Source organism: Pelobates fuscus, chromosome 5, assembly GCF_036172605.1.
Source record: "Pelobates fuscus isolate aPelFus1 chromosome 5, aPelFus1.pri, whole genome shotgun sequence".
NCBI classification, from domain to species: Eukaryota; Metazoa; Chordata; class Amphibia; order Anura; family Pelobatidae; genus Pelobates; species Pelobates fuscus.
The window spans coordinates 148733746-149022103 of NC_086321.1; the positions used below are offsets into that span (position 1 = coordinate 148733746).

The following is a 288358-nucleotide window of genomic DNA, read 5'->3' on the forward strand; positions in this document are numbered from 1 at the left end:
CAAATTCTTTATCTGTCACTTAACAATACTTCCAAAATATATCAAGCAAACTACTGCAGATCAGGATAACAAAGAGTCATTAAAACAATCAAGCCTTGAAGCAGTGGTGTGGAAATGTAGCATTAGACAGCATCCACAGGGGTGCATAATTATTGGGCTCAGACTTCAATGCATCGAAACCCGAGGTGAGAACATGGCTGATGGGAAAGGTCTCTGGAAAACACTCAACCAGAAAATCCACAGAGACACAGAGATTAGTATATATACACAAGGTAGGTGCGTGATGGATGCAGGTAAATTATACAGGTCACTGGGTTCTGTGGGAATGGATACATAGTTGATATTTAGCATAGGATAACAAAATGGACATTTTAAAACGGTCACAGATCCTGGAACTGTTTCCAAGGGAAGGGATTCATTATGTCTATGACGTTGCCCTACAGCTTCCTCCATTAAAAATAATTTTGCCAAATATAGACAGTTTGAATATCCAAATAAAGGTAAAGATCTAGCCCCTTTTAAACTTGGATGAATAGAATTCCAAGACTGAATTTAGTGAAAGGATAGCTCATGGTTGGAACTATATACCCACAGTTGCTATATAGATTTAAAAAAGTCAAGGATTAGCATTTGTCAAACTGTAATACTAGTGTTTCTTTAAATCTCGTCTCTGACGATCTGAAATAAACAAACAGGCGAAAAACAAAAATGATGAATTGTCACTTTGATGGACTAATAATAATTATTTGGATGAACTTATCGAACAGTTGAGCTGAGTCATTGTTACCTGGATTTATTCAGTAATTAAAAAGACACGATAGTCACAAAAAAACCTTTCCCTTTATGAAGTAGTATTGGTGTATAGATCATGTGCAGTCTCACTGCTAAATTCCCTGCCATCGAGAATCCACTGAAAAGAGGCATTTACTTAAATTGATGCATTACAAAATAATACACACCAGGGTTATAATATATGCAATCAGAGGCGTAACTGTGTGTGTGGGGTGACATGTACACAGACACAAATAGAGATAAACAAACACATTGACTTGCATGCAGATACACACAATATAACACATACAGATACATACACACAGAATGACACATTCAATTACACAGAATGACATTGATCTCCTCCCACGTGGCTCTGGTAGGTGGTAGGAAGTGATGGTTACCTCCCAGGTCTCTGATCAATGGGGCCCAGTGGCGATCCTAAAGCACTGCAGTGCTGACCGGGCCCCTGGAAATACATAACCATTGGGTGGCTCTAAGAGCAAGGGCCCCCTCAATACGGAGATGAAACTACTTCTAAACTGCACATGCAATAAATCTCCTGACACTTCGCTTTATGGGTTGCTCACAATGCCCATTACTAGAACAATGAAAGGCGCAGATTGGCTGCCAAATTTATGGTGATTTTTTTTTTTAATCTACTCTTCTTTTTTATGCATGAAAGAATAAGTATAGGCATCAAAACATTATCTTATTGAAGCAGTTTGGGTGTATAAATTATGCCAATGCAGTCTCACCGCTCAATTCATTTAGAAGTTAAATCACTTTTGTTTCTGTTTATGCAGTCCTATCCACACCTTCCCTGATTGTGACTGACACAGCCTGCAAAAAAAAAAATAGTTTCATGTTCAATCAGATGTTAACTTACTTTAGGGGTTCTTTATTTTCTCATCTGTATATTGAACCTTAATCACACACAGGAGGCTCCTGCAGGCTCTAAAATACTAGTAACAGAGCAGGAGAAAAGAAATTCTAGATTAAATAAACTGTGCAATAAAGCATATCTAGGTTCCTTTTCAGGAAGTGTTCAGGAAGGCTGTGCTAGTCACATGCATTAAGAGGTGACTAGGGCGCTGTATATACAAAGTGATTTTTCTTCTTAATGGCAGATAACTGAGCGATAAGACCGCAGGAGCATGATCTATACACCAAAACTGCTGCATTACACCAAAGTTGTTTTACTGTCTATAGTGTCCTTTCAACTCCATAAAGCACTGAAAAAAAAGACTAAGCCTTCCAGAGAACACATTAGATTAACTTGATGCTGAAGTTAGGATGTGTCACTATGTCCTGAACGACACAGGCTTTAAACAACCCCCCCCCCCCTTGTTACATTTCCCTGGCTGTCAATCAGAAAACCGGTCCTGTTACTTTCCTGTTGTTTAGGTCAGTGGAAAACTCAAGAGGCAGCAATTGCCCAGGGTACCTGCCTCACAAAGACTTCTCATTAAACTCTATTGGTAAGTCTGTGATTGGACAGCCAAGGAAAAATCATTTGCAATCTGTTTTTAGATATACCCCCAACATAAAAATGCATAATTTGGGGGGGCTGACTCTAATGGCGACTGGACGTGTTCCTTGAGCGCTCCTCATGCATTACTTGATTTTGTCCAGTCAACACAGATTTAAGCGTGTAAACCTGACTTACCTTGAACTCCCTGATACCCTGCACCGATTGACAGGCTCGGGGTGGCTACCGGTGGTCATCTGTGAGCGTACAGACAGAAATCTTGACTGATTGTGAGCAAGGCCTGGCGGGCATTGTGGTGAGGAGAGGCGTCCGATCTCCTGGCCCGACGTGAGCTGACTGTGGCGAAACCGACCTCGCCACGTGTCCTTGGAGGGGGCTGCTTGCCCGCCTCTTGCCTTTGGACTATGGCCCTGGGAGATTGGGCCCTTTTACAAAACGTATTTGGCCCTAACAGAGTGCATGTCACTCATTCTGGCCCTTTAAACACAGTGGGGCCATTCGGTGCTTGCCCTGTGTGAGCAGTGATACCCCCAGATAGCTATGCCATGGAGCCTATTCATATAATGAAAGACTATGGGAAAGACTTTGGCTCCATGGCAATTAAACTGTATTTGTGTGGTCTGCGTGCCATTCACCTAATAATGTGCACGCAGACCTGAGCTATCTGGGGATATGTTACATATCTGTGTTTAATGTATAAAAGTAACTTTATATATTTTAAAACATAATCCTGTATTTAGGTCCCCACATGTGTAATGGAGTTTTGTCTTTGACCTGGGAGATAATTGGATTACTTCTCCAATTATCTCCAGGGCAGAAGGGAGGAAAGCAGGATGCATTGTGGGGATGTTTTTACTTTTACTGTTTGAGTCAGATTAAAATACTACCAGCCAGGGGGAACAAAATATACTTTTACTAACTTTTGAACCCCTGGTCTGATTCATGCCATTTTTTAATATGTTGTTACCCTGAATGGATTGATTGTGGATATCTATTTTTATGTGAATGTGATGTATGGTTTTAAAGTTACAGAGTATGTGTGAAAACTGTATTTTTACTGTATGTAGTAATTATGTTAATTGCTTATCTGAGGGGAGGGGATGTGTGGGTTGTACTGTTGCTTGATTGGTTGTTTTATGCCTCCCCCGGGTGTGTCCTGTATGTGCACAACTGTAATAAAAACCAGGCTGGGTGTTCCAGACCTCAGTTCCTGCTTGACCCTCAAACCGATGTGTCGTCTCGTTTTTGGGGGAATTGGATTGTATGCTGACTGCCAGGAGTGTAAGCGGATTGTATGCTTTTCCTGTTCAGCTGATTCCAGAGTTCGTGTGTTTCCAGTTCGGGAGTTGGAAGATTCATACAGTTTGGAGTTCGGGAGAATTGGTGATTGCAGTAGCTGCTGGTCTATGGAAAAGGGGGATATCGCCTAAACTGGGTTTTATCCTCTTGTAAGAGAAACGGTCGGTTACACTGACTAGCAGCAACATGGACCTGATGCCCAGCTACCCCCCTTTAGACCAGCGGGGGTGATCCCGGTCCTCACCCTGAGGGCCCCTTGACTCCGCAAGAGGACCGCGGTGAGGCCGTGATCTCTGATGACACACAGAAAGGCGCAGGTAAAATGGTGGATGCCACGAGTGTCGCAGCTTGCCACAGAGGGACACCATCTGTCCTAAACCATTTGGATTAAATATTTGCTAGATGTTGGCAGAAGCTTCTAGCCAAGCAAAATGCACAAGTCCAACAGGCACCTCCCACAACTTGCAAACTCCCCGACAATATGCCATCAGGCCGGCAACTCCTGGAGTGGAGCTTATATATACAAGCGGTGGTGAAGACAAAACAGACGGACCCAGCAAAAGGACACAAGCAAGCAGAAACTTAGCACCTGTGGAATGCTTACAAAACCAACAAGACTGGAAGAGAGGATGCTGGTGGGACCAATGGCAACCGAAGGGCCACTTACCTACACTCCCAGAACAGAAGCTGCAGTCAAGCACAAACCTAGGGGACTGTGTCATACTCTTACAAGGCATTGGATGATCGATAAGCTGTGTGCCTGACAGCAATTCTCCTCACCGCCTACCTACCCACAATAGCCCCTAACACACATGCATATTAACGTTGTTTCTATTACATAAGATACTCCAGTCTTACTACTTTAGCGGTAAACGTGGATACACTTTATTAGCAATCCTTAAAATAACACATTGGGCCCACCTGGGGTGGTTCACTCTTTTGTTCCCTAGTCATGCAGTGAATTAACTTAACTTGCTTTTATGCCAAGCACTGTGTTCTAACTCGTGTTACCCTATCATTTAATATTCTTTATCTTCTGCAAACCGCATGTTTTGTTATATGCCATACCGCTCTTCTCAACTTGAGCTATGTCCTTATTATTTCACCTTTTACTATTTGTTAGGTTTAAAAAAAAAAAAAAGGACTGAAAAATGTATACACGTACTATGTGCTGATATGTCTACACTACTGCAACTTTTGTCATGTATACTGTCTCATCTTTGTCACCACTGAGCACAACAAAATTATTTTTAAAATAAAATGCATATTTGGGTGTATATCTACCTTTGGACAGAACATGCTTGAATTATCAAAATCTAAATCTAACAGAATTAAACATTTAGTGTGTGTCCTGACTCCATACACAGTCTAATCAGGTAGCTGCAACAATACAGTACATTAAGATACCAGAAACAAGTATTTCAATATTTACCACATTGTTACAAGAATAAAAGAAGGTATAAAGCAAACCATCTGTGCTAAACACAGAATAAAAGACCACTTGTAAAAATAACAACCGCTCAAGAATTCCAGCTCCCTAATTTCCCACAGCATTACTGTGAACTCAGCTTCTATGGAATTCTTAGCACCAGCGAGCTAATAATGCACTATTCACAATTACCGTAGTAATCGGCTTTTAAATATGGTTAATGACAAACTATTATTAGCACAACATGATTAGAAGAGCACAGAATATACTGCCCTCCTCATTAAAAATACGAAACAGACCAGGCAAAAAATGAATACATTCAATAGTGAGTACAAAGCTAAGCGGAAAGGTAAATGTTCAGTCACTGCTATAGTTTAGTATGGGGGTACATGTTGATATATGTGCGTTAAAACCTTAAACAAAGTTGTTGTTTTTTTTAAACATAGCATGGGTTCTGATACAAAAGGACCAGTGACCAGAACCCTGCCAAGGACTATAGCGTTTCAACCTCATGTGTTTTGTCAGCATCTTGGACATTGAATTCTATCTGTGTTTTTAAAGTTAGGTGCCAAAAAGATCATGGTGAGGACAATCACAGAACAAATCCCACAGTGAAAACAGAAAAAAAATAATGTTGTGTATTACTTGCTAATCTATACATAGACAGACACCATCCCATCACATACATATATAAATCTCTCTCTCTCCATATATGTTAAAATGTGATTCTTTGTTGAACTAATTTGAATATGCCCACCCAGAATCCTTTGCGGTAGTAACATCACTGCAAATGTGTGATTCCTGTGGGAAAAGCAAGTCTTATGGCTTAACTGGTGTGCAGATTTTTGTTTAACATTGTATTAACTATATATATAGAGAGGAAAAGGTACATTTTGATATCTGGTGTGACAAGGTGTTGTGCAGGTCACATTTCAATTTTACATTAAATTTCTCTCTACTAAAATCAACAAGCCATTCAATAAGCCTGATGTACCTGGGAGAGCAGTAGAAGTAGCACATGCTTTGAACAGTGGATTTCAATGTTCATTGTTTTTCTTCCCACTGTCTATTTAGGTCTTTTTTTTTTGCAACATGTAAAACCTGTCAAAATAAATGTTATTTATACGAAGGTCAAATTTCAGAAACTTGCCAATTAAAGATAACAATGTTGGCGCACAGGAACTGCTGATGCAAATACATTCCCAGAACATTAGAGGGCACTACTTTGGGTAGTGGTGAGTGTCCTCTCCACAGCTGGCTTAATTATTATCTTGTAACTCAAAACCACAGATCAAAGTATTTTAGCAAATTCTAAAAGGTAAGTGATATTTCCAAAGAGCAATAATCTTTAAAAAAAATCAATAACAAAAAAAAATCAACTGATATCCCAGGGTAGATATAAAATAAATACTAATGAAGTTTTATGAACTAATCCAGGAACTCTGGACGATGTACAGTGAAATTGCAAATTTGAGACTAAATAAAAATCTAGACAAAAATTGAGCGAAATAACTTTTCCAAGCGTCACTCTCTTTTTTTCATGGTAGCCATAGTACCAGCTATAAACCCAGGACACATTTCATACCCAGATGAACAGAGAAACCAAATACCGTGATGCATAGAATTCATGCAAAAGAAGAAGAAAGTTTCGATTTAAATGGTTTAATAGAACAGTTGTTCCTAGAATTTTGCAAAACAAATATATTTAGGATTTGAGAGAAACAAGGAGTTCCTCTAAGCATAATATTCTATGGTTTTCTATAGAGTCCACTTTATACCCTTGTGGATATGTAAACAGTGCTGTCTGTGGATGTCAGATGCAGTTTCTTCTGGTTCAGTGGCGGCTGTCTGCCAGTTTCCACTGGGCCCACTGCGAGACGTCCAGTTCAATGAAAAGAAATTCCAGTCAGCTAAGCAGCAGGCGCGTGTGCCAGCATCACACAGATTAGTAGTACAAAATGTAAGGTACAGCCAAGATCCCAGGCTGTAACTCACTGTGTTACGCAAACACCACTGAAACTCTGCCGCACAGGTCTGAACAGTGGGCTGGCTTATTAACCCGCATCTAACTATTATAATGTACATATTTAAGGACTACAGGGGTGTCCAAGTCTAGGCACACAGCAATCTTTTTTTTCTAGCCACCTATTGAACAACATACAAACCATGGGGTAATTTGTATGCTATGTATCAAAAAATATCCACTGTAAGGAGAATAAAATTGTACTTAACCAAAAAACAAACTGTAAAACAAATGAAGACACACAAAAAAAATTATATATATATATATATGAGGACGTACTTGGATATAAACATAACTTTTATTTAAAGGGTGATATAAGGCACAACACCTAACTATTTATAAATAATTCATAAAACCACCAAAATATACCTTTCCATCAAGCTGCAAAATTTCCACTCTCCATTGGCAAATAAATGTTCAGCCCTAGCATGTAGAAATTGACCCGGGTTAGAGCGCCTAGCTGGTAGCATAAGTCTTGGCGTTTTGAACCCCACTCTCCATTATAACTCTAAAGCCAAGATATGCCACATACAAATGGGGGGTGGGGGGGGGGGGGGGGGGAGAGACATTGTCCCTTAACCTAAAGACACTTGTCATGGTAAGTCCTAGAGTAAAACGGAGCTCACTGAAATAATTCCCTACATAAACTGTCCCCAGTTGCCTGATAAGTAAAAAGTCAGTAAAATCAGTAGATTTTCACGTTACAAGTGTTCATTAAAATCTGGTTATACAGACACTATAAGGACCCAGACCACTTCAGCTCATTAACATGGTGTTGGTGCAGTGTCCCTGTCCCCTTATCTTGCAGGGTTAAGACTGCATCTAGTGGCCACTAGAGATGCTTCCTGCAGAACGACGCTGGGGGCCCTTAACACTTTGCATGAGGATGTCTAGAAGATCCCCATAGTAAAGCATTGTTTCTGGGAGGTGAGGTGACTTTTGGTACCCTGACGTTGAACGTCCTCACGCTCTACATGAAGACTTCCAGCATTAGTCAATTCTGCCTAGAAAAGAATTGCTTCAATGCTTTTCTATAAAGAGGGTTTAACGTGGTTTCGACATTGGTGCTGGAGTCGGGTAAGTACAGTAATTGTATTTTAACCCTTAATATGCTGGGGGGAGGGGGACACGAGATATCTATAGTGTATAAAATAGAATTTCAAGTCTCTGCTACATCTCTATCACTGACTGAAGCTTCATTATTTTATGACACCAATTTAGCTATGTATACTCTACCAAGTACTGTGGCTGGGAGTCATTCATGCAGTTTAAAGAATTTGTCTTTGATCTGCAACTGCTCCTTACCCTGCCAATGCAGTGATTGTCACTGAAATCAAAGACTCTAAAACCTTTATCTAGCCAAGCTTGTAATTCATATAAAGTTTACTCAGCCCAAAGGACATTGAACGCAACACGCTAAAGAGACATTTGTCACTTGTTTAACTTGTCTTTCAGAATTCCACAAATCTTTTGAGCACAGTGGAAAAATAAAAATGTCTTAATCCCTAATGTTATGACAGAGTGATTTTCCAAGCCCCTGGTGCTTTAAGCATAAATGAGAGCATATAAATAGAAAAAACTATTATGGACGATAACAGAGTTAGACAGAGGGGTTAAGCATCCTCCAAATTAGAACACAATTGGCACATACAATAAAATATGTAGGTGCTGGAGAAAAACAAGTTTGAAAAGTGCTTATATACTTTTGTAAATTCTCTCTTGCATGAAACTCAAGCAATGAACCCTTCCTCCCTTCCTCAATTATTATATATATGTTACCGTAATTAAAGCACAGTTCTTGCTCCCAAAAAGTTATGGTTCAACACAAAATGCTCCGTTAACAGCTTTCACATAGCTACTTATACCATTCACTGATCTGTACACCAAGGGGGGCTCCCTGATAATAATCCTCTAATAAAGAGCATGCATGTTACAGTGTGTACCAAGCAAAAGCCCTACAGATGGGATATAAAAAAAAAAAAGAACCAAAGGGCCCTGAAAAGTCTTCACTTATTAAAAGACCACTCGTCACAGTACTGCCATTCATCAACAGCAGCAATAGAGAAAGGGGAGTCAATGCAGAATGCATGCAATTGTAAGGGTGCATTTGCCATTTTCCATCCCACATCATTGTTCCTCTTTCTCCAAGTGATTTCTGAAATAAGGTTAGTGTCATCATTGGCCTGCTATTCCATATTTAGGTGACCAATAGGCAACATAGGGAACTATTGCAAGTCCATGTATTTTGACCTAAACGTAGAATTCCTTAACTTTATCTTCCAAAATTTACAGCTGTAGGGAAAGCAGAGATCTTTTTGCAAATTAGTTTTAATTTTAATTAGGGCATGGGGTTTACCTAATGATCCTTGTTTAACCATAGAGTAAAGCTTTCTGTATTTGCCACACACAAAGCTTAAAGGGACACTATAGTCACTAGACAACTACAGCTTAATGTTTTTCATGCAAACACTGTCATTTCAGAGAAAAGGCAGTGTTTACATTGCCCCTTGGGACACCTCCAGGTGGCCACTGGAGGGGCTTCCATGCTCAGGGCTGCACAGTAAGCAGCCCTGCCGTTCAGGGTCTCCACGCTCTGCATGAGGACACAGAATTTTCCTAATAGAGATGCATTGATTCAGTGCATCTCTATGAGGAGGTACTGATTGGCCAACACAGCATTTGGCCCAGCTAAAAATTGTCCATATTGATATCACAAAGTGGGCGGTGCCAGCGTTCCTGACCCTAGTGTTCCTTTAAGATTGTGATTAATTACGATGTGATTTCCCCCTCTATGATAGCACTGCTTTTCCAAATGTCAGTTTTAATTGTCTACACAGGTTTATTTTAACGGCATTTGCCTTTAATTTGTAACTACACTGAACAAAATTACAAATGGAACACTTGTTTTTGCCCCTTTTTTTCATGAGCTGAACTCAAAGATCTAAGAATTTTTCTATGTACACAAAAGGCCTATTTCTCTCAAATATTGTTCACAAATCTGTCTAAATCTGTGTTAGTGAGCACTTCCTCTTTGCTGAGATAATCCATCCACCTCACAGGTATGGCATATCAAGATGCTGATTAGACAGCATGATTATTGCACAGGTGTGCCTTAGGCTGGCCACTATAAAAGGACACTTTAAAATGTGCAGTTTTTTTCATACAGCACAATGCCACAGATGTCGCAAGTTTTGAGGGAGCGTGCAATTGGCATGCTGACTGCAGGAATGTCCACCAGAGCTATTGCCAGTGAATTGAATGTCCATTTCTCTACCATAAGCAGTCTCTGTAACAGATCACCTTGCACCCTGACTGGGTACCTCTGTTGAAGGATGGTTCTAGCGCTTACAGAGGGCTCCAATCGCTCCGCAGACACCACAACCACCGCAGACCCCACGAACCGCCGCAGCTTGGTTGGGGTCTCGCCGTCTCCTACCCACCCTGGACATACGACAAGGCTCCAGGTTTCAGTGGGTGAACCTCTCCTCCAAGAGAGTGAAGCAGGAACAAGCTCTTAAAAGAGCTTAGAAGTGATTATCCAAGGGAGCATGCAGAGCATAACAATCCCTTGTAGTGATATAATAATTCCCCCAATAAGAGACAGGACTCTAGATTGAGGGTGAAGAACAACTCTGGTTTAATGACACACACTCTGCTTTTATGCAATTCTCCCATGCAAGGGAGACGCCCACAGACAATTATACATTAGCCAATGACACAATGGTTACATCCCACACATATCCTCCCCTTAGCCTGAGAGGTAACCCAATTATCCGTACAGTTTAAAACATACTTTTTACCCAACTTTCATAACTCTAAAACTATACATTCAATCTTCATAAACCTTCATAAATTACATATTCGAACTCCGCACACTTTACTTACAAACATATCCAAAATTCAACCAATTCCATCCAGGGGTTAAAGAGTTAGCTGGAAGTCCTTTCTGACCACTGAAAAAATGACTAAGTCCCATTCGAACGTGCATTCGAATCTTCGAACAGGACTTAGTCTCTGTGGCTGAAAACTCGGTGCAGGAGAAGGTAAGGGTCAGCGGTGTTCGTTGAAATGTGTAGCCGATTTCAGTTCCATGGATTTGGCTACACATACCGCTGACCTCGTTTGAATGAACAAAGATGGCCGCCTCCACGTGTTCGTTTGTCGAATAGCGGCCACTTCGACTACTTCGGCTGTATCCGAAGTGCCAATTTAAAGTTGCAACACTGCTCCAAAGTAATTAAATGGCCAGAACCAGCATTATAAAAATCCCTCATGCCCAAATACAGTTCTTAAAGGGTCAGTAATAGTATAATAGAAGTCCATAAGCCCCAACTCAGGAGGCTGGCAAACATGCCCCTCCAAAAACCAGTGGCGAGGTTACTTTCGCCACAGTCTCCAAAGGCGTTTCAGTGAATTAGGCAGTACATCCAACCGGCCTCACAACCGCAGACCACGTGTAGCCACACCAGCCCAGGACCTCCACATCTCCAACTCAGAGATCGTCTGAGACTAGCCACCCGATGCAACAATCGGATTGCATAACCAAAGAATTTCTGCACAAACTGTCAGAAACCGTCTCAGGGAAGCTCATCTGCATGCTCGTCGTCCTCATCGGGGTCTCGATCTGACTGCCGTTCGTCATCGTAACAGACTTGAGTGGACAAATGCTCACATTCAATGGCGTCTATCACTTTGAAGAGGTCTTCTCTTCACAGATGAATACCGGTTTTGATTCTACAGGGCAGATAGCGTGTATGGTGTCGTGTGGGTGAACGCAGGGCCGGCGCTACCATAAGGCGGCCCACGTGGCCGCCTTAGGGCGCACCGGCCCTGGGGGCGCAAAATCAGGCTGACCGGAAGGAGGGAAGCGCACTGCGCTCCCCTCCAACCGACGACCTATTGTAGTGTGGCCGAGCGCCCGGTTCTGCGGGCGCGAGGGAGCACTCTCCCATGTGTGCTTCCTCTTCAGCTCCCTCGCGCGCCGCATACTGATACCGGAGCCGGAAGATGACGTCATCTTCCGGCGCCGGCATCCCTACGCGGTGCGCGAGGGAGCTGAAGAGGAAGCACACATGGGAGAGTGCTCCCTCGCGCCCGCCCGGGAGCCAGCCAGCCAGCCACCAAGGGAGCCAGCCAGCCAGCCAGCCAGCAAGGAGCCCAGGAGCCCAGCAGCACCACTGGACCCCAGGGAATCCCTTCAGCACTCCAAAAAGGTAAGGAGGCTGGGGGATTAAATAAAAAAAAAACATGTGTTAGTGTTAGTGTGTGTCTGCTAGTGAGTGTCAGTGTGTGTGTCTGCTAGTGAGTGTGTCTGCTAGTGAGTGTCAGTGTGTGTGTCTGCTAGTGAGTGTCAGTGAGTGTGTCTGCTAGTGAGTGTCAGTGAGTGTGTCTGCTAGTGAGTGTCAGTGAGTGTGTCTGCTAGTGAGTGTCAGTGTGTGTCTGCTAGTGAGTGCCAGTGTGTGTGTCTGCTAGTGAGTGTCAGTGTGTGTGTCTGCTAGTGAGTGTGTCTGCTAGTGAGTGTCAGTGTGTGTGTCTGCTAGTGAGTGTCAGTGTGTGTGTCTGCTAGTGAGTGTCAGTGAGTGTGTCTGCTAGTGAGTGTCAGTGAGTGTGTCTGCTAGTGAGTGTCAGTGTGTGTCTGCTAGTGAGTGTCAGTGTGTGTCTGCTAGTGAGTGCCAGTGTGTGTGTCTGCTAGTGAGTGTCAGTGTGTGTCTGCTAGTGAGTGCCAGTGTGTTACTGTGTCTCTTACTGAGTGTGTTTTAGTGAGTCTGTTTGATGTCTGTTAGTGAGTGTGTGTTTGTCAGTGAGAGTGTATGTTTTGTAAGTAAGTGAGTGTGTATGTATGTCTGTCGCTGAGTGTGTCTGTCAGTAAATGTGTGTGTCTGTTAGCTGGTGTGTATGCATCTGTTCATGAGAGTGTGTGTGTGTCTTCAGCACTTACCTTTCTCTAGCGCCGGACTCCCTTGGCGCTGGGGATCCCTCCGCCTCTCAGCTCCGAATGCTCTTGCTGCGCACGCATTCAAACCGCCCATAGGAAAGCATTACTCAATGCTTTCCTATGGACGTTCAGTGTTTTAGAATAGCGGAAGCTCCTCTAGCGGCTGTCAGTGAGACATCCACTAGAGGCTGGATTAACCCTCGGTGAAACATAGCAGTTTCTCTGAAACTGCTATGTTTTCAGCTGCAGGGTTAAAACTAGAGGGACCTGACACCCAGACCACTTCATTGAGCTGATGTGATCTGGGTGTCTGTAGTGGTCCTTTAATTGTGTGTGCATCTGCATGCACTGGCGTACATACCGCGGTCGCAGGGGTCACATCCCTGCAACCCCTGCGACCAGGTGCCCGTCGCCATGAGTTGCGGCCCCGGCCCGCTCAGAGTAAGCGCGAGGGGAGGGACCGGATCAATTTGCGCACTGGGGCCCCATGGGTCATGTGTACGCCACTGCACCTACCCTGGTGTCTGCCGCAGGCTGTGTGGAGGGGGCGAGGATATGAATGACATCATATCCCTGCTCCCTGTGTACCACACAGCGCGGCTGGCGCCCTGTGATGGGGCTGGGCTGCAGGACAGGACTCCGAGCCAGACAGCATGCATCCAGGGGACAAGATTGAACTGATGTAAGTATGTAATTGTGTATGTCTCTGTATGCATGTATGTGTCTGTATGCCTGTATGTCTTTGTACGTATGTGTCTGTATGCCTGTATGTCTCTGTATACGTGTATGTCTTTGTATGCCTGTATGTGTCTGTATGCCTGGATGTCTCTGTATGTATGTTTCTGTATGTCTATGTATGTATGTCTATATGCCTGCATGTCTCTGTATGATTATTTCTGTGTTTGTATGAACCTTATTTTAAACGAGGGTGGGGGGCACCAAAATGCATCTTTGCCTGTGTAACTAAAAACCCTAGCACCGGTCCTGGGTGAACGGTTTGCTGATCTCAACGTTGTGGATCAAGTGGCGCATGGTGGCGGTGAGGTTATGGTATGGGCAACAAACAAAAGTGCATTTTATTGATGGCATTTTGAATGCACAGAGATACCCTGATGAGATCCTCAGGCTTATTGTTGTGCCATTCATCCGACAATCACGTCATGTTGCAGCATGATAATGCATGGCCCCATGTTGCAAGGATCTGTACACCATTCCTAGAAGCAGAAAACATCCCAGTTCTTGCATGGCCAGCATACTCACTGGTCATGCCACCCATTGAGCATGTTTTGGATTGACATATACGACAGTGTGTGTCACGGGTGGCGGTCCGAAGACCAGGACCCCTGTGTGCCTGATGAGTCTCAGTGTGGAAATGGACAATCAGGGTCTGGTGCAGGGTAACCACACGCCCCCTTGTGTTGAGCACCAGAGTTTGTGCAGCCACATACCAGAGCTCTGATGCAGCTGAGTGGAAGCCAGGAGCTAGGGGATATGCTGATATGTATCCAATACTAGAAACAAGACAAGACTAGAAGAACCCAGAACACGTACAGAATACATGAGAGAAACATGAACAGGACAGGATTGTACATGAACTGGGAATACAAGACAAAATAAAACAAGATAAGAGATACAAGGCAAAACAAGAGGAGACATAACTAAGCCCCCAGCTACCGTATTAACAGGTTATCCCCTCCCCTTTCATATTTCTATGCCTGGGACATGGACTACAACGATATTTGCAGCGATAACAGCCCTACAGGCCTAATATAGCCCTAACCACTCCTGTGACCCAGGTAATTCGGAATTGCACAAAGCACAGGGTGGTGGTGTGCTTTGGGAGGGGCTACTAGGGGGTGGCGGCTGGACAGATCCACAGAGTGTCAGAAGCAAGGGTCTCCCCACAGCGGACTTCAACGATAACCTCCCTTTTACTAATAGCGGTCACATAACAAAGGACAGGTCATGCGAAATGTAATGGGGGATATATTATCACAATACCTGTAACAAGCCACCCACAATCAGGAACACATAATCGAACCAACACAAGTAAAGAAGGGATTGACACACACCTCAAACCCCACGACAGACACAACCCCCGCATAATGCCTACCAAGACACTCAATAACCACACAAGACCCTATCACAAGAGAAACGAAAAATAACGACACCTACCAACACTCACACCACCTGATAAAACCTACACCACTGAGTGGGACCAACATGCAAAGGGGGAAGAGAAGGGCTTAGCCCACCCCGCAGGTTTCAACAGTGGCACACACCGGCTGGCAGGAGGACAAAGGCAGACAACTGTAAGTCACCACATACAACCCAGACCTAGCATGCCAATACGCATCACCTCTTAAGAGAACTCAAAAGACTAAACCCAGACAGTCCTTTTACAGGAAACCCATTTACCAAGCACCATAGGGGTGAAACTTAAAGACCATATCTATAGCACTGGCTATGAAGCCAGATCACACTGCAAACACAATGGGTTTGCGTTACTAATCCACAAGTGATGCCCTCTGCGCATAACGGGGGTGGAACCAGACTCTGAGGGACGTTACTTGGTGGTCTCGGGGACGCTGTTTGCACACACCATAAACATTTATGTACCCATCGACCCAACCAGATAATTCTGGGCAACATTAAAGGAGGCAAAAATTGAAATGCTATCACATAGCATGACTATATTGAGGTGGAGACTTCAATGCGGTACCCAGCCTGGCAGCAGACAGGGGGGGGCGCAAGTGGGGGCCTACCATGCTCCCACGGCAGCAGTAGCCAGGACAAATGGCACATAACTTCATAGGCTCGACAGGACTGATATACATATGGAGGGCGCAGCAACTGGATGAAGTAGACTATATGTTCTATTCAGCGCCGCATGATTCATATTCACTAATAGATTACTTCCTCATAACCAACCAAGTCATTCCTAAAATACCCAAGTCCTCAGTGGGATCCATTACATGGTCAGACCATGCAGACATTGGTATCGAGATAAACAACCTATGCACCACGATCCCGTGGTTCTGGAAATTGAATACTTCTTTACAAAACGACCCCCTCATGAAGAAAACCATCCACAAAGAAATAGAACTTTTCAATGGAGTACTACACCAGACCTAACACTCGTGACTATATGGGCCGCACATAAGACAGTAATTGGACGGGCACTCATTAGGGAAGCAACTTGCAAAAACTAAAGGCCCTACTGACTGACTTACGCAGGTCAACACAAGACAAACCCAACACCAGACAGACTCCAAAAACTGAAGCCTCATTGTACGCTCACCTGAGCTCTAACACTGAATGCAGAGAACTACATTACACAACACAGTGAGAATCTGATCTCAGAGAGGTCCTAGAGGGCACAGAATGGAGGGAAATATGGGATGCAAATAGGGCTACCACAGTATTTATCACGCAGCAGGAACAAGCATACAAAACCATGCTCAGTTGGTACACTATCCCGGTGAAGTTACACCATATGCACAAGACCCCGGATGACCTCTGTTGGAGGGGTTGTGGACACAGGGGATACATAAAAACATGTGGTTGGACTGCCCTAAAGTGCAGTCCTTCTGGGAAGAGGTGGGAGGCCTTTTGGAGAAGGTATTCCAGAGACCGGTAAAAAGAGACCCATCAGTGTTCCTACTGTCCAGGCAAGTAGATGACTGGCCAAGAAGGGAACACTATTGCACAAACTCACCCTAGCGGCCAGGCGAACCATGGCACAAGTATGGCTCAAACCTGACACCCCCCCAGTTGGACACTAATTCATAAAATTAAAGATACCCATATAATGGACCATCTAACTGCACACAGAGGTACAATGAAATCATACGAAAAGATATGGGAGATGTGGATGGCTAGAGATTGGGAGGGGGACTAGGGGAAGCGGGTGCTGGGAGGCACTAAACCCCTACACCAAGTAAAAAGAATTCCGCCCCCGGCCTTCCGACTCAGAGGGCCACGAACCCAAGATAGACATGAAACTCCAGGCCAACCGATCAAGAAAAGGCTCGAATTTTACCACAGAAACCCAGCAAGCATAAAAAAAACACTACACCCAGACCATGTGAGGGACACTCCTTTCCTTACTTCCCCCCGCCTTTTCTACCTCTTGTGAGAGTGTCATTAAACTGCATATGTACTAGCAACTGTACAGCTACATAAGAGACTGACCTGTGAACAATCTTGAAATGTTTGTTAATGTTATTGTTTTGCAATATGTTATGGTTTATTAAAAAAAACTGTTGTCGGAATGCTAGACACCCATGAAAGACAGCAAGGATGCCTAACAACTATTTTTTTTAAAAATTAATGAGCTTAGGTCATTGGCTAAGCGCTCACCCAATTAGTTGACACTGCACTGCGGAGCTTAGCTTGGGAGAGGTAAAGGAAGCTTGTTTAGCTTACTGCTAAAAGCAACTATCAATAAGATCGATACATAGTTAGACATGGCGTACATTAAGTTCAGCCTCTCTAACATCTGTTTTTGCTGTTGATCCAAAAAACTAAATTTAAAGATATAATAAAAATCAATTATCGTTATCAAGATAGTCTTTTGTTTTTTTAAATAGTATGCTTGGCAGTATTGTCTACATACAATGGGAATCTTTCAAATCCAGCATTATTAAAATCTGTGGAGGTGTGAAAAAAAAAAAAAAAGTGTAATTCAATACATTTCCTGTGCGTTTCAAGCATCACAGAAAGTATAACCATTTCCTATTACAATTTAGACAAATTTTATTTTGAACAAGTAACTTTAAAAAGAAAGCGAGCAAAGAGTTTTCTTTATTTACATTTTTAAGATAATTTCAGTAAACAAGGTATAGAAACATTTTATTGAATACACATTTAAAATATCCAAGTTTTAATAATTTAATTGACATAAAAACATATAAAAAGGGCTCATATACAGTAGAAGGCAGTGTACAACACACAGAGGAAGCCTGGATAAGTGATCCACAGATTTCTGAAAACGAGAGAAAATTAAATACAGATAAAGAAACCCCATATTTCCTTTACATCTGATTAACTGTTATTGACATTATCGACAAAACGTTAGAATATCATATACACAAATCTTATATTTTTCTATTTTTAAAGACCTAGTCTAAATAATAATCAGAAGAATATATATCGGTCTGTTAATTTATTTATTTCTAAATGGGGCACATTAAGCATCAATACTTCCAAAAGAAATGATTGGCTCCGAGTGATAGGCTAACCCACCTCAGTGCTTCCTGCCTAGCATTGCTGGAAAACGTCTGACTGCTTTGGATGCATATGTGAAATGGATGAGTAAATGTAAGTTCTGAATTATCAGAGCAGCTGCAGAGGTGCTGGGCTTTTGGAATATACCCAGTCTGTCAAAAACAAACATTTCACATACAACCACCCTAAACAAAACAGGAATACAGAGGACTTTCTCCACACTAACCACAATTTTGAACCCTATCAATGGGTTCTTTCACTTACCTTAGGATAGTAATGAGATGAGGGCATCCAAAAACTTGCTGCGGTCTTCTGTTCTTAACTCTATAACTAAGGATAAGGGGGGAGGGGGGGTGATAAATGTGTAAGTACAGCTAATACACAAAAAAGTATCAGTTTCCATACTAGGGGAGTTCTTTTTAGTAGCATTGTAATGCAATTCACCAATTACAGTGCATTTTCAGTTATTTTTATTCTCACAGGATGCATCAATGCTCCCTACAAGATCCCACAATAAGTACACAAAAAATAATAAAAAACCACAAGACTGGCTGGCAAAGTTTCAGTCACTCAAAACATATTAGGAGGTGCAGAGGTTACACTGAGCAGATCTCATGCCGTTTGACCTCGCTCCACAACAGATCCCTTGAAAACTGTCGTTATTCAGATGAACACCTACAGAGCAGCTGTATCTATGCATTAATGTTAATGGAGGTCTTCCAATACATTGAAAAAGAAAAAAACACTTTTTTTGGTTGGGTGTAAAAAAGAAAACATAAAAGCCCACATATCTTCAAAGAACAATTTCATATTATGCTTGGAAGGATGAAAATTATGTGCCAAATGGTTAGTCTGGAGTCAGCGTGTTAGTCTACTTACTTGAAATATCAAACTGATTGTGTAATGTTCGAGAACTCGTGCTCTCTGCTGCTTTCTCGAATGCGCGGCCAAAAAAACTGCATTTAAAAATAAACAAAACAAAAAGGACCATAATGTAAATAATTAATTATGCCATTATCTTGGATGTATGCAGGATTCCCCCCATAACAGACAATGGTAGTTGCAAATTGTAGTCTTTGCTTGAGCAGCATACTTTGTTCGCTTCTTGATCTGCCAACATTTAGGTCAGTTACTAGCTACATACACCAATGATGATGATGATTTACAGTAGGACGAATTTAAAAAGTGTTCACTTTTTCTGGTAAACAACAGGATCATTTTTGATGTATTATGTCAAAGTAATTGGTGTTAAAAGGCTGATGTTAACACATTTAATGTATTACTCATTTGTAATGTATTAAAAATACCCAAAACGTTAAAGGCAAAATAAAAATATGTAACTTTTTGCAGTTGCTGCATAGATCTCTACCCTATTCCAAAGCAGAAAGTAGCAAACACACTTTCAGCTTTTCAATTCCTATTCAGTGTCTTTACGTTTTGCATGAAGTCACTGAATGTCTGTTGTGCAACCTTTGCAGAACCAAAACCAGGGTTCCCTCTAGTGGCAGTTCAAGTGACAGCCAGTAGAGGTGGCCTATGGTAGCATTGTAAACTGTTCCTTTTCTCAGAAAAGGCATCGTTTACACTGCTGAAGCTGTAGGTACGGTATCTATAGCATAGAACCACTACATTAAGCTGTAATTGTTCTGGTGCCTATAGTGTCCCATTAAGCACTTCAAAATACATAGTGAAACTACTTTAAGTAGTGCCAAACCTGCTTCTTTTTATACGGTTAATGTGATTTGTTGCTGGTCTTTATCACCCTTACTTTTAGTAAGTGCTCACTCAATTTGTACTTCTTCCACAAGTCCCTGGAGAAGGTAGCATGGAACGCAGGTAGGTTATACTGGTGCTGGGATGCCCTATGCCTTTGTCTCATTGTACTGGAAGGGACCTACTGGAAAATCAAGGACTTGGGCATGTGCCACCATAGGTCATATGCTGCCAGCACGCTATGCTGACGGAAGACACCCAATATGTAAAGAATAAACATTGGCTGATAACTGTCAGTGTTGGAGTTACATCTCCAGAAGCAATGTGATAAAAAAAAAAAAATCTATATATATTTCGAGTTAACTGCAACACTACACATACACATACTTCAAACACCATGACCACTTCAAATCATGTGGTCATGATTCTTGCTGTAACCATTTAAACTGTACACAGGGACATAGATATGAATCGTTAGATAAATGTAGGACAGTAAAGAATTTGAGAGTTTCCACAAAATAAATAAATAAAAAATGCAAGTTATCTACTAAATAACATATTTTAGAACTACCAGGGTAATTGACAATTTTAAGCAGCTAAGCAAGAAAGAATTTGTCAAGATGTCAATTTGGCCTACAATGAAAGAGTAATTTATACAGTAAACTAGGAGTAGTAGAAAACTGACAAACATATTTTAATATGGTTCTGTTATAGTAGGTTCCAAATGAGGAAATAAAAGAAATAAAAATAAAAAAAAAAAAACTGTACATGGTCCTTGGGAAATAGCAAGGATTGCAATAAATAAATAAAAATGTAGCTCAGTAAATACAGTGTTGCAACACAGAAGAAAACACAGATGACCTTAAGAATTGCACTGATCAGCACTTTGTGAAATTTTTCCCAAGTAGGTTTCCTAAGCAAACAAAACCAGCTTTAAAGTTGCTAAAAAAAAAAAAAAGGAAAAGGGGGAAGCAAAACTAAACTGGCCACTGTGCCTGCATTCTTTGTGAAACCATTTAAAAAGCAGTTTTACACAGAACAGGGCTTTCACTAGCACCCTTAAGAACGACCCCACTACAGGTTATTTGATAATGCAGAATTCACACTTTACATATAAATGCCATACAACGTGAACAGTAATAATACCATGATAGGACTGGGCTGACCCAACCCCAGCCAATCAGTCTGTCCCGTGTGAGTGGAATGGACACTGGCAATGCAGAAGTGTAAATTTAGATTATCATAATGCAGCTGAAGAAAGTGTGGACTCTAGTTGCCCAGGAAAGCCCTAATCTTTGTCAAAGCACAAAAAAAATATTTGAACGTGCCCAGAAACTACTTTTCTGAACGGAGCGGTTAGCAGTAATCGTCACACAATGCAGAAGCACCACTATCAGACCTTTTTCCATGACAGGGTGGATAGGGATATCCATAGGATGTGCACGCTGCACAAGTGTGTACAGAGGAGGAACTATGAGCAATTCTAAGCAGAGGTAAAGCGACAGATAATCTCTTAACACAACCTGTGCAAAGGGGTTGTTAATGATTTCAGTGTGTCCCTTCATTAACAGGAACCACAATGTACACAAAGTACTTACACACACACACACACACGATAAGACATACTTTTTCTTGTCCGAAATCTCAGCTTCAGGAGGGATTCCGACTATGATAACTGTTCCCATATCAACATCCAGGGGTGCTGCCAGCACCAGCGGGAGAAGTTTACAGCGCTTGTTTTTTGTCTAGCATGAGAAAATACATAAAACCCCAAAACTGTTAATTTCCCAGAATCTGCATAATGGCATCCCCTAAAATCCACCCATTTCTGAGCACATGTACATATTAACCCACTCGCCTGCTATTTATTTTCTGTTTGATGCTTAGTTTGCATACCAGGCAAATTAGTATACAAATAGATGAAAAGGACTGTATTTTACATTGTGCTGTATTACATTTATTTTTAGTATATTTGTAGTAATCTGCTTATTTATGGCACTTATAAAACAGCTTAGCATAGTCTACAAAATAAATAAATAATTAAATCTTTGCTTTAAATTTTCTTACCTCTGCGGTACTCATCCCATTAAGGAATTCAACAGAATTTACTGAAGAGATCAGAGAACCCAGACAAACAAATACAGGTAACTATCCTAGTTGCCTTGTAGACAGGTAATTGCTGGGGATTTGAGGGCTATACATGGTTGTGTAGTGGGAATAAGTGTAGGAGGGGTTATTACAGGTGTCACATGACTACCTGTTCCGCTGCAGAGAAGGAATGAACTACCCATTTGTATGGAATACTTTTAAAACACGGAAAATGAGATGGCACCAGTGCACACACCCATATGTCAGTGAACGCATCAAGGTCAATAGGCCTGAATCAAATGGATATGCAAAAAAGCATTTTTCCCTTCCTGGGACGCCTGATAAACACGGACCAGGTGGGTTTTGTGCCAGGACGACAACTTAAAAAATACGAGGTGCAAAATCAACCTCATTTGGAAACTAACGTCTCGAACGCCTTCCACGGTGCAGTTAATTGACGCCGAGAAGGCGTTCGACAGGGTCCTGTGGAACTTCATGTTCGGCCTCCTGGAGCACTTGGGTTTTCCGGACCCCTACATCACGGCGGTGAAGGCACTATACACGAATACAGCGGCACAGATAAAAATCACGGGAGCGGACACTAAGCATTTCCCCTGAGCAATGGTACCAGACAGGGCTGTCCCCTCTCACCTTTGCTGTTTATCGTAACACTGGAGGCACTTCTCCAGACTGTCAGAGACGACCCTGACAGAGGCGCAGACATCGCAGGACAACAGTTTCGACATCCTCCTCACTCTCACACAACTGGTGGAATCCCTGCAAGCCTTATCGCACATTTTAGCCAGCTACGGAACACACTCTGGCTACAAAGTAAATATGGGAAAATCTCTTCCAATAGCTCTCTCCGTGGTGGACACAGCACTGGTGAGGGATACTTATCAAGTCCAACTAGTCCACGACTTAATCAATTACCTGGGGATATGGCTACTGGTTGTCCCCACAAAAACAATTTTACTTTAACTACACCACCATGTTCAAGACGTTGACAGATGACATGGAAAGGTGGACAGATAAACCAATCTCCTGGCTGAGCAGGATACACTGTCAAAATGAATGTACTCCTGCGTATTCTGTTGCTGTTCCAGGCGTTACCCATATTCTTGACAAAGAAATATTTGATCCCATTTCAAAAGGCCATCGACAACTTCGTATGGCAGGGAAAAAGGCATAGAGTGGCACATAATATCCTATACCGTCCCAAATTGGTGGGTGGACTGTTCTCCCACACTTACACTATTTTCTAGCAGCGCAACTAGCGCAAATCACACTATGGCACTCACCGCCTAACGAATGTAAATGGGTAGATCTAGAGTCCCTGCTGATGGGAGCCAATCTCCCTCAATTCTATATCTGGACTCCCAGAGACCAATGGGCGTTTTTGAGAACAGACTGCCCAGCCATACTCTCCTCCCTCCGGGTGTGGGACAGATGCACACAGAAATAGGACCTGACAAAACCACAATCTCCCATGATGCCCATTCCTCCCCGGAATGAGACCAAAAGACTTTAGGGGAATTGAATATGCGGGCCTCCAGAGAATCTACCAAATAAACATAGGTGACAACATTATCACCTACAATGAACTTAAAAATAGAACTACACTAACGTCTGATTACTTCCGGTACCTACAGGTAAGGGACTTTGCCCAACAATCACATTTAAAAAAAGGCTGCCCGAACACAGCTAACATTCTTCAAAAAGATCTGCAATGCAGAACCTTACCAAAAGGGCCTCATCACCAGGCTTTATTCGCACTTATGCACCAACACAGTGTTAAGCAGAGCTGGGTGAGACACTAGAGGGCACTGAATGGCAAGACATCTGGGAAGCCAGTGGGCACACCTCAGACCCAAGAGTTCTCTTGTTACCTAGGCCTCTTGACGTATGGACTAGACCAGAACAAAAACGGATTCACAAAATTGCACTGGCAACCAGAAGGTCGATAGCTCAGACCTGGCTGGGTGCAGAGGTCCCATCCGTTTACACGGTACTATTAAAACTCAATGGACAAACTGACCGCCCAAGTAAGAGCAACACTAAAACCTTCACCGAGTTGTGGGAACCATGGGAGGTTTTTCTCAACGAATCGACTTAGTCTAACAACTAATGCAAGCCTAATGGTCCCTGATGAGAGGGGTGGGGTTCCACCCCGCACCTCTCTCGGCGAATTTTATTTCTCCCAGGACATACTTGAAAACGAGAGAAATCTCAATGTATCTTTCCTAGTAAAATATTTTATAAATAAATAATTCCTTCCTCTCCTTCTTCATACCTCTTCCCCTTTCCTCTTCTGTCTCTCTCTCATAATCTCCGGGAGGGAGTCACCCCAGACCAAACAATACATGGGGAGTAGATAACAATGAGACCACACATGATCCTTCATGGACAGTGGAAAGCCACCTCGGTTCCCAAGAAGTCCACTACGCACTCAGACAGGATAAACAACATACACCCACACCAACTGCATACATTTTCGGTAGAGATTATTAAGCATACAGGTATTTCCGTTACAGCAATAGCCATGTATTCTCCTCCTGTACTGCGCACTGACTACTGCTCCAGTCTAAATGCAAGGGTTACACATACCTATTCTACCAATACTTCCATTTTCCTCCTCTTTTTGTAAATTCCTGTCCCTTGCCGTACTCCAGGGACCAAAGGTGGATAGAGCTGGCGTTTATATTTATTACTTTGGAATACTAGTAATATAGCACGGTCACGTGACCGGCATAGAAACAACAGGGGTTTCTGGGAGATGTAGTAAGACGCCGGCGAGCACTACTCTCCCATGCGTGCTGACGCCCTCCACACGTTGTCACTGAGACGCCGGCGGCTGCGCAGTGCTCGCCGGCGTCTTACTACATCTCCCAGAAACCCCTGTTTCTATGCCGGTCACGTGACCGCGCTATATTTTTTTTATTTTATACACACATCTTGTTCGTTTTACATATGTATTTGCATATTTAAGCTGCTATTATGTACCCTTATTTTGACATATTGTATTTCTTCTGTTTTTATCATGTTTCTATTATATCAATCCCAACCCTTATTGTGATTGGTTACTTACATTTTGGCGCCAATTTCAAAGGATTGTGTTTGCTATTTATTGATTATTTTGCCAGGTATCAGGTTCTTTCCCCATATTGATAACGCCGTATTGGCGAAACGCGTTTATGGTTATTATATTGTGCATTTTTAAATATTAAAGTATATTTGGTTAGCTTTAATTGTACTATTTATCTTTTGATACACATTAATCCACGTTTTACCTGGCATCCTTTTATCACAATGGACTCCAAGCAATCCTAGGTGGGGATCATACCACCAACGCTATCATCAAGGAGCAGTTGATCTGCTCCCATCTTGTGAGTACCCATTTTACTTCATTATTTTATTCCAAAGTTTCTTACAGAGTGAACACTATTGGCTGTTTCTTTCTACCCGAGTGTTTATCATACCACGGACGGAGGAAACACATCACAGATGAAGGAAATTTACCTCATATACCATAAGCGGGGATTAAACCGCTGCACGCCTTTCACACCAGAGCGGGTTTTAGCTCTTTTAAATGTGAGTTTGCATTCAAGATTTTTATATTTTTTACTTCCTCTACTATCAAACATACTACACTATTTGGCTCCCTATTTATCTTTGGTCTCTTGCATATGAGCTGATCCATAAGTAAGAACATAATAAAGACAATTGTTCTGGACCGAATACTGCCATACAATACGACTTCAACAGACGTCTCTAGAGAAGACTCTTTATCTACCTATTTTATCTGGACTATTTACCTAGTTTTATCAGGCGCAGCCCTTATTTTTATTTGTTCACTCAGCTGAACATGCACACATTATAGGGTGCCGCTGGGGCCAAAATATACAAAATCCATTCGAAATCATTGTTTAGTGAATAAGCGAGTGTGCTGTGTGTGTGTATACACACACACACACACATATATATATATATACACATATACATATATACATACACACACACACCGTATATACTCGAGTATAAGCCAACCCGAATATAAGCCGAGGCCCCTAATTTTACCCCCAAAAAACTGGGAAAACTTATTGACTCGAGTATAAGACTAGGGTGGGAAATGCAGCAGCTACTGGTAAATTTCTAAATAAAATTAGATCCTAAAAAAATTATATTAATTGAATATTTATTTACAGTGTGTGTATATAATGAATGCAGTGTGTGTATATATGAGTGCAGTGCGTGTGTGTGTGTATATGAGTGCAGTGTGTGTGTGTGTATATGAGTGCAGTGTGTGTGTGTGTATATGAGTGCAGTGTGTGTGTGTGTGTGTGTGTGTGTATATGAGTGCAGTGCGTGTGTGTGTGTATATGAGTGCAGTGCGTGTGTGTGTATGTAAATGCAGTGTGTGTGTGTGTGTGTGTGTGTGTGTGTGTGTTGCAGAGCCTTGGTGAGGGGTGGGCATTTGTAATATTTTTTTTTTAATTATTTAAATATTTTTTTGTTATTTTTATTATTATTTATTTATTTTTAATTTATTTTTTTTGTCCCCCCTCCCTGATTGATACATGTCAGGGAGGGGGGCATTGTCAGTTCAGTGGGGGGTGGGGGGGAGTTGGCAGAGAGCACTTACCTCTCCTGTAGCTCCCTCCTCCTCTGCGCCGGTCCATGCAGCTCTTCTGTCAGCTCACACTGTAAGTCTCGCGAGAGCCGCACTATGACCCCGCGGCTCTCGCGAGACTTACACTGGGAGCTGACAGAGGTGCTGAACGGACCGCCGCGGAGGAGGAGGGAGCTGCAGGAGCGGTAATTAACCACACACAGCCCCCAGTCTGTATTATGGCAATGCAAATTGCCATAATACAGACAGTGACTCGAGTATAAGCCGAGTTGGGGTTTTTCAGCACAAAAAATGTGCTGAAAAACTCGGCTTATACTCCAGTATATATATACACATACATACATACATACATACATAAAAATATATAAAATATATATATATTTTTAATATTTTTTTTTTGCATGATCAGTCATATTTTCAAAACCAAGGCCAAAATGTTACAATTTTTGCCAGGGTATGCAAACGTTTGAGCACAACTGTATATAAAATGTATCACACAGCACAATTTTTATTGCTTCTACCGCTGTGTGGTGTGATTTCATTTTGTATTCCCAGGGCAGATAAGGGAAAGCAGAAACATCTTCTTAAATCCATGTGAGGATAAGGGTTGGCTAGACCCTGTGGTGAACTGTCAATCCTAACCATCAGTATACAGAAACTAAACATGACCAGAGAGCAATGCTGCAAACCTCAGCCATCATTAAAAATTCTTCATATCTGCATACGGCTAGCACAAAGTACACATGACATATTAAACTGCACTGGAGAAATTTGAGCAGGGAGATTGCAGGGGCATGCCTTATTCACCAAAACAACTTAATTAAGCTAAAGTTGTTTTGGTGCTTAAAGTGTCCCCTTTTAAGGGAACTGTTCCTTCCAAAGAAGGAACAATTCCTTGTACTTCATCTCTGTAAACATTGGTTCAGCGTTGACTGGCAAAATGTGCTTGTTAAAAGAATTAAAAAAATTTTTTTTTTAACTTTGCACAACGAATATCTATTTTTTAGTTCACAGTTTGGTTGGTATAAAATTGGGGAAGTGGCAACTCCTCTTAAGTATATGTATATACCCAACCGCTTCTATTAACTTGAAGTTAGACATTGAGGGCCTGACATTTTACTCTACACAGCACATACTTACTGCTAGACACTTATTTTTCAAAACAACAACCTTCACTTAACAATAGGAGGACTAAACTGGGCAAAAACAAAAAGCAATATCTTGATCGCTAAATACATTACTACAAAAGGAGCATTTACACAATGTATTGTTTTTCCTTTAGATCTAAATATTTGTAATTTTTCACAAAGAGCATTACTTACAGAGCACACAAAGGATTTCAGCAAGTATTTGCATAGCAGGCAGAGAGAAGCAGGTTTTGAAAACATCTTGACATCCGGAGTACCCTGTACTCAGGAAAAGAAAAGGGAGGGGGAAAAAAAAAAAAATACAGACTTTAATAGATGCAAGAGCATAATCTTGTGGTAGGTTTTTAAATTACATCTCTTGGTGGAATGCTACTGATTTTGTCAGGATAAAAAGGGTCACATTTGTCTAAAATGACAGTATAAGTGATGCAAGTGTATTTACCATTTGAGCAATAGCGTTTTTAACCTGAGATTGGTCAGGGATACCTCTTAACCCCTTAAGGACACAACTTCTGGAATAACAGAATCATGATGGAATATTTCCGTCATGTGTCCTTAAGGGGTTAATATTTTATAAGCTGCACCTCAAATAGAAGCACTGTCGATTAATGGGTGCATTGAATTTCAGGAGTCTCTTGGAGTAATATTTTGGAGAATAGAAAAGGACATAATGGCGAAATATGAGTAAAGGCTTGAATTGGGAGGTTGGTTTGATTAAAACAAGGGTCTGCACAGATTTATCTGAATAGTCTAGGAAAGCATAAATTTGTAGAGATTCTCACCTATGCTGTTGTTGTATCATTTATCCATATTGGAGGATAGAGAAATGGAATAAGTGAATCGAATATGTAGGCACTTTCTAAATCATTTCTAGGCATGTGCAACCAGCTACAATAAAACGCTTCGTACAAATACCCAACAGGGAGAAGGAGTTTTGGAATGGATGTTTAAGGACAGGGGAGCAGCAAGGACAGAGTGTAAAGTCAAGAAATCTGAACCAGAGATGCTATTACATGGTCTCACACATATACAATTCTCTCGAATTCTTTTAGAGAAAACAGTTGGAGATTTCTCTGACACTTTAAACATCTCTCTGCCAGTCCTCCAATCCCCTATTTCCTTTTTTGCAGTCTGTAAATTACATTTTTTCCCTGTTTGTAATGTTTCTAATACCCCACCTCCTATAGTCTGTAAGCTCGTTTGAGCAGGGTCCTCTTCAACCTATTGTTCCTGTTTTCTTGTAATTGTCCTATTTATTGTTACATCCCCCCTCTCAAAATATTGTAAAGCGCTACGGAATCTGTTGGCGCTATTTAAATGGCAATAATAATAATAATAATAATAATAATATGTATCTCAATGTGCTTTATGTAACTGTTTTTGTTGGTTTGTGGTATGGATATCCCTTACTCACTTATAATGCCTATACATGACCAGCATAGTTTACTTAGGAGTTTGTGATGCTGTACATACATGTTTTATTATTTGTTTATTAATAAAGGGCAGATAGTTTTACAATATTCTTTTTGCAGGTTTTGGTGTACTTCTGTGATTTCCTTCCACATGTTTAATGAGAAGTTCCTGTCTTGTCTTCCACAGAAAGCAATGGAGTTTAAGGAAGAGATGTAGAGCGGAAGCGTGACAGACTATGGGATGAAGCAAAGACTCTCTTTAATTTAGGATTATTCCCAGAAACACTCCCTTGATGTATGATAAACAAAAAAAATTGATAAATTCATAATCAGGGTCCTTATTGGTGGGTCGGAAACATTACATTTTTTTCTTAATTATCAATGTAATATTTAGTGAATAAACTCCTTTGGGGTTACAGTGAGGGAAAAATGTTTTTGATTCCCTGCTGATTTTGAACGTTTGTCCACTGATGATGATGATAATTTTAATGGTAGGTGTATTTTAACAGTCAGACAGAACAACAAAACCCAAAAACAGAAACATGCATGTCAAAAAAGTTATAAATTGATTTGCATGTCAATGAGTGAAATAAGTATTTGATCCCCTATCAAATCAGCAAGATTTCTTACTCCCGGGTGTTTTATACAGGTAACGAGCAGAGATTAGGAGCACTCTCTTAAAAGGGAGTGCTCCTAATCTCAGTTTATTGCCTGTATAAAAGACGCCTGTTCACAGAAGCAATCTATCAGATTCTAAACTCTCCACCATAGCCAAGACCAAAGAGCTGTCCAAGGATGTCAGGGACAAGATTGTAGACCTACACAAGGCTAGAATGGGCTACAAGACCATCGCCAAGCAGCTTCGTGAGAGGGTGACAACAGTTGGTCTGATTATTCGCAAATGAAAGAAACACAAAAAACCTGTCAGTCTCCCTCCGTCTGGTGCTCCATGCAAGATCTCACCTCGTGGAGTTTCAATGATCATGAGAACATTGAGGAATCAGCCCAGAACTACACGGGAGGATCTTTTAATGATCTCAAGGCAGATGGGACCATAGTCACCAAGAAAACATTGGTAACACACTACGCCGTGAAGGACTGAAATCCTGCAGCGCCCGCAAGGTCCCCCTGCTCAAGAAAGCCCATGTACAGGCCCATCTGAAGTTTGCAAATTAACATTTGAATGATTCAAAGGAGAACTGGGTGAAAGTGTTGTGGTCAGAGGCGACCAAAAAAAAAAAAATCTTTAGTCAACTCAACTCGCTGTGTTTGGAGTAGGAGAAATGCTGCCTAAGACCCAAAGAACATTATTCCCACTGTCAAACATGGAGGTGGAAACAGGCTTTGGGGGTGTTTTTCTGCTAAGGGGACAGGACAACTGCACCGCATCAAAAGGACGATGGACGGGTCCATGTACCGTCAAATCTTGGGTGAGAACCTCCTTGCTTCAGCCACGGCATTGAAAATGGGTTGTGGATGGGGATTCTAACATGACAACGACCCAAAACACACAGCCAAGGCAACAAAGGATTTGCACAAGAAAAAAACATTAAGGTCCTGGAGTGGCCTAGCCAGTCTCACAACCATAATCCTATAGAAAATCTGTGGAGGGAGCTGCCAAACGTCAGCCTTGAATCCTTAATGACTTGGAGAGGATCTGAGGAGTTGGACAAAATCTCTCCTGAGATGTGTGCAAACCTGGTGGCCAACTACAAGAAATGTATGACCTATGTGATTGCCAACAAGGGTTTTTTACCACCACGTACTAAGTCGAAGGGGTCAAATACTTATTTCACTCATTATCATGCAAATCAATTTATAACTTTTTTGACATGCATTTTTCTGTTTTTTTTTGTTGTTGTTGTGTCTCTCACTGTTATAAAAAAAAAAAAAAAAAAAAAAAAAAATACACCTACCAATAAAATTAGACACTGATCATACGTTCAAAATCAGCAGGGGATTAAATACTTTTTTCCCTCACTGTAAATATACGGTATATTCACAATACAGTGGGTTAAAATTATAGAAAAGTTTGCAAGCAATGGAATTAACAAATACTACAGGTGACCCATAAAATCCAGCATGAAACAGTAACAAAGGCATTGGTCAGTATAATTGTCCTGTAAGAACCACGCTTATAAGCAGGCCTGTGAAAGTACTACACTGCACATAAGCAGTAAATGCCAATGCCGTCTCAGAAAAATACCTTGTATTTATTTTCAGGCTTATTGTCATTCCCATTGCAGCCAAGACGCAAATTATTTTGACATTCAAATATTTAAAAGGGTGGGGAAAAAAATAAAAAAAAAAAGTCTTCGATTGCAGAGTGACTGACATGTGCGTATTCTGAAAAAAATACATCCAAGTCCCTTCAATTCAGGCATTAACTATTTATTGATATTAAATAGAACAGAATACTGACCTCCATCAGATAGCAATATAGGAAAGGGCCCTGGGATAAAATGAGATTAGTGCAGATGCAGCTGGCCACAATCTGCTGAATAGCACGCAACAGCCTTTTGGCCTGTTCCAGACCAAAATACAGCGTGTCCAGGTTGCTCCTGGAATAAAGACGACATGCAATTATAAAAACTTAGTTGTCTGCAACTTTGCTTGGAGAAGAAGAAAAACAAACAAAAAAACATGCACACACATGTCCAGCCAATAAAAACAAAACCATATCCAGATTTTCTTCAGGATCAGAGTAAAGCAGGGGCATGATTCATTCAGTTTCTTGGTAACATAGATGAACTTAAAATGATACTCACTTCCCAAATACAATATAAATCAAACTCAGTTTGGTAGATATATCCCAAACTTAAAACTTGCGTGTATTTAACTATGCATTTTTTTCATTAAACCTAAAAACAAACAGTTTGCAAAACCTGCAGTTCTCTTCTTAGTTTTCTTTGCAAACCCTCCCCTTCTAACCCCACCCAGACTTTCTGTGGCTGTCCAATAACAGACTTCCCCATGCAGCTCAATGAGAAGTCTTTGCAAGTGCTCTAAGCAATTGCTGCCTCTTGAGTTTCGCTCCACTGAGCTAACCAAACCAAGAAGTAAAAGGACCTGCTGGATGCTTGACAGACCAGGAGGGTGTAACCAGATTAATTTACAAAAGTGTCAATTTCTATTGAAATCAGGACTATTTCCAAAATGTAAAAAGGGGACACACTCTTCACACATAAAGCTTTTCAGCAAGCTAAAGTGATTTAGGGGTTGAGTGTCCCTTTAAGGGTAATTGTTTTATTTTATTTTTAATACAAATCAACTGTTTCTTGATGCAAAACGGTGCCCTGCTTCTTAAGGGAAAAGATTGGCAAAGAAATAAAACGATCTTTAATTTAAGTACCTGGATAGGCTGTCTAAAGCCTTGATGAAGTTGTCCGTTCCATTCTCATCACGTTCTGTATTCTCTAGGAGAGACATTACCGCTAATACAATGTCATTTGCTAGGAACTTATTCTTGAATCCAAACTGTACACTGAATGTCTGTACTCGTACATCTTTCATTCTGTTTAAGACATAATAGTGAATGTGACTGAGAACTCTGTAAAGGACAATTTGGAAGCATTGATGCCTTGACAGATAACATTGTTACTCCTATGCCTGTCTGTAGAATATTTTAACAGTCGCCATCTTCCAAACTCTTCGCGGAATTAAAAAAAATGGGAACTCAGTTCCAAGGATTTTGAACGTAATGTTTACAGAGTATCTATACTAAAGAGACACTATAGTAACCCAGACCACCTCATCTCACTGAAGTGACCTGGGTGCAGTTTCCCTGTCCCCTTAACCCTGCAATGTAAAACAGTTTCAGAGAAACTGCAATGTTTGCATTGCAGAGTAAAGACTGCCTCTAGTGGCTATCCTCCAGACAACCACAAGAGGAGCTTCCTCAAATCACACTGAGTTAACCCTGTGAAACAATGCTGGAAGTCCTCACGCTTTGCATGACAATGTCTAAGGTCTTAAAAATTACCATAGGAAATCATTGATTCATTGACTTGCTGCACATTATCATTAGGTTCCCTCTATCACCATGATATCGTGGGAGGAGGAAATGGATCCATCACCAAGGGATCTCATTGAGAGTTAAGTGAATAAAAAAGTGTTCCTAACCCTTTCAAGAGAGGAAGATTAGAGGCTAAGGGACACTAAAGTGTTAAGTGCCGCATTTTTTTGCTCTATAAGACGCACTCCCCCTCTCCTCCCCCCTCCCCCCCTCAAAAGTATGGGGAAATGTCTGTGCGTCTTATAGTGCGAATGTGTAAGTTTACTTACCTGTATTGTAGCGTGGTCGGCACAACAGCGCACACCGCAGTACAGGAACATAAATTTCAGTTTCTGGCCGGAATAAAAATAAGTGCGCTTCTTGTACACTTCCACAAATTTACTGTTGTGAATAGGCATACTGCACGCACCACTGCTCACTGGGCCTCTGCTGCAGGACAAGTTCCTTAACTACTTAGGGGATACTTGGGGGGCATTACTCCTCGTTAATTGACTACAAACTACCATAGATTACCTCATATCACTCTAGTTACCCTGTTGTCAGTGTGTATAACGGTTTAACTTCACGCATGCTAATATTGAACTGCTGACATTTCTACTTACGCTTATTTATATTATCCTATAAAATTGTGCATGTCCTATTACCCCAAATGTAATACATGATGCGACGCCTGAGGAATTCCACTGAGGTACCTCAAGCCTGTATGTAATATTCTTACGCACTGCAAAAAACAAACAAAAAAAAACCGACAAGCTATGGTTCATATAACTATGCTATACATTCTATAGTGTTAAAAACACGATCTAGCCCCTTCGGTCCCCCTAAATATAGTAAAATCTTACTTTTATTCCAGTCTGCTTTGCCTCTGATCTTCCTGCCTGCTGCCTGACAGACACCATTAAAAGTGTTGATCAAAGCCATTTGCAATGCTTTGAAGCCAATCGAAAGCATTGGCTTGGCTGAGCTTGTCAAAGTGGCATATCAAGAGCAGAGCGAGCACAATCCAAACACAGCCCTTGCCAATCAGCACAATCCAAACACAGCCCTGGCCAATAAACACCTCCTCATAGAGATGCATTGAATCAGTGCAACTAAATGAGGAAAATTCAGTGTCTCCATGCAGAGGGTGGAGACACTGAATACTAGTACTTCTAGTAGCCATATTAGTGGCCACCAGTGGAGGTATTCCTAGGCTATGAAAATACAGTGTTTACGGCAAAAAGCATTAGTGGATTGATTCTACTTACAAGAACAAATACAATAAGCTGTAGTTGTTCTGGTGACTTGTTAATGTAGAGCTATACTTCCAGGGTTTACTTACCCAAATTTATTAGCAGACTCCTCTATCATTTCCCGAAGATTTTCCTTTAATGATACATCCATTGAATTAAACTTCTGCTTCACTTGCTTCAAAGGTAGCCTGGGGAAAACAACAACAACAACTTTATTAGAATTATTTTTGTTTTATTATCACTTCACAAGCACCAAGTGGAGAACACTTACCCCATGTCAGCAAGAAATTCTTGAAGCTTTTTTTGCCCTTGCACAGACCATAGTTTAAGACTGGCAGATGTATAGCAGGAGTTGCAAATACTTTCATACAATGACCAGTGCTGATACAACGAAAGACGTAGACTAAACCATTTAGTTAAGGTAGCCATTTTTAGTGAGAACAGAAAAAGTTAATACCCTCTCATGTAAACGAATATTCATGTTCAGATTTGGTTTTTCACATTAAAAGATACACAAAGCATAATAAAAATTGACTGCATAGGTTATGAAGGAGGTCCTGTGTCCCTGTACAGAGCTGCTTCTAACTGCATCATTATGCATTAATAAGGTTGCTGCTTTGCCCACTAACAAAGCAGTGTTAATTTAATTGACAAAAAGTTTTCGCCATAGTTTTTGTCAACACCATGTTTTCAGTGAGAAAAAACAATACTAAAACAAAATAAAAATAAAGTGATCACAACAAAAACTATAAGAAAAAAATGACTGAATCAAAATCTGCTGTCAAGATTAACACAGATTGTTTCAAGAATAAGTGCAACTCTAAAATATCAATTACCGTATATACTCGAGTATAAGCTGACCCGAATATAAGCCGAGGCCCCTAATTTTACCCCAAAAAACTGGGAAAACTTATTGACTCGGGTATAAGACTAGGGTGGGAAATGCAGCAGCTACTGGTAAATTTCTAAATAAAATTAGATCCTAAAAAAATTATATTAATTGAATATTTATTTACAGTGTGTGTATATAATGAATGCAGTGCGTGTATGAGTGCAGTGCGTGTATGAGTGCAGTGTGTGTGTGTGTGTGTGTGTATGAGTGCAGTGTGTGTGTGTGTGTGTGTATGAGTGCAGTGTGTGTGTGTGTGTATGAGTGCAGTGTGTGTGTGTGTGTGTGTGTATGAGTGCAGTGTGTGTGTGTGTGTGTGTGTATGAGTGCAGTGTGTGTGTGTGTGTATGAGTGCAGTGTGTGTGTGTGTGTATGAGTGCAGTGTGTGTGTGTGTGTGTGTGTGTGTATGAGTGCAGTGTGTGTGTGTGTGTGTGTGTGTGAGTGCAGTGTGTGTGTGTGTGTGTATGAGTGCAGTGTGTGTGTGTGTGTGCAGTGTGTGTGTGTGTGTGTGTGTGTATGAGTGCAGTGTGTGTGTGTGTATGAGTGCAGTGTGTGTATGAGTGCAGTGTGTGTATGAGTGCAGTGTGTGTGTGTGTGTGTGTGTGTATGAGTGCAGTGTGTGTGTGTGTGTGTGTGTGTGTGTGTGTGTGTGTGTGTGTATGAGTGCAGTGTGTGTGTGTGTGTATGAGTGCAGTGTGTGTGTGTGTGTGTGTGTGTGTATGAGTGCAGTGTGTGTGTGTGTGTGTGTGTGTATGAGTGCAGTGTGTGTGTGTGTATATGAGTGCAGTGTGTGTGTGTGTGTGTGTATGAGTGCAGTGTGTGTGTGTGTGTGTGTATGAGTGCAGTGTGTGTGTGTGTATGAGTGCAGTGTGTGTGTGTGTGTATGAGTGCAGTGTGTGTGTGTGTGTATGAGTGCAGTGTGTGTGTGTGTGTATGAGTGCAGTGTGTGTGTGTGTGTGTGTATGAGTGCAGTGTGTGTGTGTGTGTGTATGAGTGCAGTGTGTGTGTGTGTGTGTGTATGAGTGCAGTGTGTGAGTGCAGTGTGTGTATGAGTGCAGTGTGTGTGTGTGTGTGTGTATATGTGCAGTGTGTGAGTGCAGTGTGTGTATGAGTGCAGTGTGTGTGTGTGTGTGTGTATATGTGCAGTGTGTGTGTGTGTGTATGAGTGCAGTGTGTGTGTGTGTATATATATTAATTGAATATTTATTTCCAGTGTGTGTATATAATGAATGCAGTGTGTATGAATGCAGTGTGTGTATATGAATGGTGTGTGAGTGCAGTGTGTGTGAGTGCAGTGTGTGTATATGAATGAAGTGTGAGTATATGAATGAAGTGTGAGTGTGTGTGATGCAGTGTGTGTTTGTGTATGTGTTGGTGGGGGTGGGCATTGAATATATTATTAATTATTATTTTTTTAATTATTTATTATTTAATTATTAATCTTTTTTTTTTTTTATTATATATTTTTTTCGTCCCCCCTCCCTGCTTGATACATAGCAGGGAGGGGGGCTCCTTCCCTGGTGGTCCAGTGGCATTGGCAGTTCAGTGGGGGGCTGGCAGAGCTGTACTTACCTTTCCTGCAGCTCCTGTCAGCTCTCTCCTCCTCCGCGCGGTCTGTGCAGCTCCCTCTGTCAGCTCCCAGTGTAAGTCTCGCGAGAGTCGCGGCTCTCGCGAGACTTACACTGGGAGCTGACCGAGGTGCTGAACGGACGGTGCGGAGGAGGAGAGAGCTGACAGGAGCTGCAGGAAAGGTAAGTACAGCTCTGCCAGCCCCCAGTCTGTATTATGGCAATGTAAATTGCCATAATACAGACTATGACTCGAGTATAAGCCGAGTTGGGGTTTTTCAGCACAAAAAATGTGCTGAAAAACTCGGCTTATACTCGAGTATATACGGTAAAAGAAAAACTGTATTGGCTATAAAATTACCTGAACCTGAATATAGAAAATGCAACAGTTCTCTGTTAAAGGGACATGCATCCCTTGTTAAACAATGGTCTCATTCAGATCCAAGCAAAAGGATACTCATATTCAAAGGCAATCCTCATGCAGTCAATAGAGAGGGAGTTCTCCTCATCCTCATTGCGGTGGTTGTGCCGGGATACATGGCGTTGTAAAGTCCCAACATCGGTCACATATTTCATTCTGCAAAACAAACACTTGCATCCAAACTGTGCCAATTTTGAAAAAAAAAATATTTGTGTTTGGAACATTAAATGACGGTCAGTTTTACTACACACTAGCCAATGTTTCACTGCAGGTTCTTATTTACAACAATGTACCCAATAAAACTGTACCAAAGTGCAAAACACAATGCTGCTATGGGATGGTCCTCACCTGCACTGGTAGTTCAGAAACTTAATGGGGCACTATAGTGTCACCAACACAAATGTGTATTCCTGACACTATAGTTCTAAAACCACCATTTAGGTGGTTGGCACCCCTTAAACTCAGGTTAGAACTTTGATTTACTCAGTCTTTTCCAGGGCCCTGCAGGGCTCCAACCCCACACCTCTAGTGGTTGTCTAAGAAGTGGCCACTCCCAGGCTGTAATGTAAACACTGCAGTGTTTACATTATAAAGCCTGCAGGGACTGACTATATTTACCAGAACAACTACAATAAGCTGTAGCTGTTCTGGTGACAATAGTGCACTTTTTTCTTTGGTTTTTAAATATGAACAATCCATTAGATAGAATAAGGACGACGAATGTAATGTGATCAATTAGGCTGAATGACACTGAGGGCATGAACCAAGTTAGAACAATTAAATTCATAAGAACGTAAAAAGTCCAGCCTTGATATACATAGATATATTCAATTGTCAAAATATAACCTTTATTGTGTATTTAAAATAAAATATCAAAGTTTAGACTCAAATATAATCTAGCTCCAAGAGGAGTATTTGTGTCAGATACACTTAATTGCTTAACATCAATGATCTCCATACCAATGAAAATTCAGGGTATACAAAGACAGGTATGAGATCATAATCAGCGATAGTCTGAGACATACAAGAAAGTAAACAGAGGGAGCTCATCTATGAACTCAACTTGTGCCTTCGTGGGCACCTAATCTAAGATCCCCCTGACAAATACAAAAAGTAAAACCTACCTGTTAAAAATTAACAGGAGAAGAAAAAAAATAAAAATAAAAAATAAAAAGTAAAAAAGGAAAAAAATAGCCGTAAATAAAAAAATAAACCTGGGAAAGAAGTGAGATAGACCTCAAGATATAGTGATTTGGTGCTTCTAGTGTCCCTTTAAGTAAGACAGAGTGGACTCTTACCTCCTATGATTGGGTCTGGTTCCACATATATAAAAATATTCTGGAACAATATACAGGGGACAAGGGAGAGGACAAAAAGGGGACTAACTTGTGTTTTCTAGGCTACTTGACCAGCACACAAGTTAGGGCAACTACTCATTGCTTGGTACTACTACTACACATCTAGATGATTATCACTTTATACAAACAAAATGGTTAATGAGCAGATTTTTGCTTTGATTGCCTTTAAGACTGAGAATAAATGGATTAATATAAAAGCTGAAAACAGGGGGCAGAGCCAAGCAACTGACCTGAGTGGACGCACAATCGCTGAGCTCCGGGCTAAGATAACCAAATCCGTCGATAAACTATTTTCAAGTCTCCTTAGCAAAGTTCCACAGCTCCTGACAAACATGGGTATGAAGACTAAAAAGTTGAGACACGACAGACCCAAACCAGGCATGAATAGTGGCGATCTCCTCTGCCAAGCACACGTGGGCCCAAGATGGCCGTGGACCTGGACGACTTTTCAGAAAACTCGGAGGAGCTGTCCTTGGACAATGAAGATGGCGGCCATGTACTGGCATTACAACCTCCACCTAAGCCCAAGACTGGAGACTCTAGACCAGTGATGGCAGATATGCTCCAGAACATGCTAGGTGCTCTCCAGAAAACCATACAGGCGGATGTGGCCCTGCTGCACACTGACATCACGGGCCTGGTAGACCGCATTGGCACAGTGTAAGTTGTCTCAGAGCAGCACACCCAATCCACAGCGCAACTCCAGCGAGACATCCAAACATTAACCAAAAAACAAGCTGCCTCCGACATGCGATTCGCCCAGCTAGAAGACACGCAACGCAGCACCAACTTGAAAATCCAGGGTATACCGGAGGGTGTACCCGCAGCAGAGCTCCCACATCTACTCCAGAGACTATCAGGCCAACTACTGTAGCTCAAACCGTCCAGAACTGTACAAAAGTGGTACACACAACCTCGGACATTGCTGAAGCCCCACACGCCTCACCAAACTAGGCCTTCCACGGGACGCCCTACTCCAGCCCAACCGACGACACCGGCGGCCCACCACTGTGACATGGCAAAGATCAAACCATTCACCTAGGAGAAAGCTATACCAGCAGCAGCTGCCACTGCAACTGCCAACAGTGGACAGTAGGAGACCAGCACCTTCCTCCCTAAATACACAGCACCCAAGTTGCGGTTTGAAGTTGGTCAGACTTTGCTTTACAAACCATTTTTCATTTTTTCCACTTCAACTAACAGGTCCACCGAGCCAAACCACAGGTCAGACCCGTAAAAGCCATAGCCGGCCCTAAGCCAGAGCCTCATATCCCCCACCCCCCAAATGTCTCTAGAAATCGCATTGTTTATGTACATGCGTATGTCACTTATAATCCTTGCTTCAAAAATTTTTTTTTGCATATTTAATGAGTGCCACAACAGTGTCATAACCTGTATGATTTTTCACTGTTTACTAGATAATGATGTGGCACTGCAAGCCTCCTGTATTCAAATGAACACAAAAAACAAATAATTAAAAAAAAAGCTGAAAACACATAGCTCAAATTTGTAGCACTACCTCATTTGCATTCACCTAGCACTCTCTCCTAAACTGGTTTTAAAAGTAGGCTCTTTATATCTAGCATACTTACTGAGTGATTTTGTCTTGAACCCACTGATCAGTCAGCCCTAGAATTGACCACCTAGAGGAGATAAATATATATATATCGGTCATACTGCCTTGCCAGCTTAACTGAACCATGCCAAATAACTAATTCAAACACAGAAGGCAAAAGTAAAAAATAAAAGCAGAAAATTCTTTAATCTGAAACAAAACTAGGTATTTAAGAAACATACTTAAAGAGAGACTCCCTTAAAAGGAACACGATAGGCATCCAGGCAATTGTTTATCTAAATGAAATGGACTGGGTGCCATGTCCATGTAGTTTTAAATTAACACTGTACAGTTAGGAATACATATTTGTATTCCCAACGCTACGGGCCTGATGCCTCTTATCACCGTGTAAAATGAAATAAACAAATTACTTACCTTTTCCCAAGTGCAGAGTCTTTTTTGGCACTGCCACATCCTCCTTAGGTAGCGTCATCCTGGGCCAAGCCAATGCTCATAGAGCATTCCTCCATAGAGTATCACTGTATTCAATGAATCTCTATGGCGGACTGTTACAGCACTGTGCATGATATCACGGTATATTACGGTGTGAAAGCCAAGTAGTAAAACTATACAATGAAGTTGTTAAAAGTGCCTACAGTGTCCATTTAATCCTGCTAGTAAAATAATTGCCATTTTGCAGGAAAGGCAATGTTTACATTGCCGGCTTTGAATTCCTCTAGTTGCCGTCACTCCGAGTGAAACTGCTATTTCGATCGGATGTTCTCATAGAGACAGATTGTGGCAGCATGGCATTTTGCCTCGCATGCGCACCAGCCTCCAATTGCTTTCCTATAGTCTTGATGATCCCAGTCTTGGAAGCAGGACAGCAACGGGTAAGTGAAATGGCAAGGTGAGTAAGAGAGGGGGATGGGGAGGGTTGTTGTTTTCTGCCACTTACCACAACATGTCATTTGAATCCTTGGACATAATCCAGGCCAACTCAAACATCATCATTGCGGACTACAAGAATAAATAACAGATTTACACACACAAAAAAAAAACCAAAAAACAATATTATATTATAATGTGTGTATATACATATATACATACACACACACACACACACACACACAATTAAAAACAAAGTTTAAACAAACATAGTCACTTGAGATGTTTTCTTCGCATTTGCAGAATATAAACACTATTGACACTTCAAAATCTAGATTCTCCCAGACAATTGCAAATGCCATCATACGTGACTTGTCATATGGAAACCATTGTTTCAAATACAAACATGTATTTCACCCGTTTCGGGTTTCGGGACCCACCAGGAAGACATACTTACATTTTTATTCCATACCACCGCCACTGGCAGAGATAATCATTACTAATGATCTCAGCCAATCCAAAGTTTCTCCACAGAGATGCTTTAGGAGGCCCACTGTGCATGAACAGCAATTGCCATGCTGCATAGATCAGCAATTATGCACAGAGATGCATTACACTAAATAGGACATCTTCAGTGGCTGTATGACAGAAAGCCACTAGATGTGCTTCTAGGGACAAATGTAAAGACGGCCTTTCACAGAAAATACGGTGTTTACAAATGAGAGACTGCAGGAACAGGCTCGTGGCACCAAAACCACTACATTGGTTGTAGTGGATCTGGTGTTTAGAGTGACCTTTTAATTGAGCAGCCTATTTGCAGAAACTAGATTTTCTAGAATGCTTGTGGTGCACATTTTCCCTTTTTATACAGCCCTCACTGTATAAATCACTAGGCCCTTAACAATGGGCTTTGAAATAAACTAGCAAAAGCTCAACATTTCACATCTTGAGCTACTAACTAGGACTCGATATTGATTCACACTTGAAATAAGCACAACCAGCTTTGGTTTCTGAATCGAGGCTGGTTATATGCATTAAGTTTCAGGATGAATGAATACAGAGTATCTTTAAAATCAGGAAGGCATATGTGTGAAAGTACAGATGACCATAGAAAAACATGACAGTATTTCAGTGGTTTGTAAATATGAGTGTATGACTACAGTGCCTTATTTATGTGGACTGCCTGTATATGCGGTACTGTATGCATGGAGGCTTACGGTGCATTAGTACCATCTTCCTATCCTTGTCACTAGCACTATAATGGAAGTGCCATCACACATTCAGATAGAGTGAGCCACAGCAAAGCGAATGAGATAAGAAAATCTAAGTTAAACAGAATTTACAATACAAGAAGTGCAAACATTACACTACTCCTTACAGGAAGTGTTTAAAGGGACACTAGACACCATGAAGTGGTCTGGGTGCCAGGTCCCTCAGGTTTTAACACTTCAGATCCAACATAGCAGTTTCAGAGAAGCTGCTATGTTTACATTTGGGGTTAAGCCAGCCTCTAATGGCTGTCTTCCGGACAGCCACTAGAGGCGCATCTGCAACGCTGGAGGCACATTTCGCCTCCATCGCGCACAGCGTCCATAGGAAAGCATTGAGAAATGCTTTCCTATGGACACTTTGAATAACGTCGGAGGAGAGGTCACCAGCGCTGAGGGAGCCCGGCGCTGATTAAAGTAACTGAAGGGGTTTTAACCCCTTCAGCGCCACGGGAGGGGGACCCTGAGGGTGAGGGCACCCTCAGGGCACTATAGTGTCAGGAAAACCACTTTGTTTTCCTGACACTATAGCGATCCTTTAAGAAGGCTGTGTAAGTCACATGCAGGAATTTATGCCCAAGACTGCATAAACAAGGCGATTTAGCTCCTAAATAACAGATAATTGAGCAGTGAGACTGATCTATACACCAAAACTGCTTCATTAAGCTAAAGTTGTATTGGGGACTAGTGTTCCTTTAACTATTCATTTATAAGCCAGCAAATTACAGGAAAGTCAACCCAAGCAAAACAGTGTCTTCACACTTACAGATGTGCCATGATATTCATATTGTTCATAGTCAAACAGAATCTCTCGCCTGTTGGGAAACATAACAGCATATTATATTTGAAAGAAAAATGTAGACAAACAAAATCCTAAACTGAAAAACTTGAGAAAGATAAATTACTTCTTACATAACATAACCCAGACTTTAAAGAAAACATGTCGGTTCTAATGCTGAATAACCTATTTTGATCACCTCAGAATATGAACATGATTTAGACATGTTCTATATTGAGAATAAGAAGACAACATTATGCACACCATATATTATTGCTAAATACAACAAGTAATCTTTATTACTTAAAGAGACAGCACAGCACAAAAAAAAATAATTCTACATACATATATATATACACACACACAAAAATGTGACACAGTTATGGTGCTTGGAGTCTGTATGTGCAATGCTTCAGTAAACATTACACATACAGAATTCTAGAACATTCCTGGAGCGAGAATTCTAGGCTGACTAATGTTAAACCGTTGCATATAGGGCATCTGTTATCAGCACCCCCATATCTTCCTTACAGGCTGGCATCACCGAAGGCAGAAAGGGCTGAAGAGAGAATCTGGTCTCAGTGTGGTTGGATCAAACCTTTAAAGACAGAATGTGCCAATCTTATTACCTGCGTGCCTCCCATTCTCTGCGCTCTCGACGTTTCTCTATCCTCCTTTCCACAGCCCCCTAGACAAGAATAACACATTGAGAACTGCACTTTGTGCTGTAAATACAACAAGGTTTGAAAGGAAAAACAAAACAAAAAGTTACCCACTCCCTGTGTGGGAATGGGACACTGCACAGACCTAAAATGAAATGAAGACCTGTGACAGGGAGGGCCCAGCTGCTCCCTTATAATGTATGCATGTTTAGGTGAGTACAGTCCTCTTGGAGTTATAAATAAAAGCCTGTCACAAAAATGTACCCCATTCCTATGCTATGAACCTAATGCCTGCTCTTATGATACTAATCAACTTATTTGGGAAATGCTTTCACCTGAACATTCATACATTATAAGAGTGCTGCTGGGGCTCTCTCTGTCACATGCACCCAATTCCAGGGAGCTATTTAACATTGCACTGCAGAGAGTCCAAGGAGAAAGCATTTACCAATTATTTTAATCTCAATAGATTAGGAATTAGATTGCTATAATAGGACCTGCCAAGAATGGAGTACATTGGCATTATGGTATGCTTATACAATGTATGATCATATACCGTAAGCAATCCTCCTACTTGGAGGGAATTTAAAGTGCTATGTGCAGCACTTACTTTGAACTCAGCACACAGCGTAGTTAGTCTGTGGCCACTGAACATAACCCTGGATATTGATTGACCCCTGGATTAGTGATCGACCGATACTGATTTTTTTTTTAGATCAGATACCGATAATCTGTGAACTTTCAGGTCAATAACTGTATTCTGTACATTTACCATTTTGAAAAAATAAACCATTGCTAAAGGAAAATGCACAAAATATACATGCCACATGTAGTGGATGCAGTGTGTTTAGATAGGGGAGCTGTGTGTGTAGTGGATGCTGTGTGTGTTTCTGTAGGTATGCAATTAGTATAAAAATGGGGGGTCCTGGGAGGACTCACAAATTTACACAGGGGAGCTGCTGGGAAGGTAAGAGCTTGCTGCGGGCCTCCCCAGGACAATATCTTTATCTCTATTTGCCAATACCGATATTGCCGAAAATACCGAATATCGGCCAGACCGATAATCGGTCAATACCTACCCTGGAACTCCCAATTGTGAGCAGAACCTTAATAATGCTTGCACCAAAACGGGAGCGGGGAAAGGGAGGGTGAAAGGAAAAGAAACAATAAGCTTAAACTAGCTTGAGACAGACCTCTGTCCCCAAGTACCATTCTGTGTTTTCCCATGTATTTGTATGCATTTTGTGTATTTTGCCTGTTCCCCGTTCGGGAGAGCTCACACGGACGAAACCTGTTCGTCTCCCGAACGGGGACCACCCTGATTTCTCGTTTAGAACGCTCATTAAAACATTCTAAAACCGCAAGGAAAATCATTAATGAATGCTCCGCAGGGTGGCCCCCGGTTCGTATTGCCAAACGCCCACCAGGGAAAGCATTCGTATCCCGAACTGGCACACCCGCATTGTTTCAGCTCCTCGCGTCGGAGATCGCCCTACCTGCTCCTAACAGAGCTATAGTCACGCTCGTAGCTGCCCGAGAGCGCTCTCCTCGGGGCTGCCTAAGTAGAGGTAGCCCTGGAGAGAGGAACGAGCCCCAGCGGAATCTCTGGGGCTGTGAGGCGGCTTCCCGCTGGCCGCCTGGAACTCCGTGCCGACCAATAGGAGAAGGAGCGCCTATTCAAACTGGGTTTGTGTTATTCTCCTGATGGGTCGGCACGAGGGAGCACTGATTAGTCGCTGTGGGGCGCAGGTGACCAATCAGAGAGGGAGCGCCCTTTCAGGCCCATTCTCCTGATTGGGCAGCGAAACCCCTCTCCTCCCTGAGCGCCAATTGGTTTCACGTCTTTCAGCTGATTGGTTGTTGCTTGGTTTAGGCGCGACGTTTGAATTTGCCGGACTAAACCAAGCAAACCCCTGGAACTACTTTCGGGGATGTACAGAGCCTCCAGCCCATATTTTGCACTATGGTTTCTCAGGCTCTGTACATCAGATAGCCCCGCTATTTGCAGGGATCCCAGCTGGGATCCGGGACTAACTAGAGACTTATGTTTTATATGTGTGACCCCTTCCCTTCCCAGGGCGCGGAACTCCTAAGTTTTCCCCCTGTATGTGAAATGTTTTAATGTGTGTAACTGTATGGGCTGTTGGTATCTCCCAGGGTGTGAGATGGCCATCTGTAATCCAGCCTCCTCCTGCCTGGACTAAGGGAAGTGTATTGAACTGAATGGAGACCCCCTGTGGTGGTCTGTGCATAAAAGCTGTGTGTTTCAATAAAGATTGTCGGTGTTTGTACCTCCAGAACTCTGTCTTGTCCAGTTATTGGGGGGAAGAAAGGGTAAATCCATGTGCCAGCTTGTCGCAGCTGGTGGAGGATGCAGTGGGGAAAGTCCTTGTAAGGACTGTAACTCCCAGGACTGAGGGCTGTCCATTGCCTGGGAGCAAGCAGAGCTAGTTCCCCTACCCAGTGCAGCTAGGAAACAGTCCTTTTGACAGTGATTTTATTTATATTGTTTTGCGGTAATGGAGTGTCCCTTTAACTAGTATATGCTGCTTTCCCCCCACTTACTGCTTCTCGGTGCCCCCACTCACTGCTCCTGCCTTCCCCCCCCCTCACTGCTTTTTTTCTGTTTAGATGAGTTTAATTATTGCTGCAGTTGCATTTAAGCAGTGTTTATTTTATGTTTTAATTCTTTATTTTTGTTGTGCATTACATATAACAGTACCAGCTTGCCTTGCCACATCATCAGCATGTACAAGCTTTGTGCCTCCGCAAACATAAAAATTATCACATGTATGTCAGAGTGTGTGTATGTTTGTGCCAGAGTGTAACTGTGTCGGTGTGTATCTGAGTGGTTATGTGCCAGTGTGTATATCAGAATTTGTGTGCATCTGTGTGTCAAGGTATGTGCATGTGTCAGTATGTTTATATGTGTGTTAATGTGTATGTAACTGTGTATGTGTATACATCCCAGCAACCAAAAACAACATGCAAACACATCCCTGATAGCACAAACATTACATACAAACACACCCCTGATTTCAAACTCCAAGATTATATATAAAACACACCCTTTACTCAAACACCAATACTATACACAAATGTTTAGAAGACAACACTACATCCTATAACAACTCTGAAGGCAAATTTTACATACAAACAAAACCCAATATTAAAATGCCAAAATTATATGCATACACCAACTCACAGTTGCACTCCTGCATTCAAACGCAAAACACTACACACAAGTACACCTCTGCATTCCAATTGTAATAGTACATACAAATACACCTCTACATGCACACATATACTCTGTACAAAAACAGGCTTATATTCAAATGCACAAACACTGCACACAAATACAACCCTACAAGGATGGGCAAAGTATAGATCCCCAGCTGGCATAGCATTGTGGGAGTATCTTTTCACCACTCTTGTGCTAGAGGGGGAGGCCCAAACAACTTTCTTGTACCAGGGCTTCTCTGCATTAGTTCCGCCACTGGGTTGGAGTGTAAGGCATGATTGCATGCCAGGGAGTGGGAGGGCAGCAGGGTTCAGGGGGCCCAAGCAAATGCTCGCCCAGGGTCCAATCACTATTAAAGACAGCCCTGGTCATCGACGCTCGCAGAATAGCGTGAATCAATACAGTACACATCAGTGTACTTGGCAATTTACAATCACAAATATAGATCCAACTTAAAGTACTAACCTCATCAAAACGTCTTCTTTTTCCAGATGGCTCAGAGCCATCACTGTCATTTCCAGAATCCTCTCCATCCTCATCTTCATCATCACGGAATATGTCATCGTAAGTTGGGATCTCAAGATCATCATCTTGCTTAATCAGCAGCTTTATCTTAAAAAAGAAATATGGTCATGTTATTCACTAATAAATTTTAATGCTAAGAAATTAACCTTTTCTCCCCCCCCCCCTCTCTAAAATATGGACTGTACCTGGCTATCATTGTAGACATTCACCACATCTATTGGTCTGTGAGTATCACAGATATAGAAGATGGTCTCTTCCTGTGGCTGTAACGTTTCGAGAAGATCAACATTTGCACCACAATTTAGAAGAACAAAGAAACGGAACTGTAAAAGTAAAAAAAAAAAAAAAAAAAAAAAAAAAAAATTGATTACACATACTACATTCATAATAAGCTGAAAAGACTCCAGGCCAATCTTAAGAAGCTGGGTCTATCATCAAGACTGCTTGGGGCTTAAAAAAAAAAACAAAACCAAAAAAAAAAAACCAAAAAAAAACATTAAAGGACCAGTATAGGCACCCAGACCACTTCAGCTTAATGAAGTGGTCTGGGTGCCTGGTCCCTCAAGAATTAACCCTTTTTTCTATAAACATAGCAGTTTCAGAGAAACTGCTATGTTTATAAATGGGTTAATCCAGCCTCTAGTGGCTGTCTCATTGACAGCCGCTAGAGGCGCTTGCGTGCAGAGCCGGATTAAGAGCACACTGGGCCTGGTGCTGACAATTATGATGGGCCTAATTACGGAATATTATCGACCAAAAACATTAAAACAATCATACCTTCCAAGCGTCATGTATCTGATGGAGATGGTGCTGGAGGGAAACTCAAAGGATGCAGCTATGAGAAAACACACACTCTATGCTAATCTCTCTCTAATTTATATCTTTCATCTTTCAATTAAATCCATAACCCTTAACAGCAGTGTCCAGTGAAGCAGGCAGTCAATGGGCGGGGTAAAAGGGTGGCCACTGGTGCGAATCACGTGACCAGACCTGCCAAAAGGGGAGAACATGCCCAAAAAGGGGGCATGTCTGTCCAAAGAATTTGAAGGACAGCCTGGCATGAATGCATGTCAGGCTACCCGCCAATCATGCAGGCTGTCCAACTAAGGGCATACTATGCAGGCAGCACCCTGAGCTTAACATAAATGCGTCTAATGATGCGCTCACTCATTGCTTTCTAAGGACTGTCCCCTAGCACTCGCTGGTCCACTTGTCTCCTTACCTTCTTACTAGCAGGCAGAAGTTCCTGGTATATAGTGAGACAGATAAAAGGTGTATGTAGTGAGTGTAGATGAATGGGGACATGCCACAGTGTTAGAGAGACCAACGTCTGCATTACCTAAACTAATTTTATTGTCAGCCAGTCCACACAAGTTTTGTTCCCATACATCGCTCTTAAGCTTCCAAACTTAAAGGGACACTATAGTCACCAGAACAACTACAGCTTATTGTATTTGTTCTGGTTAGTAGAATCATTCCATTCAGGCCTTTTGCAGTAAACACTGTCTTTTCAGAGAAAATAACTCCACTGGCCCCTCCTTAGATGGCTGCTAGAGGTGCTTCCTGGGGCAGTGCTGCCTAGTGTGCAGCACTGCCATTCAGTGTCTCCACCCTCGGCATGCAGACACTGAACTTTCCTCATAGAGATGCATTGATTCAATTTATCTTTATGTGGAGATGCTGATTGGCCAGGGCTATGACTTGTGCTGGCTCTGCCCCTGATCTGCCTAGTTGACAGTCTCAGACAATCCTATGGGGAAGTATTGTAATTTGCTCAGACCACCACTTCTGATGATGTCAGCAGACAGTCAGTTCAGAGGCAGAGCCAGCAGCTGCAGACTTGAATGCAAGTTATATTTTACTATACTTAGGGAGGCAAGAAGGGGGCAGGGTGGTGGTTTTAACATAATAGGGTCAGAAATACATGATTGTGTTCCTGACCCTATAGTGCTACTTTAAGCAAGAGTATGTGAAGAGTAGTTAAGGTCACCTTTCTTGGAACAAAATACCAGCCTTAATCCTTTGTATAATCACAAGGAGTGACATCAGAGAAAATTCAGTAAAATCACCAACAAACTACACACAGTTTGATTCTGCTGTATAGATGGATTGCTCCCAGTGTCTCAGTCTCGCAAGTCACCCAGTGTCTCAGTTTCCCTATGTATCACAGTGTCAGTGTCCCCATGTCGCCCAGTCCCCTAGTCTCCCAGTGTCTCAGTGTGTCCCCATTTCTCCCTGTGTCCCCATGTCACTAGGACACTGAGAGACATGGGGACACTGAGACCTGGGGACACAGAGACCCGGGGACACAGACATTTAGGGAAACTGGGAGAAATGGGGACACAGACACTAGGGACACAGACACTGGGAGACATGGGGACATTGAAACATTTGGGGACACTAAGACACTAGGGACACAGAGACATGGGAACACAGACACTGGGAGACTAGGGGACACTGGCTGGGAGACAGACACTTGGGGACACTGGGAGACATGGGGACAGTTGTGGACATAGACATGGTGACACTAGGCACACAGAGACATGGGACACAGACACTGGGAGACTTGGGGACACCGAGACACTGGATGGGGGACACTGGGAGAAACAGCGTCCCCATGTGTCTCAGTGTCCCCAAGTGTCTCATTGTTCCCAGGTCTCCCAGTGTCTGTGTCCCCATGTGTCTCAGTGTCCCCATATGTTCCCTAGTGTCTCAGTGTCCACATGTGTCCCCTAGTGTCTCAGTGTCCACATGTGTCCCCTAGTGTCTCAGTGTCCACATGTGTCCCCTAGTGTCTCAGTGTCCACATGTGTCCCCTAGTGTCTCAGTGTCCACATGTGTCCCTGCTGCCTTTCCCCCCCCCATCCCTCACATATCTGAGCTGTAGAGCTGCTGTCTGGACTCTGTGCTGTGTTGCTGGACCCCACGGATCAGTGAGTAGTACAGAGAGGCAGGGATATGCATAGACATAAAATACTAGACGCCGCATTGACTGCTACTTCCTATTGGCGCTGATGAGCCGCGGGGCCGCCATCTTGGATCGGTCACAGTGTGATCTGCAGCATAGACATATATAGAATATATATGTCTATGATCTGCAGAGCAAGGTCCTCAAAGTAAACATGGTTAGTCTTAAAATCCACCTGGAGGGTGTATAGATCCAGTAGCATGATGTTTAATCCTGGGATATTAAATAAAATTAACTGACATTTGCTGCTTTAAGACCTCTGTGGTTATTTACGTTATCGACTAAGTTTACTCAATACATTGAAATTATTTGAATTTCCAGATTGAAACCATGCGTTGCATTTGGATTAAGGTTTGCTAAAATTATAAGTTTAGTGAACTAACCCCACAATCTATCATCTTAATATACATGTTTTAAAGTGGGACTGGATCTTTGCCTGATTTGTAATGTATTTACTTTTCACCTATTTTAACTAATATGGATTTTGGAACTGTGCAAAATAAAATGTAGATATTTACAACTCTTTATTATTGTGAGCTCTGTCTTTTGCACTTTGAAGTCCGCATGGAGATAGCATAAAGAGAATAGGAGAAATCACATCACTATTTACTAAAGTGAGATTTGTCACCAAGTCAAAGTAAATTAAAAAAAATTAGGGACAGAAGTCCTAATATATAGACATATAATACCACACCGGGTGACCGTCCCAAAATGGCGCCCGCATTTCATGGCCCCCCGAGGTCAATGCGGTGTCTAGGTATTATATGTCTATGGGGATATGCTGTAACTTCCTATTCCTGCCTCTCTCCACACACAGTGACCCCTACTGGCCGGTGCTGGTATTGCAGAGTAATCTCCACTTATTCTGAGAAAAATACCTGCATTTGTATTGCCAGTATTACTGCAATACCTGCATGGCCAGGCAGTCTCAAATACCGGCTGTGCCAGTAAAATACCATTCAGGTAGCAAACCTAAGAGTAGTGTGTGTGTAAAAAAAAAATAAAAAAAATTTTTTTTTTCTTTCAATGGGCCTATTCCATGGGCCTGGAGCTGCAGCTCCATCAGCCCCTATGTTAATCCGGCCCTGCTTGCGTGCTTCTCACGGTGAAAATCACTTTCCTATGAGACTGGCTGAATGCGCGCGCGGCTCTTGCCGTGCATGCGCATTCAGCCAAAGAGAAGGAGAGGAGGCGGAGAGCTTCCCGCCCGGCGCTGGAGAAAGTTTAAACCCTTCCTCTCCATCCAGCCCGGGAGGGGGACACTGAGGGTGGGGGCACCCTCAGGGCACTATAGTGGTCCTTTAAGGCGAAGGAGGAATACAAATGTATAGGCAACTATATCTATTCCATTAAAAAGAGACACTCCAGATCACTAAAGCACTTTAGCCTGCTGGAATGCGTTGTGTGTGAAGACTGTGTCCTATGTTTTCATTTTGCAAAAAGTGCAGATTTCAATAGAAATTTACATGTTTTTAAATTAACCTGATTACATGTCTCAGCTTTCAAGCAAAAAACAGGTTCTGTTAATTCCTGGTTTGGTTAGCTCAGTGGAGCTAAATGCAAGTGGCAGCCATTGCCCAGAACCCCTGCCTTGCAAAGACTTCTCATTAAGAACGCTATGATTGGTCAGCCACAGAAAGTCTAGGCAGGGTTGGAAGGGGAGGGCTTGCAAAGGCAGAATAAAAAAAAAACACCTGCAGGTTTTGCAAACTTTTTAGATATACCCCCATTGAAAAAAAATGCACAATTAAATGCAAGCAATTTTCATTTGGGGTATATCTACTAAACAGTGATTTTATTTATATTGTTTTGCGGTAATGGAGTGTCCCTTTAACTAGTATATGCTGCCAAGTTGCACTCAAAGTGGTTTTGTCACAGCAATATCTTTATTTTGGCATTTCATAGAGGTTACATCTTTATCAAATACTCATATTGACTGCATTGGAATTTTATTGAAATTCCAACAAATCAAAAGTTATCATCTAGTCATCAAGTAGCACTATTTTGTTTTGAGTAGAAGCCCAAAAATGGCAAAACCTGATAAAGGGCCGACCTTTCGGTCAGGTTTTATCACAGCTGTCTTAGGTAATGGCTGTGGGAAAGAAGCATCTCCGTGCACAATTTAGTCAGTCTACGGAAGATCCCGAGGTATCTTCCATGCCATAATCTTGTGCATGTGCAAGAGTACAGTAGTAAGCACGGCTTACTGGAAGAAGCACTAGGAGGTGAAGAAGAAAGATCATGGCCCCTCATGAGAAAGAGCTTCAAGTAAATATATTTGCCTCCAGCTTTACTCTCTAGCCACCACATAGTAAGGATGTCATCTTCAGGGGTCTTTGCAAAATATGGAAAAACCCTCAAAGATGAAAGAGCAGCGTTAACATTAATTTACTCACTGTATAAAGTCTGTTCTGACAATGTTAAATGTCCCATGGTCCTAAATGCTCACCTGTTCTTTATGCTCAAGGAATGTAGTTTCAAGTTCTTGCCAGCCAGATACAGGTACCAATGTGTACTGCACATGATCACATTGAAACAGAGCCTGTGGGACATTTAAACATAGAGGTTTTCATCAGTAATTAGTCTAATGCACACATATATATATATATATATATATATATATATATATATATATATATATATATATATATATATATATATATATATATATATATATATATATATATATATGTATATATATATAAAAATAAAAAAAGCACAATCACGTAGAATGATACCATTAACAGGAAATACTAGATTAAGACACATAATGTAAACCAAGCATTACCTGAAGAATTTTACAAGCACATAGAGCGTCAACATCTGGGGCAACAATGAGAAGGACACGCTGGAAGAAGAAGAAAAAGGAAAATTACATAACTGATAATTTTTTGCATATGTACTCTTGCATGAACTGTCTCCTTGTTTGAGGCACAATTTGAATATCCACATTGATGTTCTAAAACAATTCACTGTAAATAAAGAAAATATTCTTAACTACTTAGTGTACAAGGTTTTAACACGTGTTTCGTGATTGATGCAGTTTTGCAATTGGTTTGTTCAAATGTAATTAAGTGCACCAACATTTAGTATCAATTTTTAAAAAAGGATAGATATGGCTTTCTTCTGATGTCCTAATAATTTATTATTAGGCATTGTGGAAATATCTCATATGCTTAGGATTAAAGCTAAACATTTTCTGAATTTAATATTTGAGGATTATAATGTGTAATGGTGCTACACAAAAGTATCCTTATGTAGAATTTAAATTAACACTGTAGGCACCCAGACCACTTTAGCACACTGAATTGTTCTCGGTGCCAACTCCCGTCACCATGCAACTGTAATTATTGCTGTTTTTATAAACTGCAATAATTACCTTGCAGGGTGAAGTCCTCCTCTAGTGGCTGTCAATATAAATGTAGTGCTGCACCTGTAGTGGTCATGTGAGTGACTTGGAGTAAAGGTGTTTCAAGGCAGCAATGTAAACACTGCCTTTTCTGGGACAACTGTTTTTTTAAGCTGTCTCCTAGATTCCCAACAAATTTGTCAAGCTCTGGTGTATTCTGATATTAGAAATGGGTTTTACTGTATTTAATACAGTAAATTGTGTTATTTTGCCAACAACTACTGACCGTTTTCAGAAATACACAGTGTAATTCTGAATGAGCCTGGTTCCCAGCCAATTACTCTATTTGCTCGATTATATGACGATCCCCCCAAATTTTGGAGTTATTGAAAAAAAAAAAGCATAAACATGAGGGGGGGGGGGGGGGGGGGGGGGGGAATCAAATCCACTGTTTTTGCCATAAAACATTGTTTAATCATTAAAACACATAACACTATTATCTTATATATTAGAGTATACCATACACACACACCTTGACACTCCGATACACATAGATGTTTCCTATTGAATTGAGATTGTCAAGATTTATCGCCAGTACGGCGTGAGAAAAAAGGTGAGTGAAAATCTTTTCTATGTGATTGGAGGAGGGCAGGTCACCTAACATACACACCAAGACATTATTTTTTCAGACTTTTCTAAAAAAAACAACAAAAAAAACCTTATAATCAAGCAAATACAGTATATCGAAAGAGGTGCCTGAAACCTGGCAATCCCAGCACCGGCCCAGATCTACGGGGGACAGGCTAGGATATAAATTCTGATCAAGTTATTTTAAAATTCTCCCTCATATGCACACGGCACAGCTGGAGAAGACGCAGTGTGTGGACACATACGGAATGTCTCCGTTAGGTGCTGGAGTGCACAGGCATCTCTCCACTGCATCAAGGAGAGCTCTACTTCACTGCAACAAAGTGTTTTTGTTGTTGTTTTAAAGGGACCCTGTAGACAGCAAAACACTTCATCTCATTACCATTAAATTGGGTGATAGTAACAACCCCTGGATGTTGGGCTAAGGTAACATCCCCAGGTCGTACTTGGAAACCAGAGTAATCTGAATGTACCTTTCCTGGTTAAATACTTTGTTATTATTATTAAAGGGACACTGTAGGCACTCAGACCTCTCCAGCTCATTAAAGTGGTCTGAGTGCAATGCCCCGTGTCCTTTAACCCTACAGTGGAAATTATTGCAGCTTCTGAGAAACTGCAATAATTACCACTGAGGGTTAACTCCACCTCTAGTGGCTGCCTACCAGACAGTCACTAGAGGGACTTCCTGGTTTTAACACCTTGTGCCACACGGGAGGGGGCGCACTGCAAGAGCCTATAGTACCAGGAAAACTGACTTGTTTTCCTGGCACTATAGAATCCCTTTTAAGGCAGCGTTTCCCAACTGGTGTTCCGCCAAAATTTCAGGAAACAAAATGGCCGAGGGTGGCGAGAGAGCACTCTCCCCTGCTCAGCTCCCATTGCGCGCAGAGGTGATGCCGGAGCCAGAATATAATGTCACTCCAGCATCGCTAAGAGGCGCACGAGGGAGCCGAGCAGGAAGATTACTGCTCCCTCGCCGCCCGCACGCCAGCCCTACTGGACCCCAGGGACCGCATGCACATCCGCTCAGCAGCCCCACTGGACCGCACGTCCAGCAACTCCACTGGATGACAGGGACTGCATGCCCAGCAGCCCCACTGGATGACAGGGACATTGAGACTCCATGCCAGCAATCCCAAAGGTTGGGAGGCTGGGTGGAGTAAAATGTAAAAAAAAAAAAATTTGGATGTGTGTCTGTTAGGGAGTTTGTATGTATTTGTGTATCTGTCAAAGAGTGTATGCGTGTTTGTCAGTGAGAATATATGTATGCTTGTCAGTGAGCATGTATACCGGTATGTATTTGTATGTGTGAGTGTATCAGAGTGTGTATATCACACTGGATGTATGTGTCAATGTGTGTATATGTCACTGTGTGCATCTGAGTGTGTCACTGAGACATAGATACACACCGTGTGTCAAGGTGTGTGTGTGTGTCAGATTCATACATACACAAACCCAGATACACATACCGGGACATACAAACCTAGATACACACCTTGACAGATAGACACACACTGTGTGTATCTGTGTGTGCCACTGTGTTCGAAGACATACAAAAAAAAACGGGCAAATTATTTATTTTTTACCGGGGAGGGGGGTTCCACGATGTTGATAAACCGTCAAAGGGTTCCACGTGAAAAATTAATTGGGAACCCCTGCTTTAAGGCAAAGCTTTCGTACAGGGAGCACCTAATGCGCATGCACGGCGAGCACCACAAGCACATTAGTCGTGTTCCCCCCCCCCCTCCCGATGATGTCGGAGGAGGCGGAGCGATAAAACGAGACTGAAATCGGGTACGTTAATAAAGGGTTTTTAACCCATTATGTGCCCCGGTGATGGTGAGGGTGGCAGAGGTCACTATAGTGTTAGGAATACAGATTTGTATAGAGTCTGGTATCTCTGTCACAATACTTTCCCCAACTAAACATGGAAATAGTGTTTAGTGGGGTGAATGAACGAAGGGCTGTCCATTCTCTGTAAGGGAGAGCCCCACTATACACAAAGCAGCACTCTCCATGCAGATACAGACATGGTTTTCACATTATTGCTGTTACTGTCCATGATGTACCTCCCGCACGGTGACCCAGCATTGGTAACAGCCCCCCCCCCCCCCGGTTATGTCGCAGTAATAGTGTCACAGCAAACCCCCCCCGCCGGAGCAGACACAGCCGGAGCCGGTCCCAGCTCACCTGGGTGGCGATCACCTCGTAAAACTCTTTCCGCAAGTCGCTGACGAACATCTTGCCCGGCTGACGGTTGTCCTCGAAATTGGCGCTAAAACGTCAGGTCGGCAACTGACCAATCAGCGATCCCACTCCTACCCCTGCACTGCGCGTGAGCCGCTATAGAACGTTGGCTAACCTTTCGGCGCGCTGCTCGCCGGGAGTTGTAGTTTACCTCTTGCGCTTTGCATGTTTCTGCTGCTGCGCTTTGCTGGATTTACGGACGCAGATACTTCCGGAACAGTGACTGTACATATATCGACAGAGAAACAAACAATATCGGCCGGGAACTGCTCGCAAGATGGTAAATACCTCTACAAGTGTAACTACTAACCGCATTGCTCGGGGAGGGGATGATAATTCGAATTATGTTTTTATATTTCGATTTGTGTAAACTATTTGAGGCCATATTAATAGATCTAAGGGGTCAGGGCTAATTGTTAGGTGTGAATTATCCGGAATTTAAAGTCCATTTAAATTGAATTTCACATTTTAGACCAAGATATCCAAACTGGAGAAACCATCTAAATCAGCAATGTTTACAGTTCGGCTCATAATACCTAAAATGTAATATTTACTTTGCTGTCACTTTTAATTCCCAACATTTCGCACCTTAGCGAATAACCGCTCTAGTGACAGACCTGTGATAGGGCCATAGTGCTATGGTATTCATTTTGATATATTTTACACCAGAACCAGTTGGATGGAATTAATCATTTCTCAACATTCTGTTTTTCTCTTTCAGTTTTCCTTTAACATGTTTGACCACCCAATACCGCGGGTTTTCCAGAACCGCTTCTCCACGCAATACCGCTGCTATTCTGTGTCTATGCTGGCCGGCCCTAATGACCGCTCGGATGTTGAGAAAGGAGGAAAGAGTATGATGAGTTTCATTAATCAGAGTTCTAATCAAGTTACATTCTAGTGGTGGAATCTGTGGCACTATATAAGATGCCATAGCCTTCTGAAACTGTCATTTATGCATCCTGTCAGTGTGTGTTCTAATAACTGACTTTTGTTTTTTGTTTTTTTTTAGTCATCATGCCTCCATCTGCTTTGGATCAACTCAGTAAGTTCTGTTTATATCATATTGTAATGTGGTCTGTGAAATACATACTCCTTTTTACAAGGGAACAGCATAAACAAAGTATAGCATTTTTTGCCCCCCTCCCCACCCCCCTTTATAATATGTGTTAGCCGTGGGTGGCACACACTGGTTCAAGACCCTTTATACAAACGTATCCCCTGTCATCCTGTCCAGTAGTTCTCAGATCATAGATCAGGAGTCCTCAAAACCTCAATACAATACTGGTAGATACAAGGTAGAAGGAAAATGTAGATAAAACATCAACACTGATTATGCTTTTTCATTCTTCAAAATGTCGAAGCATCATAGAAGTCATAGCTCAACATCTTGATTTACCTTTTGGGCATTGCATTAATGGACTGTGTTTATCTCTTTCCAACACAATGCACTCGTGCATACAGCACCCATCTTGTACATCTCTCACTGCTTTTTCAGTCTACTAAGTAACTTTTTCTGTTTGTCTGTTCGTCTTGTGCTTTCATAGTACCATTTTAATCCTCCCCACATTACTTAAAGGGATACTATAGGCATCACAACAACTTTAGCTTGATAAAGCAGTTTTGGTGTACAGATCATGCCCCTACAGTATCAGTTCTCCATTTAGAAATGTAATCACTTTGTTTATGCAGATGTAGACACACCTGCCCTGAATGAGTGAGTGTGTCTGTTTAGGCGATGGGCACCCTCCAATCATATGGGAAATGTGTTTTTATTTTTTTTTTTTTTTTATTTTTTTTTTTAAATTCTTTATTTTTCTTGTGCATGTAAAGACATTTAACATTTTGTCTTGCGATGCCACAACAGCATTAGCAAGCCGATTAAGAACAGTAGGTTTAACATGGCATGCGATTTGACAGCACATTTTTATATTAATATCAGGCTAGAGCCGGAACAGTTATGTCAAGATAAGAAATACGATTTAAACTAAAGGTTATGATATTTCAAGCGTAGTTCCACGAGTGGTTAATTTAAGCATTTGCATCCGATTTATAATACAAGCTAAATACCAGCTGAGAAATGGCGTCTATTGTACTGGTTCTCGTCGTGGTTTATAGGCATAACAGCGTTAAACACCACAACAGTGTACATAGGGGTGTACAGGTTAGAGACTGTGGCATGGGTATAATCAAAGCAGGTAAGAACCGCTGGCTGTTTATCTCTATCATTCTAATATACAAGGCAGAGATCTGGTTAACGTTAGGACCTAAAAAGCAGAGCGAGTGCTAAACAAGAACGTATCAGGCAGCCGCTTTTTGCATGCGTATAAGGGGCCCAGTTAGGCTGGCATCAGTGGGTAAGGTGTGGAAGTCCCGTCAGTGACAGTTAGTGCTTAAAGTTTGACCCCTTATGGTACGGCTGTACTCGGCGAGATTGTGTTCAACCTATGCCCGCAGATGGGAATCGAAAGTCCTGTGTGTTGAGGGCTAGGGAGGCTGCAGCACTCTGGTGGTTCCGTTGGGTATCCCTCCCGCCCCAGGCCAGCTTTCTGGTATGCTTCCTCTCACCACGGACATGGGGGGTTTTGGGGTTCCGGCCCTTCCTTGCTAGGGGCAAGCGGGGAGTCTTGGTGGTAAACTGCCGCTGATTGCAGGCGATCCTCCGCCGGTGTGGGTGATGCCTTGGGGCTCTGCCCCTGGTGGCCCTCGGCCTGGGTGATCTCCTGCCAGGAGGTTTGTATGCTGGAGAGGCATGGGTGATCAGAGGGGGTCCACTCACCGCCCGGCTTTCAACCTCCTTGTTGTCCTCTCGGCGTTGGGGAGCTGCAGCAGTTTGGCGTGCGGCCAGCGCGGCCCAGAAGCGGTCAAATATCTCATCCAGTCTCCTCTGCGTTATCTGCTCGGGAGTCAGAGGTGCCGTCTCAGGGCGCTGGGTGTCTGGTTCCCGCTGTTTGTTCCGAGCCGCCATTTTATGTGCATCTGCCGGGCTGTAGATTAGTGGGGTAGGTGGGTGAGAGACTGTTGTGTGGGACACGAGCCAGGGTGGACCGGGATGACCCCCGCCGGTCCATAGGGGGGGGGGGGGGAACAGGGCTGAGAGGCAAACTTGGGAGGGCACAGTGTCGGTCTCTCAGAGCGGGGGATCGGCCGCTCCACCCGTCCGGTGACCTTGCTAGGCCTCACTCCCACCAGCTCCGTCGGATGTGCCGTGCACCCGCAGGCAGTAAACCCGGGATCCTCGGCTGGCCCCAGAAGCAGGTAGATCCCGATTTGTGGCTTTTTTGGCTGGCTGGGTAGCTATAATCAGGCTGAATTACAGGGTTTGAGCTCAGAGCTCTCATGAGGCACGTCCAGCCGCCATGCTGTCCAGGCCCCGCCCCCCCGAAATGTGTTTTTATTCACCCTTTTTCCAACGTCGTGCCAGTCTCGCCGTGGCTGGCCCTTCCTCCATGGCTGAGTTAATCATTCTTGATGATCTCAGCCAATCCAGTACTTCTCATAGGAAAAAATCGGGAGGTTGTTACGCATGCTTAGAAAAACACTGCGTTGTACCAATCAGCAATTCGGCACCTCCATGCAGAGCGTGTGTAGCACTGGAGTAAGAAGCACCTCTAGTGGCCATCTGAGTGAGGTGTTACTAGACCGCAATTTAAACCCCGTAATGCAGTGTTTACATTGAAAAGCCTGCAGGCACAAGCTATAGACACCAGAACCACTACATTAAGCCGTAATGGTTCTACTGACTATACTGTCCTTTTATGAAGTGTATTTTTTGTCACTGAAAATAAAGCTTTGTTAGTTAAAAAAAAAACAAAAACACAATCTGGCTCCTAACTTTTTTTAGCTGGCTGCTAGATTCTAAGTAAATTTGTAAATTAGTCAAGCCCTGTTCTAAAGGGAGGTGTAACTAGGGCTGTATGAACAGAAACAAAAGTCATTTAATGCCTAAATGGTAGTGAGTTGAGGGGCATAATCTATACACAAAAACTGCTTCATTAAACTAAAGTTGTTTTGATGCCTATTGTATCCCTTTAACGTTTGTGACCCTCCTGTATTAGGTATGCATTACTTTTGGTCTCCCTAACGCTTGCTGAGTTTTCTGTTCTAGGTAGATAACCTTTCCATCATCTTCATTAGGTTTATCATTATTTGTCTTAAAAGAGCTTTAAGGGACACTTTAGGCACCTAGACCACTTCAGAAGTGTTCTGGGTGCTGTGTCCATTTTGCACTTAGTGCTGCAATGTAAAACATTGCAGTTCCAGAGAGCTGCAATGTTTATATTGCAGCTCTAAGTCTGCCCTCAGTGGCTGTCTACCAGACAGCCACTAGAAGGCTTCCAGAATCCAAACGGATCTTTGGTCCATTATCTGACGCCGGACATCCTCACGCTCTGCATAAGGACCTCCAGAGTCAGATTTTTTTCCCCCATAGAAAAGCATTGAATAATACTTTCCTATAGGGCAATCCTAATGCGAGCGCGACCATTGCCGTGCATGCACATTAGGTCTCCCCCACCGGCTGATGCCTGACCCTGCGCCGAGGGACATTGGCGCTGGATTAAGGTAAGTGACTGAAGCGGTGTTCACCTCTTCAGCCCCGCGGGAGGGGGTCCGCAAGGGAGGGGGTGCACTGTAGGGACCTAGAGTGCCAGGAAAATGGCTTTGTTTTCCTGGCACTATAGTATCCCTTTAATATTTAAAGTCCTATGTTTCAAGCTAGGCCTTAAAATTTGCTCGGCACTGCAAGCCTAAATAAGACATGGCACACTCACTAAAGGTGATTACTTGCCAGGGCAAAATTTTCACTCACCAATGACTAGTGGCGAATAGAAATTTTAAGCCCTGATCTAATTAATTGTGATTTAGTGAAAGGGGACTTGTCATTCCCTAAATAACCTATGCTCATTAGATTGAGCATACAATTCTATTTATACATTGTTCTAGCAGTTTTCTAGCAAATGTATAGATCAGGAGAGAAAAAAAACTGTTTAAAAATAGGAGATACTTCTACTCTCCCAAGCATAGCAACCACGATGCATGTGCTGCAGTTGCTATAGGAACATCCTGGCCGGTGCTTTTAGCGTTGGCTAGGGAGTATAGGAACGGAGCAACGGAACTCCAACACCGGCATGCTGGCAACAAAGCTGATGTCACTGAGGAAGTTTTCCCTGCTTGTGTATGCATTCCCAAGCAGTGCAAATCACGGACGATAGCAGGCGGAAAGGAAAGGAGTACAGCCCAGGGGTGGGTGTTGCACAAAGAGTAACACTCACAACGCGGCAATGAAATGGAGGAAAGGTTAATAAATCTCTATATTTTACATTGAATACATCATGTATATGAGAGTATTTAACCCCTTAAGGACCAAACTTCTGGAATAAAAGGGAATCATGACATGTCACACATGTCATGTGTCCTTAAGGGGTTAAAGGAACACTATAGTCACCTAAATTACGTTAGCTAAATAAAGCAGTTTTCGTGTAAAGATCATTCCCCTGCAATTTCACTGCTCAATTCACTGTCATTTAGGAGTTAAATCACTTTGTTTCTGTTTATGTAGCCCTAGCCACACCTCCCCTGGCTATGATTGACAGAGCCTGCATGAAAATAAAAACTGGTTTCACTTTCAAACAGATGTAATTTACCTTAAATAATTGTATCCCAATCTCTAAATTGAACTTTAATCACATACAGGAGGCTCTTGCAGGGTCTAGCAAGCTATTAACATAGCAGGGGATAAGAACATCTTAATTAAACAGAACTTGCAATAAAGAAAGCCTAAATAGGGCTCTCTTTACAGGAAGTGTTTATGGAAGGCTGTGCAAGTCACATGCAGGGAGGTGTGACTAGGGTTCATAAACAAAGTGATTTAACTCCTAAATGGCAGAGGATTGAGCAGTGAGGCTGCAGGGGCATGTTCTATGCACCAAAACTGCTTCATTAAGCTAAAGTTGTTCAGGTGACTATAGTGTCCCTTTAAGGTAACTTAAAATTTTCACAACCGGTTCACTGGAAGATAGTGTGGACACTGGTTCCTCGCCCCCTCTCTCCACCCTACACAATTAACAATGCGCAAAATATTATGTGATACAATAACTAATAGTGATATAGAACCCAGCTACAAACATTTTAACCTGCCTCCTAAGTACCAGTAAATTCTGCCAAGCCCTGAGCCAGCCCCTCTTTTGCCAATCCACCCATTTTCTACTTATAATAATATTCTACTTTCCTTATAATGTTGCACCAATGACTGCTGTTACATGTTAGTCGTGTGCATCACACACTTGACCACAAGCATAGCTGTGCAAGAAATCTGAGGCAGAGGTTTTTTTATTTTTATTTTTTAATGGGTTTGCCTTGCAGGCAAGTGAAGGGGGACAATTCTGAAACTAATAAGTTGGGATGGAGAAGACAATATTTACTATAGTGGGAAAGCTAGTGGTGGTATAGGCTGATGAGAAGTAACCATGGAATTGTAGAATGCTAGTTTTTTGTTAGCTGGGTATGGTTTTTGTTACTTCGTGCAAAACATGTTTGTTTATGGTAACTAATATCTTTAGAGGAACACTTGGGCACTAGCTGAGCTAAGCAGGGCTGCTCTCATTAGCTGGGAGAATCTGCTGATGCTGTCAGCCAGTGATAATGGTCTTGCTTAGCTTAGTGGAGCTAACAGGATTCTCATGGACGCACATGCCCAGGGGGACCATGATACGTTTTCAAAAATGGTTTAATGGAATACAAACCTATATTCCTAACACTATTATTTATTTATTATTGGTATTCATAAAGTGCCAACAGATTCCGCAGCGCTGTACAAATAGTGGAAAACATACAATATACACAGACAAATACAAAAGGTAGAGAGAGCCCTGCCCGTAAGCTGAGATCTAGCCATTTAAGCTCTTTTATACAAAGTGCATAGCTAGATAGCCCATGAGCTTACAGCTAAATACCTATAGTGTTCTCTTCTTGATTATATTAGATCGTTAAATCTAAATAAAGTGTGTAACTTACCATTTACCCAGCGCCAAAATAGAATCTCTATCTGTCTCCAATGATGTCACTTCAACGCTTCTAAACGTCCTGTCCAGTGCTCCTCTTAGAGGCCTGGCTACTAGCATACAAATGTGTGTTGTTGTTTGTTTTTGACTCCTGAATATATTTCAGAACAATGTTGTGTATTTTCTGTTCTGACAGAATAAAGATTTATAAATCATTTTAATTATGTATCTATTTTTCATTTATAAATTATTATTTTTTCTCCCTGTAGGCCGATTGAACATCACATACCCAATGCTTTTCAAACTCACCAATAAAAATTCAGATCGTATGACGCACTGCGGAGTTCTTGAGTTTGTTGCAGATGAAGGGATATGCTACCTGCCACACTGGGTAAGTGGGATATACAGACCAGTTTATAGCATAACACCTGCAAACACCTGTGTGTCCAAAAGGCTCTTATTAGCCACTTCACTATTTATAAAACTAAAGAAAAATTTAATTGTTGCCTCTCTCAGAGTAACGAGGGTCACAATGTTTTTTGTGCTTCAAGCAAACTGTGACTATTAACAGTTAAGGACTCCATATCAGTACGACAATCTAGGACAGGAGTCTCAAAGTATTTTTGGCCACCTATATGTGTTGAGGTGTGTCTCTCTGTGTATAGAATTGTGGCCTTTTGGTGGTACAGATTTGTGGACACCACTAGAGAAGGCAGTGTAACCAGTGGCCCCAAGGACTTTGACACTTCTAGCCTTGAACTTATGTACTGATTATATAAAGTCAAAAAAGACCATCAAGCTTTTTTCTTTTTTTTTTTAGTATATATATATATATATATATTAGTTTTTATTTAACTTCTGAGTCACACAGGAGCCTGGTAAAGCCTCAACTGTTTCCTTAATAACTGCTGTGTAGCCAAAACATTTTCGTGTGTGACATTGTAAAACAAAATCGCAATCAGGGCTCAAAATTCCAAGATCCAAGGGTCTTTTCCAGGGGACTAAAATGGTAGCCCGGTCTACTTGTCTGTCATGACAATCTATGTGTCCTGACTCACAAAATTATTTCAGATTGGGAAACCTGCCTAGCTTTGTTCAGGTGATTCACCAGTTTCATAATTTTTACAAATTAAATCCAAATGCAAAAACTATAGCGCCGCTATAGTCACAATATTTTGCACAGTTTGAAAATTTGGAGTTTAGTGAATAACCCTGAGTGTCTCTCTCTCCTTCCCCCACATTGTCTGTTTGATGATTGTGTATGTGCACGGTGCCAGAATCATTTCAATTTTATTACGTGGATATAGTGCCTAGAGTATACCTGTAATATGAACATATAAACTGGTATCATAACAATTCTAGTGTTTGAATTCAGTTTTATCCACTTCCTTTATGCTGCCTATTTTGGAGTATTTTTTAATATTGACAATTGAAATGATAAAATAACATTGATCCTTACAGATGATGCAAAACTTACTGCTGGAAGAAGGTGGACTTGTACAAGTAGAAAGTGTCAACTTGCAAGTGGCCACATACTCCAAATTCCAGCCACAGAGTCCTGACTTCCTGGACATCACCAATCCGAAAGCAGTGTATCCTTTCAATATCTGTTCTTGGGTATTAGATAGTAGATATAATTTGTATAATATACCACAGTAAAACTGTAAATTATACAAATAATATTTTCCATATCTTTAAATTGGTCATTGAATATCATATTGCTTGAGAGTGCATTTCCAGTACTTGAGTTTGAAGATAATGTTATGTACTTTATCTCCGAGCCAAACCGTATTGTCCTATGAAACATGTTTATTTTCCTTAATGTCTTGGTAAAGATTAGAGAATGCATTGAGGAACTTTGCCTGTCTCACAACCGGGGATGTCATTGCTATTAACTATAATGAAAAGGTAAACAGGATTAATTGTGTCGCTGGTGTGTTCACTACACTATGAACAAAATTTACACTAACTAGCCAGTTTGAACTAAATCTCCAAATAAGAATTCGTGACCTTTTCCATCTCTGCTATTTTGGCTTACATTTTGCAGTTAGTCCACTAACCACATATTGAAAGTGAAGTACGTGTCAGACATAACAGTATAACAAATATCATAACGTGCACAATGAAAGCAAAATCAAATGATTATGAGGTTTTGTAATACACAATATCATTCTGTGACACTATGTCCTGCAGAGGAAAGCAATAAGGTACTATAAATGATGTGCAGGACCATATAGCTTATAATTTTATTCTTAAATGGAAATGCTAATCTATGGCTAGCAAGTCGGGTGTAAAGATCAGACACCAACATCTACCTTGCCGGAAGACCGTAAATGTAACTTAGAGTGGGGAATGGTGGAAGGAAGGGGTAAGAAACCCATATCAATAACAGGTACCGGGACTCGGGAGTATCCCTATGAATGTAAAAAGTAAGGTGATTAAAAAGTGAAACATTAGCAAGCGCTGTGGATGAGAAGGAAGGTTGTTGTGCAGCTGGATCTAAATTGTGAATTTTGGCTGGGTCTCTTTTAGTCTTGCGTCCCTTTTAGTCTGTTGCAAGATGCACAATGCATGTTATGGGTCACTATGATCTGAACACAGGCTGAGTTGATTTAGAATAAAATCAATCTCACAGATTTGGCACAAACATCAAACTACTATTCTCAAACCAATATGGAGACTTGTTATGAGCAACAGACTTAAAAGGTATTTCTGTCTTGGACCATTGTGAAAACGAATAATAACATCACTTAGCAATACAATTTTAGCCATCAGAAGACATGGATTTTGTCTGCTTGGCAGAAAATAATTGAGAAAGTAGCCTCCTAAAAAGATGAGGTAATTCAACCACCTCTATAGCATCAGGCAGGCTCAAACCTTAAAATTCTTCCATCTTCATCTATCTTCGGTAGTAGTGGTCAGTTCTGCATTGTGTAAACTTGATAAAGAGATCCCCTGTATCTCTTCCAGGAATTATCAGCCACAATAGTGCAACGTAAAATCTCCAGGAGGCTCTTTAAAGTCCCCATGGTCATAGAAGGTGTTTTAGCAGCCATATGAAGTAGACAGGTATGCCTTGTCTCTAGTGGCAGTACAGTCTCCTCATCATCGACAGAGACTTTTATAGAAAACCGCGAGAGCTGCTCAAACCGCAACGCCATGAAAAAATTCAGAGATCTTTGCAGTCTTCTGAGAAGATCGCCAGTATCAGCGATACGAAACCGTTCATCGGCTTTAAACTTTTTGCTCTGACCCCCCTCCCCCCCATAGCAGCAGAATAGTGTCCCCATGAAAAATGGCAGACGGCATTAAAGTGGTATTTTGTTACAGTCTAAGAAGTGCTTTTGATAATGAAGTAGGTAGAGCTGTAATTCAGTCTGCTTTGTAATGCTCTTCTATCTACTTACAGATTTATGAGTTGCGAGTCATGGAGACCAAACCTGACAAAGCGGTGTCTATTATTGAGTGCGACATGAACGTGAGTGCTAATAGATCAATAAAATATCCTTTTCAGTATAAAACAAAAACAAAAAACGAAGAAAAAGTGTTTTAATCACAGCTTATCTTTTATTACGAGTGAAAATTAACATTTATTAGTATGTGTATATACTATGTGAATAAATGATGACAAATAAGTTATTTAATATATATATATTGGACTAACATAATATTTAAAAGACATGCTTTTCAGAATGTTCCTCTCTCTTCCTGTTATAATACTGTATATATATATATATATATATATATATATATATGTGTGTGTGTGTGTGTAATATATGTAAATGAAACCAAGATGGCTAGGGCTGCACTCCCCTGAACATGCATACATTATAGGGTACTGCTGGGGCCAATATATACAACAAACAAAATACACCTTCCAGCACACTCGTTTATTCACTAAACAATGGTGAGGTGTTTTTTTTAACCCCTTGAGGACGCTAGACGGTTCAGGACCGTCATCGGCATTTTTCCCTTGCCGACCGACGACGGTCCTGAACCGTCCTAAATTTAAAATGTACTTACCCGATCGCCGTCGTTCTCCCGGCGGCGATCGGCGGTGCTCCCGGTGTGGGGAGACTGCCTGCAGCCCAGACTATCTCCCCATGGCGGTTTAGGACCCCTGGGGCCATGTGATCACTCAACAGGGCGACCACATGGTCACAATAGGTGTCCTAGTCTCTGCCTGCAGGGGGACTGTCTGTGCTGACAGGCAGTCTCCCTGCAACTGTAAAATCAAAGAAAAATTTAAAGTGAAAGTTAATAAAAAAAATATATTATTATATATGTGTATATATATATGATATATAGACATATATTATACCTATATAATATATGTCTATATATCATATATATAATGTCATGCTAAGTGTATTTTTATATTAATATGTACATATATTAATATAAAAATAGACTTATAATTAATTTACACACGTGTGTGTGTGTGTGTGTGTATATATATAATATATATAATAACTATATATATTGTATATATATATTATTATAAAATACGAAAAATAAATAATTTAAATAAAATTAAAAATAATAATAAAAATGAAAAATAAATTATATATCTATACGAAATTTTATTCTAACTGTATTTTGATATTAATATATATATATTTATATCAAAATACACTTAGAATGAAATTGTATATATATATCTATGTATATATAAATAAATAAAAAGAATGCGAACTATTCATATGTCCATATATAAAATTACATAAATAATTATATAAATATACACGTAGACTTCAAATATATTAATATGCATATATATTTAAATTCTACGTGCGTATTTATGTAATATATTTACATAATTAAGTTATTTTATTGATTGCAATTTAAGGGACCTGCCTGCCAACCCAGGCCGACAGTCCAGAGAATTTAATTTGCTATCACTGTATTTTACCCTGTAACGTTCTACGACACCCTAAAACCTGTACATGGGGGGTACTGTTTTACTCGGGAGACTTCGCTGAACACAAATATTAGTGATTCAAAACAGTAAAACATATCACAGCGATGATATTGTCAGTGAAAGTTACTTTTTTTGCATTTTTCACACACAAACAGCACTTTTACTGATGATATAATTGTTGTGATACATTTTCCAGTTTTGAAACACTAATATTTGTGTTCAGCAAAGTCTCCTGAGTAGAACAGGACCCCCCATGTACAGGTTTTATAGCGTTTTTGAAAGTTACAGGGTCAAATATATGGGTCAAATATTTTTACATTGAAAATGGCCAGGTTAGTTACGTTGCCTTTGAGAGCGTATGGTAGCCCAAGAATGAGAATTACCCCCATGATGGCATACCATTTGCAAAAGAAGACACCCCATTTGCAATACCTTGGGTTATGTCCAGTCTTTTTTAGTAACCACTTAGTCACAAACACTGGCCAAAATTAGCGTTCAATTTAGTTTTTTACTTTTTTCACACACAAACAAATATGAACGCTAACTTTGGCCAGTGTTTGTGACTAAGTGGCTACTAAAAAAGTCTGGACATACCCCATATTGAATACCCTGGGTTGTCTACTTTTAAAAAAATATGTGCATGTGGGGTGTTATTTAGCAATTTATGCCAGATAATAGTGTTACAATGTCACTATTGATACATTTTAAAAATGTATGTTTTGAAACCGCAATATCCTACTTGTACTTATAGCCCTATAACATGCAAAAAAATAGCAAAAAGCATGTAAACACTGGGTATTTTTGAACTCAGGACAACATTTTGAATCTATTTAGCAGTTTTTTCCATTCGCTTTTGTAGATGAGTAAATGATTTTTCACATAAAATTCAAAAAACTTGTATTTTTTTCAATTTTTCATCATATTTTTTCATTTTTTTTTTTAATTAAATTACATGAGATTATATAAATAATTGTATGTAAGAAAGCCCCTTTTGTCCTGAAAAAAACAATATATAATTTGTATGGGAACAGTAAATGAGAGAGCGGAAAATTACAGCTAAACACAAACACCACAAAAGTGTCAAAAAGATGCCTGGTCGCAAATGTACAACATCGCAAAAAAAGTCCGGTCCTTAAGGGGTTAAAGAAAACTGTTACAATCTGTGAGATTTGAAAACATTATTTAGTGAATAAGCGAGTGTGCTGGATTGTGTATTTTGTATGATTATTTATATATAAAATATATATGTTTGTGTTGTCTGTCTTATTTATCTAAATTTCAAGTACTATGCTCCTATCCATGCTTTCAAACATACTTGCAACTCTAAGCCTGGAGAATTTTTGGCAAAAAAAAAAAAAGTTAAGCTCTCCAAAATTAGAAATCTTGTTAAACTGTAACACAGGATAATCCTCAAACCATATATATATATATATATATATATATATATATATATATATATATATATATATATATATATATATATATATATATATATATATATATATATAATCAATGCTCAACAGGTTGGTGGAGTTAACCACACAATGCTCACATAAATTCAAACCCCTTATGCTTGAAACTGAACCCAAATAGAAAAAGTATGAAAATCCCAGAGCCAAAAATTACACACAGTTACTGCTTTTCAGAATAAACCTGAATCACAATAATCATTACGGTAAAAGATTTACAAAGACTAGTTTAAACTAACAAGCATTAACATTCCATAGTTCATAAATCTGAATGTCCCAAAATCTTGATATTGAAGGTGTGAAACATAATGCTTTCTGCAAGCTACTACTTAATTTGGAAATACGGCTAAAAGCACTTACGCATACTAAAGGGAGAATTCAAAGTGAATTTCAAATTTAAGGTCAAAATAACCGAACTGGAAAAACAAAATATTCTCGCGTCCTCTTTGGCTTGTCTTTGGTGTTCGGACAGGCACTGGCTTACTGAGTTTTGAAAACTGGAAATCTTCTAGGCGTGCATTCCAGCCTAGCCACTCATCAGCACAGTTGCATGTGGATATAGAGAAACAAAATAGCCTAACACATCTTGTAGATCCCAGTCTGCTTCATCAGAGGCATTCTGTCCTGGTTCGCTACTATTGTAACCCCTTAAGGACCAAACTTCTGGAATAAAAGGGAATCATGAAATGTCTTGTGTCCCTAAGGGGTTAAATACCCTTCAGTTGTTCCTCACATATTCCTGAGATCCCTCAAGCCATTTAGCTATAGCATGATAACTTATACAAAAACAAGAAGCCTCTCCTTTGCTTTGTGATGGTGAGAAGGGTAACCTCTGCTGTCTGACAGCTGTGAGGCTCCAACCCAAACATTTTATAAAATTGAATGTGCTCTATGGGTCTCATGAGTGTGAAAATGTAAAGGATTATTCCAGATACTGTTATTGTAAAAGCTGACTATAACTTCAACAGGGCACAGAATTTCAAGTACTATGCTAATAGATAGGCCCATAAATTACTCAACATTGTGAGTATGGAAGTACATGGCGCACTCACCAGGGGTGGAAAATGTACTCTTCTTCAGGGCTGAATTTTCACTTTCCATTAGATAATGCGTAAGCGAAAACCTTGAGCAGTGTCTTCTATGTAAAATTTTAAAAACTGTTCAGGCAATTTTTGATTGCATGGATGAACTCTGGAATTAACCCAGAATTCTATGTTTGTCTGTTGGTAGTTCTGGTAGTCTGTCTATTTACTTAAGCCGTAAGATTCTGGTGTTCTAGAAACCCTATGCACATTTAAATTAGATTTCAAAAATAGAACTATTCTGGTTTCAGAAATAAATTGTGCTGAGAAAATGATACATTTTCTATTTGGTTTTACTTTCACAGGTTAAAGTGTGCCCAAATTTCAGTATACAATCTTAATTTTTTTTTTTTTTTTTTTGGCTTTCTCGTTTGTGTTCTGTAGGTGGATTTTGATGCCCCATTGGGTTATAAGGAGCCAGAAAGAAGCACGCAGCAGGAAGAACCAACTGTAAGCACAATCAGGAACTATGGATTAATTTAGTATTGGCAGCTGTTATAGAAATGTGTACAGACCTTTTTTTCTTTTAAATGTGTTGTTGCAGCCCTTTGGAGGGGGACCTTTTCTGTGTAATATGCCCTACTGGGCACTATGGATTAGGTCCTTCCCCTTCGTTTACATTAAAACCTCACAGAGAATCTTGTGATTGGACCATTTTGCTGGCCTCAAGAGTATGTGTGCAATCTAAAGGCTAAAGAAGAGATGTAAAATATGCACAGACGTACAGAGTTCTGAGCTGCCTAGGTCACATGTGTTGGAGATTCAACTAGCCCATGCACACAATAAAAAAAAAATCTGTACATGCAGTGTTTCAAGCAGAAACACAGCGCATACAAACTTCTATCACCTTGACCACTTCAAACCACTGAAGTGATCATGGTGGATGGAGTAACCCTTTAACCCCTTAAGGACCAAACTTCTGGAATAAAAGGGAATCATGACATGTCACACATGTCATGTGTCCTTAAGGGGTTAAACAAAGATCATTAATAAAATGTAAACAATCTTATTAAATATTTACTGCATGGTACTACATAAAATAACAAGATATCTATATAGTCAAACTTTGGTTACCTTAATTTCTGTAGTCCGTGCTTTAAAATCCCGTAGAGCCTAATACGCAATACGTGGGTTAAAATGCAAATAATGAGGTCTCTGCTAAACATATCACCCCCATATACTTTATTTCAACTAGACATGGAACCTATGTACTAAAGAAAAAAGAAACCGTTAACTGATTTAACTAAAGACAAGCATGTTGTAGGAAACTAAAATTGTAAATCTCATTAAAGCCATCTCTCTCTCTTCCTCAGGACATTGAACCAGATCACAGTGACTATGTAGCAGATGTGGGGTTTAGGGTGAGTTCAAGTCGTGCATTATTTTATTTATGATTTTTTAGTTTTTTTAAACCGTAGTTTTCCCTGGAAATACTCTTATGCTGGGCTTGGCGGTGATGCTGTGAAGAACATAATTAGAGCTAGATTTTATTATGATAGATAACTTTTATATTATCTATTAGAATGTTTAAGTTTTTTTGTTTGATTATTTTTTGTATGTTTTTTTCCATATTCTTTCCGCATTATACTTCCAAAATTACCTCAGATTTAGTTTCCTAGTGTCTGCCTTGTTCTGTTTGTATCTTTAGAAGCTAAATAAGCTTAATTTGAATGTGATCTCCATCATATGTGTGGATGACATGACTGTCCATAGTTAAGGTTTAATCTTTATTTTTGTGCATGTATGTATTGAATATATTTCCCTCTAGATTAGTGGCAGTGCAACAAGAGGGATATCGCCATTTCCTTCTGGTAAAAAGGGCAGGCAGCACTCTATTTAAATAAAATTAAAAAAGTTAAACCCCTCCTAATCTTCCTCCTCTAGTACTATATACACCCCCAATGCACATTTACCCCAGTTGTCTGACTGCCTTTAGAGGATAGGTAGGCTTCAAGTTTTTGTTTTCGGGCTGCGGCCGTGGGGGGGCTCTGCTTGTTCCAAAGACCAGCTCTGCTCGTGGACCTGGCTCTTCCCTCCTTGAGCATTGGAGCGTACACCGGCTGCCTGCGTTCAATGCTTAATTAACATCTGCCTAGTCTGTGCCGGAAGTGGTGTGGGCATGGAAGTACCTTCAGGACGAACGCACATACTGCTTGTGATGCTTTTCATCTAGAGATGGAGGCCCTCTATGCCCATGGCATGAAGACTATTTAAGCCCCAGACACAAATACCTCTGGCACATAACTTCTGAAGATTCAGACACTTCATCTGATGAGGATTTCATCTTCCCTAATGAATACTTGCATAAACTTATCAATGAAGTTTCTCTTTTTATGTAAGAGAAGGTAGGACAAAAGAAACTCAAGAATAGTAAGCTTAAATACACTACTCCTCGAAGTTTTTATTGCTTTACTTTGGTTTGTATATTTGTTTAAAAGTGTTTGGCTTTATAAAATAAAAAAAATGTAAAGTGATACATGTCTTTGTTTGCCACTTTTGCAGGCCTTCACTGGTTCTGGGAATAGACTGGATGGAAAGAAGAAAGGAATTGATCCTAGTCCTTCTCCACTAAAACCAGGAGACATACGAAGGTCAGTTTTAAAACTGTATTATATATCTATGACAGTTTGTCTGAAATCCTTATAGGACTTTTGTTTTAAAATTGCCCATTTCCTCTAAAACATATTATTGCTTACTTTAAACACAATTCGTTTAGATATTGTATCAATAACAAAAGAAACAGGCATACAGAAAAGAGGTTGAATTTGGGTACAACAAATATCAATGCACAATATATCAAATGACATACAAGCATTACTTAAAGGACCACTCTAGTGCCAGGAAAGCATACTCGTTTTCCTGGCACTAGAGTGCCCTGAGGGTGCCCCCACCCTCAGGGACCCCCTCCCGCCCGGATCTGGAAAGGGGAAAGGGGTTAAATCTTACCTTTTTCCAGCGCTGGGCGGAGAGCTCTCCTCCTGCTCTCCTCCTCCGATCCGCCTCTTCTCCTCCCTGTCGGCTGAATGCGCACGCGCGGCAAGAGCTGCGCGCGCATTCAGCCGGTCACATAGGAAAGCATTCATAATGCTTTCCTATGGACGCTTGCGTGCTCTCACTGTGATTTTCACAGTGAGAATCACGCAAGCGCCTCTAGTGGCTGTCAGTGAGACAGCCACTAGAGGAAAAAGGGGAAGGCTTAACTAATTGATAAACATAGCAGTTTCTCTGAAACTGCTATGTTTATAAAACAATTAGTTAACCCTAGCTGGACCTGGCACCCAGACCACTTCATTAAGCTGAAGTGGTCTGGGTGCCTAGAGTGGTCCTTTAATGTAACTTAGAAAGTAATATACTTAGTCTTCCCACAGCAGATATGTCTCTTATTTAAACCTGGTGTCAACATAAACATTATATTAATCCCAATGATATTTGAATTTGTGAGGCATCTTGGTAGAAGACATCAGTTCATATAGTTTGTGTTTTAATTTTATCAGATATTTAGGGTGTCAAATGTATGCAAGATTTCCATCTTTGTGCTATAACCCACGACACATAGAAGAATGTGTATAATTAAAGCTTTGATAGCTGTTGGATAAGTAATTAGAAAAATGTCAAATTAAAAAATATAGATGGTGGGGGGGGCGGGGCCTGACCTTGCAGCAGAGCAGTCGCACGACACCAGAGCTCCTGCTAATAATGATGATATTTATCGATTAATATCGACACCAAGCGACTACGAAATCGATACCAGCTACTAGGGGCAGGGGGAAAGCAAGCCCTACCTTCTGATCCCACACATGTGGCCCCTCGAGCTGCAATCACCCGAGCGACCTCTGCGGCCTACAAGCATGACCGAGGCGGGGGAGGCGGCCGCTCTCCCGCCGCGACATAGAGAAAAGCAACACAACAGGACTACCCGTTCCCCCCCCCTTGGACCGGCGGGGGTTATCCCGGTCCCCATTAACAAGCAGCAAGCTCTCACATGCACCCTTACTCTGTATGAAACCTCGGGCTTGAAACAAAACGGGCCTCGTGCACAGGCCGCACCACAAATGGCGCCTGCAAACACAGGACACGGCGAGGACATGATCGAGCGCTCCCTCCGACGCATAGATGAGGCCTTCCAGCGCTTCTGGGAGAAACTGGAGCAGCGCATGGCTCCACAGCCACCAGAATATGCGCGGGAGGCCGCGGAGAAAAGGCCGAGCTCACCCCGCTCGGGCAGACCTCGACCTGGAGCACACGCTACCCAGGCTCCCTGCCTACCTGGGCCGAAGGCCAAACGGGGTATATCCCCGCAGCATCACCCACGACGCCGGAGGACCACCCGCCGCTGGCGGCGCTTCACCACCGGGGCCCTCTGCAGCGCCCGTAAAAGGGAAGACCCGGCTGCACTGCATACCCGAGTCTGTGGTACACGGATGCGGTCCTTCCACAAGGCCTGGGGCTGGAGCGGGGTCCGCCACGGCCCACGCGACACTGTCACCGTCAGCAGCGCCGCAGGGGCCTCTGGGCACCCCCTTGCCTGGAGCGTGCGACTACCACCTTCCTCAAGCCTGAACGGACAGCAGGATTACCAAGAACCTGCATCACAGCTGCCAGCCGTGGGGATCGGATGATCAGCAACTACTCCAGTGCCCTGAGATCAGCTCAACAGGCGACAACGGGCATACACCCGCACCTCATTGGACATATGAATGTGCTCCTGCCATAGGTCCATGTTGGATTGCTACCTCCGGTTTCCGAGCATAGGAGCACAGGGACAGATTACTTCACCTACCAGCCGTAAATATAAAACTGCCGCTTTGGACTCATATCTTAGCCGTGTCACCAACAGAACTTTGGACTTTAGAATGAGACTTTCTCCAGGGTACACTGCACCAGCCGTAAGCGACACATATCATATCCCCTCCAAGGGGGCACATTTAAAGGCTGCTCAGTAGCATCCCACATTAGCTTAACCTCACACTGAGGTTGCTAATCACTTTACCCTACTATTGTATCTGATTACCAAGTGCTTGCTGTGATACCATAGTCGTTACCACAATGTAAACCACTCTGCTGTCCCTTGCTCCTATATTGTCCCTTATTCTGTAACGCCATTGGGCCCAGACAAATACCCCCATGATGCCCCTCAAGTTATTCATGTTACTAAGCCTGACATAGATTCCCAACGTGTATATACTTATGCTTTACTATAATAATCACTCGCCTATTACTGCTAACTGGTAAATATGATGTTGAAATATTAAGATTCGCTTATGCGCTGGTAACTCAACATGCTACATACTAGAAAAAACAATCCTGAGATATTCCTGTTATTAAGCCTGATGTAAATTCTTAGCATGTTTTAACACACGTTTTACTATAGCGATCCCTCGCCTGTTTCTGCTAACTTACGTTTGCTGTTATAATGTTGGATAGGCCTTGCACCACAGATATAAGCGGGATATATACGGGTACGCTATTTTACTGTCTTATTACGCTCGCATATACACGCCATATTTGACCGCAGAATAGCCTTAACTTCTCAGCCGCCCTAACTGGGCTAGGCAGAAAAGCCGCTGAAACTACTACAAATAAGCTGATCTTGTTAATAATCATCGAGTTTGTTCACATGATACCACATGAGACGGCCCTGCATAAAAGACGTTGTACTGTGTCACTGTTCAGCCTGTGTATCTTGCCTTAACTTAACTCTGTTAACTTAACATAGTCCTAGCATGTGTTTAAAAATTTTGCAACTGTTTAACCGTCTGACGCAACCTTACTATTATTACTATTATAAACATAAAATGAGGCTAGCACCATCTAGGGATGATTTACCTTGCATTGTATTACTCCTGACTTGTTTGAACATGTATTATCTCCCTTCTTACATTCTGTACCCATATACCTTTATGCCTCAATAAAAAAGAGATTTACAAAAAAAAATATAGATGGTGGATATGGGGCGTGACCGGATGTCGGGAGGAATGGCGGCACATTGAGAGAGCTTCGCTGTCTCGGGCTCCTACTACGCGGCCAAAACACGCTACCGCGCTTCTTTTGCAGAGCAGTCCAGCATTTAGATTTAGACACTCGGCAGCAGTCTACCGCATGCTACCGCATCTTACCGAGGTTCTGGTGGCAGCATTGGTTGGCAGTGACGGGCGGTCTGGCTGAATACCGGCTGAGTACGGCCCCCTCTGGGTGCAAAAGTGAGTAAAAGTCCTTGGTAGGACGTTAGAGGTCCGAGGAGATCTGCTGTCGGAGTGGTGCAGTGTGGACTGGAGAAAAGGGTTAAAGACCTATAAGTTTTACAGACCAAAATGTCTCCCAATCGTACAAGGAAAGCAACAGCAGAGGTTAGAGATAAGGGATCCTTTTTTGCAGCAAAGACACAGAGTAAACATACTGATAGTCAGACCAAAGATAATGCTCAAGAAAGCGTGGAAGCAGGGTCTGATCAGGAATTAGGATTACCCTCCCTTTCTTCTCCAAATATACTCTATGTACAGGCAGCAGTGAATCAAGAAGAGACCCAACTTACAACAAATCTTATGCAGAAGATGCTGGACGTGGCAGTTAATAAGATGCAAATAACAGTGGAAGCTGCTATTGCCGATTTAAAAGTACATTTTATAGATCTAGATGCTCTAACTGTACATCTAGAGGGAAAGCTTAATGAGTTCACTGTAACTAATGCATTGTTGGGAGACCGGTTGGATGCAGGATACTTCAACATGAATTAAAATTAATAGATGTAGAGGATAGATCCCGGCGTAATAATATTCGGATACGTGGAGTCCCTGAAGAAATTGGAATACAAGATTTGGAATCTTATGAGAGGTTTATTTTTTTCCATCTTGCCAGATATACCACTAGAAATGCTTTTTATTTGACCGTTTACATAGACTTGCTAGACCACAGCATTTTCCTACATCTACACCAAGAGATGTATTATTAAGACTTCATTATTATCATGTGAAGGATAAGATAATGCGAACTCACAGAATTAAGTGGAAACTGACCGGGAAATATGAAGGTGCTCTTTTATTTACAGACCTCTCGGCAGAAACATTAAGACGCAGAAGGGCTTTTAACCCCTTAAGGACACATGAAGTGTGAGACACGTCATGATTCCCTTTTATTCCAGAAGTTTGGTCCTTAAGGGGTTAAAGAAATACTAGAGACACTTCGATCTAACAATATTCCCTATAGATGGGGGTACCCAGTTAAGCTGGTTATTATGAAAGGTGGGAAATCCTCTACATTGGCATCACCCGAAGAAGTTCGAAAGCTTCTACAAGAATGTGGTATAACTAAGAACCCTCAAGAAGATCTTATAAAAACTAATTAATCTAAAGGTGACAAGAGAAGATGGAAGATAGAAGATAGAAGTTCCTGCCATGGTTTTTGATAAGAATGAGAAACCCTTGACCTGAAAGATTTGAAAGTGGACTAATAACCAGCTTCCGTGATCCAGCAAGGGTTTGATACAATTAAGATTATTGATATTACAGATATTATTGGATATTATTTGATATATATATATATATATATATATATATAAATTATTTTTTTTTATTATATATATTTTTTTATTTTCTTTTTCTTTTTATTTTTCTTTCCCTATTTACAGGTCTATATTGATTTATTTTTTTGCTCTATTTGCTAAAGTTTTTGGTAAAGCATAACTTATGAGCAGGGAATGTATTTAAGTTTGTTTTTTTGTTATCTTTATATGCTATAGGTACAGTACGCCATACTAATGACATATTTAGACTCATAAGATACTAGGTAGACTATAATAAAATTATGTTATTGGAATTGATATAAAAGCCGCTAGATAAGTCATAATAAAGATATGTAAAATGGCTAAATAGACGTTTAATTTAGCTAATTGGATAAAGGGTTAAAAGGTTAAAATGCTTGTATTAGAAATACTTACTCAAGCTATGTATGCAATTTAACCAGCGGTGTTGAATATAGGCTTGTATAAGCTTACATAATCTAGACTATATGCGTTAAGCAATCTGATTGGACTTTCTCTTATTCTATTTATTTTTATCTTTTCTCCCTCCCCCCCCCTTTTTTTTCTCTGCCCCACTTACGAATGTATTTGGTAAAATATAATTCAGTCTAGATACAGAGAATATATATTAGTCTCGGTTTCTGCTACTTTTATTTGTTAAACGTGTAGTACAATACGCTAATGACATATACAGGCATATAAAATATAGATAGACCATAAAAAAGATAGATTATGGGCAATGGTATATAAGCCGCTAGATAAGATGCAACAAAGATATGTTAAAGAGCTAAACCAATAGGTGTTTTATTTAAGTTAATTGGGTAGAAGGTTTAAAATGTATGTAATGGAAATACCCATTTAAGCAAATGAAGCAAATTAATCACTGGTCTTGAATAGAGACTGGGATAAGTCTATATAATGCAAGTTATGTATGTAAAGTAATTTGTTTAAATGTAAGGGGAATTTAATAATTTTTTATTTTTGTTTCTTCTTTCCTCCCGTATAGGGAGCCTAATATTCACCAATGCCCATCCAAGGGCCATATATATATATTCCAATTGATAAGAAGTGTCTATCAGAAATACTGGAGTAATAGGATAATTGAATTAATAATATTGTTGAAGGAATTCACTATAAATATATGTATATAAAAATACTTGATAATTATTAAGAGTTATTAAATTAAGTTTCTTTTAGTTCCGGAACTGGCGTAGTAAGTTCCTTATTATAATATACGTTGGCAACTTTTTCACTTTGTCTTGCACTTTGCAAGAAGCTGTATAATTCTGGGGCCTTAGATTGCCACCTTATATTCTTTTTTCCTTTTCACACTCCCCCCTTTCTCTCCCACCTTTTTTTTTTCTTTGTTTTCTCATTATAAGTTAGATGAAATGAAATTCTATACACATAATGTTAGAGGATTAAATATTCCTCAGAAGCGGTACTCACTATGTAAAGAACTTTATAAATCACAAGCCGATATTATATGCTTACAAGAGACCCATTTTAAACATGATTCCAATCCTAGAATAGGAGTGAAAAACTATCCTCATCAATTTCATGCCACTTCTCCATCTAAGAACAGAGGAGTCTCAATATTGGTTAACCAGACACTTGCCTTTGACCAGATATCTCTCCAACAAGATCCACAGGGTAGATCTATTATTCTTATATGTGTACTAAATAACTCCACCTACATGATAGTTAACTCTTATTTCCCGAATAAGAACCAATTGAGCTACCTATTTTATATATTTTTAGAGCATTGCATATTAAACTTCAGCAAAAGTATATATTGTCTCTCCAAGCATCTATTGTAAGTTTTAGCTGGGGTGGCAAACACCCCAGAGTACCTAAAGCTTTATTTTTGAGAAATGTGACGAACGGAGGAATGGGAATACCAAATATAAAAGTATATTATCATTCAGCCATCTTAATGAATGTTATCAGCGCTCATTCAAAGGATTATTCCCCCCAATGGGTAGCAATAGAAAGTAATTACTGTGGAACACAAGACCTCTCAACAACACTCTGGAAACCGTATCAAATGAGACAAAGAATGGAGAATGTTACCTCTCACTAAACATTTTCTTAGAATCTGGGACACTTGTAGAGACTAAATATGTTCAGCATACCCATGGGCCCTTGCAACCCCAATTAAAATGTTATTCTACTGTAATGGCACGTTTCCCTATCAGAAATGGGAAAGAGCAGGTATCACACATTTATTTCATTTATGCAGTATAGAGGTCCTTAAATCTTTTCCAGCATTGCAAGAAGAATTTTCATTGCCCTTAAATTTTATATTTGCTTATCTTCAAATTAAAGCGATGGTAATCATAAACAAGATTTCAACAGTAGAATCAACACTACAAGCTTCCATAACAGAATTTGAAAAACAATGCCTATCGTTACGTCCTCCGAAAAAGACATTGTCTATTTGCTATCAAAAACTGGCTAACCCTGCTGAGCAGAGTAATTGGAAATTTATGCAAGATTGGCAAGAAGATTTACAAGTTAATATTCCTCCGACGGAATGGAAACAAATGTTTACGGCTCATATAAGGCTAACCACCAGCACCGCCCACCTTGAGGCAGCACGGAAAATTCTTCATAGGTGGTACTTAGTACCAACACGTCTAAACTCTATGTTTCCTGCAATGCCAAACCAGTGTTGGAGATGTCAGAAATGTAAAGGTACTATGTTACATGTCTGGTGGTCATGCGAAGCTGTTAATTCTTTATGGAATGATGTTATCAAGATGATCAAACAAGTGACAAATATTGAGTTGTCCCATGATCCTAAAATTATATTGCTATGACTACTTTCAAGTAATTTACCAAAATCAAATCAAGAAAATTATTTTTCTCTTAAGTACAGCATCTATACTAATTGCTAGACAATGGAAGACTAAGGTCTTACCTTCTCGACGAGAAATTGAAGAATTAATTACCTCAACAGTGGAGCATGAATTGTTAATGTGGAATCAAATGAAAATAGGGAAAACGAGCCTCGGCATAGACCAAATGTGGCGGACATACTTACTATCGTACACTAATTAAATCTAGATAAATCTATAGGCCTCTATACGGAATACATTTTTCTGATTATAATCAAATATATAGAGGATCTCATTTAATTAGTTAAAGAACATAAATAATTTCATAAACTATTCCAGGCTAATTTTTTTTTTTTCCTCTCCCTCTACATCATCAACGAGGTTTAGATACGCTAGGTAATAGGTCTCCTTTATTATTGGGCATGGTTGGTACGGTGATACTCTTTGGAGTGACAACTGTTACTATCGGTGGATAAAGCAATGCAGACAACATAAGGGTTAGCTAAAAAAGTATTTTTTGAATGTGTGTATTAGCTATCATTGTAATTTACTTTATATAATTTAAGATACATAAGCTTTATAAGATAAGTCATGTCTTGGAAATTTAGGCTTATATAAAGCGATGAACTATATGCTATCATACTTAAGATATGTACAGAGATAAGTGATCTCGTTTGGTTGTCTTCCCCTCCCTTTTTCTTTTTCTGTATCCCTTATTATTTGAAAAAAAATAAAAATAAATAAAAGAGTAAATTGCAAAAAAAATTCGGGACCATTAAATTATATACTGATGGGATGAGATATTGAATCTATGTCCACGTGTTCTAAAAAATTGAACAATCATGCCATGTATGTATTTGGTTGCTTCTCTGCTTTTTACATCTGCAACAGACATGGGATCGGGATTGAAAACCAGTCTTTCTATCCAGAGGAGTTCTCGTTTGTGGTCTTGGTTAAGAAAGTAAATTGGTGCAGCCATTACTATACCAGCTTATTTAAATAACTCATAGTGTTGGGCTACATAGGACATTGGCACAACCTCTTGTCTCAATGTGTTGCATGCAATTAATAAGCTAACTGCTGCAGCTATTGCTTATGGATTCAATAAGAAGGTTGAAGCGAACCATATTAAAGGATGCCATTTTTGAAGTCAAGTCAACAGCAGGTGAAACTCACTTAGAGGGAGAAGATTTCGATAGCCATAAGCTGGACATTTTTTATTGGCTTATTTCAAGAGGAGACACAGGACATCACTGGAAACAATAGTGATTTGCCTTTTTCTACAATGCCAACAAACATGCTAAGCGTACTCTGTCACCAATCACTCATGCTAGCTTTGAAACTGATTCCCTTTATGGAGAAATTGACTTCTACATCTCCATTGGGTGTCCAGTTTTGAAGTACTAATTTCAAATGTATTTGTTTGAGAATAATTTTGTGCAAAATGGCAAATAGGAATATTATAAAATAATAGAACTGTGTAAGGTTATCAGCAGATCCTCCTATATTGTAACTGATTATAAATTGTAGTCTTTTGGCTTAAAAATAGCCCACTTCCAATATATTTGACATACTGTGTTTTCTTCAATCAATACAATTAACAATAGAAATGAAAAACCGCTTATTTTTTCATTCCTAAAAATTTACAAAAGTGTGTGTGTGTGTGTGTATAGGTAAAAAAATGTATGCAGACTAAACATAAAGCAGGAATTCTCAAGATTTTTTTTCCCTGGGATATTCTCATCCATACAGGTTGTACACCTCTTGCATTCCGTCATTATTAACAGGTGAAACCATCCTAAGCTCTACTTTAAGAGGCATCTCTAAACTACATCCCAATCTATAGTTCAGTTTATCTAAGTGATAGGCCATGTATCCTAATTCTCCTTGACCTGTCTGCGGCTTTTGACAATGCTGATCACCAACAGCTTCTTCTCATCCTCCGCAATATCGGTCTACAAGATATTGCTCTCTCCTGGTTCTCCTCCTACCTCTCCCAGCGTTTTTTCAGTGTTTCTTTCTCTGGCTCTGCTTCTTCTCCCCAACTCCTCTCTGTTGGTGTCCCCCAAGGTTCAGTCCTTGGTCCCCTACTGTTCTCCATCTATACTGCCTCCCTTGGTAAACTCATTAGCTCCTTTGGCTTCCAATATCATTTCTATGCAGATGACACGCAAATCTACCTGATCTCTCCCCGTCCCTCAAGTGTTGTTACTCCTGTGTCTGTCTCCCTCCAAGTCAACGGTGCTACCATCAGCTCCACCATGCAGGCTCGCTGCCTAGGTGTTCTCTTTGACTCCGACCTCTCCTTCAAGCCTCATGTTCAATCTATCGCCAAATCCTGTAAGTTCCATCTCAAAAACATTGCGCGCATCCGCCCCTACTTAACGCCAGATGCGACTACGGTGTTGGTCCATTCCACTGTCCTTTCTCGCCTTGACTACTGTAATCCGCTTCTCAGTGGTCTTACGTGCTCCCAACTTGCGCCGTTACAGTCCATAATGAATGTGGCGGCAAGGCTCATCTTCCTGTCCGCCCGCACCTCCCATGCCTCACACTTCTGTCAGTCCCTACATTGGCTTCCTATAAAATATAGAGCTCAATTTAAAATTCTGGTTCTTGCTTTCAAATCTCTACATAATGCTGCTCCCATCTATCTATCCTCCCTTATACACAATTATGTCCTGTCTAGGCCCTTACGATCTGCTGAAGACTTACGTCTATCTTCTGTCCGTACTCCCACCTCTGATGCTCGCCTTCAAGATTTCTCAAGGGCTGCACCGTTCCTGTGGAACTCGCTTCCCTCCTCCGTTAGATGCTCACCCAGTCTCCACTCCTTCAAAATATCGTTAAAAACCCACTTCTTCATAAAAGCGTATCAAATAAACTGTTAATAGCTCCCAACTGATTCCTCTTCTGCAACTGTCACTAGTCTAATACTTTCTATACCTTTTTGTGTCATTTTACCCCACTCCCTCTAGCATGTAAGCTCATTGAGCAGGGCCCTCAACCCCTCTGTTCCCGTGTGTTCAACTTGTCTGGTTACAACTACATGTCTGTTCGTCCACCCATTGTAAAGCGCTGCAGAATTTGACGGCGCTCTATAAATATCATAATAATAATAATGTATACAAAAGCTGACGTATAACACAGTTATGTATCCCTCTGTGACTATACATCTTTAGGAACAAGTAAAAGAAAATGTCACCTTAAGCTTTCCATTTATAGTGACCTCTGAATCACTTAATTTCTTGTGCCAACAAAATAAACATTTAAAATATAAATTTTAATAGACCGTTCAACCTGGATCCATGTGCTTGTCTCCAGTCTAGGTCTATGGAGGGGCTCCCTTCCTACTCAGAAAAATTATTTAACATGATTGTGTTATGGTACTTTTTGCAGTAAACCAAAATGTTTAAATGTCTATCTGTTCCTGTCCAAATCAATAAAATAAATTGCGTATATACGCTGAAGTAATTAAGTCTGACACACAAGGTTCAGGTTAAAATAACTTCGAGAAAATTTATTGGCAAGTGATTAAAAAGCGGACACGCAGGTCCTTTTAAGAGACATTTTACGTCATCATTGCTGATTAGAATATCAGTAAATAAACATCATTAATTGGATTAATTGTCAAGTGTCGGGATTAGTGTCCACCTATCAATATTATTAATTGGCTCAAAAGACTAAGTGGTTAATCCCGTGTCCACCCACCAAGAGGTGGGATTGTTCTGGACACGGGTGGGGGACAAGGGGTCTTGAGCGTCATTTTACACGGTCGGTGATCTCAGGCCTCGTGGCCAGGTGCAAGGTCTCTTATGAATAGAACATTTCATTACTACTGTGTTCGCATGGCCTTCAAATTATACTTTGTTGCAAATCTAAGGAAAAGTCAGCAATTCCTGTGTTAATCATATCTTTATAGAAAATACAGTCTTTGTTCTATTGTATTAGATGTGCTGGGAAATTCTGTCATGTAAGGTGATTTTAAAATAAACAAGTTAGGTTATGAGGACAAAATAGAGGATTGAAGAAGTCAGGTTAGGGGGACAAAATGGAGGATTGTCACAGTATAAGGTTAAAATGGAGTTAGTGCAATAATTGAATACAAATACAATAAGGTTTTTTAAATAATCCCACATCAGTCCCCCCTATGAAATGTTAGATTCTAAGAGATAAAACTTTATTAAGTTAGTACCAGGAAGACGTGTTAACCCAAAGGCACAGAAACCCCGTGGCCGCTAGCTAGGTGTTAATGCAAAGTGCAAGGCTGTCCCTAGATCTGACCCTAATAGGCTAACTCATCCGTCAGTATGGCTCTCGAACACTTCACACCCAAGGGTATCCCATGGCAGCTAACCCACCACTTCTCCACATGGGGCCTTTACCATTCACTGACAGATGCTGTCCCTGAGCTAGTCCCTTCCTAGAATTCCTGCACTTTATCAACAAAAGGGATTGTTTGCAGCGGCAGACAGGGTGAGTTGATGTCTTGGAAATCTTGGTCATCAACTTCAAGATGGGCGAAAGTGGGTGCCGCTTGGTCAACAGTCTTCAGGAGGGATTTTCTCAGACATGGGAGAATACAACAAAAGAGAAGAGCAAAGAGAAAAAGAAAAATTAGTATAGCCATACCAATATGCATTAAAGCCTTTTGCCATCCCGTCATCCAGCCAAACCATCTTTCCCAGGGATCTTGTATCCCAGAATTCCTTTTCAACTCTATAGACAGGTCATTTAATTTCTCTATGGCTAATGTAACTTTACCATTAGGGCCTGTGTTTTCTGGGATATAGGTACAACATGTCAAGGTGTCGGGCAAAATTTTACAAACTCCTCCTTTTTCGGCTAAGATCATATCTAGGGCCATTCTATTCTGGAAAGCCATTTGGGATGTGGCCTGCAATTGTTCGGCCAATCCCTGGAGGGCGTCTCTGGTATAATTAACAAAACGCTGTTGATTATAATAAATGTAATTTATCCAATTTAAATTCTTGTTTGTGGTAACTATGGCAAAAAGTGATTCAAATCCTGCAGCAACTTCATCTCTTGCTTTAAATTCATTGGGCACCCCCCTAGGCACCCCAATGGCATCAATATAGACATGAGGATCAAAACTTCCTTTTACTGGGGCATCACGCTTAACCTTAGTGTGTCTGGACTCATGGGTGTTGAGGTGTGTGTCAGAGATGATATGTATAGGCATAATAGCTTTAGCCAAAGTACACTCCCCCCACCACTCCTTGTCCATTCTGGATCTTAGCTGTAAATCCCCACACAACCAGTAGATATCCCCTAATGACCTGGTGTGAAACTGCAACAAGTTCATAGAGACACTCCTGTAGGTAGCACAATACCCCTTAGAGAAGTTACCCAAGAATTTACCAATTCCATCATAATTAGCATAACAAGTGTAATTACCTTTATACACGGTAATACCATCTGGGGGTTTGACATCCTTGGTTAGGAGAGGATACTCCTTTGTCCATGCAATACATATGGACCTGTTAAAATCATAGTGATAGGCAAAAAGGCTTAAAACACATTCCTCTATATCTACTGGCAGGATTAGAGGTACAGTGCCCAGGTGAGGCCGGGCACCACCACACACATAGCATGCAGTCTTATTATGCTTATTGGCATTATATTTCATCCATTCTAACCATAGATTTACATCATTAAAACCTGTTTCAGCGGCCATGGTATCTTCAAAGGTGGGGTTAGCAATGGCCATCATGTCTTGAAAGGTCTGGATGTGAGGTTTTAATGGGTTAGGGACCATGTGGGTGGCCCCTTGCCACTCAGAAGAGTTGCACATATCTTTTAAGAAGAAATGCCCTAATTTACGGTAGGAACCCTTTTTCCAATACATTCCCATCACATACTGGTCTGCATCCGTTGGGCTTGGATGCTCAATGTTAAGGATTAATTTCATTGGTGTACCCCCCCCAGGCTTTCTTAAAGTCATTCTCTGGAGAAGGGATCTACCTTGATCATCTACTTTAGATAAGGCACTTTTTGGTTTGTAACCCCAGGCAGGCCCGGCATTCCATCCCGCTGCCCCCCAATGATTACAATTGTGCCCCCATTGTTTGTCAACTACACAAACATATGGGTCTTTTGAATGAGGGATATCTCTGTAAATACTCTGGATTTGTGATGTGGGGAACGGGCATTCTACAATATCACAATAGTCAAAGGTGTAAGTAGCCACATGGGTGCATGATGAATTGTACCAGAAGGTATACCCACTAATATCTTTGGTGATGGCTACTTGTTGGGCCTTTATGAGGCTGATTAAGGAGAAGATGTGCCAGAGGTACATGCTTGTGCGGTATCTGCTTCCTCTGGGGCAGGAGATTTCTTGCAGTGGGAAGCGTGGATCCAATTTGGCCTACCGGCCAGTTTGACGGAAGTTGCGGTAATCAGGAGAACTTGGAATGGACCGTCAAATCTTGGTTCCAGGGTATTTTTCCGCACAAACTTCTTGACCAGAACCCAATCTCCGGGGAGCAGGTTATGGGCACCTGTATCCAATTCGGGATCTGGAATTGAAGAGAAAACTTGGGCATGTATTTTGTTTAAGGCACTTGCAAGTTCAGTTACATAATCTACTAAAACATCTGATTGGAGCTGTAACTGCTGCGGATAATAACAACCTAGTCTGGGTGCTGTCCCAAATAGAATCTCATATGGGGACAGTGAATGCTTCCCTCTAGGTGTGTGCCTAACACTGAATAAAGCTATTGACAGGCTTTCTGGCCAGGGCATCTTTGTTTCTTGTGACATTTTTAACATTCTGGCTTTTAGAGTGCCATTCATGCGCTCTACTTTACCACTACTTTGTGGGTGGTAAGGGGTGTGGAAGGCTAGGGTCACCCCTAGAGCAGTCCAAATTTCTTTAGTCACTGTTGCTGTAAAGGCGGGGCCTTGATCACTTTCAATGACTTCTGGGAGTCCAAACCTACATACTATTTCTGTAAGTAGGCGTCTTGCGGTTGTTTTTGCAGTGATATTGGCCACTGGGTAGGCCTCTGGCCATCCTGAGAACATGTCCACTATGACTAGTGCATATTCATGGGGCCCACTCTTGGGCATTTGGATGTGGTCAATTTGGATTCGCTGGAAGGGGTACATGGGCTTTGCCAGGTGTTTTGCAGGCACCTTGATTGGTCTTCCTGGATTGCATTTTGCACAAATAACACAGGCCTTACAGAAGCTGTTGATCAATGTTGTGATTCCGGGTGCTTCATAATACTTCTGTATGAGGGCGGCCATCAATTCTTTTGACAGGTGTGCAGGCCCATGTGCCCATTGGACAACTGCTGGATATAAATTTTTTGGAAGGCAAAATTTGAAGTTGTTGTAATATACTCCGTCCTTTTGGACAGCTCCTTTATTTTTCCATTTTTTGGTTTCTTCAGGAGTGACTGCAGCTTGCTGTTCTCGCAAAATTCGCAAATCAGTAGGAAGAGTTTGCAGAGCAAAAATAGGGACTTCTTCTTCTTGTTCTTCTTGTCCGGACACTTCTTCATCCACTTCCTGCAGATCCCTGGCTGCTAGCTTAGCAGCCTGATCAGCCAAATGGTTGCCCTTTGCTTCATCTGTATCCAATTTCCCATGGGCCTTTACCTTCAAAACGGCCACTTCTTCAGGGAGTAGGAGGGCATCCATTAGCTCCTTAATTGCAGTACTATGTTTGACTGGTGTACCGGCGGTGGTAAGAAATCCTCTTGTCTTCCAAATTAGGCCGAAGTCATGTGCCACACCCAGAGCATATCTTGAATCTGTATAGATGTTGGCACGTTTTCCTTCGGAAATTTTGCATGCTGAAGTCAGAGCCTGTAATTCGGCTTCTTGCGCAGACATTGCTGGCGGTAAAGATGATGATTTGATAACTTCGTCTGTTGTGGTTACGGCATATCCTGTATGATATCTTCCTTCTTCATCAGCATATCTTGAGCCGTCCACAAACAGGGTGAAATCTGGATCTGGTAATGGGTTCTCGTGCACAGTTGGTAGGTGCACTGTCTCCATCTTCATCTGTTCAAAACAGTCATGAGGTGTTTCGGGGTCATAATCATTCACTATGACCAGATCTTGAAATTCCTTTTCTAGGAAGTGGCGTGGCCATGCTTCCAGAAGGTCAGTTGTTGGGTATTTGACAATACCATTTTCCTGTAGCTGTTCTTCATCCATGGTGGCCCATAACTTTGCCATGGGCCCAAGATCATTCCATGACCTTGTCTTCAATTTGGTAACAGGAATATGTGGGATAGCAGTATCCCAATGGCGGTAGAGGTAGTTAAGTTGTTGAGGTAGTTGGACCAAGACCATGCTATTGCCTTCAGAGTCACAATAGAAATCTTGAGCAGTGAGCTTAACATCAGTCCAATGGTAGAGCTCATCTTCATAGCAAGGTTCGGGAGTAATGTTTGGTTTGTACCACATGGTACAGAAGGCGTAATCTGGGCCTTCACAGAGAGGCTTCTCATCTTCATAAAATGTCAAATGTGGATGCATGACTTTCTTGATACATCCACAAAGCAGGTAAATGTAGGTTTCATCTGTGACAAATCCATAATAGATACCCCCCTCAGGGAGTGGAAGAAGAGTGGATGGGTTAAGAACTTGACATCTTTGGATGGAAATGTTGTCAGGTAGAAGAAGATGACACTGTAGGCGTAGGTGTCTGGCAGGAGACACGTGCTTGAGCTGGACTTGGTTGATGATGGCAGAGATGTCATGAGGGGCCAAAACAACCAGAGGGTGGCCAAGGACCAGGTCTGAGGTTCTTTCTATGAGCTCTCTTGCAGCAAAAACAGCCCTGAGACAGGAAGGGGTCCCTCTGGCCACAATGTCCAGTTGACATGAGAAATATCCAATAGGCCTTTGGCGGCCTCTTAAGTCATTAGTTTGGGTGAGAACTCCTGTTGCATGGCCTTGTCTTTCAGAGACAAATAATTTGAAAGGTTTGGAGTAATCAGGCAGGCCCAAGGCAGGAGCAGAAGCAATGGCACGTTTTAGAGCATTGAAATTGTCTATTGCTTCATTAGTTAAACAGAAAGGGTCAGACTTAAGTGCGTCATAGAGAGGTTGCATGAGCAGGGAGGCCTCTGGGATCCATGCTCTGCAGTAGGAAATAAGGCCTAGGAAGGCATGGAGAGATTTTGAAGTTCTTGGAGTTGGAATATCCAGTACGGCTCTTACCCGGTCCCGGGTAAGATGTCTGGTACCTTGAGATAGGCAATGTCCAAGGAAAATTACTGAGGGTTGGCAGAACTGTAGCTTGATGAGTGAAGCTTTGCATCCTTGTTCTGCCAAATAACAAAGCAGGCTAATTGAGCACTTTTCAGTAGTGGGTATATCATCTCCACAGAGCAGCAAATCATCCACATACTGAAGCAGAACAACTTCTGGGTGCTCGGCTTGCCATGGGTCAAGGATGGTGGCCATGGCCTTTGCAAATTGACTTGGTGAATTTTGTGCCCCTTGGGGCATGACAGTCCAGGTATACTGTTGCATCTCATGGGTGAAAGCAAACAGGTATTGGCAGGATGGGTCCAGTGGAACACTGAAAAAGGCATTTGCTAGGTCAATGACTGTGAAAAATTTTGCAGATGGTGGGACTCCAGAGAGCAGAGTATGGGGATTTGGTACAAGAGGGGTGTCCAGGATGGTAGCTTCATTAACAGCACGGAGATCCTGAACCATCCTGTACTTCTCTGGCTCACCTTTTGGAGTTTTCTTTTTCACAGGGAATAATGGGGTGTTACATTCAGATTTACATTTCACTAGAGCACCCTTCTCCAAGAGTGCCTTGATGTGGGTAGAAATGGCAGCAGCCTGTGCTGGTTTTAATGGATATTGTGGTTTTCTTGGTAATTTAGCCCCTGGAATAAGCTTTACCACCACAGGGGGAACATTTTAGGTGACCTATGTCCTCTGGGCCTGAGGACCATAACTTGGCGGGCACCTGTGTTTTTAATGCCTCTGGGAAATTGGACCTTAATTCTGCTGCTTTCTCACGGGGCTTTTCTAAATGCAGCATTAGAGGCAAGGAGCACAAGGCTGAGGTGTCTGATTCAGATAGAGGTGAGGACATTTCTACCTGCCCATCCGGGGTGAAGGTAATGGATGCTTGCAGGCGTGAGAGAACATCAGCACCTAACAGGTTAATTGGGCATGTGGAGGATACCACAAAGCGAGCAAGCAGGCTAGAGCCAACTCGTAATGGAGTTGTTAAAGGGCTATGTCTTGGCTGGCCATCCACTCCAACACAAGAGACGTCAATATTTGACAGAAAGGATGGGTCTGGCAGGTCTTGTTCTCGCAGAACACTACGGGCTGCACCTGTGTCAACTAGAAATGTGGTAGGGTGGCCTTCAATGGGCAAAGTCACTGTGGCAAGTGGCCCCCCCTTATCCCCTGTAGACACTGCCATAACAGGGGTTGCAGACACAGGCTTGCCAATTTCCTAATCATCTGGTTCCTCAATTATCGGAACCTGTTTGGTGGCTTTGGGAGCTGGGGCAGGTTTGGAGGGCTTTCTGGGCTCCCTTGGCTCCTTTTTAGGTTCTGGGCAGTCACTTCTAAAGTGCCCCTTGGCTCCACAATTAAAACAATGTCCCCCCTCCTCCGGTCTAGTACCTTTTGGGACTGGGGTGGAGCGGGATACCATGAGAGGCGCTGAAGTGGATCTTCTTGGGGTCTGAGCGGATTCCAAACCTCTAGCAACTAAAAGTAGGGTGTCCAGGGGAACAACCTTATATTCAGGGCGTGCAGCAATGATTCCCTTGCGTATAGAGTCCTTAACACCTTGGACAAACGCACCTGACAGCATTTGTGAATGAATCTTGTCAGTAAGATCAAACCCCAAATCTGTAAACATTTGATACAGTCTTGCATGAAACCTTTCCACTGATTCTCCTTTATCTTGAATAACATCAGTAAGGCCAGCAGCCTGATCTGCAAGTTTGTCCTTAGCCCATTCTTTTAATTGGGTGCAAAAAGTTACTCCAGAGGGGTAATCAACATCACTGTTGAGCTGATCTGTACTGAGGTGTCGGGCCATACTTGGCCAATATGCATCCCCTGCTTTAATAGCACAAATGCTCAATAAATCACGCCATGCGGCTGAATAAGTCTTTTGAATTTGAACTATCCCTCGGTAGAAGGGCATAGGCTGCTTTTCTGGGTCCGGGAGTGATTTCATCAGAGCACTAGCTTGAGTGGGGTTAAAAGCTACATATTTAGGAGGGGCCTGTTCTCCCCGACCCTTGTGGCCGAAGGGATCATCGATAGAACGATGAGATGGGGCTCCCGCAGCAAGTTCCGATGAGACATGGGACACCCTGTCCATCTCGTCATCATCGAATTCTATGATATTGACTCTTCTACGCGGTGCAGGTCCCGCGTGAGGTGAAAGGACCGGTGGTTGGGAATGAGCCCCAGATGCAGGGGTGGCTAGCGAGTCGTAACCTGGAGACAGGTAGTCGCCGGGAATTACTGGCATCAGGGCTGAACTGGGAGCCGCCATATTGGAGGTGGGGAAAGGAGTTGCTTCAGGATTAAGGGAAGAAGCGGCGGCCATATTTGATATGGGCACTTCCGGGGCAGATTGGGCCGGACTGGGCATGACCGGAACCTGGGGAGTGGCTTGGGGAAAGGGAGGGTAACCGGGGTAGGGCAGGGCCATGGGATATGGGAAGGGGTAGGGCCAGGCAGGGGAGGGCAAAAGAGTAGGGTGGGCAGGCACGGTTAAGGAGGTAGGATATTGGACTGGGGCGGAGCTGATTATCGGAGGAGACAGGACAGGATTAGTGGGGATGGATGCAGAAAGAGGAGTTGTAGCATGGGAGGGAGGGGTAGTTAGCTGGACGGGTGCTGATGGAAGGGGATTAACCATAGAGAGGGATTGCAGGGAGGAGGCGGCAGATGAGATGTTAGGATTAGGCATGGAAGGGAGCGTGGGGATGGCTGAGGATGATGGGACCGTTAGAGAAAGGGAAGGGGTAAAGAAAGATCCATCAGGATTCAGGACCGGGCAGACAGGGGAGGTGGTGAGATGGGGTTCGGGAGGATCGGGAGTGGGGAACATAGTCAGCTGGCTATCACCTATGGCTGACTGAACCTTGGGGATAGACATCCCCTGGGCGCCATTTTGGGGCGCTGGCTGAGGATAAACCCCAGCAACACAATTCTTATGATACACAAACAATTTCACACCTTTGTGATTTATTTCTTCCTCAACCCAACCTTCTGACTGAATAGCCTTCGCTACTCTGTACCATGCTTCAGCAGTCTTTAATAAACCATTATCTGTAAGCTTGCCTTTCATTTCTGCTAGTAACTTGCGCCAACTTTCTGGTTGCAATCTCCCACATGTCGGTACAGCAATTTTACATACTTTTGCAATCTTTTCAACACCTTTAACCATCTCTTCACCCTCTCTGTTCTCTACTAAATCACATGCTAACCAGCCCTTGCTGGGCTTATCTAAATCCTGTCCCATAGTCCCTCTACCCCTATACCAGCGTCCTAGATATAGAGAGAGAGAAGGAAAATTGAACAGAACGTCTACAATGCTCGACTGCCACCCGAGAATCGTGGATCTTTCTCAGGTGCGTCTTCCCAAAACGTAGACTAGTCACTGAATCCGCCTACCCGGGGTGGTAGACACGGATTGGAGCGAGGTGAGAAGTGTGTGACCAATCACTTCTCTTTTAAGAGGAATGGGAGTGGATAGTATAATAATATAGAAAGTGTAGAAAAGATGAAAGGCAAGGAAAAAAAAAATCCTTAGAGACAGACACAGGAGTACATGAGACTCCTCATTAAACAAACAAGACAACAATACAGTTGAAATACAGTGTATGCATCACAGTTCAAATGAAATCAACAGTAATTCCTTTCCTTTACTCATGTGCTTACTCCAAAGTCACCTCCCTCAACCCCGTAGTGCCCCTATAAAACCCACTTATAAGTCTCACTACCACAAATAAACAGAAAAACTGGAATTCCACCAGCCCCCAGCGCTCAGGGCGGCGGTTACCAAGAGAAAACTGGAATCCCCCCAGCCGAAGCTGAGGTTTACCAGAACTGGAATCCCCCCAGCCGAAGCTGAGGTTTACCAAAACTGGAATCCCCCCAGCCTCAGTACCCGGGACAGTGGTTACCAAACTTGGAATTCCACTAGCCCCAGTACTCGAAACTGTGGGTTACCACGTGCACAATGAGGCTAGCTAAGCTCTCAGAGTGTCACGAGAAGGATCACAGGAAATTATGAGTCTACACAAAATCCACAGTTCCAACAATCCCCTTTTTCCTTACAGCCACAGCCACGAGGCTCCTAAAAGAGGTAAACAGGCAAAGAAGACCCCCAGGAACGCATCCACAGGTCAACCCCCCTTTTTCCCTACAACCACGGCACCGTGGTTCCTAAAAGGAGTAAAACAGGCAACAGAAGACCCAGGCAAATCCCCTCGGGTCCACCCCCCTTTATCCCAAAAGGGGCAAAATACAAACAGATAAACAGACAAAACAGAAGACCCAGGCAAATCCCCTCAGGTCCACCCCCCTTTATCCCAAAAAGGGGAAAACAAGCAAGACAGAACCCCAGGCAAATCCCCTGCAGGTCCACCCCCCCTTTATCTCAAAATGGGGAAACAGGCAAACAATTCAAACACAATTCAAACATACCCAGGCAACAGATAGACTAAAATGCAGGTAAACAAATGAGTAACGAGACACCGGGCAAGATATTACCTGTCTTTGATGTCCTCCCGGGAAGCAGTCACAGACACGTGGACGGGTCAATCAAAGGGGCCGGAACATACCGGAGGCTCTGCAGAAGTCTCTACCGTGTATTTGGAGGTGATCAATCTCCCTTCCTTCCCCCTGGATTCCTCCGTCCAACAGCGTCTTCCTTAGGACGGCTCACCGGCCAGACATAGCCCGGTGCCCCACGTTGGGCAGCCAAGTTGTTATGGTACTTTTTGCAGTAAACCAAAATGTTTAAATGTCTATCTGTTCCTGTCCAAATCAATAAAATAAATTGCGTATATACGCTGAAGTAATTAAGTCTGACACACAAGGTTCAGGTTAAAATAACTTCGAGAAAATTTATTGGCAAGTGATTAAAAAGCGGACACGCAGGTCCTTTTAAGAGACATTTTACGTCATCATTGCTGATTAGAATATCAGTAAATAAACATCATTAATTGGATTAATTGTCAAGTGTCGGGATTAGTGTCCACCTATCAATATTATTAATTGGCTCAAAAGACTAAGTGGTTAATCCCGTGTCCACCCACCAAGAGGTGGGATTGTTCTGGACACGGGTGGGGGACAAGGGGTCTTGAGCGTCATTTTACACGGTCGGTGATCTCAGGCCTCGTGGCCAGGTGCAAGGTCTCTTATGAATAGAACATTTCATTACTACTGTGTTCGCATGGCCTTCAAATTATACTTTGTTGCAAATCTAAGGAAAAGTCAGCAATTCCTGTGTTAATCATATCTTTATAGAAAATACAGTCTTTGTTCTATTGTATTAGATGTGCTGGGAAATTCTGTCATGTAAGGTGATTTTAAAATAAACAAGTTAGGTTATGAGGACAAAATAGAGGATTGAAGAAGTCAGGTTAGGGGGACAAAATGGAGGATTGTCACAGTATAAGGTTAAAATGGAGTTAGTGCAATAATTGAATACAAATACAATAAGGTTTTTTAAATAATCCCACATCAATTGTGCTGGTGGCTCATATAGCCATAGCGGCGGGGTGGTTGAGTGACAGAATCCCGACCCTGCAAGGAATAAAAGTCAAAATAGAGGACAACCGGTGGATAGATAAGCTCACGATAGTCCGAAACTCTGTAGATATATATCAAAAGGTGTGGTTGCCTTAGGACAGGGATAGGCAACCTTCGGCTCTCCAGATGTTGTGGACTACATCCCCCATAATGCTCTTACACACATAATGCTGGCAAAGCATCATGGGAGGTGTAGTCCAAAACATCTGCAGAGCCGAAGGTTGCCTATGCCTGCCTTAGGAGGATTAAGAGTCGTGCAAAGGAAATGGGGACTTCCTCTGTCTGTGACTATGAGCTTCTTCATAAGCTGTGAATAATTATATGTTTTGGTGTACTGAAAAACCTGTTCGGCAAGGACATTTTTTTTTCTTTTCTTTTTTTTTTTCTTGCGTATCTGTTATGTAAAGTAAGATAGTCAATTGTCTAATGCGATTCTACTGGCCGTGCTTTTGCTGCATCTTTGAATAAATAACGATTTTGGCATCTAAATGGCAAAAAAGAACAATTTATGTACTAGAATTACAAAAATAAAAAAATAATTTTATAACAAATAGCATAGCTCAAAAACATTTTACCCCACATGGTTGTTGAGATTGATATATGAAAGTGATAATCCTCTCCTTTTTATACATTTGTATGGTTTTGGCAACTAGTGATTCTGCTGTTAATGTCATGTCTTAATGATTTTTTTTTTCTTTTCTCTTTAGAGGAATTCCAAACTATGAATTTAAGATTGGAACAATCACTTTTATAAGAAATTCTCGCCCACAAGCAAAGAAAGTAGAAGAAGTAAGGGTCCCTTGTGATGGCAAACAATACTGTCTATATCCCACTTCTTTATATGCCTAATATCATGCTGAAAACCTAAATCGTAGAAACAATGTTAGAAAGCAATGTAGTCTAGCCTCTTCTATGCACTTTTCCATAGTATTCTTATGTATTTCTTAAAAATAATTATTAATAGCTATCCTATATATAATATACACTACATGGACAAAAGTATTGGGACACCTGATGATTACGCCAATAGGGACTTTTATGACATTGCATTCGAAATACATTGGGGTTGATCGATTTTCCCCACCTCCCCCTCACTCTGCTGCTATAACAGCATCCACTCTTCTGGGAGGGATTTCAACCAGAGTTTGGAGTTTTTCTATGGGAATATTGACCCATGCATTAAGTAGGGCATTTGTGAGGTCAGGCATGGATGCTGTAAGAGAATGCCCGACTCGCAATCTCCATTCCAGTTCATCCCAAATGTGTGTGTGATAGGGTTGACGTCAGGGCTCTGTGCCGGCCAGTGAAGTTCTTCCAAACCAAACTTACCCAACCATGTCTTTATGGACATTGCTTTGTGCACTGGGACACAGTCATGCTGGAATAGAACAGGGCCTTGCTTAAACTGTTCCTACAAAGTTTGAAACATAGCATATGTTTTTATATGCTGAATCCCAACCACAACCCCTGAAAAAAAACAGCCCCATACCATTAGCCCATAACCTTCTACTGACATCCTCCAAACCAAGACTCCTCAGATTGACAGAGAAGCGTGATTCGCCATTCCATAAAACACGTTTCCACTGCACTGTGCTTAAAACCAATCGATCTGGTGCTTGATGTTATACTTGGTGATATGAGGCTTGCTTGCATCTCCTCAGCCATGGAAACCTATTCCATGAAGCTCCAGTCACACAGTTTTTGTGTTGACATCAATGCCAGTGGAAATTTGGAACTCTTCAGCTATGGAATTAGTAGAGCGTTGGTTACTTTTACGCACAATGGTGACCCTACTCTGTGACTTTATGTGATCTTCTGCTTTGTGGCCAAGTTGCTGCTGTTCCTAAACACTTCCACTTTACAATAATATCACTTACAGTTGACTGTGGAATATCTAAGCGGGGATAACCTTTCACAAACGCAATATCTTTGTTCATATGGTGTATATGTAATGCTAACATTAACATAAGGTAAAACAGCTATTTTATAAATTAGATTTTAGAAAATAATGTGACAAGAAATCAGTTACAATCAGTTATACATCTGTACCTAGTTTTGGATTACAACGTATGCATGATCGCAAGACTCCTAATTCTTTCTTTCTTTCTTTCTTTCTTTCTTTAAAGGATGAAGCCGTCAACAGATTTATTGCTTTCTCTGGAGAAGGGCAGTCACTGAGAAAGAAAGGCAGAAAACCTTAGGTTACTGTATGGACAGAAAAATAAAATAAGCTTGCAGCATGTGTCTTTTATGTCTTCATCTGAGCAATAAGAGAACATTGTGAGCAACCCTTATTGAAGAAGAGTGTATACTGTGCAGTTGGGAAATGTCAGTTTATGACCCTGAGAATCTGGAGTAGGAGCTCTCATCCTTGTGTGTGAAATGTTCTACTGATGTGATAAGTAAAAGATAATGCCAAGTGTGAATACATCTCTTATATTTGGCAGTACACCAGCTTTTCTTGTTCTGAGTAATTACTACCACACTGCCCGTGGGAGGAAAAAACAGAAAATGTTTATTCTATATAACATTTACAGTATACAGGGCTATTAGTCATTGTTGTTTCTTTCAACGCGGAACTCATGAAGAACCAAATTCAATTTAATGAGATTTGAATTATTATTTGTAATTGGCAATGCTTTATAAACATAAGATGGCAGTAATTAAGATATTACTGAATGATGTCTGAGAAATGCCACACTTTTTTCCCCAGTAGTAAAACAGTGCATTTGTACAATAAACCAAACAAAATTCCACAAAACTCCTGTTTCCATCTGCATGATGTAATGAGTAGCTAGGCCTGTTCTTGAACATTTATAGTGGGGCCCCTGCCCTGATCTTGCTTTTTTTCCCAAGTCTTTTTTAGAAGTGACTCTATAGTGCTTGAGTGGAAATATGTACAGCTTCCCCCGGTGATCAGACTGCTGCTGTGAGACTTGTGCATAATACACACTATTGCCTGAAGGCAATTTAGGCCTGAATGATACACATAGCTATGAGAGAGAGCTATGCACACTGGGAAAATGTTCATATACCTACAAAGGAGTTGCTGGACCATCAGCAATGATTGACTTCTACAGTCGAAGATTTTAATACAAAGGGTGAACTTTGACACTTTTAAATGGACACTGTAGTCGCCAAAACACCTTTAGCTTAATGAAGTAGTTTTGATGTGTAGATCATGACCCTGCAGGCTCCCTGTTCAATTTCTGGCATTTAGGAGTTAAATCACTTTGTTGATGCAGCCCTAGTTACACCTCCCTGCATGTGACTTGCACAGCCTTTATAAACACTTCCTGTAACGAGTCATCTAATGTTTACACTTCCTTTATTGCAAATTCTGTTTTATTTAGAATGTCTTATCCCCTGCACTGTTAATAGCTTGCTAGACTCCGCAGACGCCTCCTGTGTGTGATTAAAGTTCATTTACAGAGCAGGAGATCAACATACAGTATTTAAAGTTAGTTACATTTAATTGAAAATGAAACCCTTATTGTTTTCATGTAGGATGTGCCAGTCACAGCCAGTGAGTTGTGGCTAGGGTTGCATAAACCGAAACAAAAGTGATGTAATTCCTCAATGGTAGGGAATTGAGCGGTGAGCTTGCAGGGGCATGATCTATACACAAAACTGCTCTATAAGCTAAAGGTGTTTTGATGATTATAGTGTCCCTTTAACATATGGTGCAGTTGTAATTTAAATATGGGAATAAATGTGCAAACAATGAATTACCCTAATTAAGATTTTTGCAGATGTGCATAGATTCTCATGTCCACGTCCAACATCAGTCAGCATGCTTATTCAATGAAGTGAGCATTGTTAGTATTCTAAAGTGAAGTTCAAATTTTTATTTTTATTTTTTTGCAGTGCATATAACTGATACATACAGGCTTGAGGTGCCCCGAAAGCAGTCCTCAGGCTTTACTTTGCTTTACATGCGGGACAGTTGAATGGCATGCACAATTTTATATTATAAGCAGGCTTAAAGGTAGACAGGTGTACTGACATACTGATGAGACAGTGACATGGAAGACGTTATATATTAGTGGTTCAGGAACAGGCTTAAACTTCCATTATGTCACATAGAGAAGAAATTTCAGGATTATGAAACGTGTGTGTGTGTGTAGGTTTAAATGATAATGATTAATGAACCTCCGTGGGTATTATGTGATTGTGTTTGCTTGCTTTTACTGGGGGATCAAGCAAGGGTGGTATGTAGGGCTGGTATAAGCTGCAGCTCAGTTGTTGTGGTGGTAAGCCTGATAGCTTATGTATGTGAGGGTTGGGAGAGAGGGAGATGGCATAGACATAGTCACCAACATACATGTAAGAGAAATTATGTCCTGCAGAGTCAGTGGCTGTGGGTGGCCGGGCAGCGTTCAGTAATGAGCATGGGGCTGGCCGCCCGCTTGCTGTGTAGTCACCCCAAATGTCGGTTTGGATTAGACAGCCACAGAGGGCAGACTTAGTGCTGCAATGTAAACATTGCAGTTTCTCTGGAACTGCAATGTTTTACATTGCAGCACTAAATGCAAAAGGGTCACAGCACCCAGACCACTTCAATGAGCTGATGTGAGCTGGGTGCCTACAGTGTCCCTTTTAAGTGTGAAATTCTTTTTGAATTCCTGACAATTGTCATTTTAGAGAATTACCCTGTTTGTGTTTTGTTGCCCTGAATCCCATTGTACCGCGCTACGGAATTTGCTGGCGCTATATAAATAATAGTAACTAGAAAAGCTACAATTTCTGGGGAAATTGTGTGAAGTGTTCTTGCCTCCACCAGCAGGGCCGGTGCAAGGATTTTTGGGTACATAGGTGAAGATGTATTTTTCCGCCCCCCCCCCCCCCCCCCCGCATTCAAAAATAACATCTTCACCTATGTGCCTCTTAACCAGCCCCTCTCCCCGTCCATTATTGGTCCCCTCCCTTCCCTGTCCCTTAGTGTTCTTCTGACAGTCACACACACTCAATGACAAACACAGAGACTCACTGATCTGACACACACACACTGATTGACACTCATTGACAGACACACTGATAGTCACACAGACTCAATGACAAAGATACTCTCACTGATTTGACAGACACTCACAAACACACACTGACAGACACACACATACACTGACACACTCACATGCAACACTCATACAATCACTCACAGACACACATACACTCACGCACGCACACACTCAGTCACTCACAGACACATACACTCACTCACGCACACACTCACAGACACACATACACTCACGCACGCACACACTCAGTCACTCACAGACACATACACTCACTCACGCACACACTCACAGACACACATACACTCACTCATGCACACACTCACAGTCACTCACAGACACACACACTCACGCACACACTCACAGACACACATACACTCACTCACGCACACACTCACGCACACACTCACAGACACACATACACTCACACACAGTCACTCACAGTAACACATACACTCACTCACGCACACACACACACAGAGACACATACTCACAGACACTCACTCACACACATTCACACACAGACACACACTCACAGACACTCACTCACACAGACACATACACACTCAGACACACAGACACTCACTCACACACTCACTCACACAGAGACACATACACACTCACACACACAGTCACTCACAGACACACAGTCATTCACAGTAATACATACACTCACGCACACACACACACACACACAGACACATAATCACATACACTCACTCACGCACACACACACTCACAGACACTCACTCACACACTCACACACACAGACACTCACACACAGACACTCACACACAGACACTCACTCACAGACACTCACTCACACAGAGACACATACACACTCAGACAAACAGACACTCACTCACACACACTCACAGACACACACTCACACACACAGACACTCACTCACACACACTCACACACACTCACTCACAGACACATACACACAGACACTCACTCACACACACACTCACACAGACACTTACACACACAGACACTCTCACACACAGACACTCTCACACACAGACACATCACATACATTCACAAATTATTTTAATACATAAATAATATCCACCCAGCCTCCCTACCTGGAGAGCTGGTGTGGATCATTCCCTGGGGTCCAGTGGGGCTGCAGGGCGGCGTGCGGCAGGGCTGCGATCAGGTGCTGCGAGGGAGCTCTAACCTCTCTGCTCTGCTCCCTCGCGGGCTGTCTGCTGATGCCGCGGGAGCCGGAATATGACGTCATATTCCGGCTCCCGCGGCATCACTAGACAGCGCGCGAGGGAGCAGAGCAGAGAGGTTAGAGCTCCCTCGCAGCGCCTGATCGCAGCCCTGCCGCACTGGGGGCGGAGATGGTGGCCGACAGGAGGGAGAGCTTCCCTCCTGCCGGTCACTGAAATCTTGCGCCCCCGGAGCCGGTGCGCCCTAAGGCGGCCTGTGCCGCCTTATGGACGCGCCGGCCCTGTCCACCAGTAGTCTACAACTGGAGTGGGCGGAGTAACTGTTATCATTTATATAGCACATTTAATTGCAACGTTGTTGCGCAAAGTGCTTCACAGTTACATTAAAACATACATTTATAAAAACATTATCAGGTGCAAAAGGCCCTGTCTATGACATCACTTGCTGCTGCAGCCTGGCACAGGTCAGAGTATTTTTGCGGTTGCCATCTTCAAACGGTCGGATTTGTAAAACTATAAATCCTACAGTGAAGAGCTTTATATTGTGAGAATCATAAGACCCAGACCTACATTTTGATGTATAGTATGTCTCTGAGATATTAACAATGAAGGCACAGTCACAGTTTAGAAATCGCCCTTCAAATGTGAGCTTTGCCGAGTGGAGTTTCAATGAATGTCAATGGACTGCGTGAGTTGCAAACAAATGGTCATATTGTGAAAACTATAAGGACTATGGATTTGTGTAGGTGGGCCTGAAAATGAGGGAGTGGTGGCAGTTTAGAAATCGTGTCTTGATTTTTCAGCTTTTGCCAGCTCCCACTCTAGCTTTGCCATTCATTCCTATGGGACAAATTTCGCCACAAGAACGACGATATTCCGTGAACCATTCGGCGAAACGTTCCACAAAGTAATAGCAATCGGATCGGGAACAATCTGCACGTTTTGGTATATTTTTGTCTATGTAGTGTAAAAACTGTGGGAGGAGTTAGGGTGGCAAATTTGGCTATAATAATAATAATAATAATAACTAGAAAAGCTACAATTTCTGGGGAAATTGTGTGAAGTGTTCTTGCCTCCACCAGTAGTCTACAACTGGAGTGGGCGGAGTAACTGTTATTATTTATTTATATAGCACATTTAATTGCAACGTTGTTGCCCAAAGTGCTTCACAGTTACATTAAAACATACAGTTATAAAAACATTAGCAGTAGGGGGTGCTAGTGTACAATATGCACTTATAAGGGCTTACACTCAAAAATAGACTCAAATATTATTTTTATAATGCCAACAAATTCCGCAGCGCTGAACATAGGGATGGACCACACTACAGTTTATCTTTCAAATTAATGTAATTTTGCTTTTTTTTTTTTTTTACCAAAAAAGCTGCACCACAAGAGAACTGTCACATTTATGAAATATTGTTATTTTTACAGAAGAGAAAAGAAGCCATTACTTCTGTTACCTATTTCGATATAATAATGACAAGAGGTGAATATTTTTCTTCTTCATATTGTTATCTTTTTTGATAAAATCACATGACCTCTGTTAACTGTTTTGATGATGCATAGTTTTGTTTATTCTGGTAAAGTGCATTGATTTAGGTAAGTTTAACGTGAGGATTATTTCTAAAATAAGACTTGGCAGTCAGCAGGTTCGCTCATGCATTTTAGTGGGTAGTCTGGATTCCAGTCTTTCCCCTCTTTGTATATCCAATCTTACATGAATCTTTAGATAATGAATAATAGTGGTAACCAGCACAGAATTTAATGTGGTAGGCTTGGTTTAAAGAGGCTTGGGGAACTACAACTCCATTCATGCTTTGCGTTGAAAACGCCTCCAGTGAATTGTACTTGAGTTTACTGTCCTTGCCCCTTGTTCCAGCATGATGATTGTGATAATAGAAATTATACCCGATTCTGATTGGTTCCCACTGCTATGACGCCAATCCCAGATCTGTCATTGCAAGGGGCGGGGATTTGATCCGTAATACAGCGTCTTAGAATGTGGCTGAGACTCCCCCATTGGTTGGTCGTCATAGGACGGCGGTTTGTGATAGGTGTTCGTGCTGGGTGGGCGGAGCTTTGAGAGAAGTGAAGGAAGCATGGCTGACAGGGACACTTGGAGGGTGAGTGAGTAGAACACTTTTATTATTATTATTATTATTATTATTATTATAATTATTATTATATGATAATCTGAGTGCAGATTTATTTTGTTGATTGTGTTAATACATATAATGCTTATTCATTGTTTCACAGTGGTTTAATTGTAAAATCAGTGTCCTTTTAGAATGTTTATATCTATTGCTCTCCTGTCATAGCTAAAGGAGGAAGGTATATTGCCGCTTACTAAAAGGGAAGAAGCCACCAGGGAAGCTAATAGGCTGTTCCTGCAACTTGCTCTCCTTAAAGGAACACTGCTGCTCACTGGAGTGGTTATGTTGCTAGGAGTTCCCTGAACACTTTGACTTCTTACAAAATGGCAGTGTACTATGATATATGGACACACTGGGTGTTGACAACCTCTTAGGAAAACCTATCACCCCACCACTGTCAGTGTGGATGGAGGAGCTCCGGGTGATGGAGGAACTTAATTTTTTTTTTTTTTTGTTTATCAGTTTTTATTGAGTAGCTATGAGAACATTACTGTTGGGCCCGCAGGCCCGCAATAATAATATATGAGTACAGTGTAAAGACTGCAGAATTTTATACAGATGTAGCATTCAATAAGAAAAACAGTGTCATGTACATTAACAATTAAAAACCACTCTTATGTTTCAGGTGGGTTTGCGTTCCCCAGAGGAAGTGGCGATGTAATGTCGCGTAGGAGGTGTGCGTTGGCCATTCCTTGTCGTCTAAGTCTAGGTTAATGTGGATAGTGTGTTGTGTGTGGTATTCTCGAGGTCATGTACCCACCAACGAGCAGGATCCTCAGTTTTATTGTTCACTGTATAAGTGTGTCGGAGTGTGTAGTGTCACGGTATGACCCAGTGTAGATTAATTACATATAGTAGCGGTGCTTAAATGCGGTACAGAGCACCAAAGCATGGGGAAAACATATTTGGGGCTTGCAGGCCCGTAACAATAACAGGTTGCATGAGTACAATGTACCGGTAATATACATCCCTAGAGAGATTGTATGCAGGGGGAATTAATTACTTTGTCAAGGTCAGTTGTGACCGCGTTCCTCAGGGGGGGGCAGTAATGCCACACCGTGTTAGGTGTCTGCGTGTAGCCTGTCCAGGCCTTCAACAGCGAGATCATCATGGACATCTCCATGTGCATGGCTCCCCTGAAGTCGCGTGTCTACAGATTGTCAGCAGCGTCGGTTGTCAATGATAAATGTGAGAGTGTGTCGTAGTGTGTTGTGTCACGGCACGACCCCAAGGGCCAGAGCCTAGATGATTGTGGTGCGTAGGCCTGGCACAGTGCCTAATGTCATGGACGGGGAGAGTTTAGTGCGGGACAGAACAGGTCTAATCGAGTCCAAATATATTAGGTATAGTGTCTCTTGTCAGTCAGTTGGGCCTCTGTATATAGCATCTACGTCCGTTACTGTGGCCACCTGGGTTTAGCGCCCTTAAGTCAGTTAGAGTCAGCGTGTCATGGAGCCTGTATAGGGACAGTGGTTGAGCTCCACTTGAGCAGTGATGTATCTGCATACCGTCCCTTGGTACCCTGGGGTGTGAGCTAATCGTCGTAGATTCCTATCCTGGTCAGGGCGATGTTGTCGGTGCGGGATTGTGGTGGCTTTGCCTGCCAGTACCTTAGAGAAGTCCGAAGTCCCAGTGTGTAGTGTGGGTATATCGCAAGGGCCGCACCACTCCCTGGCGCCAAGCCCCCCAACCGGCACCCCTCCCACTACCCCGCGCGGAAAGTAAACCACGGCGCCCACATTTCCGCCTATTTCGCCTCCCTATCCTTAATTCTGCCTGAAACGCCTCGCCCGCCCTGATATCTTCAACTCTATGTATCCATTCCTTCCGAGTGGGTGCGTCTGTCTTCTTCCAGTACACCAGTATGAGCGATTTGGCTGCATTTAAGAGGTGTCGCAGAATAGATTTTTTGTATATGGGCAGTGGCTGTGAGGAGATATGTAGTAAGGCTAGTTCTTCCGATATTTCAGTGTCGTTTCCGAGGATCAGTCGAATGTCAGATTCGATCTGGTCCCAGTATGGGGTGATGAGTCTGCATTCCCACCAGATGTGCAAGAGGGTTCCCCTATCATCCAGGCATCTCCAGCATGTTGGTGGGGTAGTGGGAAAGATTCTGTGAAGCAGCACCGGAGTCCTATACCACATAGAGAGCAGTTTATAGTTCACCTCTTGGTATTGCGAGCTAGAGGAGCTTTTGTGCTGCCATATCAAGGCTTTGTCCCATTGTGTCGGTGAAAACGTTTTGTCCATTGCCCCCTCCCAGCGTCGCTGAAACGCATTATTCTCCGAAGTGGAGTCGGTCAGCAGATATTGGTTCGAGATAGCCTTTCCAAGTGACCTGCCGCGAGAACAGAGGCCTTCAAACCATGTAAGGTCTCTCTGTAACCTCTCCTTATGTGGGAGCGAGTCATAAAAATGCTTTAGCTGCATATATCGAAGAACCATCATCGGGGACCGCGGTTGGTTTCCCAACAGCTCGTCCAGGGTGTTCAGATTGCCGTCCCGGGTAGCCTTGTAAATCGGAATGTATTCCGTGTCTCCTAGGAATGACCAGGCTTCTGCAGGCAGACCACCCCCTATATCGTGATTGTGTGTTACCGGCAGTAGAGGGCAGGGGGTCGGGGATACCCGTGGTGCCTCCCTGAGAGTCTCCCATGTGAGTAGTGTTTGCGTTACGGGGTCTTCAGTGTGCCCTCTACCATTCCTAGTCGCCCTTCTCCTCCATATCGTAGATTTTAGTTTTGCAGCGTTCCCCTCCTGGTCTAGCGTTACCCACTGCTTGGTTGTGTCTGTTTTATGCCATTCCAGGATACGCTGTAGCGTTGCAGCTTGGTGATATTTTTTAAAATCTGGGAGCGCAAGGCCCACCCTGTGTCTGGGCATGCATAGGAGGTTGTGGCGTAACCTGGATCTCTCCCCTCGCCATACATATTTAATAACCGCCGATTTCAGGGTTGAGAAGAACGTCGCCGGTAGTGCGATCTGAATCGTCTGAAATAAATAGAGGACCCTCGGAAGTATATTAATTTTAAGCACTGCCACTCGCCCATGCCAGGTGATGTGCGGATAAGCCCATTTTTCAAGGTCCAGTTCAATTTTCCGTAGGAGAGGTGCGAAATTACGCTGATAAAGTTCCCGTGGGTCCGTGGGGATCCAGATGCCGAGATATTTCATTGCTCCCGTGCACCATCGAAATGGGAAGAGCGAACTTAGGGCCTCGTATTCCGTTGCGGGTATGTTGATATTCAAAGTTTCGCATTTCGCCAGGTTGAGCTTGAACCCCGATATCCGGCCGAATTTGTCGATCTCTGATAACAGGCACGGCAATGTAAGCCGCGGTTGGGAGACAAAGAACAGGAGGTCGTCCGCGTATGCGGCCACCCTATGTTCTACGTCCCGCCACGAGTAGCCGTGGATATCCGGGTGATCCCGAATCGCCTGTAGGAAAGGCTCCAGAGAGAGGGCGAACAGGAGTGGCGAGAGGGGGCAACCCTGTCTGGTTCCGTTTGCGATTCCAAAGCTCGTAGTCAGAGCTCCATTCACGCGTACCGCCGCCTTCGGCGAGCTGTATAGGGCAGAGAGCCACGCCAAGGTCCTCTGCCCCAACCCCATATACCGGAGGGTCCGGATCATGTATGTCCAGTTGACCCGATCAAAAGCCTTCTCCGCGTCCGTAGACAGCAGCAGAAGGCGTTTCTGATGTTGCCGTGCATGGTGCTGTATAGAGAACAGGCGCAGCGTACTATCCCGTGCTTCCCAGCCCGGGATGAAACCCGTCTGGTCTACGTGGACAAGACTCGGTAAGATCCGCTGAAGTCTGGATGCCAGGACTTTTGTGAGGAGCTTCGTGTCCACATTTAGGAGGGAGATCGGGCGGTAGCTGCCGCACTGTTCTGGGTCCTTCCCAGGTTTGAGTAGGACAGTTATAGTTGCCGACAGGGATTCCACGCCAAAGGCTCCCCCCTCCACCACTTTGTTAACAGCTTGTGTCAGCCATGGTAGTAATATTACAGCAAATGTGTTGTAGTAGCCCGTGGAAAACCCATCCGGGCCCGGAGCTTTACCCGTTTTCGCGGATTTTAGCGCGGCGGCTAGATCCTCCGCGGCAATTGGGTCATCTAGCATGGACGCTGCCTCAGGAGTTACCCATCTCCGCACGTGATCCTGTAGGTATGTCTGAATCTGGAGGAACTTAATTTAGGGGCCACTAACAAAATAACAGTGTACTATGATATATGGACACACTGGATGTTGACATCCTCTGGGGAAGATTTCCAAGCACAAGAATGACTGGGCAACCACGCACGCACGCACACTCATCTTCATACACAAATGCCTACCCATCCATATACCATCCTTTTCTCTCTTTCTACTGCCATTTATTTTCCACATATCCGGGACATGACGATAGGGAAGACTATGATAATGGCTTTTAAAAAGGGGAGGGACCTCCTAAAGTATCTGGCACCATGATGGACTAGCCAACAACAGGGCGAGAATAAGGGTCAGGGGGTAGCTCCCATGGCTCCTCTGCTGGTGGTTGACACCTCCTCAGGGAGTGGGCCCTCTCGAAAACCCCGACCTATCATGCTTACAAGACACCGCACACAGTTCCAAAAGGGACATCTGTGCAGAACTCGGTAACAGGCCGCTTAATATGAGGAGAGGGGAATTGGGTAAAGTGGGTCCTGGATGGATAACACCTTGGGAGAAACTATTACCACAAGGCTTTTCACACTTCCTTTCAAAAGGAAAAGCGGGCGGGTTGATACTCACCCTTCACATTGGGGGGACACTCCGTGGGGGCCAGTGTTAACAGTTCTCCTTACCAGCTGAGATCTGCGCATCTCCCATGAATACTCAAAATATTGTGGCTGTTGTTGTCCCAGCCTACCGCAATGTACAATTCGTAACTGGAGAATTTACTAACTGATCCTAAAATACAAAAATCTCCATTAAAAAACATTTACCAAAGAAAAAGAGACTCATGGAAGGGCTAGGGGGGACAAAGAGGCACATGGAGGGACTGTGGGGGAAGACTGAGGGTCTGGTGGAGACCGAGACACACAGAGAGGCTGTAGGAGACAAATGTTCTATCAAAATCCCGTACCTTGTGAAAATACCCTACCCTTGTCACTTCCGGTGAGGGGAATCAGCTCCATCCTGTGCTGTACATGCGTGCTAGCACTCTTGCTACTCCTCCACAGCAAGGTACCGGAAGGTAAGTAAAGCTAGTTTTACACTTTCATTATAGTTAGTGCAATCACTAAGCTTAGGAACACGGGACATTTAGGGTGGGGCTGGGGGAGACAAAGAGACACACAAAGGGGTTGGGAGAGAAAAAGAGACAGGAGCTGGAGGGGGTCAAAGAGATACGCAAAAGGGCTGGGGGGACAAAGAGGCACACAGAGAGGCTGGGGAGGACAAAGAGGCACACGGAGAGGCTGGGGGGGACAAAGAGGCACACGGAGAGGCTGGGGGGGACAAAGAGGCACACGGAGAGGATGGGGGGGACAAAGAGGCACACGGAGAGGCTGGGGGGGACAAAGAGGCACACAGAGAGGCTGGGGGGGACAAAGAGGCACACGGATGGGCTGGGGGGACAAAGAGGCACACAGAGGGGCTAGGGGGAAAAGAGGCAAATGGAAGGGCTGGGGGGACTAAGAGGCACACAGATGGGCTGGGGGGACAAATAGAAACATAGAGCAGTAGGGGGGCATAAACACAGAGAGGGGCTATTTAAGGTGACAGTGACATACACAGAGGGGGTGGGGAAGGGATAATGATACAGATAGAGGGTCTGGGGAAGGAAAGACAAACTTCTGTCACTTACCTGGGTCCAGCGCCGTATAGCGTGAGGATGTCCAGCTTCATTTAGGCAGGGTCAACCTGGTCCCTACTGCCCACTAGTGGGCGTTTCAGGATTCCAGGTGGGCGGTAGGGATTTCCAGGTTGATAGTGCGGGCGGGCGGGTGCGAGCCGGCGGTACCCGTGCGACTGGATACTGCTGTGACCATTTGCGGCTCCGGCCCGCGTGGTAAACCGCCGGGGCCGCCTTCCAAAGTGTCCATCGGGTGGCCCATGCTGTCAGGGCCACCCAATGTATGCGGATTGTAAGGGGGCCCGGTCAGCGCTGGGCGCTTTAACAGCGTGACCGGGTCCCCTGTGATGACATCACAGAGCTGGGAGGAAGTGATTCCCCGGTCACTCCTCCCAGCTAAAACTGAGAGCCGCGCGGGAGGAAGCAGAGGGAGTCAGAGTGGGAACTCTGATCCATCCACCTGAGCCACCACTGGACCCCAGGAAAAGTCACCCTCCTGCACCTTAAAGGTAGGAAACAGGAGGGTGACTTAAATATAATGTGTGTGTGTGTGTTTGTAGGTATGTCTTGTGTGTGTGTGTGTGTGTCTTTGTATGTCTTGTGTGTGTTTCTGTCTGTATGTGTCTTTGTATGTATGTCTTGTGTGTGTGTATGTGTCTGTCTGTATATATATATGTGTGTGTGTGTCTGTCTGTATGTTTGTGTGTCTATGTGTGTTTGTATGTATGTGTCTTGTGTGTATGTGTATGTGTCTTGTGTGTGTATGTGTATGTGTGCCTGTCTGTGTCGTGTGTGTGTGTCTTGTATGTGTGTCTTGTATGGGTGCCTGTCTGTTATAGTGGACTATAATAAGTGGGCTACCTAGCTCAGCCTTCCTACTGGGCATTGCTATAAGGAAGGTTAAAAAATAGAAAAAAGGTAAAAAGGTGGGGAGGGGAATTGAGGAGGGAGAGGAGATTAGCTAACGCACAAATGAAAAATCATATTATGCGCAAACAGAGAAGTCGTCTGAATATCACTGAAAGAGACCTTCGTTTGTTCCTTACGAAAATCGAACCAGATATCAAATATTTAGTCTCGCAGCATCAACCTCAAGGATCTCATTAATCACTAGTAAAGGTAATTTCAATTTACTTTATTGTTTTCTCATTAAACTTTATAAAGTTAAAAACCTTATAAACCTGCATTAAGTAGAAATAAAAAGATAAATGTACGTACATTTATTTTTTTTAAAACACCCTCCTTTCTAAAAAATATTCTGCATTTGCGCAAAAACTGGTGGGCGGTAAGGAAATGTTTTCAACCAAAAAGATGCATTAGTGGGCGGTAGGTAGAAAAAGGTTGACTACCACTGCTCTAGTGGCTGGTAGACAGCCACTAGAGGAGGAGTTAAGCCTAGCAGGTAATTATTGCAGTTAATTAAAAACTGCAATAATTACATGCTCAGGGTTAAGAGTGATGAGACTCTGCACCTAGACCACTTCAATGAGCCGAAGTAGTCTGGGTGCCTACAGTGTCCCTTTAATTGTGTAGGTGGGCAGTGGTTGCTGGTGTACTTCCATTTAGTAATCAATCAATTCTCAAATGGTTTGACTACTTATAAAGGTGGGCTGATGGAACTCCTAACACCATAACAGACTCCCTCAATCTATCTCTGGCCAGCCATTTAAAAGAATGCTTTAGAAATGTATGCCCATCAAGTGTTATTCTTCTTGCATACCTAGATAGCTTATGTAATAAACTATGCATAGGTATGTTCTGTGTGCTATGTTCAAGGGTTCATATATTTATGTGTTTTTCTAACTAGACTCCGAGGGACTGCAGTGATTACTGGATTGAATGGAAGCACTGCCGAAGCTTGAGTAACCGCTTCCACAACTACTACACCCATGGGATAGCTCCCGAGTGCCAGCATTGGAAAATAGACTATAAAAGCTGCAAAGACTGGGAGGCAACTGCCAACAATGAGGCCAAGGTAGGGCTTGTAACATAATCAAGTGAAAGAGGGGTAGCTATTTAATGTATAGTTTGTAATTAATATGTGTGTACATACATAATTCTTATTTTTTTTGTACACAATATTGAAAATTAAAAGTTTTAGTCCAAAGCGGCTGAGCTGGAAACATAGCAAAATGATCTTGCCAGTTTACCACAGCTCATGGCTTAGTTACCCCTAGATGCTGATAACTGTGTGACGTAGAGAGCATATATGAGACAAAGCAATGGGATAAATTATTGGGGTCGGGAATAGAACAAAGAAGGAATGTGGTTTAGAAAAGAGTGTATGCATACATTGCAAAAATGTTACAAGATGTGTATGCTTTGTAAAATCTAGAATTTTTTTGAGTTTGTTACTCATGCAATAGATTTTTCTTGTTGATAGTTTGCAGTTTTTGCCGATTCAGAATCGTCTTGGTGGGAGAATATGTGATCGTTACAGTGAAAATCTAGTGCGAATTATCGAAAAGCAAGCATGAAGTGGTGTAGAAAAAGTGCAAACAAGTTATTGTTTGATGATCATAATACAGAGATGGTTTTAATAAAGCACTGGTTGAGACACTTACGGTGTTTAATGATCTTATGCATTGCAGGAAGCTCTACGACAGAGTGAAAATAGTAGACTCAACGAGAAACAAAGTTATCTTCCAGTGTGGAGACTCAGAAAGAAACCCCCTGCAGACTGGTACTTACCATTGGACAGAGACAAATTTAAACAGTGAGAAAAATTGGTGGGTCACTACATGTCTGCAAGCAGAGAGAACAACTGGACTTTGCACTGGATCGTTACTGGTCTGGGGATAAAAAGCGAATCAAATAATATGCACACTCAGTTTGCCATCTGTACTGACCTTCGCAAAAGTTTCATGGGGGAAGGGGGAAACCTATTAAATTTGTCAGAAGCTAAATTGAACAAAACCCAAAACAGATAATATTTGATACAGCACATACTATTAAGAGTCTTGAAAGTTCATATTTCTTGTCATCTGATCTTCTTCTGAAAGGAAAATTAATAATTAATTCAAATAAACAAAAACGCCCAGTTTTATCATATGGAATTTCTCTGCACCAGTTACATTTAAGTAAATCATCTCTGTTTACTTCATAACATAGATTACAAGTGGCAGCATAAACAAATGTATTGATAAATCTATAAATTGTGTATGTTTGACAAGTTGTAGGTGCCATGATTGTTCCTAAAACATGTTCCATCAAGTATAGTTTGCTATGTTAAAGTGGATCTGTCACCAAAATATACTTTATCTGGTGTGCTTCTATATATTCATTTTCTTATTTCTGAATCTCTTTGTATTTGTATCATAAAATACATTTACTTATTTATAGCTGTCATGGTGACAAAAGTTGACAATGGGTAGTATTAAAGCACGGTTCTGTTTCAATTGCTAATTAAATTCACCCACAATCCATCAGTAACATGAATCCCACAGAAGAACATACAGCAGACGTTATGGACAGAGGAGAACAAAATGGCGGGGCATATAATATTGAGATCTGGCTCAATGAAGAAAAGATAATAATTACAAAGACAAGTAGCAAAGGGGGGAAGAGTATAAGATACCAGGAGCTTAACCCCTTAAGGACCAAACTTCTGGAATAAAAGGGAATCATGACGTGTCACACACGTCATGTGTCCTTAAGGGGTTAAAGGACCACTATAGGCACCCAGACCACTTCAGCTCAATGAAGTAGATGGGTGCCAGGTCCCCCTAGTTTTAACCCTGCAGCTGAAAACATAGCAGTTTCAGAGAAACTGTTATGTTTACACTGCAGGGTTATTCCAAGCTCTAGTTGCTGCCTCTCTGACAGCCATTAGAGGCCGCTTCTGCGATTTACACCGAGTTAATGCACTTAAAAAAACAAAAACAGTCTCTTTCAGTTTACAATGTTAAAAGATATGGTATACAATATACACCAATTAGTAGAGCGCTGTATAAATTTAAAGTGATAAAGGGGCTCACTTACCCCATCAACTTTGTGTAATAACACACTTAAGGATACATACTTGAAAATGCATGTAAAAGAAAAACAAATAACTAGAAGAGCTACAATTTCTGGGGAAATTGTGTGAAGTGTTCTTGCCTCCACCAGTAGTCTACAACTGGAGTGGGAGGAGTAACTGTTATTATTTATTTATATAGCACATTTAATTGCAACGTTGTTGCCCAAAGTGCTTCACAGTTACATTAAAACATACATTTATAAAAACATTAGCCGGTGCAAAAGGCCCTGTCTATGACATCACTTGCTGCTGCAGCCTGGCACAGGTCAGAGTATTTTTGCGGTTGCCATCTTCAAACGGTCGGATTTGTAAAACTATAAATCCTACAGTGAAGAGCTTTATATTGTGAGAATCATAAGACCCAGACCTACATTTTGATGTATAGTATGTCTCTGAGATATTAACAATGAAGGCACAGTCACAGTTTAGAAATCGCCCTTCAAATGTGAGCTTTGCCGAGTGGAGTTTCAATGAATGTCAATGGACTGCGTGAGTTGCAAACAAATGGTCATATTGTGAAAACTATAAGGACTATGGATTTGTGTAGGTGGGCCTGAAAATGAGGGAGTGGTGGCAGTTTAGAAATCGTGTCTTGATTTTTCAGCTTTTGCCAGCTCCCACTCTAGCTTTGCCATTCATTCCTATGGGACAAATTTCGCCACAAGAACGACGATATTCCGTGAACCATTCGGCGAAACGTTCCACAAAGTAATAGCAATCCAATCGGGAACAATCTGCACGTTTTGGTATATTACTGTCTATGCAGTGTAAAAACTGTGGGAGGAGTTAGGGTGGTAAATTTGGCTATAATAATAATAATAATATATATGTGAGATAACGGTAAGTGGTCTTGCTATGCAAGAACACTTAACTAGAAAAGCTACAATTTCTGGGGAAATTGTGTGGTGTTCTTGCCTCCACCAGTAGTCTACAATTGGAGTGGGCGGAGTAACTGTTATTATTTATTTATATAGCACATTTAATTGCAACTTTGTTGCCCAAAGTGCTTCACAGTTGCATTAAAACATACATTTATAAAAACATTAGCAGGTGTACAAAAGGCCCTGTCTATGACATCACTTGCTGCTCCAGCCTGGCACAGGTCAGAGTATTTTGGCGGTTGCCATCTTCAAACGGTCGTATTTTAAATACTATACATCCTACAGCAAAGAGCTTTATATTGTGAGACTCACAAGACCCAGACCTACATTTTGACACATAGTATGTCTCTGGAATATTAACAATGAAGGCACAGTCGCAGTTTAGACATTGCCCTTCAAATTTGAACTGGCTAGAGTGGAGTTTCAATGAATGTCAATGGACGGCGTGAGTTGCAAACAAATGGTCATATTGTGAAAACTATCAGGACTATGGCTTTGACTATGACATTTTTAGTGACAGCAGGGATAGCTGAACGTTTTGATATAAGATTTGTGTAAGTGGGCTTCAAAATGAGGGAGTGGTGGCAGTTTAGAAATCATGTCCTGATTTTTCTGCTTTTGCCAGCTCCCACTCTAGTTTTGAATATTTTGCCATTCATTCCTATGGGACCAATTTCGCCACAAGAACGATATTTCGAGAACCATTCGGCGAATCGTTCCACAAAGTAATAGCAATCCGATCGGGAACAATCCGCACGTTTCGGTATATTACTGTCTATGTAGTGTAAAAACTGTGGGAGGACTTAGGGTGAGATAAATATAAGGAAATGGCACGTTAGTGCAAGTGTTCCCAGTGGGTGGGAACTAGAGTGTGTCTGCAGACCCAGGAGGGCATAACCCTTGTATGTGTACAAAATAGAGAAAACGTGAACCCAAGCTGTGGGGCAGCTTCAGGAGCACAGGAGTTGGGTGCTGCAGGGATGATTCTAACCAATATGGCAGACTTAAAAATTCAACTTTATTATGGGCACCATAACAACTGTATGGTCCCAGACAAATATATACATATAGAGAAAGGAAACTTAATATCCCACAACCGCTATGAACCAAACGGGGAAAGCAAAAATATATAATAGGTTGTCCTACGAAATGGCTATAGGAACCTGTGGAAGCTAGCCCTGCTGTATACTGCTTGTGAGTGGAGAAAGACTGAGAATGTATACGCAGAGGCTAGGTAACAGGTATCGCACAGTGCAGACTAATGCTCTTAGTGGCAGCTGACCTCTACGACAGGGATAAGTGAGTGAAGACAGCTCTAGAATGACAGGAACAGGTTGAACCACACGGTTCAGACCAAATGATGGATTACTGTGAGTCAATAATAGAGCACACTCAATCCTGTCTATAAAGGAATCGGATGTTGCCTTGGAAAGAGGCTATACTCCGTACTGGGATTACTCAAAAACACTTACACCGCTGTTGATGGCACAATCTACCAAACAGGGAGAGTGCCTAGCGGTGACAGACTGTGAGGAGGTAGAGGGAGTTGTAACTCACTTAGTAACAAGGCTTCTAATCGGTGCCAATAGTTAAGGAGCCCCCCCAGAAAAACAGTCTGGCTATAAAGCTTGCCGGTATAACAGCTGGACGGAACAGGCTCTCCTATGTGTGGAGAGGAATCAATATGGGTAGGAAGACACAAATGTGTCCACACTTGGAACGTAAAGACGCTACCATTAGGTGCAGTAAACCTGTCTCCCAGTAACCCGCTTGCTGTCTTTGCTTTGTGTCAGCTGCTTGCCAGTGTAACAGCTGGACGAGACAGACTCTCCTATACGGAGATAGCCCGATGTGGGTAGGGAGACACAGATGTGTCCACACTATTAATAGTGGTTGTGGGATATTCATAGCGGTTGTGGGATATTAAGTTTCCTTTCTCTATATGTATATATTTGTCTGGGACCATACAGTTGTTATGGTGCCCATAATAAAGTTGAATTTTTAAGTCTGCCATATTGGTTAGAATCATCCCTGCAGCACCCAACTCCTGTGCTCCTGAAGCTGCCCCACAGCTTGGGTTCACGTTTTCTCTATTTTGTACACATACAAGGGTTATGCCCTCCTGGGTCTGCAGACACACTCTAGTTCCCACCCACTGGGAACACTTGCACTAACGTGCCATTTCCTTATATTTATCTAGTTCTAGAGGTTTCAATACCTATAGAGTGTGCTATCATATCTTTTATTTTAGATTACCACGAGGTGTAATCAATCATGAGTAATTTCTTGTCTCAACTGAAAGAGACGAACCAGTGGTGCACGGATATTGACTCCGTGTTTTCTGACAAAGACGTAACATACCTACCTGAGCAGGACAATATTAACGCTAAGTTCAGAACTTTATCAAACTTGTGTAAACAACAAATCCGGCTAGGATGGGAGGTCACATCATTGCAAAAATATACGAGCAAATCAATGATACCTAGGGGATTGAGAATACAAACCATCCCCAATCTTGAACTAGATAGTCCTGAGCTTTTGAAAGAATGGGAGGATGCAGCAGATGTCTGCTCCAACAAATTTATGGATATCCTACTTAGGTTTGAATCAGATAGGCTTAAAACAGTTAATGAGAAAGTCAACACGGCAGTAGAAGGGATACAGAGCTATAAAGACGATCCTTCCTTCAGTGTGCAGGAACAAAGGCTGCAGCAAAATCTCAATAAATATCAGAACAATGTAAAAAGCCGAAAACATAGTAAATTCATCAGAGACAATGATGATTACAAAAAAGGAAAGGTGTACAGAAGGTTCAGGAAAACCACGAGAGCAGACTCTGATCAGTACATGACCTCCGATTATGAGACGTCCGACACAGACAATGAACAAACTACTACCCCAACGAGCAATTCCAATCCTCAGTCTAACAAAGGGATCCTCAAAAAAAGGGGTAGCTTTTTTAGGGCAGCCCCCCCGAGAGGGGGAGGCTCAAAATCAAAGACAAACCAGATACAGAGGGAGAGCGCGCAGACGCTATTAACCGACGAATTAAAAGTTGTCAACTTGTCAGATATTACCCTCACCCCCACACAAGTTAAGGTCCTTACGAGAGGATTATCCTTTGTTCCAACCCCGCCGTTCAATCATTTTGAATGGATTAAGGACATCAATCTCTTTGGGAGGAAACTGGCCCTACATAAGTTCTTTAAACTAAAAGATGAGAAAAGGGCAAAGGAACTAGGCTTCAACCCCAGAGAGTATCAATGCCTACAGGAGCTAGTATCTCTCCTTGATGATAATGACACCAATCCTACAGCCCCTTACACCGATCTCTGCCAGCGAAGTAAATTTACTCCGAATTTCAGAGAGTTTAAGAATATAGATACGTTCATTGATTCAATCACTAACATGATCAAGACCATGAATACTGACATGCTGACAGTCAAACCAAGGGGTAATCTCTCGGGTAGCGAATGGCGAGCCCTGTGTGACCTCAGGGATAATGAGGATATCGTAATCAAACCTGCTGACAAGGGTGGCAACGTAGTCCTACTCAACAGAGCACATTATGTACGGATGGCTGAAGTCATCCTCCACGATGACAAGACTTACAAAGTATTGACCACTGACCCCTCTATAAAGTATCAATGCGAATATAAGATCCTCTTGGATCAAGCCTTTGACCAGGGTGTACTCTCGAAGGAGGAGCATGGCAGTATCTATATCAAGAACCCCACAACATCCACATTCTACTGCCTCCCTAAAATACATAAGCAACAAAAAGACCTGACAGCAAGACCAATAGTCTCAGGCTCTAGCAACTTTACAAGCAGAGGCAGTATTTATGTGGATAGAATCCTACGCCCATTCGTAGAAAAATTACCATCCTACCTAAAAGACACCAAGGACACCCTCAAATGCCTAGCGTCACTAAAGGTACCAGAGGGATCAGTACTATGTAGTCTTGATGTGGAGGCCCTATACTCCTCCATACCACACTCCAGTGGTCTGGATCATGTCGAATACTTCCTGAAAACAAGGGGCACCGAACACACCACCCATACCCTGTTTGTATTAAATCTACTGAGGTTCATTCTTACTCACAACTTCTTTCTCTTCCAGAACAAACACTATCACCAGGTGCAGGGGACTGCGATGGGGACGTCTTGTGCCCCATCCTATGCTAACCTGCATCTGGGATGGTGGGAGAGGGAGTTAGTTTTTTCTGGGTCTCTCAAAGAATTCACGGACTGTATCTTCCTATGGAAGAGGTATATTGACGACGTCCTTATCATCTGGACGGGTACCTTAACACACTTCGTCAAGTTTGTAGAGACTCTGAATAAGAATGACCTGAATCTCAGGCTCACTATGGAGTTCGGTGACCAGACACTAAACTTCCTAGACTGCTCACTAAGAATCACTGGGGATCTCATGATTGAGACCACACTGTACCGCAAGCCCACATCCACTAACAGCATGTTACGTTGGGAAAGCCACCATCCTATACCCCTTAAGAGGGGGATCCCAGTGGGCCAGTACCTTAGACTCAGGAGAAACTGTTCATCCATTGAGGATTTCAAACTTAAAGCTACTGAACTGAGACACAGATTCAAACAAAAAGGCTATCCCAATAGATGTCTCAAACATGCCTATCAGAGGGCTCTAAGCAGTACACGTGATGACCTATTAGCAGACAAGCCTGACCAGGACCCTCAGAAACTTATCAGATGCATAGCAAGCTACGACGCCGGTTGGAACGAAGTCAAAAAGGTCATGGGCCGCTTCTGGCCCCTGTTAACCCAGGACCCGCATTTGAAGGACGTTATTTCCAGCAAAGTATCGGTCACAGCCAGGAGAGGCAGGAATATGAAGGAGATACTGGTACCCAGTCACTTCACCGCACCTAAGAAAAAGAAAAACACTACCTGGCTCAATATACATGGTACATACCAGTGCGGCAAATGTGTTGCATGCATACACATAGCCAAGGGGTCCAAAACTATCATGGACTCGACCAATACTATCGTTATCCCCATAAAACAATTTTTTAATTGCAACACCTCCGGGATAGTATACCTATTGACGTGCAAATGTGGCTTAAAATACGTGGGCAAAACCATACGCCCATTCAAAAGACGTATTATGGAGCATGTCCACTCCGTTACCTCCAGCAAAGACACACCAGTAGCTAGACATATCAGAATGCATCACATGGATACTCCCAAATGCATTAAGTTCGCTGGCATCGAGAGAATCCAACTGGGCAAAAGAGGTGGGGACCTAGATATGACCCTCAGAAGGAGGGAGTGCTATTGGATCTACAAACTGGACACACTATCACCCAAAGGCCTAAATGAAGGATTCACCTTCACCCCGTTCATTGACTCCTGATTCTTTAGCACCTCGTGTATATATGTATATAGATATGTAGTATTTTTGATTCACAACATTGGCCCTCCTAAATAATTGTTTCATGCTTTTCGTATTAATAGAGCATTCCATCATGTACTTGCAGCTCCCTTTCTGTCACACTGAATCTTTCCAACCACGGCAGAGACTGTAAAAAAGTCAATCACTAGATACTCATTAGGCATCCCTCCATCCCAGGGACCACTTATCTTCCCTGGCATCGGAGTACGCCCGAAGGATATACCCATGGGCATCACTACACCCCCTCCTTCGGTGATCCCTAGCCAGGCACTGATAGCTGCTCTTACAGCCTCCTCAATGACCATGGCTCAGGATCCGTCAGGATCCGACGATAACTAATCTGGACCGACCATTTACAGTATGCATCCTGCCAATACGGATGGACAGTGTGACAGTACTCTCTCCCCCCCCCCCCCCCCGCTCACAACAAGTGGGCGGACTAAATGCGGAGTGACAGCGTATACAGCCAATCACAGTCGGACACCAGGAGGCAGTACACGCCCAACGTCCTGATTGGCTGGAAAAGCCGCCTAGATCGGCTTTAAAACGCTGTAAGCAGCAGTACATACTTCACCTTTGACAAAGGCGCTGTAGCAGCGCCGAAACGTACGTTAGGTCGCCAATTTCTTTATTTTAAACTACACGATTTGATGTGATCACCAGGGGAAACTACTTCAGCACCTACTGAGCTAGCAAGTAGCTCTTTAGCTACTCTATTCACTTCAGTGCAGAATCTTTTTTTACTCCTTACAGGTGAATTACTTTAGCTCCTCTCCACTAGTATGAGAGAGGCTTCTCCAGCTGTTGACATCAAGCGAAGACAACCAGTGGGTTAGTGGGGAGACGGCGTTACTACACTTACCTGTAGCATACTTACGTTTAATAGTGTGGACACATCTGTGTCTCCCTACCCACATCGGGCTATCTCCGTATAGGAGAGTCTGTCTCGTCCAGCTGTTACACTGGCAAGCAGCTGACACAAAGCAAAGACAGCAAGCGGGTTACTGGGAGACAGGTTTACTGCACCTAATGGTAGCGTCTTTACGTTCCAAGTGTGGACACATTTGTGTCTCCCTACCCATATTGATTCCTCTCCACACATAGGAGAGCCTGTTCCGTCCAGCTGTTATACCGGCAAGCTTTATAGCCAGACTGTTTTTCTGGGGGGGCTCCTTAACTATTGGCACCGATTAGAAGCCTTGTTACTAAGTGAGTTACAACTCCCTCTACCTCCTCACAGTCTGTCACCGCTAGGCACTCTCCCTGTTTGGTAGATTGTGCCATCAACAGCGGTGTAAGTGTTTTTGAGTAATCCCAGTACGGAGTATAGCCTCTTTCCAAGGCAACATCCGATTCCTTTATAGACAGGATTGAGTGTGCTCTATTATTGACTCACAGTAATCCATCATTTGGTCTGAACCGTGTGGTTCAACCTGTTCCTGTCATTCTAGAGCTGTCTTCACTCACTTATCCCTGTCGTAGAGGTCAGCTGCCACTAAGAGCATTAGTCTGCACTGTGCGATACCTGTTACCTAGCCTCTGCGTATACATTCTCAGTCTTTCTCCACTCACAAGCAGTATACAGCAGGGCTAGCTTCCACAGGTTCCTATAGCCATTTCGTAGGACAACCTATTATATATTTTTGCTTTCCCCGTTTGGTTCATAGCGGTTGTGGGATATTAAGTTTCCTTTCTCTATATGTATATATTTGTCTGGGACCATACAGTTGTTATGGTGCCCATAATAAAGTTGAATTTTTAAGTCTGCCATATTGGTTAGAATCATCCCTGCAGCACCCAACTCCTGTGCTCCTGAAGCTGCCCCACAGCTTGGGTTCACGTTTTCTCTATTTTGTAGGACTTAGGGTGGCAAATTTGGCTATAATAGGAATAATATATATGTGAGATAACATTAAGTGGTCTTGCTATGCAATAACACTTAAATATATAGTGCAGATGGTCTTATATATTATTAAGTGATGAAAGTGGAATAACTAGAACCACTCACATGGTCTGGAGCCTATATGTTATTGACTCCGTAACATAGGCCTTAATGCCCTTTGGGCAGCAATACACCCCTTTCCTTGATGGTATTCCTCCAAAGAAACAGGAGAGAATGGAAATAGACCAGATGAGTAGTACTGTGTAAAACTGCGGTATATATACGTATGGTAAGTATTGTACTCACCTTATTAAGAGCCTTAAAGGGACACTCCAGTGCCAGGAAAACTGCAGGTCCCCTCTCCCTCCCACCCCCCATCCCAAGTTGCTTACTTACCTTTATCCAGCGCCGATGTCCCTCTGCGCTGGTTCAGGGTCCGCCCACGCTCCTCCCCTGCCGACGTCATGCGGCGGGGTAGCCCTATTGCGCATGCGCAGCCTGCGGCGGGGGAGACCTAATGCTTTCCTATGGGGATTTCAGCGACGCTGGAGGTCCTCACATAGCATGAGGACGTCCAGCGATGATATAGCACAGAACATCTGTGCTATAAAACCGGAAGTGCCCTCTAGTAGACAGCCACTAGAGGAGGAGTTAACCCTGCAAGGTTTATGAAAACTGCAATATTTACAGTTGCAGGGTTAAGGGTAGTGGGAGTTGGCATCCAGACCACTCCAATGGCCAGAAGTGGTCTGGGTGCCTGGAGTGTCCCTTTAAGTACCTGGCTCTGAGAGTGTTCAGCAGCATGGCAATTCCCACTAAGAATTCCTGGGAGGCTTCAAGGACTTAAATGGTATAACAAGTAAATTTATTGCTTACAAATTAAAACACAATATTGTGGGTTTTAAATAAAAAATGGAAATGTAATTTACAAAGTCCAAAGTCAGCCAAAACACGTTTCACTCATCTGTGAGCTTCCTCAGTCAACTATGATGTAGCCTCAGGAATCTTTTTCATTTAAATGTTCAGTCTTTTTCTTAGTACCTCCTCTTTAGAGTCACATGATGTATAGTTGGCCAATCCTGAATGTGGATTTGCTTGAATTGCTGATATGACCTAGGGACACCTGTGGTTGGGGAGCCCCTATTGGGTAATTGGCTTTCCCACCCATACTTGTTTATTTAAACAATTAGTCATTGGTGGCTCCGAGGTATAGAAACCGGTTCATGGTTGGCGGAAATGATGTCACGGAAAATTCCGTTCGTCAGATCCGCCATCCACCATCGGAAAAGAGAATCCCACTGAAGTGTATACATTGGTGATCAGAGGTGTCAGTCATACATCCTTCACCCTCCTCTAATTGGCAGAAATGACGCGGCATTACGAATATGCCCGTCACACACGCCAGTCCTCGGTAGTGCTGCCTCCCAATTGAGCTGAGGGGAGATCTTGGCGCTTATAGCACTTATTTGACCCTGGACGTTTTCATAGACTGAATGCGCGCGCGCGCCTCTGGCCGCGCATTCAACACCACTCGGGACCTGATGTCAGCGGGGGAGATGCTGGATTAAGGTAAGTGGCAGGGGGGCACTCCAAGAGCCTATAGTGCCAGGAAAATGTTTTCCTTGCACTAGATCCCTTTATGGAGAGGAAACCGGAGGAAGACAATTTAAAATGTTAAATACAATTTTTTTAAATGGCTGGGCCACTTTATAGAATCCAATATTCTATTATATGTGTTTCTCAAAACATTCTAAAGCATGTTAGAATTCTTGTCACAGTGAAATTCCAACACAATCCAAATGTAATATAAGACAAACTAGGGACTACTTTTGCCTTATGGTAAAGCCTTAGGTTGAGAAAAGGAGGAGCTCCTCTCAACTTTTACCAATCCCTGCAGTCATCACAGGATTTTTCTATGGAGTATTGCGCAGAATCCACCTTAGACCTCAGTCTTGCACTCTCGTGTCTCCTGCCAGCTGAAGCACCAGGAGCCGAAGAGACCTGCAGCATGAAGATGTCGGAAGCTGTGAGACAGCTGTAGGTAAGTAACACTTGCCTCCCCTGTAGTGCACAGCCACCAGACCCAAACAAGATCTGTCCATTTCAGGGAACTCTGAGAAATATGCAGAGACCTCCGAAATACTCATATCCACTTTAAGCTTCAGCACATAAACACCTGAGCATATTTTAGAGTTTGCACCTGCTATCCTGAATCCATAGTTTTTTCCACCAGTTACAGTTAAAGGAGCACTATAGGGTCAGGAACACAAACATGTACCATCTAGCCCCCTGTTCCCCTCATGCCTCCATAAATATAGTAAAATCTTATTTGTATTCAAGTCTGCAGCTGCTTACTTTGTCCCAGTTTCCTTTAGAACTGCCAACTGCCTGCTGACATCAGTAGAAGTGGTAGACTGATCCAATCACAATTCTTCCCCATAGGATTGGCTGAGACTGACAAAGAGGCAGATCAGGGGCAGAGCCAGTACAATTCCAACAGAGCCCTGGCCAATCAGCATCTCCTCATAGAGATGAATTGAATCAATGCATCTCTATGAGGAAAGTTCAGTGTCTGCATGCAGAGGGTGGAGACACTGAATGTTTGGATGCATTTTAGGCAGCCATAACCCAGGAAGGATCTCTAACAGCCATCTGAGGAGTGGCCAGTGAAGTTATCACTAGGCTGTAATGCAAACACTGCATTTTCTCTGAAAAGACCAATAAGCTGCAGTTGTTCTGATGACTAGTGTCCCTTTCAAAGACCACTATATTGCCAGGAAAACAAACTTGTTTTCCTGGCTCTATAGGGTCTTTAGGTCCCCCCCCACCCTCAGGGTCCCCCTCCCGCTGGGCTCTTGGGGGAGGAAGGGGTTAAATTCTTACCTTTCTCCAGCGCCGGGCTCCCTCGGCGCTGGGGACTCTCCTCCCTCTTCAGACGTCATTCAGTCCATAGGATCAATCAGTCCATAGGAAAGCATTTCTCAATCCTTTCCTATGGATGTTTGAATCTTCTCACTGTGAAAATCACAGTGAGAAGCACAGAAGCGCCTCTAGCAGTTGTCAATGAGAGCCACTAGAAGCTGGATTAACCCTAAAGTAAACATGGCAGTTTCTCTGAAACTGCTGCTATGTTTACAGCTGCAGGGTTAACCCTAGTTGGACCTGGCACCCAGACCACTTCATTGAGCTGAAGTTGTCTGGGTGCCTATAGTGGTCCTTTACGTAAATCATTTTCTTTTGTTTAAAAAAAAAAAAAAAAAAAATTCATCCAAGCGTCAAAATTCAAAAAGTAGAGGGACAAAAATTATGCAGCTCAGTCTTTGAAGGGCAGGTGCTCTAAATCAGTGTTCCCCAACACAGTCCTCATGGACCACAAACAGTTAAGGATTTGTGTGTGTCCCGGTTTTATTCCAATGGAGATACTGACAAAACCTGGACTGTTGGTTGTCCATGAGGACTTAGTTAGGGAACAGCTATTGCTGCCTCTTCAGTTTAGCTATCCTTAGCTAACTAAACCAGGAAGTAACAGGACCACTTGTCTAATTGCACTGTGTGCAAAATGACAAAAATAGGACACACTCTTCACACAAAGCTTCTCAGCAAGCTAAAGTGCTTCAGGAGTCCGAATGTCCCTTTAACACTGTGCTTTTATTTGCTGTTGGGACCTGCAGCTTTCCCTTGTACCTTGTTAGTGAATAAATTAAACTAACATCTGCTTAATCATGTGTGCCAGAATTAATACATTCTCTGCGTATGTGATAATTATGTCTGCATGTACGTGCACTTGGTTTACAGACTGAAGATGCTCAGTGTTTTCTGCAGTGTAAAAAGAGGCTTCAAAGTTTGTACTGCATCCAAAACAAGCTTTCTTGGATTTTATTTGCATTCAACACAAGAGTATTTATACATTGACATTAAAAACTAAGAAATCAATATAATTGTTCACCCCCTTTTATGGATCACTTTTAAGTCCCTCCTTATTATATATATATATAAATAAAATCATATGTCTGCAGCTCTTTTAGTCCCATAGAGAATAAAAAAAAAAATACACAGTCAGTGCACAGATCCCACACCAAACATCTCACTGGGTGTATACTTTGGTGATATCATTGTATTTTCCCTCTGGGGCACTGTACTGGGGTATAGGAGGAGTGTGGCATGGTCCCCGCTTCTCCAGAGGGAGAAGTTCTGAGTCGCACCGCATGGCTGCATTGTAGAGTTCTTCTGACTCCAGACGCAGCTCTTGCAGAGCCTCACGCTGAGCTTCCAGGAGCGACTCCACACTTTTGAGCTCTGCTTCATGTTCTTGTTGCTTGTGGAGTGCCCACTTCTTAATCAGTAGCGCTCTCCTTTCTTGCTCTTCCACAGGCAGCTGAGGGGGTCTACGGACTCTGGCAAAGACACAAAAAGCTAGCTACCACAGTGCACCTGAAATAGATTTTTCATGCCAACAAAGCTCTAAAAATGTCACTCAATGTTATAACACCAAACTATAAAAAACAGTTTGCACTGATCATCAAAGGCATGTATGAATAAGAAGTAGGAGGAAATGAAGAATGTCTAAACAAAATAGAATGGTAAATGTGAAGTTCATCATGCAACTTTTGTAAGCTGGATCACTGGTCCAGCTAAGATGCAAGAAAACTAACTGGAAGATTTATAGTATTAGCAAGGCAGTGGGAAGATGGGTGCAACGCACAATTTTTGATGGAATGTGCCTTTAATATAAAAAAGGATTACTTTCTTCGATCATAGGACTAATGCTAACAAAAATTTGTAGACTTGGGTAAAAGAAGAGTGCTTGCAAAGGCTGCAGACAGCAAAACTATAGCCTTTGCAGGTTGTTTTAGATATATCCCCTATTGAAGAAACAAAAATGCAGAAATGATTGCATTCGTGTTTTCATTGGGGATATATCTACTAAATAGTTTTTTTTTATTTTAATTTTTTTTAAGTTTATCCAAAGGAGCCTACCATTGAAATATTTTTGTACTATTCACTGGTACCATTTCAGAAAGTATAGAAACTTTGGAACTTGAAGTGAAAAAGAATGCATTTTAGAACAGAATTAGGAAGGGGAACCAATAATCGTATTCATCTACACTCGCCTTGGTAAAAAGAGACACATCAGGCACCCAGACCCCTTCATTTCAAGAATGTGATCTGTGTGAAATGTCCTGGCATTTTGCTCCTGCAATGTAAAACAGCTGTTTTGGAGAAAAAGCAATGTTTTTAATAAGGGGCTATACGCACTTCTAATGGATGTTACAATGGCAGCCACTAGATTGTTCTTCCACAGTGATAACCGAATCAGACTTGGTTCTTGACATTCAATGTCACACTCCAGAAGGACAATGAATGTCCTCTGAGGCTTTTCAAATAAAAGCATTGGATTTTCATTTTATGCCAGTAGTTTATTTCCTTTTGACCTCTGGTCCCCCCACCACCAACTATTAATTAATTAATTTATTTATTGTCACAGTAAATCACCATTTGTATGTATATATATATATATATATATATATATATATATATATATATATATATATATATATATATATATATATATATATATACACAGATGAAAAGAGTGCACTCGAAAGGTCTTCTTAAAGATATAAACAATTTATTGTGCCAAACTTCAAAGACATACAAGTCGACGTTTCAGTCCTCGTAGGACTTTTTTCAAGACAATGAAAGGCGGAAAAAAGTGATTTAAATATACCTTACAGGTGATTTGATTGGAGAGTAGGTTATATGAAAGAGAGGCTGTGCAAACGTGAAAGTGATTACTCAACTTTGAAATAGGGATTAACCCCTTAAGTGCCTAATAGAAAGGCCTGTAAGTGAGTGTGGTTACGGCCAAATGTCTAATAATCTGCTCTCGCAGACATATTAAAATACAAGGATAAGAGATATCGAAGCCACCTTAGCATGACAAAGTATTTAAGAATCTATTTGAATATTTAAGCAAATTTGTTAAACAAAATTAAGCAATACCATACGATTGCTACATTTTTAAACAATAACATAAGATGGCTGCGTTTTTAAATTGGAATTCCAAGTGCCAAGTGGTTGCAGACCTAATTATAGATACATTGTAGAAAAAACTTCAAAGTATATTTGAATAACCCTAGGGATACTATGTATATACTTGATTGTATTACAAATTAACGGCCATACAGTCTATGGAGTATAACAGGAGTATCCATAAGCTAACATACCTAGCTAAATTAGAATTAATATATGTTTGATCTTTTCATCTGCATATATTGAAGGCTGAGGCAGCACCGAGGCAAGCACAAGACCGGTACATTGAGTGCGGGATATTTGCAGTTTGTATTGATTACGGAGAGCTCGTCAAGCCAGGGCTCAATCCACGCACCAGACCCAGGAGAGTCATATCGTTTTCAAGGATTTGATTTATGGAGGAATTCCTGACTAGAGCCGGAGCGTATGCAGACCACGCAGAGGTGCTGCAATATACAGAAGCAGAAGCCGCGGCGATTTTGTGGCCACAAACGGACTCGGACCTACCAGTATCTACTGAACCTCGGGACGTCATTAGAAATTTGCTTAAACTTAAACAAAGACAAATTGATCTCGAACTACATGCCACCTACTTATCCGACTATTACCGCATGAAAAAAATCCCCAGAGGTTTTCGGATTAAAAACGTCCCAACTATTGGAAGAAACAACCCTGAAGTGTGTCGGAAGTGGATTGGTATACTAAACAAGTGTTCCCTGGACCTGATGCTGGTGGTGATCGAGGAGGTAGGTCGTGAACTAAAAATCACTAAATTTAAAATCTCAAATTATGAAGTATTGCATACAACTACTATTACAGCACCCAACTGTGACACATTGATTCAGAAACTAACAGAAGACCTGAAACAATATAAAAACGACCTGGTCAGGTTTAAAAGAGAAAAACTTACCAAAGTACAAGCAGATTACTCAGAGCATAGAGTATACAGGTGGCTATCAGGAGATAACACCAGACCCGCATATAGAACCTACAAGCCTAGAATTAGAAAACCCATTGCATCTACTGTCGACTTCACCTCCGGAGAGTCGGCATCTGACTCTGACTACAAGGATTCGCAAAGAGAGGGAGCTTACTCTAATACCACAGCATCATATAATACGTCTTTTTTAGAACCGGACTTGGCCTGGTGAGAGAAACAACAAGTGGGGACCACCAAGGCACAGAGCGCCCTCCAAACATCAAAACTACACCAGGAGGGGACAGAAAGGGAAAAGGCACTGGACACAGGGGACGACCGCCAAGGAGACGCTAGTTAACCCTATTATTAATCTATCCACTAGAAACCTCACCACTACAGAAATTATGCTTCTAAATAAAGGACTTTCATTTGTTCCGACTGCCAACATTAACAAATTCCAATGGGAAATTGAGCAATTTCAATTTAACAGAAAACTTCGTTTAGCAGATTTCTTTAAAAATTCTAATCAACAACATCAAATTGAGGAGAACAGCGAAAAGTTTAAAATGAGAAGTACCTTTGACCCCTCCAACTTAAACCCTACATTAAAAACATTTTCACAAATGTTAAAATTTGATACAATGAAGGTTACAACTACCCGGAACCAAAGACGCCCGAATTTATCTAAAGCTGAAAGAGAAGCCTTAAACAGCCTGGCTAAAGATATGTCCATTACCATACGTCCAGCGGACAAGGGGGGTGCTATAGTCGTCCAACAATATGACGACTATAAGGAGGAAATCCTCAAACAACTAAAGGATACCAGAGTCTATGAATACACGCAAATAGATCCCACCTATGAATTCAGCAAAGTTGTTCAACAGACATTGCAAAGGGGCTTAGAAGCAGGTTTCCTCACCACTACGGAATATGAGTACTTATTTGAAACCCACCCTCGGTGCCCGATCATATACACAGTGCCTAAGGTTCACAAAAACCTGGTGCGCCCACCAGGACGACCGATAGTATCGGCGATCGGGGGATTGCTAGAACCCATAGGGAAATGGTTAGACACAAAATTTAAAAAACCGGTAATGTCACTACCTACCTATGTCAAAGACTCGGCGCAAGTCATAGCAGCCTTAAACTCCATAGAACTCCCCCCACAAGGAGTCTTCTTAGCAGCCATCGACGTAAGCAGTTTATACACCATAATTCCCCACGAGGAGGGAATCCAGGCGATGCGCCAAGTACTAACACAGTACCAAGAACGTATAGAGCCCCCGATTGAATATATACTTGAATTATTGGAATTATGTCTTACACTCAATTATTTTCGTTTTGAAAAAGCATTCTACATACAAATATCCGGGACGTCGATGGGTGCCCCCATGGCACCCATGTATGCTAATGCATACATGCATGCATATGAACAGGTACACATTCTCCAAAAATATGGTCATCATATTCTGAAATACCTGAGATATATCGATGACGTGTTCATCATATGGACGGGTGAGGAACAAAGTCTACATGACATGATATGGTCACTGAATCAATTGGATTCACCAGTAAGACTTACCCATCAAATTAACAACAAACAAATCGACTTTCTGGATCTTCGTATCTTTATAGAAAATAACAAGCTGGGGTATACTTTATTTGCAAAGGAAACTGACCGCAATACGTTATTACACGCCAGTAGTCACCATCCACCCAACCTCATAAAATCTTTACCGGTATCTCAATTTATGAGAATACTGAGGAACAACTCTGATTCCATAAAAGCAGCAAATCAGGTGCAAGAAATGTTTGAAAAATTTTCACAACGTGGATATTCAAGACAGATGCTGGAGTGTGCATATTCAAAAGCACTCAAAAACTACACTGATGGCCCTAAAATCAAAAACAACCAAAATAGAATGATCTTCCCCCAAACGTTCCATTCACTATCGGGCGAGATGTCCCAGAAAATAAGACACAACTGGGAGGTTCTTAAAAAAGACAAGACACTACCGACGATATTCCAGAATACCCCTATGATTAGTTATAGGAGAAACAGGAACCTGAGAGATTATCTGGTTCATACAGATACATCTATGGCGCATCAGTCTGTTCAAAATCCAGGCTGTTATCGTTGTTTGAAGTGCATGGCTTGCAACAGTATGACCCCGGGCAAAGCGTTTTACCATCCTCGCTCAGGTAAAGAATACAGGATACGGCAAAGGATCACGTGCACCACTACACACGTAGTTTATCGCATCACCTGCCCATGTGGACTCATGTACATCGGCAAAACGTCCAATGACCTCAGGGAGCGCATGAGGGGACACAGATCTACCATCAGGACAGCGTTATCCAGCGGCATAGCAACCACCCCCATAGCCAAACATTTTCTGGAAATAGGGCATACACTGCCCACATTGAAATTTATGGGCATTGAACATGTTCCGGCCCCGAACAGGGGGGGTGACAGAGATGTCCTACTTCTTCAAAGAGAAGCCTTTTGGATCTTCACATTAGGAACTTTGTCCCCGGGGGGGACTTAATGAGATCAACCCACTCAGCTGCTTTATCCCGAAAAGATAAAGAGGCCACAGTTCCGTAAATAATAGTAATTGGTATATATTTGTACTAAAGGTCACAGAGAAACCATTATTGGTGATTAATTCATGAGACTTTCGTTAAATCAAACATATATTAATTCTAATTTAGCTAGGTATGTTAGCTTATGGATACTCCTGTTATACTCCATAGACTGTATGGCCGTTAATTTGTAATACAATCAAGTATATACATAGTATCCCTAGGGTTATTCAAATATACTTTGAAGTTTTTTCTACAATGTATCTATAATTAGGTCTGCAACCACTTGGCACTTGGAATTCCAATTTAAAAACGCAGCCATCTTATGTTATTGTTTAAAAATGTAGCAATCGTATGGTATTGCTTAATTTTGTTTAACAAATTTGCTTAAATATTCAAATAGATTCTTAAATACTTTGTCATGCTAAGGTGGCTTCGATATCTCTTATCCTTGTATTTTAATATGTCTGCGAGAGCAGATTATTAGACATTTGGCCGTAACCACACTCACTTACAGGCCTTTCTATTAGGCACTTAAGGGGTTAATCCCTATTTCAAAGTTGAGTAATCACTTTCACGTTTGCACAGCCTCTCTTTCATATAACCTACTCTCCAATCAAATCACCTGTAAGGTATATTTAAATCACTTTTTTCCGCCTTTCATTGTCTTGAAAAAAGTCCTACGAGGACTGAAACGTCGACTTGTATGTCTTTGAAGTTTGGCACAATAAATTGTTTATATCTTTAAGAAGACCTTTCGAGTGCACTCTTTTCATCTGCATATATTGAAGGCTGAGGCAGCACCGAGGCAAGCACAAGACCGGTACATTGAGTGCGGGATATTTGCAGTTTATATATATATATATATATATATATATATATATATATATAATTATTTTAATTTTATTTTTTTAATGCTGAAACAGTCCTTCCAGCTGCCCAATCTAGTATGTTAACGCCTTGCAACTTCTCGTCCAAGCTAATGCGTGGACGAGAAGTGCATGTGCCAAGCTCCATCAATCAAATTGCTTCTCTATGAGAAGCTTTGAATCCAATGCTTTTATTTGAAAAGCCTCAGAGGACATTCATTGTCCTTCTGGAGTGTGACATTGAATGTCAAGAACCAAGTCTGATTCGGTTATCACTGTGGAAGAACAATCTAGTGGCTGCCATTGTAACATCCATTAGAAGTGCAATAAATCAAATGTTGGTGGTGGGGGGGACCAGAGGTCAAAAGGAAATAAACTACTGGCGTGTATATATATATACGCCAGTAGTTTATTTCCTTTTGACCTCCGGTCCCCCCCACCACCATCATTTTATTTATATACGACAGTAGTTTATTTCCTTTTGACCTCCGGTCCCCCCCACCACCAACATTTTATTTATTTAAAGTCACAGTAAATCACCATTTGCGTATATATATATATATATATATATATATATATATATATATATATTTTACACTACAGATTCCTTTTAATCATCAAAACAGCTTTAGCTCACTGACATGGATTTAGGGTTTAGCATATGCCCCTGCTCTCTACCTTTTTGCAGCCCTAACCACACTTTAGTGAGCATTCTAACTGTTCAAATCAGAAGCGGGAGATTACAGCAAGTGAAAACTCTAAAGTAAACACACTGAGCTGTATGATCAGTTTGAAGTGTGATTATGGTTTCATAAACTAAGTCATTTAAATTACTAAATGGCAGATGGCATGATCTATACACCAAAACTACCTCATGAAAACAAGACAATGATTTAAAAAAAAAAAACAGGAATAATATGAGCATGCTGCCTTCTGTGTTCATAATGAATACTGCGATCAAAAATAGGATTTGCGGTGATTTGTCACCATGTTGGCATTTTATAAATGCCTGTGATAATCAGTGCTGCAGAATATGTTGGTACTTTATAAAGACCAGTAATAATAATTTGCTTCATACCTGGTATCATCTAGCAGCATTGCAGGCCTTGTGAAATCCTCAATGGGGATAAGCTGAGGGGGGATTCTCTCCAGTTTCTTCAATTTCTTCTTCATGCGCTCTCTAACAGCCTGTTCTCGTTTTGGATCCACCTTTTTCTTTTTCCTGGGCTCTGCCCTGTGGGTCAGGAAAACGAGATGAAGAGGGGCTTTAAATGGACACTCCACACACCTAGAGCACTTCAGCTTGCTAAAGAGTTTTAGGGCGGGGCTAACAATTTCAAGTTCTACACTACTAGCTAGGCCTTAAAAGTTACTTGCCACTGCATGCCTGGAAGGTCCTTGACACACACAGAATTTCTACTCAACAATGGCTTTTAGTAAGTGGAAATGTTGAGCCCTCTTTGGGGGTTAACTGCATGTCTCCTCAGGCTTATTTTATACAAGTGCCAATTTCAAGAGAAATCCTACAGTAGCTCAATCTCAACAATGTAGAACTATATAGATTACACAAAGTGTTTATTTACAGATCTGTCAGAGCGATAAACAGGGTTATAAAAAAAAAGGCAGAAATTTAGGTTACCTCATGGGAAGAGTTGAACGCAGGGTCAGCAAAGATGTCTGCCAGTGACTCTCTCTTCTAAATACCCATGGCGGACTGCAAGACAACATTGATCCACAAAATATATTATGAAAACAAATACAACATTTTCTGAAATAAAACAGAGTACAAGCAATATCATTAATAATAGTAATATTATGCGAGTGTTTTAGGCATTAAGAAAAGCTGGAGCTCTTCCTTTTGATACAAACAAGTATAAAATGATGTAGAGGTTTTATTTCCGCCACAATAAAAGAGCAGTGTGGACTTTTTTTCTTCTTTTAAAAACATCAATGTGAAAGATTGAGACAAAATGCAAATACACTCAAAAGTATTCCTTATTGTCTAGATTTATTTATGAAACACTCCAAGGAACATAACCACTATAGTTATGTCTAGGGTGCCTGAGTGCCCTGGTGCTTTCCCCTCCCACCCCAATGTAAGCAATGAAACAGTTTGCTTGAGTTGCCAAAGTTCTCCTGAGCCAAGTACTCTCCTGCAAGGTCAGCTCATTGGCTGACAGCATCAGCTGATCACTATCAACCTATGAGCTAAGCCCTGCACTGCCAGCGCTTCTGGCTCTCCTAGAACGGTGCCTGGTAGACCCTAGGTAAGTTATCAATCGATCATACTTTTAACCCGAAATATCTGTTCACTGACAAAAGGGAATACGATTATTTTGGCAACACTTGCAGCTGTAGAGAAGTTGATCATACTCACACCCTCTCCTAGGGAGTAAAATTCTAAAAGTATCGGGGGGCGTGGCTTGCCGTGCATGGAGTGAGTCGCACACCACAGGAGCTCCGCCGCCTCGGACCACAAAGCCCCATATCAATGCCACACTACACCACAACGATGGGTAGAACGAAGCGCCAGGGCACCCCGGGACCCTCTGGGTCCAGCCCGCAAAGGAAAACCGCCGGTCCGCTAGATGAATTCCTCTCCTTTTCTGATAGCACCAGTCCCGCGAGGCACGCGGACAAGATGGCGGCCGCTTCCCCAGGGGCGGAGAGTAACGCAAGCTCGGAGCCAGGGGCGACGGGCGGAGACCCTCTTGCTAGGATCACTGCCGAACTGGCAACCATCTCAGCTAACATGCTCTCAAAGTCCGATAAGACTGCCCTAGTAGCGGAGCTGCGGTCGGCGATACGAGAGGAGATACAGGAGGTACGGAGAGACCTTTCAGCACTAGAGGAGAGAGTCACAGAACTAGAGGGGGAGAACCTCAGGGCCATACAACACTCCCAATCGGCAGACCATGCCACAGCGAGGCAAGGCTCTGTGCTGCTTGACCTCCGAAGGCAAGTGGAGGACCTGGATAACAGGGGGAGACGCAATAATATTAGAATTCGAGGCCTGCCAGAAACTGACCAAGAAAACCTGACCTCAGCCCTCACACAGTTATTTACCCACATCCTGGGCGAAAACGCCCCGGAGGACTTTCAAATAGAACGTGCTCACAGGGCCCTGCGTCCCCCCAGGAGAGACGGCCTACCACGAGATGTGATCTGCTGCCTCCTGTCCTTTCAACTCAAGGACGCCATTATGAGAGCGGCGCGCCCTCAGACCATCACCTTCCAAGAGGCCACTATCTCGCTCTATCAGGACCTGTCCACCCTCACTTTAGACGCACGAAGGGCTCTGAGGCCTCTCACGCATGTACTCCAAGAAAAACGTATTCCCTATAAGTGGGGCTTTCCCTTCAGCCTCCAGGCCAAGCGAGGGAACACGTGGTGCACACTGAGGTGGCCAAACGACGTACCCAGTTTCCTGAGGACAATGGACTTGCCACCGGTTTCCATCCGCAACTGGATCTTGGACCAGCCTCCGGCCCGTCCGGACCATCCTGAAGTACCGGCTCCGCTACGTAGCCAGGCACGGAGCGACACACAGCCTACGCGTTGGGGAGGCCCTGATGGACCCGAAGAATAGACTGATCCACACAGACCCCAGCCCCGGAGCTTCCCTGCCCTCCTGCACAGACTTAACCTGCTGAGGTTACCCCATGGCTTCGCGATACCAGATAAGTACTCACACTTTCATCCACTGGGGTGCTGCCACATTTCCCATCCTGCCAAGGGTAAGGGGGCCTGGGGCCTATAGTTCTGAACTCCACGGGTTCTTGGGGTGGGCCTGCACTTCTTACGATCTGACTGTCTCTTGGGTGGGGTACGGGCGTGGGATTCACCAATACCTCCCGGGTCAGCCGTGTAGCGGAACTCACCTTACCGGGGTTCCTGAGATGAGGCACCCTGACTTTGCTTTCCCCACATGACATGCCGTTGCCCTGGATCCTTCTCGTGGACCAACTTAATGAAGGTCTGCCTCCCCTCCTGCCCCGCCGACCAACTCACCAGTAACTGTTGACCCGCATGATAACCCATAAACTGGAGCTGAGTGGACACACACTGAACCAGGGTTGGGTGGCGGGGGCTTGGGAATATTGGGGGTTATTTGCTTAGGCTGGAATGTCACATGTTTTGTGAAATGTAACCTGCCCTGTTTATTACGCACCCGCATGCTGTCTGTTGACCTTATTGTTTGGGGTTCTTAGCACTTTTAGCAGATTTGCTGGCCACACCGCTGCGACACTTTAACCCACGGGTACCAACTACTCCCCACCCATACGATAAGATGCTCCTATGATTCCTTAGCGGGGGAGGAGGGGGGGTTCCCTGAGGTGATCTGGTCTAACCACGGTATTGTGTAGAACATGCTTGTCTCCCAGTTCTGTTATATATCAGTTCACATGCCCCCACGCACCCATAGAGTTTGTTTTCCGTTAAATGCTCTTATGTTATGCTTGCCATGCTGCTGTCGTATTTTCGCTCCCGGGGCTGAGCGGGCCGCCCGTGCTGGTCGTGGGAGGGCCCGCGCTGCCTCGGGATGGGGAGTTATAGGGGCGGGGGGGCTGGGCATGGTTCAATCTAATGGGAATGTCGAGAGCAACGTATGACTTTGCATGATATGTACCGTTTGTGAAAACCCGAATAATCCTGCCGGTGCGTGAGACGATCCCTGGACTGGCTCGACTGACATACCCTCCGGGTTTCCTCAGCTGAGACGGTGCCAGGCCGACCCCCCCCCCCCCTCCTCCCCCCTTCCACTACCACCCCGGATGGCCCGGGGACGGCTCATGAACCGGGAAACGAACTCACTCACTACACCCGACCCACCACGGCATGGCTGGACAGCCCCTGCCGTCGCTACCCCCCTAGAGACATAGCATAGGACATTGTGCCCCCTCCCCGGTGCCCGCTGCCCTGATGCTCTGACAAAACTGACGGTCTACGGTCGGACGCCCCTGGGGATACACATTAATCCCGCCCGGACTAAATTCCCAGCCCGCCCACACTAGATTACTAACGAGACCCCCAGTAGACCAGCTGAACGGTAACGTGGTCCGAGGGCCCGCGGTCCCTGGTATATCCTGACAGACCACACTCGCCAGACTTCCGTGACCCCCTGCGACCGGCCCTCTTGTAAATTAGGTCACCCTAGCTAGACCTAGGGCTACGGTTGCCTATACCCCAGAGCCCCTCCACGGGCTAGCACCCTAACCTCTCCCACCCCCCCCTCTCCCGACTGCCCCTCTCTGCCCTTTACATCCCGTTTCCCCCTCCTCCCTACCCCCGGCGCTCCGCTCCCTCCGAGAGTACGGTGCCACCACTCAGACATGGCGTCGGGCTTCAGACCCTCGCCTTTGCTCCTGCGGACACATAATGTCCGCGGTCTCAACTCCCCTAATTAAAGGCGCCATCTGCTGCACACACTATGGTCACAAAAGGTTTCAGTAGCATTTCTACAAGAAACACACCTGAAAGGAGGTGATGCTCCGCAGATCAAAGACAGGAGATTCCCATTAGGATTCTACGCTAACCACCCGATGCTAAACGTGCGGGGGTTGCCATCATCTTCTCCCACAACACCCCGTTTCTCAGCTCAGCAACACAGGCTGACCCCATGGGCAGATTTTTATTTGTTAAAGGCACGATAGCTGATCACAAATACACGTTCGCCACTATCTATTGCCCCAATAAAGGGCAACACCGATTCTTAGCAAAAACCCTCGTGAATTTGGAGAGGTTCCGGGAGGGAACTTTGATCCTAACCGGTGACCTCAACATCCCCCTGGACCCCCGGATGGACTCCTCCGCGGGCTCTAGCACCATCCCCCCGCACTGTATCCGACAAGCTAAGCAAGCCCTGTCCAGATCGGGCCTGGTAGACTGCTGGAGGGTGGCGCATCCTGATGATAAAGATTTCACATGCTACTCAGCAGCACACAATAGGTATAGCAGAATAGATTATATCTTCCTAGCACAGGAATACCTCCCCTTCCTAATGTCCTCCTCGATAGGGTTACAGCACGACTCTGATCACGCACCGGTCCGAGCCACTATTAAGTCACCGCTTTTCAAACCCAGTGACCGCCATTGGAGGCTAAATGAAACTATACTGACGGACAACGCTACCGCCACACAAATAACCCAAACTCTGACCCAATACTTCCAAGACTATGTCAGGCCAGACACTGCACCCCTCACGGTCTGGGAGGCGCATAAATGCGTAATACGGGGACACATGATTAAACTGTGCTCCCAGCGGAAAAAAAGAGCGCTCAGCCAGAACGCAGGAGCTGCTACGCGAAATAGCCACCTTAGAGACAACACATAAAAGTGACCAGACGGACGATACCTACCGACGCCTCACAGACACACGTAGGCAGCTTAGAGACCTGTTATCCCAGAACTTACTCCAAACCATACGCAAATCCCACAGACACTTTTATGAGTTTTCTGACAAATGCGGTAGGACACTAGCCCGCACACTGCAGCAGAGACGGAGACAACACCACATCCACCAGATTAAGGGGAAGGATGGGACACTGAGAAGGACACCGACGGATATCTTGCAAACGTTTAGGCTTTTCTATGAGGAGCTATATAATCTAGATACCACAACTCGACGCTCAGATAGACCCCAACACCTACGCAACATAAATGCCTTCCTCACAGAACATGTAGGCCGGACGCTCCCGGAGGAGCTAGCCGAGGAGCTAGAACAGCCTCTGACGGGGGAGGAACTCGCCGCCGCACTAAAAAGCTCTAAATCGAATAAAGCACCGGGCCCCGACGGTTTGACGGTCTCATACCTGCGAAAGTTCAAAGACATACTGTTACCACATCTGTTACAGGGTCTCAACTCCTTGCTGGAAGGTGGGCGGTTCCCGACGGACTCCCTCCGCGCCACGGTCACGGTCATACCTAAGGAGGGGAAAGACCCCACTGAATGTGGGAGCTATAGACCGATCTCGCTCCTCAATGCCGATCTTAAGCTCTTCGCAAAAACCATAGCCGTGAGACTCGCCCGCGTCCTCCCCACTCTGGTCCACCCCGACCAGGTGGGGTTCATTCAGGGACGGGAGGCTCGAGACAACACCATCCGAGCCCTACATATGGTCCACTCTGCTCGATCGACAAATAAAAGCCTAATCCTGGTCTCCACAGACGCGGAGAAGGCCTTCGACCGGGTAGACTGGCAGTACCTCGAAGCCACCCTCAGTCACATGCGGTTCGGCCCCCACATACGCTCGTGGATCCTCGCCCTGTACACAAACCCGACGGCCCGCATTCGGATTAACGGCGGTCTCTCAGCCCCCTTCGCCATTCGGAACGGAACCAGACAGGGCTGCCCCCTGTCCCCCCTCCTGTTTGCCCTCACTCTAGAACCCTTCCTAGAGGCGGTCAGAAGGGACGGGGGAATCACCGGGTATAGGCACCGCCACTCAGAGCATAAAGTTGCCGCCTATGCCGACGACATGTTGTTCTTTCTGGACAACCCCACGGTCTCCTTCCCTAATCTCCTCCGAGCCTTCCGAATCTTCGGTGAGATCTCCAATCTCAAGCTAAACCTCAGCAAATCGGAAGCCTTGCCGATCTCACTCGCCGCCGAGAGAGTCGCGCACTTAAAGTCGCAGTTTCGCTTTACCTGGTGTGATACGAAACTCAAGTATCTCGGCGTCTGGCTGCCCAGTGACCTAACACTCTTGTTCCGGTTAAACTTCCTTTCCATCCTCTCAGTCCTTCAGGCGGATCTACATCGCTGGAAGGGCCTCTACGTCTCTTGGTTCGGCCGAATCAACGCTGTGAAGATGAATATACTCCCGCGCCTTCTGTACTTGTTTCAAGCCATCCCCATTACGATACCCAGGTCATTCTTCCAAACACTAGACACAGCAATACGGCAGTTTGTTTGGAACGGTAAGGCAAGCAGAATAAGCAGGAAGCTCCTAGAGCGCCCTAAAAGTAAAGGAGGCGCGGGACTCCCATCCCTCCGGGGATACTATCATGCGGCACACTTACTCAGGGTTGTTGACTGGCACGCACGTCCCACGGCCAAACTGTGGGTCCCCATGGAGCGGACGCAGGCGGGAGGTACACTCCCCTCCCGCCTGTGGCACAGTTCACTCACTCTAACAGCGCTACGAACAGGTAATCCCCTGACCGACGCCACACTACGAGTCTGGTGTAAGTTACGGTTCACACACCAACTCACCACCACCGACGGCCCCCTTACACCCATCACACATAACCCACAAGTGGGAGGGGGACTCACACCTTCAGACTTACGCGCTTTCACAGACACTGGCTGGCTCAGCTTCCGGCAGTTGCTGCGGGGTACCCAACTCAGACCTCTCACTGACATACTGGGGGACAAGATACCAACAGGAGTAGATCACTTTCACTACGCCCAAATTTGAGCTTACTACGCGACCTTCCCTAATAAACAATGCCTGACCAGACCGCCCACGCAGTTCGAATCCCTTTGTATAGCACAAACCCATCCGGAAAGGGGGGTCTCGCAGCTATATGCGACCCTGCTCAACGGCGAACATCAGCCCCACCCGAGGTACATCGCGAGGTGGGAATCAGAGACAGGGACCACGCTCACAGAGCAGGAATGGGACAAGATCCTAATACTGACTCACAAATGCTCCATCAGCTCTAAGCTTCAGGAGACTAGCTTTAAAATCCTCACACACTGGTATAGAACCCCGGACATCATACACCGTATAGACCCAGGTATACCAAACGAATGCTGGAGGTGCGGGGCCCCTGATGGCTCTTTTATTCATATCTGGTGGAGTTGCCCTGATATCACTCCCTTCTGGTCAGAGATCAGGGAGACCATCCGTCTCATAACGGATATTACCGTACCTCTCCAACCCCTCACTATGCTCCTTCACCACACAGACATGTCCATCTCCACATACAAAAAATCACTACTCAAACACCCGTTGTCCGCGGCAGCGGCAATAATCCCAACTAGGTGGAAACAGAAGGATGCGCCTACCCTCTGGCAGTGGCTGGACAAGGTGGGAGAGATACACCATATGGAATCACTCACGGCAGCGCTCTACGGGAGGCTAGAGAAATGCGATCGCACCTGGGCGCCATGGCTGTGGTACCTTATGATGGATGGAGCGGGAAGCCGGAGGCCTCTACCCCCCCCTCTCCTCTCCCCCCCCTCCCCTCTCCTCTCCCCCCCCCTCCCCTCTCCTCTCCCCCCCCTCCCCCTCCCCTCTCCTCTCCCCCCCCTCCCCCTCCCCTCTCCCCCCCCCTCCCCTCTCCCCCCCCCTCCCCTCTCCCCCCCCTCCCCTCTCCTCTCCCCCCCCTCCCCCTCCCCTCTCCTCTCCCCCCCCTCCCCCTCCCCTCTCCTCTCCCCCCCCTCCCCCTCCCCTCTCCTCTCCCCCCCCTCCCCCTCCCCTCTCCTCTCCCCCCCCTCCCCTCTCCCCTCTCCTCTCCCCCCCCTCCCCTCTCCTCTCCCCCCCCTCCCCTCTCCTCTCCCCCCCCCTCCCCTCTCCTCTCCCCCCCCTCCCCTCTCCTCTCCCCCCCCCTCCCCTCTCCTCTCCCCCCCCTCCCCTCTCCTCTCCCCCCCCCTCCCCTCTCCTCTCCCCCCCCTCCCCTCTCCTCTCCCCCCCCCTCCCCTCTCCTCTCCCCCCCCTCCCCTCTCCTCTCCCCCCCCCTCCCCTCTCCTCTCCCCCCCCCTCCCCTCTCCTCTCCCCCCCCCTCCCCTCTCCCCCCCCCTCCCCTCTCCTCTCCCCCCCCCTCCCCTGTCATGCCCCCCTGACCGAACAATGGACAGATATCCAGTCGACTGAGTAAGGACTACCCCTACCTCATAAACGCCCACCCCCACTAGACGTCCCCTGTGTTCATATGTTCCAATTCCCACCGGACTCTATACCTACGGCTACTTACTTGTATGGACTTGAGACGACCGGACACTGACAATGATAATGCTTATTATGCACAGGCCCATTGCCTGAGTACCGCACGCACAGTTCCAGACGTGCGACTCGCACCCAGACATGACCTGGTACCCGAAAAACGGACCCAGGGGACCGGAACTACCGATATAGTATTCCCAAACGTGCTACCCTCAGACAGGAGGATTGCAACAACTTGACAAACAAGACGGTTCTCACTTACCATCTGACTGAAAAATTAATCTCACTGGTTATATGCAACTGGATAACCGAGCAATCCTCCTGAGGTACTGACCTCCTCATCCCGCCCACGGAACGTCCTACCCGCTAGCGGAGGAAAGCTCCTAAGCGCCCCCTTAGGTAGAGACGCCCCGAGCTCCCGTTTCCCTGTACAATTGCTGTCACCCATATTTGATAGGAGGTAATCCCTGTTACAAGTTTCACCTTATTTGGATGTTACTGTGCATATATAACGAGTGACTAGTTGAATCTGTTGTCCCTAAATCGATGTTAAACGTTTCACCCAATTAACCTGTTTTCTAAGTCCATTGATATATGTACACTTGTATCACCCTTTTGATGTATGTCAAATATAAAACGAAAATAAAGATTGTCTAAAAAAAAAAAAAAAATTCTAAAAGTATCAACATGTCTTTCTGAGCTGAAAAAAAGAATTAGAAGAGTTCTAAAAAGAAGGTGCAAAAATGAAAAAGCAGAATAGCCACCTATGTAATGTGCCTGCTGACCCCACTGGTTCCCATGGGCTTTTTCATGTTAGTACTTTATACCATTTTTAGAACAGAAAATGTGTTTCCCCAGTGTCTAAAATGTTATACGGATTCAAAGTTACTCCTACCACCATGATCAGAATTTTAAAGTTGCCATGGACCCTAGAGTCTACATACAGAAATATTAAGGCTAGCTTCATTTACTGGCTGATAGCAACCAGCCTACAAATAACCAGCTACATAGGCATCCAGTTTCTGCAAATGCCAGATGCTGGTTAGCCAACCATGACAGGGGACTTTGCATCCAGTAAGTGGCGAACCATCGCAAGATGCTTGGAGTAACCCTTTAAAGTAGCTCTGTCACCTTCTGGAGTCTTTGCACATTTTGCAAAGACTCCAATGGTGACATCACCGCTTGGGGAGTTATACTTAACTGATGCTGACCCTGTGGGCACAGCCACCTTAAAGATCTTGGTGCTTCTTCCACCAGCAGCCCACATCAGTTAAGTACTCTTGCATATAGAGGATCACACAACAGCCTCCATAGGTATTGTCTAGACAAATCCTTATTTCCACAGCCTTAATGATAAAACTTGGCAGTGGTAGCTCAGTCTTTCCTCAAGTTAGGCATTTACCATAAGACAAAAAGTAGATTGCATTGAAATTTCAATGATTAGGAAATTGGTATTTCAATGAAATCCCAGCACAATCTTAATGAACATTTCATAGATTCCATCTTTATCAAATGGTAAAAAAAAAAAAAAAATAAAACTTTTTGGGTAGGGGGTGGGGGAGGTTAAGTGGCGAATCTACTTTATGGCCAATCATTCTGCTTGTATGCATCAACTCAAATAAAACTTTAAACTGGGGAAACATTGAGTAATGTTCTTTACTGCACTTACTAACCATACAGATCGAATGGGCTATTGCAGAATTGTATTTGTTAGCGATAAACCAGGAATTATGAAGACATTACACATTTTAGAATAGCCAGAACAGTAGAAAATGATTTAATTATACAAGAATTTTTAGAGCTGGACTACTGTGAACTAAAACTCTGGCTTATTCCCCAGGATTCTCACTGTAATCAATAAACCCCACATCTGCTTGATTTTTACTGTTCAAGCATCTGTCACCTTTGTTACCCTGTGTCCAAGGCAATTTTAATAAAACCTTGGTCCTTTTTTTATGCTACAAAATGGGACATGTTGAGAAGTTGCAATGACATTTCAGCAGAAAGTAGGTCACCAGAAATCCCTGAGATCCAGTCACAGTATATAGTGTTAGTGTGTACTCACCAATTCCTGCTGCTCTGCCTGCACACATGCAGCAAGGTGTTACATGTGGCAGGATTCATGGTTGACAGTGGCTGTGAACTCTGCAAAGCAAGACTCTCCACTCACTAGGCTTTAACCTCAGCTCACACAGCTTGGCACACTGTGCGCTCAGACAGGGAGCCCGTGCGGAAACAAGTCAGCGCACAATGTGTTCCGGCTGGGGAAATATAGTGTGTTGGGTACCTCCTCGCTGTCAAGTAGGGATGCCAGACACATGTTTTACTGGACACAGATTACTTATATGCATATTCAAATGCTGCAGGAGGCAAAGCAAGTCATTAAACTCAGGGGAAACCTACAGAACATGAATACTACATAGTAGCAATTTTAATGTATTGCCCAACAACATGTATAAATACTTATCCAGGTTTAAAAAATAAATAGCATAGCTGGCAGTCATAGTGACCAGAGTTTATTAATTTACTAATACCTTTAGCAGTTCGTGGTAATGGATCACAATAGAATCAGATGTAAACAGAAACACCGGTTTATTAAATATTAAAATGATCAGATTAAACCTTAACACCTGTTATAGTGCATGATCTGGGATCTGGTAGTACCCAAGTCCTGGACACAAACTATCCATTTATTGTCATTAAACCATAACTACTGCACTGGGGGAGTTAATGCAGTGTCTGTGTACAGTAACGTTCTGTGAGTAGGTGGGGTGGTCTCCAGGGGGCTTTGTGTGATTGCCCCCCTATCTCAGGCTATTGTTCCCCGCCTGATCCTGCCCGCTAGGCGTGGAACGCATGGTGTGACCTGCATGTTTCCGGTAGGACAGTTTTGAACCGTGCATCCCGCGGGTTTCCGGTCTTGGTGCGGGTGCCGGAGCGGGATGGAGCGGCGCTGAGAGGCGGCTCCGAGGCGGGGAAAAGCCTGCACACCGAGCCCCCTCCAGGCTCAATGGGCAGCCGGAGCTGACACCTCCTCTCCCGGCAAAGAGGGACAATGAAGCTCCTGAAACCCACCTGGGTTAATCACAATGGTGAGGGAGAACTGGGCGGAGCAATGGGGCCCCCAGGAGCCACGAGAGTTGAGATCACTAAGAAAACGTTTAATTTACCGTAAAAGAAAATAGTAACACCTGTTGGCCTTTAAGGGCCATGTGCATTCATTGTGGATCCTTGTGTGGTTCATTAATTGGGAGGGCCCCCAAAAGTGAGGCGAGGTCACAAAGGGTCCCAGAGACCTCTAAACCCCCATCCCCAATTTATAACAGTGTGCCAGTATGGGTAAGGGTTACCTGGCTTTTGTAGATCAGTATGTATTATGAGTTCCTAGAAGTTTTATAAAGGATCACAGACTAGAGTGTTCTGTCATTTTACATTCCCAATATAACCTTTTTATCATGCCGGCTTAAATATTGGTCCCAGGGGGTCGTTTCCATGTCTACAGGTCCTTCTGTCACTGATAACAGGTGATGCAACATTTGTATTTAAATGCGAATTTAGTGTTGTGTACAGCTGCCAAGTTGCAGATTGTTTTATTCGTAACCTCTTTCCATAAATTCTCAATTTTTATTTTCTTTTAAGGCTGCACAGTTGTTTCTTCCAGAATATATAGATCTCAATTTAAACGTAATGTGTAACATATATGTGCAGTTACGTTGTACAAAAAAAAAAAAGTAGGCGATAAAAAATATTTAGAATTTTCAAATTGGTACAAGAATATGGAACTTAAAACTTTATTTACAATAACCTTTGCAATAACCCATTTTTTCCCCCCTTAGGAACATTCTTCCAAGCTATAAATAATAACATCATAATAATATGTGTAATAAGTGTTTTTCTTCTTTCATGAAACACAGGCAAGCCAATCTTTTCTGTGGATATCCACCCAGATGGCACAAAGTTTGCAACAGGAGGTCAAGGTGCGTTTAGAGATGAGTAATATGTAACAGAAAACCAATCACTACATGGCACACAATTCAAATACATGTTTTACTTTAGGTAATTTATCTGTACTGCAATGTAACAAGTGTTACATACAATTGTTACTATATAAATAAAACAGGGTTCAGAATTTCTATTTGTTATATTACTATGAGCAAGTGGAAATTGTACCCCACCAATCTGGCCAGGAGGGGAAATAAGGTTTTCTGTGGCAGCAATCCAAATACAGGATGGAGTAAAGCATACACTGATTTTTCTTTCTTGAAGATCCAGAACCAGCACTTCTGGTAACGGGACTATACACAACAGGTAGCCCTGTGTATAAATTAGCACTGCTCACCTGCGTTTCACATTGTAAAGATATTACATCCCTAATGCTAAGCTAACCCAGCACTTTGATGAGAAATCAGAAAGGAAAAGTGAATCCATTAAAATCTATCATCTTTATTATTCATCCAATAAAATAAAAATATTGTTTCCTCATAGAATGCTCAGACTCTTGATTAGCTTATACTCAAGAAAGCAGGACTTTTTACACCATCAGTCTCCACGTCGTATCAGATTCTGTACACCGTACGCATCAGCTTTTTTTTTTTTCCCTCAGTGATAAAGATTGTGTTACCGCTATCAAAATAAACAGTTGCAATTCTATTGCAGGTACTTCTTGGTTTTCCAAGTGTTTTCTTAACTTGAACAGTGTTTTTATTTTTTAGGGGAAGATTCTGGAAAAGTCGTCATCTGGAATATGCCGCCTGTCCTTAAAGAGGAAGATGAGAAGAATGAAAATGTTCCAAAGATGCTGTGCCAGATGGACAACCACTTAGGTACCAGACAACAAGGCAAATGGCTGCTCTGGGGGTTCAAACTCCTTGAGCAAGCTAGTGGGAAACTTTAACATGGTGTCACACATCCCTGGAATAGGACTAGCCTTTTGAAGAGAGGACACAATACGAGCAGTGCGTTATCTTCCCCATGTGCTGTCACATTGGAATGGGACTAATCTTTGCGTACGCTCTGTTTCAGCCTGTGTGAACTGCGTGCGATGGTCCAACAATGGAGCATATTTAGCATCTGGAGGGGACGACAAGCTCATCATGGTGTGGAAGCGATCAGGGTGAGATTATGACTTCTATCCACACTATGCCATGGCTTATAAAATTTAGTCAAATGTTCGTTTAGAATCTAGTGAGGCGTAGGATGTCTTATCTATTCTGAGAACTTTTACTTACAATAGTCATCTTTTGAAAGTGGAGATATCCTGTTTTTAAAATTCACTACATTTTAAAGGCTAGTGTCTAACATACTTTTAAATATTATTGATCCTTTTGTTTTACTGTGAATTCTGCCCTGGCTGTAGCATTTACATGGTTTGGTGCATTTATGCTGGCCCATTTAAACTGAAGTTGCTGAAATAGAAGGTTTGTGTTGAAGACTGGGCAATTGACAGGTTTTGGATTTACCACTATTACCAATAACATGATTTTTTTGGAATTACTTTAGCATAGAATTGACTGATACGATTCCCTTGGTTCCTGTAAAGAAGAAATAAGTGATGGATTTCTTGGCTTTGTTCCTGGGTGTTACAGTAACCACAATTGCTTGCTGAAGCAGCGTGGTATCTCTTGGACTGTTTACAATCATATAGAAGTCTGTTTTAGTTTTCTGCTCATTTCTCAGATACATTGGCCCTAGCACGGTTTTTGGCTCCAGCAGTAAACTTACCAATGTAGAGCAGTGGCGATGCCTTATCATCCTCAGAAGTCACACAGGAGGTGAGTTTACATTTTGACATCTGTGAGTTGACTGCATTTCTTAATGATTCATTATTCCTTTACTGCTCAGCTTAGTACATGGCAAAGTTCTATTTTCCTTTTGTACAATAATGACTTTAATATAATTTGTTGTGATATATGGATTTATTCTCAGATGTGATGGACGTTTCATGGTCTCCCCATGATGCCTGGCTTGCATCCTGCAGCGTGGATAACACAGTAGTTATTTGGAATGCTTTGAAATTTCCAGGTATGTAAACTTATGAGCATCATTTTAGTTGCAGTTCAATAACCTATGTAGAGTCATTTAGCTTTCAGTGATTTCCTGAAGAAGTGTATTGATATCCAGGTTTTGTAATATAGTAAGACCATTACATATGTTAAAGTTTGTGGTACACTAAAATGTAGTTTGGGGACATGACCAGTCCAGATGAATCTTCCATAAGCAGCATATACAATCCAGGGAAGTTTAAAGGAACACTTCCAACACCTAAAGCACTTTAGCTTGCTTTAGGTGTGAAGTGTTACCTTTTTTTCCATTTGACAAAAAGGGCAGCTTTTAATAGCAATTGTCACTTTTAATAATCAACCTTGTTACACTCCATGGCTGTCAATCAGACAATTGGTCCTATTTTCTCCTGATAGTTTCGCTCAAACTCCGAGGCAGGGAATTGCTCAGAGAATCTGCCTTGCAAAGACTCCTTCAGCTGCTTTGGGAAGTCTGTGATTGGACAGCCACAGAAAGTGGGCAAGAAGGGGGGGCTTGCAAAGGTTTTCAATGAGAACTTGCTTTGCATGCTGTTTTTAGATATACCCCACTGTAAATTAAATACATGCATTGCGGTATATCTACTAAATATTTTTTTATTTTTTTTTAATTTGGCAGTGGAGTGACCCTTTCAATACACCCAATCCGATGCAGATTTAAAGTGACTCTATCCATTTTTTTTTTGCCCCTCCAATACACCACTGCAGATTACTTTTTTGTATGCCTTTTTTATTTTTTCCTCTATTTATTAAGCAAGATAACACTTATAATAGTTAGCCGCTAATACAAGAGGTACAATGTATCATAGCCTGAATTGTCAAACTCTGGTTGAAAAAAGGCATCCTAAGTAAGCGAGACCTAGCATGATTAGTATTCAGTGAGTCAATAATGCCTGATTTGTGATTTTTTTAAAACAAATAGTCAATGCACTGTCGATGTTCAAAGGTAGAAATAGTTTTGAGAGATCAGTTCTAAACAAAATATAAATTTCAATGATCACAAGATATCAAACTCGTAGATCATAAGTCTGAGCCCAATGTAACACAGTAAAGGAGTTTAATTAACACAGTAAAGGAGTTTAAGCATGTGTGGGATAGGCATAAGGCTATCCTAACTATAAAATAAGGCCAAGGACTAATGAAAGTATTTAGAAAATTGGGCACGCTAGATGGGCCGAATGGTTCACATTCTATGTTTCTATGCTCATCCAACACGGTTTGATGCCTGCGGGGTGAACGGACTGATGGTATCCACATGCTAAGCCAGGTGGTGTAGATGTTTATGCAGTTGGGCCATGAATAAGATGACAATTGCGATGCCTCAAAAGTAAAGGGTGCCTTACCCTTTGTAGCCAACATCATTGTTGCATTATCCCCATAAGACTGGTACTGGAGCAAGATGTGTCTAACATTTAGACAGGTTAGGAGGCAATAGGGGAAGTTTTGTCAACTATGCCCAGACTCTACCTCTTCCCCTCCCACAGAACACCGCACAGGAGAGCATTGAGGAAACCTGGCAAGAACAGCAGGACTGCTGCCAGTTATCATTCAGAGGGGCGGGGAGGGCGACTAACAGTGCGATAGGTGGCAAAGGCAACCTATCGCTGGAAAGTGTGTGGATTTATGTCTTCCTATTTGGGGAGATCTCTGATTTCTTTAATTGTTCTTTTTTTTAATTTAGAGATTATTGCAACACTTCGTGGTCATTCTGGCCTGGTAAAGGGACTTACATGGGATCCAGTGGGGAAGTACATTGCCTCTCAGGCTGATGATCGTAGCTTAAAGGTCTGGAGAACGATGGACTGGCAGTTAGAAACCAGTATCACCAAGCCCTTTGATGAGGTATTCACACTTCCAAGCAATTGTCATGTCAGGTTCGATTGATCAGAAGACGTGTTTGGAATGGGATGAACTGTGTTTGGGAGGGAAGTAATATAGTAACACATAATAATTATTTTTTCTATCTCACATAGTAATGTATGCTTGTGTTTTAATATTCCTTGTAAAGTTTTATATAACCTTCCATGATTCAAAAAAACAACCACCATCCAAACAAAAGAATCTATGCTCTCCTCTTAGTGTGGAGGAACCACCCATGTCCTAAGGCTCAGCTGGTCCCCTGATGGCCATTATCTTGTGTCCGCTCATGCCATGAACAACTCTGGCCCAACAGCTCAAATCATCGAACGGGATGGGTGGAAGACAAACATGGATTTTGTGGGACACAGGAAAGCGGTTACTGTAGTGGTAAGAGAACCAGTGAGAATGTTTACAAATGTCATTCAATTCCAGACAGATTCAAATTGATTCCTTTGGATGAAAGTAATTTCTTTTGCAATCTTTGCCTACGCTAATTCTCATGATGCACTGTTTGTCTATGTCCCCTATAATCCAAGTAAGCATTTTTCTGAATTTTAATGTATTGATTTATATTTGTACTCATCTGTGTTAAATGCTAATAAAAAAGACAAAATTAAATGTGAGCTTACTAAAGCTACTGCACAATAATGCTTGATCAATCTGGAAACCAATACGACCCATATTAACAATGTATTTTAAAAAAAATAAAATGAAATTTTTTGAACGGAAATTGCCATATAGCTGAATTGCATTGTATTGAAACTTAGTGTGCATTATGAACTTAGTTTTACAGCACTTTGAACCAACTGTAATGTATATTTTATACTGTCCAATTCTTCTCATACTTCTCATATTTGTGTATTTCAGTAGGTATTTAGAGGAAACTGGAATTGTTTTCACCCTCATTGCATTGCTATATATGCTAGATTCACCTAGGTCTTTTTATATGTGTATATTTGATCCACATTCTGTATTATTGTACTGCACATTTCTGTACAGTTGAATATTAATTATTAAATGCATCCACATTTCTGTATACGGTACAACCAGAAGTTAATTTTTAGTAACCATTTTTCTTCCTTTTGCTGCTGCATTTGTATTTGATGCATATTGTCCATATATTATAGGTGAAGATATTTTTTTTTAATTATTATTTAAACAAGTGTTATTTATTCCCCAGAAATTTAATCCAAAAATATTAAGGAAGAAACAGAAGAATGGGAGTTCAAGCAAAACCAATAATCCTTATTGTTGTTGTGCTGTAGGGAGTAAGGATCGCTCATTGTCTGTCTGGGTGAGAGATTCTCTGTTGCATTTATGTGTCTTATCTGACTTGCAACTTGATGGTTTGTTTTGTTTTTTTGTGGTAATTTTCCAAGTAAGTGAGATCATATATTATTCTAATCCCCTCTTCATTTGATTCTTTTCTGATGTGTCCTCTGTACATATATTCACCTCTTTTACCTTTGTAGTAGAAATTTTTTCTCTCTCGCTCTCTCGTATTGTAAAGTGTACTTGTGTATGTGGTCTTCCTCGTAAGGAAAATGTGTTTTTGTTTTTTCTTTAACAGCTTACTTGTCTTAAAAGACCCCTGGTTGTAATCCATGAGCTGTTTGATAAATCCATTATGGATATTTCTTGGTAAGAAAATATATTTTTATTATCCGTGTTTTGATTTGTACTAAAAACTTGCTTTTATATGTTAAAAATATAGATAAAGATACGTTAAGACTTCTCCCTGCTTCCTAACAAAGACCCAATTTTGAAACCTCAGGTGGGGCCCAAAGGTCGCTTTTTTTTTCTCCCTACAAATCTGCCTGCTGGTGGGTCTTTCCAGTGGTTCCGCTGGCAGCACCCTCTCTTGGGGGCGGAGAGGGGTCACAGGTTCGAGGTTACGACATTTTGCCCTTAAAGTAGACTCTGCGTGTTGGTGCCCAGGGTGTCGCCATGGTGAGGCCTAAGGGTTGGCCACTTATGGAGGAAGTGCATTTATACTCCTGAAAATTGACTTTTCAGGAACGCACACCCGTTGCGGGAGAATCTAGGGTGGAACCTATGCCTACCCCTGCTCTTTGTGACCATTCAACCCAACCCGGTTTGGTTTTATTTCTGTTTTACAATATGGTAACACTGGAATCGAGTTACCATATTGCATTCTAGTTATAAAAGATTGATACATGCAATTATCCTGTAGTGACCTGTATAACCTGCCACTATATGCATAATTTGTGCAGAATGTATGGTATACGCTGAAAGGCCATATAACACAATCTGCCTGGTAATTTAACAAGCATATTATGTTTTCAAAGCCATGCTGTAGGATGGACTCTGCACAGATTGTTTGAATAAAACCTCCACTTATATTTGAGAAAATTAGTTATACAAGAAAAATATTTATTTCCTGCCAGTTTTCACTCATCGCAATCTTGCGGGACTTTCTATCCACAAACCATATGGCATGTAACATTGATGGATACTTCTTTAGAGACTTCTTCCCTTCCCATTACATTTCCCTCTGGGTTTATCTACAGCTGAGACTCTGGCAAGACCATGGAAGCTTTTATTGTGTCCCATTGTTTTGTGCGGATTTTAGCTCACAACCCTTGCTCAGTCATCTTACAACGGCTAACTGCTTTTTTTTTTTTTTACTTTTCTTTGGTTTGCAGGACACTAAACGGCCTGGGAATCTTGGTGTGTTCTATGGATGGATCTGTAGCTTATCTGGATTTCTCTCAAGATGAGCTTGGAGACCCACTGAGCGAGGAAGAGAAGGTACTTAAACCTGCACACAATTGTATTGTGATTCTTCATGAGGTCACCAATATGTTTACTTTGATTACCAATAGAAGGGTTGAATGCAAACTGTAACGTTTTTTTTTTACAATTCATTGAGTGCTTGAAGATATTTTCCACATGCACATTCAACAGTGGAAAGATGACGCACAAAGCCTTTCACCTTCTGCATCTGTATGATCCATCATGTTGTATTCACACACAGAATAACATCCTCCAAAGCATGTATGGTAAAAGCCTGGCTATCACAACAGAGCCCCAGCTGTCTACTACTATCATCGAGAACCCAGAGATGCTGAAATTTCAACAGAGACAGCAGCCACTACAAGATGGAGAGCAGAGGGTGGCTGCACTAAGGGAATCCTCACCAACTCCCACAGTGGCCAGTATGGTAAATGGAGAGAGTTTGGAAGACATCAGAAAGGTATAGCTTGAGACTTTTACATTTAAAACAAAATGCAGGTGCATCTTGAATGTTTTGTACGGTCTCTTATTAGTCATGCTTCTGTGTAGTACAGAGTGTGTGTAATGTTGATTTCTTTATTTGATCGTTATCTCCTTTCATTCTTTAACGATCATACCAGCTTTATGTCACCACACATTATCATCTGCATTTTACTTGTATTAGAAAATATAACATATCAAAACTAGATCACTAACAATTCATTTGTTTACCAAACAATGTTCTCATAAATCCTCACATATAATAGTTGTTCTAAGTATCCTTAGAAGTCCAAAGTTAGATGGTATTTAACTCTTTGTTAAAGTGATACATTAATGTAGTGCTGTGTGGCAGATTGTTTTGATATGACAGCCTCTAGTGATTGACTAGGTAAGGGATAAGCAATCTTCAGCACTCCAGATGTTGTGGACTACATCCCCCCCATATTGTTGGCAAAGCATCATGGGAGGTGGAGTCCAAAAAATCTGGACTGCCGAAGGTTGCCTATGCCTGGACTAGATATTTCCCTTAAAGTGATCTATTATAGTTTTATTGAATACGATATAATTATAATAATAATTCGAGCCTATAGTCTCCCTGCCCATACTATCTTGATTTTTCTTATTTGAGATGCAATGAAGAATGATATGGTACTGTTGAAATCCTGGTGCCCTGTGTTTTGCATTGTCACCTATTCCAATCAGTTCCTGTAGACTGTAAGCTCGTTTGAGCGGGGTCCTCTTCAACCTATCGTTCCTATAAGTTTTCTTGTAATTGTCCTATTTATAGTTAAATTCCCCCCTCACATAATATTGTAAAGCGCTACGGAATCTGTTGGCGCTATATAAATGGCGATAATAATAGTGTTTTTCCGTTTAAGTAATTAAAACACCACAAGTGCCCACAGTTTTCATAGAATACAGATGCACATCGTAGAATCTTTTAGTATGCCAGCTAGACTTTGTCAAAAAAAGTCCAGGCTACAACCAAGGCATATACTGATTGAACAGTAACGTTTCCAATAAACGTAAGGATATACAGATGCAAATATGTATTGTATACTTCTTGTTGGAACACATAGTAAACCATTTCAAAATTTACAACCTTTAATATAATTTCATATGTGGGGAATTTCAGGGACCAGCCATCTGCTTTACCCTATAACTAGCATGAACATTTTGGCAATAAAATACATGAGGTACAACAAATGCTACAGATATATTTTGAAAAAAAAAAGTTTTGACAATCTTTGGTGCTAGACTCTACATAACCGAAGAGATTATGCTACTAAAATATGGGTTGTTGTAACTAAAAGTATCCTGCAGTATAAAAAATAGTGATATGAATCTTTTATGTATTTCAGAATCTTTTAAAGAAACAAGTGGAGACACGGACAGCAGATGGCAGGCGTAGGATTACCCCTCTGTGCATCGCCCAACTGGACACTGGGTACATACAACTTGTTGCAATGAAGCTTATTTAGGAGTGAAAACTCACTGTTTCAGATTTAAAGTTTAATATGTGTAGGTTACATTTTAAAGTTGAGCTACCTTTTTAATACTCCTTCTGTATTTGGTGGCTGTCCTATTATAGGGACTTTTCCACAGCATTCTTCAACAGCATTCCGATTTCAGGATCCCTCGCAGGCTCAATGCTCTCCTCGCAGAGCAACCAACAGCTAATCTCCTTGGATTCAAATACAACCAGCTCCTTGGGTGCTCCTAAATCAAGCTTAGAACCTGCAGGAAACGCAAAACCAGCAGAAGAAACTCCTACCAAAGATAGGTAAAATAGATCACGTTTGCCATTTTTGTATTTTTAATGAAACCTCTGTTTTTGCAAATTATATAAAAAATAAATAATCTTCCATGAATCTCGGAGTAGGGATTCATGAAAATTATTTTTGCTGACTATGACATTTTGCAAGTATTTTGGGTCAGTCTGGACATCATAACCACTACAGCTAATTTTCCTGTTGTGTGTGTTTTTTTTTGTTTTTTACATAATCGGAGGGCCCCTGATGTGGCCCAACCCCTCTTGTGAAATGTTGCTACTATTGATGTTATACTTTCATATTGGCAATGTGAATTTTGTTGCACAGCAAATAGTTTCATGCAGAACCAGGAGACATCACCAGGGGCATATTGACCTCATGTAGTATTTATGATGTTTAGACTGACCCATTACAGGTTTTACCACTGTTTGAGAGTTATTGGTAATACAAAACTGCATTTCCAAAATACTCTGTGCTCTGAAGATAAGAGGCAGTGAAAAAAATGTGAAAAATCTTGAATGACAACATTTTCTGTACATGAGGTTACTTTAATGTATCATGTAACTGAGTACTTGTTTGATTTGTTTTTTTTGTAGTGGGAATGCATCTTCTGTCATACCATCTACCCCCACAGGACTATCTTCTACTCAAGCGAAGATAGAACCTATGAAAGCACTCGACTCCCGATTCACTGAAAGATCGAAAGCCACCTCAGGAACGGCAGGAGTTGCTCATATAAACCAGACATCTGCAGACAGGTTAGATGTAAAGGGTCAATGCACTGTTTGTCATTTAAAGTGTTTATCATTTTTGTTATCTTAACCACAGAACAGTTCATGGAAGCATCTGATTATACACATTTTTCTTTTCTTTTGTAGCTTAGATCTCATTTATTTAAGTGTCTTGTGTACATCTTAAAGGATCACTCTAGTGCCAAGAAAACATACTCGTTTTCCTGGCTCTATAAGGTCCTTGGGTCCCCCCCCCCCCCCCTCCTGCCGGGCTCTAGGGTGAGGAAGGGGTTAATCCCTTACCTTTTTTCCAGCGCCGGGCTCCCTCGGCCCTGGGGACTCTCCTCCTCCTTTCCCCGTCATTGGCTGAATGCGCATACGCATTCAGACAGTCTCATAGGAAAGCATTCTCAATGCTCAATGAATAGTCTGCTAGAGCATGCAACATCTACCTGGGTGTGATTAACTTAAATTAACAGAGCAGGAGTTAAAAACCTCTGAAATAAAAAAAAAAACACACCATGTGCTGCAAGAACTGAAAGTGCTGTTTTCATGGAAGGTGTGGCTATGGCTGCATAAACATAAACAAAGTAATTTCACTTGTCACTGGCAGACAATTGTACAGAGAGACTGCAGGGGCATGATCTATACACAGGAACTGCTTTATGAAGCTTTTTAAAGTAGTTATAGTGCTTAAAGTCCCTATCATAAGAACAGTTTCTCAATCCTGTCCATTTCTATAATTAATCTTGACGTGAAGCCCTCAGTATCTCCCTGTGAGAATCATTGGTCGCACAGTTATAAAGAACCCAGTAGTCTCATAGTCTTCTACTTTAATTTTTTCCCCATTAACACCCTTTATTATGAGAGACAAGTCACTGATACTCTTCCCCTCCTCCTTTTATACAGATTAAAAGATCAGAATGTTACAAAAGACCAAAAACCAAGAGACCTCCTAGAGAGCAGCAGCGACAGTGAGGATAAGATCCCTGCAACAAAACCACTCTCCAAACGCAAGGCAGAGATTGACGCCGACCTTGGAGAAAAGAGGAAGAAAGGCCGACCTCGGAAAGACTCCCGGCTTATGTCTGTTTCCCTTACAGTGCAGGTTATTATGTTATTCATTTTCATACTGATTAATTTACCTATAATTGCGTTTAAAAAAAAAAAAAAACATGGTGGCAACACGTATGGGTTGTGCAAACCTCTGCAAGATAGATGATTAAGAAAAGTCCCTCCCCTTTACCCTATAAAGGGCTTCCCTGGCAAACCCACCTCAGTTCTTTCTTGTCCCAGCACGGAACGGATCAAGCTAGCACGATAGCTGCCCGGGTGGTAGGCTGAGCAGCATGGCTCTGTCCGTGGAGGTTCCGGAGCCCTTTCTATTTAACTGTGTGTCGAGTATGGGCGAGCCAGGGTATGCCTTTAATTATGTTGCAGGCCTTGCACCTGTGCACAGCGGTGGAATTCAAGCCCAGGCGGTGTTGCGTTCCACCGAAGTGCCGGGTGCGCTATTGCGCATGCGCAGATTGGAACTTCCGGGAAACCGCCAAGTGTGGATCCCTGTGCTGTTCCCTCTGGCAGCAGGAAGCTTGTCAGAAGGGTTCCCTGTGTCCACCCCCCACACGGCTCAGAGGTTTTCAAGGTAAGATTAGCTGATCTATGCTTTGAAAATCTGTTCTGATTAAAATTGCAAGTTATGGATGGAATTGTTTTGCAGAAAGTGGACTGTATGTGCAAAATAGACCGTTTTTACACCGTGGAATGCATCTGCTATGCACTGCTTTTGCTTATTGTATCTGTGCTTCTCTCCTTAATATGGTTTTGGGGTTTATAAATATGACCACGGTGCTGCAATTTCTTGGGTAAACTTAAAGGGAATCTCCAGTGTCAGGAAATGAAGAAGCAATAGGCTTCTTGGGCCACCTAGGAAGTTCTGTTTCCCTCCTGGGATCTTTCTTCAGTCTTTCAGGTCCCCTTTTACTTTGGAGGTGGTTCCTTTTAATATGTGAAAGCTTAACCAGCATTCTTAGTGGCCATTACCTCTGCCAAGAGAGAAAGTGAGCTTCTGTATATATCTTCTTCAGTGGAATTCCTTATATTCCATCAGGGTGAAAGTAGTGTTTCATCCCCAAACTTAAATTCTTCCAGAGTTATCTTTTAGAGATGTTTTACAGCTCATCCTTCTATAATTATGCCACTTCCCCGCTGGAACTAGATGGCATATTCTAGATTTTAAAAAGGGCATTTCAGATGTGCCTATCCATATCAGCCAAATTCAGAAGATCAGATCACTTGTTGTCAACTTCTAGGAAAGTTTTAAGGGCAATGAAGCCTCTCATAATTCTATTTCTCATTATTTCGCCTATCATAATGACCTATGCTTCAGTTGTTTTGAGTCACCATTGTCTTTCCCAGTTTATTCCACAAAGGCAATGGCTGCTTTGTGGGCAGAGAAAAGCTCTTGCTTCACCCAAAGAAATCAGCATGGCTGCTTCTTGGTCAGCTTTTAGCACCTTAAAAAAACATGAGGCATTTTCAGGCTAGATTTACTCTCTGCCTCTAAAATTGTGTCAGGGCGTGGGTACTTCAAGCTGTTTAGGCATCTAATTGGGAATCTGTTTAGGCATCTGATTGGGAATCTTGCTATATCCCATACGTATTGCCACCATATGTCGGAAAAAAACAGAAGTTTTACTCACTGTAAATGATTTTTTTTCTTAATATGGTGGCAGTACAAATCTCCCTCCCTCTAAATTACAATTTTGCTTACAGTGTGTGGCTTAGGTGTGTATTCTTGCTACGACTGAGGTGGGATTGCCGGTGGAAGCCCTTTATAGGGTAAAGGGGAGGGACTTTTTTCTTAATCACCTATCTTGCAGATGCTTGTCCCAATTAGGGAGCACAACCCATATGTACTGCCTCCATATTAAGAAAAAAAGAATTTACAGTGTGTACAAAATTTCTGTTTTCTGACTGTTTCAGTCGTTTGGTAAAAGGGACAATATAGTCACCACAACAACTACAGCTTAATGTAGTTCTTCTTGTGTGTGTAGTCAGTCCCTGCAGGCTTTTTGCAGTAAACACGGTCTTTCCAGAGAAAAGGCAGTATTTACATTACAGCCTAGGCACACACCTCTACTGGCCACTCCTCAGATGGCTATTAGAGGTGCTTCTTGGGGCAGTGCTGCACACTGAGGAGCACTTATCTGAAATTCACTGCAAGGAGACACTGAACTTTCCTCATTAGATGCATTGAATCAATGCATCTCTATGAGGAGATGCTGATTGGCCAGGGCAGCTTTTGGCTTTGTCCCTGGCTCACCTCCTTGGCAGAGATTTGACAATCTCAGTTAATCTGATGCTTTCCCATGGGAAAACATTGTGATTGGTTAAGATCAGCACTTCTGATGATGCGAGCAAAGGAGGCAAATTCAGCACCAGCAAACTGGAATAAAGGTAAGATTATATTATATTTAGAGGGGCAGAGGGGCTACATAGTGATTTTAACACTATAGGGTCAGGAATACATGTTTGTGTTCCTTACCCTATAGTGTTCCTTTACATTTTCAGACCGGTTTTGATAAGACTAGGAATGTTCATTCCTGATCATGACTGATACATTGTCTAGAACACTGTGACAAGTTATAAAGAACAATGTAGTTTAAAGACTAGAGTCCTTACCCTTATATTCTGAAGCTGTTTGTGAACTAGATTGTAATCAAAGACCGTTAGTGCTGAGTTGTACCAAAAAGCATTTTCTTTTTGCCTATCACTGCATAAAAATGCTATTTTCTCTTTGTACCCACTCTTAGTCTCAGGTTGCATCAACCTCAGAGAAGGAATTAACATGTGTAACCACGCCATCATTAACACTCAGACTGCCAACCCCAGCTCCTCAGAAATCCTTCACACTACAGGTAAGTGTGATCAGATATATAGAAGACATTTAGAAGAAATGTATAAAGAATTGTGTAGTATAGTCAGATATAGGAAATGTATTTTATTTGTGTGTATGATAAATTACACAAAATTATACTAATGGATCTAAAACCCAATCTTTGTCTCACATTTTTACGTGCCACACATACCTTATTGGCTTTTCCTCCCCCCGCCCTTCTTCTTCATAGATAACTACGGAGCCCTCTGTGTATATTGAAGTGGAAAATGAAATTAGAGTAGTAGCTGGATCCAAACTTAGCCGCCTCAAGTGTCTTCGGGATGGAAAGGAGTGGGAGACGGTGCTCACTAGCAGAATCATGGCAGCAGCGGGCAGCAAGTTAGTGTTATATTGTATAAATTATCTGTCTAAATCACAAATCTATCCTTTAAACTATGTGGTACTCTATTGTAAATCCAAAGACTCAAGTTACAATTTATGTAGCAGTAGTTGCTGCTAATGTATAACCCTGACATTTGTTTATTATTTTTAAAATTGAAATTGCACAGCATTCTTCAAATGCAAGCTTTTATTGGCTGGATTTAAGGAAGTGTGGTTAATTAGCGTTATGTTTTCTGGGCACCATATTTTCTGAGCAGCCCGCTACACCTATAAAACAGTAGCTACAACTTGCTTATGATTGATAACAAGGCTTAGTGTGTACCCAAACTGAACTTGTTGGCTTCTTCAGCTTCAGTTTTGAATGCTAGGTGAACACTATCTGTCACTATTTTTTATTTTATTGTATCTGTTCTTACTAAGCAGTGGTCACATGTGGTCACAAACTACCATAGTTTGATCTGTGGAAGGTGATCGCGTTCCTGCAGATATTGTAAGATCACTGCATATGTAGGCCAATCATTAAGCAAGAAAACATGCAAACTTTTTAAAAAAATTTTTTAATTCTCTCTGTACTTCATCAGAGACATACAGCAGGCCGATCTAAATACAATAAGCAGGAATACGGGCAACTACTGATATATAAAATTGATATATTTAAACATGCTGTCCTTACTTTAGAGTATAAACTTTGCTTAATTGGGGGAATTATACCATGTATTAGAAAGAAACAGACGATCATGTTTCATTTGTACTCCACAGTGATGTGGTGTGTGTGGCCTGTGAGAAGCAGACATTGTCCATGTTTTCTGGAAGTGGAAGAAGAGTCTTTCCACCCATCATCCTTCCGTCTCCCATTTCCAACCTGCAGTGCACGGGATCTTATGTTATGGCTCTTACAGCTGCTGCTGCCCTGTCTGTCTGGTGAGTTTGCTATTATCACAGTCTCATCTAGAATGGTTTTTCATCTTTAGATACTGACATTGGTATGCTTTGTGTAGAATTGTAAAAAGATTGTCTTGGACAGCACATAAAATCTATCACTAAAATTTATATAATGAAACGTCAAAATCCCTTTTTTTTTTTTTTTTTTAAATCTGTTTGAGATTAATCCCTTATTTGTTATCATTATGTGGAATTGCCATATTTAAGGATACCAACTTAGGGAGCTATCTACTAAACAAATACACATGTATAAACATAATCTAACGCACACACATACAATCACAGACCTATACTCACATGTATAATCACAGACCTATACACACAGTCACATACATACAGACCCACACATGTGTACAGTCACTGACTATACACACCATCACAATTATACGCACACACAATTACAAACCTATACCCAGTCCTATACACACACATCTAATCCCAGACCTATACACACACGCAATCCCAGACCTATGCATACATACACACACACACACGCAATCCCAGACCTATATACACACACACACACACACGCAATCCCAGACCTATACACACACACACACACACACACACACGCAATCCCAGACCTATATACACACACACACACAATCCCAGACCCAGGGCCGGACTGGGGATGCAAAGCAGCCCTGGAAAAAAAATCTATGCCAGCCCCATAAGTCAATGCGACATATATTGTCGCATGTAATATGTAAAGCTATGTCTTGCCACCCCAGATGATTGAGATATATATATATATATATATATATATATATATATATATTGCTTTTTCTAATATAAAATATTGGTCCTTTCAGAGTAAAACATTTAATTATACAGTAAGCATATCCAGTGGCGTACACACAACCCATGGGGCCCCAGTGCGAAAACTGATCTGTGGGCCCCCCCCCCCCCCCCCCGCTTACTCTGCGCGGGCTGGGGCCGCAACACATGGCGGGCGGGCACCTGGTCGCAGGGCTGCGACCCGTGCGACCGCGGTATGTACGCCAGTGCATGCATAAACACATACACTTAAAGGACCACTACAGACACCCAGATCAAATCAGCTCAATGAAGTGGTCTGGGTGCCAGGTCTCTCTAGTTTTAACCCTGCAGCTGAAAACAGCAGTTTCAGAGAAACTGCTATGTTTCACTGAGGGTTAATTCATCTCTAGTGGCTGTCTCATTGACAGCCGCTAGAGGATTTTCTGCGATTCTCACTGTGAAAATCACAGTGAGAAGACGCTGAACGTCCATAGGAAAGCATTGAGTAATGCTTTCCTATATGGGCGGTTTGAATGCGCGCGTGGCTCTTGCCACGCATGTGCATTCGGAGCTGAGAGGCGGATCGGGACGGAGAGATCCCCAGCGCCAAGGGAGCCCGGCGCTGGAGAAAGGTAAGTGCTTTAGACACACACACACACACTCTCATGAACAGACGCACACATTTACTGACAGACACACACTCAGTGACAGACGCACACAAACATACTCAGTAACAGACACACACACTAACACTAACACACTCTAAAACTAACACACTCACTAACACAATCACTCACACTAACACTCACTCACTAACACACTCACAAACTAACACAAAGTAACACTAACACACTCACTAACACTCACTAACACACTCACTAACACAATCACTAACACAATCACTAACACTAACACACTCACTAACACACTCACTAACACACACACTCACTCACTCACTAACACTCTCACATTAACACACTCACTAACACACTCACATTAACACTAACACACTCTCTCACTAACACACTCTCTCACTAACACAAACTAACACTAACACACTCACTAACACACTCACTAACACACTCACTAACACACTCACTAACACACTCACTAACACTAACACACTCACTAACACTAACACACTCACTAACACACTCACTCACTACCACTCTCACTAACACACTCACTAACACTAACACACTCACACTAACACACTCACATTAACACACTCACATTAACACACTCACTAACACTCTCACTAACACACTCACTCACTACCACTCTCACTAACACACTCACTCACTACCACTCTCACTAACACACTCACTAACACTAACACACTCACTAACACACTCACTAACACTAACACACTCACTAACACACTCACTAACACTAACACACACACTCACACACACTCACTAAACACACACACGTTTTTTCTGTTTTTTTTTATTTTATTTAATCCCCCCAGCCTCCTTACCTGTGTGAGAGCTGGGGGGATTCCCTGGGGTCCAGTGGTGTTGCTGGTCACCCGGCTGGCGGGCGCGCGAGGGAGCACTGTCCCCTGGGTGCTCCCTCTTCAGCTCCCTCGCGCGCCGCGTACTGATGCCGGAGCCGGAAGATGACGTCATCTTCCGGCTCCGGTTTCAGTGCGGTGCGCGAGGGAGCTGAAGAGGGAGCACCCAGGGGACAGTGCTCCCTCGCGCGCCCGCCAGCCGGGTGACAGCAGGGCCAGCCTCGGGGGGCCCGGAGGTGGCCGGCTCCTGGGCCCCCCAGCAGAAGAGGCTGGCCCTGTGGGTACATACCGGGTCGCAGGGGCGGCCGGGCCCCCTGGTGGGCCGGGCCCGGTCGCAGCTGCGACCCCTGCGACCCTGGTATGTACGCCACTGAGCATACCCACATGCCGACACAGACAATCTCACTGACACGCACAAGCTCATTGATACACAGCCTCATAGACAATCTCACTGATATACATAAGCTCATTGACATAAAAACACAAGCTCACTCACTAGCAGACACACACACACATACATGCAAGCAAGCTCACTAGCAGGCGCACACACACACAGCTTAATGTAGTGGTTCTGGTGTCTATAGCCTGTCCCTGCAGGCGTTTCAATGTAAACACTGACTTTTCCGAGAAAAGGCAGTGTTTACATTGCTTCCAAGTGACACCTCTAGTGACAGTCACTCAGACGGTCACTAGAGGTGCTTCCTGTGTCAGTGAGTAAAAACACTATTTTTAAAACACACACACCATGACAGACACACACATAACATGACAGACACACACACACACACACACACACACACCATGATAGACACAAACGTGACACAGACACACACCATGACACAGACAGTCTATGACAGACACACACACCATGACAGAAAGACAGACACACACACCATGACAGACACACACACACACACACACACACCATGACAGAAAGACAGACACACACACCATGACAGACACACACACACACACACACCATGACAGACACACACACCATGACAGACACACACACCATGACAGACACACACACCATGACAGACACACACACCATGACAGACACAAACACACACACACACACCATGACAGACACACACACAAACAAACACACATGCATACACTGACAGCATTACACATGTGGGTGATTGGCTAGGGAGTCATGCAGGGCAGAGAGCTGGGAGTACTGTCGGCCGCAGAAGGAGCTGGGAAGGCGGCCGCGGAAGGAGCTGGGGAGGCGGCCGCGGAAGGATCTGGGAAGGCGGCCGCGGAAGGATCTGGGAAGGCGGCCGCGGAAGGATCTGGGAAGGCGGCCGCGGAAGGATCTGGGAAGGCAGCCGCGGAAGGATCTGGGAAGGCGGCCGCGGAAGGATCTGGGGAGGCGGCCGCGGAAGGATCTGGGGAGGCGGCCGCGGAAGGATCTGGGGAGGCGGCCGCGGAAGGATCTGGGGAGGCGGCCGCGGAAGGAGCTGGGAAGGCGGCCGCGGAAGGAGCTGGGGAGGCGGCCGCGGAAGGAGCTGGGGAGGCGGCCGCATGGGAAGCTGTGCTGTCTCTGCTCCCCCGCCCTCGAGCGCTACTGAATGAGACCGGGGCCGGAATATGACGTCATATTCCGGCCCCAGTCTCATTCAGTAGCGCGCTGGGAGCAAAGACAGCACAGAACAGCTCCTTCTGCGGCCGCCAGCAGACCCAGATGTCTGCCCGGCCCCAGGTGCCGACGGCCCACCGGGAAATTTCCCGGTATCCCGGTGGGCCAGTCCGGCCCTGCCCAGACCTATACACACACACACACGCAATCCCAGACCTATACACACACACACACACACACACGCAATCCCAGACCTATACACACACACGCAATCCCAGACCTATACACACACACACGCAATCCCAGACCTATACACACACACACACGCAATCCCAGACCTATACACACACACACACGCAATCCCAGACCTATACACACACACACACGCAATCCCAGACCTACACACACACACGCAATCCCAGACCTGTACACACAGACACGCGCGCAATCCCAGACCTGTACACACAGACACGCGCGCAATCCCAGACCTGTACACACAGACGCGCGCAATCCCAGACCTGTACACACAGACGCGCGCAATCCCAGACCTGTACACACAGACACGCAATCCCAGACCTATATACACACACACACACACGCAATCCCAGACCTATATATATACACACACACACACGCAATCCCAGACCTATATACACACACACACAGGCAATCCCAGACCTATATACACACACACGCACAATTCCAGACCTATACACACACACGCAATTCCAGACCTATACACACACACACGCAATTCCAGACCTATACACACACACACACACGCAATCCCAGACCTATACACACACACACGCAATCCCAGACCTATACACACACACACACGCAATCCCAGACCTATACACACACACACGCAATCCCAGACCTATACACACACACACGCAATCCCAGACCTATACACACACACACACACACGCAATCCCAGACCTATACACACACACACGCAATCCCAGACCTATACACACACACACACACACACGCAATCCCAGACCTATACACACACACACGCAATCCCAGACCTATACACACACACACGCAATCCCAGACCTATACACACACACGCAATCCCAGACCTATACACACATACGCAATCCCAGACCTATACACACACACACGCAATTCCAGAACTATACACACACACACGCAATTCCAGAACTATACACACACACACGCAATTCCAGAACTATACACACACACACACGCAATCCCAGACCTATACACACACACACGCAATCCCAGACCTATACACACACACGCAATCCCAGACCTATACACACACACACAATCCCAGACCTATATACACACACACACACACACGCAATCCCAGACCTATACACACACACACGCAATCCCAGTCCTATATACACACACACACATGCAATCCCAGAACTATACACACACACACACGCAATTCCAGAACTATACACACACACATACGCGCGCGCAATTCCAGAACTATACACGCGCGCACGCAATCCCAAACCTATACACGCGCGCACACACGCAATCCCAGACTTATACACACACACAATCACGGAACCACACATGCACATACAGTCACAGACAAAACTAACACAAAAATGTACATTTATACACTCAGTACTTTAGAGGTCTACTCAGCCTCCCTACCTTGCTCTGAGAGGACTGGAATGGATCCTCTGTCCCTGGTGGCCTGTGGCTGCTGCTGGGCTGGGATCTGTCTCTGTGCGCTTCTTGCACAGGTCCCCTACACCCACCTGCCTAGCAGTGATGTGACGTCCTATCCCTGCAGCCAGCTCTCTGCAGAGTGCACGAGGGAGCTGTCCAGGAGAAAAAAAAGTAGATCAAGTGCTCCCTCGCCGCCCGGCAGCGAGGACGGCAACCGGGCCACACTGCTAGCAGTCCCGGGCCACAGGTTGGACACCGCTACTTTAGAGGAACACAAATGTCCATTATAAATGGTATTTTTAGATGTAGTAAAAAAAAAATTGTAATACAGAATAGAAGTTAGTTTGACAAAGTTCTAGTGTACAGTGGAGTAATAGTGATATGAAATGCCATTTATAGTATTTAACCGCAGTTCTCCCCCCCAACCCCCCTGCCCCCTGTTTAGGGACCCTAATGTCTGTATTTTAATAAATAGAATGCTTGTAAGTGCAGCTTCTAGCCACAACTTTAAGCCATCTTGGTATGAGAGAAGGTACTGTTACTTCCTGGCTCTGATACCCTAACAAGCCATAACATGGCGTGTGCATGTGCCATCACGGTCTGCCATAATAGATCATGGTATTCAATGTTTTTGTATAACTAAATCATGCGTCTACGATCCCCAATGCTCCTTTGTGATTTTCCATACTATTACAAATCAATGTGTATATATATTTGAATTGCTGCCTTTTTTTTTCCTCATCAGGGATGTACAGAACCAGGTGGTTTTAATAAAGAATGAATCTTTACAGCCCATCTTATCAGGTAATTGGGTAATAATTTATGTGTTTATGCCAAATTATTTTCTGTATTTTTGCATTTCAAAATGCACAACATATTTACATGAAATCACCATATTCTCTGTGTATGATTGCTCCATCCAATACAGGAGAAGTTAACGGTTTTACTAAAGAATGTTTTTCTTTTTCTTTTTTGCATTAACACTATAGGCACCAACAATTAGTTTAACCCTTTGCTGACAAGACCGTTTTTCTATTTTCTTACCATTAAAGGGACACTATAGTCACCTGAACAACTACAGCTTAATGTATTTGTTCAGGTGAGATCTATAGCTCCCTGCAGGCAATCTAATGTAAACACTGTATTTTCAGAGAAAATACATTGTTTACATTGATTGATAGGAATACCTCCAGTGGCCGTCACTCAGACGGCCACCAGAGGGACTTCCTATCATGCAGGGCCCTAAAAAGGCCCTGTACACGTCAGACGTTTGAAAATACGTCTGACGTGTGCAGGAGAGAAAAGGCACTGTGTGCGTGCCTTCTCTCTCCAGCCTGTCAGAGAGGAGAGGGGGCGGGCAAAGACCGCGAGCTGAGCTGTCAGTCAGCTCGCGGCCGCGCGCATGTGCTGTAGTGCGCTCAGGACTTCAGAGGGCGGCATGAATGCCGCCCTCTGAAGTATGTGCGCATGTGCGGCGAAGTATATATATTTTTCACATGTATATATATTTTTTAAAAGAAGACAACCTAAGGTATTAAACTTGGGGTATTTAGACTCTTTTAATGCAACCATTTTACCATCAATCTATGCCAAATTAAAAAAATAAAATGGTTTAGTTTTTTTGACACACATAGCAATTTAAGAATACATGTACGGAGAACTTTAAGGGTTACTGCCAAAGAACACCCCAATATGTGTTCAGCAACATCTCCTGAGTACAGTGATACCACCCATGTATAGGTGTGTCGGGTTTCTCTGGGGGCTAAAAGACCTTATTTGGAGGCTGCTCATTCCAGTCATTCCCCGCTTGCACAGTGTCGTCCAGAAGCTTGTACACAGCCTGTCAAATGCCTCCAGTGCCTGCGTTGGCGGTCGGGTGCTTGTTCTGTTTGAATTGGGCCTTTGCTGGGCCGCCATCTTGGCTGCGTCTCGTCGGGGTAATACCCCTGCGAGCTGCATGGTCAGTAAGCCCGTCAGTGGGCTCAGAGTGGCCAGTGGGGACCGGGATAACCCCCACCGGTCCAAAGGGGGGGGGGGGGTAGGGTGTTTGCTGCGTCGCTTAGGAGCTCCGAGGTCGGGGCGAACGGACACTATGCCCAGGTTTCAGCCCAGGTAGGCCGCATCCGGTTTTCAGTGCCCCTGGTTCCGACGGGCGTCGGGGTGGTATGCCTCGCTTCTGTGGTGCACCCCCAACGTGGGTAGTGCACCCTGGTGCCAAAACGCTTTAATTATTTTATAATATGTTATACATATATATATATATATATATATATATATATATATATATGGAGGGCCGGGGGTGCTGCAGGGGGACTGCTGGGGTCTCCGGTAGTCCCCCTCGACCACGAACGCCGCGGATCGCCGGTCCAGGTAAGTCCAGGGCTCCTATTTGCTGCGGTTGTACTAGGTACGGCCGCGGACCTTAACGGCAGTTTTTTTGTCTGACTTACATACTACGTCCACAGTCCTTAAGGGGATATATATATATATTTCCAGGTCCCAGCACTCGATGTTCCCGGTCTTTTTGTGCTCCAGTGCACAATCGCCAACCAAAATATATATACCTAGTAGAGAGCACTCTGGAGTCTTGATAAAGTAAATTCAAACTGCTGCTTTATTAAGAAATTTTTCTTGAAAAAAGTCTGCATAGACTGAAACGTCGACTATTGTGTTTATCACTGTGTTTGCTTATTAAAGCAGCAGTTTGAATTTACTTTATCAAGACTTTATCAAAAAAATTTTTTTTTTTTTTTTTATTAACTATATTTTACTTTTTTTTTTTCTCCAGCAGGGGGACTGCCTGTCAGCTCTGGCAGTCCCCCTGCTGGCAGCACTGTGGACATCTATGGCGACCATTTGACCGCTCTTTTAGAGCAGTCACATGGCCCCTTGGGGTCCTAAATTGGAGAGGGAGGACTGCCTGGGCTGAGCTCAGAAAGTCCCCACTAAGAAGACCGATCGACGGGGGAGGGAGGGTAGGGATGGAAAAATAAAAAAGTTAATTTTTGTTGTTGTTATATTTACTAAGTGCCTCAACCCCTCGAGGCACTCAGTACAGGCAAAGCTTTGGAAGCCTGCCTGATGGCTTCCAATGCTGTGCCTCACTGCCGGGCTCCACGAGGAGCAACCCGGAAGTGTACGCTCCGGGGGGGAGCGATCACTCTGTGTTCTCCGGGGGCCACCGGCAATGAGGGGGGATATTGCAGCAATGCCGCAACATCGAGGCATCGCTTCAATACCATCATAGCTGCTGGAAGCGATCTTTAAGGACCATTTTTTTTGTCGGACGTACCTGATACGTCCTTGGTCGGGAGGGGGTTGTAGATCATGCCTCTTCTTTCTCACTGCTCAATCTTCCGCCACTTAAACGTTAAATCACTCTGTTTATATAGCCCGAGTCACACCTCCCTGCATGTAACTTGCATAGGTTTCTTAAATACTTTCTAATGTTGAAATTTTCTTTATTGCACATATTGTTTAATTAGGCATTTTTCATCTACTGTTCTGTTAATAGCATTTAGACCCTACAGTAGCCTTCTATGTATGACTACATTTAACCCCTTAAGGACCAAACTTCTGGAATAAAAGGGAATCATGACATGTCACACATGTCATGTGTCCTTAAGGGGTTAAAGTTACAGAGCAGGAGATTAAAACATCTAAAGCAAGGTACCTCTGACCATTAGCTATCGCAGTGGGAAAATTCTCCCACCCATGTAGCTGGCAATACCCTTGACCTAATCTTCACTTATGCATGTACAGTATCTAATATCTGCAACACTCCATATCCACTCTCTGATCACCACCTCTTATCATTTGCTCTCACATACCCCCTCACCCAAAAACCTCAGCCTAACCCCCCTCAACTCAGGAGGGACCTTAATTCTCTTGATCTCCAACAGTTGTCAGCTGACATTGATTCTCAACTGCTGTCCATCCCTTCCCTCTCCTGTCCTTCACGGGCCATCTCCATATATAACTCTACTCTTACATCTACCTTGAACACTGCAGCACCACTCCAAACAAGCACCTCGAGGAGGACCCGCCCCCAACCATGGCATACTAAATCAACGCGCTACCTGCAAAGATGCTCCCGTTGTGCTGAACGCTCCTGGAGGAAGTCCCGCACCCAGGCAGACTTTCTCCATTATAGATTCATATTGTGTTCATACAGTGCAGCCCTTGCCCTTGCCAAACAGTCCTATTTTTCCGCTCTCATTAGTTCATGTTCCCGCAACCCCAGGCGTCTCTTTCACACCTTTAATTCTCTTCTTCGCCCTGCTGTGGCCACCCCCAAAACTAACCTTACCGCTGATAACTTTGCATGTTACTTCACTGACAAGATTGAACAGCTAAGGAAAGAATTCTCCCCTCCTTGCCATCCCTCGACCCATCCACCCCCTCTAACTACCGTCCCATATCTCTGCTCCCTTTTTCCTCAAAGCTTCTGGAAAGACTTGTCTTTACCCGTGTGTCTCATTTCCTCAATTCCAACTCTCTCCTTGACCCCCTTCAATCTGGCTTCCGCCCTCTCCACTCTACAGAGACTGCCCTTATCAAAGTTACTAACGACCTAACCGCAGCTAAATCCAAAGGCCACTACTCCATACTAATTCTTCTTGACCTCTCAGCGGCCTTTGACACCGTTGATCATGCTCTCCTTCTTCAAACTCTTCAATCGCTTGGTCTCTGTGACTCTGTCCTCTCGTGGTTTTCCTCTTATCTCTCCCAACGCTCATTCAGTGTCTCTTTTTCTAATAATACCTCCTCCCCTTGCCCTGTCTCGGTTGGAGTTCCCCAAGGCTCCGTCCTTGGTCCCCTTCTATTTTCTCTTTATACTGCCTCTCTTGGCAAACTTATTACCTCTTTTGGATTTCACTACCACCTGTACGCTGATGACACCCAGCTATATCTCTCCTCCCCGGACCTCTCCCCTGCCGTCCTGCAACGGGTCACTGCTTGCCTTTCTTCCATCTCTGACTGGATGTCATCCCGCTTTCTGAAACTCAATCTCTCAAAAACTGAGCTCCTTGTCTTTCCTCCTCCTAATACTGATCCTCCTCTTTCCCTCTCCCTCCAAGTTTGTGGTACCAACATCAGTCCATCCTTGCAAGCGCGCTGTCTTGGCGTCATACTTGACTCTGGTCTCACCTTTGAGCCTCACATCCAGCATGTTGCCAAATCCTGTAGATTCCATCTTAAAAACATAGCCCGCATCCGCCCCTTTCTTGCACCAGATACTACCAAGGAGCTTGTCCATGCTCTAATTTCCCGCATGGATTATTGTAACCCTCTCCTGATTGGTCTTCCCAATAGCCGTACTGCACCCTTACAGTCTGTAATGAATGCTGCTGCTAGATTGATTTTCCTCTCTAGTCGTTTCTCTCACACCTCACCCCTCTGCCAGTCCTTACATTGGCTTCCTGTATGCTATAGGAGTCAATTCAAGGTACTAACTCACACCTATAAAGCACTGAACAACTCTAGCCCCTCTTATATCTCCTCACAGATCCATAGGTATGTCCCTTCTCGGTCTCTCCGCTCTGCCCGTGACCACCTCCTGTCCGTTGTCCGCACTCGTACGGCCAACTCGCGCTTGCAGGACTTCTCGCGGGCGGCTCCCTTCCTATGGAATAGCCTGCCTACCGCCATCAGACTCTCCCCTAGTCTTGCATCTTTTAAGAAGTGCCTTAAAACCCATCTCTTTAGGAAAGCGTATGGCCTCCAAGACTAACCCTTACCTCACATACCTGTCTCTTGCCCTCTCCTAAAGGGCAGCCCACCTTATTTGATTGTAAATTCCTGTCCTAATGTGTTTTACACCCCACCTCCTATAGAATGTAAGCTCGTTTGAGCAGGGTCCTCTTCAACCTATTGTTCCTGTAAGTTTATTTGTAATTGTCCTATTTATAGTTAAATCCCCCTCTCATAATATTGTAAAGCGCTACGGAATCTGTTGGCGCTATATAAATGGCAATAATAAATAAATAATAAACCATTTTTTTTTGCACGGAGGCAGTGGGAGTCAGTCAGTGACTGTGTGGCTACAGTTGCATAAACAGAAATAAAAGTGATTTAACTCTTAAATGGCAGAGAACTGAGCAGTAAAACTTCTGATGCCTGATGTATACACCAAAACTGCTTCATCAAGCTAAAATTGTTTTGGAAAGATATTGGAAAAACTAAGTATAAGTGCTCAATATCTATAATTAGCAGCAAATTATAGATATATAGGGTTCTCTCCTCCCTTGTGAAGTGGGTAGTAAAGATAACAGACAGGAGGTGATCAGCGCTTAAAGGGACATTCCAGGCACCCACTTCAGCCCATTGGAGTGGTCTGGGTGCCAACTCCCACCACCCTTAACCCTGCAAGTGTAATTATTGCAGTTTTTATAAACTGCAATAGTTACCTTGCAAGGTTAAGTCCTCCTCTAGTGGCTGTCTATCAGACAGCCACTAGAGGGACTTCCGTGTTCTTGGAACACGAAAAGTGTTTTAAATGACGCTGGACATCCTCATGTTCTGCACCATAATCTGTTTCTTGCTTTGTAATTATAGATTCATATACTAAGAATATCATATGTATCATATGTATATATAATCTTAAGTGCTGATCACCTTTTGTCTGTTGTCTTTAAAATTGTTTTGAAGCCTATAGGGTCTCTTTAAAGGACTAAAGGGGTTAATATATTATAAATCTCCCTGGGTCAAAAATAGAAGACACATAAAGACCATTAGGCATATGATGATTTTTCATCATATGCCTAATGCACGTGTGTTGAATTATATAACTACTGATACAGTAGGAACTGTGCATGAGCTTAGCGTAACACAGCTTTTAGGATTCCAGATAAATGAAAAACTAGGTTAGGGGGATAATAGGAGAGTTCCAAGTAATAACCAGAAGCGTATGTGTTGCACTTTTCAGGGAATGACATGACCGTTTCACAGACCTTGCTGACCCATAGAGGTGTGCCAGTGCTCAGCCTATCCAACGGGAAAGCATATGCCTTCAATTCATCCCTATCTGCGTGGTGAGAACTGCATTATCTTCTAATTTTGTTTTCTTTTCAAAAACTGCCAGACTGATTTGAAACTGCATTAAGTGTCTATGTCCAAGACATGGAAACTCTTTACAAGCAATACGTTTTCTCTTGACCCCATGCTGGATTTTCTTTTTAGGAGCCTGGTGTCTGACAAACAGGATGCCCTGTCACAATGTGCAGATTACCGGAACTGCTTATCCTCACAGGATGCCGTAATGTGCCCTGGACCACTAGCCATAATCCAGGGACGAGCTTGCAAGTAAGGCCATCATAAAGCTTCCTAACTTTGGAACCAATTCCAGGTGGCATCATTTGTAACAAGGAAGTCCAAAACCCATTTTAAGCTTCCATCCTTGATAATATCCATGAAAGACACAGAATGAGATTATTATTTTTACCATGTTTATATAAAATCTTTTGATTTGTGTAAATTAAAAGAGGAGAATAAATAGATTATAGCAGATAACCATGAGGATTCGGACACCATGTCAGGGAGTAAAGTAAGGCTACAAGTGTTCGTATGATTGTCACAAACTAGATTAAGGGTTGCTGTTTATTTTTACAGGACAGGAGGTCAATTAACCACATGTACTTCATTCACAAGAAAGCATAATGATCTTTGCATCTCCATAGAGAATGCCAGAGCTCCTACGCATGAAGGGTGCCAGACCCTTTTTTTATGTTCTCTGTGTTGCACTGGGACACTGAAGAAGATTTGGCAAAGTTTGTTTTATAGTCTAGATATATATTTTAATCAGCTGAGCACTCTGCACCAATGATTCAAATCCTGCTTCATTCATGCTTTGCTCTACAGAGACATCTGGGTTCTCCCACTGGAGAAGACCAGATGCACAGTGCAGTAACATGGCGAGACCCATGTAAGTTGTCAAACCATAATAAAACGGTTTGACGTCCTACCATGTGATGGTGCCAGGGCACTGCTACCACAATAAATATTACAATGGGCTGTAGTGGTTAGGGTACTTGGAGTGTTCCTTTAAAGGCATCTGCCTAATCCCATGTAATGTAGGTGATTAATATTATTTGTAATGAGTCCCACACAGCTCTGCATGACTATATCTGATTGGAATATGTTTGTTTGCAGTGCAGGCAGACAGGCTGCTCGCCTCTTCACAATGCCTCACCAAGTGCAGCAAGAGACCACCATGGCTCATCTTGAGAACCAAATTGCAGCTGCCCTTATGTTGCAGTCTAGTCAGGAATACAGATACTGGCTCCTCGTCTATGCACGGTACCTAGTAAATGAAGGTAAGGCCTGGTGTGTGACAACCTAATGTGTGTCGGAGACAACTGAAATAACCTCTAGAAAATGTAATTAAAATAGATATCTACTTTTATTTTGTGTCCTTTGCATGTCAGAAGATGTTTGTTTAATCCCATGTAGGTTTTGAACAACGGCTACGTGAAGTTTGTCAGGAATTGCTGGGTCCTGTCCATCGATCTTCTGGAAGCCAGTGGGAATCTAGAATCTTGGTAATTGATGTCCTGACAGAGTAAAATATCATTTTATTCCAATTCATTGTCTATACATATTACAATTTCAAACTGGTAGAGCGAGAGAGGCTTATGTTGACTAATCTGTAGCCGCGAATTCTGTTTCTTTAAATGTGTCTACGTTTGCTTACTGAGGACTGAGTACAATATTATGAAAGGAATTGGCTTGATGATAACCTCTTCTCCAAAAGCAACTACAATATTTTTAGAAACTGCTCACGTGGTAATTCTGAATGCTAGAACCATTTGCCCGCATGGCAATTCTGAGTCCGAAGAGACACATATTATTTGTTTTTGTTCCACTTTCAGCATACTTTGACACTAGCAATAGTTTGGTTTAATATTACTATTTGCGAAAATAATAATGGTCTTCTATTTTTGACAGGGCTTACGAAAGAGGGAGCTACTTAAAGAACTACTCCCACTCATTGGGCAAAATCTGCGTTTTCAGCGACTCTTCACAGAGTTTCAGGAGCAGCTGGACAGTTTAAGGGACAAATAGCATTATTTGGTTCATATCCAATTCCTACTTTTCATTGTTCTTTTTCTCCTTTGAGTGAAAGCCTGATGGTTTGGAGAGAACCACAAGGCCACTTCAACCTTTTGGTGCTGAAGGAGACATGCATGGACATGAGTTATCAATACAGAAGCCACGGGTGTCTCACAGCCTCTGGCAGCTTGCTGAACATCAATTCAAGGCCCTGTAATCTCTCTGTCTTAGTTTCTATGGAAGCTGGGCAAGTTGTGAGGAATCATTAAAAATTGAATGAGAGTATATTGGCCAGAATTTGCAAGAAAAGCACAGTACATCCCTAATACACTTGAAAAGCATTGTCCTCACTCGCCTTCCTATTGCCATCTATTTTCCAGGCCGAACTCTAAAGCAAACCTTGCACTACTTGAGGGTAAACTTGACGACCATACATGAGAGCGTTGTCTATTTTTCATCCAAAATTCACCTGTTGAATACAAGAGGAATGCTGCCCATCAGACATTTTTTTCTATTCTGCTAGGCCAATAATTAAAACTACATGTCTATTGGATGTAAGCTCTCATACTGCTGCGCAAGAAAAAGAAACAAAGCATAAGGCTTACTGTCCTCATTCAGTTTTTAATTTTTAAATGTTTGTAAAAGACAGGGTTTTGTTTTTTGTTTTTTTTTCTTATTTTTTTTACTTTTTTTTTTCCCATTCCTTTTCTAACTACAGAATAAAAAAAGTCATTGGTCGTTTGCAGTCCAATCTATTTCTCTCTCTGGGAAACTGTAACATAAAATTTTAGTACTGAAAAAGCACCCTTAAGATGATTTCAAAATGTATTGTGTTATATAAAATTTCAGAAAGAGAAAAAAAATACTTTGTCAGTTGAAGCATTTTACAGACTATACAACTTGTAATGAGTGGCACACAAAGTAAATACAGATAATTAAGTTTTTAAACTTAATTATATTCTGAAGCACATAGGCTATTAACTTAAGTGAGAATTCAAGGTGAATTCAAAGCAAATTTTAAATTTAAGATGAATATAGCTGAACTAAATAAAAGAAAAAATCCGCTATGTTTTCAGTTGTTACTCTGGCCTTTAATTTTTACATTTGCTTTGAATGTTGAATTCTCAATTTAGTAAATAACTGTGACAGGGCAGGTCCTATTATTTGTTTTATCTTGCATATAAGAGTTATATGGGTGGTATGGGTTACATGTGAAAAAATGGCATCACAAATTGTTAAAATGCGTTCACTAATAAAGCAAAAAGCGGGAATTGATCCCCATGTTTTAGTTCATTATACAGATAAGAATTTGGCTTTTAGACATCCTAAAACCAGTGCAATAGCCTGGGTGGCAGCTGGTGGACATCTCCCTGACTATAAAAGATTCTCAACCAATGACAAGCCTTTCACTCTTGTCTGGTGATTTTTATATTTATTTTTTATGCCAGAAATCTTTGTTTAGCAAGGGTGTAAGTTGCATGACCTGCACAGAGGTGCTTATTCATCAACCTCCTAACTGCTGCGGATTGAAATCTGAACGGTGAAAAAAAAAATCTTGGGGGGGGGGGGGGGGGAAATCTAACTTGTCTACAGTCACAATTTGACTTGTAGACTAAATATAAAATTCACATTTCAGCTCTGAGTTTAATGAATAAATGTCAGTGTATTAGGAGTTCATTGTGTGTTGTTTACTAGTGCAAAGCAAATGTTTCCTCCTTCAGTTTGGGTTTATGAAATGACAAAAGATGATCAATATGTTCTATTGTAGCCTTTTGCTTTTATGGCCGTAAGTATCCTACTTGCATCACGGCTACCAAATGGGAATCCCCCCTCCTCTGTTGGTACTTTTCTTTAACTCTAGGCAAAGGAAAATCAGCTTATTATGGAGAATGCACAACATTCATGAGGCTTTGTGAACCTTTTAATGACAAGTTAGTTTTTCTTGCAGAAGAAGGTCCTTCCATTAGGCGTTATTGACAAATCCTAGGTATATTAAGTACACTCATTTCTGCCTCTTAACAAATAATATTGCTGGAGGATGTTGTAACACTGTTTTAGCCAACACCTACACTTATAAATTATTTATTAAACTCTGGATTGAAATACAAATATTAACGTTTAGGAAATATAGCCAATATGTGACTATACTAGAGTTCAATAAAGCTTTCCAAATCCCCTATTTTATTTTTTTGCTTAAAGTGACAGCCAGGACTCCTAAAGCACTCTAGCATTTTACAGAGTGAAGATTTCAATAGAAATTTGAACTTTTTTTTATAAATTAGCTTTGTTACACAGTAGCTGCCAATCCGGTCCTGATACTTCACTGAGCTGCACAACCAGAAAGCTAAACTCAGGAAGCAGGCAATTGTCTAGAGCAGGGGTAGGCAACCGTTGGCACTCCAAATGTCGTAGACAAAATATAAGGTAAGATGTAGTCGACAACAGCTGGAGTGCCAATGATTGCCAATCCGTGGGCCAGAGCATCTTTCTGGCTGCATTAAGAAATCTGTGATTTGGCCAAAATAGATGGGCTGGGAGGAAATGGCAGGCTTGCAAATGCAGCAGAAAATTGATCTGCAGCTTTTGCAAGCTGTTTTTAGATATACCCAAAATTAAAAAAAAAGATTGTTTTCATTGGGCTATATCTGCTAAAAAGTTATATTTTGTGGTGGATTTGAGCAATATATATGTTGCCATATATATTCCTATCTAGTATAATTTGGAGTTGGTTGAATAGCCCTATGTTACGACTAACCCTCTACAATTACAGCAGGTGCCAGGACTCCCTGACAACCCATGCACTTGGAGATGCTTGCATGACAAAAATCTTTGTAATCATTTGGTTAATCGGAGAGTTCTGGCTTCTATAAGAACTTATTGCAAATCGCAAGTGCCTGCATACTTCTCACCTCCCCTCTTCCTGCAATGTCATCGAGGAAGCATGGGCTGCTCTTGGTGAATGTCCAATCCAAGGATCCTCACAATCAAAGGAGGATTGGCGACCTAATGTGCCATGCGCGCATCCAAGTCCCTTAAAAGCGGTCAGTCTGGGTGCCATGAAGAACACACTTAAAGGAAAATACTGAGCAATCATTGCAGCTTGTGGTAAAGTTTCTGTGTCATCCCCTGGTTTAGGAGTGGTTTAAAAAAAAAAAAAAAAAAAAAAGGGTGGGGTCTCTACACAGTGCACAGAAATGACCTACCCTTGGTCCTGTTGCTAATGTAGAATCCACACTTTCAACCAATCACAGCTGTCCAGACTGTTCAGAGTGCTGAGGCTCTCCACCTCTCATGTCCAATCAATCGCCAAATCCTGTCGCTTCCATCTCAAAAACATAGCGCGCATTCGCCCTTATTTAACCCTGAATGCGGCTAAGGTGCTGATCCATGCTCTTGTTCTCTCTCGCCTTGACTACTGCAATACCCTTCTCAGTGGTCTTATGTGTTCCCAGATTGCACCGCTGCAATCTATAATAAATGCGGCGGCAAGGCTCATTTTCCTGTCCGCTTGCACCTCCCCACTCTGTCAGTCCCTGCAGTGGCTTCCAGTTAGATACAGGGCTCAATTTAAAATTCTGGTGCTGCTCCAACCTACCTGTCCTCCCTAATACATAGGTATGCCCCGTCGAGGCCCCTGCGCTCTGCCAAAGACCTACATATATCTTCTGTCCGTACGCCCACCTCTACTGCTTGCCTCCAAGATTTCTCCAGGGCTGTTCTGTGGAACTCCCTTCTCCGTAAGATTTTCACCCAGTATCAACTCATTCAAAAAATCATTGAAAACTCACTTCTTCAAGAAAGCATATCAATTAAACGGTTAGCAGGTTTTTATCCCCAATCCCCCATGACTCCTCTCCTGCAACTGTCAAAAATTACCTACTAAGCCCTCAATTAATACTTTTCTAGCAACCTACTTCGTACCCCTACTTTTACCCTTTGTGTCACTGTACCCCAGTAAGCTCATTGAGCAGGGCCCTCCACCTCTCTGTTCCTGTATGTCCAAGTGTCTGGTTAAAAGTACGTCTGTTAGTCCACCCATTGTACAGCGCTACAGAATGTGATGGCGCTATATAAATAATAAAATAATAATAATAAGTAAGCCTAGCTAACTATAAATGGTCTCCCAATGCTAAACTCCAGGCACATAAGGTAGAGCTTAATATAAAGTCTAACAGGGAGCTAAGATGGAGGTGTCTAGTTTCAAGATGTCCCTTAAACTGTGCCAGCAGTGAGAATGTCTGCATAACTTATTTTTCAGACCTCACAATTTTAAATATATAGAAAGATAGAGTATAAAAATATTAAAAATCCTGAGAAGTAATGATTCCATCTTAAAATGTCACGGGTTCCCTCCATCACCCTCCTTGCCCTGCTTTCGTGAGTGATTTATGCAGAGTATGGAGACCTGCAGCAAATGTACTTTTTATTTTCTATATTTTTTTTTGTGTTAGCTTACATACATATATAATGCATTTTCAGTGTTACTTATATCCTCCCATGAGAATATGATCCCATCCTATGTGTATTTTCATCTATTTGGAATAAAGCTGCAGATTCTACTTTATTTTAATATTATATTATCATCAAATTGCAAAGGGAGATTGCTATAAAAAAAATAATAGGAAAAAAAAAAAAGAGGTGAAAAAAAGGATAACAATATACGCCTTTACCAATCAGCTTGTGTTACAGCAAAATAAAAACGATTTAGTGTAACTAAGGTTAATCTGGGTTACACGGGGACATTTCAGCACTAGACAGCGCCACCGCGCATGCGTGAAAGCGCCATATTTAAACTCATTGAAGCTATCATTGTGGCTCAAACGGGAGGCTTCCGGTGTCGTCACTTCCGCTATTTGGTGTTACAAGAAATTAGGTCCGGAAGTAGTTGTGCTGTTTCAGTATTTCGCAGTTTTGATTTGTGTTGTGAGCAGAGAGCTACCCACTGCAACGTTAAAATGGGGAAAAGACAGCATCAGAAGGATAAAATGTAAGTTTGGAAAGGGGTGAAAGTTTAGGATTTTGAGGGTTCCCTTATAAAGGAGGGAGGACATGTGCTCAGCTGTAGTGTACCTGTGTACGTACACTGGACTGTAGTAGTGGGTGTATGTACAAGTTTTTTCTTCCCCCGAGTTTAAAACTGGATATTAGTGATATGAATTTATACTGCCCTTTCAAAGCATAACCACTAACATCAGTATCGTTTAGAAAATCCAATAATTTCTGAGTGCATCTGTCTATAGTTTTCTTTGCTTGTATATGATTATACAAAGTTTGGAAAGTTTGAGTCCCAGTGCTGTGTAGGTAGTGTTGGGGCTTTCTAGAGAAGAAAGAAAAACAATGTTAAAAACAAACTGTAGTAATTTTGAGTTTGTTTGGCTTGAGTATATCAAGATGAATTATTGGCTACTACTTTGTCAGAATAACGGATTATTTGTTTTGGTGTTCTACGCTAGATTTGGTAACTAGTTCCTATGTGATGATAAAACTCCAAGCATCTTAACTGGCTATGTCCTTCTTTTTTCTTGCACTTTGCATTTTGTAGATAGTGTTATAATGTATGTTTGTTACTTTACTGATATTAGAATATGCACATAATAAATTTGCAGAATGGGTACCACATTTTACACTTGTATTTTCCCACCTGGTGTAGATTACTGTCTCTTCTTGGGTATATATCAATACTCATTCTCCTATTCCATTTTGATCTCATTATGTCTTATGCCTTTTTTTGACAGGTACATAACATGTACAGAGTATACACATTTCTATGGAGGAAAGAAACCAGGTATGATCATTTTGTGGTCCAGTACTTCTCTAATAAACAAATCTATTTAATTGAAAATCAGAAACATGGTCACTCACGTGTCAGAAATGTTTTCATGCCTGTATGTTGAATGTAATAGTATACTTTTTGTATTGCAAATTGAAAACCTGTGAGTTCCAATGTGGTGGTGGTGGTTGTGTGTTTTTTTTTTTTTTTTTTTATTGTATACATGCTATAATTGGAGCACTGGGCAGAAAAATTGAAATCATGTACATTGCTGCTAAGTGTGTGCCAGAGTTTGTTTTTTATATATATATATGGATTGAAAATGGTATGGTAATGTTTTTGCAACTTTATTTCTTGATTATTTTATATATTAAATGGAAAACATCTTACAAATTCTAGGATAAACTCTTTGTAATGTGTACAGCCCTGAAAATCAGATGGTTTATGAATGTAAAATTCACCCACGAGGGGACTGTAAATTTTGGGCCAGAATATCAAACGTGTGAATTCTTGATAACTCACAGGTTTGTGAATAACCTTGTTAAATAAAAATATTCTTACTTGAAATGTATGACATTGCTATATTATAGTATCTTTTATCGAAACATAATGTACAGTATCTCACAAAAGTGAGTACACCCCTCACATTTTTTGTAAATATTTTATATCTTTTTCATGTGACTAAAGAAATGACTCTGCTACAATGTAAAGTAGTAAGTGTACAGCTTGAATAACAGTGTAAATTTGCTGTCCCCTCCAAATAACTCCACACATTGTCTAAACCGTTGGCAACAAAAGTGAGTGGAAATGTCCAAATTGGGCCCAGTGTCAATATTTTGTGTGGCCACTATTCTTGTCCAGCACTGCCTTAACCCTCATGGGCATGGAGTTCACCATAACTTCACAGGTTGCCACTGGAGTCCTCTTCCACTCCTCCATGACAACATCATGGAGCTGGTGGATGTTAGAGACCTTGCGCTCCCCCACCCTCCATTTGTGGATGCCCCACAATGCTCAATAGGGTTTAGGTCTGAAAACATGCTTGGCCAGTCCATCACCTTTACCTTCAGCTTCCTTAGCAAGGCAGTGGTCATCTTGGAGGTCGTTATGTTGAAATACTGCTCTGCGGCCCCGTCTCCGTAGGGAGGGGATCATGCTGTGCTTCAGTATGTCACAGTACATGTTGGCATTCATGGTTCCCTCAATGAACTGCAGCTCCCCAGTGCCGGCAGCACTCATGTAGGCAAGAAACACTTGTCTTTGTACTCCTCTCCTGGTTGCTGCCTCACATGCTTGACACAATCTGAACCAAATAACTTGGTCTAATCGGACCACAGGGCATGGTTCCTGTAATTCATGTCCTTCGTCTGCTTGTCTTCAGCAAATAGTTTGCGGGCTTTCTTGTGCATCATCATTAGAAGAGGCTTCCTTCTGGGATGACAGCCATGCAGACCAATTTGCTGCAGTGTGTGGCGTATGGTCTGAGCACTGACAGGCTGACCCTCCCACCCCTTACACTTCTGCAGCAATGCTGGCAGCACTTATACATCTATTTCCCAAAGACAACTTCTGGATATTACGCTGAGCACTTGCATTCAACTTCTTTGGTCGACCATGGCGAGACCTGTCCTGTCAAAATGCTGTATTGTCTTGCCCACCGTGCTGCAGCTCAGTTTCAGGGTCTTGGCAATCATCTTATAGCCTACACCATATTTATGTAGAGCAACAATTCTTTATTTAATTTTTTGCAGATCCTCAATTTTCTTTGCCATGAGGCGCCATGTTGAACTTCCAGTGACCAGTATGAGAGTGTGTGTGAGAGCGATAATGCCAAATTTTATTTTTTTGTAAATGGTTTTTATTGGATATTTTTCAACACATAGTATTTCAACGTGGACGCGCAGGTCCCCTTGTTTACTTGTAATTGCATATACACTGTAAGGTACAATCCTTTAGGTATGTGGTAGCGGCTCGCAGGTCGCATTATGAGATGTATAACATGTGCACAATGGACTCGCAGGTCCGGTGGTACATAGGCATATATTTATAAGCAGTACTATTTTTTTTACTTCTGATGGGTTCCATGTTTACATTGGGTTGGGTTTTAGATCCCGAAGGATCACTTTTCTGTACCTTTCTTCTCCCTTTTCCAGCACCCGGGACCATTAAGCGTTAGTGAGACTTGCAGATCTCCATTTGTTCAGGATCCCCTCTAGACACGCAGGTCCCCGGTGGTATCGTGCCTAGTGTCCTATGTGACAGTGCAATGAGGTGTTGCCTCCCCATCATGATTTTATCAGAATCTGCCTTGTGCGATAATGCCAAATTTAACACCTCTGCTCCTCATTCACACCTGAGACCTTGTAACATTAACTAGTCACATGACACCGGGGAGGAAAAATGGCTAATTGGGCCCAATTCGGACATTTTGATTTAGGGGTGTACTCACTTTTGTTGCCAACGGTTTAGACATAATTGGCTGTGTGTTGTTATTTGGAGGGGATGACAAATTTACACTGTTACACAGGCTGTACACTTACTACTTTACATTGTAGCAGAGTGTCATTTCTTCAGTGTTGACACATGAAAAGATATATATTTACACACATGTGAGGGGTGTAATCACTTTTGTGAGATACTTTAAATGTTTTGCTGAACAAATGGTCTCTCCATGTTCCTTTCACTACTAGGATCCCATGGGAAAAAAAACTTCAAATGGTTGGTTCTCAAAGACTTTAAGCAATTACATAGGGATCGTCTCGAAGAACATAGAACATGAAATAACTGCATAAGTGTAGGCATAAGAGAAAATTTGCAAGGAATTGTAGACTGTAACTAAAACATGAAAAATGTGTTTAGCAGTCTAGTACCATTTATGCTGCATGGTCAGACACCAAGATAGTATTGGCTATCTCTTTACCCTATTCAGAGCCTTGCAGCGTAGAGGAAATGCTGTGTTTATTCTCTGTTTTTCATCACATAAAAGACTATAAGCCAGAGACCACAAACTTGCCTGGATTTGTGGCTGCATAATAAGCTTAGCCAGGAACCACCGCAGCAACTTATCTCCCTGTGATCAAATACTGGGGCACAAGCCATCACGATTGTGTGCCCATTTTTATTTCTTCTTATTCTACTAAAAAGGAAATCTGGAATATCTCTAATTTACACCAAAAGTTCTGCAGTCACAATGCAACTAATACTCGCTAACTTACATGGATAAAATACACAGAAAAAATAAAATGCATAGATTAATACTGGTTTAAAAAATAAATACAAATGAAAAAAGAGAGTACAAATGTGTACTTACTGATGCATAAGCGCGATTACAAAAGTATAACCTTTTTTATGGCCCTTTTTTCTTAATAGTCTGCAATCCATGCTCTGGTTATTTATTTATAAAATATTTTACCAGGATGGATACATTGAGAATTCTCTAGTTTTCAAGTGTGTCCTGGGTCCACAAAACATTGCATTGTTACAATAGGATTCAATATTACAAAAATACAATATACAAACTATAAATATATATACACACACTTATGTAAATGTAATACATGGTAATGTAATACACAGGTAATAAATATATTTGACCATGACAGGTGCATTCTGTGTTGAGGTATATTGCCATAGATCCCTTAAAAGATTTTAGATTGAATGAAGATTTGACTGTGTCCCTGAGGTTATTCCATAATTCCGGTGCTCTGTAGGAAAAGGAGGATCGAGCCACTTTATTTTTGTATTGCGGTATGATAAATACCATGCTAGTACTGAATTGGAGGTTATAGGAGGTGGAACCAGCCTGGGAGAGCATTCTACTCAGGTAGGGTGGGAGCTTCCCAGAAATGCTCTTATCCACAAGGCTGGATTACGTTTATTAAGGTGGTTTGCAGTGCGGATGCATGCACTACATCCTCATAATCAATGACCGGCATTAGCATTTGTTGCACTATCTGTTTCCTTACTGTAGAACATATCTAAGGCAGGATTTGTTTCTGTAAAGGGCACCTTGTTTTGGGTAAATTTTGAATAGATCTTTTAAAGATCATTGTAACAGTTTTGTCAGTGTTTAGGAAGACTTTGTTATCTGCTATCCACATTTCTACTTCTGTGAATTGGTTTTGGAGCACAGCCTCAAGCTGCGGTAGCTTGGGTTTACTAGCGTAGATTACAGTGTCGTCTGCATACATGTGTACAGTTTAGGATTTGCACACATTAGGCAGATCATTTATAAATAATGTGAATAGCAGGGGACAGACTATAGAGCCTTGGGGAACACCACACGTGACTGGAAGAGGGAGGGAAGCGTTATCAGAAATGGCCACATATTGCAATCGGTCTGAAACATACAATCGCAACCAGATTAGCGGATCACCAATGCCTGAGTTTTTACGTTTTTGCAAAAGAATGCCATGGTCTGTGTCAAAGGCCTTGGCAAAATCAAGGAAACCGGCTTCAGTGAAGTCTCCTTGTTCCATGCAAATTTGGATGTCATTGCAAACTTTTAAGAGGGCAGTCGAAGTTGAGTGATTTGGATGAAATCCTGATTTTGATTAGGGGTCAGATAATCTGATCGTTGATAATATTCACATAGTTGCGTGTGGACGCATTTTTCCAAGATTTTTGACAATGCAGGGAGCAATGGTATCGGGCGATAGTTGGATACCAAAGTATTGTCACCACTTTTATGGATAGGTACAACTTTTGCAGTCTTCCAAAGTTTGGGTATGTATCCTGACACCAGGGATTAATTGATGAGGTTTGTGACAGGTTTAGCAATTGCTGGCGCACTTGGCTTCAGCAACATTGCTGGGAATTGATTTGGTCCACACAGGTTTTTCATTTTTAAATTATTAAGATGTTTATTAACGACACTAACCGGCACAAGTCTAAAATTGAATTTCTCTATATGAGGATTTTGAAGATTTGTCAGGGCCTGCTCTTTATTTGCGGTCTGAAAATGAGTGTAATTTGTTATCTTAGCAACCAGGGTGGTAGCACATCCAACAAAATAATTATTAAAGGCATTTGCTACATCTAGGGGGTGTTGCAGTGTTTGGTTGTCAATTTCCTCAGTGGCGGTTTGGGAGTGGATTGTGGGGGTTTGTATGCTATTTATGATTTTCTAGAAGTTTCTTGGGTTTGATAGGTTGTTGTTTAATTTTTCACTGAAATATTGGGCCTTTGCCATTTTTGTTTGTGTTGTGCATGCATTTCGCCATTGTCTGTAAGTACAGTGATTGTTCATGGAGCCAGTACGCTTGAAATTTGACCACAGTGAATCTCTACACTGGTACATTTGAATGAGGTCAGCTGTAACCCAGGGTAGGTGTGTCCCTTTTAGTCGCACTTCACGCAGAGGGGCATGCAAATTCCAAACATGCAAGAGCTCGTACTGAAAAAATGCAATTGCAGAGTCTAGATCTTGGATTAGACCTAATCTGTGCCATGGTATGTTCTTGAGATCATTTAAAAAGGATTCAAGATTACATTTTATGAAAGACCTGGTGATTATAATTTTGGGAGAGGATTTAGCGGTCTTTATTTTGCGTATGCAGTACACTAGGCCGTGGTCACTCAAACTGTTAGGGAGAAAATAGTGCACATACCATACATTAAAAAAAAAAAAGAATAATGTTTCTGGTTAAACAGAGACCCTTTTCTTTATGCTTTTATGGGCATTCGGATTGACTGTGTCCCAAGCCTAGACTGCAGACGGAAAAGAAACATGGCCTTGTATTGCCAGGAGAGGCCATAACGACTTCCGTTTGGGTGTTCATGTATTTGTCATTTTAGTTTAAACGCACCTCTAACTGGGTTGTTTCTTTTAAATATCCTTTCAATATTTCATGTGCCTATCTGTGGCCTTCTTTTTAAAAAAATAAATAAACATTTCTTGGTCTATTTTGGCTTGTAATTGTTTGCCAGCAACTTTCATACATACCATTCTGCTACCTTATCTATAATTTTCAAAATTCCTTTTCACTCCGTATATCGCATTTCACATAGACTGTAAGGTCGTCTAAGCAGGGCCTTCTTCACCTCTTGTCTCTGTTATATTTCGTATGTTACGTGTTATCCAATATCCCCATTCTATAACTGTAAAGTGCTGCAATATATTGGCACTATATAAATGCTGCTGCTGATAAGGTCTTTCATTTGATCTGAAAAGGTTTTCTTTCATGGTGAATGTGATGTAACTATGTATTTCTTTGTGTTCCTATTAATTTTATTGTGTATTTGCAGATATCCCAAAGGCAAACTTCAGACGGTTAAATTTTGATCACTGTAGGTATGTTGCATGGTTGTCCTAGCAGGGGTTACTTTCTATAGTGTAACCATACTGGCTATAGAATAACCGTAGTCTTTGGTCCCCTTCTCAGGCATCACAGGATTTAGTTTGACAAAATTATATAGCAAATGCTGAAATGCAAGTTCTGCATTTGAAATAGGTAAGCAGGGGTTGGGCTGCAGGAGCCTCTGGGTCTCATGGTTTTCGTCATGCTGCTCTAAAGGTTTAACCCCTTAAGGACCAAACGTCTGTAATAAAAGGGAATCATGACATGTCACACATGTCATGTGTCCTTAAGGGGTTAATCTAGAACCGGCTTCCTTCAGGATATTGCTATCAGAATACACATACCCTATGCTAATCTCTCGCTTTCATCTTTCACGTAAATTCATATCCTCCAACCGCAGTGTTCGGTGAAGCAGGATTTCGGTGGGCTGGGTAAAAGGGTGATGTCAATTACGTAACCAGAACTGCCCAAAGGGACAAACATGCCCAAAAAGTGGGCATGCCTGCACAAAGAATTAGCTGGTCAGCCTGGCGTGAATGCACATTGGGCTGCCTTCCAATCTTGCAGGATGATCAACCAAGGGCATACCATGCTGCCAGCACCTGGAGCTTGGCATAAATGCATCTAATGATGCGCTAGCTTTACGCTTCTAAGGAATGTCTACTAGCACTCGCTGGTCCACTTCTCTCCTTCCTTTACTACCAGGCAGAAGCTCCTGTTATACCGTCTTGGTCAGACAAACAGTGTATGTAGTAAGTGTAGAGAAAGGGAACATGCCACAGTGTTAGCAAGCTTGAAGCATCAAGAGCTTTTGCACAGTGCGCAGTCATCCCTCTTAAGTTTCCATACTTAAGCAAGCAGATTTGAAGAGTAGTAAAAAAAATATCAATGTGCCTGGAGCTGCAGCTCCGTCAGCCCCTCTGTTAATCTGGCCCTGCCTGTAGCATAATAGCTGCATAACCATAGCAACTTCTTGTAGTGGTTATGGTGCTTAGATTCCCCTTTATGTATCCTGCAAAGGCTTGTAAAGAGCCTTGCTGAATGCTCGAAAGGGAATAATAAACATTACAATTCAAGTGTAATTCAACTGTCCTTTCTGAACAGTTTACAATAATAGCTTTTTTTCCATTAGGATTATTATTTTTGTTTAAAGAATACAGGAAAAGTTATCAAATAGTTTTGCAAGATATAATTTCTGCGTGTGAAATGTCTTCATAGATTTTGTTTGCTATGTGAATGATACATTTTATTTTTTTTCCCAGCTTGTCCTTGCAGCCCTTTGAGTATCCAGTATGCACTCCAGATGGTACAGTGTTTGATCTACTGTGAGTATATATAACACCTTGCTATCAGATGTAGACCTAGAGTTTGCATTTACAAAGCTCAGATGCTTCAAATAGATCTAATTTCTTCATAGAAATGTATTGAAAGGTGTTTTTTTTTTTTTTCCCCATTTAGCCATTATTATTGGGGTGGTTGTCTGGTAAAGTATTGTGGCTTATAGTGCATCCCTTGTAATACTTGATACAGGTTCTCAATATGTTGGAAAAGAAACGCAAATCACAATGTTTGTTCCTTACGCTTTATAGGGTTTATTCACTAAATAGTAGATAATAGTGAATTGAAAACTAAATTGCAAATATTGCTGAGTTGGATCTGGTATCGTCATATTTTGGCTGTTTTTAGCCTAACCTTTACATTTTGTTTTTCAGTTCATTACAATTCTATGTTTGGATATAATGCTCACATACAGTATTGTTACCTGGGATCTATTTCACAGTGTCTACGTCTGCTGATCTCCTCTCTCCCCATCAGAGCTGGAGTAAGATTTCCCAGGACCCTAGACAGAATGCCTGGATGGAGTTTCATCCTAGGGCTATGAGCTGTGGTGGCAGAGTGTACCTGTATGGGCGGGAAGGTTTAGTGTCCCTGCCTGTGTGATTTTGTTTTTCCACTTCTCCCCTTTCCTGCTCAACTTTGGGCAAGATGGGGTACAATTGATGGAATTCCCTGGTGGTCCGGTGGGGTAGTGTTGTGTTCGGCACCTCTATCAGGTGCAGATCACTTTTTAAGAGCACCTGCCTGGTCACAGCATTTAATCAGTGACTGTGGGGCTGGCCGCAAGGCTCTGAGTCATTCAGAAGCACTGGCACTGTGAAGAAGCTATTAAAGTGATCTGCATCCAATAACGTTGCAGGCCACAACGATTTTTCAAGGTATTGAGAAACCGCAGGTCCAAGATGGGAGATCTTTTGATCTGCATGCTGGCTCAGGGAGGGCCCTTTGATAGACTCTCCTGTCTAAACCCAGGCCCTAGGCGGCTCTGCCTCTTACCCAGAATTGATCCATATCATGTAATTTTGTATAAGGGAAATAGGCTGGCACAATTTACGGTGTGCATCATTTCTCAGCCAGGTGAGGACCAACGTTGGTGTACATGAGTGAATGTGCTGTTTATCTTTAACTATGATGATAGATACAAGGCAATACAATTGCAATAGGAATTGAAAGCAAACTGTATCTGTGCTGTCAAAGCCCTAGTGAGTGAACTGGTTGGGAGCTTTCTGTATTTTAAATTGTTAAGCAACTGTTTGGGGTAATTGGGGTGTTACTCTCTGGCTTGACCCACATCACGTTTTTTCATAACTAAAGAACACTGTTAATTTTTTTTTTTTCCCCATACAGGAGTATCATGCCATGGATTAAGAAATATGGCACCAACCCAAGCACAGGAGAGGTGAGTCGACTATCTATTGTTTGGTTTATTCGGTCTCCACCTAATTTTAGAAAATGTAACCTAAAGGGACACTATAGTCACCAGAACAACTACAGCTTATTGAATTTGTTCTGGTGAGTAGAATCATTACCATTAGGCTTTTTGCTGTAAACGCTGTCTTTTCAGAGAAAATGCAGTGTTTACATTACAGCCTAGTGATAACTTCATTGGCCACTCCTCAGATGGCTGTTAGAGATCCTTCCTGGATCATGGCTGCTTAAAATGCATCCAAACATTCAGTGTCTCCTCCCTCTGCATGCAGACACTGAAACTTCCTCATAGAGATTTATTGATTCAATTCATATCTACGAGGAGATGCTGATTGGCCAGGGCTGTGTTTGAATTCTGCTGGCTCTGCTCCTGATCTGCCTCTTTGTCAGTCTTAGCCAATCCTATGGGGAAGCATTGTGATTAAATCAGGCTACCAGTTCTGGTGATGTCAGCAGGCAGTGGGCAGGTCTAAAGGAAACTGGGACAAAATATGCAGCTGCAGGCTTGAATACATGTAAGATTTTACTATTTTAGGGAGGCATGAGGGGGCCGGGGTGGGGGAGGGGGGGCTAGATGGTGGTTTTAACACTATAGGGTCAGGTATACATGTTTGTGTTCCTGACCCTATAGTGCTCCTTCAAAGGTCTTTTGAGATGTGGTGCATTTATGAAAAAAGTGTTTTTGACACTTTTGCCTTGTAAATTCTACCATGATATCAATAAATATAACTATTTTTTTTTATTTTTTTTATTTTTATGGAGCATTATGGCTTGCTTTTAATGTATACATAACACAATATTAATATGAATAAAATAAGGGGGGGGGGGACTACTTTTTTTTTTTTTTTACATTTGTTTTGCATATTGTAATTGCAAAAGTGCAACTAAAGTAAACTTACTCAAAATACATTCACTAATTAGTCCTGATTGATAAAATGTCCAATATGTCTCGAATTTCAATTAATTTATAAGTAGCAAAAGTGTGTATTTGTAGGTGTATCCCAGGCTATTTAATGAAGAGCATTTTAGAACACTTAAAAGACCACTATAGTGCCCCCACTCCCGCCAGGCTGGATGGAGAGGAAGGGGTTAAACACTTGCCTTTCTCCAGCACCAGGCTCCCTCGGTGCTGAAGACTCTCCTCCTCCTTTCCCCGTCATCAGCTGAATGCGCATGCGCGGCAAGAGCCGCGCGTGCATTCAGGCAGTCCATAGGAAAGCATTCTCAATGCTTTCCTATGGATGCTTGCGTCTTCTCACTGTGAAAATCACAGTGAGACGCGCGGAAGCGCCTCTAGCGGCTGTCAATGAGACAGCCACTAGAGGCTGGATTAACCCATTTGTAAACATAGCAGTTTCTCTGAAACTGCTATGTTTACAGCAGAAAGGGTTAATCCTAGGTGGACCTGGCACCCAGACTACTTCATTAAGCTGAAGTGGTCTGGGTGCCTATAGTGGTCCTTTAATCTAACCATTTTATGACACACCTCAGTCAAAATCTTTACATTTTTTTAGGGGGTTTTCATATGAGTTTGATTTTGGAGGAAATTCAGAGACCAAACATGTGAGTCTATTGTAAACACCCCAAATTTGTATTCTGCTGCTGTACTCGAGGACGACTTTTGCTCATAATTCTACCGCCTAATACTACCTCAAATGTATTCTATCTGCTAGTACAAAGTGAGATGGAAAATCCTTCTGCTGATGATTGTACTGGCATCTCAATCTGTACTGTATGACTGCAGCATTAGAGGGAGATATGTCTCATGCTGCAGCATCTACATGCAGTGATTGGTGACAGGCAGCTGACAAAGCCTTGCTCCGATCACTGGGCAGAATGGCATGTAAGGAGACCTGGCCCCAAGGTTTTTTTTTTCAAACCAGGTGGCTCTACCGCCTCGCTAAGGCAGGCTTAGAATTGCCATTCTCAAATAATATGGAATATTTTTTTAAAAAGCATATACACTCATCAGACTATTGTTTAAGCTTCTAGGAGAGCTTTCTTAATACCTTGATCTTTCATTGGTGGATTTAACTCTATCATGCACTTACACAATAAAGCCAAAATATAATATAAATGTCTTCTCCTATTAAGAGACATATAAAAAAAAATAAAAATAAAATAATTTAATCAATGAACATTCAAACAAATAGAACACATCACATATCAACAGATCTACCTCTGGAGACAATGACTAAAAACTTAAAATAGCCCTATAGTATCAGCCTAGAGTACAAACGTATTTTGGGCTGAGTGACTACATTGCTGGTTGGTTACACATCTAGTGGCAAACACTGCCTTGTTTCTGAAAGGCAGTATATACAGTGCTAAGGCTGCAGGGACATGCTATAGACACCAGAGCCACTACATTGAGCTGTAGTTGCTTTGGTGACTAGAGTGTCTCTTTAAGGCGATACCCACTCCATTTCATTTTTTAAATTATTTATTTGTTGCAAGGCAAGGCACCAAAAAGCATAACAGTAGTGAAATACAATACAAATGTACATCAATATAAGGGCATGTCGTAATGATATGGTACTTAAATAAGCAAGTAGTCGAAGGAACGGTCAACTGCAGGAAAGTCCATCAAACATCTTGTTACAATAGTGAGTGCCTTTAATTCCGTGGTGTCTTGCCGAGATTTTTTTTTTTTTTTTCATATATATTCTTCGTTGTACATTTGACAAAGTTCACATGGACATGAATGTTGCACAAAAGATACTGTGTGGGCTTATGCAAAAGCCAAAGTGTAACCATTTCAGACTCCATTTCATTTTTATCTCCTATTCTAATAAAATCTCCTGCCCACTAATGTTTGTTAACCATTTTTAAATAATTAAAAACTCTGATCCTCTAGTCCTGATTGGAACATATCTTGAAATGTTCAGATACACTGTTTCCAATCTTATTATTAATAATAATAATAATAATAAATAATGTGTTCCCTACTCCTTCTTTGGGAAAAACCAGAGGTCTGTATCCTCCACTTGACCTTTTTTTTTTTTTTTTTTTTTTTTATAAATACAACTTGATGCTACCTGGCAATTTTTGCAATTTTGTTTCTATTGGGATGATTGATACTAGTCATTTTCCTGTTGATTCCAATGAGAACCATGGCTTGATCCTCCTCCTGGTGCTCAGGTGTTTATTAGTGTGTTAGGAGGGCACATACTATAAATGTATTGCATTGTATATCTGTTTATTTTTAGGTTAACAGAATATTCTGATGAGTGTATAAGTATATGGTTTTGTGCTTTTTTTTTTTTCTCTATCTATCTGTGTGTGTAAAAGTACAAGCAGCATACGCATTTCGGCTATAAAGACTTCAAGTGCTGAAATATTGTTCACCTAATGGTGTTTAAATACCTTCCACATAATACAATTATTAGTTACACATGTTAACAATCTTCGGCATTTCTTGATGTCACAGTTCCCAGCACAAAATAAGGGGTCCTATTTGTTTTTGCTAGAGTTGTGTGTTTTCCAGAAGGCTACAGGAAGTACACTCTGGTATTTGCTATTGTCTTACAGTTGCGTATTTCTAAGGTATTTCCCAGGAAATGACTGGTGCAAAACAACGCACAGATTTATATAGCTGAACGTTTCACTTATAGAAGTGATTTTCCCAGTTTCGGCTAGCAGTTTAGTTTTTTTGTGTTTTGTTTTTTGTCTTGCACCAATATGTCAAAAAGTACAATATGCAGTGACATAAACGAAAACCTTAAGCATTGCGTAAGAGTGGTGTGTAGAACAATTGGGCAAGAGTTTAAAAAAAAAAAAAAAAACTATACAATTTTTATACCAATATGTATCAGGCTGTATGAAAGGAAAGGCCATCTCCCGATAGCTAGTGGGAATCTTAAGGGGGGGAAGGTGCTCGAGGTAGGTACAGGACCATGTGATTTGAAAACTTAAGAGCCGGGTAGTGGCTGCTTATCAGTGCCGTGTCCTGAGTTAGAGTTAACCAGATTACCTTATTCCATGTTGCCAGTAATCTCAGTGGTATGTGAGTTTTCTGGTTTCAGGTGGGTAGACCTGATCTGTGAGGTGGCCCTGATTGTTGCCGTGTGGGGAGTAGCGGGATTGCGAACGGTGCCAAATAACCCCTAGGCACCAAGGGGGTAGGGGGGGACTTGAAACATTTTGCGCTTCCAATTTGCATTTATAATCCTGCTGAGGCTTAGGAAGTTCTTAACCAATATAGAAAATCAGAACAGTGGAAAGGAAAGTAAATATGAAAAAGAAAAAGTTTGTCTGGTCGATAAGACGTTTCCAACTCCATCCACTACTTCTCTGGGGCTGGGTAAGAACCGGTGTACTTCTGGTTCGTTCATCCGTCGTCTTTTGTTGGGCGAGGCACAAATGGGAATATTCAGGAGACGTCCCAGGAGCTGGCAGCCAAGTGGGCTCTGGCGTTAGGTCGCATTAGGCCTAGGGCCTGAAAAAAGGAATCAGAGTCCTCTGACGATGTGAGTCGGTGTACCACCCTGTCCTTGGTGACCAGCAGGGCTCAGGGGTGGCCCCATCTCTTACTGATCCAAGCTGTTCGGAGGGACTGTGTGACCTTGTGCATCGAGCGCCGCCAATCTAGTGTGGCTCTGCATAAGTCTGCTATGAATATGAGCTTAATTTCTTTAAACCTATATGGGCTTTTGGCCTTGAGCGCCTCCACCACTACCATCTTATCCTGGAATGTCAGAATGTCAAAAATAGTAGTAGGACGTCACGGGAGGCTTCTGCTGGCGCCCTGTTGGATTTAGGAAGGCAATATGAGCCCTCCACGAACTTAGTTTTGAGCATCCAGGGAGGTAGGATATCTGTGAGAAGTCGGCGGATGAAGTGGGGCAGTTCGCCATCTGTTATGGATTCTGCAACCCCTCTAATCTTGAGGTTGTTGCGCCGACATGCATCTAGCCTTGTTAGTACATTCTGGTAGGAGACCCGGAGAACTTTTATCTCCTCCACTGTGCCCGTTTGGCATTGTGCGAGGGAAGAGACCTCCTCCTCCACCATTTTCACCTGGTCCATGACAGTTGTTACCTCTTCTTGCAGCACTACTAGGTCCGAACGTAAGTAGGATCTGATGTTGCTCAGGAGGTTCACTAAGTCTCCATTGGTTGCTGGGGTCTTCAGGTCCCCACTCAGCATTGGTAAGTAGTGCCTCCGGAACGGCATCTGGAGCGTCCATTTTTTCCTCGGAGAAGGAAGAGTCATGCAGCTCTGGTACCGCTGCCATCTTAGTTTTAGGCCATGTCTGGAACATGTCTCTGATACTCCTGTTTCCATCCCCTAATTGGGTTTTAAGTTTCTTTTTCAGTTTCCCCATATCGTGCCGGGTATCCAAAGCACTTTTGGAGTCAGATTGTCGTCGCTGGAACGGTAATGTTAGGGTTAATGCCGTTATAGTGTCGAAGCTCCGCAATAGTGCGACCGCTCTCGGAAAGGTTCAGACCATGCCCCTCGGCTAGCAGTTTTTTAATGTTTAATAAGCTTACATTTTCATTCTTGGCTAACTGAGCGTTAAAACCATATTCTGTTCAAATTCCTACTTTTCAAAATTGGTAAAGGTATTCCATTTTGCAAAGAAAATTACTAATTCACTGCTTCTCTATGATAAAATGCTGTAGCATTGAGTTTTAGAAGGAACAAGCGAAACCTGATTAAAGGTGCTTGTAGATCTCCTTTTTGGGTGATCGTGAGCAAAACCCCAATTGGTTCAAAAGAAAACTGTATACTCCACCATAGGGGGGTGGGGGGAGGCTAAGCAAAAAAAGGAAAATATTTTCTTTATTAAATATCCATGTACATGGAAAACATGCAATAGTAATGACTGAAACATGGTCAAAATGAAAAACTGTAGTACATATTTTATAAAGAGAATTTTTTTTTTTGTGTGTGTGTTTTTCCTACTTTTTTATTTATTTATTTATTTTCCCCTTTCTCCTGTGGTGTAATGCAACATTTGCCTTTAGAGATTTCTATTCCATTTTGTAGTTGAGCAAAATTTGTTAGTCCCTTTACTAACACTAGATGGGGATCACGTCCCTGCCAGAACAGCTTGCCATGCATTACTATGTATAATGTTTGCACTGAAACGGTCTGCCATTTTCAACATTGTGTGATGAGCTGTCTGTACTCTTTGTTGTTTGGAAAGGCAATGCTTTTTTTCTGGAGTCTGATTTGTACATCATTTTTAAAAACTTTTTTTTTTTTTTTTTTTTTTTAGAGAAATGCAATAATTGTATAGGGAGTAAAATAAAAATGGAAGTTAACATGTAATGTAGACAAAAAGATCAAAGCGAAGCAAAAGCACATTCAGTATTGTCTTCCAATATTTTTTTGCAGTGGGCGCAGGTCCTGAAAAATGGTTCATCATACTTCCAATAGAGTTGTTGTTTTTTTGTTTCCCCTACATGAAAGGGCACCAAGTTAAAAACCCGTATTTCTATTGTGCCCAATATTTCTGTATGACATTCATTGGCTAAGAGAATCACCTGACACTTTGCCAATGTTGTGTCCAAATAGTGGTAAAATTGTCTAATTTGGGAGGGGAACTCCCTCTATAGGGAGGGGTTGGGCTGCAGGTGACTACTTCACATGGTTAAGAGAACTCATGGTAAACTGTAGTTGTTATGGTGCCTAGACTGCTTCTTTACACAGTTTTTCTATCCTGTGTAATTATTTGGTGTTTCTGCTTTTTGTTTCTGCTTATGTTTACCTTTTTAATATGAAACCCGCATGTGCTTGAGGGATTAATGTTAAAATGTTTTTGTTTTGTGTATTCCTTAACAATTTTATGCAAAGGCGACTGAACATTGCATTTGCTGCCCTTGATTCCAGCATGTTTTACAGGATTTATGAGACCTTATAAAATTTGACCTTGAGCCTTCTACTCTGCCAAACCTAATGCATGTGATTTATAGCCTGCTGTTGGTTTTCTATGGTGTTAAAACAATTTCTTAACTTTAAACATATAGTTCCTTTAACAGAATCTTTTTATTTTTCTTATTTTTTTATTTTCCTTTCCACTGGAATTAAAAAGTATAGTACAAGTAGTATTTCCCTTCTGGCTTTCATCATCTACCCGTGATATCATTTGATTTTTACATACTGTCAACATTTCTCGTGCATTGCTTAACATTGTCTGTAAATTTCACAGCTATGCCTCTAAATAAATACTTAGGGTATCTAGCTGGTTCATCTTTTTGTAGAAGGTTTGAATGAATGATAAAGTTTCAGGCAACCAAGTTCACCACAATTGGTGTATGGTAATATATATTAAACTCTAAATGTATCATGCAAGCACAATCAAGCAATATAGAAATAACCAAATCAATATAAGAGTATATGTTCAAAATGCTTTATAAGGGGGGATTTGAGATATTTTAAAGTGCTAAATGTTGTAAAGGGGTTTATCAATCAATGCCTTGGTTTGTTTTTAGTCCATGGGTGCATAGCTAAAAATATCTTAGAGAGCTTAGATGGCAAGATTTCAGCTTACGGGCAGGGCCCTATCTACCTTTTGTATTTGTGTGTGTGTGTATATTGTTTGTTCTCCACTAATTGTACAGCGCTGCAGAATCTGTTGGCGCTTTATAAATACCAGTAATAACTAAATAAATAATATAAAACTAAAGCCATGTGTTCATTACATGAATATATGTAACATTATGTTCTTCCATATGTAAATGTCATAAAGTTGGTTTATGTGCATTATAATGGATGTAATGGATGCATTTTGATATGTAGATTGGGACGAGCAGTTTACATCAACTGCTTATATTGTTATAAAGAAACCTCCCAGTCGCAGACAAATAATTTGGCCGATGCTTGAAACAAATTGAAAATGTGTATTTTAAAGGAGCAGTCTGAGCACCATTATTCCACTAATGGTTATATTACCGTTGGTCTCTTGTTACCTTATCCCTTATCTTAGGAGCATGACTTTTCCTTGCACCCAGAGACTAACTATCTCAGCCTCATTGATCATGCAGAATTTAAATGTCGGCACTATTGATATCAATTTTGTCCACATGATAGGCTACAGACGCTTGGCTAAGCAGCCCTCAGCCCTCTCAGCCAGTCAACCTAAGGGGGACAGTCTCTAGGTGCAGGACGGGGAGCCTCAGTTTAGTCAGTCCACTCCTAAAGAGCTTGACATAAAATCTGGAGATGAGCTGCAGTGGTTGTGGTGCTTAGTGTTCCTTCTTTAATAAAGTATGTATAATGTAAAAATGATTACCAGTAGCATGGAAAGAATATGGTTTCTTTTGAGTCTGTTAAGTATTTGATGTTATTTCTAGTCCATAAATCGGTGCTTAACATTTGAAGTGCGATGCTAATAGCCAGACCTTAAGTTACCTGGCATAGTATACTCACCAGTGCCACGTTTTCACTTGCTAATAACTAATGGCAAGTCGTAATTTTGATCCCTGGTCTAAATAAAATTTGACATCTCATGCATGTGGAATTACTTTCATATAATTAAACATGACTCTACTAATAGAAATTCCCTGCGCCCCATAATCTTTCCATTATGAACAGTTTATGCACTGCTCTGTTCACATACTTTGCATGTTCCGTGTATTGAAAGCAGGTAGTTATCATGCCAGACTCCACAGGAAGAATATAAACCATACCTTGCGGGTGTCTGGAAAGCATCTTAACCTCACAAATTGATACCTAGTGCTATTGAATAAATGTTGCATTAACATCCTGTCTGTGAGAGTGGTGCTTTATTATAAAATGTACAGGTGGTAGCCCATTTATTATCAGAGTGTGACATGTTTCCAACATGATATCACTTCCTGAAGGATGGTTCTAAACTGCATCCCTCAAGGTCAATGACCTTAAAGTTGTCTCTGCTTTTGAATAGTGAATCACGCTTGGCAAGGTCACCCCTTCACCAGTTTTTAACCAAGAATAGCGCCCCTTTGTAAACGGTGTATGGAGACCGTTTAGTATAACTTGGGAAGAGTTTATTAGCCATAATATAATATAATATAAGGTCGGTACCTTACTGAACGGAATCCCTGCTTGTCCAGTGAGTGGTGCATGTACATGTATGTTTATAAAAGTCCATTGTGCATACGTGCTGCAGGGGATATAGCAGGTCAATGCCATACACTTTGCCAGTCTGAGAAAGTAGGTCAACCATGCATTTACTTAACCTATTTTCTCCCAAATGCGAGCAGTTAGAACAGGATACACCCATTCTGTGCAACATTCCTACCATTATTGTACATTGGTGCTATAATGTTAACAACTTGTTGCTTTAGTCTGTGCTGCATGGGCACTCTCTTATATGTTTTTCAGAAACACTTGGCAGCTTGCTTTCTGCGTGGATGAACCTGTTTATATTGGACTCCTTTTTCTTGCTTAAGCTATATGTAACACTTATTTGCCAGAGTGTGTGTGTGTGGTGGTGGGTGGGGGGGGGGGGGGGGGGGTGTTATCGACTATGTGTGTGTATAGCATTTGGGCTTCAAACAAAGGACATAGCATAGTTTTAGCTTGATGGACAGAAACAAACTGATATAGTAGCTTTTGACAGCAGTCCCAACAAGGTCACTTTCTGCAGGGAGGGAGGGAGGTCACCATGTGAAATAGTGGTACAGATAAGGACATGTGAAAGATAAATACAATAGATCAAAGAAAGGAGAATATGCTGGCTAGCTGTAGATATGGACATATGTGACTTGGGGTTAGTGAAATGATCAGTAAGCATCTTTGAGAGGTTTTTGAAGATAAGGGAGGAAGAGAATTATAGGTAATTTTTAGAGATGTGGTGTATATAGATGGGTAATAATTTGAAATAGCCAATACAAACTTAAGATCATGGGAAGAGAATAAAGATGGAGTATATATAGTAGGAGAAGAGTTGTGTACGATAAAGCGTTTTGTTTTTATTTGATCAAAAAGCTTGAAGAACTTGCTGATTTAAATAGTCGTAAAGTTGATGAGTAAAATCAGCTGGATATGTTTGTACAGGTTGGAGTGGAGTTGATTATTGAAAGATGATCTCATTAGTGAAAATGTGAAATGAGAGAATTAATTGGCATTTAGTGATGTCATTTTATTCTTTTATTTGAGGCAGCTAGTTTAAATGAGGCATTAAGGGTGGGTGATGGATTAAACGAACTCTGGTTAGAACCCTATCAGAATAATGCCAATGCCATAGAGCAGGGGTAGTCAACCTGGACCCTTCCGCCCACTAGTGGACGGTTTGGGATATCAGGTGGGTGGTGGTGGCCGTGGGCCAAGGCTGGCAGGGGAGATCCTTTCATCTCCCCTGCCAGCCTATGCAGAGCCAGCCATGCTGTAAGCCCTCTCGGCCTGTTGAGGAGATCAAAGATATCACTTACCGGCACACGGCACCCTGCACGGACACACACAAAATAGCGCTTGTGCTATAAAATTAGTTACTGCGGCACTGGTGGGCGGTAAGGACATTTTACCATCAACAAAGATACAAAAGTGGGCAGTAGGTTTTAAAAGGTTGACTACCCCTGCCATAGAGCATGTCAAGAAGCCGGAATGGTTATATACATGGTCATGGGCAGAATAGTAGTCGGAACAATTAGTAGGCAAAGTGGCCGTGGCCTTTGCCTTTGACTACATGCTGGTTGCTGATTACATTTTTATTTTTTATTTTTTTAAGCCATATTCGTAGTGTGTAAAAAGTGAGCCAGATTTTTCATTGTCAAGCATATCATTTGAGCAAGAAATATTTATTACGCAGCTATGCATACTTATCTGCAATAACTTGGATACAAAAATAAGAAGATAAGTGGAATGGTACTTGGAAAGGGGAGGGCTTGTATTATGCACAAACATAAAAACTGGGTAAATATACAGAGTTAAAGGGACACTATAGTCACCTGAACAACTTTAGCTTAATGAAGCAGTTTTGGTGTATAGAACATGCCCTTGCAGCCTCACTGCTCAATCCTCTACCATTTAAGAGTTAAATCCCTTTGTTTATGAACCCTAGTCACACCTCCCTGCATGTGACTTGCACAGCCTTCCATAAACACTTCCTGTAAAGAGAGCCCTATTTAGGCTTTCTTTATTGCAAGTTCTGTTTAATTAAGATTTTCTTATCCCCTGCTATGTTAATAGCTTGCTAGACCCTGCAAGAGCCTCCTGTATGTGATTAAAGGACCACTCTAGGCACCCAGACCACTTCAGCTTAATGAAGTGGTCTGGGTGCCAGGTCCTTCTAGCGTTAACCCATTTTTTCATAAACATAGCAGTTTCAGAGAAACTGCTATGTTTATGAATGGGTTAAGCCTTCCCCCTATGTCCTCTAGTGGCTGTCTCATTGACAGCCGCTAGAGGCGCTTGCGTGCTTCTCACTGTGATTTTCACAGTGAGAGCACGCCAGCGTCCATAGGAAAGCATTGTGCAGGAGAAGAGGAGGAGAAGAGGAGGAGAAGAGGAGGAGAAGAGGAGGAGAAGAGGAGGAGAAGAGGAGGAGAAGAGGAGGAGAAGAGGAGGAGGAGAAGAGGAGGAGAAGAGGAGGAGAAGAGGAGGAGAAGAGGAGGAGAGGAGAAGGAGGAGGAGAAGAGGAGGAGGAGAAGAGGAGGAGGAGAAGAGGAGGAGGAGAAGAGGAGGAGGAGAAGAGGAGGAGGAGAAGAGGAGGAGGAGAAGAGGAGGAGGAGAAGAGGAGGAGGAGAAGAGGAGGAGGAGAAGAGGAGGAGGAGAAGAGGAGGAGGAGAAGAGGAGGAGGAGAAGAGGAGGAGGAGAAGAGGAGGAGGAGAAGAGGAGGAGGAGAAGAGGAGGAGGAGAAGAGGAGGAGGAGAAGAGGAGGAGGAGAAGAGGAGGAGGAGAAGAGGAGGAGAAGAGGAGGAGAAGAGGAGGAGAAGAGGAGGAGAAGAGGAGGAGGAGAAGAGGAGGAGAAGAGGAGGAGAAGAGGAGGAGAAGAGGAGGAGAAGAGGAGGAGAAGAGGAGGAGAAGAGGAGGAGGAGGAGAAGAGGAGGAGGAGGAGAAGAGGAGGAGGAGGAGAAGAGGAGGAGGAGGAGAAGAGGAGGAGGAGGAGAAGAGGAGGAGGAGGAGAAGAGGAGGAGGAGGAGAAGAGGAGGAGGAGGAGGAGGAGAAGAGGAGAAGAGGAGAAGAGGAGGAGAAGAGGAGAAGAGGAGGAGAAGAGGAGGAGGAGGAGAGGAGGAGGAGGAGAGCAGGAGGAGATCTCTCCGCCCAGCGCTGGAAAAAGGTACGTTTTTACCCCTTTCCAGAGCCGGGCGGGAGGGGGTCCCTGAGGGTGGGGGCACCCTCAGGGCACTCTAGTGCCAGGAAAACGAATATGCTTTCCTGGCACTAGAGTGGTCCTTTAAAGTTCAATTTAGAGATTGAGATACAATTATTTAAGGTAAATTACATCTGTTTGAAAGTGAAACCAGTTTTTATTTTCATGCAGGCTCTGTCAATCATAGCCAGGGGAGGTGTGGCTAGGGCTGCATAAACAGAAACAAAGTGATTGAACTCCTAAATGACAGTGAATTGAGCAGTGAAATTGCAGGGGAATGATCTATACACTAAGGCTTTATTTAGCTAAAGTAATTTAGGTGACTATAGTGTTCCTTTAATGCAAGTGTCAAATTGTCACAAAGTGTTAAATGTCAGTGTATGTTGAAACTTTATGGTGAAAAAGTCAAGCAAGGGCTATGAAGGCTGCTATTTATTTACAAGTGAAAGGGTATTTAATTAGAAAGGTACGGATGTGATTACAGGTTGTTGTTTTCTCTCATTTTCATTTTATTTTTTTAAATATATTTTCTACTTGAAGTTTTGTAACCTCATATTCAATCTATCTTTCTGCAGAAATTGGAAGCAAAGTCTCTTATTAAATTGAATTTTACTAAGAATCAAGATGGTGAGTTGTTTAAACATTGTTTATAGCCAAACAAACCTGTAGTTCTGGTAACCTTTTTGTCTATTACAGAAGTGAAATCCCAAAATTTTAATTACGTCCTACAAATATTTTGAGGGTTAAGTGTGTGTCTTTTGTTGGTCTTTCTCCGTTTTGTATTTGACAGGCCGTGTTTAACCTGTAATCTAAGAGAAGATGCCCCAAGTTGTGTTAGGACTCTATGACCTAGGTTACTGTTGATAAAAACACAGGGATTTAAAACACACAGGTCCTTCAGCAGAACCTGTCCAAATCTTGTTTTGATCTCAACTCCTCAGCGCTTGGTTACTTTACATAACTACAAAAACAGAGAATATGTAAACTCTGAGAACATACAAAAGCTTAGAGGAACTCTGTAGCTTGCCCTTCAGTAAATGTCTGCTCAGGTCTCAAAATAGTTTTTGCTCACTTGTGCCATTACAGAGAGAACCTAATCCAAGGCATATCAGACTGATCTCACCCAAAAGGGCAGTGCAGAACCGAAATGCCGGCAAGTTCTCTCTGCACGAGAGATGCAGCAATTGTTGTGGCTTTCTTTGGGCCTCATCAGAGTGCTGTAGCTGATATCCCTATATTCAGTGACCACTGAGAGTGGACAAAAGTGAAGAGAAACTCTGTAGCTTGCCCTTTGGTAAATCCCTGACACCTCGCTGACAAAGCCCAAAAAGGGCTGAAACAATCGTCCTAAGTTGCTGTATATCTCGTGAAAGAGAAAACTTGCTGGCATTTCGGTTCTAGACTAACCTAATGGGTGGGATCAGCCTGATATGCAATGGAATATGTTCTCTCTGTAATGCTACTGTGATTCTCTAAGCTTTTGTCCGGAGTTCTCATATTCTCTGTTTTTTGGTACTGTACATAACTGTTTTATCTTTTAGACATTTAGTGATGTGTAATTGCTACTTGATCCCCGGATGGGATGGATGGATTGATATTAATAATTTTTATTCTTTCACTAACATGCTAAACCAATGAATGCCATTCAGTCTTGGACATCATTGATATTACTAATGCTGAAGTAGAATGTACACAATAGCAGTATGCACAGAACTGGTGGACAGTGCCTAGGGCAGGTATTAACCTCTATGATCTGTAGTGGTTATGGTGCTTGGAGTGCGTATTTAAGATTGACATATTAAGGTTGAAATGTTGACATTCTGCACAGTTCCTTTATATTCCTCTTTTTAAACTACTTTAATACATGTATCTACCTTTATATTTTAAAGCAAAATGCGACCAAAAATAAAATCACAGAATTATGGTTAGAATATCATGTTTTAATTTAAAAAAAAATTTTTTTTTAAAAAGATTACTTTCTATGTAGTATTGATGGCTGTGTGTGTACTTATCTTGGGTATTGAATAAGATTGATGCAATCAATAATAATGAATTACACTTTCTTCTCTGCAGGGAAATATCATTGTCCCATACTGTTCTCTGTATTTACCAACAACTCTCATATTGTGGCTGTGAGCAAAACTGGCAATGTTTTCTCATATGAAGTAAGGAAACTCTTCCGTACATTTGGCCTTTTTGTCTGTCAAATTATATACATAAGGTTTTCTAATATACACGGTTTATCAAGCTTCCCTGTAAGCATCCTATCCTTTTTTTTTTTTTTTTTTTTTTTTTTTTCATCATACCATTCTGGTACTACCTGCCATTCAGTACTATTCTAAATAAATTGTCATTCATTATACCTATAACACTGTGTCCTTCCAATGTTTATATTAACTTTTCATATTACTGGGGATATGTGCAGCATCTAAACCATTTTGTTGTGTGTTTTTATACATATATTCAGGCAGTAGAACAACTGAACATTAAACCAAAGAATTATAAGGATCTACTAACTGATGAACCATTCACCCGTCAGGACATAATAACTCTGCAGGTAATACTTTAATTACTTGTGGTTATAGTTGTTTGGGTTGAGATGATCACAATAGCATTGCAATGCTCACCACACTCAACAAAGAATCTTAACTGGCTGTATGTTCTCACTAACGTTTAAATACTTTGATTGGTGTAGCATATTTACAAGGATGATGGTTGCGTTACGAATTTTCTCCATAGCAGATTAATTGAATGGGAAAGTTTAGATAGCGGGGTTAATTACAGCAGAGCGTTCCTCAACATTGCCACCGTGTAGCAGAGCTCCAATATCCCGACTGCGTATCTCCGCTGATTCCTCTTCATAGGTAAAAGTAGTGCAGGCTAGTAATTATAACTTTCCCCCCCCCCCCCTCCCCCCCCAGTAACTAAACACCTAGTTCTGAGACTACAACTGTTTTTATTGAGCCAAATGCATCCTTTTATGTCCATGCCCCCAGCCTGGGAATCTCTATTCAATACATGCAGTGCCGCCCTGGTGCCTCTGTGTCCGGGAGATAATTAAGTTGCTGTTCGCTAAACTAATCTCCAGGATACAGAGTTCCTAAGACAAAACCCACCCCAAAACATAATGAAGACACACAGGAACCCCACCTATTATACATTCCGGGATAGCTCTTATCAGAGTGCCCATGTTGGCAAAATAGCACTCCGATCCATGCAGAGATAACAAATCACCACCAGGGTAAAGTTTTGGCCAGCCGCACACATGGCCTATGCCCAAAAGAATTCCAGCGCAATTAGGGCTTTGGCCAGTCAAATATCTGGATCTCCTGAGGCCAAACAAAAGGGCCCCCCCCCTGGCTCTCCAGGAGCGATTGTTTCATTTTGTTTGTAGTATCTTCCCACTAAATAGTGTTCTTCTGGCAGGTCGCAAAGTAGGGCAAAACAGTGGACCAAGGCGAAGTGGCAGAGTTAGAGTTCCATATGGTTTGCGGCCAAGTGCCGCTGGGGACCTTTCGGGAGTTTGTGTATGAATTACTTCCAGCAATAACGTTCGGAAGAAGGGAAAGCACTGAAACCGGGGTAGTAATAGCCCTTTTAGGGAAACGGTATGGGAAACATAGGACAAGGTCCACCACACACAATTCTCCTTTCCATATATAAATTGATTAATGAAAGCTACTTTTGTGTCTTGTTCCAACAAACTAGTCTTTGAAAGATGGCGGGAGTACCAGTTGGGTGGATGAACTTGGTAGGCGAAGGACAGAAAGAACTAGGGGTTAAAGAAGACACGACTGCTTTAGGATGAATAGAGTATAAAGTACAGAGGATTTCCTTATCCTGGTCGATAATCCTTATCACAAGCAAAGAAAGATTACATGGCCTGGCTAAAAAGCTTAGGATTTATATTTGAATTGGCTATCATTGCCTGCTGCTTTTGGCTCTGGCTGAAGTTTTTGAAGAATTATAAATGCAGTGCTGACAAATAGTGTACAACTATAATAAACTGTTGATGGCAATTGACACATGTATGTACATAATAATAATCCTGGTGTTGTACATTACATGTCCCACACACAGGAGATGGTTTAAAATCACGAATCATGAGGAGCTTGGCTTGTTAGTATTATCACTAACATTTAATTATTTCTTGCTTTCTGTCGGTTTTCCAAGGCTGCAATCAAAACCATTTTCTGCTCTCTAGTTGGCAACACAAATGTGCTAGAACATTTGTAATTTCTGATCAGCTGTTACAGAAGTGATTTATGGTAGTGGTTAGGTCATCTGAGATGGAGGTCTAAGTCTCATCAGCAATATGACTCATGTCCCCAGAGGAGTTTTTGAATAGATACAGAATGATTGTAATGCAGATCAACAAAACCCTGTCCTCTTCTGCAATGTGTGGGCCTGCAATGTAATAAATGCATCAGTCTCTGTGCATTTGCCATCTCTGTTTTAATAAAGCATGTGCTGTCAAATGCTTATACCCTCCTCTGTACTGCAATGGCCACAGTTATCTTCTTCCCCTGAGTGAATAGAGATTAAATCACTGCTCCTTGTAGGGTTGCACACATGTGGTAGATACCAATACAGTAAGATTGTTTAACAATATAATTTAGTGTCTTGATTCTGTCATGAGTCAGATGATTACCCGATATCTTTCAGTTTTTAAATTGATCGGATAAAAGCTTTTTGAATGTGATATCAGAATTAACATAGCACAAGTCAGTCAAGCTACTGGATTCACCGTTTTTTTGTTTTGTTTTGTTTTGTTTTGTTTTTTTGGGGGGGGGGTTTAACATGGTTTATTTAAATTTTTTAACATATCATTAACATGAAAAACATTGCATACAGTAGCAAAAACAGATTGCATACATTGCATATAAAACTACAACATAAGATGAAACCTAGTTAAACATTTCACAATAGTTTTATATATATTTCCCTTCTTTTTCCATTATCTGTTGTATCAACAAATAGATGTTGATAGATCAGTTTATACATCAAATCTGGTTTGTTCGGTGTGGAAAGCATACGCACTGTTAAATGATCTATTATTGTAATCTGGTCTTCTTTACTAGTATACATAAAAACGTAAAAGCTTTAAGTATCTGATACAATTAGGTAGGGTCCCGTCTATGCCCTTCAACATGGAAGGCAATAGTCCCCATCAGAAAAGTAAAGATACTAAACCAAGTACAACAAATTGTTTTGTTGTTTTTTTTTTAAAAGGGAGAGAAAAGAAAACTAACTGATAACCGAATCTGGTTCTGTTATAAGTCTAAACCATTTTGCTTGCAAATCCACGGGGAAATGTATCACAGAAGTGGGGAAAAAATAGGAAATAAGTAGTTATGGTTGAGGACAGGAAGACATGGTTCACTACGATGAGATCATAAAACTAAAGAGATCTTAGTTTAGATGGGATTAAACCCATGTTTTGTGTTATGGTGCAAGGAAACTTTGGGTGCAGCCCTCTTATTCTTTCATACTGTTGAGTGGCTTAAAAATACAATCTGTCCCCTGGCATACAGAGGCTGGACCCTCTATTGCTGCTCTGTTAATGCATACGTTTTGTTGCATTACCATTTGAAAGTTGTATCATTGCCACAAACAGAGTGCACCACAACCATATGATCCTAGTGCTAGGGTGCTCCTAAAATGCCATGAAATAAACAACCTTGAACATTTTATTACATTGTATAAAAGAATCAGAATAACTAATTTTTAAACCAGACACCATGTTGTACTAAATGTTATGTTCGTTCTTGAAATACCCAACATTAACGAAACTTAGCTTTTTAAAAATGAGCACTACAAATTCTGCCAGTCTGAACCATGTTTAACCCCTTAAGGACCAAGCTTCTTGAATAAAAGGGAATCATGACATGTCACACATGTCATGTGTCTTTAAGGGGTTAATATTTGGTGAATAACCCTGCGTGTATTTGTATGTCCTGTCTGCATCAGGGCGGAGCTTATGTGTTCACTAGTTATAGACTGGTCTCTAATTTGGCAGCATCCCAGCAATCATAAAGACACACATCCTGTGATGTCTTGCAAATTAAGCTTTACGACACATATGACAAAAAAATGTTGCACACGTAAGATAAGAGAAACGTGACCCAATTTGATGTATGGCAGGGATCAGCAATTTATGGCACCAGGGCCGGCACCACTGTTAGGCGAACTAGGCAATCGCCTAGGGCGCCGGCCTGCTGGGGGGCGTCCACCGGAATGTTTCCTGCTGGGCTCCCCCTTTCTGGGGCCGCAGTGCTGGGACAGCGGCTCTTGAGCCGCCCCCAGTGCCGGGCCCATCCTTAAGGCGCCCAAAGGCGGGGGCGCCGAGAGGTTCCCTGTCACAGGGGGGTCAGGAGGTGGTCATCTGGCCACCTCAGCGTGCACCCGAACTTGAGGATCTGCCCGACACTGGACCCCAGGGAGGTGAGTGAGTGTGTGTCTATCAGTAAGTTTCTCTCTGTGTGTGTGTCTGTCAGTGTGTGATCTCAGATAAGATAACTTCCTCCCAGCAATTGTGAATAGGAATCCACACTGGAGTAAATTAGCGCAGAGCTGATATCGCCACTCCAGTCCTTGACCTGTTCCTGGCCAGCTGGTCTCCAGTGGACCCCAAGAAAGCGATTAACACATCTTGATGTACACAGAGCAGTCCCCACAAACACAACACCACTGACAATCCTCATACACGCACACAATCACTCACAATCCCACACATACACGCACCACCAAACATGCAATATGACATGCCATCAAGAAACACAATTCCACACACAACCCACATTCATAGGTATCATTCATAATACCACAAACTATACATGAACCTATGTAACAGCCCAAATATGCACAAACACAATGCTACAAAGCAACTGCAACACCCATTAATAAAACACAATATGGCAACATACACACCTCAAATTTAAATAAATAAATAAATCAAGACTGGCATGCCAAGGGACTTGGAGATCTTGTTTTGGCGCTGTACTAAGCTAGTGACCTAAAAACACAATTTGTGTAGACTAGGTAGCCTCATGGCAGATCCCTCCCCCTACCACTATGAACCTTTGGGCACGTTTCAGCCTCAATTTACCTGTTAAGTTGGCATGTTTATAACCACGAAACATTGTATTATAAGAAGTGACCTGGTGGAAATAAATGACAAAATGTAATTCCCGTCTTTCCTAATTTCATTCCTTTCTATGGTCTCATTCAGCAACATCTTTATTTTTTTGTGTGTGTGCTTTCTCATTCTGCGATGGAGATGGGTGTAATACATCTCTTGTGCATAATGTGTGACAAGTGGCAACCTAAAAGGCCTTAAACTGACACTGCTCTAGTAAAGGAAAGATTGATATGCACACAGCTGCAGTTAAGAATATTTTAATGGCTCACATACACAATACAGCATTTTGGGAACATGACCGCCTCTTCACTCTTCTTAATAATCTTTCACTTCTGAGTCAGAGAATCTGGCATTAGGAAGCACGTGCTACTCTTCAAAATGTAATGAAGTCACCTAGAAAAATGACAATAATCAATACAGTATAAACTACTTTTTAGATTTCTCTCTACTTGTTATTATAAACCACCACCTCTCTGTCTTGAAATACACGATACTGAGCTAGGTGGAATACTGAGACAGAAGAGAGCTTGGAATAAAGCCTTTACAGTTTCTTCCTAATAAGTACAGAAGCAGAGATTTGTTTGTAGGAGCAGTACTGTAATAACATGATGCATTTTACAGCATTCCTGTGCGAACGGCAAGATTTTTTTTTAGCCAACAGTATTATTGTAACACTCTAAAGACAAATGTCAGTCCATGGCATCATCGCAAGCTGGTTCTTAAAGATCCTATGCCAGCAAGAAGTACCTTATTTAGTATTATCCGCTCTATAGAGTTTGGCCAAGGACAAACGTGTAGGTTAATCAATATCTGAGTAAGCCAGCTTTGCTTAAACTTTGACTTTTTTTCGCAACCCAAATTATGTATCGGCTTTGTGACCCATTCTTCCTTTAGAAAATGTATTTAGTGACCCATCATTCAAGTGTTATAGATTAATGTTAAAACACTTATTTACTCTTCCCAGTTTTAAAGGGGTAACCAGTGCACAGGTAAAAAGGTAAAGTAAATAACTTCCTGGGAATAATATAATGTGCCTATTCCTACCAAATCAGGCCCTCTGAAATGGATATAGAAACCCATTTTTGGATGGCAATGTAAAGGTTAGAAATGACTGGATATAGGTTTCTAAGTACCAGATTGCTGTTGTGTTAATTTACGGGTTAATATTACTTTAGCAGTTGTAACCTAGTGTAGACTGGTTTTCTTTTTAAAGAACTGTCATGTTTAAGATGAGAAACAAAGAGTGATACTTTGTATTTGTTTACTGACTGAGGTACTACCGGTATGTTTAAAGGACCCTTGTATTTAAGCATATTGTATCAATAAATATGACCAATCTCCTATAAATATAGTAACACGATACACTGGTTCAACAGATACGATCACCTCAATAATCAAATCGTGAAGCTTTGATCACTAGCCAAGATGAAAACTTTGTACTGAAGGGTCATGGCAAAAGTTAATTATCTTGTCAAGCAGATCCACTTTTTTATGAAAAGTATCTTGTGTTTCTGTGTATGGTTAAATGGTGTAAAAATGTTTACATTTTCGGGATATAAAAGTTCTTTACACAATAAAGTTTTTCTTATGTCTATGCCAATTATCAAGTCTCAAGTACATGACTTACCTCCTCTTACCTCTGGGTCTTTGCATCTGGCACAGAGCCCACAATACTTTGGAGACTGCAGCCAGAAGGCAAATGAAAGTGTGATAAGTCTGCACAAGGAAGGCAAATGAATTTGATTACTGTGAATACAGTTTAATGTTTTATAGATAGGACAGTGGACATACGAGTCTATGATCTGAAATAGTAATTTCATCAACCTGTCAAATGGAATAGTAGCTCAGAAAAAAATAATGCAGTGAGCAATGAATAAGTGTTGAATATTGTGGAGAATTTGTATATGTTAACTTTCTCTTTTTCCCCTTTTTTGCACTTCATTACATAGTACACCTAGCTATTAAACCTAAATAGAAAAACCATTGTTTGTGAAAAATCCCAAGTGGCAGAGTATAACTGTTGGAACTCACATCCACATTAGCACTTAAAAGGCATCGTCATATCATAATTAAATTAAATTGCCTTGGGCATTACAACCAAAAATAATGCTACACAGGGTGTTACAGCATTCAATTCTAGATGATACTTTACCTGCTCAGCTACATTTTATAAAGCGTTAAAATTGAAATGATGTGAAAGCGGTAAATAATTTGGTAGCACACCCCATACATTATCCATATATAACATGTATGGCCTGCACAACCACATTCCTTTTGAATTGTTGGATTGCTCATCACGGTGTGATATATGATAGACAAAATAATATACTTTGCGGAATGTAATCGTAGCCTATCTTAAATTCCTGGCAAATGGAGTTTGATTCGTAGTCTGGGAAGGGAATTTGTAGTTTAGTCTGCTTTAGTCAGCAGAGATTACATTTAAAAGAGGAAATTTGGACAGGTTTCTGCACATATCATGCAGAAATTTGGATTTACGTTACAAGATCTCGGCAAAGACCCATACAGTTTTATTTTGTGCTGCTGTAATTTGTGAACACCGATATCCGAAACACAATCTAATGCAACTCCTCATGTTGAAGGAAATTATTAAATGTCAATCCAGGGTGTGCCCAAAACAATCTCTCCCCACCATCACACTTTGATTTGCTAAATAATCCAAATAAACAGTCTGATGCAATAAGAATTGCTATTAATTCTTTACTCTGGTGCTGTCCAAATACATAGCTATTTTAAGAGAAATTTCTTCATTTATTTGCTTTTCTTTTTTTTTTTTTTTTTTTTTTTTTTATAAATCAAAGTGAATTTCAAATTTAAGGACAGTAGCCAAACTAAATGCATGGCTGACATAGAAAATCGTCACAATTTGACTTTTGTGACTTGACGTTTGAAATTCACATTTTGTTGCAGTAGTAGGGATTTCTACACAGGTCTTTAAAGCGTAGGACTTTGTGAAACCAGCACGTGAGGGTAGCTGGTTTTGGGCACTCTCTGGATTGCCATTTATTTTAAAGGACGTGTTGTGCAGAATGATGAGTTGCTTTATATTTTGTTTTTGATCTTTGTGTTCACAAAATAATAATGCATGTTTTTCACTTAACATCCAGGTAAATATTAGCACACCGCAAAGTCCCCTTCAGTATGTTGAGGAGGCAAAAACTCTTCAAACCATATTATAGGTAAACATGCGCAAGTTGTCTATATGCCATGTTTATGTTAAATGCAATGAAAACCGCGCTTGTGAAAGCTATTGTTACAAGCACTGCTGTAATCTCATGCGCAACAAAAATGAGAAAATTAATTCTTCAAACCAATCATGGGCATTATTTGATTCTCTGACCCCCACAGGATCCAACCAATTTGGACAAATTCAATGTTTCCAATTTCTTCCATGTAATGAATAACCTGAAGGTCATAGATCCTGGTGAGTTGGCTTAAAATTATTTTGGGGGTGGGTGGATGTTTCATTTTACATGTTCTTCCATCTAAAAGACGTGATGTTTGAGCATACTTTTACATGAACTGCACGCACTTGGAGACCACTGAACAGCCAACTTTACATAGCAGTATGTACAATAAAACCATAAAAAGTTAGCATAGAATGTCTAGCTGGTAAGAGAAAATATAAGGTTATCATTCAACCTCTTTGTTTGGGCACCATCATTTATTCAATATACACTTTCTTTTTTTAATTCTCTTTTTTTGATCATCATTTAAAAAAAAAAAAAGAGTTGGGAGGTGCAAACTGGAACACTTTATTTATAAACTAATATAGCAAATTAAATATTTAAAATGTTATACTTTATTTTTCTTTTTTTTCTTTTTTTTTTTTTTTTAAACATTAAACATGTAATATGAAAAGCTGAGGAAACTTAAATAATGTAGTATGTTCTTAACCTGGGACAGGCACAAATATTCTAATATCTATAACACTTGTTGCAATTAGGAGTAAAGCAGACTGTATGTCATATTGTAAATAGCCCAGCAGACAACACTCCTTGTGGCAATCTATTTAGTTACTTGCTTATCTGTGGCATCTAAAGTCTAGTAATGTCGGGCATATTGATCGTATCAAACGAGAACTATGCATCATTAACTAATATTCGGAATTTTAATGCAACACAGATAGATGCCTGTTGTTCAATGACACTATAAGGTAGAGGTGAAATGAAGTTCATTTTTAGAATAAGGACTTGGGGAAAAAACCCAAACCATAAATTTGTGGCGATTCTCTCAGGCTTAGAAATCCTTGTTATATCTGTATGACAGGTTGTACAAAATCTGTAGCAATCTATTGGTTTCTATGGGATATATAGTATCCTTTGAAATTATAGTCACAATTTGTTCTAGACTCGCCACGATTATATAACTTGGGAAAGTCTGATTCTTTTGAGAGACCGGAGTTCCAAAAAAAATACTTTACTGTTGCAATTGCTTCATTTTGAAATGTTTTTTTATGTGAAAACACATGGATAAACCCTTCCCTTGTTCCAATCTATGCCTACGGAAGGAGCTAGCATTATAGGTCCTATGACAAAACGGCAGATTTGTATTCTTTTCTCTAGGCAATGGTTGTAAGCAGTAAATATGAGAGATTAGTTTTGAGAATGTGTAATTGTAATAAATAAAACCAATGTTTTATCTGGTTTGTAAAGAGTATGGAAATCTTATTAAAATGTTGTGGGGATGCATGTTAACGTGCAGTGGAAGATTAGAATGTAATGTATTTTTTAGGTGCTCTAACACTGTTAATGTTTTAGAGGAAGAGAAAGCTCGTCAGAACCCATCCTACTATCTAAAAAATGCCAACATGGAGACTCGGGAGACATTGAGCGAGCTTTATAAGGACTATAAAGGAGATGAAATGTTGGCAGCAACGATGAAGGGGACTGAGAGAAAACAAACTGATAAACTTAATGCGGTGAGTGGTCCTGATATCTATCTACTAGTTTTTCGTCAGTTTCAGCCAACCTGTTCCAACCTTTGCTACTCCTGTCCAGAGACTTATAATCTGAAAATTGTCATCATTTCTTATAAATACTAAGGCAAAAACGTTTTATATTGTAATATACCTTGCTTTGTATTTGTTTGTAACAGATCTATATGTTAATAACTTGTTAATGCATCGCCTAGTTTACCCTTGCTCTATGAGGGCTGCCATATTTGCTCTCTTTGGTCAGAAGCACTACTTTGAGATTTTTGAACAGGAGGACTTAAATATGACTACCTTTTGAGAGCAAAAGTAAGCCAGCAAATGCACTGAAAAGAGGTATTAAGTTATAGGTATGTATTAGAAAATCACAGACACAGAGTATAATACAGGTAATCTTTTTAAATATACCACCATTAGCATCGTTTTTAGCTTATAGTGAAACTGTCATAACAAGTTTGTTTTAACAGGCTCCCTCAATGGACACTGAAGATATGGTTTGTCAAACTTTTACCGCCACCACTATGTGCACGTTACAGCCATTCCCACTCATAACTTTATTCTGCCCACATTGTAAAAGTATTGGTGCTGCTTCGGGACCCCTTCCAAAGTAGGGCAGTCCGCCTCCATGATGGCTTTATTTCCAGTGCTCTGGATTCTGCACAGAATGAAATCAGGCACTCCATTCTATAGTCACACAGGCAGTACTTTTAGCATGCACTATGTCCACTATGCCAGAGAGCAGATGTGTTCTGCTCTCCCTATCAGTCAGTCTTCGGCACAGACGTCCATGTGGAAGAATTGTTTGATAGGTGGGATAGGGTCCTATTTTTAAATAGGTTTCTGTCCCAATCAATACATTTTACTAGCAACTTTGTCCGCATAATGTATAAAAAAAAACACAATGTGTGTTGATCCCATAGTTTCATATTAAATCATCATCCAAATTCCCAAATAGACAACACTGTCAGAAAACCAAACCATTCTAGCAAGGTGGATCCTTAAATGTACTTAATTTATTTGTGCAATGTGCAACATGGTACTACTAGAGACAATATAAACAGACCTCATACGTGACATGGGATCCAGATAGTCTATATTGTAGATACTACAAAAAGAAAATTCTAAATCCCAGATTCCTGCACCTATAAGAATGGGAGTAGGAGAGGAAGGTGATGAAGGTTAGGTATACAACCCAGAAGAACTCCTGACGCGTTTCACGTTCACCCTAGCACTTTATCAACATGCAGGGATCGGGATTTCAAACGTATATTTTTTTTTTTTTTTGTAGTCCAATCAGATTTACAATAAAATAAATTGTGTTTTCTTGACACACCTATTTTAAAGTATTGCATAGATCGCCATTCTGAAACACCTGTAAAAAAAACATGTTTCAATTTTCAAATTTTTTTTCTGTTAAGAAATTGGCAAATTTATTTTTAACCTTTTTAATGTGCCAGAGTGGTGAACTTTCCATTCACAGAAATCATACTTAAGGAGGCAGTCTGCACTGCCTCCTCAGTGTGTATGTAGTATTATTCCTCTTGAAAGTAGTTCCAATCTAACTTGATGTCCTATATCTTTCCGATAGGCTCATTATTCTACTGGAGCAGTAAGCGCTTCCTTCACATCCACAGCCATGACCCCTGAAACTACTCATGAAGCTGGTAAGGAGTTTTGTTTCTGTCATATTTCTGTTGTCTCGATGACGTTTTGGTGTGCTTTCCAAGAATCCTCCTGGACTGTAACCCCTTTAACCCCTTAAGGGAATAAAAGGGAATCATGACATGTCACACGTCATGTGTCCTTAAAGGGTTAAGCAGATGTGCCGCCCTCTTGTCTCTCTCAATATTATTTTGTGTGCTAATCACGTGTTGTCAAATATCCCAATTCTATTTAAAGCACTGCAGAAAATGTTGGTACTATATAAAATATAATAATGAAGCAGTTATCTTAATCTTGTCATTGAGGCTAAAAGCACATTAAAGTATTGATGGGAATAGTTGGCATATTGCATTGTGAGCTACTACTTACAGAAATATTGAAGGTTTGGTTGCATTGTTGGTTTCCACAGGAATTGTCACAAGCTGCGTGTTTTAGATGTCACTTGACATTTGGATTTCTTTAAGTTAACTGTGTCAAGTACTCATTGATATTACTATGGGCTCAGAAGTCAACATAGGGTGGGCAAAGACACCACTGCCTAATCACATCTATACTGTGTGATTCATTCAGTGATTTTTAGGTAAAAGTGGTGCGAATTCTTATTTTTGTCTTTGACTCCTCACCTCATTGGTCCATTGCGACCAGCCCTTTGGTTTCATAGAATATTGAATCACTGTGCTTTTTTGGATCTTTTTAATAATTACTAATTTCATTATTGCCTGCTAGTTTTGTTTTTATTCATGCTCCAAAGATTTGTGGGTAACTGACAGTTTGTTACCTTCCATATCAATCCATGAGCTAGCATTGTTTATAGTATGTCGTTAAATGACCGCTATGTATCATAAGTTTATGTGTTTATGTGCTAATCGACTGTGTGTCAGATTTTAATCACACGGTAGAACTATTGGTTCCCTTTTTTAAAAAGGTTTGTAGTGGAATAACCATTTTTGTTTCCCAAACTCCTGCAGCTGCCATTGCAGAAGACACTGTGCGTTATCAGTATGTGAAGAAGAAGGGCTATGTTCGACTACACACCAACAAGGGCGACCTCAATCTAGAACTCTATTGTGACAAGGTTTGCCTCCACAGTGCTGTACAGTGTACTAAATACTTGGGGGTCAAGTCCTGGGGGGAAAAAGTGTGGGAATTCACCAAAGATCCCCCCCCCCCAGTGCAACATTTTATAATTAACATTTACAATATTTATTTCAAAAACTTATGGAGTGATTGACATTTAAAGGTGAGACAGGAGGAGAGTAATTGATAGGAGGATAGTGTGTGGGGTGTTATTTACAGCAGTGCAGTGACAGATGACAGAGTACGACTGGCAGGCAGTGTAAGTGAAGAGGGGAAGTCTGTGAGAATAGATGGAGTGTAACATAGACTGACAGGGAATGAACTGTGCGTGGGCAACAGACTGATATAATTGTCAATGGGTGTGCAGTTTGTTAGTAAGTCGTGTGATTGAAGCTTCATAGCCTGGCATAGGGCACAGCTTGTTAGCGAGTGAATGGGATTGGTATGCCCAGGGTACAGTATGCTTGTAAAGCGTGTGAATGAGACTGGCATTGCCTGTTACGGGCATTGTATGTTAATAAGGTGAGTGAATGGGACTGACATCTTCTGGCATTGGGGGCGTAGTATGTAAGGTGTGTGAATGAGACTAACATTGGGGGGCACAGTACACAAGGTGAGTAAATGAGTGGCATTCCTTGGCATAGTGGTGCAGTATATTATTAAGGTGTGTAAATGAGACTGCATCCTTTGGCATGGGGGCACAGTATATAAATAAGATGTGTGTTTGTAAACTGTACGATTTGGATTGTCATCCCCTGGCATGAGGGAACACTTTCCTAAAAATTAGAATAACACAAGATGTCACCCCATAGCCTGTGAGGCATGGTGTGTTTTGTAAGATGTGTTGAGGTTGCTCCCCTGGCATGGGGCACAGTGTCTTAGCAAAGTGTGTGTGAATAAGACTGGCATCCCTTGTTATATAGTGCCAACAGAGAGAGTACAACGGAGTACAGGCTCATTCTGTCACTGTCTGTCATCCATCCATCTGTATCCTGGCCCTTCACTCACAGCCTCCCCCACCAAGTCAGAGTGCGCTCGGTGCCCCTTCACTGCCCCCCTCCCAGTCTTTGCACTCAGCGCCCATTCACTGCCCCTCACTCGTCCCATTACAACACTCGCTCACTGCCCCCCCCCCCCCCAGTCAGACTCCACTCAGCGCCCTACTCACATCCCCTCAGTACATACTGTACTCAGCCCCTGAGTCTGTGGAAGATTCTATAGAGCGACTGTATTATTATTAGTTAATAAAACACTGTGTATTGTTCTTAAAAATTCATGTTTTGTGTACTTATCAATGCACCATAGGATATAAAGATATGTGGCTCAGTGTGACAATAGTAAACTATTAATCTGGATCTCTGGCTTATAAATCAGGATTCGTGTAACGGTAAAATAAATATTCTGTTAGATTCCTTCCATTTTCTTTCTTATGTTTCTCTGGTAACAGCGCAAGTTTTACGCTACCAGTATCTGGTTTGATGGGGTAATCTAGGTGAGAAACAGAATGTCTTTAATAGTTAAAAAAGGTGTGAACCAATTTCTGTGACCTGAGACATGGTGGATTGGAAGGTGGAAAGTTATGTGTTGGTTGCTTCCAGCTTAGATTTAAAGTGTGTGTGTGTGTTACATTGATGTGGCAGGCTTATGCAATGTATGATCATATACTGTAACTAAACCCCCACTATTTTTTTTCCTGGGTTAGGGACTTTAAAAAAAAAATTAAAAAAAAAATTACATTCTGTGAGCGTTGAAATTGGCATTTAGTAAATGAGTTACTGTGCTGGGTCTTGTATGTTGTGTATGTATATGTTTTATATATCTGGGGGCTGTGGGGGGAGTTAGAGTGAGAGTAAGTGTGTGATGTGTAATGGCAGTATACCCGGGGTCGTGGGAGGGGTTTATCCGGCCTATATCAACTTCCCTCCCAGCTCCCAGCCCCTCTCCTCCCCCCCCCGACTTCCTGTAATAATTATTTCGGCAGGTGGGCTTGCCTTTAATATTATGCCTCAAACCTTACTTGCTCCCTGCTTTGGTCCCCGACCACAAATATCTCTAGCCATTGCCAAGTGAAGAAATAGCCCCTGTGAGTAGAATTTCACTCCCGGTTTCTAAGCTATTCTTAAAACCCTTGCAAGGCTATTCCGGTCATTAGTAAAATTCATATTCTGCATTTTAGTTCCTACCTGAATCTATCCACATGTCCCCTTCTAAGTATTTTTGCTTCTCTTCATTGTGCTACTTCCCATATGATTAATAATGTAATGTTTGTTCCCAGATACCAAAGACCTGTGAGAACTTTATCAAACTCTGTAAAAAGAATTACTACGACGGCACTATTTTTCACCGTTCCATCCGTAACTTCATGGTAAGTATCAGCAATGTTAGGTTTTGCCGTCCTATAGTTTCACACTTCTCCTCTAGAGTAGTGTGTGATTGGCTACTGGAAGACCTGTCTCCTAGTTTTGAAATGGTTTAGTGATTATAATTATTTTGGTGCTTTTAGATCCAAGGAGGGGACCCAACTGGGACTGGAACAGGTAAGCTGCACCAAACACACTGCTTACTGGGGAAAAAAAAAATACTGTTAGAGGAAAATGTATTTACTCTGTATCTGTATCTTTTTTCCCCTGTGGTTTAGCACAATTGTAGTGTAGTTCTTACAACTCCTATAAAGTCTGTCAAGCTTGGATTATCAGGAATTACATTTGCTGTGACAAGTAAATCTAGGGCCAAAGTTCTCACAGTAGAGCAATCACTGTGAAAACCAACAGAATGTTACTGCTGATTGCTTCACTTTTAGAATGTTGCAGCACAATTTTTCTTTATACATAACCCTTATGTCTAGCATGAACAGGCCATTATCGTACAGGATTTAATGCAGCTTGCCAGCACACATTTTCTGTAAAGGTTAACGGCACAATCTGATTGCCCCGATAGTAGGGGAAGTTGTCTGACTCATGCAGACTGGTAGAGTGAGCTGGGCTTTATATTATGAGATAAGTATTGCCTATTATTTTTTGCCCTTTGCCATCTGTAGTACTGGTGGTGCAATTTGGTCTTCATTAAGGCCAAAGACACAATGTCAGATGATGACCTGTTTTGTGTCCTATTGCTAAAGCTAACAAATAGATTCGTTTGTGATGCCTCCGTTGTAGTTGCTTGTCTTAATGCCAAGTTGGTGGTCTTGAGCCCTGTTGCCTCATGGACTTTGTGACTGAAGTCCTAGTCGGCTGACTTCATCCAGGGCAATTTTATTTTTGGCACTTGTTTGGATGCTGTTATCTTCTTAATGATTGGTGGTAAGTGTGCCTGTCTTCCACATGATTCGAAGGTTTTCTGGGTGGCTTTCGGAACTTTGGAAAGTCTCAGTCCCCTTCTAAGAGCTCTGCTCACTCTGAGTTGTCTGGTGTACCAAGGCCCCGTGGAAGAAAGAGAAGAAAAGTTATTCAGTCTATGCATGCTTAGATCATTCTGATAACTTGATATAAGGCAGTCTCTTGGTTGTCCTTGCATACACTTTCAAAATGTCATCACTTTAATGTTTTTGCAGATATTTTTTTATTGTGGCAGTGTTAAATTAATGGGTTAGCTCCAGTCTGAAGTGTCCCTTTTAAACATTGTGCTCTATGTATGTATGTGTGGTCTTTATTTTTTGTTTTGTTTTTTTATTTTTATAACAATAAAACTGTTATAGCTAATGTGATTTACACTGAATCCCATTTTCCTCACTCCCATTCCTCATTTGTCTTTTCTTCATTCAGGAGGTGAATCATTCTGGGGGAAGCCCTTTAAAGATGAAATCAAACCAAACTTGTCTCACACAGGAAGAGGTGTTCTTAGTATGGCCAACAGTGGACCTAATACTAACAAATCCCAGTTGTAAGTAACCAGCCAGTCTCAAGAGGCCAGTCCATAGCATCAATGCCTTCTTGCAGGAACTGCTGACACACTCCAGCCACATGAGGTCTAGCATTGTCTTGCATTAGGAGGAACCCAGGGCCAACCGCACAAGGGGTCTGAGGATCTCATCTCGGTACCTAATGGTAGTCAAGCTACCTCTGGCGAGCACATGGAGGGCTATGCGGCCCCCCAAAGAAATGCCACCCCATACTATTACTGACCCACTGCCAAACCGGTAATGCTGGAGGATGTTGCAGGCAGCAGAACGTTCTCCACAGCGTCTACAGACTCTCACGTCTGTCACATGTGCTCAGTGTGAACCTGCTTTCATCTGTGAAGAGCACAGGGCGCCAGTGGCGAATTTGCCAATCTTGGTGTTCTCTGGCAAATGCCAAACGTCCTGCACGGTGTTGGGCTGTAAACACAACCCCCACCTGGGGACGTCGGGCCCTCATACCACCTGTTTGAGCAGACACATGCACATTTGTGGCCCGCTGGAGGTCATTTTGCAGGGCTCCTCCTGTTCCTCCTTGCACAAAGGCTGAGGTAGCGATCCTGCTGCTGGGTTGTTGCCCTCCTACGGCCTCCTTCACGTCTCCTGATGTACTGGCCTTTCTCCTGGTAGTGCCTCCATGCTCTGGACACTACGCTGACAGACACGGCAAACCTTCTTGCTACAGCTCGCATTGATGTGCCATCCTGGATGAGCTGCACTATCTGAACCACTTGTGTGGGTTGTAGACTCTGTCTCATGCTACCACTAGAGTGAAAGCACCGCCCGCATTCAAAAGTGACCAAAACATCAGCCAGGAAGCATAGGAACTGAGAAGTGGTCTGTGGTCACCACCTGCAGAACCACTCCTTATTCGGGATGTCTTGCTAATTGCCTATAATTTCCACCTGTTGTCTATCCCATTTGCACAACAGCATGTGAAATTGATTGCCACTCAGTGTTGCTCCCTAAGTGGACAGTTTGATTTCACAGAAGTGTGATTGACTTGGAGTTACATTGTGTTGTTTAAGTGTTCCCTTTATTTTTTTTGAGGTGTGTATGTGTGTGTATGAATGTGTATATATAAATTCCTTGAAAATCTTGCTATAATTGGGTACTGGTATACTTTTTTTCTTTTTCTTTTTTTTTTTCCATAGCCCAGGAGTTCAATGTAATTGTTTCTTCTATTTTTATTGTAGCTTCATTACATTCCGTTCTTGTAAATACCTAGACAAGAAGCACACAGTGTTTGGTAGGTAAGTACATTTTGTCGTAAATGGCAGATATGGTATTAACCAGAATCTTCTTGCCTTTTCCCACAATGTTTATTTGCCTTTTGCAGAGTGGTTGGTGGATTTGAGACCCTGACAGCCATGGAGAACATTGACACAGATCACAAAACAGACCGACCTAAGGTAGAAAAAGTTGCACAAGGCAATAAAACAAAAAAATGACATTGGGTCTGGTTTTCTAACAGGCAGTGTGTGGTTACTGATAAGATGCACATATAAAATATATATATACCTTTTTAGTAAGCAAAGTGAAGGTTTGGTGCGCCACTTCTGAGGTGAGTGTGACCTTGGAAGTGGTTGAAACTTAAAGTGGCATTGTCAGAGTTTGGGGAATATATATATATATATATATATATATATATATATATATATTAAACACACTGCTCAAAAAGAAATAAAGGGAGAACAAAAATAACTCATCCTAGATCTGAATTAAATATTCTTCTGAAATACTTTGTTCTTTACATAGTTGAATGTGCTGACAACAAAATCACACAAAAATAAAAAAAATGGAAATCAAATGTTTCAACCCATGAAGGTCTGGACTTGGAGTCACAATCAAAATTAAAGTGAAAAAACACATTACTGGCTAAACCAACTTTGATGTAATGTCCTTAAAATTTGCCAATTCTTTGTGTGAATTCTCAACATTCCCCCAACAGTGACATCGCCGATGGATGTCCGGTGGCTGAGGAGGGCAGGTAAAATGGGAGTTTACTTACCTGACCTTGCCAATTGCAGGTCCTCCTCGGTGCTGACATCACTGCTGTACTATTGCACATGCACACAGCATTGAGATCTATAGAGGATCCCGTGAGGATCACACTAATAAACTACAAATGGCAAACTTTAAAAAGGGTTTAATGATGAAAAGAAGGCATCAGGGGCCTCCAGACACTATAACAACTTTACTGAAATGAAACCATACAATGGGCGTAAAGAAAGGAAAACTTAAATAAAACCATGAACCTGCTACTTTAATGTACCATTACCACTTGGGGATACATATTAATTAACCTTTTTAGTAGGTTAGCAGTTTTAGTAGTAATGGTAATTGTTATCCAAACATTTACATTAGCAATTTTTGATAAAGCAATGTTTTGGCTACAAAAAATTACTTTTTGATTTCTTATTACTTACTTATTACTTATAGAAGCTCTGATACATAAGAAATACCTGAAGTGTCATTGGGTGCATGTTGTAGCTGTTTCGTTTTTTCTTCTTTTTTATTTGCATGATTAAATTCCTCTAGCATCGCTCAATAGCCTCTAAACCATTGACATAAATTCCCTTACTGTTTAATGATCATATTCCAAAATGGAACAACATTCCTCACTTTAAAGTCCAGATTATTATTAAAACCTATATCATCTGTTTTAAATGGATTAATATGATCTGGTTCTCTGTAGAATCTAGATTTCTAAAATACTTAGTATATTCTAGTTTGCTCTTCTTTTGTCTTTTAGGAAGACATTAAGATCGAAAGTTGTACAGTGTTTGTGGATCCATATGAGGAGGCTGATATTCAGGTAATATTATCTTGTATTTACACAGATCCCTTTTTATGTATGTAAACAATCGTGGGGGGGTGGGGGGTGTTTATGTTGTCGTTGTGCAGGTCTATGGCTGACATAAGAGAAATATATAGATAGATGATCATACTTGGGTGGGTGGGTGGGTGGACATTATTATATTAGGTATATTATACAAATGGTATTTTAGCCTGTGGTACTGCAACCAGGCTAAATCAATGGGTTTTTTTTTATTTTATTTTTTTATTGTTTTGTTTTTTTTTTTATGTTAAGACAAATATGTGTTTAAGCTGATTTATGTACAGTGAAAAACAGTCACAATTCAGACCAGCTCTACATGATTATGGTTGATTGCCTTCTAACTTCTCCTCTTCCAATGATGTTAGGTGGCTTCAGAGCGTGAGAAGGCCAAGAAAGAAGAGGAAGAAGCACAAATGAAGGCAAAGGCTGTATTGCCAAAAAAGGAGCAGAACCAGCCGCCCAAAACGTACCGAGAAGGCATTGGGAAATACATTAACATGTCAGCAATGTAAGTACAGCCAGACGGTGGTATTGTCTGATGTTAAGGTCTTCAATATCTGATTACCAGGCATGTAATTTTCCAATACTACCGTATATACTCGAGTATAAGCCGACCCGAATATAAGCCGAGGCCCCTAATTTTATCCCAAAAAACTGGGAAAACTTATTGACTCGAGTATAAGACTAGGGTGGGAAATGCAGCAGCTACTGGTAAATTTCTAAATAAAATTAGATCCTAAAAAAAATATATTAATTGAATATTTATTTACAGTGTGTGTATAATGAATGCAGTGTATGAGTGCAGCGTGTGTGTATGAGTGCAGCGTGTGTGTATGAGTGCAGCGTGTGTGTATGAGTGCAGCGTGTGTGTATGAGTGCAGTGTGTGTGTGTATGAGTGCAGTGTGTGTGTGTATGAGTGCAGTGTGTGTGTGCATGAATGCAGTGTGTGTGTGCATGAATGCAGTGTGTGAATGCAGTGTGTGCAGGGCCGGTGCAAGGATATTTTTTGCCGCCCCCTCCCCCCCCATATGTCCTGACTTCCCCTCCTCCTCCCTCAGTGGTCCTTACCTCCCCACCCCCGTGTTCCTTCACTCCCCCCCCAGTGGTCCTGACTCACCCCTCCCCTAGTGGTCCTTACCCTCCCCTCCCCTAGTGGTCCTTACTTCCCCCTCCCCTCCCATAGTGGTCCTTATCCCACCCCCTCCCTCTCATAGTGGTCCTTATCCCCCTTCTCCCTCCCATAGTGTTCCTTATCCCCCCCCATCCCTCCCATAGTGGTCCATATACCCCCCCCTCCCTCCCATAATGGTCCTTATACCCCCCTCCCTCCCATAGTGGTCCTTATCCCACCCCCTCCCATAGTGGTCCTTATACCCCCCCTCCCTCCCATAGTGGTCCTTATACCACCCTCCCTCCCATAGTGGTCCTTATCCCCCCTCCCTCCCTCCCATAGTGGTCCTTATCCCCCCTCCCTCCCTCCCATAGTGGTCCTTATCCCCCCCTCCCTCCCATAGTGGTCCTTATACCCCCCCTCCCTCCCATAGTGGTCCTTATACCCCCCCTCCCTCCCATAGTGGTCCTTATCCCCCCCTCCCTCCCATAGTGGTCCTTATCCCCCCCCTCCCTCCCATAGTGGTCCTTATCCCCCCCCTCCCTCCCATAGTGGTCCTTATCCCCCCCCTCCCTCCCTCCCATAGTGGTCCTTATCCCCCCCCTCCCTCCCATAGTGGTCCTTATCCCCCCCCTCCCTCCCATAGTGGTCCTTACCCCCCCCTCCCATAGTGGTCCTTACCCCTCCCCTCCCATAGTGGTCCTTACCCCCCCCCCTCCCATAGTGGTCCTTATACCCCCCCTCCCTCCCATAGCGGTCCTTATACCCCCCCTCCCTCCCATAGTGGTCCTTAACCCACCCCCTCCCTCCCATAGTGGTCCTTATACCCCCCCCCCCCTCCCATAGTGGTCCTCATACCCCCCCCCCCTCCCATAGTGGTCCTTATACCCCTTTTTTTTATTATTAATTTTTTTTTTATTATTTTATTTCTTATTTTTTTTTTCGTCCCCCCTCCCTGCTTGATATATGGCAGGGAGGGGGGCTCTCCTTCCCTGGTGGTCCAGTGGCAGTTCAGTGGGGGGAGAGGGGGGCTGGCAGAGCTGTACTTACCTTTCCTGCAGCTCCTGTCAGCTCTCTCCTCCTCCACGCGGTCTGTGCAGCTCCCTCTGTCAGCTCCCAGTGTAAGTCTCGCGAGAGCCGCGGCTCTCGCGAGACTTACACTGGGAGCTGACCGAGGTGCTGAACGGACCGGCGGAGGAGGAGAGAGCTGACAGGAGCTGCAGGAAAGGTAAGTTACAGCTCTGCCAGCCCCCCTCTCCCCCCAGTCTGTATTATGGCAATGCAAATTGCCATAATACAGACTCTGACTCGAGTATAAGCCGAGTTGGGGTTTTTCAGCCCAAAAAATGGGCTGAAAAACTCGGCTTATACTCGAGTATATACGGTAGTTTATTTCTTTTCCTGTAATACTTTCTTTTCCTGTAATACGTATGTCTGCGGAGACCCGAGGCAGGAAATTGTTTACCTCTGATCTGGTTTTAGACCTCTATAAACGGCTTACACTTGGAGATCTAGCAGCACAATTTAAATCTAAAAGCAAGGTTCTATCTGCTGTCATGTTAAGGACCTGTTGCAGTTTTAGATGTGTTCATTTTTAAAGTGGGTACCTTCCTGGTGGATAAAACTGAAGCTTTGTCAGTGCTTTTTGAGAATAATGGACCGTGACAATCAATACCCTTCACGGAGATCTCATTTTCCAGTGGGTTAGTTTTGTGCATCTCTTTGACACTGTGTGGAACATAGGAATTCTAAGGCACCAGCATACCTTACAGCATGGAAAATGTATTCAACTCGTATTGGTTTGAAGTCTGGAAACGGGAGTAATTATTTTCTTTAAGTCTTGCTTTCTGTTTTCACAAACAGAACTTACAGTGGTGTGGCCATTTTAGAAACGGTGTAAACTGGGTGTTACAGGATGGTAGAACCGCCCAGCAGTTGAAATACTACTCCCAAAGGCTGCCTGAGCTCCATGAGAGCTGTTTTCCTGCAATAACTGGGGATCCATTGTACAATTAGCCTCCCTTCTTAGCAGTTCAGGTATTTTGTGCACTGTTTAATTCAATCCATATATGGAACATAAATAATTTATGCTATAAAACCATGTGGTCTAGTGCACTGTCCTGAGGGGAATTCCTAAAACTCCAGCTTTTTAAACCAGGTGCAGCATGACTTGTTCCCTTCTAAACCCTTACAAAAGCCAAATGGTTATTAAAGTAGATGTTACAGAGCAGAGTTCATCGATTTTTGCTGGGAGGATGATTTGACCTATGAGTCCGAAGATGGTAGCCCTGATCGTTTATTTAATTTATGTTCCAGAGGCAGTTTGGATATTGCTGCATTTATTGTTCGTACTCTTGCTAAAATACCAGTTCTTCTGCCTTTTGTAACAAGTTTAAAGGGTCATGTTCTTGTATTTTTGTTTTGTTTGTTTTTTTGTGTGTTTTTGTTTTTTTCGTTTTACCTTTTACACTAAGTAGTGTTCTACACATTATCGAAACGATTGTGGTTCTCCAGGACTTGCTTGCTTTTGCTGCTGTAACCCTAGCCACTCATACTAGAAGATTCCCAGCTGTGGTCATGATCCTCGGGAGGGTGACTGAAACCATAATCTTTTATGATAACTGGCACTGTTAGCGTAACTGTTAAACACCTGCTGAAGACTTCTGTTAACAGACTTGTAATCATGTATTAAAGACTTTAATGGCACAAGCGTCATTACATTCTCTTCTGGCTTAACAGATATAACCCGTATAATCTGCATATCTCAATGAAAATACATACAAGGGCAATGCATATTGTAAGAAAACATGGTTGGGGAAAAAAACACAAAGGCATTAGTAACTAATCGGATCTCAAATATGGAGATCACTTTATCATCATTACAGAGGGAACTTATCCAGGGGCTCAAAATTACCAAGCCCCCACATTGTTCTACTCGATTATAGTTTATTTTTTTTCTTCCTCAGAATTTGTATCAGATTACAAATTCAATTGAATCAACAGGCAGAGACCTTCAAGGTCCATGGTGAATTTTTTATTCTCAACCCTCCTCCCCATTCTTTTCTACTCCATTTGTTGTGTTCTTTCGTTTTAGAATTCTAAATCAATTTTCTCCAAGTAACCATTTTTTTTTTACATTTTGCCCTCTGCAGGAAACGTTCTGCTGAAGATGATAATACAGCTGCATCTACCAGCAAAAAGGAGAAAGTCACTCGTGGCTTTGGTGATTTCAGTTCTTGGTAGAGGGATATCAAACTTATATTTCTTGTTGGTCTCCATGCCGCTTCTTTGGAAAGTCAGGACAGATTTGCAGGCTGGTGACATACAATATGAGGACTTTCGTCAGTGGGTAGTTTGAGTTCAACAGTTAAGTGCTGTTGTGTGTCAAGGTGGGTTGACAACTGGGTGTGTAGTTCTGTGTGGTTGTTTTTTTTTTGTTTGTTTTTTTTTTTTAATATTATACATTGCTCATCTTACACTCAATATTTTAAACACACTTAGGCTGGTGAACCTCATAAATGACTGCCAAAATATCCAGGTTGTTAATATAGTTGAATAACAAAATATTTTATTAATTACAATCCACTGTTCAATGAACATTTTCCAATGCATTGCTTAAATGGAACCTAGGATGACCTTTCGGCTCTTTGTTTCACCTGCGATCTGATGCATTTCCAATCCTTTCCTCCGGGCTTCTACATAATGAGTTCTGTATTGTTGTCACCATGTTTCTTATTTATTGTCTTCTCTGCACCATTTTAATACTGCAATGTTGGCAGTGAAATAAGCCATTCCTATGTATCTAGGGAACTTATCAGGGATTTGCTAGTTCAGGTATTTAAATCATAGTTGGTCTATTAATAGGTTTTACTTGCCATAAATAAATGTACTCCAACACATCGTCTTATTACAAGGTGTTGTGCTTGGAAACCATACGCTCTTGTCTGAATACAGCAGATACATTATCCAGTGGAAGGCATATGATCACAGAAAGAATACACATGGGAAGTTTGTCAATTTTTCTTTGGGCAGCAATTTCCTCAGAATGTTTAGAACGCCACGAGTGCAAGCTAAAAGGACAGATTGAAATACATGCGCATGTAAAATTTCAATTTTGTTTATGCATCTGCCTTAAAAGGAACAATTATCAAAAAGGTTGGGGGAATTCTGCCATAAAAAATGGACCAACAGATAAAACTGTGTGTTTTGTATTGTACAGGCAGAAATTCTAGACATAAGACTCATAATATAAAAACCATGTTATAGAGTAGATTACAAACTGGGGGATAAAATGTAATAAAAAAATATATATATATGTGTGTGTGTGTATAATTGGATGAGAGGGTGAACATTATTATATTGGGTATATTTTCTCCTTAAGGACTGCGAATGTACTAGGTACGTCCGACAAAAAACGGTCCTTGAGGACCACGTACGTACCTTATTACTTACTCGTTCCCCTGCCAGTGATCGGTGTTGCACCCGGTCTGGGGGGACTGCCTGACAGCCCAGACAGTCCCACCACGGCAAATTAGGCCTGAAAGAGCGGTCACATTGCTGCAATAGCCGTCCATGCGTCTGCCTGCAGATGAGATATAGATGGATGGATATATATATTAATATTAATAAATATATATATATATATATCTCAATAAAAAAACTTATCATTAAATTACACACTTGTGTATATGTATATATATTGTAAAATGTAAATAAAAATGTAAAACTAATAAAAAAATTGAAATAATTCTGTAATTTTATTCGAACTGTATTTTGATATTAACGTATATCAAAATACACTTGAATTAAATTTTATATGTATATAATAAAAATCCAAAATATACATAATTTCATAAATATACACGTAGACTTCAAATATATAATAAATATGTATATATTTAAATTCTATGTGCATATTTATGTAATATTTTTACATAATTAAGTAATTTTGTTAATTGCAATTTGAGGGACCTGCCTGAAAACCCAGGCCAAAAGTCCAGAGAATTTAATTTGCTAGCACTGTATTTAACCCTGTAACTTTCTATGAAATTGTTAGTGAAAGTGAAGTTTTTTTTTCATTTTTCACACACAACGGCACTTTCACTGTTTGATGATATTATGATACGTTTTACTGTTTTTAAACATGAATATTTGTGTTCAGCGAACTCTCCTGAGTATAACCGTGTACAGGTTTTATAGTGTTTTTAAAAGTTACAGGGTCAAATATAAGGCTTTGAGTTTGTTTTTTTTACATTGAAATTTGCCAGATTGGTTATGTTGCCTTTGCGAGCATATGGTCAGGGCTGCCATCAGAAATTTTGGGGCCCCTGACAAAGCACAAGGTCTGGGCCCCCCCCGCCCCCTCCCTCCCTCCCGGGCCCGCCCACGCCCTACCTAGTCCGCTGACAATGATGCGGGACTGAATGTGGTGTGTATAGTGGAAGTGAATTAGAATGTGTGTAATGGATGTAGTGTTTGTGTGTATTAGATACTGTTTGTGCAGTGAATGCAGAGTGTGTGTTTGTGTAGCGAATGCAGTGTGTATAGTGAACGCAAAGTGTGTTTGAGTAGTGGATGTAGTGTGTGTTTGAGTAGTGGATGTAGTGTGTGTTTGTGTAGTGGATGTAGTGTGTATGTACTAGATGAAATGTGTATAGTGGATGCAGTGTCTGTAGTGGATGCAGTGTGTGTATTAGACGCAGTGTCTGTGTATAGTGAATGCAGTGTGTGTACTGTGAATACAGGATGTTTGTGTAGTGGATGCTGTGTGTACAGTTAATGCAGAGTGTGTGTCAGTATAGTGAATGCAGAGTGTGTGTTAGTGTGTAATGAATGCAGAGTGTGTGTTAGTGTGTAATGAATGCAGAGTGTGTGTTAGTGTGTAATGAATGCAGAGTGTGTGTTAGTGTGTAATGAATGCAGAGTGTGTGTTAGTGTGTAGTGAATGCAGAGTGTGTCAGTGTAATGAATTTAGTGTGTGTGTGTTAGTGCAGTGAATGCAGAGTGTGTGTTAATGTGTAGTGAATGCAGAGAGTGTGTTAGTGTGTAGCGGATGCAGAGTGTGTGTTAGTGTGTAGCGGATGCAGAGTGTGTTAATGTGTAGTGAATGCAGAGGGTGTGTTTGTGTAGCGGATGCAGTGTGTATAGTGAACGCAAAGTGTGTTTGAGTAGTGGATGTAGTGTGTGTGTTTGTATGTACTAGATGAAATGTGTTTAGTGGATGCAGTGTCTGTAGTGGATGTAGTGTGTGTTTGTATGTACTAGATGAAATGTGTTTAGTGGATGCAGTGTCTGTAGTGGATGTAGTGTGTGTTTGTATGTACTAGATGAAATGTGTTTAGTGGATGCAGTGTCTGTAGTGGATGCAGTGTGTGTATTAGACGCAGTGTCTGTGTATAGTGAATGCAGAGTGTTTCAATTTGTGGTGGATGTAGTGTGTGTACTGTGAATACAGGATGTTTGTGTAGTGGATGCTGTGTGTACAGTTAATGCAGAGTGTGTGTCAGTATAGTGAATGCAGAGTGTGTGTTAGTGTGTAGTGAATGCAGAGTGCGTGTAAAAGTGTAGTGAATGCAGAGTGTGTGTTAATGTGTAGTGAATGCAGAGTGTGTGTTGCGGATGCAGAGTGTGTGCTAGTGTAGTGAATGCAGAGTGTGTTAATATGTAGCGAATGCAGAGTGTGTTTCAGTATAGTGGATGCAGTGAGTGGGTTAGTGTGTAGTGTATGCAGAGTGCATGTTGTATTAGTGAATACAGTGTGTGTATTGTATTAGTGTATGCACTGTGTGTGTTAGTGTATGCAGTGTGTGTGTTGTATTAGTGTATGCAGTATTAGTGTATGCAGAGTGTGTGTTGTGTCAGTGTATGCAGTGTGTTGTGTCTGTATGTAGTGTGTGTGTTGTGTCTGTATGTAGTGTGTGTGTTGTGTCTGTATGTAGTGTGTGTTGTGTCAGTGTATGCGGTGTATGTGTTGTGTCAGTGTATGTGTTGTGTCAGTGTATGCAGTGTGTGTTGTGTCAGTGTATGTGTGTAAATTTGCAATCTGGGGTGAGGGGGAGGAGGGGCATTTTAACATAATAAAAAAAAAAAAATACATTTATTTAAATTGTTTCTCCCCCCTCCCTGCTTACCTGTGTCTAGGGAGGGGGGAGTTTCCATCCCTGGTGGTCCGGTGGCATGGTGGGGCCCCCGGCTTCCCTGTTACCGCAGAGGGGGCCCAGGCAGCACACAGCTTCTCCTCTTCTCTCTCCTCCAATAACTCTCGCGAGACCCGCGGAGCGTTGCCATGGCAACCGGGTATCGCGAGAGTTATTAGCAGAAACGAGAGGAGAAGAGTGTGTGCTGCCTGGGCCCCCTCTGCGGTAACAGGGAAGCCGGGGGGCCCGCGGCTGCACACATAAATCGCGATATTCGCTATCTATGTGTGCAGGGAGGGAAAGTGGGGCCCAGGACTGCCAGAGCAGTCCGGGCCCCCCAGGGCCGCCGGGCCCGTGACAACCGTCATGGTTGTCACCCCCTGATGGCGGCCCTGCATATGGTAGCCCAGGAATGAGAATTAACCCCATGATGGCATACCATTTGCAAAAGAAGACGACCCAAGGTATTGCAAATGGGATATGTTCAGTCTTTTTTAGTAGCCACTTAGTCACAAACACTGGCCAAAGTTAGCGTTCATAATTGTATTTTGCATTTTTAACACACAAACAAATCTAAATGCTAACTTTGGCCAGTATTTGTAAATAAGTGGCTTCTAAAAAAGGACTGGACATCCATATTGAATACCCTGGGTTGTCTACTTTAAAAAATATGTACATGTGAGGTGTGATTCAGAGATTTATGACAGATAAGTGTCACTATTGATACATTTTAAAAATATATATTTTTGAAACAGCACTGTCCTACTTGTACTTATAGTCCTATAAGTTGCTAAAGAAAGCTAAGAACATGTTTAACATTGGGATTTTATAAACTCAGGACAAAATTTAGAAACTATTTAGAATGTGTGTTTCTTGGCGGTTGTAGATGCATGACAGATTTTGGGGGTCAAAGTTAGAAAAAGTGTTGTTTTTTAATTATTTAATCATATTTTATTTAAAAAATGTATAGTAAATAATGATATGATGAAAATAATGGTATCTTTAGAAAGACCATTTAATGGCCAGAAAAACTGTATATAATATGTGTGGGTACAGTAAAGGAGTAAGAGGAAAAGTACAGCTAAACACCACAGAAATGTAAAAACAGCCCGGGTCCTTGAAGGGACACTCCGGGCACCCAGAGCACTTCTGCCCATTGGAGTGCCAACTCCATTGGGTGCCAACTCCCACTACCCTTAACCCAACAACTGTAAATGTTGCAGTTTTCATAAACTGCAATATTTACATTGTAGGGTTAACTCCTTCTCTAGTGGCTGTCTACTAGACAGCCACTAGAGGGCACTTCCTGGTTTATAGCACAGATTTTCTGGGCTATAGCGTTGTTGGACGTCCTCACGCTATGTGAGGACCTCCAGCATCGCTAAATTCCCCATAGGAAAGCATTTTTCAATGCTTTCCTATGGGGAGGTCTAATGCGCGTGCGCTGCTTTGCCCAGCATGCGCAATAGGTCTCCCCCGCCGGATGATGTCGGCGGGGGAGGACTGTGGGCGGACCCTAAACCAGGGCCGAGGGACATCGGCGCTGGATAAAGGTACTGGCACTGGAGAGTCCCTTTAACGGTAAGAAAATTAAAAATCCGTCTGGTCACTAAGGGATTATACAAATGGTATTTCAGCCTGTGGTACTGCAACCAGGCTTATTCAATATGGCAGATTTTTCTAGATATTTACAATTATACTTATGACTTATAATATTGCTTGGATCGACCATTTATACTGCCTTTAGTAAGTGCAGTAACCATTGCAAGTAATTCTCAATCTTTCCACTTTAAAGCTTGATTGAAACAGCCTTAACTTGTTATTGTTTACAGCTACTCAGCTAGATTTTTAATTTTGGTTGTTTTTTTTTAAAGTTTTTTTACAAACCCCAATCTGAACTAGTTGCTTATTAATATAACGTAATATTAATAATAAAACCTATTCATACAAGTTCACTAAAGCTATGGAAACCTGTATGTGCATTTGTGAACGTTATAAAATATTTCCATATCTATTCTACAATTTTTTATTTAAAATAAAAATGGCTGCTAAATGCATGCATATAAAATTTTGTTTTTAAATATAACCATCTTAATTAGCCCTGTAATATAGTATAGCATATAAGAGAGAGAGACAGAATGGGGGAGTTTGTCAGGAATTGTATAGATTTTCTAAATGAGGATTCAAGAAAGCCATGTATGACTAGATCCAGAAGGGGGTAATAACTTGTGACAGCTGCCAGCAAGGCTGATTTAAAGTCCAAAGATCATGCCTGGGCCTGATCCTTCAGGGGTGGGGGGTGGAGGGGAGGGTGGGTGTGTGTGTTGTACAGACTGTGTTGTTTTTTTTTTAATAAAATGCACACCTGTGCTGCTTTTATCCTCACCTGTCTTTTGGCTATTAGCCTACAGGGTTTTCCTGACATGTTTTTCCATTTCAAACAGGAGAGCATTTTTTTCAGTGTTTACACCATGGACATGGCACGAAGAGAATGCCAGATATTAATATTTATTTACAAGTTGGCGAGCTGCCATTTACCAGGGCAGTGAGCCTGAATAATTGGACACAGAGAGAGAAAAATCACTCATGCTCAAGATAGACTTCAAACATTGTTACTATAGCACTCCACATATAATATAGGGCTGATCCCATCGTGACTGAACCACAGTCCTTTTCATACGCCATAAAGCTTGCGTTTCCCAGAACTGCACAGCATTGGTAATTAACCTAATGCTTTGCATTCTGTTCAACAGCAGCTAGGAATCTAAATAATGAACTGGCACTTCCAGAATTTTTAGACGCGCACACACACAGGCAGTCTGTTCTAAACTAGGTTTGTCAAATCCCAACCCATAGATGTTGGACTACAACTCCCATAATACTCTGTTCATCTAGTTCATTAAAAAAATTTTTTTTTGTCAATCAACATCTGAGTGTCTGATGTTGACAGTTCCTAACAGTTGTATTAATGGTTGTTGATAAATGGCTGCAAAAAAATGTGTACTGAGTGACTTCCTAAAGGGGAACGGTTACTGACCAACTTTCTAATATTCGGTTTACATATTCCAATGCTTAAGGGGACAGTATAATCACCAAACCAACTACAGCTTAATGTACTTGTTCTGGAGTCTACATAAAATGCTTGCAGGGACAAGCAGTAAACACTGCCTTTTTAGACAAAAGGCAGTGTTTACATTAGTGCCACTAGAGGCGCTTCAGTGTCTCCATGCTCTGCATGGAGGTGCTGAAATTTCCTCAGAGATTCTGATTAGTGCAAAGCAAATTTAACTCATCCAAGGGGGAGGGACGAGCATAGGCGGGGCCATCTGCGACTGGACCCGCGAGGCACTGGAAAAAGATGAGTAACTCACCATTTTAAACTGACGGTAAAGGAGGGGTGGGGCTAAACAGCTATCTAGACATATAGTGTCCAGAATGAACATTTGTATTCCTGACACTATATTGTTCCTTTAACAATTATGTATTTATGAGGTGTGAAAAATACAGTAAATAAAGAAATCCACACCTCTATCCATTTTTGCTCCCTGTCAGCCATTGTTATAAGATCTGTCCTTTGTATCTGGCAGTCGGCACTAAGAGGAGAACAATGGGGGTAATATGTAAAAATAGGTGCATATGTTTATGCACTAGATAAGTTAATTATAAAACTGTTACTTCACCTTGATAGACAGGGGACATTTTATTGGATTTTCACCTTTTCCGTAACTATATATCATATCATGTTACCAAAGCCTTTGCAGGAAATAAAGATAGGCACACTATTGCACTTTGTTTTTGTTTGTTTTTTAATAATATATATACATCGACAGCGCCACTATTTAAAATGTCAAAAAAAAGTGCCGAACAAAACTGTTGGAAAGGGGGCAAAAAGAAAAAATGTGGTGCGGAACAATACAATTTTATAAAAAAAAAAAAAAAAAAGTGTGCATAAGAACCGCTTTGCCATTATTTATAAATCTCCTCCGCTGAACTAATTGGCATAGCATTACCTTGTCTGACCTGGATTATGATGTCAATTGCTACATTTAATATAAAATTAAAGGAAAACTGAGCATCTCCTAAAAAATGTCATTGTTTTTTTTTATTCAATGGTATAAATTCCAGAGAACTGATAACTCCACTTTAATGTAGCAAATTGACAGGTTCTCATAGCTGGCAGTTTAGTGATTTATCACTTTGTTGTGCGTTCTTAAAGCAGCATAGTGTGTTAATGATATTATAAATGTGCGTGATCACAGTGTTGTCATTGCCAAGGCTCAGTCACTGAATCATTTCTGAATCAGCTCTAGACAATTAACTGTCTGGGCTGTGAAAGAGGGTGGTAATAGAAACAAATAAGTTGTACATTCAAAGGTTAACCCTTTAACTGATATGGCTCTTTATACATACTACAATACAATGACAAGCAATAACTGAAAATCAGTGGGGCATGTAATTTGTGGTCTGTTTCCTGAAATCTCTATTGCATGATACATATTAACTTTTAAAATGTCTTTTCTAAAGTCTAACATATTAACTCAACCTCCAATACTGTGTCACAGGGTATTGTGTGGGAGATTAGAGAGCAATGATAAAGTCATGAAATATACCGCCCAAAATCCTTCTGCTCACCGTAAAATTATTAAAGGAAACCATGTTAATGCAAGTTTTTCATTGCAAAGACTGCAGACAAGAGAACTGCAGTATTTGTAAGCTGCTTTAGATATACCCTCAATTAAATAATTCATAAATGTTTTCATTTGGGGTATATCTACTAAAGAGTGATTTAAAAAAAAAATTGGGTGGGGCGGCAATGGAGTGTCCCTTTAAAATGAACAATTACACTATTTAAAATAAATTTCACTATATCATGCACCATTTTACTTTTGGATACTATATCCATTTTTTTTAACCCCTTAAGGACCAAACTTCCGGAATAAAAGGGAATCATAACATGTCACACATGTCATGTGTCCTTAAGGGGTTAAAGGGACACTCCGTTGCCCAAATACAAACCTTTTATACTGTTTAGTAAATATACTCCAATGAAAGCATGCATTCTTGTTCTTCTTTTTTTTTTTTTTTTTTTTATATTCTTTATTTCCAAAGAGCCAGATATCCTTGTAATACCCACATTGCATACATTATTGGCATTTTACATTGTGCATAATTGTGCATATATTATAACCTTGAACAGCAATACAAGCAATATTTCTCTATATCATAACTTTCTTGGGGTTTATATCAAGATAATAACTTAAATGGTTAAAAAATAAAGTGTAGACCGAAAAAAAAATTTAAATAAAGAAATTATGGAAGTGGAGGGGGTATGCCATGGCCGGGATGCAGAGAGTTTGTATTATCTTAAAAAATTATCCTCGCATTCCTTTGTAAGTTTCCCATTGCTGCTGTGTTTTTTTTTTTAAATGAGGCCATACTCTGCCGAACATGCACTGTCAGCTTATCTAAAAAGTATGTATCCTGGACCTTATGCTCTACTTTAGCAATACGAGGAGCACAGCCTTTAACCATGCCTGACTTAAAGCCCTTCTGGCTCTAGGTGCCTAGAGGGATATCGGCTGTACCTCACTGACTAGGCCTAACAGGGCTGAAATGATTGCCCAGAGTTGCTGTATTTCTCGTGCAGAGACAGCTGGCCTGCAATTTGAATCTAGACCGCTCTTTTGGTTGGGGTCAGTTGGATATGCAAATGGCCCTAGTTCTTTTTGTAATGGCACAAGATGAGCTAAAACCAGCTTGACATCTGAGCGGGACCACTGAAGGGCAGGCTACTTGAGTGTTGTCCATTCTCCGTACTCTCTTGCACATTTTTTTTTTTTTTTTTTTAGATATTATTTATTTTTTAATTGGGTGTGTTTCTAAAAACCGCATGCAAAAGCTGTGTGGAGTGTCTTTTAACTACAATATCTATTGCATATTGAACCTTATGCTCCATAAAATGAAGAAATAAATAAATTAAAGATAATAAAATAAATAATTACAACTGATCCACATTTGTTGAAGACAAAATACTTTGGCGGGAGGGGGGGCAGGGGGCCACAGGTACAGATACATAGATCCCTATGATTAAAGGGACACTATAGTCACCTGAACAACGTTGGCTTAATGAAGCAGTTTTGGTGTATAGAACATGCCCCTGCAGCCTCACTGCTCAATCCTCTGCCATTTAGGAGTTAAATCCCTTTGTTTATGAACCCTAGTCACACCTCCCTGCATGTGACTTGCACAGCCTTCCATAAACACTTCCTGTAAAGAGAGCCCTATTTAGGCTTTCTTTATTGCAAGTTCTGTTTAATTAAGATTTTCTTATCCCCTGCTGTGTTAATAGCTTGCTAGACCCTGCAAGAGCCTCCTGTATGTGATTAAAGTTCAATTTAGATATTGGGATACAATTATTTAAGGTAAATTACATCTGTTTGAAAGTGAAACCAGTTTTTTTTCATGCAGGCTCTGTCAATCATAGCCAGTGGAGGTGTGGCTAGGGCTGAATAAGCAGAAACAAAGTGATTTAACTCCTAAATGACAGTAAATTGAGTAGTAAAATTGCAGGGGAATGATCTATACACTAAAACTGTTTTATTTAGTTAAAGTAATTTAGGTGACTATAGTGTTCCTTTAACTATTCAATTGCAAATGTCTGTGGACAAGTTTCCATTATGGTATGCTAGCAGAAAGCTCTTCAGATTGGAGTCACACACTCTTATTTGACCGCTCCTCTTTACATTCTAGTTGGTCAGGTGGTTGCGATAAGAAGTGGCATGACCCACAGTTCCATGTCATCATGCCATCTGCAATATAGGGCACTGAGCTTGCTCCTGGATTATAGTTTCATATCATTGCAATCTCGACTGTATGAGTTATGTACAGCTGGACATACTTTCAGCAGGAGCGCTTTATGAACATTTTCTTAATTCCTATTATGCCTATATTAAAGGATCACTATAGTGTCAGGAAAACAAACCGGTTTTCCTGACGCTATAGTACCCTCAGGGTACCCTTCAGCTGATTACCTTAATCCAGCGCCGGGCATATGCGGCAAGTGCCACGCGCGCATTCAAACACTCTATAGGAAAGCATTTCTCAATGCTTTCCTATAGACGTTCTGTGTGTTTGGGTGCGAATCTCGCATCCAGCGTCGCAGATGCGCCTCTAGCGGCTGTCAGGAAGACAGCCACTAGAGGTTGGATTAACCCTGCAATGTAAACATAGCAGTTTCTCTGAAACTTCTATGTTTACATGTGAAGGGTTAAAACCTGAGGTACCTGGTACCCAGACCACTTCATTGAGTTGAAGTGGACTGGGTGACTATAGTGTCCCTTTAACCCCTTAAGGACACATGACATGTGTGACATGTCATGATTCCCTTTTATTCCAGAAGTTTTGTCCTTAAGGGGTTAAGCAGAAAATCATGTATACTTTCACAGCATCCTATGACTGTACTTCCTCTTTTGATTTATTTAATATTTTTTTGGACATGATGAAGGAAAGATTTCTCCTTTACAAAAAAAATTGTTTTTAAATCTGCCACGCTACTAAATAAGCTGTGCTGCACACTCTAATATATTTAAAAAGTTACCCAGCTGGAACTGTGGATGCCTAGAAAAACCTGCGTGTTTTAAATTAAACATGTCCATTGATGAACTGCTGTGGCATATTCATATTCTGAAGGACGGAGAAAGAAAATGCAAAATATAGTACAACCTTTTTGTTGTCCTGTTAAATATTGAGTTTTTTGAACAGCTGAGATGCCTTTGAGTTATTCGGTCAATTGTGAATTATGGGGAACTGACAAAGGAATTTTAAGTGCAACAAAATGGCTAAATTCTTAAAAATGTTCTCCCTCGTGTGCCTTATGTTTTCAATTCTCTTGTTCGTTTGATAGTAAACTTCTCATGATGTTTCCAACACAAGGATAGGTTTGATCCAGACAGCTCTGGTTTTTGTCAAATCACTTGAAAAGTTAAACCATTTGCACACACTTCACTTGTAGCCTTGTATGACCAGTGCTCAATACTCCTTAATAATATTAGTTAACAATACTAGTCTGCCTTTCTACATGCTTAGTGACAATCTCTCCTTTTTTGGATGAAGGGGCATTTTCTTAAGTGTAATTGTCTTTTGAAAAAACGTTCTTGCCCATTATTGACACAGGGTCATTGGTAACTGTTGTTACATCTATTAAGTCATTGCTGTCTTAATGACCTGCTTTCAGTGCCTTATCCCGTCTCGCTCTCACTTTTTTCTGTTCACTTTTACATAACAGCCAGACGCCTAAGTAAAAGCTGAGTCCGCATTCTCTGTGCTTGAAAGCTCGCAAAACACTTGGGAAGTTTTTGGGTTTTTTTTGTCTTTGGCCCACTGTACATTTTATGGCATGGCAAGCTCATGCTGTCTCTAATTTGCAACCCTCTAGTAGTTTGTTCTCTCCTGACATTTCTGTTCTGAGCTGGCAGCTTAGCATCTCCTGGATCCAGTAACTTCTAACTTTTGTTCTGTTTGTGTCACAGACGACTGTCCTATTTGGGTTTGTGCTCACGCTGCAGGAAGCTTTGTTTGCTATGCTTTCCACCCAGCCTAATACTTCTATATAGTCTATTGCAGGCTTCCCTATTTAGCAGATACACTACAATCGAGAAGCGCAGTGACAAATGCCTTTTAACACTATGCCTTCATAATAGCCCATTCTACCCAGCATGATAAATAAAAGCAGCTGCGGGTTTTTATTAGAATGCAGTTGTTGGATGGATTTCTCTTGCTGGTGTAGCAGTAGAACGCTGTCCTTTTGGAGCTAACAGTCCACTCAGTGTGGACACTGCTGGAGAGACTTTTATTTGAGTTTGTGGTTGACCTTTAAATTACTCTCCCACATGTATTACGTATGGATGTCCTGTGGGGTGAGGGGCAGAGCACAATTAGGCTATTGCCATCAACCAACAAGTTTGTCAGACTGTGAATTGTGAACAAGTGAAAAAAAAATTGCAAGCAATAGGTCAAAATGGGACATTCTCCAACTTTACTTTATTAGCTTGGTTATTTTGGTCTAATGATAATACTTATTATATATATTTAAATTCCAATACAATCCAAAGGCACCTTAAAGGAACACTATAGTCACCTAAATTACTTTAGCTAAATAAAGCAGTTTTAGTGTATAGATCATTCCCCTGCAATTTCACTGCTCAATTCACTGTCATTTAGGAGTTCAATCACTTTGTTTCTGTTTATGCAGCCCTAGCCACACCTCCCCTGGCTATGACTGACAGAGCCTGCATGAAAACAAACTGGTTTCGCTTTCAAACAGATGTCATTTACCTTAAATAATTGTATCTCAATCTCTAAATTGAACTTTAATCTCATACAGGAGGCTCTTGCAGGGTCTAGCAAGCTATTAACACAGCAGGGGATAAGAAAATCTTAATTAAACAGAACTTGCAATAAAGAAAGCCTAAATAGGGCTCTCTTTACAGGAAGTGTTTATGGAAGGCTGTGCAAGTCACATGCAGGGAGCTGTGACTAAGGTTCATAAACAAAGGGATTTAACTCCTAAATGGCAGAAGATTGAGCAGTGAGGCTGCAGGGGCATGTTCTATACATCAAAACTGCTTCATTAAGCTAAAGTTGTTCAGGTGACTATTGTGTCCCTTTAAGACAAAGCAACTATTTTTTTTTTTGTCTTATGTAAAGCCTGAGGTTGTCAAAAGGCAGAGCTCCGCTGTGAACTTTTTGTCCTTTTGCAGCAACTGTTACAAGTGACGGGTGTGGGATTTAGGTCTTTTTTTCACCACTTATGATTAAATATGCATCAATTTTTGCATTACTTTGAGTGCAGTATCAATTTGTATGTATTAGGTCTTTTTTTGTTCATCGCTACTGATTGGTGGAGGCTAGTACAGTCTCAAGGTATCCTCCATATACCTCACTGGCTTGTGGCTCCTGGCACATGAAGCACCAGGAGCCAAAAATGGTCTGCAGAAATTAGATGGTGGCCGCCTGCTTCAAATAAGTAGAACTCTCCATTGCTACTGGACCTGTCCTTGATGTATTGGGAAGGAGAAGAGCAGAGAAAAACGTTTCCCATTGGAGGCATGTCTGCAAGGGAAAGCTTCATACGTCTGTTGCAACTAACCCTCAGCACACGTGTGCAGATTACTCCGCATTACTAAAACCACTGAAGTGGTTGAGGTAACCCTTTAACCCCCCCCACACTCCAAATAGAAGTATTCAAACCGTTTTGGTAACGATTGACTTATTACATCGGGTCCAACAAAGTACTGCCCCCTATTTCCTCTCAGCTGGAAGAAGATTCCATTGGCTCTCCTGGTGGCTCTCACCCAGTGTGCTAAACCCCGTACCAGTTGCCATTTCTCAGAGGTGAGAGGAGGCTGCAAACGAAGTAGGACCCACCTATAAAACTGTATATATGAATACCTTGCCATATGTTCAAATGGGTTATTTTCCCGTTTTGAAGTGAGCCTCTTTTTTTTTTTTTTTTATTAATGTAGTGTATAAATAATAGATTATAAAATATGCAAAACATGAAGTTACCTTTTAAAGTTCCCACAGCTGATGTACAATGTTAGCCATTCCCAGACCATAAATAGGCTTGACAATCTACCATTATCTCACACGTCGGTAGTCTACTTCATAGCTTTTATTTTATTTTTATTATTATAAAGGGCACCTGTCCTGCCTCAAACAATTATTCTATTTTATCTATACATTGTGCTAGAAAATTTATAGATTAGGAGAAAAACCCTATTTAAAAATACATTGTGGTGTTTTTTTTTTTTTTTTTTTTATTACCTCCAGTTGTCAGTCAATGCCTCGGGTTATGCCAGCTTCCTGGCACTGATCTGTGTGCTGCAGCATGAGCTCCGTCTCAGGCTGCAATAACACTGTACAGAGTGCTCACAGAGCCTTATATACTGTGTAAACTAGGAAATCCCTTTGCAGAGGTAATCCCTTTGCAGAGGTAATCCCTTGAGAGGTGGGATTATAGGCATGATGACCAGCAAAATGATGGGTTTGATTAGGTCAGATTAGTGATGGTTTATAGGTAGGATTTTAGGTTGGATTGGGGTTAGAATGAGGGGTTGAAATATGAGTTGGATTAGGGGAAAAGGTGTGCGTGTGGGTATCATTGTACTCGAGAACAGTAGCAGAATACACACATGCAGTGTTTGCAGTAGTGGGCCACATGGTCTGTGAATTTCCCCAAAATAAAACCGGTAGGGGGAAAAAACACTAACTAATTTGACCTAGGTTTCTGATAAAATGGTTAAATGAAGTGTCAAAATGTTCTTAATTACTCAGCCTGGGGGGGGATGTACTTTCTATGAATATATACATTTTGTTTAACAGTTTTGGATTCTGTGACTACTATTTCAGTTATAATCTCGGCATGCCAGTTTTTTCAAAACTTTAGCTTTAAAACTGTAGTTCACTCCTTGCAGTATTTGTTTTCTAACTTCTAATTATAATTTGAAAACCTAGACACCCTATTTAATACTGCGTCATGTATACAGATAGGACTTTTGTCATGCTATTTCCCCTTTATAAAATTATATATACTATGTATGGAGGTACTTAAATAGAAAGGGGGAGGGGGGTTAATGCATGACATAAAGGCCTTGGGCACAACCGCATTGCATCTCCAAAAAGCCTTGGTCCTTAAGGGTTAAGGTATGAAACGGGTGGTATCATGAATGGAATGTGCCTGCTGGGTTTACAGGTTTACAAGTATTTATAACAACAATTTCCAGGGAGCTAAGATGGAGTCTCTCAGTTCCAGGATAAATAATACCACTCTGTGGATATCTCCATTTAATTTTTTTCCCTCCCCATACTACACAAACATACCATTTTGTATTTGTTTTAATATAAGGGTTATTAGACTAAAGGGGAGTTTAAGGTTAGAGAGGGGTAATATCCCAGTTAAAGTACCAGGTTGTTTAATATTAGGAGGATTACAAACTTGAGGGGTATAGTTGTGGGGTGTTTAAAATAAGATTAGGGTTTTGTTTAGGCTTTTGAATGGTAAAGGGACACTCTAGGCATCCACTAGAGGTGCTTCCTGCATTTACACGGAGTTTATCTCTGTGAAATTATGCTGGAAGTCCTCACACTGTGTATTAGCATGTCCAGCACTTGCAAATCTTCTATGGGGAAGGCTTAATTGTGTACATGGCACTCTCTGCGCATTAGATGGAAGAGGAAAGTTTGTTTAGGTTTTGGGAGGGGTTACATTAACTGTTGAAGAAAAGGGGGTGTTTATGTTATAGGCCTGTGGAGTTTGAAGCTCATTCAAAACACTCCACACTGCTTTCTGAATTTTTAACTGGCCCACTAGCAGATTTCCTGGGAGACCACAGTAGCTGGGGCCAAACAGTTTGCCAGATTATGAGAAGCATGCACGATATTGGTTTACTAGTGACTGCAGAAGATGGAGTTGGACTACTCCTATCCCGTTTATGGCCCGCCTACATTTGCTATGCGTCCTAGACATCTGGACCTTCGCGTGGATTGCTCCCAATATACCGGTTGTGATGCATACACTAGACACCTTTTCTCCCCTTCTCTCCTGCCTGTCACATACACAGACAGGAGAGCTGGACGTTTATACTAACAGACAAGTAACTATCAGATACTCCACTTACCTACTGTCGCAATCTGTCCGCATCTCACATCCCATACACCTGTGAATTGATATTCTTAGCTTATTGTGTTAGCAACTGCAAGTAACCGACACATTTATTGTGGCAAAAAGTCAGACTTGGTATTTTACGGCCATAATCTGCGACAGATGTAGGGAGGGCTTCTACCATGCCCGCATTAGAGATGTATGTTTAGCTGAATACTACTGTATACTTCGACCTTATTGGTATTGCTGTTTGGGCCTGTGTGTCCAATATGCTTGATGTACCTTTCACACATGTACTTGCTCATTTTTGCTGTACTCAAAAAAGCATTATACATAGTGGTGACTGCAGGCTGAGACGAGAAAGTACCAGGCCCTGACTAGCCATAAGGCAAACTGGGCAAATGCTCGATAGGCTGTGAGGTTCATGCCACAAGACCAAAAGGGGAGATCAGTCAGCCCTGCTGTGTACCCTGACGGGGGTTGCTAGGTAGAGCACAAATCTCCCTCGTCGTTCAAAGACACGTCACTGTGGCAGGGAAGAGGATCCAGGAGTTTTAGCCAGCAGCTCCACCAGGTTCCTCTTGCAATCTCGAGGCATTGCCAGAATTACAATTAGCCGGTGGAGCTGCAGGCTAGCGTTCACTCAACACTGGACCACCAGGGCTTGTAATGTTCCCTCTTCCCATTCCAAAAGTAATAAGGGAGGGGGGGGGGGGGATATAAAGAGAATATTAATTAAAAATATATATATATAATTTTATATATTATAATAAATTGGCTTTTCTCCATTATATTTTCCACCCCCTCCACACATAGTACCCTCTAGCATTGCACATAGTACATATCACACACACTGCACCCCCTACACACTAGATCCCCTGTGGACCCTACACCCCTTGCTACCACTCTACCACTTACATACACAACATTCCTTATACACACCGATCCACTACACACACTATATTCCTGAGACACACTCTGGATTGCCTATAAACACACACAATCTCTCTACAGCCCCTACACATACATACACTACAGCCCCTATCCACAAATTCACTGCATTCCCTATATACACTATGCCCATTATACACACATTCTCTTACTCTCTCCAGCCTCTACCGAAACATATTACACCGCAAAGACAATACAACTGAAACCAACCTATTTACACAAAGTACTACACCACAAACAGCTCACTCTAGGCACATGCAATCCCACAAGCAGCCTCTAATCCAAATACATGCACAATGTGCTTTCCTGTTTCTTTTGTCCTCTGGTATCCCACTTATGGAGGCGGAAGCAAACACAGAGCAAGAATTTTATAAAATTTGCTTGCACAGAACAAACACAGGGGCTTTTTCTGTGAGAGCTCGTCAGCAGGGCGCTGTTGGCCATCACCCCCTGACCAAAAGTTGCCAGAGCGTCTGCTCGCCCAGTGCTGCTGCAGAAGAATCCCCTAGCCAGAAATACAATGTAATTTATTAGATTAACAGAGCCTCAGAAATCTACTTCTGTCTGACTAGTGTTCACTCTCACCACCCTCAGCAAAGAGCTATTATGTATTGAACATACTGTTTCTTACCAACCAGACAATATTTTCTTTTCATTCATAATATGCCTATAAAAGATACAGGGTAACATGTCTTGGCCTATAGAACTGATAACAAGGTTGTTTACATCATGTTATTGTAATTGTCTAATTTTTTTGTTACATTTCCCCCTTTATAATATTGTTAAGTGCTGCGGAATAAGTTGGTGCTATATAAATGCCTTTACTAATAATATAAGAATGCTGTATGCTGGATTCCTGTATTGTTCTCCCTTTAGAGGAGCTGTTGCTTTAAGTTCATGGAGAACTTCCCTATCTCCACCCACCCCCCTCTCCCTTAACACTGGCTCACATCCACAGCTTCTCTTCTGTTTTGCATCCAGTCTCCTTCCAGCAGCTGAATCAATCACACTGACTCACCAGCTGCTGACATCATCCTAAGGCTGAGCTGTGACATCACCTTCCAAAAATAGAGCTTTCTCTTGGAATTGCTCCCAGCTTCATGCAACAGGCTCAGTGTTTCCAGCTGGTCCATAGGTCTGCAGTGAGATTCCTCAAGCCATATAGAGAGCTGGATAAATAAACTGGTGCTGTATCCTGTTAGAATGTTGGCCCAGTGCTTGGTTTCTCAATGTGCTGGACACTGGCTGAGTCTAAACTAAGCTGCAGGCTCCAATCATACAGCTTCTTCTCTGTCTTCTGGTAAACCTCTCCTGGTTCTACCCACAGATCACAGTGGTTATGTTTAAAAAATATATATATATATATATATATATTACACCGGCCGGTGTAAAAGTGACACATTTCTAAATCTCCATATCCTTTAAAAAAAAAGCATCTGGCGTAAGTTCCCTGTGCAGCAGACTGGCAAGGTGCAACCTGTTTCTTGTGGCCTATCATGAAATCATTAGTTTATGTCACCACTTGTATAGCAAGTGTAGCCCTGCAGCTGTACCCACTACTCCCATGATGCTTTGCTTTCTGGTAGTTCTACCACAGCTGGAGTTCTAGCATCCCTTGCCTGTTTTTTGTTGTTTTTTTCAACAGCTGTCCGGCTAAATGCCGGCTTCCCCTGCAGTCTGGAGTGTGCCAGGCAGCTGGTCTGTATAAATCTCCAGTACTGACCAGACTGGCTTTTCAGATGCAAATGTGCTGTTAGACAATAACCTGCTCAGTTGAGCTTTAAATACGTTTAAATGGGAGTAATTATATGAAGGGAAAAACCAAACAAATGTATAACAAAATAATAGCAAATGTTATAGAATACATGTTGGATTAATTCAATGAAGGTTAGATCCAGCAGCTGGGTATTGAATGGATACTATACAGCAGGGGTGCCCGAAATATAGATCCACTGAGGTTTTAAAACTACAGTTTCCATGATGCTGTAGCATTCTAAAGGTACACAAAGTATCGTGGGAGTTGTAGTTCTAAAACACCTGAGGATCTACCTTTTTGGGCACCCCAGCTATACAGTGTTTGCTTACATGCAGCATGTCCATCAATTTGTTGGTGATGTCATAAGATCCAATATCTGAAAACAAAGCGGATCATATTTTCCATGATGTTTTCATCCAGTAAAGTCGGGTGGGGATAGTGTAGAACAGTCTCTCAGACAGGAAGTGCCAGGTCCGGGGACAGATGTTGCTCCTAATTAAACGTTCTGACTGAGACCAGAAGGGATGCAGCTGTGTGCTGAAAAACTTGCGGTAATAAAACAATGGGAAATTACATTTCCCAACAGGAGAAAGGCCGCACGGGGGAAGATTCCAGCCGCAACAGGGTGTGCAGTGTGTTGGTTGAACCATACATATACACACACGGTTGTTCTCTACAGTGTAAATTGTTGGGAATTGAAGGTAAATTTAGTGATTTTCCACTTTTAGATAAAAATAGAAAAAAGGTCAAATTGGGGAAACAAAAGTCAGCCGAATATGTTTGTGATGGCAAAAATGTTTATAGACGAGACAACCATTTTGTTAGAATGATTCCATTTTAGAATGCTGACCAAACATATTTCAGCAATATTGGCCTGTCATTTGCTCTTCATTGATGAATTTCTGGGATTAAGAAAAACACTGAGGAAATTTGCTAGGAATTTCAAATTTACACCATAATGGATAACTTGGAAACCCTTTAGTTGCTCCAATGGCCATTGGAGGGATGCCCGCCTGCCAACGTCAAGGCAGACCCCCCCTAAGCGGGTCCTAACACTGACCCTTCAGCCTGCTTCCTTGAGCTTCTGGCAAAGATATCTCTAATGAGACAGAAAGGGGTATTTTTTATATACACCCCTTTACTTATTAACCCTTAATAGGGAACACATGGGATGGGTAGCAGCATTGTAACCAGGCTGTGTGATACAAAGTAAATACAAATACAAAAAGAGAAGTCCTGCGCTAAAGCAGCAAGGACTACAACACACATCAGCCCCAATATGTAGTAAAAACCAAAGAAAAGAAAATGTTACTTGCGCTTTTTCCTTAATCCCTATGTATATTTAGACAAATGGAGGTCATTTAGTTGCTCCAATGGCCATTGGAGGGATGCCCGCCTGCCAACGTCAAGGCAGACCCCCCCTAAGCGGGTCCTAACACTGACCCTTCAGCTTGCTTCCTTGAGCTTCTGGCAAAGATATCTCTAATGAGACAGAAAGGGGTATTTTTTATATACACCCCTTTACTTATTAACCCTTAATAGGACCCGCTTAGGGGGGGTCTGCCTTGACGTTGGCAGGCGGGCATCCCTCCAATGGCCATTGGAGCAACTAAATGACCTCCATTTGTCTAAATATACATAGGGATTAAGGAAAAAGCGCAAGTAACATTTTCTTTTCTTTGGTTTTTACTACATATTGGGGCTGATGTGTGTTGTAGTCCTTGCTGCTTTAGCGCAGGACTTCTCTTTTTGTATTTGTATTAACTTGGAAACCCTGTCCACAAAGAAGCTGGAAAAATGAGGTACCGTCTAAGTTGAATTGCTTAAAACTTATATGAAAAATACTACAATTATTTGCCATGTTTATTTAATCCTATTGAGTAAAAAAGAAACATATATATATATATATATATATATATATATATATAATACAGAATCCAGCGCACTCGCTTATTCACTAAACAATTATTTCAAATCTTAGAGATTGTAATAGTTTTATTTAAAAACACCTCACCTAGGCAAAAAATGATGGGGGTTTAGTTACATTATATGATCATACATTGCATAAGCCTGCCAACTACATCAAAGTACCCAATATTCGGCAGGTCCTATCCTAATAGCAGCCTAATGCTTGCTCTTATGAGATTAATCCACTTACTTGGGAAATACTTCCTTACTGGGACTCTGCAAGTCAAGGCTAAATAGGGTCCTGGAATGAGGCACCTGTAACAGGGAGGGGTGCAAAACCAAGGAGTTGGCCTGGGACTCCCAAATATATAAAAGATGCAATGTATGATCATATAATGTAACTAAACCCCCATCATTTTTTGCCTAGGTGAGGTGTTTTTAAATAAAACTATTACAATCTCTAAGATTTTAAATAATTGTTTAGTGAATAAGTGAGTGCGCTGGATTCTGTATTTTGGATATTTTGGCCCCAGCAGCACCCTATAGTGTATGCATGTTCAGGTGAGTGCAGCCCTCATGGACTGGCCCACCGGGAAATTTCCCGGTGGGCCGGTGCACTTGGGGCCGCACAGTGCAGCAGCCCTTCCTCTCCCCACACAGTACACACAGTGAGCAGCAGGCACTCCAAAGTGAAGGATGTGAAGGAAGGATGAAGGATAAGGAGCAGGGAGGGAGGCAGTCCTGTGCCTGCCTGTCAGCCTTCACACACAGGAAGCATGTGACCCGGTAATCAGGCAGAGCAGGGCAGCCCACGCGGGTCCTCTGCCTTTTGCTTCCTGTGTGTAAAGTGCTGGCAGGCAGGGAGAGGAGTGGGGCCAGACAGCTGCAGGCAGGGAGAGAAGTGGGGCCAGACAGAGCTGCAGGCAGGCTGCTTCTCAGCCAGGAGCTGAGCGAGCACGGAGCAAGGTAGGATTCATAGGGTGTGTGTATATTTGAGAGTGTAATTGTGTGTGGGAGGTGTTTTTGAAGATATTATGTGAGTGTCGGTATGGAGTTCTGTATGTGTGAGTGTCAGTATGGATCAATGTATGTGTGAGTGTCAGTATGGGTCAATGTATGGATCAATGTATGTGTGAGTGTCAGTATGGGTCAATGTATGGATCAATGTATGTGTGAGTGTCAGTATGGGTCAATGTATGGATCAATGTATGTGTGAGTGTCAGTATGGATCAATGTATGTGTCAGTATGGATCAGTGTATGGGTCAATGTTTGTGTGAGTGTCAGTGTGGGTCAGTGTTTGGATCAATGTTTGTGTGAGTGTCAGTATGGATCAATGTTTGTGTGAGTGTCAGTATGGATCAATGTATGTGTGAGTGTCAGTATGGATCAATGTATGGATCAATGCATGTGTTAGTATGGATCAGTGTATGGATCAATGTTTGTGTGAGTGTCAGTATAGATCAATGTTTGTGTGAGTGTCAGTATGGATCAATGTATGTGTCAGTATGGATCAGTGTACGGATCAATGTTTGTGTGAGTGTCAGTATGGATCAATGTTTGTGTGAGTGTCAGTATGGATCAATGTATGTGTCAGTATGGATCAGTGTACGGATCAATGTTTGTGTGAGTGTCAGTATGGGTCAATGTATGGATCAATGTATGTGTGAGTGTCAGTATGGGTCAATGTATGGATCAATGTATGTGTGAGTGTCAGTATGGGTCAATGTATGGGTCAATGTTTGTGTGAGTGTCAGTATGGGTCAATGTATGTGTGAGTGTCAGTATGGGTCAATGTATGGATCAATGTTTGTGTGAGTGTCAGTATGGGTCAATGTATGGATCAATGTTTGTGTGAGTCAGTATGGATCAATGTATGGATCAATGTATGTGTCAGTATGGGTCAATGTATGGATCAATGTATGTGTCAGTATGGATCAATGTTTGTGTGAGTGTCGGTATGGGTCAATGTATGGATCAGTGTATGGATCAATGTATGTGTCAGTATGGATCAATGTATGGATCAATGTTTGTGTGAGTGTCAGTATGGGTCAATGTTTGTGTGAGTGTCAGTATAGATCAATGTATGTGTGAGTGTCAATATGGATCAATGTATGGATCAATGTTTGTGTGAGTGTCAGTATGGATCAATGTATGGATCAATGTTTGTGTGAGTGTCAGTATGGATCAATGTTTGTGTGAGTGTCAGTATAGATCAATGTATGTGTGAGTGTCAATATGGATCAATGTATGGATCAATGTTTGTGTGAGTGTCAGTATGGATCAATGTATGGATCAATGTTTGTGTGAGTGTCAGTATGGATCAATGTTTGTGTGAGTGTCAGTATAGATCAATGTATGTGTGAGTGTCAGTATGGATCAATGTATGTGTCAGTATGGATCAGTGTACGGATCAATGTTTGTGTGAGTGTCAGTATGGATCAATGTATGTGTGAGTGTCAGTATGGATCAATGTATGTATCAGTATGGATTACTGTGTTAGTGTCAGTATGGATTACTGTGTTAGTGTCAGTATGGATCACTGTATGTGTGTGAGAATGGATCATTGTGCGACAGTGTATGTGAGTGTGTGGGCATCAGTACGTGCCAGTGAGTATCCATTAATCAAAAATCTGTTTATGCTTGTGTTTTTTTTTTTTTTTTTAAATGACATGTTGAATTAAAAAAATAAAATATAGCTTTGCTTTATCTATGTGATTTGTGAAAGTATTCTGCATAGATACATATGCACAAATGGTATTATATCACTATATATATATATATATATATATATATATGTATATATATATATGTATATATATAAATCGCAAGCATAATTTTAATAATTATTATGTTTATAATATATAATATTTTAATGCATAATACACTTGGAAATTATATATATATATATATTTGACATTTGCCAAAGGGTTATTACTAATAGTTTTAATTTTAAAAAGTGAAAATCTAAATTTCATAATTTAAACCAAAATAGCGGATTTGAAACAAAATTTTAACTTGGGTATAGTGACAGCTTGACTATTTAGCAATTTACATTTTCATTCACAAAAATATTAGTTTAGTGGATAACCCTGCCTTTCTCTCAGTCGTTCATTCCCTGGTATCAAACTACATACAACGAAGAGTGCACTCATAGGAATGAGGACTAACCAAAATAAGATTAATTTAAATCAGACATGCAGCAGCATTCAGTCAATGTTTCGTTCCCATTACTGGACCTTTCAAAATTATAAGGATGAAACGTTGAAGTAAGATGTTGCACATCTGATTAGAATAAAACAGCTCTTTTGTTTATTTTAAGTCCTGTGAGTGCGCTCCTTCTTGTTGGTTAAATAATTGTAACTGTATATCTGTCACAGCTGGCACAATTTATGATGGGGCTGGTATAACATTTTTCCAGGGCTGCTTTTTATTCCCAGTCCGGCCCTGCACGCACGCACGCACGCACGCACGCACGCACGCACGCACGCACGCACGCACACACACACACACACACACACACACTGCTTATTTTCAGCTCCACCATTTTCTGTTTTTAACTGGAACCATTTTTTTTTTTTTTTAAACCCCTTAAGGACAGACGACGGATATATTCCGTCATGATTCCCTTTTATTCCAGAAGTTGTGTCATTAAGGGGTTAAATCCAAATACCATGAAATTATTGCACTTTTGCAATGTACCGCTTCCAATAACCAGCCTTCATGCCTACCTATTTGGGACACCACAATGCTTACATGTGAACACGCCTTCCAAAATGTGATGTACATGCTGTGATGGGGTCTCTCCATCGCTTCCCACCCTGCAACAGGGTCCTGGGTACAGTTTCAAGTGATGAAGCTCTCCTGCAGAGAGTATAGCTGAACCACCCAAACACTAGCCCAGACTGAGTAATGGGTGTAAATGAATTGGTTTATTATGTCTAAGTTGCCTGCTTATATACACAACCCCCAGCAATCGGTCTCCACACAATACAATGCAAGCTCCTCCCAAAGATCTCTGTGCCTCGGAGATAATTGAGTTAAAAACTGGTAAGCTAATTATCTCCCAGAAACAGAAAGGCAACACAAAAATATAAAAGAGAAAAATACCCCAAAACATCATAAAAATATAAAATAACACCACAAATAGCCCTGGTCTGAGACCCCCAGTGTTTTCCAAATAGCGCTCAGGTCCATGCAGTGTAGGGGAAACGCCACCGTGTTAAAGTTCTGACTGGCCGCACACGTGGTCCTATGCAGAAAAAACAGTTACTTGGCGCTTTGGCCCGTCAAATTTCTGGAGCTCCTGCGGCCACAATACGGATGTAACGGATCGACGGGCACCCCGACTGGGTACCTCCGTTGAAGGACTCCAAGCACTGCAGCAGACACCACAACCACCGAACCGGAGAAGCATATGAATGCTGTAAACAGCTGAACAGGAAGGCATACAATCAGCTTACACTCCTGGCAATCAGCATACAATCCAATTCCCCCTATAACGAGACGACACTTCGTTTTGAGGTCAAGCAGAACTGACTGTACTGGCACATACAGCCTCTCTTATTCACAATCCACAAACCTAGTACTGCTCACAGGGTTTTGAAATACAACCAATCAATCTGTACAATACACACAGACACTCCCACACAAAATCCTCCCCTCTGCCTGTGATATGATTACTGAACACAATGGGTAATAGAATTATCACAGGCAGAGAAATACAGTATTATAAAACATATCACAGGGACCCCAAAACATGCAATAACCCCAAGTATATCATCGGAACCGGGGGATCTGGGTGAACCACATATCCAAAATTCACCCAGATCCGTTCAGTAGTTTGGAAGATACAGTTTAATGCAGATTCCGCAGAACATATACAGGCTATATGAAAAATAATTACTGTATAATGTGTCCCCTGTTGTATAGTTTAAAACTACTGCACAATGTCTTTGTGCACCAAATACCGGCAAGATGGCACCATGTAGAAAAGTCCAAACAGTGTCTGAGAGTTAAAATGGCCGCCAACCATTGTTCTCACCATGTGCTTCATCCATTGTTCTCACCATGTGCCTCTGATACATGAAATGGTGGCCACTCAGTAACTCCACAGTATGTCCCCAGATGGTTCTTAAAGGGCCAGCAGCAGCATAATAAAATACAATATGCCCAAATACTGTATTTAAAGGGCCAAATCTCCTAGGGGCCATAGTCAGGAGGCGGGCAAACAGGCTTCTCCAATGCCCAGTGGCGAGGTTGGTTTTGCCACAACGGGGTGCTGCGTCTGGGTTTCTGGTAGCATTTGTTCCCCTTAGTCTCAGACACCTTCCCTCCAAAAAGTGCACTCCTGGCGGATTTCAAAGTGGTTCAAAACCGCAAACCAAGTTGTCCGGGAACCGCACGGTCACCTCATGCTGAAAACAGTTACATAACATTCGCGGCTAAGTCCTGCTGAGCTGACCAGGATCCCACAAAGTTCTCATGACGAAATTAGTTCCATAGCAAACACGGCTAAGTACCGGTGAGGACTATTTGTGGGTTTGGTTCATGGAAACAGCCGCCAAAGAGCCAGTGTTTGGTTCCATTCGCATGAAGGGAAAGTGCCAAACCAGCGGCACCCAGTCAAGCTACTAATGGCGGGTGGGAGTTTAAATCCTGAACAGGGTTTCTGTATATGGCCCTTAGTCCTTGGGCAGGAAGCTAACTAGCAGGCTCCTCCAGGAGCTCATGGCCCAGGCACATTTGCCACACATGCACTTCATGTACGATTATCTAACCTCCTGGACTTCTGGCTAGATTCAGATACCACCATAACACACTACCTCATGCATGACCCAGATTTTGAGAATAACAATTGACAACTCAAAAAAAGTTTCAGTCCATGTGTGCTCACCAATTCCCATAACTCATGCAATATCACAAATGTACAAGACCATGATATCCCCAGTGACAGCGCCCAGCTTGCCTATTTTACAAAATATTGGGAGAGAGACCTGGGTCACACCTTCTCTACAGAGCAATGGAGATTATGCTTTCTTCTCACTCGCAATCCTTCATTAACACAAGATACCAAGAATACACAATGCTCTCTCATTGGTATAAAACACCAGAAAAACTAACCGCTTTCTCCTCGGGATGTGACCTGGAGTGCTGGAGATGTAAACGGAAGTTTAGAACATTATTTCATATATGGTGTGGCCCTCATGTAGCCCTTTCGGAAAGACATACATTCGACTCTCACCACACTCATAGACACCCCAGTAGTTTTTTTTCCACAGAAGTATATTTACTACACTCCTTCCCCACTCCAAGTACAAGTTACAGGAAAACAGTGCTACCTCACCTTGCCAATGCCACCCATAGTCTTGTTCTGGAGGCAGAGCATAGTGTCCACGGTTCAAGACTGGATTAAAGGGATAGAGGAGATTCGGTTGATTGAAGAGTTAATACTGTTGGCCACAGGGAGAAACCAGGCATACACTACAACTTGGTTCTACTGGCTTCGGTGGCTGTCCTTTGGGCCCATTGGCACAAGGCCTATTGCAACACCCTCAACCCAATAATCCGCCTTATCCTGCTGACTAAACATGTCCCAACCCACCTGGTAAATACGTGCTGCCCACAAAGTCGCATAAACGCTATAGAGGTTAGCATTTTGCATTATTATTTGTAATGATCATATTTTTATTTGCTATCTTTCTTCATCGTCTTCCTCCTGCCCCTTTCAATACCATTCTCCTCTCAATAACCAATTGTTGCTGCTCGCAAATTTACATCATACTCTGGGCCGAGAGGATTTTTGCTACTCTCCTGCCGGAATTTGTTGATATGATTTGTTATTGTCTTTTTCACACTGTTCATTTTCTTCATATCTACAGAATAAGAAAACCTCTACTTACGCTCTATGTTGACACTGTGTTACATTTTCAATAGATTTTGAATAATAAAAAATCCAAGTTGAGATGACTGCACATTACTTACAGGGCAAACAGCAGAAATGCCACAAATATCTAGTTACATTTAACATTACAATTTATACTTTCTACAATATACATGGCATTTCAAAATCAAATATTTTGACGTATGTAAAATGGCATATATAGGTATTCTAGAAGTAGGAATAGCAGAATGACCCCATTTGTATTTAGAAATTTAGGACATGCACCACAATAGTTGAACACACTGACTAGTGAAGATTGTACAGGATAGGGTAATACACAGTCTACATTCTGCATCATTCAGTTCAGACACAAACTGGCTCCTGTGACGTCTCAAACACACTACGGGTATTCAGATTCCGCACACAATGAATGGTACTGTCCAATATGCGTTCACCAGATGTCTCTTTTAAGGAGTGAAAGCCATGGAGAATTTGCTCTACAGAGCTGCAATAAAGACTTATTCAAGGATATTTGTTATTCTTTAAAATTGGGGTTATTTTCATGATCGGAATATTTGATGCATATTTAAGAATCACTAGATTTAGATCCCACATAGCCCTAAGCAGGTTATCAGTTTGGGGCCCCCTCTTAATTCTTCACATAGAGTTAATTAATGGGGCCAAGCAAATTCATGGTTCCATGCCCCTGTCTAAACCGTGAGTTCTAAGCAGTTGTCTAGGAAAGACATATGGTTAATCCTGCTCTGCCTACTTCTGCATCAATGACCTCAATTCTGCCCATCTCTATATGGAATTCATTGGCTGAGACTGCCAGTTGACACTCTAAGCATGTAACTTGCCTAAAATAGGGACAAAACTGATATATCAAATGTGGAAGGAGAACCTCTGCTTTAATTATATTTGAAGAGGCATCCAGGTAGGTGTCATACTGCTCAAAAGCTGTGGGTTAGCTTCAGAGGACTTCTTAACCACAACAGCACTCTTTAGTAGTAATGGTGCTTACACTACCCCTTTAATTAAAGGAAAACCGTCATCATTTATTGCCTGAATATCTTTTTTTTTTTTTAAATTCTTTATTTTATTCGTGCAGAGATAATACATGTAGTTTGCTCTGCCACAATAGCGTGTGCAAACCGATTTGCATTCACATATGTTTACATGGCATCAAAGACATTGCACTTTTTTTTTATATTGAAAGACAAACAAGATTATATTGTATACTTCCTAACCGTATCTTGGAAACGGTCGCTTTGCTCACCTTGTGGTGGCTCTGCTTAGATGAGAGTAAGGGTAAAGGTCATGCTAAAACCTTGCTGTGTAAAGTTAAATCATGTACAACTGGCTTAGTGCCTGACCGCCCGTGCCTTAGTGCTGAATAAATGGGAACGGGGAAAGTGCAACATAACCAAAGCTCAGTGGAAGATAGCTATGCTTAGTGAGGACATGGCCGTGCTAGTACTACCCGGCTGTATTGGCCTGTCTAGTTCCATGGTGACCGTTAGGCTTGTATTGTAGTGTGTCAAGTAGGCTTGTGGGTGGCAATTCAGTATTAGCGCTAATCCCGCTGAGGTTTTAAATTGTGAAGGTTAGTGTAGGCTAGTGAGTGCAGGCTTAGTCTATGGCGTCCCTTACGTGGCTGATGTGGCTACTGCCTGGCCTTTGGTGTGTGGGACTGCTATCAAAGGGTTTTACACCTCTATGCTTTCAGGACATGTCGATCTTACAATGTGTGGCTTTCAGTTGTGGTTAGAGGCGGGGGTGTTAGCTCTTGGCTACTAAGCCAACCCATCGGAGTGCGAGTATGCTTTTAGAGGGGGGTACGCGTAGAGTGGACAAAAAAAAAAGACTAAACGGTGTAACAAACTATGTACAGGTCTGTTAGGGCCGGCAAGCCATAGTCCTGCTTCGGTATGCGTTCAGGGTAAGTCCGGCTGTGGTAACCCTCAGGTGGTCGTTGCTGCATAGGCATCAGATTCTGATGACTTTGGTGGGGTCCCATCTAAGGATTGCCGCTGGGGCCTTACCCCGTCCGGGGTGCCCAGACTGTCCCGTGGGAGGCAGAGGGCCTCTAGTAATGCTTCCGCATCATGTATCTCTCGTATTGGGTAGGTAGAATCCCTGTGGGTGATTAGGAGAGTTTGAGGAGACTGCCAGGAGTACCGGATACTGCGTTCTCGGAGGAGGGCGGTTAATGGCTGGAACGTTTTCCTCCACACCATAGTGCTCCCTTGAAATATCTTCATAGAATGAGAGCCCCATGTTCTCAAATGAGTACTGGGAAGTTCCCTGGAGGGCGGTCATTACTGCTGATCTGTCCTTCATGTTTTGGAAGCGCACGACTAAGTCTCTTGGGGCAGCCGCTGGGGCCTTCCTCGGCTTAGGGATGCGAAACACCCCGTCTAGATTGACAGTCTTGGCTTGTTTAGGTGTTAGCAGCGCCGCCAGCAGTTGTCTCACCAGGTGTGGGAGTTCGGCCGCCGGGATGTTCTCTGGTATGCCTCGTATCTTGAGATTCTTGCGCCGTCTCTGATCCTCCAGGGCGGCAAACCTCTGCTCGGTGTTTGCTTGTTGTTGCTGTAGGCCTGTCACCAGGTTCTCCAATGCTGCAATCTTTTGTGCCTGTCCGTCTGAAGAGGTCTCAGAGTGCTCAGCCTTCCTATTAGACCTGCGATGTCTGTACGGAGGGAGGCCACATCAGCCTGGATGGTTCTCTGGAGGCCTGTGAGTAGGTCCTTCAGTGCCCCCATCGTGACAAGTTGGGAGTCTGGGCTCCGTGGGGTTTGTGGTGTAGGCGCCGGTAGTGGCAAGTCAGCAGGGTCTCCATATAGCGGGTCCGAGAACACTGTAGTTTCACACAGGTAGTCGTCCATCTTTGGCCTTGCCGCCTCGTGCTCTTGTCGGAGCATATCTCGATATTCATACCCATCCAGGGCTTGTCAGGTTTTTGTTTTTTGGGTTTTTTTGCGATTCTTGTTTTTTTTTGAAAAAAAAATTCTGTGTTATTGTTAATCTATGCCGCAGATCAGAGAGTGTGCGTCCGTCCGCTTCTGGCAGCAGGCTCCGCCCCCATTGCCTGATTTTAGTTCCATTCACTCGATGACCAAACACTGCTGTACGCGTTCGCAGCTAAAGATGGCTGCCGCCACGTGTTCGTCCATACAAACGGTTGCCACCCAGCCAACCGCTTTGAATGTTGTGGTAATTGCAGTTATGAAGGTGATAATGGGGGTTAAAAAGCGGCACACGGGGGCGGAGCCAAGCAGGCAACCTGACTAGACGCACACTACATGAGCTCCTACCGTGATGGCCCAAACTAGACTGATAACCCGAGGAAATTCGCAGGGATGCCGCCACAAATCAGCCTATCGGCTAGAGGAGGCACCCCGGAACGCGCCGATACCAAACTCGGCACCAATCCTGACCGGGAACCGCGGCACAAGAATGAGGCCTAGCGGAGGCATGGGGGAAGGACGGCCGCCTTCCCGCCTGACGCTGCACGCAACAAGCGAGTGCAAATCATGTACCCCCCCCCTGTGGACCGGTGGGGGATATCCCGGTCCCCGCCGGATGGAGTGTCCCGAAATCAGCTCCAAGCGACGGGCACAAAGACTTCCAGAAGACACGCGGTGACGGGAACACCCAAGATGGCGGTACACCATCATTCAACAGCATCCGACAAGCACCAAAAGCACCCAGGCGCAATGCACACCAGGGAACAAGCAAGTGACTCCATTACTCTAATTTTTGACCGCTTCTGGGCCACGCTAGAAGCACGCTTATGGGCTGAAGTGCCATGCCGAATCTCCTATACCACGTCCAGAGCCGACGACAGACGGGTGAGTAAAGGGGCTGCTTCAGGGCAACACCACAACCCAAGCGTCCGACTCCCACGTTTTAAGCCCTCCCGGGCTGAGAGCAACACGGGGCAAGCCCCCAGAGGTGCCGGCCACACAAGCGGGGAACAGCCAAGAGAACTCCCAAGCGACCTGCCACGATCCCTCGCACCATCCCGCAAGGGTCGAACCTGGACCACAATGGTCTCCAGGCTCGTGGCCTACAAGCACCAGCCCTCATGCAACCCCGGGGCAGAAGGGGACTCCCGCCCCTGAAACGTCGCTGCTCCACGCAGAAGAAGCAGCACTTAGGCATGCGACCCACATCAGGGAGACAACGGACGACCGGCACTCACAAGGCCCGCGGCAGTGGAGTCCACATCCCAGCTCATGCTACGAAAGAGAAATCTTCAGCACACCATGCCGGTACAGGCAACAGCCAGCAACGACCTAATCAGCAGGGGTGTCCAGATCTCCCCACACTGTATCTGACAGCAATGGCCCCGATCAAGGACCGACGCCTGACATGGACCAGCGACAGAGTGAGAGGAATTGGCTGACTGTGTTCAGGTCGCTGACCACTAAAGCCCCTAGATGATCAGCAAATTGCAAGTTGGGGGGGGGGGTGTGATCGGGAGTGGCACTGGCAGAGGCAAAGGTACTGCGGGACTCTAGGGGACTTGACAACTTAGTTGGCTGCCTCCGTTGCCCCCCCTGTCCACAGAGGGCAACACAGCTACCCACCTATCTGTTTATGTTTATGCTTACGTTAACATTTTATTTTAGCCTAACTTAAACACGCTTAACATGTAGAACTTAAAGCATCCTACAAGTTAGTTTACACGTTCAACACATCTAACTGTCTGTCATCCTAAACTGCCAAGCACAGGCCACAGGGCTCTTATTAATCAACATGCTGGCTGAGCCTGTTTTAATAGCACTAAAAGGCACTCACAATAGACACAACTCGAATGCAAATGCAAAGAAAATCATTTATTGCTTGATACTGCATACTATATTGTACCTTCTCTACTCACTTAAATGTACCGTAACTGGTTAGCAAGTTTTACTCAACTTAAACAACAATGTGTGCATGATATACCAAAGCCATAACACTGTTATCAACCGTTTGAAAATGCATGGTTAGCTCTGCTATTGTGGCGATGCAAGCTTATTGTATGTACTCTCTCTACTCGCTTAAATGTACCGTAACTGATTAGCAAGTTTTACTCAACTTAAACAAAAATGTGTGCATGATATACCAAAGCCATAACACTGTTATCAACTGTTTGAAAATGCATGGTTTGCTCTGCTATTGTGGCGATGCAAGCTTATTGTATGTACTCTTTGCGCAACAAAATAAAGAATATAAAAAGCGGCACACAATTGGTCTGGGTGGTCTGTCTGTTCGGTATTCGGTATACAAACCAAATGGGATAATCTGTTCGGTGATGTTTGTATACTGGGCCATGCAATGAAAAAATTGTCGTTTAATGATTCCAGGGACAGGGTGATCTGTAACAGTGCTCCCCCCATGTGGAACACTCCGGCAGACCCCACTTGGCCTTTTTCAGGTCAGCTTTGGGATGTTAGGATTTCTGCTAAGTGCTCAGCTCTGTTTGTTGGGATAACCGATCGGCGTTGCCATTCTGATTACTGGGCCGATAGTGAAATTGTAGGGTTGAAGTGCCATGCTCCACCGCCTGCGACCCGGTTAAGCCATACCAACGGGTTGTGGTCAGTAATCCCCGTAAACTCCCGTCCGTATAAGTAAGGAGTCAATTTCTTCAAGGCCCACACCAAGGCCAAACATTCCTTTTCTACTGCCGCGTAGCTCACCTTCCGGGGTAATTGTTTCCTTCTGAGATACGCGACAGGGTGCTCTCCTCCATCTTTTCTGACTTGGCTTAAAACTGCCCCCAGCCCCAACATGGAAGCGTCTGTGTGCACAATAAAACGTGGGACTGGGGCAGCCAATGCAGGGGCATGAATCAATGCTTTCTTTAGGGACGGACATGTCTAGGTAAGCTTTTCGTCATCAAGTCCGTCAGGGGTTTAGCTATAGTACTGTAGTAAGGCACAAAACATCTATAATACCTGGCGGTCCCCAGGAAAGCAAATCCTTGGGTCTTGGTGCGGGGAGTGGGCCAGTTAGCGACCGCTTTAATCTTAGCGGGTTCTGGTCGCTGTTTCCCACACCCCTCCCGGTTTTTGGGAGATAGTCCATTGCTTGCCTTCTAGCAACTGATGGACCTGATCCCTCTCTACGGACGTTAATCGGTCCCCTTGCTTCACCTTGCTGAGTAGATCGATCTGAGAGTCCCTCTCCAATAGGTCAGGTAGGAGAAGACTGTCCGGGTCGTCTGTGGCTGGGGCACATATGGCTACTATGTCTTCCTGCCTTTGCTGATATTGATTTCATATATTTATATGAAATGAGCTCCAGATCCTCTCATCAGCACAGCTGGCAATTACATAGTCAGAGTGTAAGCCAGAGTGTTAGAGTCCCCACCTTGCTTCTTGGAGTCCCGGAATCGTCGGCGGTACGCCTCGGGGGTAACTGCATACTGGGCGAGCAAAGCTTCCTTAACTGCGGGGTAGTGGTGTATCTCATCATTGCAGGGCCGGACTGGGAATGAAAAGCAGCCCTAGAAAGAAATTCTATACCACCCTATAATGCATCGCGCCAGCATAGTGGGCAGATATGAAAGCAGGGGGGGGAAAAAACCTGAGAAGTATCACTCAAACGTGAAAGAAAGCACTTACAGGGCTTCAAAATTAACAAAAGAGCGGATTTGTTGTAAGCAGATGTGCATTTGCATATAATCACTGTTTCAGTACAACTACCTTGACATATTAAGGAAAGTTTTATAATTGGACTGAAATTGTGAATGTATGTTATTGCACAGCAGTAAAACAATGACGTTATCATGCTTATTTTGAAGTAACAAGAGTGTGCTCTTCACTTTGGCTGACAACTGGATGATCTCAGTCAACGCCAATTTAATTCCCATAGGAAAGCATTGGGAGGCTATTGCGCATGTGTGGCAAAACGATGCACTTCACCGCACCAATCAGCATCTCCTCATAGAGATGCATTGCATCAATGCATCTCTATGGGGAGCGTTCAGCGCCTCCATGCAGAGCGTGGAGACGCTCAACATAGGTGCTGCACACTGTGGACTAGGAAGCAGCTGTAGTGGCCGTCTGAGTGACTGTCACTAGAGATGTTCCTAGGCAGCAATGTTAACACTGCCTTTTCTCTGAAACGGTAGCATTTACAATGCTCAGCATACAAAGACAGGCTGTAGACACCATAACCACTACATTAAACTGGATAAGCTCTGGTGACTGTAGTGTCCCTTTAATAGGAAGTCTTTCTCTTACCGGTCGATTCTAAATTACAGGGAGAGCAGGAGACACAAGTGAAAGCCCCCCAAGCCCCTTTCATGTGTCTCTTAGCCCCAGCCCCTTGGTCTCTTTCTCCCCTTCCCCAGCCCTTCTGTTAGTCTCTTTCCCAGGCCGCAGCACTTCTGTGTGTCTCTTTTCCCACAGCACCTCTGTGTGTCTCATTCTACTCTTCCCTAGCCGCTCTGTGTGTCTCCTGTTCCCCTTTTCCCTCTGTCGTTTTCTCCCAAGACCCCTCCGTGTCTTTTTTTCTCCCCAGCCTCTACATGTGTCTTTTTACTCCTCTGCCCCTCATTCCACCCTCTCCAGCCTTACATGTGTATCATTACCCCTGCCACCCCTCCATGTTCTAAATCCATCCCCCCAGATATCCATGTGTCTCAAGCCATCCCCCAGACCTCCATGTGTCTTATTAGCTCCCTCCGCCCCTCCATGTGTCTTATTAGCTCCCTCCGCCCCTCCATGTGTCTTATTAGCCCCTCCATATGTCCTATTAGACCCCCAGCCCTCCACGTGTCTCATTAGCCCCCCAGGTGTCCCTATAGCCCCCCTACCAGCCCTCCATATATCTCACTCCACCTACCCCCCAGTCCCAAGGTGTCGAATTAGTCGTCCCCCCAGCCCCAGGTGTCCCATTAGTTCCACCCCCCCCAGCCCTCAGGTGTCCCATTAGTCGTCGTCCCCAGCAGCTCCTAGGTGTCCCATTAGTTTCCCCTCCAGCCCCCATGTGTCCCATTAGTTCCCCCCCCAGGTGACCCGCGGATCGGTGCGCACTAGGTGGCTGCGCACCATCCCGATAGTGTGCTGGAAACTTCCCGGTATCCCAGTAGGCCAGTCTGGCCTTGCATCGTTTGGTATAGCCCAAATTGTTTCTTTAAGGAGAGAAAAACAAGTAGCAAGAGGGGGGGCGGAGCCTGACCGTCAATGGCGCCAGACGTGTGAAGCCTGAGCTCCCTCGCCCCTGGGCTACCATCCGCTTTCATTCGCCTACACACCACTGACACTCGACGTTAAAATACCCCCTTACTCGCAGACATTCTCCCCACGACACCCGAGATGGGCGGCACAAAGAAAAAGAGGGACCAAACACCCTCGGTCGCCACGCTCTTCCAAACTCCCAGAGAACGCCAGCGGCCATCTTCCCCACGAGGCCACACGGACTCTGACTCCGATAGCGGGGGAGAAGACAGGCACACAAACCCCCACACGCCACTCACCAAAGGAGACCTCCGCCAAATGTTGCAAGAAGCAACAAATGAGATCAAAGCATACACAGCGGCGGAACTAGACAAACACATTACCGGTCTGAAAACAGACATAGAGGCGCTTGCCACCAGGACTCACAAAACAGAGTCCGGTTTAGCAGAACTCATGAGCAGGAAATGTCCCACCTACACGACAAAATTCAACAGTTGGAGGACGGCGTGGAAGATCTGAATAACCGGTCCCGCCGGAATAACATACGGCTGCGCGGCCTACCAGAATCTATAACGGCGGAGGCCCTATGCCCGACCATACAGGATCTCTTTGTGACCATGTTACCAGAGGCCTCAGAATTAGAGCTCACAATCGAACGCATTCACAGAGCATTGCGTCCCCCCGCCTTTAACCCTCAAGCCCCCAGAGATGTCATCCTCAAAATGTTGCACTTCAAAATCAAAGAGCAACTCATGGGAAAAGCGAGGACAATTCCCCCCCAAGTACAAGGCCAAACGGTCCAATTCTACCAGGACCTAGCCCCCTCTACTCTACGAAAACACAGGGAGCTGAAACCGCTAACCGCAGCCCTCACCCAACAGGGCTGGAAGTACATGTGGGGGCACCCCTTCAGATTAACGGCAAAAAAAGACAACCACACCTGCACGCTGTTTCGAGTCGCCGACATGATCGAATGCCAAAGACCTGGGACTCACCCTCCACTCCGAAGAGGACACAGAAGACACCACCCCCGGGCACACTCAAACGTGGGACTCTAACCCACTACCACTACGCCAACAGGGCAGGAAACACCAAACCTCAAACAACAGGGCTCAACTACAACAGACAACCTGAAGACCCAAAACCTCAGACACTGGTACCCTCTGCTTCCACCTATTCCCCCGACAACTAGGCCCGAAACCCACGATGCTCCCCCTGCCACCGAAAGACCCCCACTTCAGGTCAGAACCCCGGGTCCCCCACTACGAGACCTGAGCATAAACCCGAAACCACCAGGGGCAACCCAGGGAACCACGTCAAGGGGCACCTCAACAGCCCACAGACCCCCCACTATGCGTACCTCTCTGCTCCACTCTCTCGGCGGGTCTGCCCTCAGTGCTTCCACCCCATCTATGGCATACTAGGCCGCCACAAGGCACCCGGCAGCGGCAGACAGCTGGAAAGGCCCACACAGAAAGAGCCTCTCTAAGAAACACACAGCAATGATACCATACCTACCCTTCCTTAAGGGGCCAACCCCAAGATCCATCGCACCCCCCTTCTCGGAAGCCACAACCAAGACTCCATAGAAGAACACAAGGAGGCCATGAAGATCCCAACCGGGCATAGACTTGGAACTGGCCACTCAAAAAGTACCGGACTGCTGACCCCGTCCTACCCCCCCGCAGCCTCCCCCAGGCGACCGAATTCGCACCAAGGCATCCCAATTGGCCCGGTCAGCGAGGAACAGGGATGTAAAGACATTAATCGCAAGTACCAGGCTCTGTTTTTTTTTATTACTGTAAGGCCACAGACTCTTATCTAAAATGGTTACAGCCTTTTAAGATCATCTTCTAAGCAAGGAACCTACCCACTGGTAGGACTGAGACAGATAAATAGCGGGGACCGGGAGGGCAGGGGGGAGGAGACGGAAGGCTAGGGACAGCCAAGACACCTTTACGACAGCAGTCAGACCGTCCCCACACCCCTTTAACCTGAGCCCAAATACGGCCCCGAACCACCTTGCAGGGAGCACACCAGTTTCCAACAGATGGACCACACCACCAAGGACAGTTAGGGGGAGACTTAGGGAGAAAATTGATAATCCTGGACCCACCCCGCCCAGGCCCAAAGCAAACTGACGGACCTAAGCCAAATACACCACCAGACAGGGTGCCAAAAGCTCACTACACAAATTACTGACAGGGTTGGCACCCCCGCGCCCACCCCGACCACCAGCACCCCATGCCACAACTAGCCCAATGGACAACACCAGACCAGGGGAACAGGGTAGATACCTACTAAGTCACACGCAAGGCCTACTAAGGCAACTAAAGTTCAAGAATCCTGTATATAGTTAAAATGTTTAATAAATGTTGAATTGTATGGTATGCTTCTCTACGAACTCATCAAAGATAAACAACGCGGAGGCGACATAAGCCCTCGCTCCATGACGTCACACTGACATCCTTATAAGACCACAGACATACCTCTCCAACAACCCCTACACATACGAAAGGGGACAATACAGACACGTCCCTCCTCACAACACACACCAACACGTACTGGACGACCATACAACAAACACAACCATACCAACCTGACACTAAACACAACCCAACCGGCTAAACGCCGCCCATCAGCAGTATACCATCTAACACGAATGCAAAGCCCAGGGGGAGAGGCCCCGACTCACATGGAGGCCCAACTCCCCTTTGAACCATCTAACCACCATAACCCAATTGAATACACACTTTACAGTCATCATCAATCCCCCCCCCCCCCCCCCATAACACCCGGACCCACCGTTCCTCACACAACGAGTCCGGAGACTCTCCACCCCCACAACACCTGGCACATCACAATTAAGACCAGGTAATTCCGACAGGCATTTGGCCTTCCTCACCCTCCCTAAAACCAAACTCCCCCCTTATTTTTTATTTTTTTTGCCTTTCTTCTTCTTCTTCCCCTTCTCTCCCTTCCCCTTCCCCACCGCCCCACACAATGGCCACAGGGACCACCCGCCCCGAACCGCCAAACTTAGGACCAAAGGGTAAACCCAAACCTAGCCTTCTGACATGCACGTCCATAAACTGCAAAGGCCTTAATAGCCCCACTAAACGCCACCAAGTTCTCCGTTGGGCCAACAGATCCAAGGCGGACATATTGTTCCTCCAGGAAACCCACTTTCCCCAATCCAAACCGCTCCCTCTCCTGAGCCGACACTACAGCAAATACTACACAGCAAGCGCCCCGACGGGCAAGCAAGGCGGAGTCGCTATCATGATCCGCAAATCATGCCCCCTTGGGATCCAACAAACACACCAGGACCCACAGGGTCGATACCTTACGATAGCGGGACACATAGGTCCGCAAAAATACGCCTTTACCTCCCTCTATGCACCAAATGGCCCAACCACTACATTTTGGAGTTCCATACAGGCCCACCTTAAACTATTCCCATCACATCACCTAATCATTGACGGAGACTTCAACGCCACTCTCCACCCAACTGAAGATAGACATAGAGCAGGCCCGACAACCTGCGATCTACCCCCTACAGCTAAAACGGACAAACTTCTACTCTCATTCGTTACCAACTCCCGCCTGATAGACATTTGGAGGACCCAACACCCCACCACGAAGGACTATACCTTTTTTTCACACCCCCACCGATCACACTCAAGAATAGACATGTTCCTGATATCCCCTTCCCTCCTCCCACATACAAAAACCACCAACATCGGATCAATAACTTGGTCAGACCATGCCGACAACACTCTCACTATTGAACTACCACACATAACAAAACCATGGTCGTGGCGTTTGAACCCTACACTCCTCCATGACCCTGGTACCGTGGAAGCCGTCCAGAAGGCACTCTCCGAATACTTTGAAATCAACACGCCCTCAGCCACAACCAGGACCGGTGCTAGGATTTTTAGTTACACAGGCGAAGATGCATTTTGGTGCCCCCCACCCTCGTTTAAAATAAGGTTCATACAAACACAGAAATAATCATACAGAGACATACAGACAGGGGTGTATTTGCCGCGAGGCAAACAAGGCATTTGCCTTGGGCGGCATTTTCCAGGGGGCGGCAAAAAAAGCCGCCCCCAAACGCCCAGGGCAAATGCCTTGTTAGCCTTGCGGCTAACAGACATCCTGGGCTGGTGGCTGCTGGGCTGGTTGCTGGGCGGGCGGCTGGCGAGGGAGCACTTCCTCTGAGCTGTCTGCTCAGCTCCCTCGCGCGCCGCAGAGTGAGGCTGGGAGCCGGAATATGACGTCATATTCCGGCTCCGCCTCCCAGCCTCACTCTGCGGCGCGCGAGGGAGCTGAGCAGACAGCTCAGAGGAAGTGCTCCCTCGCCAGCCGCCCGCCCAGCACGCAGCCCAGCAGCCCGACCGGCAGCCCCACTAGACCCCAGGGAGAGGGAGAACCCCCCCAGCATTCCCAAAGGTAAGGAGGCTGGGGGGGGTAAATAAAAAAAAATGAGTTAATGTGAGTGAGTGTGTCTGTTAGTGTGTGTGAGTGTGTCTGACTGTGTGTGTCTGTTAGTGTGTGTGAGTGTGTCTGTTAGTGTGTGTGAGTGTGTCTGTTAGTGTGTGTGTGTGTGTGTGTGTGTGTGTGTCTGTTAGTGAGTGTGAGAGTGTGTGTGAGTGTGTCTGACTGTGTGTGTCTGTTAGTGTGTGTATGTCAGTGTGTGTGAGTGTGTCTGTTAGTGAGTGTGTGAGTGTGTCTGTTAGCAGCTAACAGACACACTCACTAACAGACACACTCACTAACAGACACACTCACACACAGACACACTCATACACTCACACACACACACTGACAGATACGCATCCATTAGCTAACAGTTAGCTAATGGATGCGTATCTGTCAGTGTGTGTGTATTTAGAAGGCGGGGGAAGGGTTGGGTGGGGGTGGCGGGGGGGGGGGGGGTGAGGGGGCGCCTGAGTTTTGTCCTGCCTAGGGCAGCACAAAACCAGGATACACCCCTGCATACAGACACAGACAGAGACATACATGCAGGCATATAGACATACATACAGAGGCATACCGTCATACAGACACATACATACATACATACATACATAGACATACAGAAACATACATACAGAGACATCCAGGCATACAGACACATACATACATACAGGCATACAAAGACATACACGCATACAGAGACATACCGTCATACAGACACATACATATATACAGGTATACAGAGACATACAGGCATACAGACACATACGTACAAAGACATACAGGCATACAGACACATACATTTGTACATACAGAGACATACAGGCATACAGAAACATACATACAAAGACATACAGAGACCTACATACATACATACATACATACAGAGACATACACACATACAGAGACATACACAATTACATACTTACATCAGTTCAATCTTGTCCCCTGGATGCTTACTCTGCGCGGGCCGGGCCGCAACTCATGGCGACGGGCACCTGGTCGCAGGGGTTGCAGGGATGTGACCCCTGCGACCGCGGTATGTACGCCAGTGCATGCAGATGCACACATAATTAAAGGACCACTACAGACACCCAGATCACATCAGCTCAATGAAGTGGTCTGGGTGTCAGGTCCCTCTAGTTTTAACCCTGCAGCTGAAAACATAGCAGTTTCAGAGAAACTGCTATGTTTCACCGAGGGTTAATCCAGCCTCTAGTGGATGTCTCACTGACAGCCGCTAGAGGAGCTTCCGCTATTCTAAAACACTGAACGTCCATAGGAAAGCATTGAGTAATGCTTTCCTATGGGCGGTTTGAATGCGTGCGCGGCAAGAGCATTCGGAGCTGAGAGGCGGAGGGATCCCCAGTGCCAAGGGAGTCCGGCACTAGAGAAAGGTAAGTGCTGAAGACACACACACACACTCTCACGAACAGATGCATACACACCAGCTAACAGACACACACATTTACTGACAGACACACTCAGCGACAGACATACATACACACTCACTTACAAAACATACACTCTCACTGACAAACACACTCACTAACAGACATCAAACAGACTCACTAATACACACACAAACACACTCAGTAAGAGACACACAGTAACACACTTACTGACACTCACTAGCAGACACACTCACTGACACTCACTAGCAGACACACTCACTGACACTCACTAGCAGACACACTCACTGACACTCACTAGCAGACACACACACTGACACTCACTAGCAGACACACTCACTAGCAGACACACTCACTGACACTCACTAGCAGACACACTCACTGACACTCACTAGCAGACACACTCACTGACACTCACTAGCAGACACACACACTGACACTCACTAGCAGACACACTCACTGACACTCACTAGCAGACACACTCACTGACACTCACTAGCAGACACACTCACTGACACTCACTAGCAGACACACTCACTGACACTCACTAGCAGACACGCTCACTGACACTCACTAGCAGACACGCTCACTGACACTCACTAGCAGACACACACACTGACACTCACTAGCAGACACACACACACACACACATACTAGCAGACACACACACACACACACACACACATACTAGCAGACACACACACACACACACACACACACTAACACTCACACTAACACATGTTTTTTTTTTGTTTTTTTTTAATCCCCCAGCCTCCTTACCTTTTTGGAGTGCTGAAGGGATTCCCTGGGGTCCAGTGGTGCTGCTGGGCTCCTGGGCTCCTTGGCTGGCTCCCTGGCTGGCTGGCTCCCTTGGTGGCTGGCTGGCTCGCGGGCGCGAGGGAGCACTCTCCCATGTGTGCTTCCTCTTCAGCTCCCTCGCGCACCGTGTAGGGATGCCGGCACCGGAAGATGACGTCATCTTCCGGCTCCGGTATCAGTATGCGGCGCGCGAGGGAGCTGAAGAGGAAGCACACATGGGAGAGTGCTCCCTCGCGCGCCTGCAGAACCGGGCGCTCGGCCACGCTACAATAGGTCGTCGGTTGGAAGGGAGCGCAGTGCGCTTCCCTCCTTCCGGTCAGCCTGAGTTTGCGCCCCCAGGGCCGGTGCGCCCTAAGGCGGCCGCCTGGGCCGCCTTATGGTAGCGCCGGCCCTGGCCACAACGGAGGGGGTCCTCTGGGCGGCACACAAAACGGTTATTTGAGGTACTCTCATCAACCTCGCCTCCATTCGGAAAAAACAACAACTACGTAGCCTAGAACAAACACTTACCCGATTACGTACACTAGAATACAAATTCAATCAAGACCCTACCACGGAAACACAAAAACAAATCACAACATGCCAAACCGAGCTGAAAAGCTTTATGGCAAAAGACGCAACCAAGGCCCTACAATGGACCAAGCAACTATACTATGAAAAGTCTAATAAAGCTCACACCCTATTCGCACGCAGACTACGTCAACGCACCGCACATAACCAAATCCACCAAATCCTCACCCCCGACGGACAACTGCGAACACTCCCACAGCAAATAGCAGAAGTTTTCCATACGTACTTCACCAAGTTATACGATCATAACCCACAAGCACGCTTAGAACCACAAGCCCTCAGGGACCTGATAGACAGATACCTACACTCGACTACACTGCCGTCTCTCTCACAAACAGCAGCAAACCAAATCGCATCCCCAATCACAGGGGAGGAAGTAGCGAAGGCGATCAAAGGTCATAAACCGAATAAATGTCCAGGCCCAGACGGCTACACAGGCTTATATTATAAAACATTTGCTAACATCTTGACCCCCCACCTCTGCAATCTGTACAACAAGATTATGGAGGGAGACCCGCTACCGCCAGAAATGTTACAAGCTAACATATGCCTACTCCCGAAACCACAGAAATCCCACCTCGAACCAGGCCACTTCCGCCCGATCTCCCTCTTGAACGCGGATATCAAATTATTCACCAAAATCCTCGCCAACCGTCTGAACCCACACCTACACAATTTAATCCACCCAGACCAAGTTAGTTTCATACCCAACAGACAAGCATGCGATAACATTAGACGAACATATGACTTAATTTGGACGGTGACAACACGACAGATTCCCACCCTTATTTTATCACTCGACGCCAAAAAGGTGTTCGACCGCTTGCTATGGCCATTCCTATTCGCCACGCTACATAAATTCGGTTTCCCACACCCTTTTTTCAACGCCTTACAATCTATGTACGCAACCCCAACGGCCAATCTCCTCCTACCACTCACCTCTCCTCCATTAGTTAAAATTCAAAACGGAACCAGACAGGGTTGTCCACTCTCTCCCATACTATTCACCCTCTCCCTAGAACCCCTCCTACAAACGTTACGACAAAATCCCCAAATAACTGGAATTTCGATCCGCACTGAAGAATTCAAAACAGCCGCATACGCTGACGATATCCTCTTAACAATCACCAATCCATCCGAATCCTTACCACCTTTACTGACTGCACTAGACGACTACGCAAGAGTATCGGGATATAAGCTCAACATAGAAAAAACGGAAACCCTGCCAATTCACATAAAACCCCAGCATCTTCAACACTTAACAAACACCTACCCATTCGACCTTTCTAGCACAACCATAAAATACCTAGGCACCCGCCTGCCCAAGGACCTATCCCTAACGTACCATCTGAACTACACTCCGCTACTACAGTCAGCCACTCAAGACCTAGGTTCCTGGGCAAACCTATCTATCTCCTGGCTGGGAAGACTAGCTTCCGTAAAAATGAATTTACTCCCCAGATTTTTATATCTCTTCCAGGCATTACCCATTCCACTCGTCACCAAAGACTTCAAAACTCTGCAAACTAAAATAGATCGATTCATATGGGCCAATAAGAGGGCCAGGATTAAACGGGCAACGCTGTACGTCCCGAACAGGGCTGGGGGACTCGGCCTCCCTCACTTCATGCACTACTACCACGCAACCCAAATAGCTCAGGTGCAACACCTACACGCCCCTTACGGTATAAAACGCTGGGTAGACCTAGAGCACACGATCTTTGGAAGGGACTTCCCCTCACTACACATTTGGCTGCCCAAACAAGCTAGGCCTCAAATCCGGAACACCTCCCCAGCGATCACGAACTCCATCAAAATCTGGGACAAAATCACGACCAAATGCTCGCTTATAACAAACCCCTCCCCGTTAACACCAATCCTACGAAACACGCAATTCGCCCCAGGCATGACTCCCCAACACTTCTCCAGATTCGAAGACAACAACCTCACCCGCTACTACAACTTCTACCAAGGCCGAACACTGCTTCAGTTCTCCGAGCTCCCACAAACCACGCCACTAAACACATTCGACCAATTCCGCTACCTACAAATCCGTAGCTTCCTGGAGACACCGATAAACAAAAAAGCAAGCACCACACATCTGACTGCACTTGAGAAAACCTGCATGTCACACCCAATCCATAAAAGCCAAATTTCTACCCTTTACACGACCATAATTACAAACCAAAATGAACACTCTCTAACATATGTGTCGGCTTGGGAAAGGGGGCCTCGAGCCCCCGGACTCACCCTCCGACTGGGGGGCAATATGGGAGGCCACTGCTACGGTATCCATCTGTGTAAACCATAAAGAACAGGCATATAAAACCCTCATGAGATGGTACCTCACCCCCCTCAGACTCAGACAAATGGGGATTATAAACTCGGACCACTGCTGGAAACAGAGTGGAGTCAAAGGCACCTACCTCCACGTATGGTGGGAGTGCCCCAAAATTGCACCACTGTGGGACCACATGGCCCAGATCACCTCCCGAGTCCTACACACCACAATCCCGCTAGACCCATGGACCTGGCTGCTATCCAGGCCACTACAGCGCACCCCTCGATGCCAGAACAAGCTGATCGCCCGCATCGCTCTGGCGACGAGAAGGGCGAATGCGGAAGTATGGAGCAAACCCGAGGTACCAACACCGCAAATGGTCCTACGCAAAATCAAAGAAACCAGACACATGGACAAACTATCTGCCATAGTACACTACACCATCACGAATTTCAACAAAATATGGGACCCTTGGCTATACGAATTCCCCACACCAAGATAAGACACTCTAGCACCACAAGTAGGCCGTAGACAGCCCACCCCTCACCTACTACGGGGCCACGACCCCCAAGAAAACCCATCCTCCTCCCCCCCTCCCCTTTTTTTTTTTTTCCTCTTGTCACTCAGCCCATCCACTCTTCCCTCCTCCACCAAGCCTAAGCCCCCTAGAACCAATCTTAAAGAAATAATACAACCAAAGATACAAATCCCTCACACCCCAGGCGACCGACCACGATCACTAGCACTCAAACACCTTATCTCCAACACCAAACCACAAACCCCCGACGAAGACCACCAAGCGCTACAGCTCCTTCACCACCGACCCCTGAAAAGGGGAAAGGAACCTCAATCCTACACCCCCACACTCCTCTATCCTACACCAACAGCGCCCACAGACCACCACAAAGACTCACCAGAACATCACAAGGTAACAGACGCAGAAACTAGGTCAGAAACTAAGGCCTCCTGTACCCCATCCCTTTGAGTTCTGTACCCTTCCCCTCCCCCTAGTCCTGGAGCAGAATACAAGACGATAAAAGAGGCGAGACTGCCAGCTCCTACACCCACCCAACCCAGACTTACAAAGAAGCCTACTATGAGCACATCACTACTTGTTTGCACATGTTATATGCACTATGTAACAGGAATGTTAACCCCCTGTTTTTTCTTCTGTACCCTTCCCCCTTTAAAAAACAAAAATATTTCAAAAATAAAGAATTAAAAAAAAAACAAGTAGCAAGAGAGGTGAGAACGGACAACAGCTCAATTAGCCTGCCCTTCGGTGGGTCCCTGCTCAGATCTCAAGCTGGTTTTAGCTCATCTTGTGCCATTACAGAGAGAACATATCTGAAGCATATCAGACTGGTCCCACACATACGGGACGTTCAGATCCGAAATGCCAGCAAATGCCAGCAAATTCCCTCTGAACGAGAGATACTCTTGATTTCTTTAAACAATCTACAAGTGCCCCTCCTGAGATTAGGTTCTGGATCCGCCCCTGACCAGGAAAAAATTTTGCAGAACAGGGGCCCAGTATATTCCGCAGCGCTGTACAGATATACAACCTAGAAATTTGTTTTGACTTGGGGACGCCTTAGAAAAATATTTAAATATTAAGGGCGCCTTGAACCTAAAACGTTTGGGAACCACTGGTCTGCAGCATTGTAAGTTGGGGGGGAAAGGGGTAATTTATCCATGTACAATAGACATATTAGATCTTAGTTAGCATTTTTGTAGGACAATGACTGCAGTCATTGACATGTTTGTTTGTATATTTTTTTCTTTGTATAGGGACTTTCCCTGCAGTTGACAAAGAAAAGCTGAGCCTGTAGGATCAAATTTTGGTACACTGTAATCTGAGCTCAGTGTATGTATATTATTAGTATATGGAACTACGTATTTCAGTTAAACCTGGTGAAATTATATTTTGGGTGGTTTTTGTGTTTTATTTCTGAATATTCTGTATTTCCACTGTGGTTCGTGTTTGTGTATGAAGCTGTTTTATCAGATTAAAAGCAGCTCTGTCATGGTTCATTCCTATTTTGTTTCCAATCCCCCCAACATGCTCATTTCTAAATATCATCCCTCTCATATTTTTTTTTCTTTAATTGTGCTCGGTTTTTACTTTTTGAGCAGGCGCCTTGTTCAACATTCTGGCAGTGGTATGCAGTCTCTGCTTTATTTTGCCCTTACTCCGCTCCTATGGAAATGGCACCACATAGCACAGAAATCCAGAGGCAAAACCAACTGCTAAGGGAAGAACACAAGATGTGGATTATAGACAAGAGGCACGACAGGGAGGTGAGTGTTCTTGGAAAATTGGATGTGACAAATCCTGACAAAGGAAATGGAGCTTGCCTTTAGCACCACCCTCTGTAAAGCAGAAGAAAAAAATCACAAGATAAATGACTGTGAAATAAACTGGCAAGCAGGGGCCCCTTTAACGCGGGACCAAAGGGACAGCTGCCCCGAGCCTAGTTATTCTTTGGGGGCCAAAGTATCAGCCCCTTGAGCCTGCAACAATTTAGTAAGGAGCCCATGGCACTTTAATGTTGCACCAGACTGGGCCCCTCCAACGTGTTCCCCAGCGACTTGCTGGGAGGGAGGAAGTGAGTTCAGGTCACTTCTTCCTGGCCAGCTAACAAGGAGCCGCGTGGGGAGGAGGAGGATGCAGCAGCACACAGAGAGAAGAGGTACAGAGGAAGCCTGGTGAGTCAGTCTCATCAGCTTAGGTCAGTCAGCTCCCACTGGAGCCCAGGGAAGCTATCCTTCTGCAACAAAACTAAGGATACATGTAAATGGTTATTTATATAGATATGTACATGTGTCAGTATGGATATGAGGTTGTGCATATCTGTGTCTGTATGTATGTGTCTGCGTACCTGTGTGCATGTGTTTGTGTGTGTCTCTCTGTGTACCTGTGTTTCACCGTATAAACAAGCCTAAATATCTGGATTCAGACATCCCTAGAGATGTAATATTTCATGACTGCAGACCACTTGCATTCCACAGCTTTATTATTCCAACATATAGACTCAGCCAGCTTTTTATCACCACCTGTCGGCTGTTGGGGTGACTACCCAACAGACAGATATACCGGATAATTCCAAGAGTCCGTTCAGTCTGCCTTCTGCCATCGGCCCTGGCAGCTGCGACTCCCCAAAGCCTTGTCTTGCATTACTTGCGCTGGCCAGGACCTCCGCCATAGCTGTGACAAAAAGAAAAGAGAAACAACAACACCGCAAAACACAGCAACAACATACATAAGAATCCTGAAGGGAGGGAGGGAAGGGAAAAACCTGATCCAGCCTTCTTTCTAGGAATGGTGAGTACCCTCCACTTGCACACATACTTATACGGTCCCCATATTGCCACAATTGTATCCCATAAGTCCACACCCCTTACTGTGTGGCAGCAGTCATGCCTCCCTTTCCTTACAGTCCAGGGGATGTTGCTGCAGGACTCATGCCGCTCCCAAATGCCCCCCGTGTTCCCCCTGTCATGGGGGGGCCCAAGTGGTGACCTAATGGCCACCTGCTGGACCCCCCCCCCCCCCATCCCCGGCGGGCAGCTCTCTCTCTGTCACACGCGGCAAGGGAGCTGTGTCCTCTCTGCTCCCTCTCGCCGCGCGCCATTTGCTGATGCTGGGAGCCGGAATATGACGTCATGTCTCCTGAGGAAAATATTGGATATTGCAGATAAGGTCCACTTATGGTAGCAGGAGATTTTAATTCTGTTTTAGATGTACCGGTAGATTAAGATAATAATTTTTTAAAATCTACTTTAATAAATAACAAAAAACTAAAAAAGCAAGCATCGAATCTAACCTCTACCTTAAAGGGAAACTCCAGTGCCAGGAAAACGATCCGTTTTCCTGGCACTGGAGGGTCCCTCTCCCTCCCACCCCCCAATCCCCAGTTGCTGAAGGGGTAAAAACCCCTTCAGTGACTTACCAGAGGCAGCGACAGGTCCCACGTCGCTGCTTCCTCCTCCCCCGCCGCTCCTCCTTCTGCTTACGTCGGCCGGTGGGCGAGACTGATCTCGCCCGCCGGCCGAGGAGACCTAATGCGCATGCGCGGCAATGCTGCGCATGCTCATTAGCGCACCCCATAGGAAAGCATTGAAAATTCATTTCAATGCTTCCCTATGGGGAATAGAGCGACGCTGGAGGTCCTCACACAGCGTGAGGACGTCCAGCGACGCTCTAGCACAGAAAACCTGTGCTATAGAGCAGGAAGTGTCCTCTAGTGGCTGTCTAATAGACAGCCACTAGGGGAGGACTTAACCCTGCAAGGTAATTATTGCAGTTTAAAAAAAACTGCAATAATTACACTTGCAGGGTTAAGGGTAGTGGGAGTTGGCACCCAGACCACTCCAATGAGCAGAAGTGGTCTGGGTGCCTGGAGTGTCCCTTTAAGTAAACACGATTTATATCACTTATGGAGAATTTTCCATCCTGATGAGAAAGATTTTACACATCTCTCCAAAGTGCATATGTCATATTCTAGGATTGACTTGATGTGTGGGAATCAATCTTTACTAAATAGAACTTCCAAAATAAATATATTAACCAACACATGGTGGGACCACAGTATACTCATACTAGGTTTAAAATACGCATTTAAATATAATACCAGTACTCCCGGGAGATTAAATGAATATATATTTAATATAAAAGAAAATAAAAAATATATTTCAAATGCAATTGATTTGTATTTCAAAGAAAATAACTCACAAGATACACCCATAGCTAATAATTGGTGTGCCTTTAAGGCGGTTATTAGAGGCCATTTAATCAAGCTAGGACACGAATGTAATAAAAAAACAAGGTAACAACTTGGCCTATTTATATATAATTTTTTGGAAACTGTCTAATGAAAAAAAAAAGAATCCGACAAATCAAATTTACTCAGAGATGTTAAAAATACAAGGACAAATTAATCTGAAATTGACAAAAATCTATTTATGCACTGAAAAAAATGAAAATTAAATTCTATGCTAAAGGAAATAGAGCGGACAAATTATTATCGGATAGACTTAAAAAACAAGAGTCCGGGGGCGGGGCCTAACCGCTGAAGCGAGCAGACGCTGACCTGTGCAGCTCCTGCTTCACACCGAGATTTAATCGGTTTTCACCCATTAAAAAGCGACCCAATCGGCTCAAATAGGCCACCAGGCAACAGGTGACACGGAGAGGCACAGGATGGTGCCACACAAACAACCTTTACAGGGCAACTTACCTGCTCCTCCTGTGCGGCCTACTCGCATGATCGTCGCGAGGGAGGCGGCCGCTCCCCCGCTGACATCCACTGCGGACAGACCGAAACAAGACCCACGTTCCCCCCCCTTTGGACCGGTGGGGGTCATCCCGGTCCGGCCTCGGGAGATCCGGGCGCAACCTGGCGAAATCGCTTTGGCAATCACGGGACCTGTACCAAGCAGTAGTACCGCACACAAAATGGCGGCGACAGTGTGCTTAACCAGCACTCGAAGCGAGCAGATAGAGGCAGAGGACCGGCTGAACAAAGCCTTTCAAACCTTCTGGGACAAGCTGGAAGCCCTTCTGTTCCCAACAACCCCAGAGAAAGGGCCTGACACCTGGCTACGCACTCCCACAAGCTTACCCAAACAGAAGACTACGCAGAAAACTTTACCACTGGGCTGCATTGAAAAATGGCGGGAACTCACCAAGAGGCAGGGGACTAAAGACACGTCTGGCGGCAAAAGGAGCAAGCAGGCAGACCCCTGGAACCCGAAAGCACCAATGCCGAGGCGCACTAGCCCACTCACCCATCACCCTGGAACTCCCAGGCACCGGCTGAAGGTACGAGTGGCTGCAGCGAGGTCCCCCCATAACCGACCACAAGGGAAAGCGATACTGCGACCGAGCAGACGGCAACCGAGGGGGCGCCCCACGCGCCATGCACCAAGCACCGCTCTGATCCAGCCCGTGCCTGCCAGACAGCAACAGCCATGGCGGGACCACTCTGGGTCTCAGACCCTCATTAAGGTATCAGGGGGAAACACGTGGGAACAGAGAGGCCCACCCTGCCAAGCCCTTACGAGCTGGGAAAGTCAGCAGCACCCCCCTGGGGCACGGGACTATGCTTCTTACATCCGGGACGGCATAGGTTAAGCGGGGCCAGAGGAACATAACGGCCATACCCTAACCTGTTCGGGAGATTTGGGGAACGGCATACCAGCTACACACAAGAGACGCTATCCTGCCTCTTATATTCCGATATATATCGCTTTTTCTTTTGTTCTGTTTCTGTTGTTTTTTTTGGTTTTTTTTAAGGAAGCAGATTTGTGTTTAATTTTATTCATGCTACCAAAAGGGGTGCTAGCATGTACTCAACGCCCCTCACCTAACGCTACCCAGCCTATACATACTCGCACTGAGAGATAGGACACCACATATATATATCACATATAATTAGGCTGTATCCCCTACTTATACCAGTCTGCCCGCTGCGGACCAAAACCGCTTATCACTACTGAGCACTTGTCTCCGTCCTCCCTGACTACTTAACTCGTTGACTCTCACCTGTTCATGACTTAGTTATCCTGTTATTTTTATTTAATGCGCTAGGTACGCATACACCCACTGTTACCTCTGCTAACTACATACCTAGTTATGTCAATCACTGGGCTCCTAAGGCCTATATGTCACGCTACAACCAAGATACACACGCATCACCTGAAGAGCAACTAGTTCTGTTCTATACATGTTTAGCTTAGCAAGTTATATTACAAACACGATGTCTAATCGTATGATGTTTTACAATAACTATAAAAATGTGCCTGCATAACGTATACCATGACCTGTACTACCTATGTTTATCGATTTTACTGGATGTCGCTGTTGTGGCGCATACCGGCTACCTGTTTAATCTGTGCACACCCAAAATAAAGAATTAAAAAAAAACAAAAAAAACAAGAGTCCAAATCAAAGATCTCTAAATTGATAATAAATAACAAAACTCTACTATCCCCCGGAAACTATAGGTAAAGCTTTCAGTATAATTATTATGAAGAGTTATATAATCTAAATAACTATTCCCAAGAATCAGATATAGATAAATATCTCCAAAAAATAAAACTTACCTATATCTACTGACAAAGTAGATCAAAATATATCTTACAATTCTAAAAAAAAAAAAAAAAAACTCCTGATGGTCTAAGTAATCTTTTTTATAAATTTTTCAAATCAAATCTTGTATCTCAATTAAAAGCTACATTCAATGGTATATAGTAGACCAAAAATACTTTCCTTCACAACTAACAAAAGCTAATATAATTCCAATTTTGAAACCTAACAAAAATTCTTCTCAAATCCAAAACTATATGCCAATATCTCTCTTGAATACTGATATTAAATTATTTGCATCTATTCTCGCTGAGAGATTAAAACAAGTGTTTAATGATCTAACAGATCCAGATCAAATATGTTTTGTCCCCAATAGATTCTCAGGTTCAAATGTTAGACGATTGATTGATATTCTCGATCTAATGGAGAGACAAGGCACTACCCTCCTGACCCTCTCAAATAATGCTGAAAAAGCATTCAACAGGGTCAAGTGGGGATTTATAAGGAAATCTTTGCAAACTTTTGGTATTCAGGACTGGATGCTCCAAGCAATAATGTCTATGTACCATACTCCATCAGCAAGAACAGTTGGTTATGGTATTCTTTTTGAATGGTTCCGTATAAAAAACGGTACCAGGCAGGGTTGCCCACTCTCGCCCATTTTATACATTTTATCAATAGAACCGTTTGCAGTGAGAATTAGAAGTTATCAAAATATCAAAGGAGTTTGTATTAAACAAAAACAATTTAAATTCAGTCTATATGCAGAAGATGTCCTAATAACAATAACAAACCCATAGGAATCATTACCAAATTTATTGGAAGAAATTCAACAATTTAGTAACATCTCCAATTATAAAGTTAATATAGAAAAATCTATGCTTCTCCCTACAATAATAGATAAACTAAAATTATTAAAAAGCTTATATCATTTCAGTTGGGTCAAACATAGTTTTGTATATTTGGGAGTTAAAATCACAAAAAAATATTGATAGATTAATGGAAGTACACTACATGGAAACCTAGAAGCAACAAACCATTCTAGGGGGCGGAGCTAGCAGCAGAACAGAGTGGTCGCACTATCCTGAGCTCCGTGCTAATGCTACTAACTATTGCGGTAATTAAGTGGACCTGAGACCAGGAACCGACAGGAAACTACCACCTAACTGCCTGACGGCGCAATGGGTCGAAAAAATAAAAAACAGCGGATAAAGGCCCTTTTAGCCGAGATATCGGGGAATTGCTGCGGGGCCCTCAAAAACCCGCATGGGACAAAATGGCGCCGAGAGACGAAGGTTCCTCGTACTCCTCAGAGGACCTCTCCTACGACCCTGGAGAGGTAGCCTCGCCTTACCCATCAGCAGCGCCTAAAGCTAAGCCGCCAGCCAACGGGGACCCGGTCACAGCGGCACAACTGAAAGACATGCTATCTGAATTGAGAGCGAACATAGCGGCTGATATGGCCTATTATAAAGACGCCATTGAAGGCGCCGCGACCAAGATTACCCAATTAGAGGTTGCAACAAGCACGCATGATACAAGACTCACCACTGCGGAACGCAAATTGGAGGAACTCCAAGAGAAACAAAAAGCCATGGCAGACAGAACTGAGGCACTGGAAGACCAAAGACGGAGACACAACTTGAAAGTGCGGGGAATCCCGGACTCGGTGAGCTTGACTGACCTGCCGCACTATGTGCGCCGCCTGCTTAACGCGCCATTACCCCCGAAACAAGCCAAGGCAACCAAGGTTGAGAGCATGTTCCGGCTGCCAAAACCTGCGTCCACACCAACAGAGGCGACAGCAGACCTGATAATTAGATTCCAATCCCTGCAAGACGTCACCTCGATTCGCGCAGCGGCTAGGGGACATACTTCCCTGCAGTTTGAAGACTCTGCCTTATCACTATTTCCAGACCTCACCAGAGGTACAATGGCGTGGCGTAGGTCCCTGCGGCCCTTACTGCTACACCTAAGAGCTAAAGGTATTACCTACCGCTGGGGGTTCCCGAGGGCTTTGTCCTTTACACACCAGGGCTCAACATATAAGGCTCAGAATTTCCAAGAGTTGGAAAACCATCTGCAGCACCTGAATCTCCTCGGGCTTGGAAAGACAGCAACGACGGACCTGACACGTCTGAACCCCTCCAATATACCGGAGTTCACCCCCCGCTCCACACAACGCAGAGTGCATGCCGGGAACGGAACCTGAGCAAAGCCGCCCAACACTCGGACTTTCAAACCCACGACGGGTCCACCGGTCTGCACCACTGTATACCGCTTGTATGATACAGTTGCCATAGACTGCTCCCAGTTTAGTTTATACTGTTTACTTTATATAGTTTCTTTCATGCCGTTTATTTTATACCGCTTATTTTGTACTGTCTCGCCCTCCGCACACATCTGCGAAAAAAAACAGTATTTTTCTCCCCTAGGCCCACTCATCAGGCTCACACTGCGCCATTAGTGGCTGGGGACAGTAACGGAGGCCATCCCCCCCCACCACCCCCCACCAAGTATTGCCACTATGACAATGCACCTTAAGTGCAGACCCAGAGAGGGGCTCCATATCCCTAAGTACCTTCCCGGACTCATGCCATTTTATTCTAATGGGGGTACTTACTGTGACCTCTTAACGTTACACTATAATGTAAAACTTATGTCATGCTAAACTAATTCACACATTCCATGGTACCCTATATGTTACAAGTCACCGAAGCACATCACCATGGACACATTAGTCAGATTAAGTCTAAATTGTTTACTATCATAAAAGTGCCCGACTTTATCTGCCACATACTTGTTACATTTGTTTGACGTGCGCTTGCATTTGCTGTTAAGACACAGCGAGTTTATTGTTATATGCTGCACAACAAAAATAAAGAATATAAAAAAAAAAAAACATTCTATTAAAAACTGGAGGAAGGTTGAATTATCATGGTGGGGTCGTATTAATTTAATAAATAGTTATATTGGGGGAAGGAGTCTGACCGGCAAGCCGAACAGCCGCATGTTCTCAGGGCTCCCGCTATTCCAGGGGATTTCTCTAGGAAAATCGACTTTGCTGAGCTAAAAAAATAACCACATAGGTCACCCCAAGCTAGGGGAGCTCTGGTGTATCCCCAGGTACCTCACCCGAGAGATTTCGGGGTTGGGGGCCCGAGATGTTACACCGCAGCCCGCGGACTGCTGAGAGGGGGAGAGACGGCCGCTCTCCTCGGCCTGCCAGTGGCAGGGCAGATTCATTGGGGTCCTACCCCCCACAACCCCCAGGGACCGTCAGGGGTGATCCCGGTCCACCCAAGGGAGGCAACCCTGCTCCTCAAGCCAAATAAGCAGTTACCGTTCGAACAGCAGACAGTCACGGAGACACAGAAAATTGTGGACGCCACGCGCTCACGCACAAACTGGGACCTCGAAGCCAGGCTGGACAGCTTGTTTAATGCCTTCTGGAGAAAGCTGGAGCTCAGACAGCGGCAGGTCCGTTTGCCAGAAGTTAGAGAAAACTTACCTCACAAGCTACCATCTCAAGCACGTGGCAAGCTCATGACGCCTAAGATACAGGCGGATCAAAAATGGCGGATCAAAAGACCCAGCTTACTAAGACAGCGAGCCGCCCATCGGAACCCTGCCAGGCATCCCAGCAAGAGAAAGGCAGAGAATGATACAACAGGAAACCTGCTACCACTAGACCAGGCCACAACAAAGAGCCCGATGCACAGCTCATACCGGAGCATGGGGCCACATTTGAGAAGCCTGCAAATCTCTGCAAATTTACCTTCCCTCCGCAACATGCATGCGGGACCCTACTCGGAGGGGCAACAGAGACTTTCGTGGCAGGAAAGTGGAGCACGCCTGAGAGGCATTGGCTAACCTCAGCAATGCGCACAAGAACTGAGTAACAACTGTTTCATTTAACGTTACTAGCATGTTTTCTTTATTTTGTTCTCATAGAGAGACTTTAGCCTGATTTACCTGGGGAGCCCTCCCGGGGGGGATTTCTATCGGATACAGTGCCCAAACTGATCATCTCTTTATCATATTAGTCTAAGCCCAACCAGCACTGTCTACGCCACATTTACAACCAGCCTTAATATTATTCTATCAAAAGTGCACTGTGTCTCTAAAAATAGCCTGTTATTGTTCATAATGCAAGTAGTTAGTCCCATGACGTAACTAAATAAGCCTGTTTATACTGACTACACAGTAAACAAAATTTGCCATTAACTCAATGCCATGCCTGCGAATAATTGTGATAATGCCGTACTTAACTAAACTGTCATGGCATTGACGAATGTCTTTAGCTAGTTAGGCAATGGTTAATCTTCCCTAATTACTACTATACACGTTGGAATCATAATATGTTTATTATCTTAAGCTTGGCGACCCCACAGTGATCCAACACAGTAGACATGAACAGCTAGCCTGTACTTAGTGTGTTTATAAACCTAAAAATGTTCCTAGCCTGTTTTATCTAAAAAAAAATAAAAAAATGTGCTGTTAACCTATGCCGTGACTATGTATGCCAATGAAACGCCTGTGATCGCTGTCGAGGCGCTACAAGTTTCTCTGTTATGTAATTACCGGTAAATGAACAAGAAAAATAAAGAACTTAAAAAAAAATAAAAAGTGAATTTTGTATTATTCCTAAAAAGACATATATGTTTCAAATGATACCCCTTTCAGTTTCTAATCCTTGGCTTTTAATGTTACAATTTAGTATATCAAATTTTATATGGAAAGCAAAGCCTCCTAGGATTAACCATACGATTTTATCTATGCCTAAGAAAAAAGGAGGTTTAGGATTCCCAAATATTAAAAAACTATATTAAGCTAGTGTTTTGACCCACTTATATTGTCTACAATCTTATTCTCCAGAATTTGAAGCATGGCAAGACATTGAAATGTTTATGACAGGGTATCAATATTTATCTTTAATTATATTGAATGTTAATGAAAAACAATTAATTTGCTCCTTAAAACAGCAAAGTACAGTTTTAACTCAACTAATACAAGCTTGGGTAACCATAAAAAACAAATGCAAATTAAGTCAAAAACTACTACCAATAAATAAAATGGGAATTATGGAGGTAACTACAGAAGATTTGCATTTGACCCTTTGGAAACAAAATAATATTTTTAACATATTTCATTTGATAAATAATGTTTCCCTAAAATAATTTCCTGTTTTGATGGAGGAATTTAATCCTCCTAATTCAAAAATCTTCAATCACCTTAGAGTGAAAAATATTTTAAATAAATATCTAATTTACCATGATTCCGTTATAATATTAAATATTTCTAAAATATTTAATCACTCAAAAATCTAAGCAATTTTGTCATAAACTATACAATTGATTACAAAATCTTAACAGTATAAAAAATACCTGTTAAATCTAAATGGGAAAAAAGATTTGAAATGAAATATTGAACAAGAGGAATGGAATAAAACATTAACTAGCTCTCCACCATTTGTTCATTGTTTAAATCTTTTGGAGATGCATTACAAAATTATTAACAGATGGTATTGGGTCCCCATAAAAATTGTAAAAATTTCCCCTTCTGAGTCTGACTTATGTTGAAAATGCAACATGCAAAAAGGTATTAATTGGCCAATTATGCCCTTCAAAGATAAGATGTTGTTTACCCATATGCTACTAGCAATTAAATTAATTGGAAATCCACAAAAAAATAAATAAATTGATATATGGGAACAATGGTTAACAAGAATAAAATAACATTTATAACCTGATTACCCTAAGCAAAAACATTCATTGGAGACGCGGCCGTTCTCACTGTAGGCTGTCCTGCTGGAATAAGCTAAGGTGACCAGGTCACCCGTTACACACACACCCCCCTCCCTCCCCCACGGACTGATGGGGGTTATTCCGGCACAACCATACGGCTCTACTTACCCGCAGAGAGGGGAACC

The 288358-nt window shown here is 42.6% G+C and overlaps 6 protein-coding genes across 6 annotated transcripts; 4 read left to right on the plus strand and 2 right to left on the minus strand.

The window, feature by feature from the left end:
- Positions 1 to 17739: 17739 nt before the first annotated feature.
- Positions 17740 to 56804, minus strand: CDC45 (cell division cycle 45). Its single transcript, XM_063454459.1, has 19 exons — positions 56726 to 56804; positions 53327 to 53386; positions 52988 to 53080; positions 47756 to 47893; positions 47511 to 47657; positions 43772 to 43830; positions 43131 to 43179; positions 41167 to 41228; positions 40246 to 40296; positions 37332 to 37451; positions 34688 to 34819; positions 34506 to 34604; positions 32522 to 32683; positions 31592 to 31730; positions 27932 to 28015; positions 21518 to 21636; positions 19058 to 19134; positions 18443 to 18508; positions 17740 to 17936 (listed from the first exon to the last, which is right to left on the minus strand). The coding sequence occupies exons 1-18, from the start codon at positions 56774 to 56776 to the stop codon at positions 18444 to 18446; spliced, it is 1707 nt and encodes a 568-aa protein (XP_063310529.1). The 5' UTR covers positions 56777 to 56804; the 3' UTR covers positions 17740 to 17936; position 18443.
- Positions 56805 to 56957: 153 nt separating this feature from the next.
- UFD1 (ubiquitin recognition factor in ER associated degradation 1) lies at positions 56958 to 99180 on the plus strand. The gene is made up of 12 exons (XM_063454461.1): positions 56958 to 57062; positions 57504 to 57636; positions 57795 to 57827; positions 64053 to 64174; positions 65245 to 65375; positions 65619 to 65691; positions 67193 to 67261; positions 71640 to 71705; positions 72569 to 72616; positions 73758 to 73846; positions 97127 to 97208; positions 98546 to 99180. Exons 1-12 carry the CDS (start codon positions 57060 to 57062, stop codon positions 98618 to 98620), a joined length of 924 nt encoding a protein of 307 aa, XP_063310531.1. The 5' UTR covers positions 56958 to 57059; the 3' UTR covers positions 98621 to 99180.
- Positions 99181 to 104652: 5472 nt separating this feature from the next.
- On the plus strand, positions 104653 to 113866 carry C5H22orf39 (chromosome 5 C22orf39 homolog). The gene is made up of 3 exons (XM_063457038.1): positions 104653 to 104740; positions 112399 to 112566; positions 113183 to 113866. Exons 1-3 carry the CDS (start codon positions 104717 to 104719, stop codon positions 113309 to 113311), a joined length of 321 nt encoding a protein of 106 aa, XP_063313108.1. The 5' UTR covers positions 104653 to 104716; the 3' UTR covers positions 113312 to 113866.
- Positions 113867 to 126662: 12796 nt separating this feature from the next.
- MRPL40 (mitochondrial ribosomal protein L40) lies at positions 126663 to 145327 on the minus strand. Its single transcript, XM_063457039.1, has 4 exons — positions 145168 to 145327; positions 134852 to 134926; positions 134291 to 134446; positions 126663 to 127199 (listed from the first exon to the last, which is right to left on the minus strand). The coding sequence occupies exons 1-4, from the start codon at positions 145224 to 145226 to the stop codon at positions 126890 to 126892; spliced, it is 600 nt and encodes a 199-aa protein (XP_063313109.1). The 5' UTR covers positions 145227 to 145327; the 3' UTR covers positions 126663 to 126889.
- Positions 145328 to 145983: 656 nt separating this feature from the next.
- LOC134610993 (protein HIRA) lies at positions 145984 to 177812 on the plus strand. The gene is made up of 25 exons (XM_063454462.1): positions 145984 to 146194; positions 147017 to 147079; positions 147815 to 147925; positions 148125 to 148215; positions 148779 to 148873; positions 149028 to 149123; positions 150822 to 150982; positions 151220 to 151387; positions 152181 to 152294; positions 152571 to 152641; positions 153667 to 153772; positions 153999 to 154217; positions 155599 to 155684; positions 155829 to 156020; positions 156606 to 156767; positions 157650 to 157848; positions 160556 to 160660; positions 160871 to 161019; positions 161782 to 161943; positions 168232 to 168290; positions 174415 to 174520; positions 174669 to 174791; positions 175638 to 175801; positions 175938 to 176026; positions 176433 to 177812. Exons 1-25 carry the CDS (start codon positions 146158 to 146160, stop codon positions 176547 to 176549), a joined length of 3045 nt encoding a protein of 1014 aa, XP_063310532.1. The 5' UTR covers positions 145984 to 146157; the 3' UTR covers positions 176550 to 177812.
- Positions 177813 to 181401: 3589 nt separating this feature from the next.
- Positions 181402 to 230195, plus strand: PPIL2 (peptidylprolyl isomerase like 2). The gene is made up of 20 exons (XM_063454463.1): positions 181402 to 181524; positions 182273 to 182322; positions 188554 to 188599; positions 189869 to 189931; positions 191292 to 191343; positions 204192 to 204243; positions 205690 to 205781; positions 206084 to 206173; positions 214124 to 214199; positions 215536 to 215696; positions 217297 to 217372; positions 218339 to 218445; positions 220723 to 220812; positions 220951 to 220984; positions 222209 to 222326; positions 223539 to 223595; positions 223682 to 223754; positions 225098 to 225160; positions 225550 to 225692; positions 229449 to 230195. The coding sequence occupies exons 1-20, from the start codon at positions 181493 to 181495 to the stop codon at positions 229537 to 229539; spliced, it is 1566 nt and encodes a 521-aa protein (XP_063310533.1). The 5' UTR covers positions 181402 to 181492; the 3' UTR covers positions 229540 to 230195.
- The last annotated feature ends 58163 nt before the right edge of the window (positions 230196 to 288358 follow it).

Excerpts from the sequence above, each read along its gene's own strand:
- C5H22orf39 (XM_063457038.1), top strand. The coding sequence starts at position 104,717 with ATGGCTGACAGGGACACTTGGAGG. Across the intron at positions 104,741-112,398 it reads CTGACAGGGACACTTGGAGG|ACTCCGAGGGACTGCAGTGA; the intron begins GTGAGTGAGTAG and ends TTTTCTAACTAG. Across the intron at positions 112,567-113,182 it reads CTGCCAACAATGAGGCCAAG|GAAGCTCTACGACAGAGTGA; the intron begins GTAGGGCTTGTA and ends TATGCATTGCAG.
- LOC134610993 (XM_063454462.1), top strand. The coding sequence starts at position 146,158 with ATGAAGCTCCTGAAACCCACCTGGGTTAATCACAATG. Across the intron at positions 148,874-149,027 it reads CCTCAGAAGTCACACAGGAG|ATGTGATGGACGTTTCATGG; the intron begins GTGAGTTTACAT and ends ATTTATTCTCAG. Across the intron at positions 156,021-156,605 it reads GAAACTCCTACCAAAGATAG|TGGGAATGCATCTTCTGTCA; the intron begins GTAAAATAGATC and ends TTTTTTTTGTAG.
- CDC45 (XM_063454459.1), bottom strand. The coding sequence starts at position 56,776 with ATGTTCGTCAGCGACTTGCGGAAAGAGTTTTACGAGGTGATCGCCACC. Across the intron at positions 53,387-56,725 it reads ACGAGGTGATCGCCACCCAG|CGTGTCCTTCTCATTGTTGC; the intron begins GTGAGCTGGGAC and ends TTCTTCTTCCAG. Across the intron at positions 53,081-53,326 it reads GTGCTTGTAAAATTCTTCAG|GCTCTGTTTCAATGTGATCA; the intron begins GTAATGCTTGGT and ends AATGTCCCACAG.
- UFD1 (XM_063454461.1), top strand. Across the intron at positions 65,692-67,192 it reads CTATTAACTATAATGAAAAG|ATTTATGAGTTGCGAGTCAT; the intron begins GTAAACAGGATT and ends ATCTACTTACAG. Across the intron at positions 97,209-98,545 it reads AAGCAAAGAAAGTAGAAGAA|GATGAAGCCGTCAACAGATT; the intron begins GTAAGGGTCCCT and ends CTTTCTTTAAAG.
- PPIL2 (XM_063454463.1), top strand. The coding sequence starts at position 181,493 with ATGGGGAAAAGACAGCATCAGAAGGATAAAAT. Across the intron at positions 191,344-204,191 it reads CCAACCCAAGCACAGGAGAG|AAATTGGAAGCAAAGTCTCT; the intron begins GTGAGTCGACTA and ends ATCTTTCTGCAG. Across the intron at positions 218,446-220,722 it reads TAGAACTCTATTGTGACAAG|ATACCAAAGACCTGTGAGAA; the intron begins GTTTGCCTCCAC and ends GTTTGTTCCCAG.
- MRPL40 (XM_063457039.1), bottom strand. The coding sequence starts at position 145,226 with ATGAATCCTGCCACATGTAACACCTTGCTGCATGTGTGCAGGCAGAGC. Across the intron at positions 134,927-145,167 it reads AGGCAGAGCAGCAGGAATTG|TCCGCCATGGGTATTTAGAA; the intron begins GTGAGTACACAC and ends GTTGTCTTGCAG. Across the intron at positions 127,200-134,290 it reads ATGCTGCTAGATGATACCAG|AGTCCGTAGACCCCCTCAGC; the intron begins GTATGAAGCAAA and ends TGTCTTTGCCAG.